The following is a 255,455-nucleotide window of genomic DNA, read 5'->3' as shown; positions in this document are numbered from 1 at the left end:
TAAAGGTAGGGACACTACCATGGGCCATAAGACTCTTGTCCCCTCTTCATACCTATTCAAACAAAACTAGCATTGAACAAAAATCAAATTTGTAAGGAAACATATCAAATTTAAATTCAAATACCTCATTTCAGGTGATAATGCACCCTGAGCCCATGACAGCTGGTCATGGATGACCTGAAACATACCTTCAAAGACTAGGAGAGTGGGGCTGAAGTGCAGTCTAAAAGTGAGTAATAGCTCCTTTAAAAAAGCTAAAAAGAATCTGCAATATTCATGGGCTCCCAGGCTGCAAAGAAATTGCAGGCAACCTGAAGGACTGTAAATCTATTTAATCTATGATTATGTGGGACTGCTGCACATAACACCCTCCACCTGTGGAGAGGGAAAGGACATTCACCCTGAAAACCCAGCACTCAGGGTCTCCTGCACCACTGGATGGTTAAGATGGAATGCCAAGGAATTTCAGGATGGCAGAAGAAGATTAGGAAGTGAGGAAGTTAATCCTTTTTTCAATATCTGCTATTCTATCTCAATTGGTTTGTTCTGCAGAATGTTTCACAGTGAAGTTCAGAGACTCCTGCATCGATACAATGGTTTTTACATTTACGTAGATGTAATCCTTTTCCTCAAACATTTGCCAATCAAATGGCTCCATGAATTTCTTTTATCAGGAATGGTATTTCCTTTCTGCTGTGCTTCGCCCTTCAAATATATGCTAATCCTTGTCAATCAAGACATTAATATAATTCATGATGTCTTCAAAGAGCAAAGCTAGATTCAGGAAATCTTCCACCAATAAATCATCAACAGCTGTAACATTTTCATTCTCTTGCACTCTTTCCTGAAAAAAACAAATTAAGGTCAAGAATGTCATATTTCATCTGGTTACTCCAGTGCATCTCTCTTCCTGCTACATCTAGCCTCTTCTCAAAGAGAAATGTCAGATTTATGTATACTCCTATGGTCCAATTGGTGAAGTTTCTTTAATGAAGGCCGATCAAAGTATAATAAATTTACTTCAATTTTTTCTGCAACTTAACAGTAAAGTAGCTTTAAAGCTACATAACTGTCTGTATTTAAATACTGATAAAGAAAATCATAGATGGCTTGATCTCCATCTCATTAAAATGAAGTGTCACTTTTGTGTGTCCTTGCATTCTATTTGAATACCTCCTGCACCCTCAAATGAATGACAGATAGTCAGAGAAACTTAGGTTTTGGCGCTGGTGATACGTCTTAAAGAAGAGAAACACTAGCCCAGTGTCCAACTTCAAAAGAGTTTTCTTGCCATTAACCAGGATACCTGCACACCAGAAATTGTTTTGTGATTCTGTTTCTTCTCCCAAGAAGAATAAATCTTGCTTTTCAGTACCCACTTGTTGGACAATTGCAAACCGGTGTGGTCCATCTTTAACCTGTTGCCCCACTGATGGAAGTGTCCTGCTATCATTGCTGTAAAATGTTATGTGTGACATTCAGCATGACTGGGGGAGGTAATGGAGAAATGGTAATGTTGCTAGCAACCCAGAATTCCAGTCCAAAAGGCTGGGGACATGGATTTGAATCCCATGGCAGGTCATGAAACCTACATTCAATAAAATCTGGAATTAAAAGCTCATTGCCAATTGTTGTAAAAATCTAACTAGTTCACAAATATTCTTTCGGGAAGGAAGTCGGACCTGCAGCAATATGGTTGATTCTTAACTTCTTTAGGGCAATTTAGGGATGGACAATAAAAGGGACACCCAAATCCTGTGACCAAATAAAAAAAGTTTCACACTGATGCCTTCTTTCCTGCCATGACTGAACATACAGCAAGAAGCCTTTCTCTTTCTGACCTGTTTTCTAATAGGTATTCGAGAAGCCCCATGCCCTGCTATCCCCGTATTGGATACTTCACAGGTGGCATTGCCAAACTTACCTGTGTTGTACCAGCTTCATGTTGTAAATTAAAGTCAGAGTCAAATGCCTAAATGACTTCTGCATTGTTTGTAGTTTATTGTTCAACCCCCTGGTATGATAAAATATCATCAGCTCCGCTACTAACTGTGGCTACAAACAGTGTGACATGCATTGTCTTATTTCTGGTTAGTCTGGAGCAGTTTGGTGTTGTTGATGCCAGTCTATCCAGCTTGAGGCTTGTTCAAGACCTGTCATGAAGTCGAGTGTGTTGGAAGTAGATAATGCTTTCTCTACCCTTGTGTATCTGTTCTTGGTAGCGTGACACTCATTGAGTGGCTTATTGCTACCAGTACATCCTAAGATTTTTTTTGAGTTCTTGCCATCTGTTTCTTTTGTTAACTTTCTTTCCCAGCATTCAGTGAAAGATTTTCAAAGTGGTTTGCTGCCACTATCCCTTCACCACCGATGCTTAGAGTACACTAACTGCAAGATGCACTGGAGAAAATCACCAAAGATCGTTAGATAGCACCTTCCAAACTCACACTTACATCTGGAAAGATAATAGCAGCAAATACATGAGAACACCACCACCTGCAAGTTCTCCTCCAACCCACGCACCATCTTTACTTGAAAATATATTACCATTCCTTCACTGTCGCTGGATCAAAATCCTGGTATTCCCACCCTAACAGCATTGTGGGTCAATGTACAGCATGTGGACTGCAGTGGTTCAAGAAGGTAGCTCACCACCACCTGCTCAAGGGCAACTAGAGATTGTTAATAAATACTGGCCAGACAGCAACAACGATGTCCCATGAGTAAATAAAAAAACAGTTGGAACATTAGAATTGTTGCTTGAAGGTTATTTTGTGAGAGTCTGCACTGATGTTAGTGCAGACCAGTGAAGACCGGCACCTTTATTCATACATACATTGTATACAATTAAGACTTAAGCAGGACCTTTCCACACTCAGATTCCAGTTCCATGTAATTTGACATCATCCATACCTCTGATGATTCAGTCTAGTGATTAGCACATAGCTATTAATCCCATAAACTCAGCAACAAATGAGCCAAGACCAACTCACCAGTAGAAATAAATGAGCTGACAGAATGATAGATTGTATTTAAATGTGAGCACAATTGAAAATAAAAGTAAAGGCTTGGAAAAGCAAGAATGTTAAGGATCAAAGAAAACATCCTGCATTTAAAGTGTTATCCAAAGAACAACCAGATGACACTATTCAGTTAACGACTCACAGTAGTTCCAGAATAAATGTCAGTTATTATCGAAGAACTGCCCAATCTGATAAAGGGGGTAAAAAAGATGAAGAAATAAATGTAGTAGATCAAATTGGTATTATGTCTAAAGGAGATAGTGAAGACCTGAGACAATTGTGAAATTGGTGCTGCAATACTTAAAAATGGAGAAAATGCCTTTTTATTTCCTTTAAAATCAGAGTAAAGTACTGCAAATGCTGGAGATCTGGAACAAAAGCTAAATGTATTGGAGAAACTCAGCAGCTATGGTGGCAACTGAGGAGAGAGAAACAGACTTAATGTTTCAAGTCCAGCATGACTCTTCATTGAACTCCAAAAGGGTCTTACTGGACTCAGAACAATGACTCTGTTTCTCTCTCCACAGATGCTGCCAGGCCTGCTGAGTTTTTCCATCACTTTATGCTTTTATTCCTATTTATTTCTTACGATTTCTTCCATCTCTTTTGAAGACATTTTAAGATTTTGCAAGGTCAGGACAGGGTGAATCTATATCTGAAAATGTGTTGCTGGTTAAAGCACAGCAGGTCAGGCAGCATCCAAGGAATAGAAAATTTCCTATTCCTTGGATGCTGCCTGACCTGCTGTGCTTTAACCAGCAACACATTTTCAACTGTGATCTCCAGCACATGCAGACCTCATTTTTTTACCCGTGAATCTATATGTCTTGCAGTTCAGGAGACTGAGAGGTTAATTTATTGAAATATTCAACTCCAGGATACTGCTCTGGGGATATGGGTTTAAATCCCATAATAGCAGAAGGTGAAATTAGAATTCCATGGGCAGGTTTAAACCCAGTTTGGATGTCTGAATTAACAGTCCAGTGATTTTATCACAATGCCACAATGCCCTGTGAATGACACTTAGCAGTGTAGTTCTCCTTTCCAAATCAAAGGAGCAACATGTCAATGGCAATGCTGCTCATTGTTGCAGTTTAATTTAAGTCAACACAGACTGGGGTCTAAATCTGAAAGCTTCCTTAAGTGTATGGCACAGGAGCACTCCAACTGGGTAAAGTGCTAACGGTGAAACTGAGTGAAAGAACTGCATCATACCTTCAAAATACCATGGGGGACAGATAACCTTACACCTATTAAATTCAGTTTCCCTAAACACAAAGGGAAAAAAGACTTGTTGTAGGAGTAAGATAGTATGTGAAGGAATCTATTTACTGAAATAATACTCTTGGTAAAAGTGTGTTACCGCCTGGCAGATGACCAAAGATGACTTTTGGGCGCAAGGTATCGCCAATTCCAGTAGCTGCAAAATTCAAATATCAACCAAATGTAACCAAACAATATTTATCTCTGAATCCAGAGGTTGCCATTAGGTAACTTGAAACTAAGTTATGGCTGTACTCAGAATATAAATCAACAAATTTAGTATAAAGTATTAGTTCTGTCAACAAAAAAGTGGGAAGTCTGAAAGTACATTCAGCCACAAAACAACAATTTCTGAGGTTCCCTACTTTTAACATGGGTTAATGTGTGATATTACACTTTACACCAACCTGCGTACTTCTACAGACTATCTCAGTGTAAAAGTGCAATTGCTGACCTCAAATGAACATCAAGGGAATATAAAAGCAAGGCATATGCTAAAATTGAAAATATGGGAATGAAATAAAAGAGTTTTGAAGCAAATTGAGTGGGCCAATGAGTATCTGCTGCACAGTCTAACTCTATACAGTCTCCAAGGTCAATGAATTCTTGGACAAACTGATTTTCCATTATAACGTCTATCTGTATCTAATTGAGCCCAACGAAAATAAGTAAACACAATGCCGGAGGATACAATTGAAAAAATATATGAGAAAGAAAACCATAAACTGCATTTGCAAAGGTAAGGTATTGATTTTTGATATGCAAACTAAAACCGTTATCTGCAAATTATTTTACAGTAATAATATCATTTAATTTGACAGATAATGCATGAACCAGTAATGTAAATAGAACAAATAGGTAGGCTTGAGTAGCAAAAACATTAAGAAGTGATAGTACAGAACAGTACATTTCAGTGACCAAGGACTGGCTTATTAGTTTAAAGCAGTAATGTGTGAATTAGATAAAAGAAACCAAAGAACTGCCGATGCTGAAAATCAAAAACAAAACAGAAATTTTTTGTTTTGTCTGAATTAACTTCATTTTGTATGTATGTCTAGATATCATACAAATCTGTTAAATCCAAGCCCATAATTTCTCCTCAAATTTAATTCACGTGGTTACTGTTACTCATTCTTCATGAGTAACCTTCAATAGCAAACCTTGAGGAAGGTCTGATATGCGAAGGCTATGATAGATAACCGATCCCATTACCAGCTAATATCCAAACATGGATATCACAAGTCAACAATCATGAGTGTGGTTCTTGAAGATTTCCCTTGTCTTAAAGAGCAAGTCACCACAGCTTTCTTGCTGAGGATACTTAGAGGAAACCATAGCTTTCTAATGATCAACAGTACTAAATCATTTGCCTTCATTGACACAGAACAAATGGGAAAAAGTTCATATGCATCTATACAACCCTTTCTGGAATTCAAATAGATTTAAAACTATTATTATTGAAATAACTCCATTTCCAACTTTTCATTGTTGAATTCTGGAGGACAGTCCATTAAACTGTCTTGTAAGATGTTCCTTCAACCTTACCTCTAATATTTTGTTATGTGACTTGGTGTCAAATTTTGCTTGACAACACTGTCAAAGGGCTTTGGCATATTTAATCAAATTGCAATGTAAATTCAATTTGGCAAAACTAATGGAGTATATTAACAGCAATAGCAAACCCCATTGCAATATTTAAAATTTTGTTTTGAAAGTGGCAAAGCTGACAACACCATTTTTATTACCTCACCCTGTGGTGCAGTGGTAAGTGTCCCTACCCTTGGATTGGGAGGATCAGATACCATGTCCCACCAGCTCCAATGATGTATAATAACATCCCTGAACAGGTCAATTAGAAAAAAAAAGGTTGATATGAGCTAGTAATACCTCAAATAATTTCTTGTCCTCGTGTTGTGTCTCTTTGATCAATATTTGTAGTTGTTGCTTGGATCAAGTTTTTGTGAGGCACGTTGGAACATGTATTAATGCTAAAGATGATACTTTAAAAGCAGAGACTTCTTCTATTTTTATTCATTCTTAAGATGTGGACTTTGCTGGCTTAATCAATACTTATTTCTCATCCAGAGTTGCACTTGAGAAAGTGGTGGTGAGCTGCCTTTTTGAAATGCTGCAGTCCATTTGATTTAGGGAGAGATGCACAATATGATTGGGGTTGCAGGATTTTGAACCAACATCACTGAAGGAACGACAATATATTTCCGAGTCAGAATGGTGAGTAGTTTGGAGAAGAATTTGCAGGTGGTGGGAGTTCTCCTGTAACTAGGACACAATAATCTTCCTTTGTGCAAGCAATGACTCCAAACAGCAGAGTTTTTCCCAATTCCCACTGAGTTGAGTTTTGTTAGGCTTCCTGGTGCCAAATTCTGCCAAATATGGCCTTGAATTCAAGGGCTGCAACTGTCACCTCACTTATGGAATTTGGGTATTTTGTCTATGTTGGAGTTAAGGCTGTAATGAGGTCAGGAACTGAGGGGTCCTGGCAGAAACCAAATTGAGCATCAGTGAGCAAGTTATTGCTAAGCAAATGCTCCTTGATGACACTTTCCAGTGGTGAAGCCAAGCCACCAGTGGGCATCGAAGTCTCTCACCAAGTGAACATTCTGCATCAGTGCTACCCTTGGATGATTCCTCGAAGTGATGCTCAACATGGATGAATACTTGTTCATCAACTGGGGAGGTGAGGGTTGAATCTGTAGTTAATGTTGAGGACTCCCAGAAAGAAACCTCTTTCTAATTGCATCCCACTGTGCCACAATTTCACCTTGGTCTGTCTTGCCATTGGTAGAGGGCATATTCAGAGAAAGTGATGGTGTTGTCTGAGACATTGCGTGTAAGGTATGATTTTGTATGACTATGTATGGCTTTTACTTGATTAATCTGTGAGATAGCTCTCCCAATTTTGACTCTAGCTCCCAGATATTAGTAAAAAGGACTTTGCAGGTTGAACAGGACTGTGTTTACTTGTACTTCCCTCAATCTAGTCGATTGAATTCACTGTTCACAATATAGTCTCCTCTATATCGGGAAGATAAAACACAGCTGGGTGACTGCTTTGTTGAACACTATGCTCTGCCTGCAAAATGACAACAAGCTACCAGTTGCCTGATACTTCAACATACCGTGTTCCTTGGCCAAACACTTCTGTTGCATTGTCTGCTGCAGTATTCCAGTGAGCCTCAGCGCAAACTTGAAGAATAATATCTCAATTTTCTGCCTGGGGACCCTGCAGCCTCAAGGACTCAAGTTCAATAATTTTGGAGTCACTATCCATCCTTTCATGTATCTTATCCACCCCACACCCAGTCCTGTTATGACATAGGTTGCTTTTAGCAGTCACCTAATCCCATGTAGTCCTAGGATCATTACCACATTATATCATAGAATCATAGCGCACAGAAACAGACCCTTTGGTCCAACCAGTCCATGCCGAACACAATCTCAAACTAAATTAGTACCAACTGCCTGCTCCTCGCCCATATCCTTCCAAATCCTTCCTATCTATGTATCTATTCAAATGTCTTTCAAATGTTGTAATTGTACCCACATCACTACTTCCTTCAGAAGTTCATTCCACACACGAACCACCTTCTGTGTAAAAGATTTGCTTCCATGTCTTTTTTAAAATCTCTCTCCAATCACCTTAAAAATGTACCCCCTCGTCTTGAAATCCCTCATCGTAGGGAAAAGACAACTTCCAATAACTCTATTTGGACCTTTCATTACTTTATAAAATTCTATCAGGTGGTCTTTCAACCTCCTACCCTCCAGATTAGAGTCAAGATTAGAGTGGTGCTGGAAAAGCACAGCAGGTCAGGCAGCATCTGAGGAGCAGGAAAATTGATGTTTTGGGCAAAAGCCCTAGGCTATTCAGCCTTTCTTTATAACTCAAACCTTCCATACCCAGCAACATCCTGGTAAATCTCTTCTGAGCCCTCTCCAACTTTATGATATCCTTCCTATAAGTGGGTGATCAGAACGGACACAGTATTCCAGAAGAGGCCTCACCAATGCGATTGTTGACTTGTTCGCTGAGCTGGTAAGTTTGTTTGCAGACATTCTTCACCATACTAGGTAACATAGTCAGTGTTTGGTATATGGGGTCTAAACCGCTAAGAAACAAAACCAGAAATTAGACCACCCACCTCAGCAAATCGGGATACATAAACAGCAAGTGGGACAGAACACCGATCCTTCACCAGAGATGCAGTGATCATGTTACCTAGTATGGCAACAAAACTTCTACAAATAAACTTACCAGCTCAGCAAGCAAATCAATAACCGCATCCACAACCTGAGCTACAAATCTTCTCAAGAACTTCGAAGGCCTCTCCAATGTCCTGTACAATCTTAATATAAATTCCCAACTCCTATACTCAAAGGAGTGAGCAATGAAGTCAAGTGTGCCAAATGCCTTTTTAACCACTGTCTCTACGTGATGGAAACTTCAAAGAATTATGTACCTCACCCCTAAGTCCCTTTATTCTACTGCACTATCCAAGGGTCTACCTTTAATTGTATAAGCCCAATCATTTTTTGTACCAAAGTGCAATATCTCTTTTGGGGATACATTCAGTACAGTTAAGGGCAGCACGGTGGCTCAGTGGTTAGCACTACTGCCTCACAGCAGCAGGGTCCTGGGTTCAATTCCCACCTCAGGTGACTGTCTGTGTGGAGTTTGCACATGCTCCCCGTGTCTGCGTGGATTTTCTCTGGGTGCTCCGGTTTCCTCCCACAGTCCAAAGATGTGCAGGTTAGGTGAATTAGTCATGTTAAATTGCCCATAGTGTTAGGTGCATTAGTCAGAGGGAATCGGAGGGTCGGTGTGGACTTGTTGGACTGAAGAGCCTGTTTCCACACTGTAGGGAATCTAATCTAATTAACCTGTATATTATTAACCTGGTCATGGAAATTCCAGCCAGCTGGGGTCTCTCCACCATTTCAAGAAATGACATTGGAGAGACTCTTATTCAAAAATGGGAAGGAGTAGATTAGTGTGTTTCCATCAGGCCCTGTCAAATGTAAATTGTTAACATTATTTTTCTTCTTTCCTCAGTCATGGCCAGCAAGATTGAAAGCACCACTTACTGTTGGACAGAAAGGGTTGCACCACCAGGCAGCAGCTGGGGAACATAACTCACAGACTCATCGGTTCAGGGAGATGTTCAGAAGTTGAAGGGATTTTTAACAATTCAAACTCCCATGCGATCCAAACCCAGGGAAATGTTAAAATTTTCTCAGTATCTGATGGATTCATATCCTATTTAACTAAAAAAGCGGAAAAACATTTGTGGTGAAATTAGTATTTTTATTACAACAGTACCTCTTTAAATACACGATTTCTAGTTATTGTTTCAGCAATGGTTGACAAAAGCAAAAATTCTCATCCTGATGAAAAGTAACTGAAAGCAATCCAAATGTAAAAACAGATCCATGTATGTAAGTATAAATATTGTGTAGAATCTGGCCTTGTGACTTCATTACGTTATAGAATATCGATGTCTTAACTGGCAACTGTTTTCCCAATTTGAAAAGACAGATTCTCATCTGATGGATTCAATGCCTTTTTTGAGGAATAAACACTTCTTTGAAAGCTGTCCACTATAACTTCCAAATGTAGTGTTGAAGAAAATGTCTACTACACAAAATCTTTGCTTAGGAATTAAGTCTCATAATAACATTATAACTATTCCTTTTCTTGAGTTTGACCTTGTATTGCTGGCATTTCTACTGGAGCTAGACTGTGTAAAAAGTTGGGAGGGTATTAACAATGACCACCTTCTTTGTCAGTGAATTCAATGTCCCATAACCTTCCTACCCAGGCATCACCACCAATTATTGTGGATTTTTGTTCTCCTTGTGCCCCATACTCCTCCACATGCAGGATGCACTGCTCATCAAGTCTATCCACAAAATACAAACACTCCTTAAATCGATGAATCAAGATAGCTCAGAAAAAAGGATGTGTGTTTACTCATTGATGAAATGAGCAGCCAGTTAAAGTAAGACTACATCATTTACCAGTAGTTCAATTCTGTTATGTTTTACTCCATTTATCCAAACCCTGCTGCTACACAACTGCCTGACTAGTATCAACACCTGAAGAAAGCTACATTCTTACTACTGGAATAATGCAAAACCACAGCCATATTTTATGATTCCTAATGGTTCAAATGTGTCACTGGCCTCAAGCTGTCAGTATAGACTTATTCCTGCATTCTGTTAGCATGACCACTTTCTTCCATCGTCACAGTTGTTTTCGCTAATGCTCCAAAATGTTCTTAACATTTCAGTTTTGACTTCTCTCGTACAGTTGCAAACAGTGCACCACGATAACTCTAAATTACAACTCAACCATAGAATTTATCATAGAATAACTACAGTGTGAAATCAGCCCATTTGGCCCAACAAGTCCACACCAACCCTCTGAAGAGTATCCCATCCAGACCCACCCCCCCTACCTTATCACCCTGTATTTCCCAAGGATAATGCATTTAATCTACACATCCCTTCACACTATGGACAATTTAGAATGGCCAATCCACCTAACTTGCACATCTTTGGATGATGGGAGGATACCAAAGCACCTGGAGGAAACCCACAGGGAGAATGTGCAAACTCCACACAGTATAAAAATAGAGAAGTGTTGCTGCAGCTGCACAAGGTATTATTGAGACCTCATTGTACTGTGTACAATTTTGATTCCATTACTTGAGGAGGAATGTAGTTGAATTGGAAGCAGTCAGATCAAATAGTCACTAGATTGATTCCAGAGATGAGGGTTTGTCTTATGAAGAAAGATTGAACAGTTTAGGCCCAAACTCTGGAGTTTAGAAATTATGTATAATATATTAGATACAGAGAGGATATATAACTGAGATATTTAAGATGCTAAAGGGGATTTACGCAGTAGACATAAAAAAATTGTCACCCCATGTGGAGCAATCTAGAACGAGAGGTCATGGATTTGGAATAAGGGGAGGCAGGGAATAAGAGTTGAGAAGGAATTACTTCTCTCAGAGGGTTGTGAACCTGTGGTATTCATGACCTGAGGGTGCAGTAGTTGCTGGGCCACGGAATATAGTTATAGAGAAGATAGAAATAATTTTAATTAGTGAAGGGTTGAAGGGTTATGGAGAGCAGGCAGGAAAGTGAAGTTGAGATTGAGATGAGATCAGCCATGATCATATTCAATGGCAGATCAGGCTCGAGGCCTGAGTTGACTACTACTCCTGGTTCTTATAAGACCAGAAGAAATAGGAACAGAAGTAGACCATTTGGCACCATGAACCTACTCCACCATTCAAGAGGATTATGTCTGATCTAAAGTGCTGCCCCTTCTCCAGAACCCTCAATTTCCCTACTGATCAAGAATCTATTTTGTTACGAAGAGTTGGTGTACTATACCTTTAAGGGTTAAAAGCTAGCAGAACTACCTGACAGCACCAAGTGATGTAAATAAGATACAATGTAACATGCGGTCAGATAACTAGGGTAGCTGGTTGCCTGGAGACAAAAACACATTTGAAATAGGCCAGTCAGTTTAATACCAAACTCCAATCAAGTTTGAATTTAGCATATTGACAATATTAAAACTGAAAATGTGTTGCTGGAAAAGCGCAGCAGGTCAGGCAGCATCCAAGGAGCAGGAGAATCGACGTTTCGGGCATGAACCCTTCTTCAGGAATGAGGAAAGTGTGTCCAGCAGGCTAAGATAAAAGGTAGGGAGGAGGGACTTGGGGAAGGGGCGTTGGAAATGCGATAGGTGGAAGGCGGTCAAAGTGAGGATGATAGGCCGGGGTGGGGGCGGAGAGGTAAGGAAGAAGATTGCAGGTTAGGAAGGCGGTGCTGAGTTCGAGGGATTTGACTGAGACAAGGTGGGGGGAGGGGAAATGAGGAAACTGGAGAAATCTGAGTTCATCTCTTGTAGTTGGAGGGTTCCTAGGCGGAAGATGAGGCGTTCTTCCTCCAGGCGTCGTGTTGCTATGGTCTCGCGCTGGAGGAGTCCAAGGACCTGCATGTCCTTGGTGGAGTGGGAGGGGGGAGTTGAAGTGTTGAGCCATGGGGTGGTTAGGTTGGTTGGTCCGGGTGTCCCAGAGGTGTTCTCTGAAACGTTCCGCAAGTAGGCGGCCTGTCTCCCCAATATAGAGGAGGCCACATCGGGTGCAGCGGATGCAGTAAATGATGTGTGTGGAGGTGCAGGTGAATTTGTGGCAGATATGGAAGGATCCCTTGGGGCCTTGGAGGGAAGTAAGGGGGGAGGTGTGGGCGCAAGTTTTGCATTTCTTGCGGTTGCAGAGGAAGGTGCCAGGAATGGAAGTTGGGTCGGTGGGGGGTGTGGACCTGACGAGGGAGGTGTGGACCTGACCACACTCAGTTGCCAGACTTGTTAGGTTTGTTCCAACAGTTTCTGTTTTTGTCTCTGATTTCCAGCATCGTAAGTTCTTCAGTTTCTTTCGGAGGATCACTGGATCTGAAATGTTACCTGTACTTTCTCCACACAGATGCTGCCAGATCTACTGAACTTTTCCAGCAATTTCTGTTTCATCTTCAGTTTCTCTGGTTCTGGTGAAAAGGGACAGGTGATAGATATTGGGGCAAAGGTTGCGAGTCCTCCCTATCCCAATGACGCCACTATTGCACTGATAATCCCTTCCTAAGCAGCCTGGGGGAGGGTGGGTGGGGAGAACACAACCACTGCACGCGCACTTACAACAAATCAAATCAATAACACACTGATTTAAGTACCCTGCTTATTAAAACCTTCGAATAAAATCCAGCATCTTGACACCTTTCCCCTTCAGAATGTTGAAATTTGTTTTTCTTAAACTGTCGAGATGGACCAAACACCGACAGATGAGAGTCCATGTGGTGCTAGGAAAAAACGTTTGTTCAGTGTATGAATTCTTCTGAGGATGAAGAACAGCAAAGGTCCTTTGCAGGTCTGGGAGAGTGTTGTCCTGAGCTGGGGCAGGGCTGACCGCAGGGAGTGTAGGTAGCGGCGCATGTCTGCGAGCGTGAGTCCTGAAGAAGGGTTTATGCCCGAAACATTGATTCTCCTGCTCCTCGGAGGCTGCCTGGCCTGCTGTGTTTTTCCTGCATCACATTTTTCAACACCGACAGATGAGAAAAGATTCTTCCAAGTGTTGGTTGTTGGAAATGTGCATGTGTAGTACAGGCACGGGCCCAGTCCACTGGAGGGCGGGTAGAGAATGACATAAATGTCCGAAACTGACTTTGCGCTGCTCAAACATCTGGACAAAGTTAAAAATCACACAACATCAGGTTATAGTGCAACAGGTTCATTTGGAAACACTAGCTTTCGGAGTGCTGCTCCTTCATCAGGTGGCTGTGGGACAGGATCATAAGACACAGAATTTATAGCAAAAGATCAGTGTCATGCGACTGAAATGATACATTGAACAAACCTGGATTTAATGCATTGTCTGAGTTGAGATGTCACCTTTTTTTAAATAAGACCTTAAGTTATCTCGAGAATGTGACTGAAAAGAAATTCTTGCATTTACATATTAATGAACTGAATTATCAATGATGTAAGACTAAACAGCAAATCAGGTTTGTTCAATACAGTAGGCCCTCGGTACCCGCCAGCTATACCTACTGGGAATGCCCAAAACTGCAGGCTGGAGTGAACCCATTCATTTCAGTGGGAAATTTACCTGCCCTGTAGACCTCTGGTCCCGGTTCTGGAACATTCCATGCACCAAGTTCTGGCCATGGTCAACTGCGGGTAACTGAAACTGTGGGAAACGATTCCGTGGGTACGGCGGTCGCCCTGTGTATCATTTCAGTCGCATGACACTGTGAGCTTTTGCTACAAATTCTGTGTCTTACGATGCTGTGCCACAGCCGCCTGGTGAAGGAGCAGCGCTCCGAAAGCTAGTGCTGGACCATAACCCGGAGCTGCGCGCATTTTAACCTCGTCCACCCCGGGCTCCTCCACGACAATCTCTTGGTGGGGTGTGTTGGTGTGGGGGGGGGGGGGCGGGTGCGCGAGGTGCAGTGACGTCACAGAGTAGGCGTGGTCTCCCGAGAGGAAGTGGACGCGGGCGCGTGTGGGAAGGAGGGCTGTTCTGAGCCGTTGGGAACGATGACAGCTTCCGGCGTGCGCTGTCGGTTTCAGTTACAGGCGGCAGCTGGTGCATCAGGTAAAGGAGCCGGGCTGGGCCGTGAGGGAGAAGGAGACGAGAGAGAGTAATGAGGAGAGGGGAAAGGGGGACTGAAGAGAAGAGCAGGAGACCCTCTCGCCACTGCCTCCCCCCCCCCCCCCCCCCATTAATAAATTCGTTTCTCAGTCTTTTACAACATGTTTGGATGCGAGGCTCTTATTCGCCGAAGCTGATGTTTCAGAGAAACTCCCTTCTCTCTCAAATACAATCAGCGTTTGCGTCCTGCTGAGTCATAAAGGAAGAGTGCAAGAGCCCTGGCTGACAATTCACTCCACTGGCCAGGCCTCGGAATCACGGTATTTCTCACTCAGATACACGGAAGGCGGTTCTTCTTTCTGCTTAGTTGCAAATCTTTGTAGTAGTCCTTTTTTTTTCCTCGACAGCGTCGTATCTTTCGCCCTTGTACACCACTTCATTCCCCGCCCCTTTTCTATAAGCCCTACGAATTTGGTTACTGTTATAACAAACTCCCAAGCAGAGATGTGACTTAACCATACTAGATGCGATTCGTTCAGATTTAGGAGATTTCAAGAGTATTAGCAATTCAGCTTATAATGTGGAATAGCTTATGTATGCTGTATTAGAGACAAAAAATATCTGCAGATGCTGGAATCCAAAGTATCCTGTACGTCCTATATAGTGTGTGTATTTATGTAGAATTCACATGATTAATGTTGAAATTGCTTTGAGTTAAAGTGAAGTTTGCATACCTAGAAAAGAGAATTAAGTGTGCTGTTGTAATTTCATGTCATTCAGTGCTTTAGCCTATGTTTAATTAAAATATCTTGTAAATTTTCACTGCCATACTAAACAAGTGATAATTTTCTTTTCTGGGTGAGGTCATCCTTATCCTGTTACCATTAGGTTCTTATTGCTGAATAGTCAAGATGTTAAGCTTTGTAAAAACTGTTTGAGATGTGAATAGTTGCTTAAATGGAAATACAATTTCACATATAGGAGCTGTACCTCTACTAGATGGAATAACATACAGACATGTTCAGCTTTGAAGGGGATTTCAAAACGCGGCCCAAGGTATCTCTTGGTGGAGCAAGCAGGAAGGTGAGTAATCACTTGCTGTTAGAATCAAGTTTTAATGTGTACAATGAGCATTTTTAAATTTAATAACGTGTTGAATCTGAACTTTAAAAAATGGTTTGTGGCAATTATGTAATCAAAGCTAAGGAATATAAAGTATTGTTTCTAAGTCCATTAAAGACTTTCTGGAAATGTCACTGCTGTAATGTAGGAAACATGGCAGCCAATTTCCACACAGCAAGCTATCCTATTTGAAAATGATCAGATAATATACTAATGTTGATTTGAGGGATAAATGTTGATTAGGACAGGATATTGATGTCATAGTCATACAGCATAGAAACATATCCTTTAAGTGTCGCTGAACAAAGTGACTTTGGAGTGCAGGTTCATTGTTCCTTGACAATGGAGTTGCAGGTGAACAGGGGAGTGAATAAAGTATGCTTGTCTTTATTGGTCAGTGCTTTGAGTATAGAAGTTGGGATATTACGATGTAGTTGTGCAGGACATTGGTTAGGCCACTTTTGGAATACTGTGTTCAATTTTGATCTTCCTTCTATAGGAAGAATGTTGTGAAACTTGAAAAGATTCAGAAAAGATTTATAAGGATGGTTGCCAGGGTTAGAGGGTTTGAGCTATAGGGAGAAGTTGAATAGGCTGGGGCTGTTTTTCCAGCAGGTGGTGGGTTTGGAATGAACTACCAGAGGAAGTGGTGGAGGCTGGTGCAATTACAGAATTTAAAAGGCATCTGTATGGGTATATGAATAGAAAGGGTGTAGATGAATAGGGTCAAATGCTGGTATGTGGGATAGATTAATTTAGGATATCTGGTTGGCATGGGTGAGTTGGAATAGAGTCTGTTTCTGTGTTTTGTATCTCAATGACTTTATGATCAAGTTTCCTAAATTGAACTAGTCTCGTTTGCCAGCATTTGTGCCTATATCCCACCTTCACCCTTCCTACCCATGCAGCTATCCAGATATCTTTTTAAATATAGTAATCGTGCCCGCCTCTACCACTTACTTTGGCAGCTCATTTCATATATACACCAACCTCTGTGTGAAAACATTACCCCTCTTGTGTGTCTCAATTTTCCTCCCTCTCACCTTAAAGCTATACTCTGGATTTCTGGAATCCCAACCCTGGGAAAAAGACCTTGGCTATTCATCTATCCATGCCCCTCAGATTTAGTAAACTTGTATAAAGTCACACTTCAGCCTGCTTCAGTCCAGAGAAATAAGTCCTAGTCTAACCAACCTCTCCTTAGAACTCAAACCCTCCAGTAACATCTTTGTAAGTCTGTTTTCCACCACTTCCAGTGTAATAACTTCCTTCTTATACCAGGCTGACCAGAATTGTATGCAGTATGCTAAATGTGGCCTTAGCACTGTCTTGTATAGTTGTAACATGACATCCCAACTCCTGGACTCAATGCTCTGACTGACGAAGACAAGTGATCCAAGTGGTCTTTGCGATCCTGTTCTACCTCTGATGCGACTTTCAAGGAATTATGTACCTGCACCCCTGGATGTGTCTATTCAGCAGCACTCTCTTGGGCCCTACCATTCACTGTATAAATCCTGCTCTGGTTTCTTACCAAAGTTTCTTACGTTGTATTTATCTGCCGTAAATTCCATCTGATGTTCCTCAACCACTGGCTCTGTTGATCAAAATCTTGTTGTACTCTTAAATCATCTTTACTGGGGAAAAAGCGAGGACTGCAGATGCTGGGGATCAGAGTCAAAAAGTGTGCTGTGGAAAAGCACAGTAGGTCAGGCGGCATCCGAGGGGCAGGAGAATTGATGTTTTGAGCATAAGCTCTTCATCTAATTCTTCTACTATCGAGCCGATTTTGTATCCAATTGGCTAGCTGTCCCTGGATCCATTATAGTCTAATCTGACTAACCAGTCTACTATGTGGAACCTTTGTCAAAGGCCTTGCTAAAGTCCATGTAGACAACGTCTGTTGTTCTACCTTCATTTTCATCAGGAAGAGCTTTTGCTCCAAATGTCGACTCTCTTGCTCCTTGATTGCTGCCTGTCGGGCTGTGCTTTTCCAGCACCACACTTTTTGACTCTAATCTTCTTTACTGTCCACTATACTATCAACTTCGGTGTCATCTGCAAACTTAATAACCGTGCCTCTCATCTTGTCATCCAAATCATTTTATATAAATGATGAACAAAATTGGACCCAGCACCAATCCTTGTAACACACTGCTGGTCTCATGCCTCCAGTGTGAACAACAACCTGCTACTACCATCTTCTGTCTTCTACTGTCAAGCCAATTTTGCATCCAATTGGCTAGCTCTCCTTGGATCCATTATAGTCTAACGTTACTAACCAGTCTACCATGTGAAATCTTGTCAAAGGTCTTGCTAAAGTCCATACAAACAGCGTCTGTTGTTCTACCTTCATTGATCTTCTTAATCACATCTTTAAAAAATACAACCAAATTTGTGAGATGTAATTTTCCTTGCACAAAGCCATGCAGACTATCCCTCAGTCCTTGCTTTTCCACACACACACACACCCCTACCTTCTATTATGTACAATATTGTACAAACCTGGCGATGTACAATATTATTAAAGATACATGAATATGATGGAGGCTTAACTTCGTATTTTACAGCTGTCTGCTGCCTTCTGTATATTAAGCTTTTTTCAATTTTTGTTACTGTTTTGAAGAATGCCCAGTGAAAACTGTACTGTTCTCTCCCTGATTATCCTAAACATTTGTATTGTTTTTCCTTACTTGTTAATGATTCAATACCTCTGACTATACTAGTTCACCGTACCAAATTTACTCATTTATCCACTGTCACATTGTCGGATGGTAAAACTGTATTTAAATAATTTGAATGCAAATGGCTAGCTTTTGATATTTTATTCCTTTGCCAAATGAGAGTAATGGACTGTTGTGTTCCTGTTCTGAAAAAGGGTCACTGGACTTGAAAAGTTGACCCTGCTTTCTCTGCACAGATGCTGCCAAACCTGTTGAGTTTCTCCAACAAGTCTGTTTTTGTCACAAGGGATTCTTTTTACTTGGAGAATGTTATAGTTGGTATTAGGCTTCAATGCATACAGCCATAAAAAATAACAGGAGTAAGCTATTCCAGCATTCAATATGACCATGCCTGACCATCCAATTCAGTACCCTGTTCCTGCTTTTTGCCCATATCCTTTAATGCCTTTGTTCCTAAGAACTATATTTACATCCTTCTTGGTCTCCAATGGTTTGGCCGTGGTAGTTTTCTGTGCTGAACAATTCCACAGGCTTGCCACTTTCTGAAGAAATTCTTCCTTTTCTGTCCTAAAAAGTCTATCCATTCCCCTTAAACTGTCTCCTTATTCTGGACTTCCTGATTATTGTGAGTATCCTTCCTGCATTCACCTTGTCTAATCTTTTTAGGAATATAGCTGAGACTAGATCAGTCTCACCTGTATGTCAGTTCTGCCATCCCAGGAATCAGACTGGTAGAACCTCCTTCGAACCCCCTCGATAGCTAAAACATCCTTCCTCAGAGAGGGAGACCCAATTGCACACAATACCATAGTTGTGGTCTTACCAAGACCTTGTACACTTCACTATGAAGGCCAAGATGCAGTTTGATTTTTTTAACTATCTGCTGTAGCCACATGCTTATCTTCAGCAAATGGTGTATGAGGACACCCAAGTATCATTTTTTAAATGGGGAAAGGCTTTGGAATCTGGAGCACAAAGTGAACCTGAGTTTAGGATTCTTGTAAGGTTTACATGCAATTTCATTTAGCAGTTAGGAAGGCAGATGCAATGTTAACATTCATTTTGAGAGCGCTAGCGTACAAGAGCAGTGATCTGCTGTCAAGGCTAGATAAGGCTCCAGTCAGACCACTTTTGGAATATTGAGTGCAACTTTAGGCCCTGTATCTAAGGAAGAATGTGCTGGTGTTTGAGGGGACCCAGAGGAGGTTTACAGTAATGATCCTGGGAATGAAGGATTTGTCTTATGAAGAGAGGCTGAGGATTCTGGCTCTGCACTTGGAGTTTCGAGGGGAGATCTAATCAAAACTTAAAGCACCCTGGAAGCCTGGGTAGAATGATGTGAAGAACATGTTTCTACTAGATGTAGAGACTACGACCTGAGGGCACAACCTCACGGTAAAGGGATGACCCTTGAGAACTAAGATGGGGAGGAATTCCTTCAGTCAATAAGATGGTGAATCTGTGGAACCCTTTGCCACAGAAGATTGTGTAGGTCAGGTCACTGAGTGTATTTAAGACTGCAGTAGATAGATAGGTTCTTGATTGGTAAGGGAATCAATTGCCCGTAGTGTTAGGTAAGGGGTAAATGTAGGGGTAAGGGTGGGTTGCGCTTCGGTGGGTCGGTGTGGACTTGTTGGGCCGAAGGGCCTGTTTCCACACTGTAAGTCTAATCTAATCTAATCTACTCGGTGATGACAGGAGTTGTAATTAAGAAACACATCAGCCATGACCAAATGGTGGAGCAACTTGATAGCTCAATGGCCTAATTCTGTTCCTATACCTTCCAGTCTTATGATCTCCACCTTTCCCAATCTGTTGTCATTCGGGTGATCATCTGCCTTCCTGTTTTTGCTGTTCAAGTTGATAGCCTAACATTTCTGCATCGTTACACTGCATCGGCATTGTGCTTGCCCATTTACTTGTCCGAGTTGCACTGAAGGTTCTCTGCATCCATCTCACAGCATTATCTTCCACCCAGCTTTGTCGTTCAGAGTTGGAGCTATGACAAGAGTTTCCTCATGTGGTGCTGAAAAAGCACAGCAAGTCAAGCAGCACCTGAGGAGCACGGACATCGATATTTCGGGCGAAAAACCCTTCATTGGGAAGGACTCTTGCCTGAAATGTTGATTTTCCTGCTTCTCAGATGCTGCTTGATCTGTGCTTTTTCCAGCACCACACTCTCCACTCAAATTTCCAGCATCTGCTTGCTTTTTGTCTGGTATTATGGAGCAACCCCAACCCCCTCAAAATATATCAAGGAGCTTAGATTGAACATTTGATTTTATTAAGAGATAAGTGTAAGGCGCTATGTTCCAGGTGTGATTTAATTATTCCACCACTAGTCTTTAAGCAAAATACACTTTATTCTTAAGCACAAATAAAGTGCAAGGACAAAAGGAATTAGCATGACATTATTGAAGTACTTAATATATTTAATTACTGTTGCATCAGTCATTCTATTCTAGCAGCATCTTGTAAATGCACCCTTGGTAAAGGCAAATTCAGCAGAAATCTTCCTCACGTGCTATTTCTCTGATCTAGCTGATTTGACAAGCATGACTTCCCCTTTATAAATCCATGCTGACTCTGTCTGATCTTGTCACTGTTTCCAAGCACTTTGCTTTTACAACTTTATAATAGATTCTTAACACGTTTCCCACTACCAAGTCAACCAATTTATAATTCACTGTTTTCCTCTGCTTCCCTACTTAAGTAGTGAAGCTTCATTAGCAAGACTCCATACCAAAGAAACTGTTGTAGAGTCTATAGAATATTTGAAGATGTCTGCTAATATGGCCGATAGATCTTGGTCCCCTGTTTAAGGCTTTACAAGAGGTTTGAGTTTTAATCCTGTCAAATTGTGTTGTGGTTTTTATGAAGTCATATTTTATTTGATTTGTGGTATAAAAGCAGCGCGCTAAAATCGAGAAATCTGAAATAACGACAAAAAGTGCTGGAAGTACTCAAGGTTGTGCAGTGGGGGAGGTGATAACCTCTTGTTATTGTTGCACTGTTAATCCAGAGACCCAGGTAATGTCTACGGACCTGGGTTTGAATCCCTCTAAAGTAGATGGTGGAATTTGAATTCAATATAACTATGAAATTAACAGTCTAATGATGACCTTGAATCCTTTATCAATTGTCAGGAAGAAAACCCATCTAGTTCACTCATGCCCTTTAGGGACAGAAACTGCAATCCTTACCTGGTCTGACTCCAGACCCACAGCCATGTGGTTGACTCTTAACTGCCCTCTGGGCAATTAGGGATGGGCAATAAATGCCAGCCTAGCCTTCATCCCCTCAATTTTAATAGAAAGCATCTCTGGAAATTGAGTTAAAGAATTAATGACCCTTCATTGTAACAGAAAAAAGTTTGAATACCGTAGGTTTTCAGCAAGTGTGAGAGGCAGGTAAGAGAATGAGAGGGCACAGAGTTGTTGTAATTGGGAAGAGAAGTAGTAGTGATTGGAGAAACTTTCATGTTGTGTTAAGGTCTGGAATGCATTGACTGAGTTTTGATTTGGAGATGCCGGTGTTGGACTGGGGTGTACAAAGTTAAAAATCTCACAACACCAGGTTATAGTCCAACAGGTTTAATTGGAAGCACACTAGCTTTCGGAGCATTGCTCCGAAAGCTAGTGTGCTTCCAATTAAACCTCGAGTAAAAAATGAGGTTTGCAGATGCTGGAGATCACAGCTGCAAATGTGTTGCTGGTCAAAGCACAGCAGGCCAGGCAGCATCTCAGGAATAGAGAATTCGACGTTTCGAGCATAAGCCCTTCATCAGGAATAAGCTTATTCCTGATGAAGGGCTTATGCTCGAAACGTCGAATTCTCTATTCCTGAGATGCTGCCTGGCCTGCTGTGCTTTGACCAGCAACACATTTGCAGCTCCAATTAAACCTGTTGGACTATAACCTGGTGTTGTGTGATTTTTAACTTTGACTGAGTTTGGTGGAGACAGGTTCAATTGACACAAGTAGAAGATAATTTGGTGGTTCTCTGAAAAGGAAGACTGTGTAATTTGTGGGGAGAAGGCATGGCAATTGCACATGAATTAAATGCTAACTTGGTGAACTAGTGCAGACGCAATGGGCTGAGTTGCCTCTTTATACACTGGAATAACGATGTGAACAAAGAGCTAGCTTGTGGTGGTGTTGAGAATAAGAGTTTAAATCAATGTGGTAGTGAGTCAAGTGAGGAAACCATGTATTAAAAGAATGTGTGAATAACAATAGCTATTTTTCCAAATTCATGACAAAGGAAAAAAGATAAATCAAAGGAAAAACAGTTGAACTAGTGAACAACCACAAAATGATGGGTTGGGTTATGGTCTAAAATTGTTGAATATAGCATTGAGTCTGAAGTGTCTGGAGTACTGTTGAAATTTGGTGGAAAGTGTGTTTGGATCTTTGATAACTTGAGGCGAAGAGGGAGATGACAGATATAACTTCCGTTTTCCCTGCTTTTGGATTGCAAGGTGCCAGAGAAAAGGGAGAGGATGTGGGTTGTTGAATAGACCAGGTTATTGCAGAGAGAGTGATCCTTCAGAATATTGAGGAGTGGGAGGGAGCTAAGGGTTCTCCCCTGCCATACCATGGTCACTTGACCTTGTCCATTAAGTTTCACATGAAATGCTCTGACCTTCCTCCTCCCTTCCAGACCAATGATGGAGTTTGCATTGTCCTCATTATCTGCTCTAGTAGCCTCCATTTTCAAGTGATCATCATCCACCATCCACTTCTAGTGTCATGCCATCATCAAACAAATACTGTCCAAGCTTCTGTGTAAGGTTAATGTAATTTCTCCACTTGTGATTTCTGTACCTCCTATTAATGAGCTCTAATGCTTTATTTACACTTGCATATGACAATCAGTGCTACCAGTTGATAAATATGTGTGCCTCCAGAAATCCTCATGTGATTTTTAGACTCATGCTTTCCAAAGAAGAGATTTCTTTTTGTTTTGGTAGGATGAATAACACCTTTATTGTCTATCGCCCAATCCATGTGTGGTGTCATTCAATGTTTAACTCTATGTACAATCAAACCTGGGACCTTGGATAAATTAGTGGTTGCACCATGCAATGCTTTTAACCTTGATGGGTACAGGTGCCAAGGATGGTGTTACGTCATCTTCATATAAGAAGTCTCGATAGATCATTTGTTTAAGGATATTATAAAATATGTCTAATGCTCATACATTCTAAATACATACACTTAGCCGAGAGGTGTCTCTGATGAAGGGCTTAAGCCTGAAATGTCAATTCTCCTGCTCCTTGGATGCTGCCTGGCCTGCTGTGCTTTTCTAACACCCCACTCTCGACTCTGATTTCCAGCATCTGCAGTCCTCATTTTCTCCTACATAATGCACTTACACTGGGAACACCGTCACCAAGCCACTCACCATACTGATTTGGAAATCTGTTGCCATTGCTTCAGTGTCGCTGGGTCAAAATACTGCTGTTCCCTCCCTAACAGCACTGTGGGTTTACGTACAGAACTTGGACTGCAGTGGTTCAAGAAGGCAACTCATCAAATTCTCAAGGGCAGCAAGGAAAGCCAATTATGCTGGTCAATCAGGCATTGACTATGTCCCCTGAGTGAATTAAAAGTAACTAAATAAATATTTAGTAATGACCAGCTAGGAGAAGTAGCTGAATTTTATAATTGGCCTTTTGACTGTTGTAAAACTTTGCATCCCTGGAGTTAATTCTTTGGAGAAAGTTGATCAATATCTCAGGTCACTTTGAATGAAACCAAGGTTCATTTTGATTTGAGAACTATCCAACCAGAAAAATCTGACTGTTTAAGCTAAAATGGGCCAAATCCGCTACCCATGATTTTGTTTGTGTATTGGCAATGTTTCTAACATTGACTCAATTATAAGACCTGTATTACATTGTTTACTTTTCAACTGATGGTCTGAGCATGCTCTTGGAAGATTGCCTGAACCACCCTAAATTATTAATAGTTGTAAGATCTGTTTTTCAACTGGGCTCAGTAGTTAGCACTGCTGCCTCTCAGCACCAGGGTCCCAGGTTCGATTCCAGCCTTGGGCAACTGTCTGTGTGGAGTTTGCACATTCTCCCCGTGTCTGTGTGGTTTTCCTCCGGGTGCTCTGGTTTCTTCCCACTGTCCAAAGATGTGTAGGTCAGGTGAATTAGCCATGCTAAATTGCACATAGCGTCAGGTGCATTGCTCAGAGGGGAGTGGGTCTGGGTGGATTGCTGTTCGGAGGGTTGCTGTGGACTGGTTGGGCTGAAAGGCCTGTTTCCAACATTGTAGGGAATCTAATCTAATCTAAACTGAGTCACCGATTCAAGACCAGTGAGGATATGTATCTCGATTCGTTATGAAGTCCTATTTGAAAGTGATTCTCTTGTGACTTGTTTTTCTATCTTTGCACATATGCATAGTGCTTATTGGTGCTTATGTAATTAGTGCAAAATGTATGGAGTTTTTAATCCTTTGCCTATTGTGCCTTTTTAACAAAATGTCACATTTAATTTGCCTGTTTATGGACATTTATCCCCGTATCTGTTAAACTATCTTGGTTATTTGGTCTCACTTACTACACTAGCGTGCTTTCTTAATTGTCACCATCTTGAATTATGAATGCCTTAATGCTTCACTTGCTGTTGTATTTGTGTGTTTTCTTGAATTGTACTTCTATTTCACAGAAATGAGGAGTTCGAGTATGTGACCACATGGAGCTAATAGTTTTGTGTGGAATTTGTTTTCTCTCCCTTTATATAAAAAAAATGTGGTTTTGCTTTATTTTGTGAATTTTAGAAACAGAAAATGCTGGAAAGACTTAGCTATGTCAACCTGATCTCCTGCAAGGATTTGTCCAAATTGTGTTGAATTGTCTTCCAGTTTTAGGCTGGTGTAATTAGAAAATACTGAATTTTCTTGTTTACTGGTCAAAAGATCATAACCAACATAAGTATTGGAGAATGAGAACAATGTTTCAAACAAGCTAATGTTGTATAAATCTTTTTGAAGGAAGAAAAAGCTTCACTGCTACATCGAACCCAGGAAGAAAGACGAAAGCGAGAGGTAAACTGGAGATTTCATTCTCATTAATTTAAAACATCGTGGGCACTTTATCGTACTCTCATGGACTTTTACTGAAGACCCTATTCTGTTATAATAATATGCCCTCACAATAATGGAAATTGGAATGTTTCCTGAGTCCAATATGATTGCAGATTGGGTAAATGATACTTTAATGTTTACAGCAGAGGGCAAAAACTTGCTGCTTAATGAATATTTGACTTGGTTTAGTACAGAAATAAATAGCATAATGCCAACAACTTGAAAACTGAGAATAGTTACTTTTAAGATTCCTCCACTGAATAAACAAAAGCTGTAACTTACTCTTTATCAATATAAAACCAACTCACTGCTAGGCAACCACGCATTCCTTTCTACACTTAATAAACCATGGTATTACTCAGAGTTCCCAGATCAGCTAGAGACATTAGAATAGCTCAATACTCAATAAAGCACCTGGATTCAGTTCTAGTAAAGTCTAAACTCAAGATGCAACCAGAAAACCAATGTCTTCTGTTTGCACCAGCACATTCCATAAGAAGACCATAAGAAATAGGAGTGGAAGTAAGGCCATTTGGCCCATCGAGTCCACTCCGCCATCAATCATGGCTGATGGGCATTTCAACATCAATTACCTGCACTCTCCCCGTAGCCCTTAATTGCGAGATTAAGAATTTATCAATCTCTGCCTTGAAGACATTTAATGTTCTGGCCTCCACTGCGTTCTGTGGCAGTGAATTCCACAGGCCCACCACTCTCTGCTGAAGAAATGTCTCCCCATTTCCGTTCTAAATTGACCCCTCTAATTTTAAGGCTGTGCCCACAAATCCTAGTATCCCCGCCTGACTGAAACAATTTCCCAGCGTCCAATTTCTAAGCCATGCATTATCTTGAAAGTTTCTATTAGACCTCCCCTCAACCTTCTGAAATCTAACGAATACAATCCCAGGATCATCAGCTGTTGATCATATATTAGGCCTACCATTCCAGGGATCATACGTGTGAATCTCTGCTGGACACGCTCTAGTGCCAGTATGTCCTTCCTGAGGTGTGGGGCCCAAAACTGCAGACAGTATTCTAAATGGATTCCAACCAGAGCTTTATAAAGCCTCAGCAGTACATTGCTGCTTTTAGATTCCAACCCTCTTGAGATAAATGACAACATGACATTGACTTTCTTAACCAAAGACTCAACCTACAAGTCAACCTTTAGAGAATCCTGAACTAGCACTCCAGATCTATTTGTACTTTGGCTTTGTGAATTTTCTCACCGTTTATAACATAGTCCATGCCTGTACTCTTTTTGTTTTCCCAATGCAAGACCTTGCATTTGCTCACATTGAATTTCGTCAGCCATTTCTTGGACCATTCTTCTAAACTGTCTAAATCTTTCTGTAGCCAGCCCACCACCTCAGAACTATCTGCCTGTCCACCTAATTTCGAACTTCGCCAGAATGCTCCCAGTCTCTTCGTCCAGGTTGTTTATATAAAAAGTGAACAGCTGTGGCCCCAAAACTGAACCCTGTTGGATACCACTTGTCACCTGCTGCCATTTCCAAAAAAGAACCTTTTATCCTGACTCTCTGCTTTCTGTCAGGCAGCCAATCCTCAATCTATGCCAGTAGCTCACCTTGAATACAGCGGGCTCTCGCCTTATTCAGCAGCCTCCCGTGAGGCACCTTATCAAAGGCCTTTTGTAAGTCTAGGTAGGTAATATCCACAGGGTTTCCCTGGTCTAACTTGCTTTTTTCCTCTTCAAAGAATTGTCGCAGATTTGTCAGGCTCGTTTCATTCTTTTGCATTTGCTGTGGGCTCCCATCTTCTCAGAACTTGAACTAACACTGTCTTCAACCGTCCATCTCATTTCTCAAGTATGTCATCCAGATCTCATGACAAAAGTTAGTTTAATGTTTTTCTCTCCCGGCTTTCACCTTTGAGAGTGATGGCAATGACTGTCCACTGCCTTTCATGAGAAATTTTTCTTTGAACCTAAACTTGGAAAGTAACTATCAATGATTAGCAGTGACATTAGACTTCTATTTAATCACTGATATATTTTCTTCTGCTCTAGCTCTCTCTCACGAGCACACACACATACATTTTCGGTTTTGTGTATGTGCCTATTGTTTTTGTCTTGCATTCCATTCAAATGTTGTGATAGATTTAAAAACCCAGACACACTAGCTTCCAATAAATGAATAGGTTAATGACTATAGCCTTGAGTATCATAAAATGCCTTTTTATGGCACTATTAAAGTGTTTGTCCTTGGTTTACTGAAGTGACCTGTGGCTTTAACAAAGCAATAAACAGTTGCAATTTTCTGTAGCTGTTTTGATATTGTAGAATGCTGTCCGGCTGAATAGATTAACTGTTTTTTTACAGTATGTATAAACTAAACTTCCTGGAGCTGAACATGTAGGTTCTATTGAGATCCGTACTTGTTTCTGTAAAGCTAACTAGTACTGACCAAGAGGAAGTTTGTAATGGTGATCATAGAAATATACAGCATTTTGCATCATCTTTTGTAAGCCAGTTTCAACCTGTATGCCCTTAATCTGGGTGTTTTATATGTGCTTTAATGTTACTGAATGGAGAGAGAGGTACACAATAGGAAGGCACTTTTTGGTGAGTTTAAAAACTGGTTTTGAAGCAATTCATAGACTTTGTAATTACATTGTTTTATAGAGCAGAAATGGAACTTAGTCATTGTAGCATGCAATGAAAAGCATCTGTGCTCTGCAATAGCTCCTGGAAATGGAAGCTATGTGTAGGCATGCGTGATACTTCCCACTGGCTGTGTGGCTATGTGGCTTGGAAAATACATTGTTTGGGGCTCTTTGTGAATTGGGAACTTAATCCGCAGGAGGAATAAAAATGTTACATTAGCCTTAACCGCCAGAATTTCCGACTGAACAAGAAGAGGAATTTTGTTGCAACTTGCTTGTTTGAGGCTATATCTGGAGTACTATATAAGTACTATACTACATAAGGCAAGGACATACTGTATGTCTTAAAGGCGGTATAGTGAAAGCTCAGTAGATTGATTCCTAGAGTTAAAGGGCTTTTCTGTTATGAGAGATGAAATAGAATAGCGTTCTATTGGAGAATTTGAAGAATCAAAATGTCATCACCTTGAAATATATATTTTGAAATGACTGACCAGGTAGATGCTGAGAAGCTGTTTCTCCCTGGTTGGAGAGTCTAGAACTAGGAATCACATTCTGAGTGAAGTGCCAGCTATTTAGGACTAAGATGAGAAATTCCTTCATTCAGAAGATGATAAATATTTGGAATTCCAGCAATGCATCCACCTCTGAGCATTCACAATCCTTGGCTTATTGAGTGTATTCAAGACTGAGTGATAGATACATTCTTTAGTTGTTAAAGGAATAAAAAGATAGCTGGAATAAGTGTACTTTTTACTACTCATCTGATTTTCTTAGCTTCTGAAGCTAAAGGATAACACTTCCCTCCATATTAAGGTCACAAATAGGGATGCTCTCTGGTAATTGTGCAATGCTCAGCGCCATTCACTACTCCTCTAAGATACTGAGGCATTGAATGTCCAAATGCAGTAATAAATTGCCAGTGTTCAGGTTTGGGCTAACATGTGGCAGTTAACATTTGTGCTATACAAGTCCAGGCCATGACCATCTCTAACAAGACAAGATCTAACCACCATCCCTAGACATTCAATGGCATTACTGTCACTGAATCAATAAAGAGTGCAGGAAGGCATGCCAGGATCAGATGTATCTAAAACTGGACTGTCAATCTGGTGAAGCTACAAAACAGCATTAGCAACAATTGTTGGAGCTAAGCAATTTCACAACCCATAGGTGAAATCTAAGCTCTGCAGTCTTGCCACATCCAGTAGTAAATGGTGGTGGATAATTAAACAACTCGCTGGAGGAGGTGATTCTGTAAGTATCTCCATCATCAGTGATGGGGGAAGACCAGCATATCAGTGCAAAAGGTAACACTGAAACATTTGCAGCAATCTTCAGCTAGAAGTTGAGTGTATGATCCATCTTGGCCTCCTCCAAAGGATCCCAACATCATAGAAAACAGACTTCAATCAGTTTGATTCACTCACTCCTCATATCCAGAAACAACTGGAGGCATTAGTAAAGGCTATGGGCCCTGACAACATTCTGGCAATAGTGCTGAAGACTTTTGATGCAGAACTGGCTGCTCCCCTAGCCAAGTTCTTTCAGTACAGTTACAGTACAGGCATCTAACTGACAATGTGGAAGATTGCCCTGGTGTATCCTCTATGCAAAAAGCAGCACAAATCCAACTAGCCAATTACTGCCACAGTCTACTCGTGATCATCTGAAGGTGTCATCAGTTGTGCTATGAAGCAGCATCTGCTCAGCAATAACCTGCTCATGACTGATGCCCAGGTGGGCTTCCACTAGAACCACTTGGCTTCTGACTTTGTTGTAGCCTTGGTTCAAACATGGACAAAGAGCTGAACTCCAGTGGTGAAGTGAGAGTGACTGCCCTTGATGTCAAGGCCACATTTGACAGTGTGGCATCAAGGAGTCGTAAATCTGGAATCATTGGGAATACTCTCTGCTGGTTGGAGTCATACCTGGTTCACACCTGATGCATAAGAAAATAGTTATAATTGGAGGTCACTTACTTAGCTCAGTTCCAGGGCATCATTGTAGGAGTTCCTCAGGATAGTGTCCGAGACCCAACCATCTTCAGCTGCTCCAGCAATGATTTTCCCTCCATCAGGTCATATGTGGGGATAATTCTGGATGTAGGTTTGCTCGCTGAGGTGGAAGGTTCATTTTCAGAGTTTTATGACCATACTAGGTAACATCTTCAGTGTGGCTCCAGACGAAGCATTGTTGATGCTTCATCCAGAGGCTCACTGAAGATGTTACCTCGTATGGTCGTGAAACATCTGAAAATGTCCAGTTCAGCGAGCAAACCTACATCAAGAACCTCAACCTGAGTTACAAATCTTAAAACTAGTGGGGATAACTGCTGATTGCACATATTCAGCACCATTTGTGACTCCTGGTACTGAAGCAGTCCATATCTAAATGCTGCAAGACATGAAGAATATCCAAGCTATGGCTGACAGATGGCAGGTAACACATGCTTATGCCATAAACATCTAAAATGGGAATTAAAGTATCATCCCATGATATTCAATGGTGTTATGATCACTGAATCTCACACTATTGCAATCAGTTGCTGCTTATGCTGTTTAGATGCATGTAATCCCTTTGGTGCCTTCACCATGTTGAAACCTTATTTCTTAGGTACTGTTAGCGCAGTGCCCTCCTGCATAGTCCATTGAACCAGGTTAATCCCCTGACTTGATATTGGTTGAGAGGGGGATATCCAGGGCCATGTGGTTGTGGATTGTGATGAGTACAGTTCAGCTGCTGTTGATGTCCCATGGCACCTAACACTTGCATCGTCTTGGCTTGCTATGTCTGTTTGAAGTCTATTCCATTTAGCACGGTGACAGTGCTATGCAACATGGAGTGTATTCTTGTGAAGAAGGGACTCTGTCTCCACAAGGACGATGCAGCGGTCACTCTTACTCATACTGTCATGAACAAATGCATTTGTAGCAAGCAGATTGGTGAGCATGAGGTCAAATATGTTTTTCTCTGTTGGTTCCCTTACCACCTGTTGCAAAGCTAGTCGAGGAGCAATGTCCTCGAGTATTCAATCAGCTCAGCCAGTAGTACTTCAACGGAGCCAGTCTTGGTAATCATTGAAATTCCCTCACCCAGAGTACATTTTGCATCCATGCCACCCTCTGTTTCAAGTGTTGCTCAACACTGGTTAAGTACTGATTCATAGTTGAGGGAGCAGGGGTATGTTGCATTTAGGAGTTTTCCATGCCAATGTTTAACTTGATGCCATGAAGTCTCATGGAGTCTGGTGTCAGTGTTGAGGGCAACTCACTCTCAACTGTACACCACTGAGCTGCCACCTCTGCTGTGTCTATCCTGCCCGTGGTGCAGGATGTATCTGGGGATGGTGATGCTGGTGTCTGGGACATCTCATGCTCACAGAATAATACTGTACAGACAGTGTCAGGTTGCTGCTTGACTAGTCTGTAGTCAGCTCTCCCAATTTTGGCACTAGCCCCCAGACGTTAGTGAGAAGGACTTTGCAAGGTCACCAGGCCTGTTTTTGACATTGCTTCTGGTGTCATGGTTCGTGGCAGTTCTGTCCATTTTCATTTCTTTGAGACCTTGTAGCAGTTGATACAACTGAGTGATTTGCTAAGCTATTTCAGACAGCAGTTGAGTCATCCACGTTGACTTTGGTACTGGAGTCACATGTAGGCCAGATCAGGTAAGGATGGCAGTTTTCTTCGCTGAAGGACAATAGTGAATCAGTTGGGTTTTACCAGCAATTAGCAATGGTTTCATGGTCATCAGTAAATTCATATTTCCAGATATTGGGCACTACCTTCCAAACTAATAATCATGAACATCTCCGAGGGCTTGGGTAACAGTTAAATGGGGATGACTGTCTGTAACTTCATCATCTAGCCACTCTCCACCCCGACTCATATATTCTGCCATTCCTTCGGTGTTGCCAAAGCAAAATCCTAGAATTTCCTCCCTAATGACATTGTGGGCAGCACAGTGGTTAGCACTGCTGCTTCACAGCGCCAGAGACACTGGTTCAATTCCCGCCTCAGGTGACTGTCTGTCTGTGTGGAGTTTGCACATTCTCCCCATGTCTGCGTGGGTTTCCTCTGGGTCCTCCGGTTTCCTCCCACAGTCCAAAAATGTGCAGGTCAGGTGAATTGGCCATGCTAAATTGCTCGTAGTGTTAGGTGAAGAGGTAAATATAGGGGAATGCATCTGGGTGGGTTGTGCTTCGGCGAGTCAGTGTGGACTTGTTGGGTCGAAGGGCCTGCTTCCACACTGTGTAAGTAATCTAAGACATTATTGAGGACCGCAGATGCTAGAGAGTCAGTTGAAAATTGTGGCGCTGGAAAAGCACACAGTGTCCAAGGAGCAGGAAATTCGATGGTTTGGGCATAAGCCCTTCTTCAGGAAGTGTGGAGGGGAAGGAGGCAGAGAGAGAAAGAGGGGTGGGGCTGGCAGAAAATAGGTGGGAAAGCGATAGGTGGATGTAGATGGAGAGTAATTGTGATAGGTCAATTGGTGAGGGTGGAGTGGATAGGTAGGCAGGAAGATGGGCAGGTCAAGAAGATGGTGCTGAGTTGGAGAGTTGGATCAGGGATAAGATGGGAGGAGGGGAGATTTGGAAACTAGTCAACTCTATGTTGATGCCGTGGTGGAAGGGTCCTGAGGAGGAAGATGAGACATTCTTTCTTCCACCGACCAGATGTTCTAAATTGATCTAGTCTTGTTTGCCAGCATTTGGCCTGTATTCCTCAATCCTTCCTATTCATGTACTCATCCAGATGCCTTTTAAATGTTGTAATTGTACCAGCCACTGGCAGCTCATTCCAAACGCGGACTGTGCTCTGCGTGATAATGTTGCCTCTTAGGTCCCTTTTAAATCTTTCCCATCTCACCTTAAACCCATCTGAGGGTCAGAACTGTTTTTGAGAGACAAGTCGTGCTTGACAAACATGCTGGAGTTCTTTGAGGATGTAACCAGCAAGCTGGATAATGGGGTTCCAGTAGATGTCGTAAACAGTAGCCCCCCACCCCATACCCATGGGGAATACGTTCCAAGACCTACTGCAGAAGCCCAAAACCAAGGATAGTCACAAACCCATTCATTTAAATGGGAAATTTACCTTCCCAGCAGCCTCCTGGTTCCTGGTCCTGAAAAGCTCCCAAGAATATGTTTGGGCTGCGGAAAATGGTTTCACGGATACGAGGGTCACCCTGTATATAGACTTCCAGAAAGTGTTTGACAAGGTGCTGCATAAAACATTTTGGATTTTTGGGATTCACCTGCCAGTATACTAGATTTGTCTGTACCTCTGGGTTCTGCAGTCTCTCTCCGTTTAAGTGGTATGCTTCTTTACTACTTCTGCCATAGTGGATAAGTTCACAAGTTTTTACTTCAGTCTCCAAAGATAATGTAAGATGCATCTCTGTCCATCCCACTCACCCACCCAGGTTTCCTAGTGTGTTTCTTGGAGATGAGCATTACTGTGCATTCCAAGTGACGTTCGAGTGCATGTGCTGCAGCGTCAGTGAGTGCTAATGGAAGGTACAGGTTTTGTTTTAGCCAAGCAGGAGCTAGAAAGAGCAAATGAGCTAAAACTGAGAGTTTCTGAAGGATACAAAGCTCAAAGTGCACTCATGCCCACACCCAACAGCTGAAAGGAGAATGGATATGTGTGTTTTCCAGTTTTAACCGACACGTAAATGTACATATGTGTGCTGATGTTTCATTCATTCATTCATTCTAAAAGATTTGCTGGCTATTGAGACGGGACAACAATGCTTCAATGTCATCTTGTGGTCCTGCTTACAACAATGAAGCTAAATCTGTTGAAGAACTGAATATTGAGGAAATGTAAAGTAACAAAACTTGTCAGACACGCTTGTGAAACTTTTTATTTTTTCACTTCAGGAAGAAAGACGACGGCAAAAGAACACAGTTATTATTCAGTCCTTCCTAAGGGGATATAGGGACAGGAAACAACAAGTAAGTTGCAGAAATTCAATAAAATAAGAGTATTTGAGTAAGCTTGAAATTAATGAAGGGCTGGTTTGAGTGTTTGATGCTCTTAAGAGGTACTTTAAATTTGTGTGTGTGACAGGCAAGAAAAAGTACTTAATTCAGTTACAATATTTCAGTTGAAGCATTACTGTAACATTATGCTCTTAAAGCTAGTGTTTAACTTGCGTATGGATGGCAGAGTAACAAAACTCTGTGGATGCTGGATATCTGAAATAAAAAAGTAAAAATGCTGGAAATATTCAGAAATATTCGTACAAAGAGAAAATGGTTCAGGCTTTAACTAATTGGCCATTTACCAGAATTCAAGGTCACTGAGTTCTGTTTTAAAAAATAAATGTGTGCCCAGTCGCTCTGCCACTGTGTGCCCCCCTCCATCTTGACGTGTGCCCAATCGCACCCCCCCCCCCCCTTCTAGCAGTGTGCCCAATCGCGCCCCCTGCTCTGCTGTCGGGATTGCCCCCCCCCCCCTTCACCCAGTCTCTCTGTCTGCCTGCCAGTCTCTGTGCCTCTCCCTTTTCCACGCACTCTCTATAGTATTAAAGTGTTAAATTATTTTCATTGGGTTTTATACATGTGGAAGCCCATTTTAAGGAAGGATTGTAACTGTTAGGGTATGAAATGTGGTTGTTGGAAATAAGGAAATATTTTGAATAATGATTTGATGCACAAACAATACCAAGTAACTAATAATCTCAACTGTTCTAGAAAGTTCAATTTTGATTTGTTTGATTTTCTTTGCAGCATATGATTCAGCGAAGTGAATTTGATGATTATGTCTCCTTCGCCCAAGCAGGAGGAAATTTTTCTATCAGTGATGGGCATAATTTGACTGTTTTAATAAGAAAACTCCTATTTTTTTACAAACAAAATGAAGATTTGGATAGATTGGTAAGAGAAGAACTTTACCATTGCAAACAAAATGTTCACAGCAGGCCTTGATTCCCAGTCAAAATGCGAGTGCTACATCAGTTGTTTTACCTGTCAGTATGTGGCTATCGCATCCTGCTTTCTGACTGTCCCAGTGAAACTTCAAGGAGCAACAATATAACTGTTGTAGTGGAATTACTACATCGAATAATCGGCGTTTGCTTTTGATCGACAGTTTAAACACAATAAAACTATTCTAAACCAGAAGGAATGCAGCACTTTTGGGTCACTAAGTGTGGGAACCTTGTTGTAAATTGATATTCTCTTAATTTATTGAAGAATCTTTTTCAAGAATGCATGTTTCTCCTTTGATAACTGTTAGTCAGTGGAAACTGTGCTGGCAATGGGAAGAACATGAATTGATTTATGACATGATTTATCTCCTTTCTTGTTCAGTAGCCTTATTGGTTTCCCTGTCTGTAGATCTGATGAACTTGCAAACACCTTTTGTGTTTGCTGAATTGAATGAACCTGAGACTGACATTGTAATGGAAATTGAGTGTTAAATATCACAATAAGACTGATCTTTTTCTCTCGATTCTTTGCAAGATCTAAATTAACTTGAGTTTCCCTTTTGTGTTTCAGACATGGATGTGTCAAAATTTGGTGAAGCATAGTGCTCAATATGTGCAGCAGTTAGCTGATTGTAACAAAGACACATGTTTGTATCAAATAAAATGTTTATTGGGTTTGTGTTGCAGGTAAGCTTTTTTTATGGCATACTCAGTCTGATGTGTGATATGAATGGCATTGGAATTAAGAACTTGAAGGAACTAGAGTTGTTTATAAAAATGGGATACTTCTATGGAAACCAGTCTAAGTTAATTTTTTTCTGCCATTTGCAACTTTAACTAGAAAAGTTACAGTTTAAAATGGCAGACTAAGGGATTTTATATCAATGTGTTATGAAGTTTTATATCCACATTACAGTAATTTCATAGTTCTGCTGTACTGGCAAGTTTGCACTTGTCATTGTTGCACTCCGTGATTAGCACCCTTTGGCAGGGGAATCAATGAAATACTAATCCTGTGAGGACAGGAACTTCACGATACAACTCTGCTTGCTGGAGTTGCTTCCCCTTCAGTGTTTGTCAGCTATTTCTAGAACCAGTATAAGTTGCTGCATTGCCTTAGACTTTGAAATTTGAAAAAAAAAATCCACCTTTTAAATTTGAAGTACCTCCCTATACCAGGTGTTTTGTTGCAATGCAAAAAATAAAGGAATATAATATGGGAAAATTGACGTTGTATCATTTGGCAGAAAGAATAGATAAGAACCGAATACTAATTAAATGGAGAATCACAATAAGCTAGCCATACAGGTTCAGCAGGCAACAGAAGGCAAATGCAATGTTCCTCTTCCATTCAAAGGGAATGGAGTATAAAAATAGGGTGGTTTTGTTAAAAATATAAAAAGTACTAAAATACTATGAACAGTTTTAGTCATCTTTTATCTCAGAATAGATCTACTGGCATTAGAGCAGTCTAGAGAAGCTTCACAGGATTGAACCTCGGTAAGTAGGCACTCTGTTATGTGAAGAAGTTGCGTAGGTTGGCGTTTAGAAGAATGAGGGGAGATCTTATTGAAATGTGCAGGATTTTTAGGTGCTTGACAGGGTAAATGCTAAGAGGTTGTTTCTCCTCATGGAGGCATTGCAGACCAGAGAGCATAACCTTGAGAGTAAGAGGTTGCGAAATTAGGACAGTGATGAGACATTTTCTCCTTTTGAGGGTTAAAAAGCTGGAACTTGTTGCTACAGAGGGCATTCGAGACTGAGTCATTAAGTATTTTCAAGGCTGAGGTGGACGGACTTATAATCTGTAAGGGAATCATGGGTTATGGGAATAAGTTAGGAAAATGTAGGTAGGAATCATAATATCAGCCATAATCTCATTTGCAACAGCCGACCTGGTGGGCCAAATCCCTTATTCTTTATTTTATAGTAATGACTCGTTGTCAAGTTTTTATTGATCCCACTGAGTAATGTTGTTAGGGATAGGGCATCGTAGTCTATGTTTTGGGAATGTCTTTCCTCGTGTTTTTAGGCTTTCCTCATCTTTGTTTCTGTGGTCAAAACTTAGTGTCATCAGACTACTAATATTATAGGGTACTATCAGTAATTTGATTTTGCATTATTAGAGCAGCACCATGTTCACCTACATTATGGGGATTTCAGTAGTACAAGCCAAACCTGTGATCTCTACTGCCTTGAAGGTTATCTCCTTCCTTTTCCTTCAGCTGTATCTCCTAATGAAGACTGGGCTCAACTGATCGTGGTAATGTCATTTTGGAGTCTTGAAAGCTCATGAAATAAGAATGCAGTGCTTTGTTCCAGCAGGTTAGTCTTGGAGATTATGGGCTAGTTTAGTTTAAGTCAGCATAGACAAGTGGACAAATGAGTCTGTTTCTGTATTGTATGACTGTAATATCTGTCAGTGTTCCAAGTTGCAAAGTATAGGTTTATTTTTCTTTGGCTGCAATGGTGGTGATCACCTTTTTGGACCATCTTGTTGTCTCTGGTTCCCCAGCTAGGAGAAGGAAAGACATCCTAATTTTCAAGCACTTCTTAGGTCCATCCCCATTTGAGGTGAGCAGAGGGCATTTTTGAAAAGTACTGCTTCGTCCAATATGCTGCTGTCCAAAGACGCAAGTGTCCTATGACCTTAATGCATCTGTTGCTTGGATGAGGCTTTTGATGAGGCGTGCCACGGCCCATGGTTCAGCGCCAATTGCCTATTACCCGACGGTGTATCTACAAGTCTTGACTAATGGACCCAGTAGAAGATTGAGCCCAATGCAGTTTCATATTTGGGAGCCCAGGTGTCCTCATTGACTGCACAATTTTGACAAGTTGATGGTCTGATTTCAATAATGTGTTGAACTGCAATGACTGAAACCACCTTTGTTTTTAAACTTACGCATGCACTGTGGGTGTCACTGGCTAGCGTTGATTGATTGCCTCGGTGATGGTGAGCTGCCTTCTTGAACTGCTATAGTCCATGTCCTGTTGGTTGGCCCACAATGCCCTTGGGAAAGGAGTTCCAAGACTTTGAGCCAGCAGCAGTGAAGATGATACATTTCCAAGTAAGGGTCGTGAGTGGGTTGCAACTGGTGGCATTCTCATGAATCTACTGCCCTTGTCCTACAAGATGGAAGTGGTCATGGGTTTGGAAGGTGGTGTCTGAGGATCTTTGAATTCTGCAGTGCATCTTGTAGATAGTACATACTGTTGCTATTGAGTGTCAGTGGTGGAGGGAGTGGATGCTGTGGATTTGATGTCAATTAAGCAAGCTCTTTTGTCTTGGATGGTGTCTAGCTTCTTATTATTGGAGCTGCACCATCCATCATGATTGAAGAGTGAAGCAGACCAGTTGGGCTGAATAACCAAATTCTGTTCCTGCATTTTATGCTGTTATGAAACCAATTTATGCCTCTGCTGTATTGCTCGGTCAACATCCTGGATCTCCCCCCTTGACAGCTGTTAGTATCACATTGTATCAATGATAGTGACCCAAGGAGGTGGTTCTCCATGATCTTTAACAATGTGCTGCCCTTGCTCATGATGGAGACGTGTTAAGAATTGAGTATTGAAAAAAATACATGATATACTGCTCATTTAGCCTTATTATCTATAAAGGATTTGCTAACTTCTGATGTTGTTTTGTGCAGTTTTTTTTTGTTTTACCTTCTCTGCCTCTCATCTGTGTTTTAAAAATGGGGATGTGAACTGTTCATAGTATTTGACCAGCAAAATGCTGGAAGCCAATGCCATATTTTCACTTAACTTCAGATTGGTTTCTGCATGAACTACTCAGCTCTTGACCTTACTACAGCCAGATCCAAATGTGGACAAAAGAGCAGCACTCCAGAGATGATGAAAATACTAACCTTGACACCAAGGCAACATTTGACCGAAAGCAGTATCAAGGAGCCTGTGCAAATCCAAAATGAGTTGGAATCTGCTGAATGTTGTCTGGTGGTTGTGCCATACCTAACACGATCTTTGGTAGTCCACCATTTCAGCTGAAGGGCATCACCACAGGTGCAATTTCCTCAGCATCCATCTTCAGCTGCTTCATTAATGACTTTCCCTCTATTGTAAAGTGAGAAGTTAGGATGTTTACTGTTTACACAAATGATGTTCAGCAACATTTACAGCTTCTCTGATACTTAATCTGTCCTTGTGCAGCCAGACCTCGACAGCTGTCCAGCTTAGGCTGAATAATGGCAAAGAACATGCCTGGCACTTCGGTGGCATGAATTGGTCATCTCCAACAAGAGAGAATCTAATCAAAGCTCTTGGATATTGAACGGCATTAGCATCACTGAATCTCCCATGATCAACTTCGCGGGATGGAATTAACCAGAAACTGAACTGGACCAGCCATATGTGGTGATGAGAGCAGATCAGAAGCTGAGCATTCCATGAGGAATAATTCCATTCCTCATCTCTACAGCCTGTCCACCATTTACAAGGTGCAAGGAAGGAATGTGATGGAGTACTCTACACTTGCCTGGATGAGTGCACCTCTTAAAACACTGAAAAAGATTGACACCATCAAGGATAGAGCAGCCCACTTGGTTGCCACCCTGTCCAAAACCTTCAACATAGAATACACTATTTCTACTGTATATCCATCTACAAGATGCACAGAAGCAACTTACCAAGACTCCTTTGACAGCACCTTCCAAACTATTGATGCCTACTACCTAGAAGGACAAGGGCTGTACTGCACGTGAAGATCGGTTCCTGTGCATTCTCTTCCACACCAAGCATTGTCCTGCCATATATTGCTACTGCTTCATTGTCTCTGTTTGCAAATCCTGGAGCTGCCTTAACCGCACAGAATGTACCTTTATTCCATGACTGCAGTGGTTCAGGAAACAGCCTCACCACCAAAGGCAGTTCAGCAAGGTCAATAAATACTGGCCCAGCCAGTGACACTTGCATTCTGGGGCTGAATAAAAACTTAATGTGAAAATGAAAGGACTGCTTCTCTAGTTTCCTCATACCTTCTACAATATGAATGCAAGGTGATAAGATAAAAATATCCATAGTTTGAGCAGCCCATTTAAACATTGTTGTCCAGTTTCACCTTTGAAAATTAGACCTTGAATTGATGGGTTGTTGATGTCTTGAACTTTTTTCAAAGCTGCAAATCAGTCCCCTTTGGAAAAAAACATTACTTTCGTCAAATTAACTGCTCATTACTCATTTCTTAGCTGCTATAAATCTTTTGACAAAGTTTTAGAAAGTTGAGAATAAGTGACCATTATTGGCGATTATTATTGTTAATGTCATTTAATAAGAAGGTAAAAATAATATTACTGAGGACGGACGCATCTTCTGGGCCAGATAGCTTTTGTTCCAGTCTCTTAATGGAAGTAGATGAGAACTTGCCAATTGCTGTAGTTATCTTCAGAGTTATTTTGAATGGGGTCTGTTCTTTTTGAGTCAGAAAGTTATCCCCGCTATTGAAAAAGGTGATGGAGAAAAACTCTGAAATTGAAGGTGATTAAGCCTATTTTTTTTTGAGGGTAGGTATATTTCAAGAATCTGTAATTGAAGATTGGATGATTGAGAATGTTGAAATATTTAGCTGATCAGAGAGGAAGCAAGCATGTTTAAAAAAAAAGTCATGCTTGACAGACGTGTTGTGAACTTTGTGCCATTCTGTACTACAGGGCTGTGTGTAAGCTCAGTCCTTCAGCATGTTTAAGATGGAGATTGATAGTTTGATTAGCAGTGGCTATGGTTATGGGCTGGTATCAAAGGTATCGAAGATTATGATCAGTCTTGAACATATTGAAAGCAAGGCAATCTTAGTGATCTGAATGTCATATTGCTTTTCATATTTTCTCCTCAGCCTCCCGTGCTTTTAGAATGGTTGTCACTTTAACAGGTGACTGACACCCTGTAAGTAGTGCCCTCATAGCAACATTCCTTCATGTCCTATCATAAAAATTAATGGGTTTCTATTCAGGTAATGTGTGCCTATAATATGCATTACCTCTTGAAGCATTTTCTTGGTGATAAGAGATTGAAGATATATATGCTGTTGGATATCATTTGTTATTTTGAGACTTGCCACCCTCTGTTAGCTGTGAAGGTATTAAAATCCCATATTCGATAGAATTCTTAGTAAAATGCATATTATTCTAGTTGAAAGACCTAATCACTAGTTTGAAGGGACTTGCTGATGCTTGGTCATGGAATCATACAGCATGGAAACAGACCCTTTGGCCCAATTTGTCCATGCTGACTGGGTTTCCTAAACTGACCTGCATTTGGCCCATATCTCTCTCCACCTTTTCTATCCCTGACCACTTGCTCTGGGATTTCATTTCACAAAATTGGAGTGAGTTAAGTAAAAATGAACAAACAGTACAGTGCCTCTTCATTCAGCCTTAAGTACAGAAATTACAAAACTCTTTGTACAGAAAGATCCATGAAACCGGTATATAAATGCAACTATTGTGCAGAGATAGTGAAGTACTTTTACAAAATACAGGGGGATGTACTCTATATGCTCAGAGGTAACGAGCAGAACAAATTACCGTACTCCAAAATTACAGAACTTGATTCACAAGGTTTTAGAGCTCAAGGGAATTGTTGGACTTGTATGTAATTTAACTTTGATAAAAAGTGGCTCCTTTTTAAAAGATTATTCATTTAATAACTTAATAACATGAAAAGAACTAAGTTGGTTCACAGCAGCAAGCTGGAAGCTCTCAATTTTTTGACAAAGAGGCACGGTTGACTTTTGTCTTAAGTGCTGTGTATTAGTACAGCTGATAAATTTTAACTGCTCAACAGTTTACATTCAGACACTCTTCTAGCCACCAGACTATTCAATCATGGCCATTTTCAGAGCAATAACTCTATAATTGAAACGCAGGCCCTTAGTTTTGCGTGTAGGTCAAGACCATATGGCATGTTGCACCAGTCTGATTAAAATACAGCTACATTATTACAGACAATAATGGGAATGAAATGGAATTCAATATTGGGGAGCAATTCCTGCAAATTCTTACGAAGCCCTAGTTAGATCATCTGCACTTTATGATCAGTTCTAGGAAATACACCTAAGTGATATATCAGCCTTGAGCAAATGCAGGGTAAAGCTCAGTTGGTCGGATGGCTAGTTTGCATTTGCAGAGTAACGTGAACAGAGTGGGTTCAATTCCACATTTGGCTGAAATCACCATGAAGGTCCTGCCTTGTTGACCTTGCCTGAGGCATAATGACCCACTGCTTAAACCACCGTCAGTTGTCTTTCTAACTTAGAGCAGTGCTTTGGTTTGGTAGGTAACTTCAGGGTAAATTTAGACCAAGAATTATTTGAGCCACACGAAAAGGTTACACAAATTAGTGTTGTATTCCCTAGAATTGAGAATTGTGAGGATCTGATCCTGGCTTTTTGGGGTATTGAGGGAAATTAATAAGGTACAGTAGGATGACTTGAGCTGTTTCAAAACCTAGGATGCGAAGGCATTGTCTATAAGTTAAAGCTTTCAGGAAATACTTTGAAATGCAGATGGTAGTTTAGAGGTTCAGACCTCTGATAAATTGAAGTTGATGCTGTATTTGCAACTTGAGAATGTGTGGTAATTTTCTGTCAACCAAAGATAGTTATGGACATAGAATGAAGGTGAGTATGTGGAGTTAGGATGCAAATCAGTTGTGACTGCAATGAATGGCAAAATGGGTCAAGTGGCCTACTCTTGTTTCTGGTGGATCAAATCACATACTTTCAAAAATAATATTTGATTATTTTAAATTCTTCAAGGATCAGACTTATTTTTGTTTCATAGGTTACTGAAGAACTGTGACAATGAAAGTTTGAACGTTACTGTGCCTTTGAGGATGATTGAGACCTTTTCCTCAGAAAAAACATATATGCCCATTGTACAGGATGCCAATATTGTAGCATCATTGATTGAACAAATATTGCACTACATGATTCAGAAAGGTTAGTGACTTCTAATAAAATGATAGAAGCATTTTCAGAATATGTTTTAAAAGTGCCTAAAACTGCTCGTATCCTCTTACTAGGTTTCAATGATGTAAATAATATTTGTAACTTAGTCTTGCTTTCTGATTTTGGTTTTCAACATTTATCCATAGAATACAGACTTAGCTACCTAATGGCAGCAAAACATGCCAGTGTTATCATTTAAATTTAATCTGTGATGAGATCAATTCTGTCTATCATTTGTCTTGTTGGTCTGACCTGCTTGTTTGTACATTATAAATGTCATTTTTGTTTTTTAAAAAAAAATGCAGTTGTGCCAGATTTGTTTAATAAGTGTGCTCTCCTAAACAAGCTTTCAGTTGCCTAAACTAGGCAACATTTATTCTTGAAGTTTAGAACCCCAATGTTTAAAATGGCAAATATTTTGTAGTCAGCTTCCCATACATTTTGAGCAAAAAAACCCAAAGTTATATTTCAAATATGCATGTTTTCTAAATGATCATGTTTTTGGAAAGGTTATTTTCGACGCAGTAATAGAATCTCCTATCGGGTATATTGATGTAAAACACTTAAACCGCTGATTGTTTTCCACTGTGTGCTTTCCAAATGATGTACAAATTCCTAATGTGTAGATATTTGAAATTGTTAGGGACTGCCTATCAGCACATATTGTATATTGTGAGGATATTTGGTATATGGTTGAACATTCATTTTTGAATAGGAACCAAATAAATTTAATAAATTTTAAATCCGGTCGATTTGCCAACCTTTTTGTGTTCAAATTCCCATTGTTTCTTGATGAGCACATTTCTAACAATTGGAACATAACTCCATAAAATTTACTTTTTAGGTGTTTATTTTTGCTGATTTGTTCTTTCTCAACCCAGTCTACCAAAACCTTGACGTAATCTGTGAATCTGTTTTCTTGATTAATTGTCAATCCATATTAAGAAATAATAGCAACCAAAATTGGCAAGTACCAACAAGAAGATTTATTATGATTCTCTTGAAACATTTTGGGCTTCCAGGAGCAAGATACATTTTTGAACTAATTAAGATTGAAGTTGAACATGGGTACGTAAAGGGGCTAAATTTAACATTGGTCAGGTATGATGGTTTATATTTTCCAAGTGTTTGTCTTGATCTTAAACAATTGACTTACCATATGTAATGTTGTTCCATTTTTGTGAATTGCATTTATTGTACTGAGTCCTAAGTTAGGTTTTGTTCCAGCCAGAAATAAGTTTGAATTTGGGAAAAATGGAGCTTTAAGTATCCCGATTATTGACTGTTTGTTTGGAGAAAGTTAGGGCTGAATTGCACTTCATCTTGATTGGCAATATATTAACAAATGCCCATTTAATTTCTTGTAAGTGTGCTGAGTATGCCAGAAGGATTAGGACTTGGGTAAGAATTTAATGGCTAGTGGCACAGAACCTGAGGTCAACTTAATACATGTATTGTTGATTTATTGTTGACAGGAACAGATTTTGTGGGGAATAAAGTATTTCGTTCCTATTAACAAATTAAAGGGAATTATACAAGTCTTTTATTTTGGCTAGACTTGTTAACACATCTTTTATTTTATTGCAGGTTACTACAAATCACTTTACATGTTAATTAATCATAGGCTTCCATCAAGTTTAGAATATTCTGATGTTTCACGAATTTCACATGTACCGCTTGCAGTTACACTCTTGGAGAATTTCCTGAAGCCATTGCACTTTCAATATGCCTCCTGCCCAGAAGGTTCAAGGTAAGAACAAGTTCAAGTATGAAAATTTCAAATAAAGAATCAACTTGATGCTCACTTGAGAAGTTTGAATCATGAATGCTGAAGCTCTGTTGCCAGAGGATAGCACATTGGTGCTGCAGTGTAATGTTCTATGGTGCACAGTTGTCTGTTGGTGCTCTTATTTCACATTAAGCTGTGCATTTAATTTTGCAACTATGCAAATCATTGGAATGCTGAAGTCAACCTGCTTGCTTTTCCACTGAGGTAATTATTAATAATAATTTGTTTTCATCTATTTTACCTGTAAGATCAAGCAATGCAGGAACTTCATTAGCATAAATTTATTCTGTAAGGCAGTGAATTATTAAAAATTCATTCATTGGACATGGGCATCATTGGCAAGGCCAGCACATTTTTTTTAAATCCACCCTTAATTAACCTTGTGAAGGTGATGAGCTAGCTGCCTTCATGAACCACTGCAGTACATAAGTTGTGGATGCATGCACAATGTTGTTAAAATGGATGGTTCAGGACTTTGTCCCAGTCGCGGAATGGTGATGTAGTTCCAAGGCAGGGTGATGTGTGACGCAGAAAATTGCACCTGGTGGTATTCTCATGTATCTGTTGCCCTTGTCCTTCTAGCTGGTAGAAATCATGTAGTTGGTGCACACTGCTGCCTCTTGGCTTGCATTAGTGAGTCCATTTGTGTTGGATGGGATGCAAGCTAAGCATTCTTTTTAACCCTAAATAGTGTTGAGCTTTGAGTGTTGTTGGAGTAGCACCAATCCAAGGAAGTAGAGAATGTGCAGGAGCGTATGAAAAAGAAGCAGGAGAAGGCACTGGACCGCTTGATTGAATCTGCTCCAGTAGACAAAAATATCATGATTGATGTGACTACTCCATAATCCCACCTACTCTCAGTAACCTTTCACCCTTTCACTTAATGCAAACCTGTTGACCTTAACAAAGAAGATTGATGAGGGCAGAGCAGTAGATGTGATCTATATGGACTTCAGTAAGGTGTTCGACAAGATTCCCCGTGGGGGACTGATTAGCAAAGTTAGATCTCACGGAATACAGGGAGAGCTAGCCATTTGGATACAGAACTGGCTCAAAGGTAGAAGACAAAGGGTGGTGGTGGAGGTTTGTTTTTCAGACTGGAGGCCTGTGACCAGTGGAGTGCCACAAGGATCGGTGCTGGGTCCTCTACTTTTTGTCATTTACATAAATGATTTGGATGTGAGCATAAGAGGTACAGTTCGTAAGTTTGCAGATGACACCAAAATTGAAGGTGTAGTGGACAGTGAAAAGGGTTACCTCAGATTGCAACATGATCTTGACCTGATGGGCCAATAGGCTGAGAAGTGGCAGATGGAGTTTAATGAACCTTCCAGCCTAGCAAGCAAACCTACATCCATAGGTAGCATTGTGTTCAGTGGGAAATTGGGAAGGCAAATGGACTGTATTTCAACTCGATTGAAATATCAACACAGGGATGTCTTTGTAAGACTGTACAATGCACAAATCAGACCTCAGCTGAAAAAGCCTGTGGGTCTCGTATCAAAGAAAAGATAGACTGGCATTGGAGGGGGTCCAAAGAGGGTATACTGGGCTGATAGCAGGTTTGGAGGAGGCCTTATGTTGAGGTGTTGAAAACTTTGAGCCTGTGCACATTTTGTGTTTTGATGAATAAGAGACTACTTTATCGAAACGCAAGATTCTTGAGAGACTTCTCACTTTTTCATATATACATGATATGGATGGAATGACTAAAGATATGATTGCTAAATTTAAGACCTTGCATTGATTACTGATGCAACACCATTGTTGCATCTTGCCAACTAGAAAAAGATGCATTTATTCCTACTGTTTTACTGCCAGCTAGCTGATAACATAGCACTTGACTTCAATGCCTGCTGCACTGCATGCTTACTTTTAAGCTACTAGTGTACAAGGGCAGACAGATCTGGTTGCACCTCCCTTTTCCAAATTTGTCACCTTTCCTGTTATGGCTGCGCCCATTTATCTAGGTACGGCACCTATTATGCGTTTGCCCACTCGGTAAACTTGTCCAAATCTTTCAAATATGTGTATCCTTCTCAAAGTTCATCCTACCCTGGATTGTATTGAATGCAAACTTGGAGATATTACATTTCATTCCCTCATCTAAACCGTTAACAGGGAATCACAGTAGCTCAGTGGTTAGCATTACTGTCTCTCAGCACCAGCAATGTGGGTTCAATTCCAGCCTTGGGCAACTTGCAGAGTTTGCATGTTCTCCCTGTGTCAGTGTGGGTTTACTCTGGATGCTCCGGTTTCCTCCCACTGTCTGAAGATGTGCAGGTCTGAAGATGGCCATGGTAGATACAGAATTATGGAGATGGAGTGGCAGGGATAGATCTATGTGGGATGCTTTTTGGAGGGTTGGTGCAGACTCAATGGGCAGAATAGCCTCTTTACCCACTAGGGATTCTAATCTATCATGATTAGCTTGGGTCCAAGCGCTGATGCCTGTGATACCCTACTGGTCACTGCTGCCACTCCTGCACTTCCTTCCTGAATGTTTTACTTCGTGTGATGGTCAGCCATCCCCTTTCTGTCTGTATAATCCTTAACTGTAGTGTGACCACCTTGCTAAACATGTTATCCACAACATTCTCGCATCATGGATGCTCCACAGTGAGTCGACCCATAGCTCCAGCTCTGAAAAGCGGTAGACCAGTAGCTGCACATGTAGTCATTGACGACTAGAAGTGTCCCTTATTTCCCATATTGCACAAGAGGAGTACACCAATAGTGTCAGCATAACGTCTATCTAGATTAAGCAGAAATTTCCCCAGTTTATTAATTGGATGGATGAAGGTCTGTTATCTCAATATGGGCCAGCAGCCTCTGTAGATTAGTTCATTTTTAGGTACAAATTGTGTTTCTTCACTGAACTATGTCAGGAGGATAAAAATCTAAGAGTTGCATCATTACAGTTTTTAAAAGGGAGGATCTTGTAGAATTCGTCATTTTTGTTTGCCATCAGGTAGTGTTTCTATTACCAGCTGAACTTAATTTTGCTGTAGTTTCTGAAATTTGAATGCATTTATTTGTGCAGGCATCAGGTTTTTGCTGCGTTGGCAAAAGAGTTTTTCACTGCACCCTTCACAGACCAGATCTACAACTTCCTTGTTCCAGCACTGTCTGCAAGAGCTTCCTTTCCGTATGTGTCTTTTTTGAGTGCACTGTTAATACCAAACATGACCTCGTCAATAGGACTCACTTTTACCAGGGATATGGCACCTTGGCTTCTGTACTTTGTTCTTGCTGTTGGAGAATCGCAAATAGGTATGATATTTTTCCTTCAGCTTGTATAATGTATTGAAGAAGCATGTTGCAATCATTTTATGCTGTGCTTGCCTTGAGTGACCTAGTGATGTTTTTTTTAATGTTTCACTTGCGATATATCCCATTGACTGGCTTTGAGATCTATGTCCCTTGGATTGCAATACTTTAAACAAGTTTTTAAAACTTTAATTTTGTTCTTTACATACTTGGAAGCATTGAATTGGGACCAGTCCATTATCCATGTGACATTCATGCTGCTTCCTTTTATGTTTGTGTACTTTCACATGGCTGAAAACTTGTGTTTGATGACTAAAGCATGTTATGATCGATTTTCAGTAACTGGTTGGGTCGAATAGCCAAGTTGCTCTTGAGCATAAGACATTTTTTGCATGAACTGTTTAAGTATAAGTTTGTCACCTTGCCATCTTCCTCCTCACTTTTATGGAGCACCGCTTAGTGGGCGGCACGGTGGCGCAGTGGTTAGCACTGCTGCCTCACAGTGCCAGAGACCCTGGTTCAATTCCCGCCTCAGGCGACTGACTGTGTGGAGTTTGCACGTTCTCCCCGTGTCTGTGTGGGTTTCCTCCGGGTGCTCTGGTTTCCTCCCACAGTCCAAAGATGTGCGGATTAGGTGAATTGGCCATGCTAAATTGCCCATAGTGTTAGGCAAGGGGTAAATGTAGGGGTATGGGTGGGTTGCTCTTTGCTGGGTTGGTGTGGACTTGTTGGGCCCAAGGGCCTGTTTCCACACTGTAAGTAATCTAATTTCTTTATTCTTTGTGTGAATAAGTGGCAGTAACCTTTGTTGTATCTTTTCATCTTAAAATTAGGGATTCTGTCTGAGGATGGAATGCTTGTGTACTTAAGGATGGTGCAGATTCTTTTACCACAGTTACCTGTTTCATTGACTGGTTCAAATAGCAGAGAAATTGGCAGTGACTCTGAAAATGAAGAGGAGGAGGAGCGTAAAATGATAACCAATAACGTAAGACAAATCTAGAATTGTTGCGATACATATGTATTGTGGTGCTAATCAATTGAAGAAGTAACAAAGAAGATTGATGAGGGCAGAGCAGTAGATATGATCTATATGGACTTCAGTAAGGTGTTTGACAAGTTTCCCCATGGGGGACTGATTAGCAAGGTTAGATCTCACAGAATACAGGGAGAACTGGCCATTTGAATACAGAACTGGCTCAAAGGTAGAAGACAAAGGGTGGTAGTGGAGGGTTGTTTTTCAGACTGGAGGCCTGTGACCAGTGGAGTGCCACAGGGATCGGTGCTGGGCCCTCTACGTTTTGTTATTTCCACAAATGATTTGGATGCGAGCATAAGAGGTACAGTTAGTAAGTTTGCAGATGACACCGAAATTGGAGGTGTAGTGGACAGCGAAGAGGGTTACCTCAGATTACAACATGATCTTGACCAGATGGTCCAATGAGCTGAGAAGTGGCAGATGGAGTTTAATTCAGATAAATGCAAGGTGCTGCATTTTGGGAAAGCAAATCTTAGCAGGACTTATACAAGGACTTTAATGGTAAGGTTCTAGGGAGTGTTGCTGAACAGAGACCTTGGAGTGCAGGTTCATAGCCCCATGAAAGTGAAGTCACAGGTAGGTAGGATAGTGAAGAAGGCGTTGGTATGCTTTCCTTTATTGGTCAGAGTGTTGAGTACAGGAGTTGGGTGGTCATGTTGCGACTGTACAGGACATTGGTTAGGCCACTGTTGGAATATTGCGTGCAATTCTGGTCTCTTTCCTATTGGAAAGATGTTGTGAAACTTGAAAGGGTTCAGAAAAGATTGACAAGGATATTGTCAGGGTTGGAGGATCTGAGCTACAGGGAGAGGCTGAATAGACTGGGGTTGTTTTCCCTAGAGCGTCGGAGGCTGAGGGGTGACGTTGTCAAAGTTTACAAAATTGAGGGGCATGGATAGGATAAATAGACAAAGTCTTTTCCCTGGAGTGGGGGAGTCCAGAACGAGAGGGCATAGGTTTAGGGTGAGAGGGGAAAGATATAAAAGAGACCTATGGGGCAGCCTTTTCACGCAGGGGGTGGTACGCGAATGGAGTGAGCTGCCAGAGGAAGTGGTGGAGGCTGGTACAATTGCAATATTTAAGAGGCATTTGGATTGGTATATGAATAGGAAGGGTTTGGAGGGATATGGGCCAGGTGCTGGCAGGTGGGACTAGATTGGGTTGGGATATCTGGTCAGCATGGGCGGGTTGGACCGAAGGGTCTGTATCCATGCTATACATCTCTATGACTCTAATTACTATATTAGTTGTAGCTGAGCCTGATCCAATGCTTGCCTAATATCTACATGGCCTTACTTTACAGTAAAGATTGTTGCATAATAATCGGGCATTATACCTACTAAACCAGTTGTGGCCAAGTCTTCTGCAACATTTGAACCGCATTTGAAGTCTACTAATTGAGCAGACACAAAGGATTGCATCGGGTCCTTGCTACTGTTTATTTACTCTCTGTAGGTGCATAGGAGAGCTATTTGTAAAATGGAATTAAGCTGTTTAAGTATGTGGTATAATGAGGTTTGAAATAGTAAATTATTTTTAAGAAGCTTGTTTCTTCAAAAACATTCACACTGAGGGCTACTGGGAGAAAATGGCAGTGTATGATAAAACCAAATGGTTCATCTGGAGGAGATCCACTGGTATCGACATAAAGGGCAAAAAGACCTATTATATCCTACAACACTCTGGCTCAGTAAATTCATCTGTATTGGATTCAATTCTGTGATTCACTGTCATCAAACTTGAAGCACAATTTGTGCTTTTTAATCGAAAACGTCATAACAAAGTCATTTGACATTGATTTTACTACTTATCTCATGAGAAGAATTCTCTAGTTGTCAATTCTGAGAACTTTTTCCTGTTTAGTTTGCGGTTTTTTAAAAAAAGTCGTGTATGGTTGATTTTCTGCTTATTACCCTTAAATTCTGTTCCCCCCCATTGTTCGACATTTTACTAACCATGACTGAAATGTGAAACACTGGCACATTGAAAATAAATGCAATTAATTATGAGTTTTCTTCAAATTTAGCGATTTGTTTTTAAACAAAATTTGGAATGTTTTTATTTTCACATGTTTTAACGTGGAAATAAAATAATTTGTTCCTTTTTATAAAATATGTGCTGATATTTCTTGTTTGGTTCTGTTTCAAGGACGATGGTAGAATTTCAATAAGTTTAATTACTGCAGAGTGTCTCAAGAAGTTGGACACTAAACAGCAGACTAATGCCCTGCTCAATCTGGTATGGAAGGAATCTGTGAGTGAAGATGTTTTCACAATGATGGCGTCTATTTGTCATACCCTGATGGTACAGCACAGAATGATGGTTCCAAAAATCAGGTAAAGCAGGTCATCTTGGAAGGTTAGGTTTATTTGTGAGTTATACCAAAGTTAACTCTGGGGTCAAACCGTAATGCACATTAATCTCTCAATAGGATTCCATAATCCCTGATTTTAAAAATGGTCCTTTATCCAATTCAGTTCACAATCAAAATGTAGAAAATTTTCTTCACATCTGTAGCAGGTAGAATTGTCTAAATAGATTAGACCTAGCCCATCTCATATTCCTAGTGTGTCAGAGTTAGTCTGTCAGGGCATTGCAAGATAAGCAGACAAATTAAGGTTTTTCATAAAACAAGCAAACTAATCACACTGACTTTCAAACATGACTTGGAGATTGAAAATGCACAATGTTTCAACAATTTCCAATTTAATCTGAAGACAAACAAAGTGCTTGCATCTGTTCTACATAGCTTGCTTTTCTCTGGAAGAGATTGCTAACTGGAAGCTGGATGAATGCCATTCTGCATCAAGCATGGCTGACCAGAAAGGATCTACTCATTGACTAGTTGTCCACAAGGCTGCCATGTGAGCACTGCTTCCATTGCTATAACCATGTTTATAGAGGGTGGTTTCTGCTACATGGCCAGAAGGTTTTCTGTGCTTACAAGATGCATGGTAGAGATAGGGAAGCTCTAACATCCTCCTCCATTGGCTATGAGTATTTGGATAACAAGTCAGTTTAACCTAAGTGGTGTTGACTTGAATAGAGTATCACTCTGCCAAATGTGAAAAATATCTTCAGTTTATGTATAATATTGGATTGCAATTGTTGACTTTGAGCATTGTTTCCAAAAACTGATGTGTTATACTACTTAAAACTGGAAAAACTTGTGGGTTGTAATGTTTATCTTACTATTGTTACAATCTCAGTTAATGATAGTACTGGGCAAATCAAATGCCAGAGTGAAACCTGGCCTAAGAGACATATTTTTGCTATTTGGTTACCATGGTGGAGGTAGTCAATAACTGAATTATTCACAAAGGGCTGCCAGTGTACTGTTATGAAAGAATAACAAACTTTATCACCTACAGAAAAGACTAATTTTCACTACTCAATGACTAGTTGAAATTATTATTACAAGTATTAGAAATGGAACCAACCTTTTTACCCTCAACAGCAGCCTTACATGTGTTGAAATTTCCAATTCCCTGTCTTATCCCCGTAACTCTATTACCTTATTAATTAAAAATCCATCTATCTCAGCCTTGAATATACTAATATCCTTAGCAGGTCTTCATCTTAAAGAATTGTACAGATTTGATGACCTGATGTTCATGAGAATCCCCTGTCTCAGCATGGTTCAGGTGTGAATTGCACCACTGGTACATATCCCGTATTTCCTAGTCCTGGTGCCATGCCCTCTTTGCATCAAATTCCTATTTTGAATCAAATGCCCAGATAAAGTCACTTGGTTATTGTCTCACTGAAAGTCTGTCTCTCTCACTGTTCTCCTTATTGATCTGATCTGATCAAATCAAATCAAACATGAAGCCATACTTCGCTCTGTCCACTTTGGAATGCGTATTTCCAAATTGTTTATCCAGTTATATCTCACTGGGCTGAAAATGTGTTGCTGGAAAAGCGCAGCAGGTCAGGTAGCATCCAAGGAGCAGGAGAATTGACGTTTCGGGCATGAGTTCTTCTTCAGGAAGAAGGGCTCATGCCCGAAACGTCGATTCTCCTGCTCCTTGGATGCTGCCTGACCTGCGCTTTTCCATCAACATATTTTCAGCTCTGATCTCCAGCATCTGCAGTCCTCACTTTCTCCCAGAAGATTTTATATCTCACTGGGGTAGAGCACCGGAAATCTAGCCCTCACTATTCTTGGAGTCCTGACAAAAGTTAAAGATTTTAAAAAGCATTTTTATCTAAGTCAGGATCACTTAAATTATTATCTCAAACTTTCCTCTGATTTCATAATGTTAATTCCCTTCGCTATCTCTGCACTACATTGGACAAAGTGGCAGAAAAGTAACCACCAGGATACATGAACATCAACTAGCCACAAGATGACCTGACCCTCTCTCTCTAGTAATCTTATCTACAGATAAGGAAGGACACCACTTCGACTGGGACAACATATCCATCCTAAGATGAGCCAAACACAGACACGCACGAGAATTGCTGGAAGCATGACATTCCAACCAGAACTCAATCAACAAACATATGTACTTGGACCCCATTTACTACCCCTGAGAAAAAGAATGGGAAATGACATCACCATAGGAAATGAAGTCACCACAGGAAATGGCGTCACCTACCCAAGGAAACCCAAACATATAAATAGAAAGCAGGAGGCTCATTGCAGGTGTTACCTAGTATGGTGACAAAACGTCTGAAAACAAACCTTCCAGATCAGTGAGCAAACTTACATCCATAAGAATGTAGTTGATGCAAGGATCTTGATAGGCTGAGGAAATTTTCATTCCACAGATCGTTTGGCCCTGAATAATTGATACATTAACCATATATATGGTCGAGTCAGATAGTCGCACAGCAAGGAAACAGACCCTTTGGTTCCAGCGGTCCATGCCGACCACGTCCCCAACCTAAACTAGGTCCACCTGCCTATTCCTGGCCCATATTTCTCCAAACCTTTCTAATCCATGTTTTAAACACTGTAATTGTAGCCACATTCACCACTTTCTCAGGAAGTTCATTTCACATGTGAGCCACCCTCTACGTAAAAAAACAATTGTCCCTCCTGTCTTTATTTTTAAATCGCTCTCTTCGAACCTTACAAATATCCCCCCAGTCTTGAAATCCCCCATGTTGGGGGAAAAGATAACTACCATTAACTATATCTACATCTCTCATTTTATAAACTTCTATTAGGTCGCCTTTCAACCTCTATTTCCAGTGGAAAACAAATCCAGCCTTTCTTTAGAACCTGAACCTTCCATACCTGCCAACATCCTGGTAAATCTCTTTTGAACTCTCTCCAGCTTAATAATATCCTTCCTACACATGGGTTACCAGAACTGGACACAGTATTCCAGAAGAGGCCTCTCCAATGTTCTGTACAACCTTAACAGGATGTCCCAACTCTTGCCTTCATTATTCAATTCTTCAAGTACAAGTGTGCCAAGCACCTTGTCAAACCACTCTGCCACCTTGTCTATATGTAATGCAGCCTTCAAAGAATTATTTACCTGCACCCTTTTGTCCTTCTGTTCTACAGTACGACCCAAGACCTTCTTTTTGCTTGTTGCACCAAAATCCATTACCTCATTTTCAGAGTTGGAAGTGAACATCTTGCATAATTTGAGTAAGCATCACTATATTGAATATCACTAATTAGCAACTGAATCTATTTTGCTATTGCAGAGTAAACACTCTTAAAATCAACTACTCTTAATTTCCTATGAATTGTAGGATTCATGCAACAAAGTGTCATTCAATGTTGAGTGTTCAAGATGTCAAATGGGTTAGTTTTAAAAAATGCATTGGCAGATTCTTGCCCATACTTGGGAGAAATAGTTTTTAAAAAAAAATTTGGTTGCTGCTGAGGGACTTCCAGAATTCCTACAAGTGACACACTGGTATTTTTCATAGCTATGTACTGTGCAGTTTTGGTTATGTAAGATTTCTAACATGACTACAATGCAGCGTGTGTGTGTGTGTGTGTGTGTGTGTGTGTGTGTGTGTGTGTGTGTGTGTGTGTGTGTGTGTGTGATTAATTTTTAGTTTGACAAACTATCTCTGTAAGATTGCCTTAACTCAATTGGTAGCATTCATGTCCAAATCAGATTGTTATGGGCTCAAGCTTCATTCTGGGATTTGAGAATATAATTTGATTTCAAGTACTATAGTGAAAAGAAGCACTCCATTATCTGATATGCTGCCTGTCAAATGATAAAGTCGAGGGCATGTCTGTTCTTCAAGTGACTGTAAAATATTTTATTTTTGAATTCAAAGAAAAGCAGAATTTAGTATTCATGTCAAATTTTTTCTCTCTTCCTTGCCCTCACCCCCACCCTCCATTTTCCCTCTGTAGCTCTTTCTGCCAAACTCTCTAGTTTGAGCTCTCGCTCCCTCCCCCTGCCTTCCTCTGTGGATCGTACTGTAATTGTGTGCAGACTGAAAATTTTAGATGCAAGTTCAGAGGATTGCTTTGACCTGGATGGTATTAAGCTTCATGAGTGTTGTTACAACTGTTTGAAACCAGGCAATGGAAAGCATTTCACCTCACAGCTGACTTGTGCCTTGTTGCTTGGGTGTTGTGAGTTAATTACTTAAGAATTTCCAGTCCCTTCATCTGCTTTTGTTGCCCCTTTGTTTATACAGAACATAGAACATTACAGCGCAGTACAGGCCCTTCAGTCCTTGATGTTGCACTAACTTCTGAAACCAATCTGAAGCCTACCTATCCTACAAGATTCCATTTTCATCCAGATTAGGTTAGATTAGATTACTCAGTGTGGAAACAGGCCCTTTGGCCTAACAGGTCCACACCGACCCTCCGAAGAGCGACCCATCCAGCCCCATTCCACTACACTTATCCCTTCACCTAACACTACAGGCAGTTTAGCATGGCCAATTCACCTAACCTGCACATTTTTGACTGTGGGAGGAAACCGGAGCACCCGGAGGAAACCCACGCAGACTCTGGGAGAATGTGCAAACTCCACACAGACAGTTGCCTGAAGCAGAAATTTAACCTGGGTCTCTGGCACTGAGAGGCAGCAGTGCTAACCACTGTGCCACCGTACCGCCCATATGTTTATCCAATGACCATTTAAATGCCCTTAAAGTTGGTGAGTCTATGACTGTTGCAGGCAGTGCATTCCATGCCCCTACTACTGAGTAAACAAACTACCTCTGACATCTGTCCTATATCTATCACTCCTCAATTTAAAGCTATGTACCCTCTTGTAACCATCACCATCTGAGGAAAAAGGCTCTCACTGTCCACCCTATCTAATCCTCTGATTATTTTATATGTCTCAAGTCACCTCTCAACCTTCTTGAACATAAACAGCCTCAAGTCCCTCAGCCTTTCCTTATAAGACCTTCACTCCTTATCAGGCAACCTCCAAGTAAATCTCCTCTACACGCTTTCCAAAGTTTCCACATCCTTCCTCTAATGCAGTGACCAGACTGTACACAATACTCAACCCATATGTCCAGTGGAAAAAGAAATCCCAGTCTGTCTTTAGAACCTGAACCTTCCATACCTGCCAACATCCTGGTAAATCTCTTCTGAACTCTCTCCAGCTTAATAATATCCTTCCCATAAATGGGTGACCAGAACTGGATGCAGTATTCCAGAAGAGGCATCAGAGTTTTGTACAGCTGCAGTATGATCTCATGGCTCCGAAACTCAATTCCTCAACCCAATAAAAGTTTGCACACTGTATGCTTTCTTAACAACCCTATCAACCTGGGTGGCAACTTTTAGGGATCTATGTACATTAAAACTAAGATCTCTGCTCATCTTCACTACCAAGAATCTTACCAGTAGCCTAGTACTCCTTTTATTCCTGTCAGAGTGAATCACCTCTCACTTTTACCGCATTAAACTCAGTTTGTGACCTTTTAGCCCAGCTCTGTAGCCCATGTATGTCCCTCTGTAACCTGCTCCTTCTACACCCTCATCCAAGTCATTTACTGGCTCCTAAACCGATCCTTGCGCTACACCACTTGTAATTGAACTCCAGGGTGAACGTTTCCCATCTTTCAGCTTCTTTCTTCTTTCAGCAAGCCAATTTCTGATCCAAGCCACTAAATCACCCTTAATCCCATGCCTCCGTATTTTGTGTAATAGCCTACTGAAGGGAACCTTATCAAATGCCTTACTGCGATCCATATGCACCACATCAGCTGCTTTACCCTCATCAACCTGTTTGGTTGCTTTCTCGAAGAACTCAATGAAGTTTGTGAGGCATGACTTACCCTTCACAAAACCATGTTGACTTTCCCTAATCAACTGAATCCTCTAGATGATTATAAATCCTATCCCTTATAACTTTTTCCAACACTTTACTCACAACCGAAGTAAGGTTCACAGGTCTATAATTAGCAGGGTTGTTTCTACTCCCTCTCTTGAGCAAGGGAACTACATTTGCTATCCTACAGTCTTCTGGCACTATTCCTGTGGACAATGATGACATTAAGATCAAAGTCAAAGCCTTGGCAATCTTCTCCCTGGCTTCCCAGAGAATCCTAGAATAAATTCCATCTGGCCCAGGAGCCTTAACTATTTTCACACTTCCCACAATTGCTAACACTTCCTCTTTGTGAACCTCAATCCTGCCTCTTTTAGTAGCCTGTATCTCAGTATTTCCTAGACAAGATTGTCTTTTTCTCATATGAATAGTGACGAAAAATATTAATCTAGCACATCCCCTATCTCCTCTGACTCCAAGCAAAACCTCCGACTACTGTCCTTGATTGGACCTAATTTTTCTCTAGTCATTCTTTTATTCCTGATAAACCCATAGAATGCTTTAGGGTTTTCCTTGATCCTCCCTGCCAACGACTTCTCATGCTCCCTCCTTTGGCTCCTCTTAACTCTCTCTTTAGGTCTTTCCTGGCTAACTCGTAACTTGCAAGTGCCCCAACTGATCCTACACGTTTCATCCTAACATAAGTTTCCTTCATGACAAGAGATTCAACTTCCTTCGTAAACATGGCTCCCCTCGCTCGATCACTTCCTCCCTGCCTAATATGCAGTAGCTGTTCCTTGATTAAGTTCCACGCCTCAATTGTGTCCATGCTTTGCAATTTCCTTCCACGTCGTATGCATCCTAAATCTTGCATCATCACATCATAATTGCCTTTCCCCCCAGCAATAACCCCTTGCCCTACAGTACGTACCAGTCTCTTTCCGTCGCTAAAGTAAACATAACTGAATTGTGGTCCCTGGGTCTCACTTACCCCCAAATCCAACACTTGGCCAGGTTTATTACCCAATACCAGATCCAATGTGGCCTTGCCCTTGTTGGCTTGATTAACTGGCTGGGTTAATTCAGTTTCTGGTCAATGGCAATCCTCTGGATTCAGCAATGCTAATACCATTCGGTTTTGAATTCTTGGTTAGATCCATTTGCTGGGCATAGCTATTATCAGGCAGAGGTGGAACTTTTTATTTCAGTTTCTGCTTGATTCCTGTTCAGGTCTTGCTGTAAATGGGTGTGGACTGCTCTAGAACATAGAACATCGAAAAATACAGCGCAGTACAGGCCCTTTGGCCCTCCGATGTTGCGCCGATCCAAGCCCACCTAACCTACACTAGCCCACTATCCTCCATATGTCTATCCAATGCCCGTTTAAATGCCCATAAAGAGGGAGAGTCCACCACTGCTACTGGCAGGGCATTCCATGAACTCACGACTCGCTAAGTAAAGAATCTACCCCTAACATCTGTCCTATACCTGCCACCCCTTAATTTAAAGCTATGCCTCCTCGTAATAGCTGACTCCATACGTGGAAAAATGTTCTCATGGTCAACCCTATCTAAACCCCTAATCATCTTGTACACCTCTATCAAGTCACCCCTAAATTAGATTAGATTAGATTACTTAGATTAGATTACTTAGTGTGGAAACAGGCCCTTCGGCCCAACAAGTCCACACCGACCCGCCGAAGCGCAACCCACCCATACCCCTACATTTACCCCTTACCTAACACTACGGGCAATTTAGCATAGCCAATTCACCTGACCCGCACATCTTTGGATTGTGGGAGGAAACCGGAGCACCCAGAGGAAACCCACGCGCACACGGGGAGAACGTGCAAACTCCACACAGTCAGTCGCCTGTGTCGGGAATTGAACCCGGGTCTCAAGCGCTGTGAGGCAGCAGTGCTAACCACTGTGCCACCGTGCCGCCCACAAATCTTTTTTTCTCCAATGAAAACAGCCCCAAGTGCCTCAGCCTTTCCTCATACGATCTTCCTACCATATCAGGCAACATCCTGGTAAACCTCCTCTGCACCCGTTCCAGTGCCTCCACATCCAGTGGGCAGCACGGTGGCACAGTGGTTAGCACTGCTGCCTCACAGCGCCTGAGACCTGGGTTCAATTCCCGACTCAGGCGACTGACTGACTGACTGTGTAGAGTTTGTACGTTCTCCCCATGTGGCATCACAGGGTGCTCTGGTTTCCTCCCACAGTCCAAAGATATGTGGGTCAGGTGAATTGGCCATGCTAAATTGCCCGTAGTGTTAGGTAAGGGGTAAATGTAAGGGTATGGGTGGGTTGCGCTTCGGCGGGTCGGTGTGGACTTGTTGGGCCGAAGGGCCTGTTTCCACACTGTAAGTCTAATCTAATCTAATCCTTCCTCACTGTCAACAACTCTGACTTTCGTATCATCCGCAAGCTTGCTCACCCAACCTTCTAGCCTCGCCTCCAGGTCATTTATAAAAATGACAAACAGCAGTGGTCCCAAAACAGATCCTGCAGAACACTGCTAGTAACTGCACTCCAAGATGAACCTTTACCATCAACTACTACCCTCTGTCTTCTTCCAGCCAGCCAATTCCTAATCCAAACTCCAACTCACCCTCAATGCCATACCTCCGTATTTTTTGCAGTAGCCTACCATGGGGAACCTTATCAAACACCTTACTAAAGTCCATATACACCACATCTACTGCTTTACCCTCGTCCACCTCCTTAGTGACCTTCTCAAAGAATTCAATAAGGTTTGTGAGGCACGACCTGCCCTTCACAAAACCATGCTGACTATCCTTGATCACATTATTCCTATCCAGATGTTCATAAATCCTATCCCATACAATTCTCTCTAAGACTTTGCCCACAACAGAAGTGAGACTCACCGGCCTATAGTTACTAGGGTTATCCCTACTCCCCTTCTTGAACAAGGGAACCATATTTGCTATCCTCCAGTCTTCTGGCACTATTCCTGTAGACAACGAGGACATAAAAATCAAGGCCAATGGCTCTGCAATCTCCTCCCTTGCTTCCCAGAGAATCCTAGGATAAATGCCATCAGGCCCAGGGGACTTATCTATATTCACCCTTTCCAGAATTTCCAACACCTCTTCCCTACATACCTCAAAGCCATCCATTCTAATTAATTGTGACTCAATATTCACATCGGCAACAATGTCCTGTTCCTGAGTGTATACTGACGAAAAGTATTCATTCAGTGTCTCCCCAATCTCTTCAGCCTCCACATGCAACTTCCCACTACTATCCTTGACTGGACCTATTCCTACCCTAGTCATTCTTTTATTCCTGACATACCTATAGAAAGCCTGTGGGTTTTCCCTAATCCTACCAACTAATGACTTTTCATGTCCCCTCCTTGCTGTTCTTAGCTCTCTCTTTAGATCCTTCCTGGCTACCTTAACTCTCAATCACCCCAATTGAACCTTCACGCCTCATTTTTACATAGGCCGCCCTCTTCCCTTTAACAAGGGATTCCAATTCCTTATTAAACCACGGCTCCCTCACACGACCCTTTCCTCCCTGCCTGACAGGCACATACTTATCAAGGCCACTCAATAGTTGCTCCTTGAAAAAGCTCCACATATCGATTGTACCCTTCCCTTGAAGGCGACTTTTCCAAGCCACGCATCCTTAGTCATGCCTCACCGCATCATAATTTCCCTGCCCCCAGCTATAACTCTTGCCCTGCAGTGCACACTTATCCCTCTCCATCACTAGAGTAAAAGTCAGCGAATTGTGGTCACTGTCCCCAAAGTGCTCACCTACCTCCAATTCTAACACCTGGCCTGGTTCGTTACCCAGAACCAAATCCAGTATGGCCTCACCTTTTTTGGCCTGTCTACACATTGTATCAGGAAACCCTCCTGCACGCATTGGACAAACACCGACCCATCTAACGTACTCGAGCTATAGCTTTCTCAGTCAATATCTGGAAAGTTAAAGTCCCCCATAACAACCACCCTATTACTTTCACTCTTCTCCTGAATCATCCTCGCAATCCTTTCTTCTACGTCTCTAGGACTATTAGGAGGCCTGTAGAAAACTCCTAACAGGGTGACCTCACCTTTCCTATTTCTAAGCTCAGCCCAAACTACCTCAGGTGGCGAGTCTTCATCCATCGTCCTTTCCACTGCTGTAATACTATCTTTGACAAGCAATGCCACACCTCCCCCTCTTTTACCCCCAGCTCTGACCCTACTAAAGCATTTAAACCCTGGAACCTGCAACAGCCAATCCTGTCCCTGTTCTATCCATGTCTCTGTAATAGCCACAACATCGAAGTCCCAGGTACCAACCCATGCTGCAAGTTCACCTACCTTATTTCGTATACTTCTCGCATTGAAGTATACACACTTCAAGCCACCTTCCTGTTTACAGGCACCCTCCTTCGAGATTGATGCCATGTTCCTAACCTCCCTACACTCCAGGTCCTGCACCCTAACGCTACAGTCTAGGTTCCCATACCCCTGCAGAGTTAGTTTAAACACCCCCCAAAGAGCACTAGCAAACCTCCCCCCAAGGATACTGGTGCCCCTCTGGTTCAGGTGTAGACCATCCTGTTTATAGAGGTCCCACCTTCCCCAGAAAGAACCCCAGTTATCCAGATACCAGAATCCCTCCCTCCTGCACCATCCCTGTAGCCATGCATTTAACTGCTCTCTCTCCCTATTCCTCGACTCTCTATCATGTGGCATGGGTAACAAACCAGAGACAACAACTGTTTGTTCTAACTCTGAGCTTCCAACCTATCTACCTGAAAGCCTGCCTAACCACCTCATCCCTCTTCCTACCCATGTCGTTGATGCCAATGTGCACCACGACTTCGGGCTGCTCCCCGTCCCCCTTAAGAACCCGGAAAACACGATCAGAGACGTCACGTACCCTTGCACCTGGAAGGCAACATACCAAACATGAGTGTCTCGCCCCCACAAAACCGCCTATCTGTGCCCCGAACTATCGAGTCCCCAATAACTATTGCTCTGCTCTTCTCCACCCTTCCCTTCTGAGCAACGGGGACGGCTCCATGCCAGAGGCCTGAACCCCATTGCTTACCCCTGGTAAGTCATGGTAAGGAGTGTGGGTTTTGGGTCTTTTGAATGTGGGTTTGGAGATGTCATGCAAGAGAAGGGAATCTGAGAGGCCAGTGACATAACAGCTGAAACAGCCTTTACTGCTGGTGGAGGAGAAATAACAAGAATTTAGATGTATGGAAATTCTCGTGGGGGATGTGGATCTGGCAGAGTTAGGATGCAGATAAGGCGTTAAAAGAAATTTAAAATGCTGATCCTGAAAAAATTGGTAGCGCCAGAACATTGCTAAATTAATAATTTTCATGAATCCAAAAAAAATTCAGTATTGCAATTGTAATTGTTTCAGTTTAGGTGGTGCAGGCTCGAAGGGCAGAATGGCTTACTCCTGTACCTGTTGTCTATTGTTTATTACCCTTTCATGAAGTAATTTTGTATTAAAACATGAAGCATTTTCAGTCCATCCTGAAGCCGAGAGAGACATGCAGCAATATTTCATGAGTTAATCAAATACAGATTTCTTTTTTGGAATCCTACAACGTTAGAAACAAGCCCACCAAATCCACACCGACCATCTGAAGAGTAACTCACTCAGACCTATTACACTACATTTACCCTGACTAATGCACCTAACCTACACATCCCTGAGCACTGTCGGCAATTTAGCACAACCAACTCACCTAACCTGCACATCTTTGGACTGTGGGAGGGAACCGGAGCTGCCGGAGGAAATCCACACAGACATGGGGAGTGGACAGTTACCGGGGGGGTGGAATTGAACTGCGTCCCTGGCGCTGTGAGGCGGTGGTGCTAACCACTGAGCCACTATGCCGCCCCTTTTTGCAGTGAGAAACTTGGGAATATAGTTATACAGCAGAGAAACAGACCCTCGAGTCCAAATCATCCATGCCGATCAAGTTTCCCAAACTAAACTAGTTCCACTTGATTGCGTTTGGCCCATGTTTCTTTAAACCTTTCCTCTTCATGTAACTGTCCAAATGTCTCTTAAATGTTGCAACTGTACCTGCGTCTACCATCTCCTCTGATAGTTCGTTCCATACGTGAACCACCCTCTGTGAAGAAAACGTTGTCCCTCGGGGGTCTCTCAAATCTTGCTGCCCTCACCTTAATAGGCTGCCTAGTTTTGAACTCCCCTCAATTTAGGGGTAAAAAAATTCCAAAGAGCAAATGTTGGCAATAAAAAAGATAAATACTGCCGATCCAGTGTTGTGCTAAATGGTGTTCATTGCAAAACAGCAATGTAAATAATGCACTGAAAGCTTATTAGCTGCTGTCTTAGTTTAGGAGTGTTTATAGCTGCCAGAGGAAGTAAGATGTCAGTGAACTGTCAATGCTCGATTAAGATAATTAGCTTTTTGTGGACTAATTACATCAGGACAGGATGTGAGGTTTCAAGAACATAGCTGCTGCTGAATTGGAATGTATGCATTTATTGCTGCAAATAACCTGCCTCTCTGGGTAATAACTACTGATTTTAAATGCATCATCACACTGGTTGTGTTTACTAGTGAACTGTTTGTAAAGATGTTTATTGAAGTGAAGAAAGCAAGACCATGGCTATAATTGTATGAGCACAGCTGCCATTTCCTGTGGATTGCCTAGCTCTAAATCAGCAATTTTACAAAGAATCAGCACAGTAGAATGGTCCACAATCATTCGTTACAAGTTTATTTATAGTCTTCAAATAATTGGCTGTGAGTCACTAAATTTTTCAGGTATATAGACGTTTGTCTTTTTTTCATGTATCAAAATGTTATTTTACGTAAGAATGTTTAGGTCTGTCAGCTTTTTAGTGTTGATTTTGGTCATGTAAGAATATAAGTATTTGTATCAAAACAATTTGATTTTCTACTCCTATCACCTCATGTGATTTGGTGTCTTGCTTTGAGAAGTATTTTAAATAAAGCACTTGATGTTTAATTATATTGTCAGCCCGATAAATAAATTTGTGCATTTCAAGAGACCCTCTGGTTAAATTAGCAATTTCTTTGATTAGCATCCAACACCTGTATCGTTTAGCTTTCTTTGTTCTTTAAGGCACATGTCCTCCCTCTTGGCAATCGTGAGGAACTCAATATGAAGTGAGTCAATAGGCAGGCGTTGATTTCCAGAGTGTAGTCCAAAGCCCCTCTGAAATAAAAATAGCAAGTATTGGAAATAAACAGTCTGTGAGTTACTCAACAGAGAAGAATTGAGTTAATATGTTAAGTTCAATACTTCAGAGCTTGAAGCTAAGTGAAAATGTCAATTAAAAACAAACGAAGGGGAGGTTTTTGAGAGAACACAGGTAAACTCAGGAATGCTGATTCTTGTTAAATTGAAACAATGATACTTGTGCATAATGGAAGAGAAGGAAGCCATAATGATCCAACAACAGAGTCAAATCATGGTGGAAAAAATTGAATTGTTTAAAAAGCTGTAAACCATTATGTTCTAACTTCTGGTCTGATGAAAAATAAAACATGTGACTCTGTTTTGCCCTTGGTAGGACATGCCTGATGTTGAATATTTCCATCACTTTTTGTCTTTAACTTTTAAAAGATGGCATGTTATGCTGCTGAGAGTTCCAAGTAGTTCAAATAATTGCTTTCTCTCTGTAGTATTAGCAACATAATAGAGTATGGATGGAATTTAACCTACATCTTATTGTTTTGCTTTGTAGTGCTCGATTTTTGGTGTTTGGGTGTGTTGCGTATTTTTAATTTGGTTTTTAATTTGTGTAAGTTTTGGTGGGGGGGGTGGTCAGAAATTTGGTCATTTGCTGAACTTAGAAAAAACTGTGAAATGGGGAGATTACTTATACTTAGAAGTTTGGACTTGTGCATAAGGATTGTAAACTAATCCTGAATACTTTACGTTGTTGACTTGTCCTTTTGTGCAGCAATAATTGAGTACGGAGTGGTGTTGGTAGCAGGTCTGTAATCAGTGAGAAAACATGAAGATGTTGTCTCTTCACAAGAGCTGCATGCTAGCCACATCATAACTAGCTGTGCAAATAGTATTTTAAACTTTCGTGATCATTGTTTTTAATATGTTACTTGGTAGTATTAGAACTATAGTTTTCCATTGCCTCTGTGCTTAAGTTGTACTAAGTACAAAATTATATTTATTGTGCATTCAGTGCCAAGGGGGCATGTGGAATTCAGATCCATTGCTAAAAATTATTTAAATATGGCTTTCATGGTAAAATTTCCTGATCAACAGATGACAAATTTTATTTGTGGTTAAGAAAAATGCATCAGTATAAGTGACAATAAACTGAGTGGGACAGGAAGAGACAAAGTTGATCACTAATAGTGCATCAGAAAGTAAGGTCTCATTGAGAATAACAGTGGAAAAATAATTCAAGTCACTTTATTTGAATGTGTGGAGCACCTACAATATGTTAGATGAACTAGTGACATAAATAGATACAAATGTTTAGATATAATCACCATGAAATACCTTTTTTTCGCTCATGGACTATGCATGTTGAAGGCTAGGCCAGAATTTTTGCCCATCACTAATTGTCCTGGAACTGTGTCGTGTTAGTCTATTTCAGCAGGCCGTTAAGTATCAGCGGAGTTGCATGTAAACCAAATCAGGAAAGCCCAGCAAATATTGTTCCCTAAAGGATGTTACTGAACCAGGTGGGTTTTTAATGACAATCAGCAGTGGTTACATCATAACCATTTTGCTAGTTTTTAATTCCAGGCCTCTGCTGAATTCAAATTTTGCCATCTGCTGTGATGGGATTCAAACATAAATCCCCAGAGCATGACAACATGGAGTTTTGACTTACAAGTCCAGTGAGACTACCGCTGTACTACTGCCTCCCCTTAAAATGTTACAAGTTACCTAGTTCAGAAGTAAATATTCTGAGTGTACAACATTTTGAAAAGACAGCAACAATGGAAAATGAGGGACAGTTGATAAGCAATGATACATAAAGACATTAGTGAAAAGGAATCTTGGCCCTAAAAATCAGGAGGTAGAACCAGTATGGGTAGAGATGAGGAATGGCAAGGGACAGAAAAGGTTGGTGGGAGTTGTTCATAGGACAACTTTAGTGGTTATTTTGTCATTCGGTGCAGTAGCAAGAAACTATTGGAGCTACTAACTGGGACATTATACATTGTGGAGAAATTTTAAACCTCATACAGACTGGGGAAAATGAAATTCGCAAATGCAACCTGAGAACTAAGTTGTGGAATGCTTTTGTGACAGTTGCCTAAAACAGTATGTTGTGGAACCAACTAGAAATGAAGCTCTTTTAGATTTAGTATTGTGCAATGACACAAGGTTAGTAAATTATTTTATTGGAAAATAATCTCTAGGAAATAGTGATCATAAGTTATATTTTGGGTCACTATTATGATCCAGACTAAACTAACTCAAAATATATGAAGATAATAGTCTGGACCACAGCATTTGCTTACTTTTAAAGGCGAGTATAAGGCCTTGTGTTCCAGATGCAATTCGGTTTATCAAACTACCAGGATTGAAGCAAATTCCTACACTACAGTTAAACTACAAACAAAAGAAAGAAGAATTGGAATAACGTTAGTGGGCGGCACGGTGGCACAGTGGTTAGCCTGAGACCCGGGTTCAATTCCTGACTCGGGCGAATGACTGTGTGGAGTTTGCACGTTCTCCCCGTGTCTGCGTGGGTTTCCTCCGGGTGCTCCGGTTTTCTCCCACAGTCCAAAGATGTGCGGGTCAGATGAATTGGCCATGCTAAATTGCCCGTAGTGTTAGGTAAGGGGTAAATGTAGGGGTATGGGTGGGTTGCGCTTCAGCGGGTCGGTGTGGACTTGTTGGGCCGTAGGGCCTGTTTCCACACTGTAAGTAATCTAACCTAATCTAAGTAAAACTTAACAGAATAATTGGCAAAAGCAAATTCTGTAAAATACGTTCTTGCATGCAATTCTCCAGTCCAAACTGTGTGAGAGAATGTACCTCTTAAAACCATAGTGTTGTCAGTCTTGTCAAAACGACATGCTTGAATCCCAAACAGATCTTAAAATCAATTGCAGAGGTATGTGTTAGGCTCAGTTGGTGTGAATAAATCGACTAAAAGGTATGAAGTTATGTAAACAGTGGGAAACTTTTAAAGAATCTAAATGGTTCAACCAAATGCATTTCATTGAAAAACAAAAATGTAGTGAGAAATAGCCATCTTTGTCTAGCAAAGGAGACTAAAGACCTCTTTAGTTTCAAAGAAGAGGCTTGTAATGTTGCGAAGATTAATAAGAAAACTGGGCATTTGCAGTGTTTTAGAAGATATCAGAGGTTCACCAATAAGTTGTTCAGAGGGAAAATAATAGCACGTGTTAACCGACCAGGAATTTAAAAACCATTTTTCGGTGTATATGAAGGAAGGTGGTTGTAAAACAGACATTTGCCCCTTAAAAGCAATGACAACTGAATTGTCATGGTGAGTTGGCAGATGTTGAAAAAATATTTTCTGTTGGGACAGTAGAAATCATATGTTAGCTACTAGAGATAGAGATGAAAATGGGCAAATTTAGGTAATTAAAAAGTGCAGAGAAAAATATTGGGCAAGCGTGAGGAACTGAAGTTCCAATATACCGGCCGCTGCAGCGGACAGCAACTGACAACCGGAAGGGGCAGAGACACGCTACTATAAATGTCAAAGGAAAAGTGACAAAAGCGCTTCACAGGAGGCTCCCAAGCACTGAGGATGTCACCTAGAAAGGGGATGAAACGTTTGCAACAAAAACTCCCAGTTCGGCAAACAGAACAACAACGACAAACACCCGAGCTACAAATCTTCTCCCAAACTAGGAACTGAAGTTTTTTTACAAATCAACAGTGCTTACAACTTGAAATTCACATTATGTGGAGATGCTGGTGTTGGACTAGGGTGGACACAGTTTAAAAATCTCAACACCAGGTTATAGTCCAATAATGAAAGTACAATATTTTGGAGTGTTGCTCTTTCGTTAGGTAGCTAGTGGGGCAGGATCATAGGATACAGAATTGATAGTAAAAGATCAAAGTGTCATATAATTGATGCGATGTATTGAACAAACCTAGATTGCTGTTAAGCCTTTAATCAGTTAGAGTGGAAATGCAGTTTCGATTGATTAACATGTGAATCCCAGCATTTCTTTTCAAGTCACAGCAGATAACTTAAGATTTTATCAGTACAAAAAAAATTGGCATCTCAGCTCAGAAATGAATTAAAAGAGAGAGGTTGGAATCTGCCTGTATCCCAACCTTGAGTCAGACGGGTTCTATTTCCAAAGTGTGCATTTATAAAATATCGCATTGACTGACAATACCTACAGATTTTGTGTGTGTGTGTGTGTGTGTGTGTGTGTGTGTGTGTGTGTGTGTCATGAGTATGACTGAATATTTGGCTGAGTGGGTGTGCGTGTGAGAGTGTAAAGTGTAATGGAGTCATTTACAGTGTAGCATGTACCCAAGATCCCAATTGAGGCTGCTTCATGAATACCGCACTTGGTTGTCAACCACTGCTCGGTGACTCTGCGTTGCTGCATGTCCCGAAATCCATCTTGGAGGATGGTCACCTGAAGATCTGAGGCTGAATGTCCCTGACTGCTGAAGTGTTTCCCAACTGGGAGGGAACACCCCTGTCAGGTGATTGTTGCGAGGTGTCCATTCATCTGTTGTTGTAGTGTCAGCTTAGTTTCACCAATATATCATGCCTGGGGGCATCCTTGCCTGCAGTGTATGAGATAGACGATGTTGGCTGAGTCACATAAGTATCTGCCATGCACATAGTGTGGGGTGTCCTCCCATGTAATGGTAGTATCCATGTTGACACTCTGGCACATCTTGCAATGGTTGCCATGACAGGGTTGTGTGGTATTGTGGTTGATGTCCTGAAGGCTGGGTAGTTTGCTGCAAACAATGATCTGGTACCCTTTGTTGTCTCATAGAGTCATAGACATGTACAGTATGGACAGTCCCACCTGCCAGCACCCGGTCCATATCCCTTCAAACCCTTCCTATTCATATACCTGTCCAGATGCCTTTCAAATGTTGCAATTGTGCTAACCTCCACCACTTCCTCTGGCAGCTCATTCCATACATGTACTGCCTTCTGCGTGAGAAAGTTGCCTCTTTGGTCCCTTTTATATCTTTCCCCTCTCATTCTAAACCTATGCCCTCAGGTTCTGGACTCCCTGACCTCAGGGAAAAGACTTTGTCTATTTATCATATCCATACCCCTCTTGATTTTATAAACCTCGATAAGGTCACCCTTCAGCCTCCAATGCTTGAGGGAAAACAGTCCTAGCCTATTCAACCTCTCCCCATAGCTCTCATCCTCCAACCCTGGCAACATCCTTGTAAATCTTTTCTGAACCCTTTCAAGTTTCACAACACCTTTCCGATAGGGAGGAGACCAGAATTGCATGTATTATTCCAACAGTGGCCTAACCAATGTCCTGTACAGTAGCAATATGACCTCCCAACCTCTGTTCTCAATGCTCTGACCAAAAAAGGAAAGCGTACCATATGTCGCCTTCATTACCCTATCTCGTATTTTCCAGGAGTGGAGAAGCTATGCCATGCTCTTCGCAGCCTGTAACACATTATCGATAAGAATGATCACCTCGCCAAAATGTTCCCTGAACCTCCAATTCTCACCTTTAAACAACTGCTAAACCTTAACATTATTTGCAGCAAACTGCCCAGCCTTCAGGACAACATCGGCCACAACACCATACAATCCTGTCATGGCAACCACTGCAAGATGTGTTAGAGTGTTGACATGGATACTACCATTCCTCTGTCTTCGGGGCATGCAACAATGCAGAGTTGCTGAGCAGAGGTTGATAGCCAGGTTTGGTACCCATGAGGATAGCCTCAACTGGGATCTTGGGTTCATGTCACACTACAAGTGACTCCACTACATTATACACTCACTCAGTCACACAAACACAAATACACACATTCTCACATTCATACAGACCTTCTTTGATACACATGTGCTCTCTCTCTGTCATATACATGCACGCACATTCTCAAGCATAACCTGTCACAGACATATACTTCGTCACACTTGCGCACACACTATCAAGCATGACATACTGTTAGATGTACTCTCCCACACTCTCTCCTTCTCTTGCGCACACACTTGGACTCTCTGACTCACTTTCTGTTTCTTGCTTTGCGTGCACGCACACTCACGCGTGTCTATGGGGTGAATTTGTATTTGCAAGTACATTCTATTTTGTTCAAAAGATACAATCTTAGGCAGTCAGCCCATGTAACATTTGATAAATTTCTACTTTGGATTTAGAACTGGTCTGACTCAAAATTGGGATACAGACAGACTCCAACCTCACACCTTTAATGGACTATCTGAGCTGAGATGTCACTTTTTTTTTTAATACTGACAAAACCTTGTTGTCTCAGGGCTGTGACTTGAAAGAAGTTCTGGAATTTATGCATTAATTGAAATCTGCATCTTTTTAAGTGATTAAAGACTTAACAGCAATTTAGGTTTGTTCAAAACATCGCATCAGTGTATGACACTTTGATCTTTTACTATAAATTGTGTCCTATGATACTGTCCCACTAGTTACCTGACGAAAGACCTGTGGTCTGCAAGCTTGTACTTTCAAATAAACCTGTTGGACCATATCCAGGCGTTATGATTTTTAAACTTGAGCTTCATAAGAGAACTGCAGTGGTGTAAACTTTGGCTCTGATTTAAAAGTTAATTCTGTAATTGGAAGTTCGCAAAAGTAACGTAGTGTTTGAGCCGTAGAAGCTGATTGGCACAGATGAGTTTCTGGGAAAAATGGTGTTTTGGCTTGCACTCATCACAATAATTCACAATACCAATCTAAATGAAAAGCAGCGTTTATACTTATACAGAACAGCCTTGATTCTCAGAACGAGACGAGTGGGGAGTATTTTGTTCGGATAACTGAGTTCAGATAACAGATTGTTCGGATAATGGGTAGTGTTTTTATTGGACCTTCAGATCTTATTCAGATAATCCGAAATTTGAATAATGTTCAGATTATCGAGGTTGTCCTGTAAAAGGAAAGTGCTAATTGATTGGACTGATGTGGTGGTGTTGCCATGTGCTAGGTTGATTGATCAGTCAAGGCATTGTCTTGAGCATTGATTCAGGGATAGGGTGTCACCTATTTTATTGGGTTGAAACAGGTGCAATGTATACATGGTCATTTTGTTAATGAAGAGCAGAGCTCTATAAGTGAATATATTTCACTTCTTCCAGAAAGTGCAGGTGTGTCTTGCTGAGAGCCTAAATCAATCCTAAATTGCCTTTTATGAGCAAGATTGCAATGTAATACTGCTTTTTTTAAGCAAAAAAATCAACTACAGGCCATTTTACCTAATATTTTCCTCAGGAAAGTGTACCAATCTGTTGTTAGCTCATTCTTAACCATCCCTTTTACAAAAAGCATAGAGAAGTCAATATAGAAGGAAAGGAAATTCTGTTTGGTGTGCATGTTATGTTTTAAGGATGTAACTGGTAGGATTTTTAATGAAAATTGCAATAAATACCATTTCGTTCCATTGAACATGTTGCATTCTTGGATGCCTCAGTCTAATTGCAATGCATGTGACATATACCAGGTAAGTTTAATAATAAGCATATGGCCTGAAATGTTCCAGAAATTTCCAGCCTCTCAGTAAATAGTGGTTGAAAGGTTTTAGACAGTAGCATTCCCCACTGCATTTTTCCAGTTGTAATACATCCCTGAGCATAACCGAATCAATGCTGTCCTTTTCCCACAAAACTAAGAGGGCATTAGGTATTGATCTCAAGTTGTTTTCACAATGCAGACCTTTGCATGTAGGTCAGATAATACATCAAGACCTAACTGTTTGTAGTGTCCTGTGGCAATGTGCCAAGGTCCATCCTTAGAAGTACTAGGGGCAGGTGGAACCTCAGCACAAGCTTAAGAGGAGTGACTATCCCAAATAGTGAATGCCTACAGCTCAAAGCCTTTTTGTGCATATACCTTGTTGTCGTTTTCTGCTCTGATTGCTGTTGGCTCACAGACTCATGAGCATCTGCAACTTGTTCAAATTGGTCTGGACAACCAAGGAAAATAGAGGCAAGAACAAAATTGTGTTCTGCAGGAATGGGGCCAACTAATCCTTGTCCCCTTCACTGTCTGAATAGATTACCTGAAAGTGCTGGGAATATGGGTTGGAGCTTGTGCCCCATTTAAGTACACGTAAATAAATTTCCAGACAGCCCATTGCCAATCACCAAACTATAATCTAAAATGAAACTAAAACTCTTCTTCCCTTCCTAACTCTCAATATAGAAACAAATTAAACAAAACTATACATAGTTCTGTCCTCTTTAGAACCTGAGTTTCCAAATAATAAAGTATCACGAACCTTCATCATGTGTTTCTATCGAAGTAATTGAAACCTTGATCTTTTCTTTCCCTTTGCCCAATGAATTATTTCAAATGCTACAAAGTCATTTATGTTTCTTTGCACTTTGACAGGGGAAGGAAGATTTGAAAAATGTAACTGTTAAAACCAAATACAACTGTTGAATTTTCCAAGACCTTGAACAGGAAAATGTTTTGTCATTTACTGATCAAAACAGGGAGATTGAGGAAATGCTAAAAGTTGAAACAAAAATGGTTATAATTGGAGCAAGTCAGCAGGGCTGGCAGCACCTATGGAGAGCAAGCAGAGTTTGTCCAGTGACCTTTGTTCAGGACTGACCTTGAAATGTTAACTCTGCTTTCTCTCTACAGATGCTGACACTCCTGAGTTTCGCCAGCAATTTGTTTTTGTTTCAAATTCCAGCACATGCAGTTCTTTGGGTTCTTTTTGTTAAATGCTAAAATTTATTTTTGAAATGCATGATTTGGTTCAAAGTTGGTAACAAAGTGCAAATGGTGCATTTGGAAAATTAAATCTTTGAAGAATTTTATTTTGCTAGTCAAGGAAGTAGAGGGTTTTAAAAATGCCATTAGTGTCCTCAAACATCCGAAAGAGCTTTATGGATGTTGAATTATTAAAACTTGTGCTTTTCATACCCCTTATGTTCCAAAATTTAGATTTGTTTGAAACAAGTACTTGTCATCTTTTTACTTGGCCCTTTCCATTTGATATTTTGCAAGTTACGCTTTTGAATATTGTATTTCTTTTCTTTTGTTGAGAAAACAATGATTTGCTGCTGTAAGCTGTCAAGTGTAGTGTAGACGTTTGCTTGTGCACTGGACAAATGTTTTTAACTTGTGGAATTTAGGAATGACATTGTTTTAATCTGTGCTTGTTTCTTAAATTTTTTTATGGTTGCTTCCAGACTTCTGTATAGTTTGGCTTTCAATGCAAGATTCATGCGACATCTTTGGAATTTGATCACCTCTGTAACAACAAAAATGATCACAGGGTAAGAATATATATCGCATTTCCAGCAATCTGCATCGTTGAGCATCTTTAAACAGAGCATTGTTTACTGTTACCACCCATGCTGGCGAGCAGTTATGGCACATGAGTGGTTATTTCTTAAGATTAGATGGGTTATAAGACTGGATGTCCAGTAGTAAATAGGTAGTTTGAAATATTTTAAATTTTCAACAAGAAACAGAACTCAAGATACCGTAGCATGGTTTACTTGGGAAGTTAGAGTGAAGAGGCTTTTAAGGTAAAAATTATGAACCAGCAGGAAGAACTCCAAGTAATGACAAAGTAATATTAAATTCTGATTTTAATTCTGAGTGACTCTTTAGCAAAATGGAGACTTAAAAAAAACTATGCAATTCTCAATCCATCCACTAATGGGAGCCATTTCTCCACATCTGCTTTGTCTAGAACACTCGTGAATTTGAATAGTTCTGAACTTTCTCTTCTAAATGGAAACTGTCCCAGTTTCTCCAATGTATCCATTTAACTAAAGTTCCTCAACCATTGGTCCAATCATTTGCAATTTTTCTGTACTCCCTCTTTGTTGCCTTCACAACCTTGGTAAAGTGCGGTGCGTTGGACTGGACAGAATTTTCCAGCTGCAACTGAAGCATAACTTGCTTTTGTACTCTCCTCCTATTTGAAGTCAAAGATTCCATGTTCCTGATGAGCTCTCCCAATTTGTGCCAGTATCAATCATTTATGTTGATGCGCACAATCTGCTCTTGTAACCCTTTTAGGATTGTATCCTTTATTATAATACTGTATCTTTGTGTTTTTCCAACCAAGATAAATTGCTCCACGTTTGTCTGCATCAATTTTGATTTGCTATTCCAACTTGTTCCCCCTTTGAAGTACTGCACTTTTTTTCACAATCATTCCAAGTTTTGTATGGTCTAGAAATGTTGATATTGTGCCTGGTGTGCCAAGGTCTAAGCTTTCCACATATAATCAGAAACTTCATAATAAACCTTTGCTTAGTGTGGAAAAGCCACAATTTAACAGCACTGTTCCCTGTCATTCAACCAATTTGATATCCATGTGGAAACATAGAATATAGAGCAGAAGTAGGCCAGCTGGCCATTTGAGCATGTTCTACCACTCATGATGATCATGCTGAACATCCAACTCAATAGCCTGTTCCTGCTTTTTCCCCATATCCAAAGTGCTGTATTTAACTTCTCCTTGAAATCATACAATGTTTTGGTCTCGACTGCTTTCCATGGTAGTCAGTTCTACAAGCTCTCGACTCTGGATGAAGAAATTTTTACTAATCCTAGAATCCTGACAGGCAGCAGGTGATTCAGCCCATCAAATCCACAGTGACCCTCCAAATAGCATCATACCCAGATCCATATCCCTGCACTTCCCATGGCCAATCCATCTAACCTGCACATCTTTGGACTGTGGGAGGAAACATGGGGAGAATGTGCAAACTCCATAGAGACAGTGTCTCAGAGGTGGAACTGAACCCAGGTCCATGACGTTGTGAGGCAGCAATGCTAATCATTGTTGTGTTTCCACTTTGAACAGAATTTCCATTCAAGGGGCTGGAACTGCACTGCCATTGTTAGTAAGACCTGCTACTTAAAAATTAAGACTCTGAGCCATTCACTACTTACATGCTGACATCACACACTTAAAGGGAGGTTAACTGAAAAGTTTTACTTAACATTTAAAACTGGGAAATATTTGGATAAAAAGTATATTGGAATTTAGTAGATGTAACCATGTGATCTAAGTAAAGGTAGCAAGCAAGCTGTGAATGTCATACCTTCAGGTAACGACTAGTATCCATTTTTAAGGATGTGGAAGAATGCACTTAAAGAAAAACAATCAGCCAAAATGCTTTCACATATTTGTGTTGATCAATTTTAATCTTTTTGAGAGTTTAACCAGTATGGTATATAAAGGGACGCCAGCGAATGTTATATCCTTGAATTTCCAAAAAACATTTGAGAAGGATCGCATACTGATAAATATGTAAGATGATGGTTCATGGAATTTGGAATAATAGCTTGGGGAGATGAGCATTTTCAAATTGGGCCATTTTCAAGCTGGCTTGCTGTGATTAGTGGAATGTAACTGTTTGGAATCTGTTTCTGATTTGGATGAAGGCATGTGGCGTGATGTGTTAACTTTGCTGCAGATTCCAGTCGAATGAGAAAGACACAAACTGGGCTGTAATGAGATTTGGATAGGGTAGCTGAGTGGGTAACAAGCTGGCAGATTGGATTCCATGTGTAGAAGTGAGAGGTCATTAATTTTGGCAGTCGAGAGTAGAAAAACAGAATATCCTTTTAAAATGTGTGAAATTTGTAACTGTTGGTCTTCAGAGTTCCTTGTATGTATTTGTTTGTGCAATGAACACAAAGTTAGTACACAGGCCCAGCCAGCAACTAGGAAGGCAAATGTTGTGTTGGTGTTAACATCAAAAAGGATTGGAGTACAAACATAAGGTCCTACTACTGTGAAATCTGGCTTTACTGAGACCATATCTGGAAAATTGTGTAATGTTTTGGTTTCCATGGTTGACATAAGTTATACATACTTTGGAGGATGTACAGAGGTGGTTTATTTGATTGAATTCTGGAAGCAGAAGTTTGAACTGTGATGAAAGGCTGCATAATTTGGTTCTGTAAAATCCGGAATTCGGGGAGAAAAAAGAATAATCTTTTCGAAACTTGCAAGATTTTGAAGATGCTTGTAAGGTTCAACATAAAGAAATTATGCTCCCTGGCTGAAGAAGCTAGAAAATAAGGGATACAAATTCAAGGTGAGGACTTGATTGTTTGGGAATAAGAGGAGAAATTTCTTCATTCCGCATTGTGTACATCACCACATCCAATCTGAGATAGATTTTTGATGTCATGGGGAAATCAAAGAAAATGTGTAGTGAGCAGAAATGTAAATTTGAGCCAGGAAGTCTGCTGTAGTCATGTTGAGTGACAGATCTGAGTCAAGAGGTTGTATGGTTTGTACTGGTTTTTATTTCCTCTTTCTTGCACTTAAAATTTGTAAAGCTTCCAGGGACATTGGTAAGTGCAAATTTGACATGAGCATCAGGGAACTATTAGGACAAGTGCACAAGGATCTTCTCGAAGGAGAAGGAACAAGTAGATAGGCAGAAAGGTTTAAAACATGCCTTAGACAGCTGAAAGAACACTGGTGGGGCAGTAGCAGTTGGTGAATTGCAAGAGACCCAGTTTGCGAAGATGTGAAGACCAGTTGCATGAAAAATAATTAATTGGAGGTTACACATCTGTGGGGAGGTAGGCGATGGAGGGAACTAGACATGATTAGAGTTGACCCGTCCCCTTGTCTTGTATTTTGCAATCGAAATGTCAGATTGGTCTCTATTTGTTCTGTGCACTGCGTAATTACAACCCCCTCCAGCTTGCATGAATTCACTGCAATGAATATGCAATTATTGCTTGCCAGTGAGTTAGTCAGTGGATGTATTTGATATGTAAGTGGAAACTTTATTTGCATCACAAATCTAATTTTGAGCGAGCACTAATTATTGACATTGAGCCAGTGATGATGATGAACAATCATACCCATTGGTCATTGTTGTATGTTTGCACACTGAATGGCAGTGGTCACCTGGTTTACACAACGCAATTTCGAGCATTGTGACCATTTGTCATTTCCCTTGTGAAAGGCCAGACTCTCTGATCTTTGCATTAAGGAACTCTGTGTCGCTCCAAACTTGAATTCCAGTTCAATAAAATTTATGACATTACTGTTCTTGTGAAGCACAAAAGTTCCAAAAACCAGAATGGTATGCACAATACACTAAGGTTTTTGGTTTGTCTTTTAACCTATCTTGAATTGATTGGACAAAATCTTTGAATTTAATATGTTCTCGCTGCTCAGACTTGGGGGTGGGGGAGAAAAATGATTCTCTGAAATGCTAAATCATTACTAGCCATTTAAGAGAATCTCATTAAATCATCCACTCATTGCCTTGGCATGCTCCCAGATTACCACATCCATTCTTAATGGGAGCTCTGCCCTATTAATTACCATGTAATTTTATTCATTAAAAAATTCTCTGTCAAATGTTCTGAATCATATGACACTGGATAAATTTAATTTGAACCATTCTTTTTGATTGTTATACATACTACAAAAAGAGGTGTCATTAACCAGCTCGATGCTTAATTTTTGTCAAGTTTACTTAAGAGTGAGACAAAAAGTGGAAGAGTGTTTTCAAAGTATACTTTAAGGTGTTTGACATAACTATTGCTTTCTACATCAGAGGAAAAGTGGTCTTTAATTTAAGATAATTCCACACCCCTTAATAGGATTTTTATACTGGGAGCGTTTGCTCAAAGGACAGACAGTCTGAAAAATAATTCATTGCCCATTCTGTGGTGATTCTGCAGTAGAACAACTTGAGATAGGTTGCTTGGGAAAACAAATTGAAGCTGCATAAGCAAATTTGAGTTCAGGAGCTGAAAAGGTCATATTGCACACCTTTGTAACAAACCATCCCAAACAAGGTTGTGCAAGTATTGCTTTTTCCTCCCATTTGTGTTATCTTCCATGCAAATGGGGAAGATGTTCATACACTATTTTTCAACATATATTATGGAAAAGATATTTTCTTAGTCTAAAAATATTTTTTATGCCTCACTCTGACCTATTTGTTAAATGAAGGAAGATTGATTTCTGAAGTTTCCTCTGTCGTTAACTTAAATCAGGTTTGCTTTGTATGCATGCATGTAATTTTTGAAAATCTGCTTGATTATTTTCTGAAGTTACGTTAGTAATGCTATTTTTTTTGCATCTCAGGTCGATGGTATCATTACTTCAACTGATCTCTCGAGGATCTCCAATGTCACTTGAGGACTCACATCGGATTATACCTCTCTTTTACCTCTTCAGTTCCCTCTTCAGCCATTCCCTTATTTCGGTACATGACAACGAATTCTTTGGAGAGCAGACTCAAGGAGGTAACATTACTAAGTCGAACCTTGTTGCTCAAAGTAGATTTAGTTTTTAGATTACTTACAGTGTGGAAACAGGCCCTTCGGCCCGACAAGTCCACACCGACCCGCCGAAGCGCAATCCACCCATACCCCTACATTTACCCCTTACCTAATACTATGGGCAATTTAGCATGGCCAATACACCTGACCCGCACATCTTTGGACTGTGGGAGGAAACCGGAGCACCCGGAGGAAACCCACGCAGACACGGGGAGAACGTGCAAACTCCGCACAGTCAGTCGCCTGAGTCGGGAATTGAACCCAGGTCCCTGGCGCTGTGAGGCAGCAGTGCTAACCACTGTGCCACCGTGCCACCATTTGTTATGTTGGGTTTCCACTGCTTGTGCAAAATATTCTAAAATGTTTATGCATATCCATTGCTGTGAACAATTATTTTAATACCATTATTGCAATATTTGGTACTATCATGTCCCTGGTGAGAAATGTAAACTGGGAATTGAACCTGGCAATCTTGCTGACAGAAGTCGCACTTGAGATGGTCTTGTGCAAGATGCTTTGGTGAGTTGCTGCAGTGCTTTCGAGCCAAAGCATTTACATGACAGGTCAATGAAATTTGGTTGATTTTGACTCCTGGAATGGTAGTTCATAGTGATGAAGGTGAATGTCAAGGAGAGATTGTTAGTTACTTTTTATTGGAGGTGGTCATTATATGGCACATAATACAAATATTACTTGTCACATACCTGCTAAAGTCTGAATGTTGTCCAGGTCTTGCTGCATGTCAGGTACAGACTGCTCTTATGTTATCTGGGGAGTTGTAAACCAGTTCTTCTCTCTTCCCCACCCTGTCCCTCTGAAAAGGAGACTCAAACTGCATGCACTATTCTAAGTATGGCCTCACAACACATCATAGCCCCTGTACTGAAAACCTCTTGCAATGAAGGTCAACATTTGCCGCCTTTACTGCCTGCTGCACCTGTATACCTACCTTCGAGCTACTGGTGCACAAGGACACGTAGGTCCTGCTGCACATACCCCTCTCCCAATTTATAATGTTTAGGTACAAATCTGCCACCTTGTTTTTGCTTCAAAGTGAATAACCCTGTAGCCAAATTATATTGCATCTGCCATTGATTTGCCCACTCACCCAACCTGTCCAGATCATGCTAAAGGAGTTCTGCATCCTCGTCACAGTTCACCTTCCCATCCAACTTAGTATCATCTACAAACTTTGAGATATTACATTTTGTCCCCTCATCCAAATCATGAATATATATTGTGAATAGCTGGAGTCTGAGCACTGATCCCTGTGGTGTTCCACTAGTTACTGCCTGTCAATTTGAAAAGGATCCTTTAATTCCTATACTTTGTTTCTTTTTTGCCAACCAGTTTTCTATTCATTTCATTACACTTCCCTCATGCGCTCGAATCTTGCACAATATTCTCTTATGCAGGAATTGATCAAATGCTTTCTGAAGGTCCAAATATACCGCATCGACTGGCTCCCCCTTGTTGACTCTACTAGTTATATCTTCATAGAATCCCAATAGGTTTGAAAAGCATGATTTTCCTTTCATAAATCTATGCTGACTCTGTCTGAGTCTGCTGCTGTTATCTAACTGCTCTGCTATAAAGTCCTTGATAATGGATTTGAGAATTTTCCCCACTACCGATGTTAGGCATACTGGTCTACAATTCCCTGGTTTCTCTCTACCTCCCTTTTTGAATTGTGGAGTAACATTAGCTACCCTCCAAACTGCAAAGACTCATCTAGAGTCAGTAGAATCCTGGAAGATGACCACCATAGCATTCACTATTTCTAGAGCCACTTGCTTGGGTGCTCTAGAATATAAGTTATTCACCTGGGGATTTATCCGCCTTCAATCCCCTCAATTTTTCCAAGACCGTTTCTCTTCTAATATTGATCTCCCTCAGCTCTTTCCTCATGCTAACTCATGCATTCCCTCGTGCGTTCCTTGAATGTTTGCCATTGCCTGTCATTTCCTGAAGTAATTCTCCCCAATCTATCACCGCTAGCTCATATCTTCATGGTTTCCTTTCTTAAGACTCAGCACCCTTGTCTCTGAATCAACTATCTCACTCTCCATCTTGATAGAATTCTTAATCATGTTATGGTTGCTTATTTACAAGGGGTCTCGCACAGCTAGATTGGCAATGATTCCCTTCTCATTATACAGTACCTAGTCTAAGATGGCCTGCTCTCTAGTTGATTCCTCCACATGTTGGTCAAGAAGGCCATCCCAAATTTCTCAAATTCCTCCTCTATGGCATTGTGGCTAATTTGATTTGTCCAATCTATGCGCAGATTAAAATCACCCATGATCACCGATTATTCTCTTAGCATATACATCTCTAATCTCCTGTTCAATGCCATTCTTAACATCGCCACTATAGTTTGGGGGTCTGTTTTTTGCCCCTCGGTATTTCTCAACTCATACTGACTCCATATTGTCAGGGCTAATATCCTTTGTCAGTGTTATGTTAATTTCCTCTCTAACCAGTAATGTCACTCCACCACCTTTTTTCCTTTTTGCCTGTCCTTCCTAAATACCGAATACCTTGGGGCATTCAGTTCCTGTCCTTGCCACCCTGCAGTCATGTCTCCATAATCTCAATTCTATCGTGCCTTTACATCTATCTGCGCAATTAGTTCATCCATTTTATTTCAAATGGGTTGTGCATTTAAATTTGTTCCGCTGGTAAGTTTCCCTAATTTGTCCAAGAATCCTTGTGCATAAATATATTCACCTGTTCTGTCCCTCATCTTTATTGTTTGGGAACCATCTGCCACATCGCTAACTTGCACTTTTATCTTCTCCTTTAATTTAAGTTTTCTAATTTCCCCATTAACTCATTAACCTCCCCCCCCCCCCCCCCCCCCCCCCCCCCCATAATTCAAGTAAAAGTCCTGTCTACAGCCCTAGTTCTGCGATTTGCCAGGACTCTGGTCCCAGCAAGGTTTGGATAAAAATCATCCCATCAGAACAGGTCCTTTCTTCCCTCATACTGATGCCAATGTGCCATGAATTCAAACCCATTTTTCCCACACATTTACCTCCTTAATCTTATTGACCCCTTTGACAATTAACTCATGGCTCAGATAGCACTTGAGATTATTACCTTTTTTTCGGTTCTGCTTTTTTTTTAAAACGTTTGGCTCCTGGCTGCTTATACTCCCCCAGCAGAACTTCTGCCTTAGCTTTGTCTGTCATTGATATCTACATGGACCACAATCACTGGATCTTTACCCACCCACTCCAAGCTCACCTATAGCCCAGATGAGGTATCCTGAACCTGAGCATCAGGTTGGCAACACCACCTTCGGGACACTCAATCCTGGTCCCAGAGAATAGCATCTATGCCCCGAACTATACTGTCCCCAAATACAATGATATTTCTCTTCTCTATCTCCGCTTCAATGGTTCCTCATACCATGATAGTGCGGTCAGTTGGCTCATCCTCCCTGCAGTCCCCATTTCGTCCACACAGGGAGCAACACTCTTGAACCTATTGCACAAGGATAGGGGCTGAGGCTCCTGCAAATTTACCTCCTGGATCCTTCTACCTGCCTCACTCACAGCCACACCTTCCTGTCTCTGACGACTGGCCAAATTTGAGTTAGTCAGTGTGTGAATGTGGAGTGTGAATGTCTCATTGAACAGAGCGTCCAGATAACTCCCTCTCCCTGATGTGTCGCAATGTTTGAAGCTCGGACTCTAGCTCATCAGCTCTGTTCTAGAGTTCCTTGAGCAAGCAACATTTGCTGCAGACATGGTCACTGGCAACCACAATGGGGTCCACCAACTTCCACATGTTGCAGAAACAACATGTCACCTGATCCTCCATTCTTATTGGATTTAATTAGTTTTGAATTTGTTTTTATATTAAAAAAAATACTTTTTGTGTCTCTGCTTATTATCTCAATCTGAACACAAGTCGTAACCAATAATTTAACAAGATTCAATTTCAAGTTTGGGAGAAGATTTGTAGCTCGGGTGCTCGTTGTTGTGGTTCTGTTGGCTGAGCTGGGAATTTGTGTTGCAAACGTTTCGTCCCCTGTCTAGGTGACATCCTCAGTGCTTGGGAGCCTCCTGTGAAGCGCTTCTGTGATTTCCTCCGGCATTTGTAGTGGTTTGAATCTGCCGCTTCCGGTTGTCGGTTCCAGCTGTCCGTTGCAGTGGTCGGTATATTGGGATCGATGTGCTTAATTTTCCTTAATTTACCTTACAAAAGTCTTCATGGTTTTAAGCACTTCCGCCACTTCTGTTTAAGGTTTTCTCTACTCCAATCTGAGGAACATTGCAGGAAAATCATTATACAATTGCTAAGTTGAACAATTCTGTAAAGAATATAAAGGAAAAATGTCCACATGCAAATGTGAAAAAGTCGCAAGTTTAAAGACTATGTAGGATTTTTTTGCTGAAAGTAAAACATGGGGTCTACATCACTGTAATGTTGTAATTCTGCTTTCTTAGGTGTGGGTCAGCAGCCACCAACAATGATGCCATTCACTTTAAAAGAGTTAGTGACATTATCCCATTGCCTTCGGGATGCTTGCCTTGGAATAATTCACCTGGCATATCCAGAAACCAAACCAGAGGTTCGGGAGGAGTACATGGTGGCATTTAAGAGCATTGGTGTGCGGACCAATACTGAAATGCAACAACGAATTGAAGCGGAGCGAAAAAGATGGATTCAGCTTTTTAAGGTATGTTGGAGAGTAGTAAGTTATAAAGAATACTTCCTTGCATGTTTGTCACAATTTCTAATTTATTCTCAGTTAAATATTAAACCCAGCAAATAATTTGAAAATAATGTTGAAACGTTTCAGTTGTTTTTTTTAACGGATTCATTAACCATTTGATAAGTTCCTCATGGTAGGCTCGTTAGTAAGGTTAGATCACATGGAATACAGGGAGAATTGGCCATTTGGATACAGAACTGGCTCGAAGGTTGAAGACAAGGTGGTAGTGGAGGATTGCTTTTCAGATTGGAGGCCTGTGACCAATGGTGGGTTTACTGCTTTTCCTCATTGATATCAATGGTTTGAGTGTGAACATAGGAGATGTGGTTAATATGTTTGTAGATGACACCAAAATTGGAGGTGTAGTGGACAATGAAGAAGGTTTTTTCTGAGTACGATGGGATCTTGATTTAGGTAGGCCAAGGAGTGGCTGATGGAGTTTAATATACATGTGAGGTGCTGTATTTTGGAAAGGCAAGTCGGGCAGGACTTACACACTTAATGGTAAAGTCCTGGGGTGTGTTGCTGAACAGAGACATCTTGGAATGCAGGTGGACAGGATTGTGAAGAAGGCTTTTCGTACACTTGCCTGTATAGGTCAATGCCTTGAGTAGAGGAGTTGGGATGTTATGTTGTGGCTGTCTAGGATTTTGGTGAGGACACTTTTGGAATGCTGCTTCAATTCTGGTCACCGTGCTTTGGGAAGGATGCTATAGAACTTGAAAGGGTTCAGAAAAGATTTACAAAGATATTGCCAGAGCTGGAGGGTTTGAGCTGGAGGGTTTGAGCTGGAGGGTTTGAGCTGGAGGGTTTGAGCTGGAGGGTTTGAGCTGGAGGGTTTGAGCTGGAGGGTTTGAGCTGGAGGGTTTGAGCTGGAGGGTTTGAGCTGGAGGGTTTGAGCTGGAGGGTTTGAGCTGGAGGGTTTGAGCTGGAGGGTTTGAGCTGGAGGGTTTGAGCTGGAGGGTTTGAGCTGGAGGGTTTGAGCTGGAGGGTTTGAGCTAGAGGGTGAGGCTGAATAGGTTGGGGCTATTTTCCCATGAGGTTTGGAGGCTGAGGGGTGACCTTAGAGTAGTTCATAAAATCATGAGGGGCATGGATAAGGTGAATAGATAAGGTATTTTCCCTGGGCTGGGGGAGTCCAGAACTAGAGGACATAGGTTTAGTGTGAGAGGGGAAAGATATAAAAGGAACCTATGGGGGAAACCTTCCACACAGAAGGTGGTTTGTGTATGGAATGAGCTGCCAGTGGAAATGTTGGGGCTAGTACAATTGCAACATTTAAAAGGCTTTTGGATGGGTATATGAATAGGAAGGGTTAAAAGGGATATGTGCCAAATGCTGGCAAGTGGGACTAGATTAAGTTAGGGTGTCTGGTTGGTATGGGTGAGTTGGACTGAATGGTCAGTTTCTGTGCTGTACATCTTTCTGACTATCTGACTCTCTTATACATTTATATATTGATGCTCAGTTGTTTTATCCCTGTTTACTCTTAGTCGTAGAGTTGTACGGCATGGAAACAGACCCTTCAGTCTAACCCATCCATGCAGACCAGGGCGGCACGGTGGCACAGTGGTTAGCACTGCTGCCTCACAGCACCAGAGACCCGGGTTCAATTCCCGACTCAGGCGACTGACTGTGTGGAGTTTGCACGTTCTCCCCGTGTCTGCGTGGGTTTCCTCCGGGTGCTCCGGTTTCCTCCCACAGTCCAAAGATGTGCGGGTCAGGTGAATTGGCCATGCTAAATTGCCCGTAGTGTTAGGTAAGGGGTAAATGTAGGGGTATGGGTGGGTTTCGCTTCGGCGGGTCGGTGTGGACTTGTTGGGCCGAAGGGCCTGTTTCCACACTGTAAGTAATCTAATCTAATATCGCAACCCAATCTAGTCCCACCTGCCAGCACCTGGCAGGACTAGATTGGATTGCAATATCTGGTCAGCATAGACAGGTTGGACCGAAGGGTCTGTTTCCTTTTAGATGAAGTGTTTGTCTCACAAGCTCTGTCTGCTTTTATACCTTCCTCTAAATAGTCTTAGCTAACCAAAAATATGCTAGATATTTTGAAGGCCTGGTGTTTCTCACTTCAGAAAACACTACCTAAGGGAGTATGTAAGATGTTTAGGTTTATTACAATTGTTACAGAAAAACTTAAATGTTTTTTTCATTTTACCATTTTATGAACATGAAATACACTTTGTGAATGAGTGTGGTTGTGCTAAAGACTATCAAAAGTATAACACCTAATAGGTCATGTATTACTATTCACACATCTATGAGCATCAATGAATATTCAATAAAATGTCTAACAATATCTAAGAATATCTGTCAACATCTAAAGTAATTTTTTTGACTGATAGAAATTCTCAAAAGGTATTTTCTCCTAAATGAGGGTCCCTAATAATGCTGACATTTCAATGAAAGGCTTTTCTTCTCGTTTGGACTGCTCTGTTTTGCATATGTGGGTGGTGGTCCTCTGTGTAGGTTTGTCCCACTTTCATGTGATGTTGAACCATTTAAGATTATTCCTTAATTATTCAGTGAAGATTCCTTTGTGAAATTGAACTCTTATCTTGTCAATTTTGTTTGTATCTAGATATTCCTTCAATCTCTCCTTTATTTTTTCAAAAGATTGTTTTGATAAAGATGTTTCATTTTCTTAGGAATATTCCTTTCATTTCTCCCATATTCTTTCAATCTGAAAATAATGGTTTGTTAAATGATGTTTAATTTTTTTGCCTTCTCTTGGGTTCAGATGCTTTTCATGTGATAATGATCATTGCCAGTTTTATTAGTTGGATGGTTCCTGCTGTTAATAAATATTTTGTTTTCATTCCCACGTGTGATATCACTGTCTTTCCAGGCTTTCTTTGTGATGATTGAACTATCGTTTATATGTTTTTTGTCTGTGGTGTGTATTAATATTAGCAGTAATGTAATTTTGTCCTATATAATTACTTATTTCTGAATCAGGCCTGTATTCCTAACCAGATATTGTTACAAGATGGCTAATGATGCAACAAAAGTGCCAAAATGCTGAATGACAAAATGCTTGATTCCTTACCGTTAGTCATCTGATGGTGGTATGCACAACCGCAAGGTGTTTTCACACCAAATTAACTATTTCTAGATCGCCTGAAGTTGGGAAGTCCCTAATTCAGAACTGAAATACATTCATGTGAAAAGTGCAAAATTCAATTTTCGGTGATTGTTCACCAATTCTGCTGTTTTGAATAGAACGTAACTCCATTTACTCACTTTGTAATCAAATTTAAATGTTCTTTAAAACATTTATCAATAGCAATGCAATTGATATTCAAGTGATAGCATCAGCAATCAACATGCAAATATTAAATTGCTCAACTTATTCTCTCAGAATGTCACCCCTCAATATATTTGTGCATGAACTTGTGTTCTAAAAGATAAATTTTTGATCCTTTTATCCTCCTGGAAAGATAGGATTATCATTCAAGCAATTCATTTTTTTTGCTAAGGCATGATGGATACTGTCTGATTCTTGTCTGAACTATGACCTGTGTAAAATTCAATGAATACTAATCTGCACACATCCTATATATGATCATGTTGCTGATGAGCGTTTACAATTTGCATTGTGATGTAATTTTTATACAGCATTATGATGCTCTAAAATGTTTGTTAAAAAATGAAATTAATTTGCTTCATCTTTGCAGTTCTATTTCTCTAGTCAATTATTAACAAGTTATGAATTTTTTTTTCCCCAATGGGTAACCTGGAATTTTCCTGATTTCCATTTTGTTCAATTTCTTTGACAAAATGTCACAGCACTTCTTCTCAACCACTTAATCTGAAGGGTATATTTTTGTCAAATTTTACTGCTGCAAACTAAAATCCTTGTAGATTTATGTTTCAACCTTTTAAATCAGAACATGATGGAATATTTAAGTATTCATTATGGTTAAATTGTTTTTTCACTGAATTGGTGAATTCATCATCTTAAGTCATATTTTTAAATCAATTTGTTCAGATTTTTTTATGACCTGTTCGGAACAGGTGGGACTTGAATCCAGTTCTTCTGGTCTAGAGACAAGGACAGTGCCAATGCATCACATGAGACCAAGTTATGAAGTTGTACACTGAATAAACTCTGAACAAAACTTCTATGATTCTTTATCAACAACCATTAAATCCTACTTTTCTTGGAGATGCTAAGATATATTCAATAACTCCAAATTCTATTTGACAACAATAGCTCTTCACTTGTGCGATTAAACTTTGTTGAATTGCTCGATCTTCTCTCTCATTACTTTAATCTTTTGTACGATGGAATAAATCTTCATGATGCATAAAAGTTGGTAACTGCAAGTTTACATAGAAACTAACTAAAGCATTTTAAAATTGAAGCATCTCCCTGAAAATTAAACAAAAATCTTGATTTTCAAATTTATTTTTCCAAGCATTGGCACCTATTTGTATAGCTAGCAACATTCAATATCATTGAAGTGATAATTATAGAAGTTGTTTGTGAGCAGTCTGCCCGCACAGTAATGAATGCTTAAATGATTTTTTTTTGTCATGGTCTTTGAGGTCGGAGAATTTCTAAAAATGTCGGAGAATCTCCAGAACTCTTTTGTTTCATATTTTCCATGATATTTGTTAATGATAAAGTGCACTCAAGCGAGATACAGTTTAACCAAAAGCTTGTGAATTTAGAATTGCAATTAGATAAGTGGTATCTGTGCAGGAAGACGACTTGAGAAGGTTACAATTTATCAAATTCAGTTGCGTTAGGTTTGTTAATGCATAGCATCAGTTACTGTATCAGTGTTATCTGGAAAAATGCCCTAAGTGTAGCCACCTGAATACAGCAGTTTGCTGTGGATATTGTGATGGTGGCCCAGCCTGTTTTGCCTGGAAACTGGTTCATATTTCATCTAAACGAAGTGTTAGTCCTAGTTAGCATACTGCAACCTTCAAATATGCACTTTACTATTTTTTTTCCTCGTAAAACACAAGTATTGAAGTCTAAAGTAATACTCCCACAGTTGCTCAGGTTGCCATCAGCCCGTTTCACATAGACTGAGGGACACCGTGGGCGGCACAGTGGTTGGCACAGTGGTTGGCACAGTGGTTAGCACTGCTGCCTCACAGCGTCAGAGACCTGGGTTCAATTCCCGACTCAGGCGACTGACTGTGTGGAGTTTGCACGTTCTCCCCGTGTCTGCGTGGATTTCCTCCGGGTGCTCCGGTTTCCTCCCACAATCACAAAGATGTGCAGGTCAGGTGAATTGGTGAAATGTAGGGGTATGGGTGGGTTGCGCTTCGGCGGGTTGGTGTGGACTTGTTGGGCCGAAGGGCCTGTTTCTACACTGTAAGTAATCTAATACTATTCCTTGTGCGGCTTCAACAACTCTAACTTGTTTACCCAGATGTTGAGTATATTATTGGACCTGTTGCAATTTGTGCAACCCCATCTTAATGAATAATCATCTGTGTGAGGGCAAAACTACTTTGCTATCAGAAATTACTATTTGGCGCACCATCTTTCAGGACCCAGGTCTATCTGCAAAACAGAATATGTGCTTAATCTGAGTCCACCCTACAGCATGCTGCTGCTGGGAACCTGAAAACAACACCAAGAATGCTGGGCAGATCGTAGCATATATGGAGAGCGAAAAAGAATGAACATTTCTGAAGAGGAGTCGTGCAGGCTTGAAATGTCAAGTGTTTCTCTCTCCACAGATGCTGCCAGACATGCTCAGGTTCTCTAGCATTGTTTGTTCCATAGCATGCTTCAGTTGGAGTGGAGGTTGGAGGATAATCAGCAATTTAGGTCAAAAGAGTATGAGGTTGTAGTGAAATGAAATTGAGTTAGTTTGTAATTGGGCCACCTTGTTGTTGGATTCTCTCGTGCTAAGTCAATGTTAGAAATGTGACTTTTCATTGGAAAGTATGTTGTCTGTAATATCGAGCAGTCGTAAGGAATGAGCTTAGTATTGTATTTCAAATCCTGCTTTCTGCAAGACAACAGTCACCTGAAGCTGCTCCCTTAAAGTAAGCATAAAGGAAACACATTTCCCAAATTGGATATTAGATTTATGGTTTTATTTCTCAATGACCCATAACACACTAATGTTCAGTGCAAGTCATCAACTATCTCTGTTATTCCTTTATCACCTCCTTTTCTCTGATCAGAACAAAGCTATCTATTTAATTGAAAGAAGTTAATTGAATGAAAATGATCAACTAAGCTTATATTAATATTGCTAATGGAAGATTCTGCTTGGCCGTGTTTGGAAAGAGATGTCATGCTTGAGTTTTGCAGGCACCCATTAATGCCTGCACTTAACCTGATGGGCTAATTAAGGAATGCTTATTCATTCTACAAGTCAGGGATAGCTGCTATTCAAACCAATCAGCTTTTTCTTTATAATGTATTGCACTTAAAGCAAGCTGTTAGTGCTGGCAGGGATAGTAACTGATGATGTTTTGATTGAGATGAATACAGTGTTAATATATTAGTAAATTTAAAGTTATAATTGGGGAGCCTGTTGAATCATTGGCAAAATAACTTCTTGTTTTTGCCTAATTTTCGTCAATTTATTTCAAGTAATTAAGTCTGAGTTCAATTTGATTTACAGCTAGTTCCCAACTTAATACTGCTTACTGCTTGGGAACAGACTGTTCTTTTGAATTTTATAGTTAGCATTTAAATCAGCTTGGAAATCACTTGGACATAATCCTGGTACTTGCTGTAAATGTGGACTGTGCATGTGCAGAGATGCAAGTTCCTTGCTAATTGACATTGTCAGGCATTGAGCGACAATATGGTAATTTTGCCATTTAACTGGCAAGGTAATATCAAAATCGGAATCAAGTGGAATATTAGTTTTATTACTTCTTTCTTCAAGATAAAGCACTTACGTTTCAAATAATAGTCTGACCATAAGTCTTTCCTAATATGTATGCTGCTTGAGTTGCCTTTAAAGTGTTTGATAAGGTTCCATATGGAAGGTTATTGCACAAAATAAGGAGTTTCAGGATTGGAGGTGATTTAGCGGCTTGGATCAGAAATTGGCTAGTTGAAAGACAAAGGGGGATGGATGATGGGAAATGTTCATCCTGGAGCTCAGTTACCAGTGTGCCACAAAGATCTGCTTCAGAGGTCATGCTTCAGCTGTGCAAGACACTGGTAAGGCCGCACCTGGAGTATTGTGTGCAGTTCTGGTCACCGCATTATAGGAAGGATGTGGAAGCTTTGGAAAGGGTTCAGAGGAGATTTACGAGGATGTTACCTGGTATGGAAGGAAGACCTTATTAGGACAGGCTGAGGGAACTGAGGCTGTTTTTGTTAGAAGAAGGTTGAGAGGGGACTTAATCAATACATAAGATAATCTGACGGTTAGATAGGGTGGACAGTGAGAGCCTTTTTCCTTGAATGGTGAAGGCTACCATGAGGGGACATATCTCTAAATTGAGGGGTGATAGATTTAGGACAGATATCAGAGGTAGTTTCTTCACTGAGTGATAGGGACGTGGAATGGCCTGCCTGCTACCGTAATAGATTTGCCGACGTTAAGGGCATTTAAATGGGCACTGGACATACATATGGATAATAATCGAATGGTGTAGTTAGATGAGCATCAGATTAATTTCACAGGTTGGTGCAACATCGAGGGCTGAAGGGCCTGTACTGCGCTGTAATGTTCCATGTTCTAAGATCTAGATTAATCCATTGATTTGCTCTTTAAAAAAAGTTCTCAAATTTGAATCCTATTCATCTCTAGTTTCCAAACTAGTTGCGAGTTGCCTTTTTTGTTGTTGGTTATAGGGTTTAAACAAACATGATCTCAAACCATTTTTGTAGTTGGAAACAGCTTTATTTTAGCAATTATATTCTGTTTGGTTTTGCATTTTAGAAGTTCACTTTAGATTGATTAAATGTAATTCTTTAGTTTTTAATAGTTATTTCTTGCTGTATGGGAGTTAATCTTATGAGGCAATCATAAGGAATGAGGTTGGTACTGAATTTCAAATCCTGCTTTATACAAGCAGACTGACCTTTGAGAAAGAAGGCGAGCATTGAAATGTATTTTTAGTTGATTATGTAGGCAATTGACGCATACTTTGGCTGACGAATGCCATCTGAATTACTGCAGCTCATTCGGCACAATGAGCCAATTGCTCTTCATCAAGCTGTGCACTTGTTTCACCAGAAAATTGTAGCCTATTACTTGATACATAATGTTTTATGAATATCAGTGCTATGAAGAAGTCCAGTTTGAAAAAGTGAATGTACTGCGAAATGTAATATTATATAGCCATTCAGTTGAGAAACAGGGTTGAATTACGTTTTTGTAAATAGCACATTTCTGCTAATTGTGCATAGGCAAGCAATGTGGTACAAAAATTTTCCATGAATTAGGCTGAAGCTTTATGTGAAACAAAAAGACACTGTGAAATAAATCAAAACAGCGTTTTAGATCTCCAGCATCTAATGAGATTTTTGGAGAAGGTCTGTGGGTCTAGCAGCATCTGTGGGAAGAAAGCAGAGTTTCTGCAGCAATTTCTGTTTTTTACTCTCACTCTGACTTCCTCTTTCACTCTGATATCCCTCTCTCTCTCTCTCTCTCTCTCTCTCTCCCTCTCTCTCTCTCTCTCTCTCTCTCTCTCTCTCTCTCTCTCTCTCCCCCCCACCCCGGTCTGTCTCTCTCAGTCGCTCCCCGCCCATCCCTCACTTTGCTCTGCCCTGTGCGCACCCTCCCTGTCTCTCCTACCCCCTTTCTGTGTGCCTCTCCTGTATGTGTGCACCTCCCCCTTGCTTTGTATGTAAGGAAATGGTCAATCTCATAAAGGCCTTGAAGATCAAGTACAATTTGTTGCTATTCCATATTTTTCTAGTTTAGTTTAGACCATATAATAGAGGAGCAGTATTAGGCCATTTGTCCCATCAAGTCTGCTCTACACATTCAATCATAATTGATATGTTTCTCAATCCCTTTTTTCCTGTCTTTTCCCATAACCTTGGTCTCCTTTTTGATCCAGAACCTACCTATCTCTTAAAGACACTTGGTGATTTGTTCTTCTCAGCGTTCTGCGGCAATGCATTCCACAGATTAACTACCCTCTGGCTGAAGAAATTGCTCCTCATCTCTGTTCTGAAGGCTCATGCCTTCACTGTGACTATGTTCACTCTCGTTCTAGTCTCTCCAGCTAGTGGAAGCAACTTCTCTATGTCCACACTATCCAGGTTTCTCTGTATTCTGTAAGTTTCAATGAGATCAACTCTCCTTCATTGCTGGAGTAATTCTTGTAAACCTTCTCTGGCTGCCCCAACACCAGCACGTACCTCATTTGATATGGGGCCTAAAACTGCTCACAATGTTCCGTAAATGGTCTGACTAGAGCATTATGCAGCCCCAGCAGTACACCTGTTCTTGCATTCTAATTACCTTGAAATGAATGCTAATATTGCATTGAATGAAATCATGTTTTTGTATCCATTTGTGCCCTGGAATAAGTTCTTTGTTCCTGAGATGTTATCAACAGTAATAGTGGCCATCCAAAGAATTATTCATTTGCATTTTCTATAACAAGTGATTGTTAGCGATTTCTCTTGTTTATGGAATTTCGTGTTAAATTACGCATTGAGAATAAAATTCTGGTTAATGGACCTCTACTTTTCATTTGCAACATGGTGGAACAGTTTATATTCTATAAATGTGATGTGACTGCAAATATTTAATATGGTGCGGAGTTTATATTTGATGTGGGATAGACACTTGCGTGCAGGTATTTTTAAAAAAAATATCACTTTTTGGTTTGATACTAGACAGTGCACCCATTTGAACGTGCTAGGTTTTGATTTCTAGTTTGTACAAAATTAGCATACTTAAGCCACAGGGTGTGCTGCAGTTGTCTGCAATATTACTTGAGATGTGCAAATCAGGTTTGAGCTGCTGGAAAGGATCATTTTGAACATTTAGAGATTGGGATTGGCTTTGGTTATGATCTTTTTTTAAGGGCTGGTTGCAACTGCTCATCTTAGATATTTTCTAATTAACTTGTTCAGACCTGTTATTACACACCTCTGGAGCAGGTGAGACTCTAGACCAGGCCTCTGGCTGAGAAGTTGCTGCAAGTATTTGGTAATATTGAGAGAAAAGCACATTTGTTCTGAAACAATAGCATGACGTGACTTTGTATACAATGGAGTAAGTAGCATTCCTAAACTGCTGTTGTCATGCTCTCTTATCTCAATTGTGATCAGATTTGAGTCCTTCATAATGGAAAAATTCTATGTACCTTGAATAATGCTAAGTAGATAAGTGAAGTAACTTTATACAAGACAGTATATAACAGTGGTATCATATAAGTTGCTTGTTTATGTTCTTTACACATAGGTGATCTCTAATTTAGTGAAAATGCTAAAGTCAAGGGACACAAGAAGGCAATTCTGTCCTCCTGATCACTGGCTTTCTGATCAAGTTAATATCCGAGCAGATAAGGTATGTATTTAACATGCTGATGTGCAGGAGATGAAGTGACTTTCTGGAATGCAATCTCAGGGATCTATTGTTAGTCATCTCTGCCTTGTACTTAAAAGTTTTAAAAAGGATCATGGCAAAGTTAGTATGAGGTGATAAGCCTGATGCTTGAACTTGTAAGAGAAGTAAAACATCAAAAGCTCCACAATGATGCCCGACCTGCTGAGTTTCTGCAGCTCTTTTTGCTTTTGCTGCAGAATGCTTTTGTTGTTTGCTCAGTGTACTTCACTATTTCTGTTCCTGAGAGCTTCATTCTTCCCACTCTACTCCAGACAACCTTGCAAATCAATGCTTTAGCGGGTTGAGTGGTCTTAATTGCACATTCGGGTGGAGTTTGTGGAAGAGAGTTTCAAACTTCTGTCGCCAGTCTTAATTTCACTTGTTCGAAGTTCGGTTCTAATTTTTACTGCCCTGGGGTCTTCATTTCTGCAACCAGCAGATATAATTTTCTCTATACACCTCGCCTATTCTTAATATCTTGTAAACCTCTATCAGTCATCCCCTAACTTTCTAAATTCCTCTAATACGCAAACCTGTGGAGGAAAAGATCAATCAACTGTGCTTAACAAAATAAGTTAGATATTGCATTAAATGGAAAAAAATTTCCAGCAGGCCCTTCAGCCCATCATGTCTGTGCCTACCAGGATGTTCTTCTAAACTAATCCCATCTGCTTGCTCATGGTCCATATCCCCCTCTTCCCTACCTGTTCATGTGTCTGTCTAAATGCTGCTTAGACGTGGCTATCACTTTTGCTTCTACCACCTGCTTTGCAGCAAGGTCCAGGACTCTACCATCCTCCGTAAAGAAGAAGAAAACTTGCCTTGCAGCTCTCCTTTAAACTGCCCCTCTCAACTTTAACTTAGGCCCCTTAGTTTTTGACATTCCCACCTTGGGGGGAAAAAGACTCTGACTGTCCACTCCATACATGCCTGTCATAATTTTATATATTTCTATCAGGTTACCCTTCAGCCTGCAACACATTAATGAAAAGAATTCAAGTTTCCTTATGACTAAAACAATCCAATCCAGGCAGCATCATCGTAAATCTCTTTTGCGTCCTCTCAAGCCTCCACATCCTTCGTAATGTGTGCAGTTTTGGTCACATCCCTTTACTTACATTCTCTGTCACCACGTTCTTCCTCCACTTCTCCCCAGCCCAGTGGGACTGTCTGTTCTTTCAAGTCTGGCAGTTAGACACACCGGTGTTCTGCCAATTTCTCATTCTGATCACTTAATTTGAACTATCAACATCTTTTTTGTCCCAGCACTCTACATTCCCCTCCCCAACCTATAGCATAAATGCTGCCCCTTTCACACTTCATTTCAGCTGTAATGAAGAGTCATCTGGACTTGAAACATTAGCTTCCTCTCTGACCTTCTGTGATCTCCAGCATTTGTTGTTTTTACTATATCCCAAGTGTGGCCTAACTCAAGTTTAGTACATCTACAATGTGACTCGCCATCTGTGGTTAAAGAGGATGCAAAGGTCTCCAAGGCCCCAGCTGTCGTCTCCTCTGCCTACTTCAGTATTCTAAGATAAATCCCCAGGGCCTTATGGGATCTGCCTGTCTTCATGTTTTTTTAAGGACCAAATACCACCACCACCTCAATATCAAGAATATCAACATCCCTGAGAATATCATTATACCCTCTCCTAATTCTAGAATCATCCATGACCACCTCCTTGGGGATACTGATGCATAGTATTCAGCCACTTCCTCTGGTTCCATGCATAAATTCCCTCCTTTGTCCTTAAATGGGCATACCCTTTCTCTAGTTATCCTTTTGTTCCTAATCTCCATACAAAAAGGGTTGGGAGTCTCATTATTCCTACTTGCCAAAGATGTTTCATGGCCCCTTTTAACCCTCCAAATTCCTTGTTTAAATTTTTTCCTGCTTCCTTTTATATTCCTCAAGGACCTTGTTTAGTTTCAAGTTCCTAAACCTTAGTTATGCTTCCTTTTTATTTTTGACTAAAATGGTTTATGAAGATGCCAGAAAAAGTGGTATGTATGATCATTGGGACCAAGTTAGAACCCTGCGAAGAAGGAACAAGAAATGGATTCAGAAAGGAAAAGCAAGTATGTATACAAAGTACTGAGGAATATAAAAGTGGATGTTAAAAGCTTCCTTAGATTAGTGAAAAGGAAAAGATAAGCTAGGTCAATTGTGAACCCATTATAGATGGGCAAAGGAGAATTTATAGTGGAGAACACTAACTTGTCTACATGGAAGATGATGCAGAAAATGTCCTAGAAATACCAGATAGAGAAGGGACTTATGAAACTGAGGAATTGGGGGGGATAAAAAAACTAACCAAAAGGTCATAATTAAAAAACTAACTTAATCCCCAGGAACAATTGAACATCATTCCAGATCTTTGAAGGGTATAGCTCGATAGTGGATGCATGAGAGGTTACCTTTCAAAATTCTATGGGTATTCACAGTATGGGAGAAGATTTGTAGCTCGAGTGCTCGTTGTTGTGGTTCTGTTGGCCAAGCTGGGAATTTGTGTTGCAGACGTTTTGTCCCCTGTCTAGATGATATCCTCAGTACTTGGGAGCCTCCTGTGAAGCGCTTCTGTGATCTTTCCTCCGGCATTTGACAACTGAACGAGGACATGCCGCAACCCAAAGGACTAGCCACATTACCATACATCAGGAGCATTTCCAAACTGACAGCCAGACTACTGCGACCACTAGGACTCCTAACAGCACACAAAACAACAGCCACTCTCAGACAACAACTCACCAAAGCGAAGGACCCAATACTCAGTATGAGCAAAACCAATGTAGTGTACAAAATCCCATGCAAGGACTGCACAAAATACTACATAGGACAAACAGGAAGACAGCTAACAATCCGCATCCATGAACACCAACTAGCCACGAAACGACACGACCAGCTATCCTTAGCCACACACGCAGTTGACAAGCAACATGAATTTGACTGGGACAACGCTACTATTATAGGACAAGCCAAACAGAGAACAGCCAGGGAATTCCTAGAGGCATGGCACTCATCCACAGATTCAATCAATAAGCACATCAACCTGGACCCAATATACTGACCACTGCAGCGGACAGCTGGAACTGGCAACCGGAAGCGGCAGATTCAAACCACTACAAATGCCGGAGGAAAGAACACAGAAGCGCTTTACAGGAGGCTCCCAAGCACTGAGGATGTCACCTAGACAGGGGACGAAACGTCTGCAACACAAATTCCCAGCTTGGCCAACAGAACCACAATAAATTCTATGGGCTTTGAACTATTTCCTAAGGGCTGGTAAACAGTCAATGTCATTCAACCATTTAAGGGTGGAAGAGGGAGAAGTATCAGATTGTATGGGGAGCCTGTTGTTTCCTGTTACTGTCTCTGTGTCAACACCTCAGAATTGATTTGCCAATCCACTGGCATCCTTTTTTGTAATATTAATTGTGATCATTTGAAATTTGGCATTTTTGTTTTTTTCCCTAATTAATGCAAGCTGGAACTAAACGAACTGGACTGTAATTGCCGTAATTAGTTCTTGTCTTGCTTTTTAGAATGAGTACCAAAGTTTAATCCACTTTGTTATTCTTCTGCACGTCCACATATTCTTACCTAAAATACAGTTTCATGAGCCTTGACCATTTTCTCAGGATCAGGATTCATCCTGTTAGGCCCTGCTGCGTTGTTTCCATACTTGTTAGATGTTCAGCTGACCAAAAAGAATGATACTTTGTGAGATTGTGCTGTCTAATATAGGTGGAAGTTAAGCAACCTGGGAAAATCTTAAAATGCACTCAAATTAAGCACTACTTATCTTAATTGCTTTCATTTTGCAGTCACTTCAGTTGTCAATACTGAATTGATTATTTGAAGTGCCGTTTTGTTCTTTATAGACCACCTCGTTTCTTGTGATTCTAGAAGACATTAAAATATGAAGTTATTGTTTCAAAATCTACTGAAGTTGGAAGACTAATGGTTACTTATTGTCAGCATCTCTTATTACCAGGTCACACAGCTCTATGTGCCCTCAGCTAGGCATGTCTGGAGGATGCGCCGAATGGGAAGGATAGGGCCGTTGCAATCTACATTAGATGGTAATTGCCTTCCTTTTACTTACGATAATTTATATTGTCAGTATCTCTTTAAACGAAGTTTATTGCAAAATTCACTGTTTAGTCAATGTTAGTCTACAGCAAATGCTGTCATTGTTTTTTCACAAGGAAATGGTAGAGTGAATACAGTATTAAAAAAACATTTAAACATTGTAGAAACCACACTATATTTTCTGTACAATATCTTTGATATTACTTGATCCTCAAAATCACTGAAATAACTGGGGGAAGACTAAAAATCTAGGCTTTCAGGCAGATTGCTTACATGATATTGGAACATCAGTGAAAACAAAAATCTGTTGGGAAATAAGCCAAGGCAAGTGACCAAGGTGTCAAAAGGGGAGCACTCTGATATCTGGTCAGCATGGACAAGTTGGACCGGAGGGTCTGTTTCCATGCTGTACACCTCTATGACTCGAAGTGATCATAATTCCATTAGTTTTAAAATGGCTGTGGGAAAGGATGGTACTGATCAGAAAGTTAAAGTTCTAAATTGGAGTGAGGTCAATTATGATGGTATTAGACTGGAACTTTCAAAAGTTGATTGGGGAGGCCATTTGCAGGTGGAGATGTTTGAAAAGTGAGAGGCTTTTAAGAATGAGGTAGCAACACTGCAGAGACCCTATGTTTCTGTTAGTGTGAAGGACAAGGCTGGTAGATGTCAGGAATGCTGGATGACTAGAGAAATTGAGGCTCTGGTAGAGAGAAAGGAGGCATCTATCAGGTGCGGACGGCTGGGATTGAGTGAATCCTCAGAAGTAGAAGGGCAAGAGTACACGTGAAAATCAGGAGGGCAAAAAAGGGGCATAGCTTTAGCAAATAGAGTTGAGTAGAATCCAAAGTGAATTTGTAAATACATGGAGTAAAAGAGTAACTAGGGAGAGAATTGGCCACCTTAAAGATCAATGTAGCCGTGTGTGGAAGCACAGGAGATTGGACCGAAACTGAACAAATATTTTGCATCAGTATTTACTATAGAGAAGGACTTGGAAGCCAGGGAACTTGGTAAAATAAATATTGATGTCATGAAAAGAGTTCATATTACAGAAGAAGTGGTGTGGCGGTCTTAAAATGCATGAAGGTGGTCAACTCCCCAGAACCTGATCAGAAGTTTCCCATAACTTTGTGGGAACAGATTGCTGGGCCCCTTGCTTTATCACAGATGAGGTGCCAGATGACAGGAGGTTGGCTAATGTGGTGCCATGATGTAAAGATTGTAAGGAAAAGCCAAGGAACTATAGACCAGTGAACCTTCTGTCAGTAGTGGATGAGTTGTTGGAAGAGATTTTGAGGGACAGGACTTTAGAAGCGTTTGGAAAGACGAGGACTGATGAGGGACAGTCAGCATGGCGTTGTGTGGGGGAAATCATGTCGCAAACTTGGTTGAATTTTATGAGGAAGTAACCAAAAAATTGATGAGGGCAGAGTGGTAAATGTCAATGTGAGCTTCAGCAAAGTGTTTGACAAGTTGTAGACTGGTTAGTAAGGTTAGATCTCAAAGGATCCAGGGGGAGCTAGCCAACTGGATACAAAATTAGCTTGTACCCAGAAGACAGAGGGTAATGGTGGAAGGTTGCTTTTCAGACTGGAGGCCTGTGACCAGTCGTGTGCCACAAGGGTCAATGCTGGATCCACTGCTTTTTGTCATTCATATAAATGATTTGGATGTGAATATAGGGGGGTTCGGTGAATAAGTTTGCAGATGACGCTAAAATAGGTGGTGTAGTGGAGAAAAGAAGTGTAGCAAAGAAGATTATCTCAGATATGCAATTGGGCCTTGATCAAATGGACTAATGGACCAAAGAATGGCAGATGAGAGTTTAATTTAGATAAATGTGAAATATTGCATTTTAGTAAGACAAACCAGGGTAAGAAGATTCATGATTAATGCAGGTAATGGCTGTACAGGACATTAGTGAGACCACTTGAATACTGCCTTCAGTTCTGGTCTCCTTTCTATAGGAAAGATGTAGTTATACATGAGAGGGTGCAAATACAATTTACAAGGATGTTGCCAGGGCTGGATGGTTTGAGCTACAGGTAGAGGCATAGTAGGCCGGGGCATTTTTTCCTTGAGCGTCGGAGACTGAAGGGTGACCTTGAAGGAGGTTTATGGAAAAAAAAATCATGAGGTGCATGGATCTGATAAATAGTCAAGGTCTTTTTCCCAGTGTAGGAGTGTCCAAAACTAGTAGGTTTAAGGTGAGAAGGAAAAGATTTAAGAGACCTTAGGGACAACTTGTTCACGCGGAGGGTGTGAGCTTGTATAGAATGAACTGCCAGAGGAAGTGGAGGAAGTAGTACAATTACAATAATCAGAAGGCACTTGGATGGATATCTGAATAGCAAGGATTGAGAGGGATGTGACCCAAATGCTGGCAAATGGGACTAGGTCAGATTGGGATGTCAATCTAAAATGGTAGGTAGGAGAAAATCGTGGTTGTCAGAGCTGCTCCTTTTTTAGTTTTTTTTTCTAATGCTGGAGCTGATTTCCTTTATGTCTAGAACAATAATTACTGTTTTATAAGTTTTGCTTTGTTTGAAACTTTGAAAGAAAGATCAAAACAACAATACATGGAAATGGGAGAAAGAGAGCAGTAGGCCCTGTGGAAGATTGTTTCAAGAACCGCTCCAGAGTTTTAAAAAAAGCAGTGAATCTTCACAGCTGACTGGCTGTGAAGTTACAAGCATCTCTGGAAATCAGATTTTAATCCAAGAAAAATAAACCAACAGTGACCTTCCAGTAAGTCTGAAGGGTTTTGAGGGATATGAGTCAAATGCTGGCAGATGGGACTAGAGATATTTAGGATATCTAGTTGGCATGGACAGTTTGGACTGAAGGGTCTGTTTCTATACTATATGACTCTTTCTTGATTATTCATCCAAAATAGAGGTATATGGAACCAACAGTAAGAGTCATAGAGATGTATAGCACAGAAGCAGACCCTTCAGTCAAACTTGTCCATACCGACCACATACCCAACCCAATCTTGTTCCACCTGCCAGCACCTGGCCCATATCCCTCCTTGCCCTTCCTATTTGTAGACCCATCCAGATGCCTTTTAAACAAGGCAATTGTACTAGCCTCCACGACTTCCTCTGGCAGCCCACTCCAATCATGCACCACCCTCTCTGTGGAAATGTTTGTCCCTTAGGTCTCTTTTAACTTTGTCCTTGCCCCTTAACAGTTTCTTCCAGATACAGTTATTGCTGCTGCTTTCAATCTATGAAGTGTTAAAGTTGTGCAGTTTAATCTCCCACAGAATCTTGTCTGGACTGCCTCCACTGCCTGTATGTCTTCTCTAAGTGCCCCAAAACTGCTCAGAGTTCCAGGTGCGACCTAACTAATGCCATGTATCGTTTTAACAAAATATCCCTATTTTTATATCTCATTCCCTTTGAAATAAAGGAGAAAGTGAGGTCTTCAGATGCTGGAGATCAGAGCTGAAAATGTGTTGCTAGAAAAGCGCAGCAGGTCAGGCAGCATCCAAGGAACAGGAGATTCAACGTTTCGGGCATAAGCCCTTCAGGAATGAGGGACAGCCCATTCCTGAAGAAGGGCTTATGCCCTCTGGCAGCCCATTCCTGAAGAAGGGCCTATGCCCATAACGTTGAATCTCCTGTTCCTTGGATGCTGTCTGACCTGCTGCGCTTTTCCAGCAGCACATTTTCACCTTTGAAATAAAGGTCAATATTCCACTTGCTTTCCCGATTACATGCTGAACTTAGTTGTTAGCTTTTTGTGATTTATGCAAAAGAAGTTCCAATCTCTCTGCTGCAGCTTTCTGCAGTCTTTATCCAATTAAAATCCAGCCAACTTTTTATTAACCTGCCCCTATGAGACCATGAATGTGCAACTTGGTCAAATATTCCAGTTCATCAAGAGGTCCACATAATTGTGTAAAAACACACAATAAATAATAAAAACATAATGCAGGGGGTAAACACATCACTGTTCTCCTTTATTTCCAGCATAAATCATTTAAATAATAATGCAGCTTTGCTAAAATAAACTAGCCAGCAGAAAGCCTTCTCGCTTGCACCCTCAACTGACTTCTTAACATCATGGTAGATCGTGATAATACAGTAAACTTCCAGTGTTTGAGATACGTATGTTTTGCCGGTTTATTGAGAGTGCCGGTTCTAAAGATGCCAGTTAAAACAAACTTTGTCGTACAGTAGTCTCCCCCCGCCTCCGTACCCACAGGGGGATCTACTGAGGAAGCCCGAAAAGCGGATAAGAGCGAACCCATTCATTTAAATAGGAAACATACCGTTCTGGCAAGTCCCTGGTTCCTGAATGTTCCTGAGAATATGTTCGGGCCACAGTAAACCGTGGGTAACTGAAACCGTGGAAACTGGACCCCCGGATATGGGGGTCGCCCTGTGTATTTCACGCTCCTATCATTCTTGCCAAAGTGTATAACTTCACATTTTTCCATATTATAAATTCCATTTGCCAGGTCTTTGGCCACTTGTTTGAACTCTAGAATTTGTGTTTAACCTGTGTACTACTTTGATCAGATTATGATGTATTCAGTTCTGACTGCTGTGATTGACACAGGCAATGTAGAGAAAAGCCATGGGGTTGATTCCTATCCATCAGAATGAATTAAGGTTTGCAAAATTGTGTATTTCAGACTGTTAAGTAGGGAAAGGAATGGGTTTCTGAGACAGGCCCCAGAGTTTTCCAGATTGGCTAACAGAAAGATACTTCCACATGTTGAAGGTAGCCAAAGACAAATTAAGAAATCTAGTGCTGAGCCTATCACTGTCTTTATAGATCTATGCTGCTTCAAATTCAGTTTATAAACTATTCTTAAAATCACCTTGTCCACTTTTGGCTGATGTGAAGCGTTTTGGAACTAACCTCGCCATTTTAAAAACTGTATAAGTATGAGCTGTTCTTTACATAGCAAGTGATTAGCAAATGTAATAAGGCCATAAGACATAGGAGTGGAAGTAAGGCCATTTGGCCCATCAAGTCCACTCCGCCATTCAATCATGGCTGATGGGCATTTCAACCCCACTTACCTGCATTCTCCCTGTAGCCCTCAATTCCTTGTGACATCAAGAGTTTATCAATATCTGCCTTGAAGACATTTAGCATTCCGGCCTCCACTGCACTCTGCGGCAATGAATTCCACAGACCCACCACTCTCTGGCTGAAGAAATGTCTCTGCATTTCTGTTCTGAATTGACCCCCTCTAATTCTAAGGCTGTGTCCATGGGTCCTAGTCTCCTCACCTAATGGAAACAATTTCCTAGCGTCCACCCTTTCCAAGCCATGTATTATCTTGTAAGTTTCTATTAAATCTCCCCTTAATCTTCTAAACTCCAATGAATACAATCCCAGGATCCTCAGCCGTTCCTCGTATGTTAGACTAACCATTCCAGGGATCATCTGTGTGAATCTCCGCTGGACACGCTCCAGGGCCAGTATGTCCTTCCTGAGGTGTGGGGACCAAAACTGGACACAGTATTCCAAATGGGGCCTAACCAGAGCTTTATAAAATCTCAGTAGCACAACGGTGCTATTATATTCCAACCCTCTTGAGATAAATGACAACATTGCATTCGCTTTCTTAATCACTGACTCAACCTGCATGTTTACCTTTAGAGAATCTTCGACTAGCACTCCCAGATCCCTTTGTACTTTGGCTTTACGAATTTTCTCACCGTTTAGAAAATAGTCTATGCTTTTATTCTTTTTTCCCCCAAAGTGCAAGACCTCGCATTTGCTCACGTTGAATTCCATCAGCCATTTCCTGGACCACTCTCCCAAACTTTCTAGATCCTTCTCAGCCTCCCCTCTTCCTCCGTACTACCTGCCTGTCCACCTAACTTCGTATCATCGGCAAACTTCGCTAGTAATGATCCAGTATGTGGAAGTAAAATAGTTAGAATTGCTTGATAATTAATTTGAAATAGTGGAGCTTTGGAATGTTTGCTGAGTGAATGGATTATAATAGCTAATGGGGTTTCCTGTCCTAAATCAGTCTTTGAACTTGTGAAGAAAAAATGTCCAGTTTTAATGGCACTATATTATTATAAACTCCTTTTGACAAGTCTAATTTGGAAGATTTTTCTGTTTTGATTTAAAGAAACTATTATTGAAATGTTATGAATTAGTCTATTCAATTGAATTGTTTTACAGTGGGCATACAAATGCAGTATGTACATGTTTATTAATAATGCAGCAGGTATCTAATATGATCAGTCAGAAAGAGCAACAGCTTCTTCAACAATATGTCAAAACTTTCAGCACTAGTTATAAACTATCACTATTTTCAATCAATTTTAGTTTTATTTTATCAGTCTCGGTAAATTTGAGTGTCTTCAGAGTTCTGGAACTAGGCCCTAAATATTAAATGTCTTGAATTTTGAATTTAATTCAACTAGCAGTACCGTGTGAAGCAAGCAGATAACAATGTGTGTATGATTTGTTTAATGCCACTTGACTCCAAATGGAATAAACCCAATTAGTGTGAAAGTACAGTTGAGGCACATATGGCTATGTTTGTTTGGCCTTTCTCATTTTCTTAAATGGCAGTAACTAGAATGATAAATAGACTACATTGACCAGTAGAGAACATATTTCTTGTAAAAGATAGAAACTTGATGGAGAAATGCAGATAAAATTGACTAATTGACCAGAATAATTGAGGTCTAGTGGTACGATAGTGGTTTAGCTTTGCTGTACAGGCAATTTTTGTTTAAATGCCTTTAACCCTTTGTGAAGGAAATAACTAAAATTGATTTAAGGAAAAAAATCTAGCTGGTAAATATTTTCTGCAAAATATTATAGTCAATGTTGATATCCCGATTGTCTTTATTCTTTGTCTGTACCTAAGATTCACTGAAAGTTTTAATTTTCAACATTTTAAAATAACACAAAGAGGAACTTGGGTCAGAAACAACTAGGCTAAGCTTAAATTAGGGTAATTACCTTTGACAGGGTGGATTGTTTCCCTTGGAGTATATAGGACCAGTGGACATAATTTCATTGTAAGCTGTTGCACGTTGAAGACAGCTCTTGGCCCTTAGCTCTAAAAGCTAAGCCAACAGAAGCGCAGATATAACTACTGCTTAAATGTTATGAGAGTATCTGGCACAATCACTCTTTCAGGCAGCATGTTTGAGATTCCCACCACACCTTGGATGAAAAAATTTCTCCCCCACTCTACTCTTAGCCTTCTATCTATTACCTTAAATTTATGCCATTTGGTCACTGACCTCTCTTCTAATGGAAAAAGTGCCTTCCTATCTATTCTACTTATGACCCTCAATTTTATACACTTTCTATCAGGTCCCCTCTCAACTTTATCCCTCTTAGGAAAACAGCCCTAGCCCATCTAATATTTCTACATAGCTCAGGCCCACAGATCAACTAGCGTCCTGCTAATTCTCCTCTGTACCCTCTCTTGTGCAGTCATATCCTTGCTCTAATGTGGCGACCATATCTATACAGTACTCCAGTTGTGGCCCAAAAAGTGATTGATGCAGTTCAGCTTGCATCAGATAATAAAGACAAGTATTCCACAGGTTGTCATAACCGTCTTACTTAACTGCCCTACTACCTTCAGGGACCAGTGGATATGCACACCAATGTCCCTCTGATGTCTTATTCATAGTGTACTCCCTTGCTTTGTTAACTCTTTCACAGGACTTAACCTGCAGGGGGCTAAGTATATGGCTATCCTTCTCACCATTTAATAGACTACCCATTTCTTATCATCCACAAACCTCTTTATCATACCCCCAATGTTTAAGTCCAAATCCATGCCGACTACTAATTAACCCACGTCTAAGTGCAGAGGTATTCTGTCCTTCAGACTTCTTTCGAATGACATGTCTACCACTGAGGTTAGACTGGTCAGCCCCTGCATTTTTTAAAACTGGGGCAATGTTTTCCAATCCTCTCGCACCTCACCGGTGTTCAGACAGGATTTGAAAATTACTCCCCCACCTCAGCTCCATCAACTACCTAGGGTGCATCCCATCAGAGCTGAAAAATGTGGTGCTGAAAAAGTGCAGCAGGCCAGGCAGCATCCGAGGAGCAGGAGAATCGCTGTTTTGGGCATAAGCCCTTCAGGAATGAGGCTGGTGTGCCAAGCGGGCTGAGATAAAAGATGGAGGGGGTGGGGGGGGGGAAGAATTTGGGGGAAGGGGCGCTGGGAATACGTTAGGTGGAAGGGGGTGAGGGAGATAGGTCGGGAAGATGATTGCAGGTCAAAAGGGCGGGGTTGGGACTGATGTGGGGGTGGGGGACAGGGGTGGAATGAGGAAGCTGGAGAAATCTACATTCATCCCATGTGGTTGGAGGGTTCCTAGGCGGAAGATGAGGCGCTCTTTCACGAGACGTCTGGCGATGGAGGAGGTCAAGGACCTGCATGTCATTAGCGGAGTGGGAGGAGGAGTTGAAGTGTTGAGCCATGGGGTGGTTGGGTTGATTGGTGTGGGTGTCCCAGAGGTGTTCCCTGAAACGTTCCGCAAGTAGGCGGCCTATCTCCCCAATGTAGAGGAGACCACATTGGGTGCAGCGGATACAGTAAATGATGTGTCGGGAGGTGCAGGTGAATTTGCGACGGATATGGAAGGATCGATTGGGGCCTTGGAGGGAGGTGAGGGGGGAGGTGTGGGCGCAAGTTTTGCACTTCTTGTGTTTGCAGGGGAAGGCGCCGAGAGTGGAGGTTGGGTTGGTGGGGAGTGTGGACCTGACGAGGGAGTGGTCTCTCTGGAATGCTGATGGGGAGGGGAGAGAAATCTAGTCCTGTTGGTGAGATCTGTTTGGAGGTGGCAGAAATGACAGAGGATGATACGATGTATCCGGAGGTTGGTGGGGTGGAAGGTAAGGACCAGTGGGGTTCTGTCCTGGTGGTGATTGGAGGGACAGGGTTCAAGGGCGGAGGTGCGGGAAGTGGAGGAGATGCGGTGGAGAGCATTGTCGACCACGTCAGAGGGGAAATTGCGGACTTTGAAGAAGGAGGCCATTTGGGCTGTTCAGTAGTGGTCCTCCTGGGAGCAGATGAGACGGAGACAAAGGAATTGGGAATATGGGATGGTGTTTTTACAGGGGGCAGGGTGGGAGGAGCTACATTGGCACCAACCCCCACCTTTTTTTCTCCACTACATCGATGATTGTATTGGCGCTACCTCGTGCTCCCACGAGGAGGTTGAGCAGTTTATCTACACACACACACACACACACACACACACACACACACACACACACACACACACACACACACACACTCACCACCACCCCCCCAACACACTTCACCTCCCACCCCCGCACTCCACAAATACACCCCCGCACTCCACCACACACTCCACACTACCCCAACCCCCCACCTCCGCACACCCCCACCCCACACACACTCCACCTCCCACCCTCCACACACAGACTCCACCCCCACCACCACACGCACCACACGCACCACCCCCCACCACCACACGCACCACCCCCACCCCACAGACGCATCACCCTCCATTCCCAACCCCACAACACTCCACCCTCCAGCCCCCACCCCACACACCCTCCAGCCCCCCCACCCCACACCCACTCCACCCCCCCACCCCACACCCACTCCACCCCTCCACCCCCCCACCCCACACCCACTCCACCCCCCCCACCACCACACACACCACCCCCCACCACCACACCCTCAAATTTTTGTGACCATATGCATGTCCAGGAGTCTCTTAAATGTCCCCAATGACCCTGCCTCCACAACTGCTGCTGGCAATGCATGCCATGCTCTCACAACTCTGTGTAAAGAACCCGCATCTGACATCCCCTCTATACTTTCCTCCAACCAGATTAAAACTATGACCCCTCGTGTTAGTCATTTCTGCCCTGGGAAATAGTCTCTGGCTATCGACTCTCATTATCTTGAATGCCTCAATTAGGTCCCCTCTTCTCCTCCTCTTCTCCAATGAAAAAAGTCCGAGCTCAGTCAACCTCTCTTCGTAAGATAAGCCCTCCAGTCCAGGCAGCATCCTGGTAACCCTCCTCTGAACCCTCTCCAAAGCATACACATCTTATAATAAGGCGACCAGAACTGGACGCAGTATTCCAAATGCGGCTAACCAAAGTTTTATAGAGCTGCAACAAGATCTCATGACTCTTAAACTCAATCCCCCGTTAATGAAAGCCAAAACACCATATGCTTTCTTAACAACCCTGTCCACTTGAGTGGCTATTTTAAGGGATCTATGTACCTGCACCCCAAGATCCCTCTGTTCCACCACACTGCCAAGAATCCTATCCTTAATCCTGAACTCAGCTTTCAAATTCGACCTTCCAAAATGCATCACCTCGCATTTATCCAGGTTGAACTCCATCTGCCACCCCTCAGCCCATCTCTGCATCCTGTTAATGTCCCGCTGCAGCCTACAAAAGCCCTCTATACTGTCAACGACACCTCCAACCTCTGTGTCGTCCGCAAACTTGTGGACCCATCCTTCAATCCCCTCGTCCGAGTCCTTAATAAAAATTACAAACAATAGAGGCCCAAGGATAGAGCTCTGTGGAACACCACTCACCACAGACTTCCAGGCAGAATATCTTCCTTCTACTACCACTCACTGTCTTCTGTTGGCCAGCCAATTCTGTATCCAGACATAGAACATAGAACATAGAACATAGAAGGATACAGCGCAGTACAGGCCCTTCGGCCCTCGATGTTGCGCCGACCGAATCCTACCTAACCTATACTAGCCCAATAACTTCCAAATGCCTATCCAATGCCCGCTTAAATGACCATAAAGAAGGAGAGTTCACCACTGATACGGGCAGGGCATTCCATGAACTCACAACCCGCTGTGTGAAGAATCTACCCCTAACATCTGTCCTATACCTACCACCCCTTAATTTAAAGCTATGTCCCCTAGTAACACCTGACTCCATTAGCGGTAAAAGGTTCTTAGTATCTACCCTATCTAAACCCCTAATCATCTTATACACTTCTATCAGATCTCCCCTAAACCTTCTCTTCTCCAATGAGAACAGCCCCAAGTGCCTCAGCCTTTCCTCATAAGATTTTCCTACCATTCCAGGCAACATCCTGGTAAACCTCCTCTGCACTCGTTCTAAAGCTTCCACATCCTTCCTATAGTATGGCGACCAAAACTGCACACAATACTCCAGATGAGGCCGCACCAGAGTCTTATACAACTGCAACATGACCTCAGGACTCCGGAACTCAATTCCTCTGCCAATAAAGCCCAGTACACCATATGCCTTCCTCACAGCACTATTTACCTGGGTGGCAACTTTCAGAGATCTGTGTACATGGACACCAAGATCCCTCTGCTCATCCACACTACCAAGTAGCCTACCATTAGCCCAGACAGCTATGTTCCCCTGAATCCCATTCCTTCTGACCTTCTGAATGAGCCTACCATGGAGAACCTTATCAAGTGCCTTATACACCACATATACACCACATCCACAGCTCGACCCTCATCAACTTTTCTAGTCACATCCTCAAAGAATTCGATAAGGTTTGTGAGGCATGATCTACCCCTCACAAAGCCGTGTTGACTGCATTTAATCAAGCCATGCTCTTCCAGATGGTCATAAATCCTATCCCTCAGAATCCCTTCTGACACCTTGCAGATGAGAGACGTGAGACTTACTGGTCTGTAATTGCCAGGGATTTCCCTATTTCCTTTCTTAAACAGAGGAATTACATTTGCGCCTCTCCAGTCCTCAGGTATGACTCCAGTGGAGAGCGAGGATGAAAAGATCTTCGCAAGTGGCAAAACAATTACATTTCTCGTCTCCCAAAGCAGCCGAGGACAAATCTGGTCCGGGCCTGGCGACTTGTCAATCTTGATGTTTGACAAAATTTTCAGCACATCGGCTTCCTCTATCTCTATCCATTTCAACATGCACTCCTGCTCTTCAAAGGCTTCATTCACTACAAAGTTCATTTCTTTCGTAAAGACAGAAGCAAAAAACTCATTTAGGGCTTCCCCTACCTCCTCACACTCCACACAGAAGTTCCCTATGCTATCCCTGATCGGCCCTACTCCTTTCTTTGACCATTCTCTTATTCCTCACATAAGTGTAAAATGCCTTTGTGTTCTCCCTAATCCGTTCTGCCAAGCGTTTCTTGTGCCCCCTCCTGGCTCTCCTCAGACCATTTTTAAGCTCCTTCCTCACCTACCTGTAATCTTGGAGAGCTGAGCTTGACCTTAGCTTCCTCCACCTTTATGTAAACTACCTTTTTCCTTTTGACGAGAAGCTCCACCGCTCTCGTCATCCAAGGTTCCTTTATCTTACCACTTCTTGCCTGTCTCAGAAGGACATATTTATTCATCATTTGCAACAACTGTTCCTTAAACAGTCTCCACATGTCTGTAGTGCTTTTACCATGGAACAATTGCTCCCAGTCCATGCTTCCTAACTCATGTCTAATCGCATCATAATTTCCTCTTCCCCAATTAAATATCCTCCCATTTTGCCTAATCCTTTCCTCCCCCATCTCCAGTAGTTTCTCCTCATCTCAGAACTTACCCTCTATCACTCTTTATGTATGATCTGTTGTTCGAGACTGTCCCACAATGGGGAATTTGTGTTCAGTGTCCACCTTATCAATCCCCTTTAGAAATGTACGTGCCTCAATTTGATCCCCTCACTAATTTTTTTTTGAACTCCAGTGAGTACAAGCCCAAACCATTCAACTGCTCATATGACAGCCCTTTCATCCCTGGAGTCAACCTGATGAACTTTCTCAGAATGCCTCCAGTGCCACCATGTCCTCCTTCGAGTAAGGAAACCAAAACTGGACACACCACTCCAGGTGTGGTCTCAGCAATGCCTTTTATAGTTATAACAACACTTGTATTTTTACTTTCATAAGCCAGTCCTTTTGCAATAAAGAACCAAGAACAAGGAACCTTACAGCATAGGAGCAGGCCCTTTGGCCCTCCAAGCCTGTGCTGATCCGGATTCACTATTTAAACCCGTCGCGTATTTTCTAAGGAATAATGCCCCACCCTGATTAGATACATCGTAAATTAGCTATCATGCCTGTCTCTACCACCACCTCTATCAATGCGTTCCAGGCACCCACCACCCTCTGCGTGAAGAACTTTCCACGCATATCTCCCTTAAACGTTTCCCCCTCAGCTTGAACTCATGACCCCTGGTTATTGAATCCCCCACTCTTAGGGTGGATAGCAAGCTTTTTCCTGTCTATACCTTTCATGATTTTGTCGACCTCAATCAGGTTCCCCCCCCCCCCCCCCCCCCCACCTTCATCTTTCTAGTGAAAATAATCCTAATCTACTCAAGCTCCCTTCATAGCTAGTGCTCTCCATACTAGACAACATACTGGTGAACCTCCTCTGCACCCTGTCCGAAGCATCCACCTCCTTTTGGTAATGTGGCAACCAGGACTGTTCGCGGTATTCCAAAAGTGGTTGAACCAAAGTCCTATACAACTGTTGAAAAATGTGGTGCTGGAAAAACACAGCAAGCCAGGCAGCATCTAAGGAGCAGGAGAATCGACATTTTGGGCATAAGCCCTTCTTCAAGAATCCCTTCTTTGGGCTTATGCCCGAAATGTCGATTCTCCTGCTCCTCGGATGCTGCCTGGCCTGCTGTGTTTTTCCAGCACTACATTTTTCACCTCTGGTCTCCAGCATCTGCAGTCCTCACTTTCTCCTATACAAATGTAACATGATCTGCCAACTCTTGTACTCAATGCCTCATCCAATAAAGAAAAGCATGCTGTATGCCTCCTTGATCACTCTATCGACCGGCGTTGCCACCTTCAGAGTACAATGGACCTGAACACTCAGATCTCTTTGTACATCAATTTTCCCCAAGCTTTTCCATTTACCGTATAGTTTGCTCTTGATTTGGATCTTCCAAAATGCATCACCTCGCATTTGTCTGGATTGAACTCCATCTGCCAACTCTCCAATCCAGCTATATTCTGTCGCATTCTCTCTGGCAGTCCCCTTTATTATCTACTCCTCCAGCAATCTTAGTGTCATTGGCAAATTCCAGGATTCCATTTGCCTTTAATTATAGGCAGCACCTGCATACATACTTTGTGATTCTTGCTCAGAACCCTCTGCATAGTATCATCTGTGAAGTTTGCTAGGTTACATTCTGTCCCAGCTTGCACGTCATTTCTGTTTATTGTAAGTAGTTGAGGTCAGAGAACTGAACCTTGTGGCATCCACGAGTAGTGGTTTGCCATCCAGAGAAGGACCCATTTGTCCTGGCCCTCTACTTTCTGTCAGTCACCTAATCCTCTATCCAAGCTAATACTCTACCCTTAATCCCCTGTGATCTAACCTTGTGGATCAGTCTTTTATGTGGCCCCTCGTTAAATGATTTCTGGAAGTCTATATATGCTGCATCCACTGGATCCACATTATTCACCTTCTTGGTTACATCCTCAAAGTTTGTCAAGCATGACTTGCCCCTAATAAACTGTGTAGACCCTGGCATAGGTTTAAGGTGAGAGGGGAAAGATTTAAATGGGATTTGAGGAGCAACTTTTTCACTGAGGGTGGTGCATGTATGGAATGAACTGCCAGAGGAAGTGGTGGAGGCTGGTACAATTGCAACATTTAAGAGGCATTTGGATGGATATATGTATAGAGCTGAAAATGCGTTGCTGGAAAAGCGCAGCAGGTCAGGCAGCATCAAAGGAGCAGGAGAATCGATGTTTTGGGCATGAACCCTTCTTCAGGAATGTGCCCTTCCTCATTCCTGAAGAAGGGCTCATGCCAGAAACGTCGATCCTCCTGCTCCTTGGATGCTGCCAGACCTGCTGCGCTTTCCCAGCAACATATTTTCAGCTCTGATCTCCAGCATCTGCAGTTCTCACTTTATCCTGGATATATGTATAGGCAGGGTTTACAGGGATATGAGCTAAATGCTGGCAACTGGGACTACATTAATTTATGATATCTGGATGGCATGAGTGAGTTGGACCGAAGAGTCTGTTTCTGACTCCAAGGTGAATTGAGCTTGGGTTTTCTAACTGTTCAGTTATCTCCTCCTCTATGATTAACTCAGCAAATTCCTTACTACAGAGTTCAAAATATGTGGTGTGTTGTTTCCTATATACTGATTATCATGCTTTATAAATGAATATGTCACATTAGCATGTTTCCAATCCACTGGTACCATTCCAGAATCCAGATAAATTTGGAATATCATAAACTAATGCATCCACTATCTCTGCTGTCACTTCGTTTCATACCTAGGGTGTAGACCATCAGGCCCTGGGGACGCCTCAGTCTTTATTCCTGTCAGTTTGCCTAATACCTTTCCCCAGTTATAGTAATTTCAGAGTTCCTCTGTAGTGCCTGCAGTTTTTGGGAAGAAATTTATCTTCCCCCACTGTGAAAACAGCAACAAAATATTGGTTTAGTGCATCTGCTCTTTGAGTTTCCCATTATTACTTTGCCATTTTTGTGTTTTAAAAGAACAATTACTTCAGTTACTTGCACTGTTCTCTTGTGTGGAAAAGCCATGCTACGTTGCCTGCATTACTACAGTGACATTTCAAAATGTGCTCCATTGGTTACAAAGTGCTTTTACCACCTGTGATTTTTCTCTTTCTTTCTTATTTGGTCTTAGTCTTGTTTCTCTCCTCTTTAGTCTTTGTTTCGAGCCTTTGCCAACTTGATTTCTTTTCTATTTTTCTTATTAACTTCAGATTGGGTTAATACTAGATTTAATTGGAATTGTCCAAATCCAGCCATGGATGGGAAAGATGCAGCAGTACTGTGCACCTCGCTTAGTTTCCTATTGAGTGCAACAACATGGTCTGATGAAAGCCATAGACTTCAAGTATAAACTCTCCTTTTATGCACATAGATGTTGCTTGATCTGCTGAATATTTCCCCTTATTTTTATTTCAGATTTCCAGTATTGGCAGTATTTTGCTTTTAGAGTTGCTTGGAGGTTTGTGTATGTAGTGTTCTTTGAAAATTATTAGTTGACTCAAAAGAAAAAAATGTATAAAGGAAAATGACAGGATATGAAATAAGATATGCATCCATGTAGTGCTCTGTATGATGTCAGGGTATCCAAATGTTTGTACAATCAATGAAATACTTTTGAAATCATTGTTATAATAATTGAAACACAAAACAGCGAGGATAAGCATCTGTATGTGGGTAACTAAGTTTGATGCACCAGGTGAATGTTTCTGCCTGTCGAGCAGTCTGTTTTGTGACAAAAATAAACTGCAGATCCAGGATAGTCAGGCAGGAGGCTGGAAGAACACGGTAAGCCAGGCAGCATCAGGAGGTGGAGAAGTCTACGTTTTGGGTGTTCAGGACAGAGGATGGGTGAAAGGGGTGCTGCAGATGGGGTGGGGAGTTGGGGGATGGTGGGGAGTGGCAGTGGGTGGTGAGATGGCGACAGGTGGAGACAGGTAGAAGGTCGTGTTCTCTCCCTGTGTCTTCACATATGCCCACCTCACCACCCTGCCCCCACTCCCTTCATCTGCAGCTCCCTTTACACGCATCCCAAGTCCTGAAGAGGGGTTACACTTGAAATGTTGGTTTCTCTAGCACCTGATGCTGTCTGGCTTGTTGCATTCTCCCAGCATCCTCCTTGTCGATCCTGCAGTCTGTGTCAGGTTTTTGTGTTGGATGTTTTTGAGTTTATTAATGAAATTTTGGCTATTGCTTTTTTTTCTGTTATATTTTCTCAGTTGGGCAGGAGCCAGCTCAATTATCAGTATCTGAAGAACGTCATCTTGCCATTTTAACAGAACTACCTTTTGTTGTTCCGTTTGAAGAACGAGTTAAGGTAAATACTATTATCCCAATAAACTCTATCCCGAAAATGCCTGTTAGCAGTATTATTGCCTTACGTATTCACAATATTTGACAATGTTCAAGATGTTCATGTTAGACTGATGTGGACAAAGTCAAAACTCACATGACACAGGGTTGTAGTGCAACAGGAAAAACAACTGTTTCTGAAGGTTTCGGATTTGTTATCCGGAAAGATGTTTTAAGTTTGTTTGTGTCTCAACCTGGAACCAGACTGATTCAATTTCCAAAGTAGGAATTTATAAAATGCCACATTGACTGTCTGCAGATCATGTGCTTTTTGAGCAAAATAGAATTTATCTGCAAATGCACATTCACCCCTTAGATTTGTGAGTGCACGCATGAGGGTGTGTGTGTGTGTGTGTGTGTGTGTGTGTGTGTGTGTGTGTGTGCGCGTGTGCGCGTGCTTGAGAGGGTGTGATTGTGAGGGAGTAGAAGTATGAGAGAGCGTGTGTGAGGGAGTTTATGCCTGTAAGTGTGTGTGTGTGTATATGAAAGAGGGTCTGTGTGAGGGTGTCAGTGTGTGTCTATCATGTGGGGTCACCTGTAGTGTGACATGAACTCAAAATACCGGTTGATGTTGTGCTTATGGTACAAACATGGCTATCAGCCTACGTTTGGCAATTCTGTGTTGTGTGGCTGGAAGTCAACCATAGAGGATGTTTACTTGAAGGTCTGAGGCTGAATGCCTTTTACTGACTGCTGAAGTGCTCCTCCACTGGGAAGGAGCATCCCTGTGTAGCGATTGTTTGTGTCCATTCGTCCATTGTCATAGCGTTTGCTTGATTTCGGCAAAACACTGTGCCTTGGGACATCCTTGCCAGCAGTGTGAGAGGGAGACAACGTTGGCCAAGTCACATGAGTACCTGATGTACATGTGATGAGTGGTATCTCCACATCTATTGGTGGTAACCATGCCTATGCTTTGACATGTCTTGCCGTAGTTGCCGTGACAGGGTTGCATGGTGTTGTAGTTGATGTCCTGCAGGCCGGATAATTTGCTGCGGACAATGGTCTGTTTAAGGTTTAGCAATTGTTTGAAGGTGGGAATTGGAGATGTCGGAAGGTTTTGATAAGTTGTTCATCATCATAATTTACAGCCTACTGTTTACAGTTGCACAAGATGTTTATCTGGCATTGAAAATAATTTGACTTTAGTTTTTTTTAAAACTGAATAAAAAGAACTTAAAATTTCTGCTAATATAAAACGATTAAAACAAGACTTAGCAATTTAAATGAAATGCTTCGCAAGTGTGAACTTTTGTCACGTTAGGGAGAGTGCAATTCTAAGTGTGTTGCAATGTACGTCATTGTGTAAGGAACTTAGATGACCAATTAAATACATTTAGTTATAATTTGCATGTAAATTGTACTAATATAATTAATTCAAATATGAAAATGCCAAAATTGATGTCTATTTTGCAGACTTTTTGGTCAATCTGCCTTCATTTTACTAATGGTTCATTTTACTATTTTTAAGATCTTTCAAAGATTGATCTTTGCCGACAAACAAGATGTGCAAGGAGAGGGGCCGTTTTTAGATGGAATTAATGTGACAATTCGACGCAATTATATCTATGAAGACGCATATGACAAGCTGTCACCAGAAAATGGTAGGTGAGATGGAGAACAGCATTTTTTCCACTTCCATTTCTCCAAAATATGTTGAACAAGTGTGTATTTAAATTGACTTTATTGACCGAGTTGAACACATGGTGCTGAAATAAACCACCAAATTAAATACAAACGTAGTGAGAATAATCAGCTGATCAAGGTTAAAAACAGATTTAACATTTAGTGTAGGTTCAACAATGGTGTTGATGCACATTTGGTTCAGGATAGACTGTCACCTGAAGAGTACAACTGGATGCAGCCAGTAACATCTGAACCTTGACATTAAAATGTCTAAAACTGCTAAAATGAAGCTTTCTTTGTTGAACTTGCTCTTATAGAAAACTTTTGAATGAAGGGCTGACTAAGTTGTGTCTATACTGATTAGAGTTGAGTGATACTAGAATTGAAATATATATCAAAAACAGAAATTACAGGAGAATTTCAGCAGGTCTGGCAGCATTTGTGGAGAGAAAGCAGAGTTAATGTTTCAGGTCCAGTGATCTGTTCTGAAGCAATTGTTTTTCCAGCAATTGATGTTTGTTTTTGATTTCCAGCATCTGCAGTTCTCTGATCTGTTTGTATATACTTCAATAAAACAGCCAATCTTGAGAGGACATGACAGAGTAGATACTAGGAAAGTATTTCTTTCTGTAAGTAGACTAAAATTTGTGAATACTGTTCAAAAATATCAGTGTTAAATAAAGATGAGTGTCTCCCCACCCCAGATTGTCATTACTTTGTATGCCATTTTTAGAAGTTGCTCCTAAACTCCACCGCATCTCCTCCATTTCCCGCTCCCCCGCCCCTCCAATTGCCACCTGGACAGAACCACTACCACCCCACCAACCTCCTTATACATCTTTTCATCAGTCACCTCCAAACGGACCACAACATTGAGGGCTGAAGGGCCTATGCTGTTCTGTCCTGTACTGTTCTGTTCTGTTCTGTGGACTTGTTTAGTGTGATGGCTTATTTCTTCCAATAGAAATGCCTTGTTGATCACAGCAGTAAAGTTTAGAACTCTTGTAGCCGTAATGTAGCCTCATTCATACAAATAATAACATTAGCAGATGAATAAATATGAAAGAAAGTATGAATTGTTATGGAACGGCATCGTTCAAGGGTTTTAGTTGTACAATCACAACAGGGTTACTTGAAGTTTAAATAAATTAATTTTTCATGTGTCACATCTCGCTGAGAGAGTATGCTGGAAATCAAATCCCACTATTCCTGGAGTTGTCAAAAAAAGTAGAAGGTTTTGACAGGTCCTTATTTGCCTGTGCTTTAGATGCAGGCTGACCGATTTCTATACTTAATGACCATTTATTGTTAAGTATTGAAGTAGAGTCCAACTACAGGTAAACAATTAAGGGTTATTGACAGAAAACTCTTACTAGTTGAAACTTTAATCGTCTTCGAAATCTCTCATCTGTGTGCATCTAATACAAACTGACAGGGAAAATAAATTAAAGGTGTGCTTTGTGGAAGGAAAGATTGGGAAGGTATTTCAATGGTCCCTTACGATGTGGATGCCAGAGACCTGAAAGAAAATCCAAAATTACTAGAGAAACTCAGTAGGTCTGGCAGCATCTGTGGGGGGAAGTGTTAATGTCGAAACATTAACGGTGCTTTCCCCTCACAGGTTCTGCCAGACCTGCTGAGTTTCTTCAACAATTTTCGTTTTCACTCTGTCGTCTGGGTTTGCTGAAATGATTCTAGTGCTGATCAGAATAATGCTTTTCAATCTTCCTTCTCCAGATACTTGTTTGCAGGAGGCACAGGGTGACTTATAAAAGTGACTTAGCAATTAAAAATCAGTTTATAGCAACCAGGAAAAAGTAGTAAACCGGCTACCTCAGGCTTGAGATGCTTTTACTGCGATGCAAGAACAGCTTCTTATAGTTCCAGAGGTCTGATTTTGTTTTCAGCCATTCAAACTACCAAGCAGTTTAGTTATTTGGAAATTAGTTGTTGGCAATCAGAGGGGTTTTGTCATAAATAACAGTCTACATCAGTAGACTGACCAATAGACCAATCGTGTCAGCTGCTTGTTGCCAGTTAAAGCTTTATTTGTATAAAAACTGAAAGAACTTCAGCTACTGTAAATGAGAAACAAAAACAGAAATTGCTAGAAACGCCCATCAGGTCGAGCAGCATCCCTGAAGAGAAATCTAAGTTAACATTTCGGGTCCAGTTCTGGAGAAATATGAACTCTTTGTTCTCTTAAGAGAGAACTCTCTCCAGCAATTTCTGTTTACATATAATCCTGTGAATTGTTTAAGGTTTGAATTTCAAAATTAAGAGAACTGTGGTTGCTTGAGAAACTCAGCAGATCTGGCAGCATGTGGAGAGGGAAAAAACAATATTAACAGTGAGTCTAATGACCCTTCATCAGAACTGAAGGCAAACGTGGAGTTGTTTTGTCTTGCATGGAGTTCAAAGTTAGGGATGACAAGTATAACACGCTCATCAGTGAATCCAACAAATAATTCAGAAAGAACTTGTCATACGAACAGTGAGAACGTGATGCTAACTACCACATTGGTTGAGGCCGTTAACAGATGCACTCAAGGCAGGCATAGTAAGGGATACGTGAATAGAAAGAAGTACATCTTAATTGGGTGTGATGAAGTATGATGGCAGGAGGCTTGTGTGGAGCATTGACATATAATAACATTTACAACTTTATTAATTCTCAGATTTGGCAACTTCTCTGGGAGAAAACAGTTAATGTTTCAAGCTCATGTTGCATCAGATCCAGGGAAACATTAGAGAATTAATAGGTATTGAGTATTAAGTGTGGGGGAGGGTGTGTGTGGATAACAGGAAAAAAGGGAGGTCAGTGATGGGATGGAAAATGATAAATAAGCAGTTACTTGATGATGGAAGGCGATGGGCATAAGAGAAGAAAATAACAAAAGCTCCATTGATATTATAAAGCGGAAGTTGACTTCTCTCAGAGAACTAAAACCAAAACAGCCAAAGAGGAGTGTCTTGCCCTACAATCTTTTTTTTAAATGTGTAAAACATGGTATAACCTGCAGCTCAGCTACTTCCGGTGGTTAAATAAAATAAACCCCTGATTCTCTCTCTCAAATAAACAATTCATGATTTATTTATCTAACTGTGAACAAATTAACTAAACTATTAACAAACTGAATAAATCCCTTCTAACTAATGCTTTGTGAATAAAACAAGATTCTAAAGGTACATTATTCTAATAAATACAAGTCCCCCACACACAACAAAAATAGAATTTAATCTCTCGAAATTACAGCCTTGTTACATATCTTCCGGAATATTCTGAGCCTTCTCTGTTGTTTCTCCTGTCAGGAATGTCTTCTCCACTGTTGGTATCGTTATTATTTAGATGGTGCTTTCCCTAATATATAGATGACTGTCTAGAGCTGAGGGCTGTTAGCGCTGGCAGATGGCAGTTTGCTCTGGGGTCTTTGTTCAACTGCTCCCTTCTTGTATGCCTTGATGACTTATCAACGTTTTCAACAATAGGATTATTGGATGTAGGTTTGCTCGCTCAGCTGCAAGGTTTGTTTTCAGACGTTTCATCATCATCTTCAGTAACATCTTCAGTGTGCATCCGAATGAAGCGCTGGTGGTGTAGCCCCCTTCTATTTATAAGTTTGAGTTTCCTAGGGTTGTTGATGTCATTTCCTGATCTTTTTTCTTAGGGGTTGATAAATGGGATCCAAGTCAATTTGTTTGTTGATAGAGTTCTGGTTAGAATGCCATGCTTCTAGGAATCCTCATGCGTGTCTCTGTTTGGCTTGTCCTCGGATGGAAGTGATGTTCTTCCTCATCCATATGTAAGGATACAAGTGAGAGTGAGTCATGTAGTTTTGTAGCTAGTTGATGTTCATGTATCCTGGTGGCTAGTTTTCTGCCAGTTTGTCCAATGTTGTGTTTGTTACAGTTCTTGCAAGGTATTTTGTAAATGACACTAGTTTTGCTTGTTGTCTGTATAGGGTCTTTCAAGTTCATTAGCTGCTGTTTTAGTGTATTGGTGGGTTTGTGGGCTCCATGATGCCAATGAGTCAGTTATTTGAGATGTCTTTGATGTAGGGGCCATATTCTCCTTTCAAATTTAGGCAGTGCTCGGATATTTTTAAACAGATCCCCAACACGCGTTTGGATATGATAGGTTTGCTCATCATAACTACCTTCTTACCTTCATCTCCATCCTTTTGAGCCAACCTTCTCCTGTCTAATTGCCAACTTCTGAAGTTCAAACTCTCTCTCTCTTCTGCTAGGGCCATCCTCTCCTTTTTTTGTTTTCCTCTGCTTTTAACGGCAATTCAAATTGTTTCAGTTCCTTTTCTTCTTGATTCCAGTCTTTTAAGTTCACTTTCTAACTCCAATTGTCTCATTTGCAATTTAATTTTATCTAACCCCCTCCTGCACTTAATTGTTTCTGTGACATACCTAAATGCTTGGCAAACTCGAGCTTTCATATTGTCCCTAGTTAAACCCAATTTTAGCTTGTTTGGTAATTCTGAAAGTGTCACCTTTTTCTGTCTTTCTAAACTTACTTCGCAAATTTGGGAAGCATCTTTTACCAGTAAACCTCTTTAGCAATGTTAAGAGCCATTTCTCCACATTTGATTTAACCAACAAGCAACCAAAATTAAACAGGTTTTCCGCTTAGTTGAGTTTTATTTAAAGATCTAGGACACTAGTGCCCAAGTCTGTTTAAATGTTCTGTGACCTTTTGTACTCTAAAACTGTTCAAATCCTGGATTCGAACCCCCAATCTTTTTATAAAGTGGTTGTTGACCCCTTCTGAGAACTAAAACTGAACTACCCAAAGGCGAGCATGTCTCCCTATAATCTGTAAATAAAAAAAGTGTTAATAGTGGCATTACCTGCTTCTCAGCTACTTGTAGTGGTTAAATAAAATAAATCCCTGATACTTACTTTAAAATCAGCAAGGAGCAAGTTATATATCTGACTCTAACAGTGAACAAATTAACTAAACTATTAGAAAACCGAATAAATCCCTTCTAATTGCTAACTATTCCTGAATAAAACAAGATTCTACTGGTACACTATTCCTATAAATACAAGTCCCACTCATAGAACAAAAATAGAGTTCTGTCTCTTGAAATTACAGACAGCTTATGTGTCTTCCGGAATGCTCTGTGCCTTCTGCCCTCGTTTCATTTGTCAAGAGCATACTTTCCACTGTTTGTTATTATTTAGATGGTGCTTTCCTTAACATGTAGATGACTGAGAAGCAGTGACTCTCTCTTGAGAGTTGAGAGCTGTTAGCTCTGGTGAATGACTGTTAGTTCTCTTGGTCTTTTTCCAACTGCTCCCTTTTATACTCTTGATGACGTATCTATATTTCTTGCAATAGGATTAGTCCTATGTTGTCAAAACCATCAGATTTAAATTTAATAGGCCTTTGGTATCAAAGGGCTTGGTTCAAATTGGCTAAATTCAAAAGACTATTGTCTTAGTAAACAGAAATTGCTACTTGTCCTGCCAACTGTATGGCCTTTCAATACAAATGTTTCGGTTTGGGCTCTGTGTGTACTGGCAAACTCCAGCACAGAAAAAACAACATCTTTTACAGGGGTCACACAATGCTTTACCCATTTTACCTATTTACAAACACCAAATTCTAACTAACTTCCTCCCAATCTACAATTACTCTACCCAACTTTGCAACAATGTTCTGATTGCTAATGCATCACCGTTCCTTCATAATCACTGGGTTAAAATCCTGTAACTTTCTAATAGCGTTGTGGGTGTCCCTGCAGTCCAAGTACTGAGTTCAAGAAGGCTGTTCCACACCATTTTCATCAAGGCAGTTAAGGATTGACACAACATGGTGACCTTGCTGGTGATGCCCAGAATCCCTGAAAGAATGAAAAAAAAATTTACTGGCAGAATGTTCAAAAGGCAGAAGTAAGAATAGGAGGGAAAAACCAAGGTCAACAAAGGAAAATGAAGGCAAGTGTTGAGCTCAGATGAGTCCTGGAAGAGGTGAAGGTTCAATTGAAAGTAAGGTGTGGAGAATTTAAATTAAAAGGTAACAGTAGTTCAGGATCACACTTTCTGTTTCTCTGTCACCAGATGCTATCACATCTGCTCTTTTTCTCAATTTGTTTTTATTTCAGATTTTTAGCATCTGCAATATTTTGCGTTTTGTATATGAACCTGTTGTGGCCGCACGGTCACTCTGTGTTGTATTTTCAGTGCAGATCACTGATTCAAGACTTCTCCAGAAGGTTGCATTCAGTAGGAAAACATTAAATCATTAGATTAGACTTACAGTGTGGAAACAGGCCCTTCGGCCCAACAAGTCCACACCGACCCGCCGAAGCGAAACCCACCCATACCCCTACATTTACCCCTTACCTAACACTACAGGCAATTTAGCATGACCAATTCACCTGACCTGCACATCTTTGGACTGTGGGAGGAAACCGGAGCACCCGGAGGAAACCCACGCAGACACGGGGAGAACGTGCAAACTCCACACAGTCAGTCACCTGAGTCGGGAATTGAACCCGGGTCTCAGGTGCTGTGAGGCAGCAGTGCTAACCACTGTGCCACCGTGCCGCCCACGGTGCTGTGGTTCTCGCCTTATGTTTGTGTTTAGGGCAGTTGCATTCTACTGTGACAACAATAGTTTAAATTGCATTGTTAAGAGGGAGCTTAGAATTAGTCCATTTTGAAACTCCCCATTGCAGTTTATTGCACTGAATGGTAGTGATATTCTGGGAAAATATAATTCTGCAATGTCTAGATTTCAACCCAAGGTCTAATTATACTCCTTCTTAGATGGCTACTAATAATGGTCATCTTTCAGAAGGCAGATGATTTGTGGAAAGTAATTTTTATTGCCGAGATTCATTCAGAAAGTAATGTTTTTGCACCCTTGGGACCTTTTATGCAAAACTCTCCTCTGGCAGCAAATCAAACTGTCTGCGCTAAGTAGAAATTCATATGGTTTGTAGAGGAAAGAGTTCTGCAAGAAAAAAAATCATTTGTCGTAATTGTAAATGAAACCTAGGATAGTGTAATTTGAATGCAATCTGCTTCACAAAGCAAATGTAAAAAGTGAAAACCAGGCAATTATCCATTAGCCCATCTCTATGGCTTTTTCCACAGCCAGCATATAATTATTTCATTGATTCCTGCATCATGTACCTTTTTTAATCCTTTCTTTAGAAACAATAATTGTGATTAGCGATGGCAGAAGAGGAAACAAATTTTTAAAATATGAAACCTCACTCTCTTTGGAATAAATCTGCCTGGCGCTCTCAGCAAATGATGAAGGGCTTATGCCCAAAACGTCGAATCTCCTGTTCCTTGGATGCTGCCTGACCTGCTGCACTTTTCCAGCAACACATTTTCAGCTCTGATCTCCAGCATCTGCAGACCTCACTTTCTCCGCTCTCAGCAAAGGCCAGATTGTGCCATTCTTAATGTTTAATGCTGAACTTGACTCAAGACCATTTTGATATGAGCAGTGTGGCAGAGGGTTGTATGTTAATTCAACGTCTTACAGCCAGTTAAATTTAAAATTTTGCATGGCCCTTTCATCAATGTCTTTCTTGGACAGTGAAGCAACTGAGCTCTGAAGGTCTGAGATGTATTAAATATGTATTCATAACTACATAACCTGGATTTTTGTTTCCTTGGTCAGCAGTAATAATACAGAAAGCTCCCCTGAAAATGTCATGTGCAATGTGGTAAAGATTTTCCTCATGATATGGGGTTTGTCCTTCGATATTGGTCGGGTGCAGGAACAGTGGAAATCCTCAAACAGGCTGGACAGGAAATTGATTTGAAGACAGCGAGACAGTAAACTAAAAACACTATGCTTATTATCAGTTGCTTTTTGACTATTTTGTGTACCATTTAATTTTTGCTGCTTGCGAACAGAATTAAAGTAGATGCTGAAATATTTCAGAAAAAAAATTTAGAAATGCATGGATTTGTATGGTTGAATGAAGGATTGATGGTCCAGACCTCTAAAATAAGTTTTTCAAGGCAAGAGCTTGATTAACATAATTATCATCCGTATATTTTTACAACTCAGTTTCACCTCATTTCAACAGAAGATAGCTTTTTCAGTTTACTTTTACAGTGAGAGCAGCACAAAAGAGTTGAAGCTTAGATCAAATCACTGTCAGTGTCTGTGAAGACTGCACCCTGTGGAGGGGCAAGGTATTGCTGACAGCAGCTTCCAGTGTGTATTTAACTGCAAATGCGGGCAAGAGGTTTCTGTCAATCTTACAGTGATTGCTGAAACTACTGCTGTCTTTCTGGCAGTAACTTCCTAATCTATACGGTGATTTGTGAAAGTACCAATTTAGTGCACTATTTGTTGAGGAGCAACATTTTTTTTTCTCCTTCCCCCATTGTTTTTCAGAATCTGACCTGAGGAAACGAATACGTGTTCACCTATTAAACGCACATGGTTTAGATGAAGCTGGGATTGATGGTGGAGGAATATTCAGAGAATTTCTGAATGAACTACTCAAGACAGGGTTTAACCCAAACCAGGGGTTTTTTAAAACAACAAACGAAGGGCTTCTGTATCCAAATCCTGCAGCAAAAATGTTGGTTGGCGACCTTTTCACCAGGCATTACTACTTTCTAGGAAGAATGTTGGGAAAGGTAAGAAATCAATTCTTTTAATATCAAACGTTGCGCCAAAATGAGTGTTATATTGTGCAATAACTGAAAAATGGCATTAAAACTATTCAGTTGTCAAGCTAACTTGAAGAAATTATCTCACCACAAATTCAGTCTATAAATCCATGCACCTTGCAGGTTTATATTAAGAAAGCACAGATGTGAGAAAACTGCAGTTAAACTCAATTTCAGCTAATTTTCTGCTTTTGCGAAACTGAAGCAAAAAATACCATTGCAGAATAAGGAATAGGAACTGGAGTAGAACACTTGGCCCCTTAAGCCTGCTCTGCCATTCAGCAGGATCATGGCTCATCCGACTGTCATTCCTCCTGTCCACTTTCCTGCTTTTTCCCTGGAGCCCTTGTTTCTCCTATTGATCAAGAATCTATCTATCTATCAATCTTGGCCTTAAATATACAGAAGGACTATGCACCCTCCTCCCCACAGAAAAAAACCTACGGCACCACAGCTCTCTGTGGCAAGCAGTTCCAAAATAAAATCAACCCTCTGAGTGAAGAAATACCACCTTAGCTCACTCTAAATTGGCACCACTTTATTCTTAGAATATGTCCTGGACACTCACATGAGGGGGAGCATTCTCTCAGCATTTACACTGTCAAGTCCCTCCAGAATCCTTTGTTTCATTCTTCTAAATTCCAATGTGTAGAGTCCCAACCAATTTAACCTTTGCACGTAAGGTAATCTCTCCACGCTGGGAATCAACCTAGTGAACCTTCTCTGAACTGCCTCCAGGAAAATAATATATTTTCTTACAAATAAGAGGATCAAAACTGCTCACAGTAAACCAGGAGTGGTCTCACCAGCACCTTGTACCGTTGCAGTAAGATTTCCTAACTCTTGTACTCCAACCCCCTTGAACTAAAGGCCAACATTTCATTAATCTTCCTGATTACCAGCTACAGTTATGTTCTAACTTTCTGTTTTTTGTGTCCAATTACCCCAACTGTGTTGCCGTTTTCTCCATTTAAATAATATTCTGTTCCTTAGTTCTCCCTTTCTTTCCCGCATTATATTTCATTTTCCAACTTTTTGCCCACTTGCTTGACTTGTCAGTGTTGTAGAGTCATACAGCATGGAATAGACCCTTTGGTCTAACTTGTCCAGGCTTGTCAAGTTTCCCAAACTAAACTAGTCCCACTTGCCTGTGTTTGGTTCCTATCGCACTAAATCTTTCCTATTTGTATACCTATCCAAATTTCTCTTGAATGTTGAAAGTGTACCTAAATCTACCACTTCTGGCAATTCATTCTCATGTGAAACACCCTCTGTGTAAAAAAAAAGGTTGCCTCTCAAGTCTATTTTTAAATCATTTTCCTCTCACCTTGAGATTGTGCCTCCTAGTTTTGAATTCTCCTACCCTTCCTAATATCTTTCCTGTAGCAAGACAAACAGAACTGTACATAGTACTCCAAACATGGCCTCACCAATGTCCTGTACAATCTCAACGTGACGTCCCAACTCTTCTACTGACAGGCAGTATCCCAGTAAACTATTTCTGTCCCTCCCACAACCTGTCTTCCCACCTATTTTTGTGTCGCCTGCAAATGTGGCTACAAGACGTTTTCTTCCTTCCTCCAAGTCATTAACATATATTGTAAACAATTGTGATCCCAGCACTGATCCCGATGGATTATGGGTTTCCAGCCTGAAAAAGAATCTCTTTTCTCAACTTTGTTTCCTGCCCAAAGCCAATTCTCTATCCATGCCCACTAAACTACTTCCAAAACCATGGCTTCTACCTTTATGACTTAACCTATTGTGAGGTACCTTGACTTTAAAGAATGTCAAATCTCTTTAAATAGCAGTTTTTTTAATTCACTTTTTCATTTATGCCATTTAAACTAGCAATTTTATTTCAAACACAACAACGTCAATTTGAACATAAGTTGTTGACTTTGGCAAATTTATAGCTGTACCTTACAGATGAGGAAATTCCCAGGATCGATGTTCACTGTTTACTTAACTCGTCTATAGCACCAAAGTTAGCACCACATTTAATTTTAGAATCTCTAAGTTATTGTACAGTGATTTTTGCTGCAAGTGTCATGGACATTGGGCGAAGATAGAATTTGATTGTTTGTGATGTGCCCGATGCTATATAACCAGCTGACTGTTTTCCTTTTTAGTAGTGGTCACTCGAAGAGGTAGATGGAGTGCCAAGTGTTTTTAGATTTGCATTCCAAAGTTACTGGAAGATAGGGTGGAAGATTGATTGGAGAAGGGAAATGGCACCCTTGTGTAAAATTTCACTTTAATCCTCTAACGATTTCCCTTTTGTTTTTCATCCCTAGGTTTTTCTATAAGCTGGTCTAAGAAACGTTCGGTTTGACTGTGCTGAGGTGCCAGTGGGCATTAAGCTCTTAGTCTGTTCTCAGTGGGATATATTTAGCTGCCTTATTGTATTAAATTTTTCACATTCATCAATTAAATTTGATTTCAGCCCTGGACAATATCCAGGTTTAAGTTGACAAATAGCAAGCAACATTCGTGCCAGTCAGTGACCATTTGCAAGGAAGAATCTAACCATTGACCCTTGCCATTCAATGGCATTATGAGTGCTGAATATTCCACTATCAGCATTTTAGAGGTCACTGTTGACCATACCTGTGTGAATACTGTGGCTATACAAGACAGTCAGAGTTAGGAATCCTACGGTGAGTAACTTGCTTCCTGAATCCCTAAAGCCTGTCAATTATCTACAAGATGCACTGTGGTTCCAAACTCATGAACATTACGGCGTAGAACGACAAGGGTAGCAGATAGATGGGGACACCACCATCTGCAAGTTTCCCTCCAAACCACTCCTCATTCTGACTTTGAAAAATATCACCGTTCTCTGACTGTCATTGTGTCCAAATTCTGGAATCCCCTTTTGTTGGCATTGTTGGTCTACTCACCACCACCTCAAAAGCAACTTGCAATGGGGAGTGGCCAGCAAAGCCCACATCTCATGTCCTTTTTAAAGAAAACTCTGTTCCTTCTGATAAGTGTTTCTAGTGTTAAAAATGCACCAAGCACTTCTCAGTAGCATCACAAGACAAAAAATGATACTGAACTATACAAAAATGATAGTTTTAAGGAGTGTTTTTCAGGTGGAAGGGAAGCTGAGAGGTGGACAAATTTAAGGAGAGCATTCCAGAGTTGGATTCTAGGCAACGGGAGCATGTGGTAGTCAATGGTGGGGCAGTTTAAGTTGGGGATGCATTCGTCAGAATTAGAGGAGCACAGATGCCTCTGAACGCTGTAAAGTAAATGAGGTTTCAGAGATGTCGAGGAGTATGAAAGGGTTTAAAAATTGTCATGAGAATTTTAAAATCAAGACATTCTCATGATTTGCACAATATTGTGGGGCAGGATACAGTCAATAGGGTGAACTTTGACTTGATTCTGCTTGTAAAAAGAAGAGGATGTAAATTTGAAGTGATCTTCGAAAGAGGCAAGGGTCAAGTAAAGAAAAGCTTGGTCACCCAGTGAGTGTAAAGATTTGGATACAGGACCTGGACATGTGATGGCTGTAATAGGATGAATTTAACCCTTTATTTCCCCTTAGACAAGTTGAGACTGCTTCCGTGGTTTAAATATACCATCATGCATGCACGGGAGCTGTACACATCAAGATGATTGCATAAAGCTAAATCTTTATGATGAGCAAAGGTTTTATACCAATTTATAGCCAACAAGCTGCTAATGAAGAGATTACATATTTCCTCACCCTGATCTCTACTCAACTATGTTTGCATAGTTCACATTCCAAGTTAGTACACATTATCCAATCACGTTTGCACTAATAAGTGACTATATTATCAAATAACATCTTCTGTTCACATCTCTAGTTATCAGTATGTACCTGAGGTAATAGAAAATCTATAGTGCTATTTGACATTCTGCCCAACCCCGAAAAAAAACAAATTAGAAGGTTCAGTTGAGGCATTCAAGAGGGCATCGGATGATTGTTTGGGTGAAACTAACATGCAAAGACTTGAGGTAGAAGCTGGAGATTGGCACGAGGTAATGATCATTTTATGAGCTGCTGCAAGCACAATGGGCTGGATGGCAACCTCCTGTGGTACCATAATTCTAGAAATCAAATGTAGGTCAGTGAACATGGGTGGAAGGTGAACAGGCCAAGTTAGTACATTGGCAAGAGAATTTGGGATGATCTCAAGTTATCGGGAGTAGACTGTGGAAGACCATCCTAGAATGCATTGGAGTCATGAAGTCCAGAGGTAAAGGAGACACAAACAAAGATTTCACATGAATTCATTTGGGAAAAGTTGGGTAATATTATGGAGGTGAAAATAGGCACCCTTGGTGATGAGGTTAGGGTGGTGCTGGAAAAGCACAGCAGGTCAGGCAGCATCCGAGGAGAAGGAAAATTGATGTTTCGGGCAAAAGCCCTTCATTCCTGATGAAGGGCTTTTGCCCGAAACATCTATTTTCCTGCTCCTCGGATGCTGCCTGACCTGCGATGCTTTTCCAGCACCACTCTAATCTAGACTGTGGTTTCCAGCATCAGCAGTCCTTGTTTTTACCTTTGGTGATGAGCCAGGTTTGTGGTGAGAAGCTCATCCTGGGCTTTAAAAGTTGTGAGTAAATTGGTTTAGTCTCAAACTGTTGCCAGGAATTCAGTGGCTAGGGAATATGGTTCAGAGCAAGGACTGAAAACTTTGGTTTCAGTCTCAACAATATTTAATCTGAGGCAATGTTGCTCACCCACTTTATGCGTGATAAGTAGTCTGATTACGAAAATGTACAAGAAATCTGCATGTGTCTTAGTCAAGCTTAAAGTTTAGAATGTGTGACACCCTTGATGTTTCAAGCTCTGTTTTTTGCAAAATTCTATTTACTTGTCAGCAAAATTTGGGGTTTTTTCTTTCCAGGGACAGAGACAGAAACAGCGACGGTGAGAGTGGAGAGTGACACAAAGAATTGATCAGACATGGCCTTAGGTTGGTGATAAGATGAGAGTTGGCAAAGCCAAGAGGGTAACTGTGAATACAGGTTAGGCAGTTTTGTGTTCTTCAAATAGATTACTCGTTTTGGGAGAGTAATTTTAGACGTGGATCCAGGATTTCAACCAACCGGGTGGCACGGTGGCTCAGTGGTTAGCACTGCTGCCTCACAGCACCAGGGTCCCAAGTTCGATTCCAACCTCGGACGACTGTCTGAGTGGAGTTTGCGCATTCTCCCCGTGTTTGCATGTGTTTCAGTTTCCTCCCAATATTCAAAGGTGTGCAGGTTAGATGAATTGGCCATGCTAAATTGCCCATAGTGTAGAGTGCATTGGGGAAAGGGAATGGGGAAAGGGGTTTGGGTGGGTTACTCTTCGGAGGGTCGGTGTGGACTTGTTGGGCCGAAGGGCCTGTCCCCACATTGTAGGGAATCAAATCAAATCCGATCTAATCATACGGTCACTGTTAGAGTATTTATTGCAGCTCGAGTGCAAGCAATAAAGCAGGGGCTCAGTTTAGCCATCCTTCTGGTGAAATCCATCTTAATAAAATATTTTTGTGGGTGTCCAGTGACCTGGATTTTAATAAAGTTTCTGCCATGCCCATGTTTTTAATTTTCTTTCCTTGTTGAAAATAACCAAAGTATTGGGCCAAATGTAAAAACAATAGTAAATAGAATGGAATGATCATTGAAAAAAAACTTTTTAAAAGGACAATGCAGTTGTAAGTTAGGTTATTTTTAAGTTTTCTTCAGTTTTACACCAAGAAAATGCATTTTGGAATTTTTAGGGAATGGATAGCTCACTAGAGCCGAAACTTGGGTTTGAAGCTAACAATGTGTTTTGAGTATTAGATGTAGCTGTTTTAATTCCCATGACACATGCAGCTGTGCTCCATCACTGAATTCTTCTGTCATCTAACAAAAGATTAGAGTCTCTTGTTAATGGAAACAAGCTGATTTTTGGTGTACGAAGGGGAAGGACTTTTATCTGTAAAGTTCAACAAGGCTACTGAGAAGTGCCCCCTGTTCCGTTCTGAGTGCAGCAATGTGAGGTCAAAGTGCAACAATGGACTTGAACAGCCATTTTAAAGAATTTATTTTCCGTCTAGAAATGTAATCAACATCATGCATTTAATTCCAGGGCATTGGCTGTCTTGTACACTCTCCCCTTTTTACTCTTTTCAAATGCAGTTTGTAAAAATATGGTTTTGAAAGCTTGGAGCAGTGAAAATTGCATTAAGTGCTCTGTAGTCTCAACAGACCTGATATGCACCACTACTTGCCTTTAGATAACGAAAAGCACTAGGTTTACTGTTGCAGCTGAACATGTTCCTTCTCATCAAACCTCAATTTCTAATATGAGGGCACTTGTGGTGCAGTGGGTGTGTCACTACCTCTGAGCTAGGAGGCCTGGGTTCACGTCCCACTTCTTCCACGATTGCATAATAAGATCTCTGAACAAGTTATTTAGAAAAAATATGTAATGTTGCTTGGGAAAATAAAACAGCAGCACTGTAGAGTAGTTCCCATCTGTGGTAAATCTTCTGTTGAAAAGGCTGAGAAGCATGCTCATAAGAACGAGGAGCAGGAGAAGGCTATCTGGCCTTTCAAGCCGCCTCTGAATTCAGTATGATCATGGCTGACCTTTTTGTGGCCTGCCTCTCACCATTACCGTTAATTCCTTTACTGTTCAAAAAAAGTATCTATCTTAGCTTTAAAAACATTCAATGACAAAACTTCAACTGCTTCACAGGGCAGGGAATTCCGCAGATTCACAGCCGTCTGGGTGAAGAAGTTCCTTCTCAATTCCAAATCTGCTGTCCCCTAATTTTGAGGCTACGCTCTCTTGGCCTAGTTTCACCTGCCAATGGAAACATCCTCTCCACTTCCATCTGATCTATTCCCTTCATAATTTTGTCTTTCTGTAAGATCCCCCCATATTCTTCTAAATTCCAATGAATGTAATCCCAGTCTACTCAGTTTCTCCTCGAAAACGAACCCTCTTAACTCTGGAATCAACCAATTGAACCTCCTCAGCACCCCCAGTGCCAGTTCATTTTAAGTAAGGAGACCAAAACCACACGCAATACTCCAGGTATATTCTATGAATGCTCCTAGACCTATTTGCAAGCATCTGAGGAAACTAGGCTTGTGTACTTAAGGACGCAACTTTTTGTAAATGTTTTAGTGAATTGCCATGTTTCAAGGTAACCAATGCAGTCTTCAAATGATTTGTGCAAAAAAATGGTTTCTCAGATGAAAAAGAAATGTGACGCAGACACAACTCAATCAGTAAAGAATGACTTACTTGTATTTACTCAACCAGTTAATTTAAATCTGTGACAGACAGCAAGTTGCAAAGTCATCTATCAAAGAACTAATTATATTTTGATTACAATTGTAAATAGGATGTGGCTAGTAAATACTGTATTGTACTTTCAGACCTATCAACAAAATGTCTTTTAGGGAATCTTGATTGGTATATATACTTATTGGGGCATAATGAATTCAAATTTTCTTTAATGCCTGTGTAGGGATTGTTTGGTGTGATTCAGTGCACTAAGGTCTTTATAGCCAACTTAACACAAGGGATTACCTCATGTTGCTGGTCACTTTTCAATTAAACTTTCCATTAGGAGATGATTCTTGATTCTGTTTGTGTAGTGATTGCATTTTGTTGGCTTTAAATCAAGCAGAGAGACAGAGCATAAATAAGTAGTCAAAATATGTGGTAATGGCATTTTGATCTGTTTCACAGTTAGAAAGACCTTAAGGTTATCTCGGTTGATTTATCTTGTAATATTTATTAAGGTAAACTCCACTTTGCATGCAGTTCGCCTTTGTAATGCCTAGTCAGCTGGTTTCAGTGCAATTTTGCAGTCTCTTTCTACTGAGCATGCATCTATATTCATTGACCTTTATTGGAGTAAGCAGCATCAAATTAAATGACTTGCATTTATCTAGTGCCTCTGGCCATTATCCACAGTGGTTTGCAACCAATGAATTACTTTGAAAGCATATTCATTTTTGTAATTTAACGTCACTAAGAGAACTGCATGGTGTTCTAACGTGTAAGGAAATAACAGTTGCTTGGTTTCTGGAAACTGCAAAATTGAGAGGGGGACAAAAAAGCTTTGCACTTTGCTTTTTAAAACAGGCATTGGAATGGATGAATCTTTAGTCCAACATTTTTAAAACAAACTGGGATCCACAAATTACTTGCTAAAAGCTGTGATCCTTTTTTTTGAGATTTTAGTCATCTGCGTTACCACATCACCTGGTGTCATCTCTGCTGCTCCAGTCTCTTGTAATTCTGAGATTGTCATCAGTCTGACCAGTGTCCATTCTCCAACTTCTCTTGCTGCACTGAACACTGTTAATGTTTTGGCATGACTTCCCACAACTGGCCTGGTAAGAGATCACTACAAGAAAAATATGGTTATCAAAGTTTGTTGGACCAAAGGAAAAAGCAATCCAGAACTAGAGGGCATAGGTTCAAGATGAGAGAGGAAAGATTTTAAACGGGGCAACTTTTTCACGCTGACGGTGGTGGTGTGTATAGAAAGAGCTGCCAGAGGAAGTGGTGGAGGCTGGTACGAGATTCAAAAGGCATCTGGATGGGTATATGAATAGGAAAGGTTCAGAGGGATGTGGCAAATGGGACTAGACTAATTTAGGATATCTGGTTGGTATGGATGAGTTGGACCAAACAGTCTGCTTCTGTGCTGTACATCTCTGTGACAATGGAACAGCAAGAGAATGGCAAAAAAAAGTAGAGACAGTAGTTGAGTTGTTGACTGAAGAAAAGTAGCTGAAACACTGGGACAAGATAACAGAAAACCAAAGGGCCGCAGTCATGATGATAAAATAGCAGGGCAACAAGGAATGAACCCATATTCTGAATGTCTCCTCACGGGAAAGAATACAGCAAGACAGTTACTGATCCAGAGAAACACAATAAGAACAACAAATACGGAGTGTGATGTGGTCGGTGAGGGTGAATGATTTAGAGATTTTCTGTTTAGGCTCAACACACAAACCTTTTGATGTGACAGTGAATACTATTCAACATACACATCAGTAATAGATGTGACAAAGATGCTACACCCCTGAAGGCATTGTAGTCTAGAGTGCTTAAGTGCTCCATCATATTATCACCATAACTTGAAATCATTCAAACTCCATTCAATTTTGCAAGTCTAGTGTTTGCTCCCAAAATCTCCCGACTGCTCTTTTCAAATCTGAGTTCTTTTGTAGTAAAAACCTGAAAGGCTATTGATAGTTTTGGGGCAAATACTTTGCATAGTCCTGTTGAAGCCTGAGATCTAAATTCCCCAGTCAAAATGTTCTTCATTGTGTAGTGTGGTGCAGCTGTATTCTGGCACAAGACAGATAGCAGTCAAATTTGACAGGCTAAACGTGGACATTTCTGAAGCACAGTTTGTCATGAGCAGTACAGTGTATTCTTGTGACTGATGCTTTGTTTGCTGCTTCACCAACAGTCCAGATCAGTGGACAGTATGATGGCTTTATGCCCAAAATGTCGACTCTCCTCCTAAGATGCTGCCTGAACTGCTGTGCTTTTCTTATGCCACACTTTTCAACTCTGACTGTCCAGAATCTGCAGTCCTCGCTTGCTCTGAGGATGTGGCAAGCGTAATTTAGAAAGAAGTCCCAACTTTGAGGCTGCTATGGGCCTACCAGTCAGCTAAGCATCAAAAGCACAAGCTTTAAACATGATAACAAGTCGCACCGAGCTGTATAGTTCTACTTTACTCAAATTTTAAGTACTTTGTTTTTTTGTTCTTCTGACATTTTCATAACTGAGGAATTCCACACCATCAAGAAAACTTTAATGGTTTATGCATTTATAGGAAACGCATGGCCAATAGGTCATGACATTTTTCACCTGTATTACTATTTTGTCTTTGAGCTCTCTCCATTTTTATCAATATAATATAATCTTTACCATACTAATTGTCTAAGAACAGGATTATCAAATTAGTATCACATACTTAAGAAAAATCTGTTTAGGATTCATTCTTGGTTCACCTGGACTATGACAATTGTAATGCATCCAATTCTACAGATTATTTTGAACTTTGAAGCCCAACCTAAGAATGAAGGATGCCAAGTGATGAACTGATGACAAAACAGGTGGGATGATTGGGCATGAGAAGGTCTGAACTTCTAAATAGATAATCAGGAATAGTCTGTCAACGTTGCAGCTACACGAGGCAGAATTCTGTCTAAAACTTATTATTTGCCTGAACTTCATTTCTTGTCCAAAAGATGGCATGTCTTACTGCACTCTATCAATACTGCACTGAACTGCTAGACTATGCTTAAATCCACAATCTAATTCAAAGGCATGTGCTTAGATTGAACTAAGCTGACACAATACAAATGATGAATTGAATAATAAATCCTCCAGTGTGACTTTGCTAAATACTGTTTAACTGATTCAATCATTGAGCTTCCCATAGGTATAATTTTGAAAATTTTCAACCATAACTAGCTGCAGTGAATCTATAGATATTTTGAAATAACTGGTATATGTATTGTTGTATGATGTAACGGGTTTCAAAATGGATTGGCAGTAAATTACAATTTGTAATTTGCACTATTGATTTGTTTCTTAAAAATTAAAATTTCCAGCCATCAAGGTTAAAAGCATTTACATGTATTGATGTAAAAACTCATAATGGAAATCAAATGTCCAAACTATGAAAGGTTGAAAATGGTAATCAGTGATGAAGTAATATATCTAAGGCTTTTTATTGCAGACACTTGGTTTATAAATATCTCTCAAATTCAGACTCCATATACTGTATACCAGAATTACTTCCAGTGATGAGTATTGATATCGAGCATTTATTATTGTATGTTTAATTCTCCTCTCTAATGTTTTTCTTTGAACACTATATTTCTGGTTGAGGAATATAGTATGTTTTGTTTATGCAGATAGGTATTTCTGATTCCATGTTTGACTCTAGTGAACTGTCGATCAGTGGGAATCTGGGCCCTTCTATAGGAAGTACCAACAAAGAAAAAAAACTGTTTGCCTCAATGTCTAAAAGCAACTCGTACAATGAATTACTTGTTAGAAAACACTGCTACACAGGCTAGTAACTCAGTAATGAGATGTGGTTGTGGGATTGAACTAGTAACCCAGAGGTTATAATTTTTAACTCCATTACGTTGTATCTGATCTAGCATTGCACTTTGCTTCATGGAAGGATTCCCACAACCTCCACTTGATTTGATCTGCATTGTAGTTGATATCAAATCCCTTCTAAAGTGATCTGGATAATTAGTAAAAGGGAATAGGATGGCTATGAGAACTCAGGAAAGCTTTTCCAAGCGTTAGCAGGCAGTGAGATGCTGGGATTCAGGAGTTGCAGTGGGGACTGGGAGCTTTCTTCTTTGAGAGGGAGTTTCAAGATCAGAGAGGCAAAAGTAAAGGATTCTGATTCTTTGTGAAATTTAATAAGATTTGATTGACCCCTGTGATGTAAATGCCTGAGATGTTGCTGAGAGATCTCCCCTGATTGCGTTTGCTATTTTATTTGTGCAGTGAGATGTTCAATCACAGTCTCTTTTCAAATGGACCACATGGTAATTCTGGGTGCTTAAGTATAAATTGCGCCTGTAGTGTAGATTGTATTATTGTTTTAATGTTGCATATTTAAGTTTGTTGTTCAACGCTATAGAATTTTGTGCTTTATTCACTCAGTAAGTCTCCTGGATATCTTTGTCTACTTAAAAACAGAATGTGACCGGCCCCTTGCTAGATCGTAACATAAAGTTGGTGGTTTGGTCCAGGTCATGTCATATGTATTACATATCTGGTCATTAGACTGATCATGCGTTTGATCGTAATGATCATTTCTACATTCAACTCCAGGGATGTGTGTGTATAGCAGCAGGTAATTTTCGTTGTGTCGGAATTGAAGCTTCTCATCAATGAAAAATGTGAACTTGTTGCACTCATAGTTTCAGAAATTTCAGGATCAAAGATGCACTTGTCAGGATTTTGTTAACGGGTCACCAATTGTGGAGAAACTTGGCTGATGTACTTGTAATTAATCACTGGACTTTTTTGTGGTAACAGTAATTCCATATCCATTCAGTACTTTCATGACAAAGTTTCTGCATATATTAGAACAATTTCACATTAAGGATCCCAATTTTTGTATTGCACACAAGTCTTTGAGTTTTTTGTTTTATACAAGCACAGTATTGCATCATGTCGGTGTTATGATTTTTTTTAAAGTACCTTTTTTTTATGCATATATTTTTTCCAAGGTTATGTCAGTTTTTCCTTGTACTTTTGAAGCCTGTATTTGACTTTGAAAACAATTTATATTGTCCTGCACAAATAGGTTACCCAATAACTCCAGTTTAAGTAAAGGTATTCAGTTGGCAGCGTTATTATATTTTATGGCATCTGTTTATTGTGAAGGTGAATGTTTATGTACAGTATAGTTCCGATTGATGACCAAAGAAAAGTAGGCATTTTGTTTCTTTATTGATTCTTCATGCCATAAGTTACTAAATCTATTTGGCAGCTTTTGATATTGTTCACATTTATTTTCCAGGTTGCGCCACCATTTGCATTAATTGCACAGCACTTACTTGTATTAAAAAGGTTTCCTGCATAATTAATCAATTTTAGCTCAATCATTGTGGCAGAATTTTGGGCTGTAAATATAACCATAAAAACATAGATCCTTGAATTATATCTTGTAGCTTTTCTTGATCTTATCGAAGCTTCATAACTGGAGTATTAATAGGACTTGATCAAAGAACTTGCATTTTCAAAACGTCAGTTTGTATGTTACAAAGTAGATCAGTTCACATTATCTTTGTTTCTGCTGACCTTGAGATATGAAGTTGTATGGTTAATCTGAAGTGCATTTTAATTTGCATTTAAATACATGCTCAAATCTGGATGCTGCACTTAATTATTTGTAATCTAACCAAAGGCAAAGACAATGCTGCAACAATGAAGATCCCAAAATGAAAAGTGACGTGGTTTTAAAAATATTTCTGAATCACTTCAGCCATCAGCTTGTTTTTGTCTTAATTTATATTATCTTTGTGTTACACTAACTTGGTAATGGTTATTTCAGTCAGCGCAATTCTTAAGTGGGGATTACTGGAAGCATAACATTCTAAAGTTATAGGAAAACTTGATGTTAATGTCTTGATCCACTGATTCATGTGAAATTTCTACTGCCAAAGTGAAGGTCTGGATTTTTCTTGATCATGAAGTAACTTTGTCAGATAAAGCTTTAGCTTTAATTTTGGTCCAAGATTTTGGTCCATGTAGGACAACATGCCCGCCGTCGGTTATGAGACTAGTGTCTGGGTATTTTACTCAGGCTGCACCTGAAAGTAGAAACAATTGATAATTTGTTGCCTAATTCTCTCACTCTGGTTATTGCAGGCCCTCTATGAAAACATGTTGGTTGAACTTCCTTTCGCCAGTTTCTTTCTGTCCAAGCTGTTGGGCACGAGTGCAGATGTTGACATTCATCACCTTGCATCATTGGATCCTGAAATGTACAAAAACCTGCTCTTCTTGAAGAGCTACGAAGGGGATGTGGAGGAACTTGGACTCAATTTTACAGTGGTGAACAATGAGCTTGGAGAGGCACAGGTTGGTGGTTCTTGAATTGTAGTTAATAATTTATCTGATTGGAAGAGAGATTAAAGAGATACAGCACACTTGCGGCAGTAATCTCAGTTCAACTCTTTGTCAGAGATGCAGTTTTATTGATCATTTCAGTTGTGAGGTGTGAATGAAAGGGTTGTATGTCTGACCTGGTGTAACTGTGTACAAAACATGGCAATTAGGTTTTTCTGACTTTTCTAAATTTTATTAGTGGCCTTTTCCACTGCCATAAAACTGGTAATTTCAATCTCAAGCTTATTATTTAAATTAGGGTTTTGTTTCCTTCGAATGGTTGTAATCTGTTTATTACCACACCTGTTTGCTTAGCTTTAACTGTGTTATTAACATCTCCTTACAGATGTTTTTGAAGTAATTTTACCACTTTTAAAAAGTTGATTACATAATAATAGTTATGTACATTAGTTTTAGGATATTACAGGTTAGGATATACCAAATTTAAGTAACTTAGGTATTTCTTAATACAAAATTTTAAAAGATGATCTGTATTTTTGACTCTTACTTTCCTTAGCTTTAAAATAAAATCATTGTTTCCTTAGTTCAAAACTAATTGTAGCAAAGATGCCAAACTTTCAACTAGTTTCCATAAGCAGTATTTTACACAACAATGTAAGGTTCTATTGTTTGAATAGATCTGTAATTACTATGGCACTGACCTTTTGACATTTGCAATTTGTGATTCACAATGCATGACTGAAATGTGTTGAGCCAAGGATATTGTTGTTGTCGGAGATTTTCTACAAGATTACTATATAAACACGCCTGCTGAATTTAATTGGGAGAAAAAACTGAAATTCCTGAAACAAACTTTGTTAATGTAGTTTTTAAGATGAAACTAAGTGAGCAGTTTTAGGAATTTTTAAAATTGGCATATGTGGTATGGTTGTTGTAATGTATAATAGGGCATTTTAAGCTTTTACTTCAATGTATGAAACCTCTCCTCCCTTGTGAAATTTTTTCTGCCAATGCTGACATCTACAAAGACAAGTAAACATTTTCACAAAAACATACATTTCCTAAATTGCAAGTTATATAGTAGTAAATCAATTAAAAATGTGAGATAGGTTATATGTTTTAGGCCAGAAAAAACACTTCTGAGCCATCAGAATATATGCGTACGCTGCATTGATATCATAAATTTAGTACATTTATATGTGTCTTCCAAAGAAGACATGCACAACTTGCATGTTGTGTCACAGTGCAACTGAAAAAAGCCATCTTTGATCATGTGGTGCTGCACTGGTAACTCTTATACTTTAGTTAGCTTAAGTATGATTCACAGGATGTAAACACCAATTTCCTCTGACTTTACCACAACTTTCTGTGAGCACATGTGGCTGAATTACTGCTTGTACTAATTACAATTTAGTCTGAGCTTTATCTAAAGAGAAGAAATTGGCAGGGCGAGAAAGAAAAGACACTGGCATGGGACTAAGTAGCTTTTATGGTTTTGGAGGGATTTTGTTCTGTGGAAAGATTGAGTAGATTGGGTTTTTTGAATCATGCAAGATTCTTCGGGACTTGACAGGAGAGGTGACACAAGGTGGTTTCCTTGACTGGGAGAGTCTAGGACCAGGGGGAATCATCTCAGAAGAATTAGTTGCCCATTTAAGACAGATGAAGAATTGTTTCTTTGAGGGTTGTGACTCTGGAATTCTTCACCGCAGATAAATGATAGGTAAGTGATGAAAAGCAGTGGACCAGCATTTATCCTTATGGCACACCGCTGGTCATAGGCCTCCAGTCCTAAAGGCAACCCTCTACCACCTTCTTTGCTTACTACCTTCAAGCCAATTTTGTATCCAATTGGCTCCCCATGGATCCTATGTGATCTTCTGTAAGTTCCTGTCTAATTCCATCAAAATTGACCTTAAACCAGTTTACAACTTGAACTTATTGATCAGTTCATAACTATTTTAAAACTAATAGAATTATGATCACTCGCCCCAAAGTGCTTCCTTACTGACACCAGTCACTTGCCCTGCCTTATTTCCCAATAAAAGGTCAAATGTTCCTTCTCCAATCGGCATGGAGTCATACAGCATGGAATCAGACCCTTCAATCCAACTCATCCGTGTTGGCCAAGTTTCCCAAACTAAACTACCTCCATTTTTCTGTGTTTGGCCCATATCCTTCAAAACCTTTTTCATTCACGTACCTGTCCAAATGTCTTTTAAATGTTCCATCTACCATATATGTACATCTACCACTTCCTTTGGCAGTTCATTCCTTCATCTTCCCTTTTTTATTTCTTAGTTTCACCCATATGGATTCTATATCTTTCAATCCAAGATAATAATTTGCTATTGTACTTGTTCCATTCTGTACCAGTAGTGCTACACCAATGTCCTTTCCTTCCTGAAAAGTTACATACCCATGAATACTTAGTTCCCAGCTTTAATCTGTTTACAACCATGTCTTTATAAGGGCGATAAGACATTAACCTGGATTTATGCAGTTTGTCCCAAATTGCATGTTAATTCGAGTGAAGAGCTTTTGTTTTGCCTTATTACCATTTTTCTCCCCATTGACTTCTATTTTTCTTCAATTTTTCTGTTTGTATACACCATCCCATCCTTTCCAACTCGAGGTATTATTATTCAAATTGCTGCCGTACGGTCTTGCTTTGTAATCCTATATTTCCACGCTCCCAGGCCACCTCTCCCTAATTAGTTTGAAGACCTCCACAGCCCAAGTTACTTCATTTGCCAAGGCACCTTTGCCACAGTTGTTAACTGAAGCCCATTCTATGAAAAAGCTTCCTTCTATTGCTATACTGGTGCTAGTGACCCACAAGCTGAAACCTATTTCACCAACAACAACCTGAGAGTCACTAATTTAATTCCTTTACTTTTAATGTTCTCTGTCAGTTAGCCAATGGCTAAGGTAGTAGTCCAGCGAATGTTACTTTGGAGATTCTGGTTTTATATTTAGCACCTGATGTTCATGATCTTTCAGGAGAAATTCCTTTCTCGTCCTACCAATGTTATTGGTAGAACATTGATTCTTTTCTTTCTCCTCCAAGAGCCTCTCCAACCTTGATGTCCTTAGCCCTGGCACTGGACAGGCATCTAAGCAATCTGAAGCCTGTGCATGCTTCTGCTTTTACTATTCCAATGTCTTATTGTCGCTTGCAGAGAGCTGATGCATATGCAATAGGCTGCATGGCTGTCTGTTTTGTAAGGCTTGCATTATTCTGTTGTTTTAATTAACTCCATATAATAGTGTATTGCAACTGTTTGTCAGTGTGCCCATTTATTATTATTTTTACCTCCTTATCTGTGATTTATTTTACAAACTGCAAAATGTTTTGTATAGCTTTATCTGCCTACACGCTCACTTCATGGGCACTAGAGTTTTAATCTTAACCTCACATACTTGTCATTGAATGTGATGTCTGACTTTTTTAAAAATGTTAATTGTTAGCAGAGCTTGGATTTCTGATTTCATCATATGTATTCTCATTCTCTTGTAAAATGCAGTGTCTTAACTTGGCATTAATTTGAATTAATCTATTCAACTGGTAATATTATTCTCACAGTATTTTACAATTGTACTCGCTGCTTCCTGCACTTCTGTTTCTTTAGTCAGTTTTAAATATTGTGCTACTTTTAATACTCTGAACATTGCTTTCCGTTTCCCTCCCTAGAAGATGTCCCCTTTAGCATGATGACTATTATCACAGTGTTAAGAGATTAGCAACAGATGGAGTTCAACCTCGATGAATGCGAGGTGATGCATTTTGGAAGGTCGAACTCAAATGCTGAATATAGGATTAAAGACATGATTCTCGGCAGTGTGGAGGAACAGAGGGATCTGGGTGTGCAAGTACAAAGATCTCTCAAAGTTACCACCCAAGTGGATAGGGTGGTTAAGAAAGCATATGGTATTTTGGCTTTCATTCACAGGGGAATCAAGTTTTAAGAGCCGTGAGGTTTTGCTGCAGCTCTACAAGTTCCTGGTGAGAACGCAGTTGGAATATTGTGTTCAGTTCTGGTTGTCCTACTCTAGGAAAGATACAGAGGCTTTGGAGAGGGTGCAAAGGATGCTGCCTGGACTGGAGGGCTTGCCTTATGAAGAAAGATTGAGTAAGCTTGGACTTTTCTTTCAAGAGAGAAGGAGGAAGAGAGTGACCTGATTGAAGTATACAAGATAATGAGTAGAATAGATAGAGTTAATAGCCAGAGACTTTTCCCCAGGGCAGGATTGACTGGTATGAGGGGTCATAGTTTGAAGATATTAGGAGAAAGGTATAAAGGAGACGTCAGAGGAAGGTTCTTTATGCAGAGAGTTGTGAATGCATGGAATGCGTTGCCAGCTGTGGTGGTGGAAGCAGAGTCATTAGGGACATTTAAGCGACTGCTGGACATGCACATGGATAACAGTGAGTTGAGGGGTGCGTAGATTAAGTTATTATATTTTACATTAGGATTAACCCTCAGCACAACATGGGCCAAAGGGCCTGTTCTGTGCTGTACTTTTCTATGTTCTAACAGGCCTGGATATTATTTGCTTTGAGCAAAACTACTAAAAGTTACCAGTTTAAAACCGAAGATCCACATTTGATCACTTGTTCAACTTCAAATATGAAATTATCAAGTGAATAGGACAAATTAATACAAAAAATAATTCTACACCAATATCATCTTCAATAGGCCTACCTTTAACAAGTTTGAAAGTTATGAGTTTAAAGGGCAACAGAGAGAGATCCATTCTCTAGCCTATCTGAGTAGCTCTTTAAGAAGCTGGTACAGACATGAGTTAAGTGGCCCCTTTCGGTACTGTGAAATTCTATGATCCTAAGTTATTTAATTATTCTGTCCTGAAAGAGATTTTATCTCTAGAACATGGAATAAATATTGGATCTGTAAAATGACTTGCATTCTTCATTTTGCAATGACAGACCATAGAAATCAATTTGAATCCTGGTGTGTGCCTTTCATCCAGTTATTGTTGAATGCTCTTGGAACAGCGCTGATCTATCACTTCATCATAAAAGAAGCCAAGTACCACCTCAAATGGATTTAACATCTGTATAGAATTTTTAATTTTACTCATCTTCTGGCCTGCAGGTTAACTTCGCACCAAAGCTTGGATAAAGGGGGAATCATTGGTCATGGTAGCTGGCAGAAAATTGTTACTGCTTAATGATATTTGTGTTTCAGATATGCAAGCTATATCTGGATTATTTGTACACAGACCATTCCTTTAATCAGAGAGAAAGGGGGCAATCATGATACCATGTGGAATGATTTAACTACTTTCTTCTGAGATTGGCTTTGTATAGCTGGGAAGGTTAAATCACAGGATTGAGAAGTTGGCAGGTTTGAGAGAGTTGGGCGATTATTAAAGCAGATGTTGAAATTAGCAGAGATTTTGGGTGATGGCACAGAGCACTGAAGCTATCCATGTCTGTCACAAATAAAACTTATCATTTGTGCCACCCGAGTGCCAGGCCATGATCATCTCTGGTGAGAGAATCTAATCATTGCTACTTGATGTTCAAATGTATTGCTGTTGCTGCACCATCGATAATCAATATTCTGATATCACATTGACTGGAACCCCCAACTGGACCAGCCACACAGATGAAAAGAGAAAATGCTGGAGAAATTCAGGAGGTTTGCAAGCATCTACAGAGAGGCGAACCATGTTAAAACTTTGAGTCTGGTATTAATTTTCAGAATAGTAGAACAGTAATACTGGACTCAGTATGAACTCTGTTTCCCTCTCCATAGACATTTACAGACCTGAATTTCTCAAGCATTTTCTCTTCATAAATCAGAGATTTCATGCATCCACTGTATTTTGCTTTTATTATGGCCATGTAAATTTTCTGGTTACAAGAGCAGGTCAGAGGTTAGCAATCCTGCAGCGAGTAGCTCACCACCTGTGTTCCTAGAGTCTGTCCATTGTCTACAAGTCAGAAGTGTGATGGAATATTCCTCAATTGTTTGGATGAATGCAGCTCCAATAACACTCGAGGAGCATGACACTGTCCAGGAGAAAGCAGCCGACTTGTTTGGCACTGAATCCACGAACATTCATTCCCTCCTCCACTGACGCTCATTAGCAATCGCGTTTACCATCTGCGAGATGCATTTCACGCATTCACTAAGGCTGCTTTGACGGTACCTTCCAAACCCACGATTGTTACCATCTGGAAGTACATGGAAAGCACATTCGTGGAACACCACTCGCTACAAATTCTCTTTCAACCCACTCATCATCCTGACTAGGAAATACGTTACCACTCCATCACTGTTGCTAACATTGTAGGTATACTTAGATCAAACAGCCTGCAGCACTTCAAGAACACAGTTCCTCACCACTTTCTGCAGGACAGTTAGGAATGAGCATTTAAGGCAGGCCTAGCCAGTGAAGCCCACGTTCTCCTCATGAATGAGTGAAATTGAGGGAGAATTGGTAGCAAGTGTTAGATCATTGGGGGAAGCATCAGAATTAATGGGAGTGGCAGCAGAGAAAAAAGCCACTACAATTGATTTTCGAACCTTTACTGGCTAGACAAGCATATAAATAGAAATAGAATAAATAGAAGAATCCAGTCAGAACTAGCTGAACAACAGTAATGGCTGCTGAGGTCAGGCTGAAGGCTGCATATGGGTTGAGAAGGGCTGAATGGGAAAGTTTACTGTTTAGGTGCATCTAAGATGTCATTTGTGACTTTAAGAGCAGTCTTAGTTTTGTAGCAGAGTGGAAATCTGACTGGAGCAATTTGCTCATGGAAGCAGAAAAGATTAAGGGAAAGTGTTTAATTTAAAATGCAATCTAACTTTTTGTTCCTTTCATGTTTATGGAATCAATTAATGCACAATTCTGATGAAAAACCTTTTATCTGTTAGGTGGTTGAACTGAAGCTGGGTGGAAAGGATATTCCTGTAACTAGTGCCAACAGAATAGCTTACATCCATCTTGTTGCGGACTACAGGCTCAACAAACAGATCCGACCACACTGTCTTGCGTTCCGACAGGGGGTTGCTAATGTTGTGAACCTAGAATGGCTGAGGATGTTTGACCAGCAAGAGCTTCAGGTAAACCATTTGAGCTTTTCGTAACTATGTAACTTTGTCTTTTTTACCCAGATTATCAGAAACACATTTTTACCATGGCATGATGGAACTAATATTTTAGTAAATCTCATTTTTTTTTAAGGAAAACACAGGTCAGCAAACATTAACAGTTTAGCCTGATAACTGTTATTTGATCCAATTTCCTAAATTTCCCAATGTCACCTGTGGCTCAAATGACAGTCATTGTAGCCACTCCAGCACTAAGCACTAAAAATGAGGCCAACTTTCAGTGGAAAGGTTAAGTTGTTGTCTGGCCTACCCTGTGGAGTATGTACAAAAATCCTCTTGAAAAACAATCAGGGCAGTTATCCTTGGTATCCTGATGCCTGTTCATCCTGCAACAACATTACAAATGCAGATTATTTGGTTATTAATCACTTTGCTCTTTATTGTAGCTTGATTTGTGTAAATTGATTGTTGCATTGCATAACTTCAGAAACAGTTAATTGGCTGTAAAGTGCTTTGAAACATTTGGTCATGGATATTGCTATCTCGATGCATCTTCGACTAAAGTCCACCAGTACGTAGATGGAAAACTGTCATTTGTGGAAATAATTTAATGGTGACATTACTTTGTTACACTTGGATAACGTCTGAAATACTAAAACTTAGAATTGTATTCAGCAACTTTTCACAGATTTAGCCTATAAAGCAGGGATTTTTTTTTCCCTGTTCTCCTCTTTCCTGTTCTCTTCTAGTCAATATTTTTTCAACATTAGTTGGGTATTTCATAAAATAGCTCTAATAATTCCAGACAAGAATATCTAACATTGAATAACATTGCTTTAACTTGACTAATTTAGTTATTAGAGTCAAGAGTGTAGTGCTCAAAAAGCACAGCAGGTCAGGCAGCACCCAAGGAACAGGAGAATCGACGTTTCAGGCAAATGCCCTTCAGGAAGGTGAAGGGCTTTTGCTTGAAACGTGATTCCCCTACTCCCTAGATACTGCCTTAGCTGCTGTGCTTTTCCAGCGCCAGACGGTCTACGCTGATCTCCAGCATCTGCAGTCCTCACTTTCTCCTGATTTAGTTATCAGCTAATTTTTGAAAATGCTTCATCAAGCATAGAGCATGCAAGCATCTTTAATAGAGGTGTTTGCAAACATGAGTGGTTTTTAATACAGTAATACAGCAAAACACTATTCAGTATTAGAGTCAGTTACGTAGGGCCAAGATTGGAAAGATGGCACTTTTTATTTTAACACATTGGACTGTTGTGATCTGGGAAGCATTTTCTAGAAAGGATGGTGGAACTGGATTCACTAGTAAGATTCAAAGGAAATTGGGTCCTAATGAGAGAACATTTTCGAGGTTAGTGGGATGGAGTGGTTGAACTGAGGGAGGAAGTAAAATTGCGGGGATTAATCAACAGCTCAACTAAAAACCTGCCGCTCGAATTATAAACTAAATTGTTTCCTGTGCAGTTTCTTTCTATGATGCTTGTCAACATACAAGTTGGTACAGCATCAGATTTATGATCTGAGGGTCAAGAGTTCATGACCCTGTCTGGATGGTGTATTCCTGGAAAATGGGTTTAAAATATTTAGGTGATTGTTTTTGACTGGCACAGATGTGATGGGCTGAAGGGCCTTTTTTGTGCTGTAGATCTCTATGATGCTAATATTTTGGAATAACACTGCATTTTCTTTTCCAATATTTTAATACACTAGTTGTGATACTTGTACTTTGAAACAGGATTGTTTCTTTTGAGTTTTTAAATTTTCTTAGTTCAGTGACTAATAGTTACATATTGAGTATCATTGAGTGTACAGATAAAAGTTCCATGTTCAATTGCTATCTCCATAAAGTGACTCAGCCCAGAATAAGGTCCTTCAGACCCTCGATGCTTGTACTGGCTCTTTGAAAGAGCTATCAAATAATCCAATTTTCCTGCCCTTCTGCTGTAGCCCTGTAAAGTTTTCCTTTGTTTATTCAATTGCCTGTTAAAGTGACTATTTAATCTGCTCCCACAATCCTTGCAGATAGTACACTCCAGTTTTAAAATTGGTGTGTTACAGGATTGTTCTGGTTCTCTGGGATAAATGAATTATGTGAACTGATCTAGCATTTGTAGGAGAAAAGAAGTTCAAACTTACTTTTTAAGATGCATATTCATTTGCATCTTATTGGAATTACGCTTATTGACAGAGCCACATTAAAAACTGCAGGTGACCTTTTTAAATGTTTTTTTAAAAGTTTAAGCAATTCATAGAAATCCAGAGGCTAACCTATTGCAAGAGTGTAAACTTCTTAATTCTCTGGAATGCACCCAGTCTTATAATGTTAAATAAAGTAATACCTGCATGTTTTTCCTGGTTGTTCTTGGCTATTGTTGCAAGATTTATTCAAGATTAAGGATTTTTTAAAAATATAGAATAAATTCACGTGCCTTATCGCCATTGCAATTTTTAATGATATTCCTCAACACTAATTTGCTCTTGTATAGTTTTCTTATCATTAAAAATAGGTACCATAAAAATGGTGATTAATAAGATGCAGAGTATTTAATTGGTGAATTAAATTTAGAAGGAGGGGTGCAAGGCAGTGAGAAGCCATGGAGTGCTGAGTTTCGGGAAGTGAAAACTGATCAGTGGCATCACAAGAAAGTCATGTGATAAGTAACTACTCTTGTAGACTGGTTGTAAATGCGTAAGCTAATGCACTGCTCTGGGGGAGGGGGAAGGTTCTTTAAATGGTGGAAAGTCAGAAAAATGCTTTTTAAAAGAAAAACTTGAGTTGCTACATAATAAGTTAGAAAGTGGCAGACAGAAAGCGATGACTATGACCAAAAGTTGGTAAGGAGAAAGTAAGGAGTGCAGGTGCTGGAGTATCGCAGTCGACAGTATGGTGCTGGAAAAACACAGCAGGTCAGGCACCTTCCAAGGAGGAAGAGAATTGACATTACGGGCATACGTTGTTCATTGGGAAGTGAAGGGTTTATGCCCGAAATGTTGATTTTCCTGCTCCTTGGATGCTGCCTGACCTGCTGTGCTTTTCCAGCACTACTCTAATCTAGAATATATGCAAGTTATTAAAAATAGATTTCTAGTTATTAAAAATATCAAGCAGTATAGGAATAGTGCATTAGAAAATGACATTGAGATAGAAAATTAGCCATTTTGTTGTTGAATGGTGCAGGGGTCTTGAGAGACTAACTGGCTAACTTCAGCTGTTTTCTGTGTTGGTAGAATGTTGCTACCATATACGATGATATTTGTGTAGTTCTGGAATCCACGTTATAGGATGTGATTGCATTGGAGAGGGTGCAGAGGAGATTTGCTAGAGTTTCAGTTATGAACAGAGATTGAATAGACTGAGGTTTTTCTTGGAGCTGATGGGAGCATTATTGTGATGTTTAAAATTGAGGGACATCGGGCAATGACCAGGGGGCATAGATTTCGGCAAAGGGGCACAGTTTTAGAACATAGAACATTCCAGCACAGTGCAGGCCCTTCAGCCCTTGATGTTGCACCGACTGGTGAAATCAGTTTTAAGCCCATCTGACCTACACTCTTCCATTCTTGGCCATGTGCCTATCCAATTATCATTTACAACTGTTGCAGGCAGTGCATTCCATGTCCCTATTACTCTGAGTAAAGAAACTGTCTTATATCTATCAGCCCTCAATTTGAAGCTATGCCTCCTTGTGCTAGCCATCACCATCCTAGGAAAAAGTCTTTCACTATCCAACCTATCTAACGCTCTGATAGTCTTATATGTCTCAATTAAGTGCCTCTCAACCACTGCCTCTAACGAAAACGGCCTCCGATCCCTCAGCCTTTCCTTCTCTGCATACTAGACAACATCCTATAAATCTCTTCTGAACCCTTTTCAAAGCCTCCAGATCCTTCCTATAATGCAGTGACCAAAACTGCACACAGTACTCAAGTGCGGCTACACCAGAGTTTTGTACAGCTGCAGCATGACCTCGTGGTTCTGAAACTCGGTCTCTCTACTAATAAAGGCTTACACACCATAAGCTGCCTTAACAACCCTTCATTCCTAAAGAAGGGCTTATGCCCGAAACGTTGAATCTCCTGTTCCTTGGATGCTGCCTGACCTGCTGCACTTTTCCAGCAACACATTTTCAGCTCTGATCTCCAGCATCTGCAGACCTCACTTTCTCCTTAACAACCCTATCAACCTGGGTGGCAACTTTGAGGGATCTTTGAGAGATCTCTTTGCTCATCTACACTACCAAGAATCTTACCATTCGCCCAGTACTCTGCATTCGTGTTACTCCTTCCAAAGTGAATCGCCTCACTTTTCTGCATTAAATTCCATTTGCCACCTCTCACCCCAGCTCTGCAGTTTATCTATGCCCCCCTGTAACCTACAACCTCCTTTGGCACTATCCACAGCTATACCAATCTTAGTGTCGTCTGCAAATTTATTAACCAACCCTTCTATGCCCTCATCCAGATCATTTATAAAAATGACAAACAGCAGTGGAGCCAAACCAGATCCTTGCAATCCATCACTAGTAGAGTGGTAGAGTCATAGAGATATATAGCACAGAAACAGACCCTTCTGTCCAACTTGTCCATGCTGACCAGCTATCCCAATCCAATCTAATCCCACCTGCCAGCAACTTATCACTCCATCCCTTCCTATTCATATACTCATCCAGATGCCTTTTAAATGTTGCAATTGTATGAGCATCCACCGCATCCACCACATCCTCTGGCAGCTCCATACACATACCACCCTCTGCATGAAAACATTGCCCCTTAGGTCTCTTTTAATATCTTTCCCCTCTCACCGTAAACCTCTGCCCTCTAGTTCTGGACTCGTACATCCCAGGGAAAAGACTTCATCTATTTATCCTCTCCATGCCCCTCATAATTTTATAAACCTCAATAAGGTCACCCCTCAGCCTCTGACACTCCAGGGAAAACTGCCCCAGCCTGTTCAACCTCTCTGTATATCTCATCCTCCCACCCTGGCAACATCCTTGTAAATCTTTTCTGAACCCTTTCAAGTTTCATAACATCTTTCTGATAGGAGGGAGACCTAAATTGCATGCAATATTCCAACAGTGGCCTAATCAATGTTCTGTACAGCCGCAACATGACCTCCAACTCCTGTACTCCATACTCTGACCAATAAAGGAAAGCATGCCAAATGCCGTCTTCAACTATCCTATCTACCTGCGACTCCACTTTCAAGGAGCTATGAACCTGCACTCCAAGATCTCTTTGTTCAGCAACACTCCCTAGGACCTTACCATGAAGTGTATAAGTCCTGCTAAGATTTGCTTTGCCAAAATGCAGCACCTCGCGTTTATCTGAATTGAACTCCATCTGCCACTATTCAGCCCATTGGCCCATCTGATCAAGTTCTATTGTAACCACCTTTGCCGTCCACTACACCTCCAATTTTAGTGTCATTTGCAAAATTTACCTCTTGCACTCGCAACCAAATCCATTATATAAATGATGAAAAGTAGTGGACCCAGCACCGATCCTTGTGGCACTCCACTGGTCATAGGCCTCCAGTCAGAAAAGCAAGCCTCCACCACCACCCTCTGTCTTCTACCTTTGAGCCAGTTCTGTATCCAATTGGCGAGTTCTCCCTGTATTCCATGAGATCTAACCTTGCTAGCCAGTCTCCTGGGAACCTTGGTGAACACCTTACTGAAGTTCATGTAGATCACATGTACTGCTTTGTCCTCATCAATCCTCTGTTATTTCTTCAAAAATCTCAAGCAAGTTTCTGAGACCTGATTTCCCACTCTCAAAGCCATGTTGACCATCCCTAAATCAGTCCTTGCCTTTCCAAACACATGTACATCCTGTCCCTCAGGATTCCCTCTAGCAACTTGCCCACGTCAGGCTCACTGGTCTATAGTTTCCTGGCTTGTCCTTAGCACCTTTCTTAAACAGTGGCACCATGTTAACCAACCTCTAGTCTTCCAGCACCTCACCTGTGACTATCGATGATGAAAATATCTCACGAAGAGGCCCAGCAATCACTTCCCTAGCTTCCCACCGAGTTCTAGGGTGCACCTTATCAGGTCCTGGGGATTTATCCACTTTTATGCGTTTCAAGATATCCAGCACTTCCTCCGATGTAATATGAACATTTTCAAGATGTCACCATCTATTTCCCTGGATGCTATATCTTCCACATCCTTTTCCACAGTCCATACTGATGCAAAATACTGTGCTGATGCAAAAGCTGCCTTGCTGATCTTTGAGGGGCCCTGTTCTCTCCCTAATTACCCTTTTGTCCCTAATGTATTTGTAAAAACCCTTAGATTCTCCTTAGCTCTATTTTCCAAAGCTAACTCGTGTCCCCTTTTTGCCCTCCTGTTTTCTCTCTCAAGTATACTCATACTGCCTTATACTTTTCTAAGGATTCACTCGATCTATCCTGTCTACACTTGACATATGCTTCTTTCTTTTTCTTTATCAAACCCTCCATTTCTTTATTCATCCAGCATTCCTTAAACCTACCAACCTTTCCTTTCACACTAACAGGAATATACTTTCTCTGGATTCTTGTTATCTCATTTCTGAAGGCTTCCCATTTTCCAGCCGTCCTTTTACCTGTGAACATCGGCCCCCAATCAACTTTTGTAAGTTCTTGCCTAACACTGTCAAAATTGGCCTTTCTCCAATTTAAAACCTCTCCAGGATGAACATTTCCCATCAGTCACCACTCTTTTCTCAGCTAGCCAATTTTTGATCCAAACTGCTAAATCGCCCTCAATTCCACGCCTCCATATTTTGTGCAGTAATCAACCATGGGGAACCTTATGAAACGCCTTACTGAAATCTATATACACCACATTAAAGAATTTACCCTCATTCACCTGTTTGGTCACTTTCTCAAAGAACTAAATAAAGTTTGTGTTCCCTTCACAAAACCATGTTGACTATCCCTGATCAACTAGAGTAAGATTAGGGCCAATCAAGGGCAGTAGTGGGAAGTTGTGCATGGAGATAGAGGATATGCTAAATGAATATTTTTCGTCTTATGTCCTATCAAGATGATTATAAATCCTATCTCTTATAACCTTTTCCAACACTTTACCAACAACTGAAGTAAGGCTCACTGGCCTATAATTATGCAGGGTTGTCTCTACCCGGCTTCTTGAACAAAGAGACAACATCTGCTCTACTCCGGTTTTCTGGCACTATTCCTGTCGACAATGATGACATAAAGATTAAAGCCAAAGGCTCCGTATTCTCTTCCCTGGCTTCCCATAGAATCAGAGGAAAAATCCATCTGGCCCGGGGCTCATCTATTTTCACACTTCGCAGCATTTCTAATGCCACCTCCTTGTGAACCTCAGTCCCTTCTAGTCTAGTAGCTTGTTTCTCAGTATTCTCCTCAACAACATTGTGTTTTTTCCAGTGTGAATACTCACAAAAAATATCAATTTAGCGCTTCTCCATCTCCTGTGACTCCATGCACAATTTCCCACTACTGTCCTTGATTGGCCTTAATCTTACTCTGGTCATTTTTTTAATCCCTTATATACCTATAGAAATCTTTAGGGTTTTCCCTTATTCTATCCGCCAACAACTCCTCATGCCCCCTCCTCACTCATCCTAGCTCTATTTTTAGGTCTTTCCTGGCTACCTTGTAACTCTCAATTGCCCTAACTGAGCCTTCACATCTCATCTTGACATAAGCTGCCGCCTTCCTCTTGACAAGAGATTCAACTTCCTTAGTAAACCATAAATCCTGCACTCGACAGCTTCCTCCCTGTCTGATAGGTACGTACTTATTAAGGAAACACAGTAGCTGTTCCTTGAATAAGCTCCACATATCTTTTGTGCCCATCCTCAGTAGTTTCATTCCCCATCCTATGCATCCTAAATTTGTCTAATCTCATCGTAATTGCCTTTCCCCCAGCTGTAGCTCTTGCCCTCTGGTGTATACCTATACCCAAACATAACCGAATTGTGGTCACTATCACCAAAGTGCTGGCCTACCTCAATCCTAACACCTGGCTGGGTTCATTACCTGATATCAAATCTAATGTGGCCTCACCCCTTGTTGGCCTGTCTACATACTGTCAGACTTCCAGACCCCCCCCCACACAATGGACAAAAACTGATCCGTTTGGGTGGCACAGTGGTTAGCACTGCTGCCTCACAGAGCCAGGACCTGGGTTTGATTCCACCTCAGGTGGCTGTGTGGAGTTTGCGCATTGTCCCTGTGTCTGTCGGTTTCCTCCGGGTGCTCTGGTTTGCTCCCACAATCCAAAAATGTGCAGGTCAGGTGAACTGGCCATGCTCAATTGCTCATACTATTAGGTGCATTAGTCAGGGCTAAATATCAGGTCGGTGTGGACTTGTTGGGCCAAAGGGCCTGTTTCCATACTGAAGGGAATCTAATCTAAAGTACTCGAACTCTCGTATTTCCAATCAATATTTGGTGAGTTCAAGTCCCCCATAACAAGTACCCTGTCACTCTCACTCCTATCGAAAATCCTATTTGCTATCCTTTCCTCTACATCTCTGGAACTATTCGGAGATCTACTGAAAACTCCCAAAAGGGTGACCTCTCCTTTCCTGTTTCTAATCTCATCCCATATTATGACGAGTCCCCGATTGTCATTGCTGCAGCCATAATACTGTCCTTGACTAACAATGCCACACCTCCCCCTCTTTTATTATCTTCTCTGTTCTTAGTGAAACATCTAAATCCCGGAACCTGCCACAACCATTCCTTTCCCTACTCTCCCCATGTCTCTGAAATGGCTTCAACATCAAAATCCCATTTTAAGGGTATGGGAGGAAAAGATTTTTTCACCCAGAGGGCAAAGTATTCAGACATCTAGTTGGATACAAAGGCAGGCAAGGCTGTGGACCAAGTGCTGGAAAGGGGGATTAGAATAGTTAGGTAGTTTTTCACCAGACCAGACTTGATCAGCTTATGGACCTTTTTTCTTTCCTATATGACTCTCTTTCTGAAGATACACTGTCCAGAAACGTATCATTTGGCCACTGCGTCACTGCTGGTTAAAAACGAGCTCCCCATATCCAATCCAACCTACAGATCATAGTTTGTGCTCTGTAGGTTATGGCATTTCATATACCTATTGAAGTGTTTTTAAGCTATGATGAGCTAAAAAAAATTTCTTCTGGAGAAACATGGCAAGAAAATGAAGTTTATTGTCAATTCCAAAGCTGTTTAAGTTTTCAAATATTTGTGTTTTCTTAATCTCCACTTTTTTTTCCCTGTTGTCAGGTTTTAATATCTGGAGCACAAATACCAATAGATCTGGAGGATCTGAAAAACTTCACAAATTATTCAGGTATAAATATTTTAATCTGGAGCATGGGTTTTTTCATATTTAAATGTCATCAATCCTATTGAATTAGTAAAGCGCAAAAGTTATATATTAGCTTTCTGAAGTGTTTTGCCCAGAGGTGATGTATTTGTTAATTTCTTCTCTTATGGGATGTCAGCCTCTTTGCTATGCCATTTATTGCCTAAATCCAAGTACACTTGAGCTGCCTTCCATCAACCTGATAGGCACACCCAGAGTGCTGTATGGGAGGGTGTTCCAGGATCTAGATCCAGCAACAATGAAGGAACAGAGATATAGACTGGCGGAAACAGCCCTATTGACTCTGCTAATACCTCTCTGCTAACCTCTGGGCACTAGCGTCCAAATTGGGATACCTGTCTTACAGACGGTTCAAACCACAGCCTGACTGTTGTACTTACTGAATGATATCTGACAGACAATGTCCAGATACTACCATCACCATCCTTGGATATATGGATCAGTGGTGCTGGAAGAGCACAGCAGTTCAGGCAGCATCCAAAGTGCAGCGAAATTGACGTTTCGGGCAAAAGCCCTTCATCAGGAATAAAGGCAGTGAGCCTGAAGCGTGGAGAGATACGCTAGAGGACAGTGGAGGTGGGGAGAAAGTAGCATAGAGTGCAATGGGTGAGTGGAGGAGGGAATGAACGTGATAGGTCAGGGAGGAGAGGGTGGAGTGGATAGGTGGAAAAGGAGCTAGGCAGGTTGGACAAGTCATGGGGACAGTGCTGAGCTGGAAGTTTGGAACTAGGGTGAGGTGGGGGAAGGGGAAATGAGGAAACTGTTGAAGTCCACATTGATGCCCTGGGGTTGAAGTGTTCCGAGGCGGAAGATGAAGCATTCTTCCTCCAGGTGTCTGGTGGTGATGGAGCGGCGGTGAAGGAGGCCCAGGAACTCCATGTCCTCGGCAGAGTGAGAGGGGGAGTTGAAATGTTGGGCCACAGGGCGGCATGGTTGATTGGTGCGGGTGTCCCAGAGATGTTCCCTAAAGCGCTCTGCTAGGAGGTGTCCAGTCTCCCCAATGTAGAGGAGACCGCATCGGGAGCAACGGATACAATAAATGATATTAGTGGATGTGCAGGCAAAACTTTGGATGTGGAAGGCTCCTTTTAGGGCTTTGGATAGAGGTGAGGGAGGAGGTGTGGCGCAGGTTTTACAGTTCCTGCAGTGGCAGGGGAAAGTGCCAGGATGGGAGGATGGGTTGTAGGGGGGCGTGGACCTGACAAGGTAGTCACGGAAGGAATGGTCTTTGCGGAAGGCAGAAAGAGGTGGGGAGGAAAATATATCCCTGGTGGTGGTGTCCGTTTGGAGGTGGCGGAAATGCCGGTGGATGGTTTGGTTTATGCGAAGGTTTGTAGGGTGGAAGGTGAGCACCAGGAGTGTTCTGTCCTTGTTACGGTTGGACGGGTGGGGTCTGAGGGCGGAGGTGCGCGATGTGGACGAGATGCGTTGGAGGGCATCTTTAACCACAGGGAAAAGGAAATTGCGGTCTCTAAAGAAGGAGGCTATCTGGTGTGTTCGATGGTGGAACTGATCCTCCTGGGAGCAGATAAGGCGGAGGCGGAGGAATTGGGAATACGGGATGGCATTTTTGCAAGAAGTAGGGTGGGAAGAGGTGTAATCCAGGTAGCTATGGGAATTGGTGGGTTTGTAAAAAATGTCAGTGTCAAGTCGGTCGTTATTAATGGAGATGGAGGGGTCCAGGAAGGGGAAGGAGGTGTCAGAGATGGTCCAGGTAAATTTAAGGTCAGGGTGGAATGTGTTGAAGTTGATGAATTGCTCAACCTCGTGGGAGCACGAGGTGGCGCCAATGCAGTCATCAATGCAGTGGAGGAAGAGGTGGGGAGTGGTGCCGGTGTAATTACGGAAGATCAACTGTTCTACATAGCCAACAAAGAGACGGGCATAGCTGGGGCCCATACATGTGCCCATTGCTACTCCTTTGGTCTGGAGGAAGTGGGAGGATTCAAAGGAGAAATTGTTAAGGGGGTGAGGACTAGTTCGGCCAAACGAATGAGTGTGTCGGTGGAAGGGTACTGTTGGGGACGTCTGGAGAGGAAAAAACGGAGGGCTCGGAGGCCCTGGTCATGGCGGATGGCGGTGTAGATGGATTGGATATCTGTGGTGAAGATGAGGCGTTCTGGTCCGGGAAAACGGAAGTCTTGGAGGAGGTGGAGGGCATGGGTGGTGTCTCGAACGTATGTGGGGAGTTCCTGGAGTACGGGGGATAGGACAGTGTTGAGGTAGGTAGAGATGAGTTCAGTGGGGCAGGAGCATGCTGAGACAATGGGTCGGCCAGGGTGGTCAGGCTTGTGGATCTTGGGAAGGAGGTAGAACTGGGCAGTGCAGGGTTCCTGGACTATCCTTGGATATATCCTGTCCCACCCCTGGGAGTGCACACCATTGACTTCAGACTGCATGAACTCTCATGACTTCAGGTTAAATGTGGGCAAGGAAACCTTCTGATTACCACCTACTATCCTCGTTCAGCTGAGGAATCCGTACTCCATGTTGAACAACAGTTGGAGGAAGCACTGAGAGTGGCAATGGTGCAAAACGTACACAGGATGGTGGGTATTTAATATCCACCTTTTTCGTGGCTTGGCATCCCGACTCATTCAGCTGATCAGGTCCGAAAGGATGTAGCTTCTGGACTGGATGTGTGGCAGGTGATGAGGGACCCAAAACAAGGGAAAAACATACTTGACCTCAAGCATACCAATCTGCTGGCTGCAGATGCATCTGAACATGACATTATCGGAAAGAGTGAGCAGTGCATAGCATTTGTGGAAATGACATCCTGCCTTCACATTTGGAATACCCTGCATCGTGTTGTGTGGCACTACCACCATGCTAAATGGGTTAGTCTTCAAACAGATCTAGCAATTTGATTTTGGTAAGCATCCTCCACTGCAGCCTTTGAGATACGTGTCAAAAACAGAATTGCCAAGCAGAAACTGATAGCAAGTTCTGTACCCTGAGGATGGTCTTAACTGATCTTTTGCTTCATGTCACACCACATGTAAATCTACCATATTGTTCGTAAAATCTTCCTTGCTGTTCTGTTTTGACACTGTTACCTTGATCATTTATTATTATCACTTTATCTTAATTAGTTTGTACAGTTTGGGTTATTTGTTAGTTTGGTTAAACCCTTGTCATGTGACTCTTATACCCATTGTGTTGTTCCAGCATGAGGAAGGGTCACTAGACCTGAATTATTAACTCTTCACAGATGGTGCCAGAGCTGCTGATCCTTTTCATTAACGTCTGTTTTAGTTTCTGATTTACAGCATCCGCAGTTCTTTCAACTTGTTTTATTCCAGCCATTTGGTTTGTCTCTAGTGCCATCTTATTTTTGACTTTTTGTAGTTATCTCTCAGCCTTAATCTGTTGGATCATAGGTCATACTTTCCTGCTATTGAGATTTTACTCATACTGATACTTTTGACCACCTGTGACGACTTGTTGTTCAGCTTTTCTCTCACTCTTTGTACTTATCTTTTGACAGTCTTAATTATCTGGAATTATCTTGTCATTACCTCTCTGCCTATAAATTCTGGGCCTGTGCACTTCCCTCCACTTCACCTGATGAAGGAGCAATGCTCCAAAACCTTGTGATTTCAAACAAATCTGTTGGATTATAACCTGATGTCGTGTGACTTCTGACTCAAGACTGGGTATTCATGACACGCTGTGGGCCATCAACAGCAGTAGAATTCTACTCCATCACAGCCTGCAACCTTATTGTCTGGCAACTTCCCCACTCAACCATTACTGCTAAGCCAGGGGATCAACCTTGGTTCAATGGAGAGTGCAGGAAGAGCATGCTAGAAGCTGCACCAGGCACACCTAAAAATGAGGTGTCCAACTGGTGAAGCTCCCAACCAGGGTTCCTTATGTAACAATAAGCATAAGCAGCAAGTGATCTATAGAACTAAGTGATCCCACAATTAATGGGTCAGATCAGCAGTCTGGAGTCCTGCCATAACAAGTCATGAATGGTGGTGGACAAATAAACAGCTCACTGGAGGAGAAGATTCCATAAATATCTCCATCCTCAATGATGGAAGAGTCCAACACCTAAGTGCAAAAGATAAGGCTGAAGCATTTGCAACAATCTCCAGCCAGAAGTGCGAAGTGGATGATCCATCCCGTCTTCTTCCAGTAGTTCCTGGAATTACACATACCAATCTTCAGCTAATTTGATTCACTCCACATGATATCAAGAAACAGTTGGAGGCACTAGATGCAGCAAAGGCTTTGAGACTTGAGAACATTTCAGGAACAGTACTGAAGACTTGTGCTCCCCTAGCCAAACTGTTCCAGTAACAGTTACAGCATTGGCATCTACCCAATGTGGAAATTTGCCTTGGCATGTTCTGCGGACAAAAAGCAGGACAAATTCAGCCCCAATTACTGCCCCATCTCTCTATTCTCTGTCATCAGTAAAAGGTGGAAGGTGTCATCAACAGCGCTATCAAGCAGCACCCGCTCAGCAATAATCTGTTCACTGATGCCTAGTTTGGGTTCTGCCAGGCCACTCAGCTCTTGACTTCAATACGGCCTTGGTTAAAACATGGACAAAAAGCTGAATTCCAAAGGTGAGGTGAGAGTGACAGCCCTTGACATCAAGGCCGCGTTCCACAGTGCGTGGCATCAAGGACCCCTCGCAGAACTGGAATCAGTGGGTATTGGGGCAAAGTCTCCACTGGTTGGAGTCATACCTGACACATAGGAATATAGTTATGGTTGTAGGGGGTCAGTCATCTCCGCTCCAGGACGTCTCTGCCAGGAATTCTTCAGAATCATGTCCTCGGTCCAACCATCTTCAGCTGCTTCATCAATGACCTTCCCTACATTATAAGGCCAGAAGTTTGCCAATGATTGCACAATATTTAGCACCATTTGCAGCACTGCAAATACTGTAGCAGTCCATGTTCAAATGTAACAAGATCTGGGCAATATCCAGGCTTGGGCTGACAAATGGTAGGTCACATTTGTACCATGCAGATGCCAGGCAATGACGATCTCCAATAAGAGAGCATTAAATCACTCCCTTGACATTCAATGGTGTTGCCAGCACTGAATAGCCCACTATCAACACTCTTGGAAATACCATTGCTCAGAAACTCAACTGAACTAGCCACGTAAGCATAGCGGCAACAAAAGCCGGTTAAAGGATAGGAATATTGTGGTGAATAACTCTCACCTGGCTCCCCAAAGCCTGTCCACCAACTACGTGGCACAAGTCAGGAATGTGATGGAATACTCCCCACTTGCCTGGATGAGAACAGTGCCAACAACACTTGAGCTTGACATCATCCAGGACAAAGCTGTCCACTTGATTGGTACCACATCCACAAGCATCCACTTTCTGCTGTCTGCAAGATGAACTTGAGAAATTTACTAAAGATCCTGGATTCCCTCCCTATGTGCATTGTTAGTCAATTTATAGCAGGTGGACTGCAGCAGTTTAAGACAGCAGCACACCACTACCTTCTCAAGGGGAGCTCGAGAAGGGCAGTAAATGCTGATCAGCCAGTGGTGTTTATGTCCTACAAGTTAAATTAAAGAAAAGGCTTGAAGCGTTCAATGGCCTCCTGCTATCTTCATTATTTCTATGTGAAGGCAATGTAAGGGATGCAGAACAAGTGAGCTGCTTTATCTTGATTGATATAAAGTTTTTTTTTGAAGCCACATTCATTCAGGCAAAGCGAAAATGTACCATCACATCCCTGATTTGTGCCTTGTCATTGGCGATTACCTTTGAGGAAACTGTGAAGTTCCCATTGTAACATTCTTAGCCCCTCATCTGGTTTTGTAGCCACACAATTTATGTGGCTAGTCCAATTCTAATTTTTCCCCCGTGTTATTAATGCTAATGTACTAATGGGTGTAGCATGTAGTTATTTATACATTAAGCATTTAAATCTGTGGTGATGTGTTCCATGTCATGGCTGGAAAAAAAACCAGCACAGGGCGAAAGCAAACCAATTGTTTGTATTCCCCCACTCAAAACCTTTTATGAAGATTGTGGCTCACAAAGTGTGCATCCAATGGTCTCCTACAATCCTGCAATATTTCAAATGATTGACTGTGATTTCCAAGCTTTTCGTTACCCTGCCTAATATCTGCTTCTTTGGTTCAACGTCCACTTTGCCTCAGTTTATAATTTTGTGATCACCTATGTGTTTTGTTCTACATCAAAGATGCCATATAAATACAAATCATTAGAATCTTGAAGTGATATTTTTCAATCCTTGTGTTTCAATCTCTCCCTGGTATTTACTCATAATGGTTTTAGTCTTTTTTTTAATAATTAATCTGGGAAGTTTGCCAATTATTGATTATTTAATGTTGAAAAGAGACAGTTGGAGGGGAAAATCAAAAATTAGGAGGTCAAGCTAGATGTTAGGAAACTTTCCCCATGTCTACACATGAAGTTTCCATGGGGAAATAGATGATAAATATAAGGAGTACATAGGATAGATCTTTGGGAGCTTGGGGAGAAACGGTTTTTCGAAAGATTCTGTGGGTAGCAACAGTAATAACATGAGTTTCAATATTAAAATGTATCATATCTCTGACACTTCAGAAATGTAACCAGTGGAAATTTTTCACTGAGCTCATGAAGGAGAGATTGGTAGAGTTGTGTTCAGGTGTCCAGTGTCTATGGTATATTGTTAGCAGGCACAGAGGTAATGGATGAGTGATTGGAAGATTAGCTAATTGTCAATCCGCTACATACCTTTGGACGTTACCACTGATTTATGGCAGAGAGAGGCAGTTTCTCCAGAGATAATGGTCTATGGGACAGTTTGTCTTCAGTAAGAGTTGAACAGGGACACTGAAGATGATGATTTGGAAAAGAATCATGACCATCTCAAAGGGTGCAGAGGGTTGAGAAGAACCCATGCCTCTCAAAAGAATATAATTTTTGACTTTGATTAGGGACTTTTCAATGATGTATCTGGTTCGAAAACATTGACTGGGTAAATTCAGACAAAAACTTGGGAGAATATCGGGGTTGAATTTGGGAGGTGACAGTACATTTAAAGGCTTTGGAGAAGTAGATAGTCCAGTAGTTTGTAAGGGTAGTTGCTATGCTTTGAAAGCTTGGAGAGGGAAATTATGATGTTGGGGTAGGCAGGAGAATACTTGATAAGAAGGATCTATTTACATTGTCCCTGAGCATGGATGACAGGAAGGAAAGATGGATTTAGCTATTTAGGAGAATTAGTACCAGAGCATAGAAGATGTCTTATGCCCTGCTTGGAGTGTTACCAAGGAGCAATATGTCGATAAGAAAGTAGAATGGACCAAGTATTGTTTTATTACTTTGAGCGTTTAGGTGATTCATGTGAAAGGGACCTCGTGCCGTCATTGATACGGGAGGCATGGCCAATATAAATGCTTCTGCCTAAATGTTTTGTTCTGTACATCCTTGCTTACTATGATCTGTACTGTATAAACAAAGCTCTTCACTACACTTTGGTACAAATGACAATAAATCAATCAGTATGTATGGTCTTACCAGCATCATCGGTACCTCAAGATAAAAAACAGATTGCAATAAATCCTTCTGAAGTATGCAAGATGTTGAGCATAGCTTCAGAATTATGGTCACTCTACGGTATACTGAAGTACTGGTATTGACAAAAATGCCAATCAGGATCCTTGGTGAATTTCTACAGTGCTTTTTGTGGATAGTATATACTGCTGCTACTGAGCGTTCATGATGGAAGGAGTGGATGCTCGTGGGTGTGGTGCCAGTCAAGTGGACTGCTTTCCTCCTGGATGGTGTCAAGCTGCTTGAGTATTGTTGGAGTTGCACCCATCCAAGCAAATGGGGATTTCCATCATATTACTAATGTGCACCTTGTAGGTGATGGACCAGGCTATAGAGAGGTCAGGAAATGGGTTATTCACCGCAGTATTTTTAGCCTCTGATCTCCCATTGCAGTCACTATTTACATGGCGAGTCTGATTGCATTTCTGGTCATTGGTATTTCCCAGAATGTTGAGAGGGGAGGAGAAATAGGATTAAGAGGAGAAATGCTTTACAAACTAAAAGCTTAATTTTATCTTATTTCAGAAACCTCATTTAAAGATATTTGTCAACAGATTAAATGCCTCTGGTGTGACTGATTAGTTTGTGGCCCAATATTATTTGGGAGATAGCTGAACCTTCTTGACACATGAGCTTTGCCAATAGATTTCTGTGGCCTAACCGCCAACACTGCTGTTTTAATCATAACAAAGCCTTTGTGCTTAAATTTGGTAGAATAATGAATGACTAGGTCCTACTATTTAATTTGTAGTTTAAAACACAGTTTTAGATCAGTTGTCAGTTAATTATCATAATGTGTGATGAGCTTTTTATAATGTCCTGCTGAGGTCTAATTTGATTGTAGATTGTTTTTTAAAATTAGTTTTACTATTGCCTCCATGTTTGTTCAAGTCATCGTTGAAGAATAAGAAACCTTCAAGTGATTTATATCCATGGATTAAGTGTCAGGGTTAAAATAACCGTGCCAACCATTTTGAAATCCTTTTTTATGGCAAGTCTGAGACTGAGGTCTGGTTAGCTGAAGATTGAAACTGTCTTGTTTACAGAAGTGCTTTCTTATCATTAATCTGCAAAGCACTGCTACCCTTGTGTTTCGTAATGATACATTTTTAAAAAAAAGCAATGTGTGGGGACGCCAAAGAAAGTTGTTCCTTTGTTCTGGCAAGCAAAATTTAAGCTTGTGTCATGTGTCTCTTTTTTTAAAAAAAAATGAATACAAATGTTTTCCAGAAGTAGCATTTCATTTTAAAGTTCAATGGCATGTTGTTGTGAAATTGGACTATCTAACTGCACTTTCTTTTTGTTTGCCTGAATAGAGATGTAACGTTTCCTGGTGATAAATATTATAATTATCTTGTGTTTAAAATTTCAATCCCAAGTGATGATAAAATTATAATTAATATTAAAACCTGTTAACCGTCTGCATAAATCAAACAATAAAACGTGCTTCAGATCGCCACAAATTCACATGACCTTTAGTTAGCAATTGTTCATAACACCTATCCACCTCCTAATTTGCAAAACTTCAGAAGTTAAGTTTGGAATGTTACATGCTAAATAAAAATTAAATAAAGTTTTCATGTTGCACAGCAGTATTCAGTATTTGCAATTTGCATTCAACAAAATGCAATCATATTGCATGTAATGCTGTTGTTTCCAGCTGTTTCCACCATTTGCAACATGATCATTGTAAACATATGCACCTACCTTTTTATTAAAGTAAGTTCGCTGTTATTATAGCATCAAAGAATACCTATAGTGCAGAAGCAGGTCATTCGGCCCATTGAGTCCATCCATACCCTCCGAAGAGCATTCCATCCAGACTCCTCTTCAATCCCCCCCCCCCCACCACCCTATCCCTGTAACCCTGCATTCCCCATCTCCCATAGTACCAACCAACAAGTGCTAATTGGTTTGATACAATAACCTGCAATATGAATTCCTGAATGAAAACTAATGTTTAGTTAATATATTTGAAGAACACAACATATTAAAATTTGCTCCACTTGTAACATTTCTGTAAAGCATGCAAAGCTGTATTTTTACATTAAAAGTATTATTGTTTCCACCCACAGGACAAAATACTTCCATTTCTCCCCAAGCACCATTACTTTTCAGTATCCCAAAGATCTGTCCTATGTGCTCTTTATATTCAGCATTTATTTCCCCGACAACTTTCTGTGAAGACATGGGTGAAGTTTCCATGATACTTCAACTTTTAATAGTTTATCAAACAATTGAATTCATTTTTTTTTTAGCTCTCCTGGTTTGTGGCCTGTGCAGCCTTCAGGTGTTGGTTAGGTTTTTGGGTGGAGGTGGTTTACAAAAATATTGAAATTATTGCAATGTAGCCCAATTTTATTTGCTTCAGAATGCAGCTGATTTCTCAAGCAATTTATTTGCATTTTTGATTTCATTTGAATTTCTTGATAGGGTTATTTGAACTCTCTGCCAAATATTCAGCTTTTTACATGATATAGTTATACCAGATTTAATCATCATCAACCACAGGCTAAACATTACTTCCAATTTTATTATTATAAGCGTTCATACCTTTGGGAGCACTTCTCCACACTAAATGCATACTGACCTGAAAACTGCCCAAGTATGTCCTGTGCATAAATAGAAGAATGAATACAACCCAACCCATTTTCTGTCTCCAGTCTACTCTTTCATTAGCTTTTGCTCAGCAAAAACTGCTTGCTGATGCTGAGTTTGAGTTCTGCCCAGATCTCTTCACTCCTGATCCCATTATAGCCTTGGTCCGAACGTGAAACCAGAGCTGAATTCCACAAGTGAGATGAGTGGCTGTCCTTGAATCAAGGCAATGTTTGAGAGAATATGGCATCAAGGAGCTGTAGCTGGCAAAGCTGGTGTCAATGGGGATGAGGAAGATAACTCTGCAGAATGGAGCATTACCTAGCACAAAGGAAGATGCTTGTGCTTGAAGGTCAGTTGAACCAGACCAGCATATCACTGCAAGAGATTGTGTTGTGTCCTCGGCCAAGCAACGTTCAACTGCTTCATAAATTACCTTCGCTCTATCAGAAGTTTAGAAGTGAGCATATTGATTTCAATTTTAGGCCCCATTCACGACTCAGATTTTGACACAGTCGGTGATTATGTGTAGCAACACCTGATCAACTTCCAGGCTTAGGATGATGTGGTTAGCGCAAGTGCTACATGCCACTTCAATGGCAAACAATAGTGTATGACTTCATGAGGGAATCTCGTCAATGGCAGCTCAGTGGTTAGCACTGATGACTCTCAATGCCAAGGATTCTGGTTTGATTCCACCCTTTTGGTGGTTATTCCCTCTGTCTGCGTGTGTTTCCTCGCACTGTCCAAAGATGCACTCATTAGGTGAATGCCATGGGCATTGCAAGGTTACAGGGATAGTCTAAGGAGTGTGTCTGGGTGGGATTTTCTTCAGAGAATTGGTGTGGACTTGACTGGCTGAATATCTTGCTTTTCCACACTGTAGGGATTCTACAAATATTACAATTACATTCAATGGGTTTTCCATCACTGAATTCTCCACTTCCACCATTCTGGAGGAGGGGGTGGCCACGAACCAGAAACTGAACTGAACTAGCCATATAAAATGCTACAAGATTTTATGGTATCTTGTACTATTATAGTAACTTTCCTCTGCACACCATCCAGAAAAAAGGCACCCTGCTTGACTGGCACCCCTTCCGCCACTTTCAATTGCCAATTCAATCACTTCAATACCAATGCACAAGGAATAATGGGTACTGTCTACAAGATCCACTGCAATACTTCAAGGCACCTTTGACAAGCACCCTAACATGACCTTTACCATTCAGAAGGACCAGAGCAGCAGATGCATTGAACACTGCACCTGCAGGTTCCCTAACAAATCTCTTATTATCTTGACTTGGAAATATTTTACTGTTCCTTCTGTGGTTCTGGATCAAAATCTTGGAGCAATATATGCTGGTCAAGCCAGTGATTTCCAAATCTGTGAACAATTTTTTTTCTTAAACTCAGCATCAATTAATTTGACCATTATTATGTATAGTAAGCATAACTATTTAGAAATCTGTATTAGTCATAAGGTTTGTCTGGTTTTATGTAAGGTTATGTATCTGTTGAAAGAAACTGGAGACTTAAGATATCACAGGATAAATAAAAATGCCAAAAATTGCAATTAAAAGTCACTTTTTGCACTTGCAATGTTGAGATCTCCCAAACTTGTATAATTGGCACATACTCAGATTTGAGTGCTGGGGGGTCACAGAGAATTTTGTAGTTGGCTGTTGTTTGATGGACAAACATAAAAGGTGAGGAGACGTCGGACTATTGTAATAACTTGAATCTGTTACACCACAAATGGTTTGAGTTGAGATTACAGTTGTATCTATGCATAAATTCAGAAGAAACTAGACATCATAATGTTTTGCATTGTATAATGCATTATAACCAGCAGATGCTGTTAACCTGACCCAAGTGCCATCAGGGTGATTTTTGACTTTCCAGAAAATGATCTTTGAACTGTCATTGTATGCTTTGGTATTTTCATAAATCATATTCAAATGCCTGCTAATTTCATAGAGTCCTCTACTTCATGGCTAATCCACCCAACCTGCATATCCCTGCACACTGGACAATTTAGCACGGCCAGTCGACCTAACCTGCACATCGTTGGACTGTGGGAGGAAGTGAGAGTGCCTGAAGGAAACCCACACAGAAACAGGGAGAATATGCAAACTCCACACAAGACAGTCACCCAAGGTGGAATTGAACCTGGGTCTCTGGCACTGTGAGCAGCAGTGCTGCCACTGAGCCACCATGCCGTCCCTTCTGAATTATTTTGTGATAAATCATACTTTGAGAGCTATCTCTGAAGATTGTCTGTGCTTTTCCTTTCTTTTTAGGTGGTTATTCAGCAGACCATGCAGTCATTAAAATATTCTGGATTGTGGTGGAGAGTTTCACGAATGATGAAAAGCGCAAGTTGCTGAAGTTTGTCACCAGTTGCTCTCGACCCCCTCTGCTGGGATTTAAGGTACAGAATTCAGAAATATTTTGTATGTTTTGTTTTCTGAATATTTAGATGGGATTCAAATTCTATGTTTTTAAATGTTTACAGTAGCAATACAAAAACATGTCTTTCTCCGCACGAGTCATGAATAACTTCTGAATTAATGTGCAACGTTGAGAAGGATTTGATTTCCTGTTCTCAGCAGCAAAATATAAATGGTATAACAGTGTGCCTATTAATGCATATGAGAGTAGAAAAACACTAATTCAATTATATAATCTATAGCATGACAATATAATCTCAATGTTCCTCAACTTCTATTGCCTTTTAGCAGTGGTGGTCTTTGAGACTGGGTGCATCTTTTCTTTATTCTTTTGAGAATCGTGTGAGAGACTGGTAAGGTACTGCCGCAATTTGTTGCCTATCCCTAATTAACCTTGAACTGATTTGCTTTTTAGGCCATTTCATATCCCCAGATTATTAGCCTGGGTTTCTGGATTGCATATCTAGTGATATTACCTTCATAGGGGCCTCAGAATACCAAGGGGCAATAACAAACTAAACTTGAGACCTAGACCAACCACACAGATACCCGTCATTTGTGTCAAGGCTTACACGACATAGCAGGCTATAAAGCAAAGTCAAACAGAATCGTGGACAACTGTGTATCCCTTCTCAATGAGCTCAATGCATCCTATACTCGCTTTGAACAGGAGGCACTTGTACCAACAGTCACCACCACAGACGTTAAATTGATTGTCTTGCAACCCATGGAAAGCGACCAGTCCAGATGTCTTCTCCGGCAATGCACTCCGATCTTGTGCATACCATTTGGCAGGACTATTCACAGACATCTGATGATTGGAAATCCCCATCTGCTTTAAGAAGACCACCATTATCCCAGTGCCAAAAGAAAATCATGCAACATGCCTCAATGACTGCCACCTGATGGGTTTGACCTCCAGAATTAAGTGCTTTGAGAGGTTAGTCATGGCTCACATTGACTCGAGCCTCCCAAATTGCCTTGATCTTTTGCAGTATGCCTACCTGCACAACAGGTCCGCAGCAGATGCCATCTTCCTGGCCCTACACTCATTCCAGCAACATCTGGATAGCAAGGATACCTCCATCAGGTTCCTACTTTAGTTCTGTCGTCAACACCATAATTCCAAACAAACTCCTCTCTAACTCTGAGACCTAGGTCTCAGTTCCCCCCCTCTCTAATTGGATCCTCAACTTTCTGACCCATAGACCACAATTAGTAAGAACTGGTGACAACACCACCTCCGTAATAATCCTCAAAGCCAGTGCCCCACAGGGCTGCATACTCAGCCCCCTACTATACTCCTATTGCAACCACGACTCAGTGGCCAAATTCAGCCCCAACACACTTTCCAAGTTTTGACGCCACTACCACGGTAGGGAAAATCTCAAACAACAAGACAGCATACAGGAAAGAGAGTGAGTACTTAGCGGCATGGTGTAAAGCTGACAATGTCTCCATAAATATCAGCAAAATGAAGGAACTGGTCATTGACTTCAGGAAGTGGAGTGCCCTGTTTGCATCAACGGTGCTGAGGTGGAGATGTTCAAGTTCTGGGAGTGATGATCACCAACAACCTGTCCTGGTCTACCCATTTCAACGCAATGGTCAAGAAAGCACAAGAATGTCTACACTTGCTCAGGAGGCTTAGGAAATTCAGCATGTCCACAAGGTTTCTTACCAATTTTTCTCGATGTACCATAGTAAGCATTCTATCTGGGTGCATTACAGAGTAGGTTTGGCAACTGTTCTGCCCAAGAGCATAAGAAACTAGAGAGTTGTGAACACAGCCCAGTCCATCAAGTAAACCAGCCTTCCATTCAATGATTCAGTCTATACTTCCCGCTGCCTCAGGGAAAACAACTAACATTAATCGAAGACCCCTCCCAACCTTGTCATACACTCTTCCACCCTTTTCCGTCAGGCAGAAGGTAAACAGTTTGTAAACACATACAAATAGACCCAGGTTCAATTCCTGTCTCAGGCAACTGTCTGTGTGGAGTTTGTACGTTCTCCCCGTTTTTGCGTGGGTTTCCTCTGGGTGCTCTCGCAGTCCAAAAATGTGCAGGTTAGGTGAATTGGCCATGCTAAATTGCCCGTACTGTTTGGTGAAGGGGTAAATGTAGGGCAATAGGTCTGGGGCGGGGCGGGGGTGCGGTTGCTATTCGGAGGGTTGGTGTGGACTTGTTGGGCTGAAGGGCCTGTTTCCGCACTGTGTAAGTAATCTAATCAACTGGAAATAGATTTAAGAACAGCCTCTTCCCCGCTGCTAGCAAGACATCTAAATGGAATTCTCAAATTTTAAATTTAATGTCGACCTCGGTCTCTGTGTACCTTCTCTATAGCCATAACATTGTAGTCCTTGCTCTGTTCTATAACCCTAATTCACCATGTATGGTATGATCTGCATGCAAAAGGTACCTTTTCACCGTACCTAGGCGCATGTAACAGTAATAAATCCGATTACCACTCCACCTCTGTCCTGCCTACTTCAAGGGCAATTAGGGATGGGCAAGAATGGCATTGCCAGCGATGTCACATTTCATGCAAATTTCTTTTTGAAGAATTGAATGGTTTGCTCGGCCATTTCAGAGCACAATTAAGAGTCACCTACATTGCTGTGCACCTTTATCAGACCTCCGCTAAGGACAGCAATGCCACCTGCCTCAATGTATCTATTTAACTATTCAACCTTCAAATGTTTCTCGTGAAACTTTCCTGCCCTTTCTCTAAAGTCATCATGTCTTTGGACAAAATATCTCGGTTGGTGCCAAAATGGTGTTTTACAAAGGTTCACTAGAATTTTGTCATGAGAACCGCAGTTAATGTTTCGAGTGCAGTAATCCTGACGAAGGGTCACTGGGCTCAAGGTTAATGCTGCTTAACAGGTACTGCCAGACCTTCTGAGTTTCTCCAGCACTGTTTCAAATTTCTAGCATGTTTAAAATTCATCATAATTTCTTGCTTTTCTACTCTTGGCCATTATTTATGGAGGAGAAACTGAGATCTGCAGATGCTGGAGATCAGAGCTGAAAATGTGTTGCTGGAAAAGCGCAGCAGGTCAGGCAGCATCCAAGGTGCAGGAGATTTGACGTTTCGGCATAAGCTCTTCCCATTCCTGAAGAAGGGCTTATGCCCGAAACGTCGAATCTCCTGCTCCTTGGATGCTGCCTGACCTGCTGCGCTTTTCCATTATTTATAGAGCCCAGAATCCATAATGCCTTTTCAACACTTATTTTTCCACCTACCTTGAAATGTTTAAGTTATGCAGATATATCCACCATCAGATCTCTGTTACAGAAACTCCCAGTATTGTTGTCTGAAGAATTACACTCTTTTTAGTTGATGTTGTCTCTTTGTTCTTCCTCTGTGTACTGGGCCCTACTTGGTGTTATCAGCTATCTGTCTGCTTATTCGACTAATGTGCCTTTATCCTCTTGAAGTCTTTCACTATCCTATTAGCAATTCACTGTACTTTTGTTTTGTGCCAACCCAAATCTTAAGTTTTAAACCTACAGTATAAATATATGTACAAACAAACATGGAGCCAGAGTAGGCCATTTGGCCCCTTGGGCTTGCTCTGCTGTTGAATTGAATTGAACTTATTGTCATGTGTACTGAGGCACAATGAAAAGCTTTGTCTTGCGAACAATACAGGTAGATCACATTGTTAAATAGCATAGGTAAGTAAATAATAGGTAAACAGCGGCAAAAACAAAAACACAAGTACAGGCGAATATTAAGAGTTTGAGTCCATTCAGTATTCTAACAACAGTAGGGTAGAAACTGTTTCGAGACCGGCTGGTGTGTGTTCAGGTTTCCGTACCTTCTCCCCGATGGTAGAGGTTTTAGAAAAACATTGCCAGGATGAGATGGATCTTTGAGAATGCTGGTGGCCTTTCCTTGACAGCGGGCCTGGGAGATGGATTCTATAGATGGAGGTTGACGTTTGTGATTGTCCGGGCTGAGTTCACCACTCTCTGTGACTATCTCCGATCTTGAATGGTACAGTTGCCATACCAGGTAGTGATACATCCAGGAGAAATTGAGGACTGGAGATCAGAGCTGAAAAATGTGTTGCTGGAAAAGCCCAGTAGGTCAGGCAGCATCCAAGGAGCAGGAGAATCGACGTTTTGGGCATAAGCCCTTAATCAGGAATGGAGATGGAGCCTGCAGGGTGGAGAAATAACTGGGCAGGTGGTAGCAAAGAATACAATAGGTGAATGGGGATGGAGGTGATAGGTCAGAGGGGAGAATGGAGCAGATAGTTGGGAAGGGAGATTGGCAGGTAGGACAGGTCACGAGGACAGCGCTGAGCTGGAAGGTTGGAACTGGGTAAGGTGGGGGGAGGGGAAATGAGGAAACTGATGAAGTCTACATTGATGCCCTAGGTTGAAGTGTTCCGAGGTGGAAGGCCCCTGGTTCTGGACTCCCCAGTCACCTGGAAATCCTTCCGATGTTAACCCTGTCCAGTCCTATTTGAATTTTAATGTTTCTATGAGATTTTCCCTTATTTTTCTAAATTTCAGTGAATATTGTCCTACTGATTCAGTTTCTCTTCATGTGTTAGTCCTGCCATCCCAGGAATCAGTCTGATACACCTTTGTTCCATTCTTTCCAAAGCTTGAGCTTGAGCCACCAACTTAGATAAAGAATGAGGAACCTCAGTTATGTAGATAGATTGGAGAAATTGGGACTGTTTTCTTGCAAGAAAAGTGGATTCAAGATGAAATTTGATCAAGATTTTCAAAATCATTTGGTTTAAACTGAGAGGGTATGGTTAAGATTTTCCCTTTGGTTGGAACTAGAAGATGCAGACTTAGTCATTAGCAAAAGGTGCATAGCAACATAAGAAAATCTTTTTCATGCAGCAAGTGGCTAAGAATAGAAACATAGAATATAGGAGTAGGCCTATTGGTTCTTCAAGCAGTTGCTTTCCCAGTCATCACATTCATGGGTGACCATTCAACTTGATAGCCTGTTCTGCTTTTCCGCCATATCATTCGATCCCTTTAGCCCCAAATTCTATAGCCATCTCCTTCTCAAATTGTGCAATGTTTTGGTCTCAACCACTTTCTGTGGTGTCTCTCGATTTATTTGGGTGAAGAAATTTCTCCTCCTCTCAGTCCTAAATAGTTGCCTTGCATCCTTATGCTGTGGTGGAGGGAACCACTTTAGTCTTTAAAATGAAAATCTTTCATTATCTGACAACCAACAGTTTGCATGGCAATGGAAAAAGACAAAGGAGCGGCACTAGATGAATTGTTTCTGTGGAAAGACAACACAGAAATAGATCTTCTCGACTCTGTTCAGTGATTTTGTGTTTAAATTAACAAAGATTCTATGCCTTGTCAACGGGTTTATTAACGTGTTCTGCCACCTTTAAAGATTTTGTGCAAACATCCATGCTGTTTTTGTCATACCCGAGTCCATCTCTTGAAATTTACTGTTGTGTAATATCAGAATTTGTATCTTCTATCACAATTTTGAAGTTGTGGCCTATGTTTGGTTAGGAATATATTCATGTACATTAAATATAGCCTTGTATTTGTGCCAGTTTGTGTGATGTAGTATTTGTGGTAGAATTAACTGATTGTTCCATTGATGAGCGTTAACTTGAGTTTGGCAAAATATGTAAGGGCAAATTTGAAACTCATCTTTACAATGCAGTTTTGAGTATTATTTTTCCATTTGTCCGAAACATGACAACATAAGAATCGAGCTGTAAAAGTGTTCCTCACAGTGATGCTGATGTTGTAGGCTTCTAATTAATATCACTGATCAATAAAACAGGACAAATTTACCAGGTAATAATCACTTAATGCAAGAAGAATAAATAGCTGTCTTTGAGAAGTATCTGGCTAATCACACTTAGACAACTGCCAGATAAAAGTACCCAAGCTGTCCTTCTCTAACACGTGCATTCTGCTGACTGATTTGATCCTTGTTAGCTTTACAATTCTTGACCCTTTACAATATTTCAATCAAGCATGTTATATTTTCCAGCAGTTTGACTGGTTGAATACTTGAGAAAACCAGAAACAGAAATAACTTTTCAAATTATAATGCATATTTGCAGTCCATGTGCATTTTCTAAATTAAAAGCTGAGTTTGAATTCAGCTGTTGCAATTGGTAAACTTTACAATCTGTTCCCTGGTAATATGAAGATATTTTGTTGCAGTTAGCTTAATTTATTTTATTGATGACACATATATATAAGTTTTGAAAGTTGGTTGAAATTCAATGTAAACCTGCTGAGATGAGAAATTTCTTCACCTGAGCTCCTGTCACAGCACGAGGCCAAAATATTGAATGTTTTCAAGAAGGCATTAGAGCTGAAGGGATCATAGGATATAGCAAGAAAGTAGGATGATCATCCTACCATATTGAATGGCAGAGCAAATTCAAAGAGCTGAATGGCTCAATTCTACTCTTATTTGCTATGTTTCTACCTGGAAGTGAGAGCGGGGGCGTTGTTTCAATATTAAGTTATTCATCTAATGGAAATCATCTAATGGAAATCTCCTGTAATCCAGAGCTTTTTTCCTTGTATTATCATCTCCTGCTGTGATTAGTAAATTAAATAAGCTGCAACTTCCTAGATTATAGTTCACTTAGTTTCAATTTTGATGCTTTGTAGTTGAGATCATGTGAATAAAAGTATAAATAAAATCAGTACCCTTATATCATTATGAGCACTAATCACGTATTGTCTGAATATGCGGAGTGTTAAATGTAAAAGTGTCTTGCCCAAAACCTGTTGAGGCATCAGTGGAGCTTATTTCTGCTTTTCTTTTGTCGTCATAACTCCCCACAATTTCAAATCTGAAGTGAGTTAACAGAAACATTTTCAGGATGAGTCAACAGGATATGCAGACCATACAGCCCTCTAATATAGAGAGAGCCCAGAGAGATGGACATGTGTAATATAAGTAGACAGATTTATATATCCACTGAGGAGAGTGAAGTGCCCAGAGTAATGTAATGTGAATCAGAACACAATCTGCCAAGCGTATAAAGCTTCTAAGCCATCCATTTTCAGCTGTTACTACTTTGCATTTATTTTCACCAGCAGTTTCATTGCTTGATAAGCATTCTGCTCAGAGGCTGCACTTTGACTTTGCCCTGTACTAATGCTGCCTTATCTTTAATTAAGTGCAATAAATGTCCAAAAATTCATTAGAAAAGAAATAGCACTGTCAACGCTAATCCATTTTAGAAGATGATTGAAATCTTTTTCAGAAAATCTTCTGTTCCAGAATAACACATCCTGCAGGCAATGATGGTTTAATAAGTTAATAGGCAGAAAAATGGATTGTTGTTGGGGCGGGTTCAGGGGGGCATTTTGCCACAACCTTCAATTGCTAAATTTCTGTTGTCAATATATTCAGCGATTTTAATATACAACACCCCTGCCAACTGCAATTTTTTTGCAAAGTATCATTTAATTTTACATAACGGTTTAATGATCCTTTTTACAAGAATTATTAAGCAGAAGTCATGACTGTTTTAAAGGCTTAAGGAGCTGAGGGACATAATGGGAAATCCAGATTCTAATTATATAGTTTGCATAAACTGTACTTATAGATATTCCTTTTCAATTTTAACTTGGCTAATTCTATTGTATTGAAGAAATGTAGCTATATTTGCTGTAGAATTACAGTAATGCTTAACTTTAGATGTTCCCTTTTTACAGTTAATATTCAAAATAGTTTTCCTAAGTTTGTTCAATTAATACCCATTCAGGAGATTGGACTTTTGCGGCCATTGAGATGAGGTGACATTTCTTCACCCAGAAAGTGCTGAGCCGATGGAATTCTCTGCCACCGAAAGGGTTGAGGCCCAAATGATGAATGTTTTCAACGAGTTAGATATAGTAGAGCTGAAGGAATCAAAGGGTATGGGGAGAAAGTGGGAATGCAGTTGGATGATCAGCCATGATCATATTGAATAGTGGCACAGGCTCAAGGGGCCACGTGGATTACTCTTGCTGCTATTTTCTGAGATTCCGGTGAATTTGTAAAAACCTTATCTTTTTTAAAACTGGTATTTGGTGAGACATTCTTTATGTAGTTACTTAGAGAAGCCATTTGTAAAACAATGCTTAATCATTGGAACCAGTTTTGCTCATTTGTCATTTTTGTCCTCCAAATTGAGACTGAAATACTGAGATAATTGGAGCAAAGGAGGTTTAAATTTAGCTATAATAAATAAGAGAAATATTTCTCTGGAACAGAGTAATTGTAGAGTTTTGATTTTAAAATGAAGAATGTAGAGAGAAAGCGATGCAAATTTCTTTATGCAGGAAGTTATTCAAGCATGCAGTGCTTCTCTATGGGGGTTTAAATTTCACTTTTCATGAGATGTAGCTTTTCTGTCTGATCTTAATTGCTCGTGAGCTGATTGGCTTGGCTAGCCAACCACATTGCAATGGTCTGAGTCACATGTTAACCATACCTGGTAAAAATGGCACTTTTAATGACTCAGATGGGATTTTACCATAATGGCTCAATGGTTAACATTACTGAGGATTGGTTTTATATTCCAGATTCAATAATTGAATGTAATTCCACCAGTTGCCATGGTGGAATTTGAACCCATAACATTAAAGAATTAGCCAGAGCCTCTGGGTTGTTAATCCAATGCCATTCCACTACACCATCACCCTTATTGAAGCAGAAGATGTTATCTTTTTGAGGGTAAATTGATAAACATAACGCACAGACAACAACAATAGATAGTGAGAAAGTGAGAGAGGATTTATTTTTGCTTCCGCTAGGTGTTGGCACATTTGGTTTTTTCTTTGCTGTAAACTGTGTCAAATTACTAGCTGTCATTAAAACCTTCAGATGGAAGCCCTCTTTCATTGTTTTATCTCACTGATCACCAATATCAGTGTTGTTTTCATTTTGATATTTTCTTGTTTTCTACTTAAAATCTTAAGTTCATCAGGTTGTAAATCAGCCCTTTGATTATTTCATCTGGTCACCATTTTTAGTTAGTCTTTTTTCCTTTTGACACTTACAGAACAGCTATGTAATTGGTGAGGAGTTTACATTATGATGGAATTCATGGTGGGCAATTGACATATGGTGTGAAAGGAATAGATTTGATGGGAAAATGGCGTCCCATTCCATATATGTTTATGTGGTGCCTTTTTATAATTTCTATTAATTGTCCATAATTCAAGGCACAAAAATAAATATGTAATTGTGTGTGAACATACCTGCTCTTTCCATATATTCAGGCTTTAGAAACAACTCCAAAAACAATGATTTAGTTAACAACCAGCATCTGAGTTATCCTGAACTCGAACTCTGTTTCCCTCTATGCAGGTGGTGCCAGATCTGCTGAGTCTTCCAGAATTTGTTTTTATTTAAGTTATGTTTTAATATTATCCGTTCCTTGTAAGCAATGTGATATACACAAGGACAGACCTCTAGTAGGTGTGAGCAACAGTGTAGAATCCTTTACATTTTAGTTTTCCTTGATTAGTGTGAGGTGGGGAGTGGAGGCTGAGGAACTTTCAGGATAGATAGACTAGAAATGTGCCAATGCTATCAAATGTCAGGAAAGGATCAAATTGGATCTTTGTAAATAGTTGCTTCCTAACAATGGAAGCTGAAAATATATTCAATTTATTTAAACTAGTATCTCTAAGATTTTCCGTGACTATGTAACTTCTGTAAACATTTGTTCATGTTCTCTAAATATATAATGAGCTTTGAAATTTAGTTTTGAATCTTGAATTATCTCTTTACCTCAGTTTTAGGATAACCTTGACTAATTCTAATTTACAATCTCTATTCCTATTCATATTCCTTCTGGATGTGGCAAGAGTTATAATTGCTTATTTGTGAAGGTACAGCATTGTCTTTGTTTTTGTGAAGATGGTCTAATTTTGAATTTATTTTCAGGAGCTGTACCCAGCGTTTTGTATACACAATGGAGGAACTGACCTGGAGCGATTACCCACAGCCAGTACTTGCATGAACCTTCTGAAACTTCCAGAATTTTATGATGAAAATCTTATGAGGAGTAAATTACTTTATGCAATCGAATCAGCAGCAGGCTTTGAGCTAAGCTGAAGTAAAAATGGGACTGCTGACAGCTGTGAGAATGATGGATAGTACATAATATGTGTACCAACAATCAAAGTTCTCAAAATGGACTTATACTGAAATTGTGTAGAATGAAAAAGAAGCTTTAATGAAGTGCACTGCAAAGTTGAGGCCCCTTTAAATTATCATATGTTTGTAGCTCAGATGGAGAAAATGATTAATTGGGTACAAGTTGGGAGATTTTACTGCTAAAAGTGGAGACTACACATTGGACAAGAGGCCATTTGGTTGTGATGATCAATTCATCACTATACATTAACAGAAAAATAAGCCTGTGTTATCTGACATTAACCAAAGATTCAGCAAATGTAATGTGTTGGTCAAAACAGGCAATAAAGCAAGCCATAATAATGGAAGGTAGTTGCATTTGAAATAGGCTTTACTTGTCAGAAGCCTATCTTTATAAGGCAAAATGTGGCTTTTTTTAAACTTCATACTGGTTTCTTGCATTTAACATCATGGTTAGGTGGAAGCACATAGACCATGTAATACTGCTGCATTTTATGTTTCTTTTAAAAAGTTGCACATTTCTTAAATCTTTGTTTTAAATCACAATTATGTCCCAGCATGGAACTCAGTAAAACATAGTTGCAATTTAAAGCCTAGATTAAAATTGTATGGTGTGACATTATGTGCTAATGATTATATGGCCCTTCTGCATAACTGTGGTGTGAAATCTGAATAAGAAGCATTGAGTGAATGAGATATTATGTGGACAAGAGATTACTTTTCTTGATCACGATAGGTTTCAGCTTGCTCATAAAAATTGCTCCATTAGGCCATAGTAAGCATTTTTGAGACCAGGATTTAGTCAGCAGTTTCTGTAAACAGATGTTAATACGTATATGTTTTCTCTGCATTGTGAATACTATGTTTTTGTTCTGTATCTGTACAGTTTTTCCTTGTGCATTAATCTTCTGTGGTGTCAGAATGGTCCTTACCTGTTAAATGAGTTAAGTTTAACAGCTATTAAACAAAACTTGAATAATGTAACTGGTGTGTATTAAATATTTGCATAATTTATATTCAGCCTTAAAAGAATTGCAGATTGCATAATTTTTAAAAAAGCATTTAAAGAAAACAACAATGCCCCTCTTGGATATTGGTTTTCTTTTGTGAAGAAACTTATTTAATGGTAAGTGTTTTAACATTGATTATGGTTAATTACCAAATTCCTTTACATTTGAGTTTCCTTTATTCAATAAAAGGATTTTATGGGATAAAAATTATGAAACTATATAGGGTATAGTCTTTATTTTGAATAGTTCAGGGATCTGAGGAATGCACTCAGATTACATGCGCCAATCCTCATGAGAATTTGTCTAAGCTGGAAATGATTTTTTTCCATTTTTGGCTGGTTCTTTCATGACTGAAACATCCACTGAGGATGAACCATGGATGTCTATTGGACTGGCAGTTCATGTCATTGGAACTTGAGGGAACTTCACAGCAGTGCCATCAAATGCTGTCGATGATCTTTAACATGACAAGCATGTGATTGGGCAGCCCCAACAAGGTTTTCTTAAAGAAAATTTATATTTGATTAGAGTTATTTGGCAAGATAACATTTTTTGTGGATAAAAGAAACTGGTTGATGTGCCCTTGGAATTACCAAAGGATGTATGTCAAAGTGTCACATTCAAGGTTGCTGCGCAAGTTAAGTGCATGGTGTAAGGCATAACATAGCACGGATAAAGGACTGGTTAGCTAACAGAAAGCAGAGTGTGGGGATAAGTGGGCCTTTTCAGGTTGATGAGCTCTAACCTGTGAAGTGCCATGGGATCAGGTTATGGACTTGACAATTTACAATCTAAATCAATGACTTGATAAGGGAACCACATATATGGTAGCTATATTGCTAATGACACCAAGCTAGGTAGAAACCTTAATTGAGAAGTAGAGAGTTTGCAAAAGGTTGTTAACAGATGGAGGATGGGCAAAAGTTTGGCAGATAGAGTATAATATGGATAAATGTGAATTTTTCCATTTTGGCAGAAAGTATAGAAAAGCATAAAACATAGAAAAGTACAGCACAGAACAGGCCCTTCAGCCCATGATGCTGTGCCAAGGATTAATCGAAATGTAAAATGAAATAACAACCTACACATCCCTCAATTCACTGCTGTCCATGTGCATGTCCAGCAGTCGCTTAAATGTCCCTAATGACTCTACTTCCACCAGCACAGCTGGCAATGCATTCCATGCATTCACAACTCTCTGCGTAAAGAACCTCTGACGTCTCCTCCATACCTTTTTCCTAATATCTTAAATCTATGACCTCTTGTGCCAGTCAATCCTGCCCTTGGGAAAATTCTCTGATTGACTCTAACCATGCCCCTCATTACCAATACCAAAAGCGGCATACCATTTAAATGGAGAGAGATTGTTAGAATCTGGTATCATCTGTGAAGGTCCTGGTGCTAGAGTCGCAAGATTAGCATTCAGATCAGCAAGTGATTAGGAAGACAAATAGAATCTTTTTGCTTATTGTAAGGATGATGGAATGTAAAAGTCATGTGTTCAGGTTTGGTCTCCTTATTTAGGAAATACAAATTTGCTTTATTTGTTCTGGGATGTAGGGTTTAGTTTATGAAAAAAGGTTGAATATGTTAGGCTAATATGTTAGTGCTGAGGTAACTTCATTGAAACACACAAAATCCTGAGGGGTTTGAGGGGGATGTCTGGAGGAAATTTTGTTTGAGGGAGACAATAACTGGGAGGCATAGTTTTAAAGAAGGGGTGTCCTTTTTAAGACAGATGAGGAATGTTTTCTTTGACAGTTGATACAGCACAGAAGGAGGCTATTGGCCCACCATGTCTGTTCATGTTCTGTTACCTAGTGCTGATGTCTTGCCTTTTTCCCCAGACACACACACACACAAAATTTCTATGCAAATAATAATCCAATGTCCTCTTGAATGCTTCAATTAAAACTGCCTCCACTACATTTCCAAGCAGTGCATTCAATTCTCTGTGTGCAAAAGATGTTTTTTTCTCTCACTACCTTTGTCTCATCTGCACATTACTTTAAATCTAGTTTCTTTTATGAGCAGGACTGGCTTCTCTCTAACTACACTGTTCAGTTCACTAATGATTTTGAAAAACACTGTCAAATCTCTTCTGAACTTCCTTCTCTCCAAGAGAACAGTCCCAACTCGGATTCATACAGCGCATAAAGGCCTTTCAGCCCATCAAGTCTGCACCAACGTAACTACCACTGAAGGTGTGCAAATGTCAACTTCCTGCACTTGTCACATTTCCCTTAATATTATGATATCTAAAGTGCTCATCCAAATTTTTCTTAAAGATTGTAAGGTTTCTGGCTTCCACTATAAGATAATAGTGACCGTATAACTATTGTTTGTTGTCATAAAAACCCAACCATTCAACAATATTCTTTCATGAAAGAAATCTTCTTACCTAATCTTGCTACATGTGACTCCAGACATGTGGCAATCTGGTTTGCCTCTTAAGTGCCCTTTGGGCAATTAGGTATGGGCAAGAGATGGCAGTATAATCAGTGATGCCCACATCAATGAATTTTGTTTCAAAACAATTTCTTTATCGTTAAGAATGCTATCTGTGTAGCTGCAATATTCCCTCTATTTTGGACTCCATTCCACTTATTTAATTGAAATGAATATTCAAAACCAGTATGCCTCATCTCCAAGAGTAAAGCAGAAAAAAACAGACATTTGTCATCCACACTTCTGTCTCCACTGGTATCTACCTAGTCCCACAATCTCCAAAGCTTTATTGCATCTTGTAGATGGTATGCATAAGCTTAATTGCTGGAGGAAATAACTGTTGAAGATGATGATGGGATGCCGATCAAGTTGACTGTTTTGCCTTGGATGGTTTAGAGATTTTTAGGAAACTGGAAACAGGCATAGGCCACTCATTATGATCATGGTTGATTTAAATACTTCAATGCCTTTTACTCACCATATCTCCATAACCTAAAACCACGTGATAATCAGAAATCTATTTAATCTCTACCTTAAACATACTCAAATACAGCCCCTTTGTGGTAGAGAATTCCAAAGATTCACAATCCTTTGAGTAAAATCATTTCTCCTTTCTAGCTTAAATGACATTCCTCTTTTTTTTCACTTGACTGTTGTTGGAGCTGCACTCATCCCTTTGGCAAAGGTGTGCATTCCATGATAATCCTGACTTTTCCTTGTAGATTGTGGAGAGGTTTTGGGGAGTCATAATGTGAGTTACTAACTGCAGTACTCCTAGCCTCTGATCTACTCCTGTAGATATTGTACTTATCCACCTGATCAAGTTCAATGACTGCCAATGAAGGTGGGCAATTTTTTGTTGTTGGTCTCAGGCCTTCTCAAATAAATATCATAATTTAAAACAATTAAAGTCTGAATGTGTATTGGAAATATTCTGTTTTGCAACTTCTGGAATTGATGGACAACCAGAAAAACTGTGAAGCATGCTCAACATTCACCTGATAAGAGATTATATTTACATTGACATGGTGATCTGAGCTGTACTAATCGAATGAGTTCATATGTGTGAAAACATGACCAGTGCAGGGGAAAGTGAGTCCTCTTGCACAAACTAGGCTTGGAGCATCTGCAGGCTGATGGCTTAAGAAAGGACTGTAATATTTGATTTTTTAAAAAACTTTATTTTTCGACTTTTATACTAGGAAGACTGTAGTACTAAACTTTTTAACTTTATTTTTTGGCTTCTGTAACTAAGATGGTACCATGTGTGGCAACATTGTATGCTTTTCACTGAACTCTTGTACCCTGTACTTGAGTGAACGTGACAACAGAACCTAAATCTAAATCTACACCTAAGGCACTATATTCTGCCAATTACTGGGTTAGGTTTCATTTACTGTGCTCAATAACAGAAAATATTCCTTTTTTTTGCAGGAAATCTTCCAAAAGAAAGTGGTTGCATGGAATTCCATGCCAACAATGGCACTAGAGTCAGATACATTAGGGACATTTAAGCAATTCTTGGATAGGGACATGGGTGATAGTAAAATGTAGGGAATATAAGTTCGTTTGATCTTAGTAGGATAAGATCATAGAATCCCTACAGTGTGGAAACAGGCCCTTCAGCCCAACAAGTCCACACCGACCCTCCGAACAATAATCCGACCAGACCAATTTCCCCTATTCTATATTTACCCCTGACTAATGCACCTAATCTACACATCCCTGAACACTATGAGCATTTAGTACAGCCAATTCACCTAACAATCTTTTTGGATTGTGGGAGGTAACCCACGCAGACATTGGGAGAATGTACAAACTCTACACAGACAGTCGCCTGAGGCTGGAATCAAACAGAGGTCCCTGGCTCTGTGAGGCAGATACCGAAACATCGATTCTCCTGCTCCTCGGATGCTGCCTGACCTGCTATGCTTTTCCAGCACCCCTCTCTTGACTCTAATCTCCAGCAGAGTTTAGATCAGAGTGGTGCTGGAAAAGCACAGCAGGTCAGGCAGCATCTGAGGAGCAGGGAAATCAATGTTTTGGGCAAAAGCCCTTCATAAGGAATAAGGCAGGGAGCCTCTAGGGTGGAGAAATAAATGGAGGGGGTGGGGGAGGTGAACTGGGGAGAAGGTAGCAAAGAGTGCAATAGGTGAATGGGGATGGGGGCGGAGGTGATAGGTCAGAGAAGAGGGTGGGGTAAGGTAGCCAAGTGTACAATAGGTGGATTGAGGGGATGAAAGTGATAAGTTGGAGAGGAGGGTGGAGCGGATAGGTGGGAAGAAAGATAGGCAGGTAGGACAGGTCATGAGAACGGTGCTGAGCTGGAAGGTTGGAACTGGGGTAAGGTACTGGGGAGGGGAAATGAGGAAACTGGTGAAGTCCACATTGATGCCCTGGAGTTGAAGTGTTCTGAGGCAGAAGATGAGGCATTCTTCCTCCAGGTGTCTGGTGATGAGGGAAGGGTGGTGGAGGAGGCCCAGGACCTGCATGTCCTCAGCAGAGTGGGAGGGGGAGTTTAAACGTTGGGCCAGGGGGCGATGGAATTGATTGGTGCGGGTGTCCTGGAGATGTTCCCTGAAGCGTTCTGCGAGGAGGCATCCAGTCTCCCCAATGTAAAGGAGGCCGCATTGGGAGCACCGGATACAATAAATGACATTGGTGAATGTGCAAGTGAAAGGCTCCTTTGGGCCCTTGGATGGTGGTAAGGGAGGAGATGTAGGTGCAGGTTTTGCAATTCCTGTGGTTGCAGAGGAAGGTACCAGGAGGGGAGGGTGGAGGGTGGGGCATGGACCTGACCAGGTAGTCATGGAGGGAACGGTGTTTGCGGAAAGCGGAAAGGACTGGGGAGGGAAATATATCCCTGGTGGTGGTGTCCGTTTGAAATGGTTGAAATGTCGGTAGATGATGCAGTTTATGGCAGGGTGGAAGGTGAGGACCATGGGTGTTCTGTCCTTGTTATGGTTGGAGGGATGGGGATGTGATGCGTTGGAGGGCATCATCAACCACATGGGAAGGAAAATTACGTTCTCTAAAGCAGGAGGCCATCTGGTGTTCTGTGGTGGAACTGGTCCTCCTGGGAGCAGATACGGCAGAGGCGGAGGAATTGAGAAGATGGGATGGCATTTTTGCAGGAGGTAGGGAGGAAAGAGGTGTAATCCAGGTAGCTGTGGGAATCGGTGGGTTTGCAAAAAATGACAGTGTTAAGTCAGTCATCATAGATGGAGATGGAGATGGAGAGGTCCGTACTTCTTATCATATTAGGAAGTCAGTTTTAATCCATCTTGCCAAGTTTCCCTCCATCTATGTGCTTTAACCTTATTGATCAGTTTCCCATGTGGACCTTGTCAAAAGCTTTTGTTAAATTCCAAAGAACTGCATCAACTGAACTTTCCCCATCCATGCATTTGGTCACGTTTTCAAAAAAAAATTCTGACAAATTTGTTAAGCATAACCTCCCTCTGACAAAGCCATACTGATACTTCCTAATTAACCCATGCCTTTTCAAGTGGGCATTAATTTGCTCCTTTAGAATTTTCTTCAATAGGTTCCCTACCATTAATGTGAGGCTCACTGATCTGTAGGTTCCTGATTCATCTTTACCACCCTTCTTAGAACATAAAGCATATAAAAGTACAGCACAGAGCAGGCCCGTCGGCCCATAATGTGCCCAGGATTATTCCTAATCTAAAATAAAATAATCTAACCTTTGCACCCCTCAATTCACTGCTATCCATGTGCATGTCCAGCAGTTGCTTAAACGCCCCTAATGACTCTGCTTCCACCACCACCGCGTTCCATGCATTCACAACTCTCTGTGAAGAACCTACCTCTGACGTTTCCCCTATACCTTCCTCCTAATATCTTAAAACTATGACCCCTCGTGCCAGTCTATCCTGCCCTGGGGAAACATCTCTGGCTATTGACTCTATCCATGCCCCTCATTACTTTGTATATCTTGATTAGGTCACTCTTCCTCCTTCACTCCAGAGAGAAAAGTCCAACCCTCGTCAACCTCTCTTCGTAAGTCAAGCCCTCCAGTCCAGGCAGCATCCTGGTAACCTTCTTTGCACCCTCTCCAAAGCCTCTGTATCTATCTTATAATAGGGTGACCAGAACTGGACACAATATTCCAAGTGTGGTCTCACCAGGGACTTGTAGAACTGCAGCAAAACCTTGCAGCTCTTAAACCCGATCCCCGTGTTAATGAAAGCCAAAACAACGTATGCTTTCTTAACAACCCAATCCACTTGGGTGGCAACTTTGAGGGATCTATGTACTTGCACACCCAGATCTCTCTGTTCTTCCACACTGCCAAGAATCCTGTCTTTAATCCTATATTTAGCATTCAAGTTCGACCTTCTAAAATGCATCACTTTGCATTTATCCAGGTTGAACTCCATCGGCCATTTCTCAGCCCAGCTCTGCATATTGTCTGTGTCGCGCTGCAGTCTGCAACAGCCCTCGATACTATTGACGGCACCTCCAACCTTTGTGTCATCGGCAAATTTACTAACCCACCCCTCAACTTCCTCATCCAAGTCATTTATAAAAACTACAAAGAGCAGAGGCCCAAGAACAGAGTCCTGCAGGATCCACTCGCCACTGACCTCCAGGCAGAATACTTCCCATCTACAACTACTCTCAACCTTCTGTCAGCCAATCAATTCTGAATCCAGACAGCCAAATCTCCCTGTATCCCTTACCTACAGACTTTATGAATGAGCCCACCATGGGGAACCTTATCAAATGTCTTGCTGAAATCTATATACACCACATCCACTGCTCGACCTTCGTCGATCTGTCTCGTCACCTCCTCAAAGAACTCAATAAGATTTGTGAGGCATGACCTGCCCCTCACAAAGCCACGCTGACTGCCTTTAATCACACTACGCTTTTCCAAATAGTCATGAATCCTATTCCTCAGAATTCTTTCCAAACCTTGCTGACCACAGACATAGGACTAGCTGGTCTGTAATTGCCAGGGATTTCCCTATTACCCTTCCTGAAAAGAGGAATAACATTTGCCTCCTTCCAATCTCCGGTAGGACTCCTGTGGACAGTGAGGAGGCAAATATCATTTCTCGCTTCCCGGAGCAACTTGGGATAAATCTGATCTGGCCCAGGGGACTTATCAATCTTAATGTTTGCCAAAATTTCCAGCACATCAACTTCATCAATCTTGATCTGGTCAAGCCTGTATCCTGACTCCTCAAAGTTCTCCTTCACAACAAGGTCCCTTTCCTCAGTGAAAACCAAAGCAAAAAACTCATTTAGGGCTTCCCCTATCTGCTCAGACTCCACACACAAGTTCCTTACACTGTCCCTGACCGGCCCTACCTTCTCCCTGATCATTCTCTTATTCCTCACGTATAAAGTAAAATGCCTTTGGATTCTCCCTATCCTTCCTGCCAAGCCTTTTTCGTGCCCCCTCCTGGCTCTCCTCAATCCATTTCTGGGCTCCTTTCTAGTAAGTCTGTAATCCTCTAAAGCTGTGCTAGATCCTTGCTTCCTCCACCTTATGTAAGCTGCCTTCTTCCTTTTGATTGAAAAGCTTCTCTGTTCTTGTCATCCAAGGCTCCTTAATCTTACCCCTTTTTGCCTGTCTCAGAGAAAGCATTTTGTGCATCACTCTAAACAACTGCTCCTTAACAGTCTCCACGTCTGTTGTGTCCTTTCTGTGGAACAATTACTCTCAATCTGTACTTCCCAACTCTTGTCTTAAAGTGTCATAATTTCCTTTTCCCCAATTAAATACCTTCCCTTGGTAACTGCTCCTTTCCCTCTCCAAGCCTATGGTAAATGTGAGGCAGTTGTGGTCAATGTCACCAAAGTGTTCTCCCACTGCGAGACCTGACACTGTCCTGGCTCATTGCTGAGCACCAAATCCAAAATGGCCTCTCCCCTCGTTGGCCTGTCCACATACTGAGTAAGGAAACCCTCGTGAATACACTTGACAAAAACGCCTCCGTCCAAACCATCTGCACTTAGGAGGTTCCAGTTAATATTGGGAAAGTTGAAATCACCCATAACAAGAACACTGTTACATCTGCATTTTTCCAAAATCTGCCGGCCTATGAGTTAATCAATCTCCCTACGTGGTTTGTAGAAACCCCCCAATGAGGTGGCTGCTCCCTTGCTGTTCCTAACTTCCACCTATACTGACTCAGTAGACAAACCTTCAACAGCCTTCGTTTCTGTAGCTGTGATCCCCTCTCTGATTAGCAATGTTACACCCCTCCTCTTTTTCCACCCTCCCTGTTCTTTTTAAACGTTCTAAACCCTGGAACATTTAGCAATCATTCCTGCCCTTGTGAAACCCACGACTCTGTTATGGTCACAACAACATAGTCTGAGGTACTGATCCATGCTCTAAGTTCATTACTCTTATTTCAGACACTCCTTGCATTAAAGCAGACACACTTTAACCGATCCCTTTGTTTCATCACATGAAAAACCTTCCCGATATATTCACTACATGTTGTCACTGCCCCATCTACAACTACCCCCTTTCAGATATGTAGCTCTGATTCCCACCCCCTTGCTAAACTAGTTTAAACCCTTCTGAACCACATGAACCTCCCACCCTGCAGTTCAGGTGCAACCCGTCCTTCATGTACAGGGTCCCACCTTACCAGAAGGTATCCCAATGGTCTAGGCATCTGAAGCCCTCCCTCCTGCACCAGCCACGCAGCCACATGTTAAGCTGTATTCACTGACTGTTCCTCACCTCACTATCTCCTGGCATTGGTATCAAACCTGAGATCATTACTCTACCCGTCCTGCTCTTCAGCTTCCAACCTCGCTCACTGTAATCACTTTTCAGATCCTCAGTCCCTTTTCTGGCTATATCATTGGTGCCAATATGTACCTGGATTTCTGGCTAGTCACCCTCCCCCTTCAGAATCCTGTAAACCCGATCGGCAGCATCCCGGATCCTGGCACTGGGGAGGCAACATACCTTCCAGGAGTCCCGTTCCTGACTACAAAATCTCCTGGCAATCCATCTAACTATTGAGTTCCCTATCACTAGCGCTTTTCTATTTCCCCCACCCCACCTTCCCTTCTGAGCCACAGTGCCAGGCTCAGGATGAGAAGGAACCAATGAGAAGGAACAATGTTGGTATAAAAAAGTGGGTGTTTTGAAAATTGGGCACAGCAGCCGTTTTAAACTGGAGAGCTAACTGCCCATCTAAAAATCTTGCTCTCAAAGAAATTAGAAGACACTCCATAAAAAGCTACCTTTTCCTGTAAAACATATTTGCAGTAAAAAGGAAGAAGGTGACTCAGTGTGATCAGCAGAGAAGACAGATTTAGTAACTAAATTCTCCAAACTGCCTCAGTTGATTTGAAACTGTATCTCTGGAGCGTTAGTCTGAGCTTTTGGATTGTACAAAGAACAAAGACAATTTACAGCCCAGGAACAGGCCCTTCAGCCCTCCAAGCCTGAGCCAATCCAAATCCATTGTCTAAACCTGTCGCCCAATTCCTAAGTATCTGTATCCCTCTGCTCCCCACCTACTCATGCATCTGTCCAGACGCATCTCAAGTTAATCTACCGTGCTTGCCTCTACTACATCTGCTGGCAACGCATTCCCGGCACCTACCACCTTCTGTGTAAAGTACTTGCCACGTGTATCTCCCTTAAACTTTTCACCCCTCACCTTGAAAGCATAACCTCTCGTTATTGAATCCTTTACTCTGGATAAAAGCATATCTCTATCTACCTGTCTATACCATTTATGATTTTGTAGACCTCAATCAGGTCCCCCCTCGATCTCTAATGAAAACAATCCTAACCTACTCAACCTCTCTTCATAGCTAGCACCTTCCATAACAGGCAATATCCTCGTAAATCTTCTCTGCACCCCTTCTAAAGCATCCTTTTGGTAATGTGACAAGCAGAACTGTACACAGTATTCTAAATGTGGCCGAACCAATGTCTTGTACAGTTTTAATATGATCTGCCAGCTCTTATACTCAATATCCTGTCAGATGGAGGCAAGCATACCATATGCCTTCTTGACCATTCTATCAACCTGTGCAGCAACCTTCAGGGTACAATGGACCTGAACTCCCAGATCTCTCTGCTCATCAACTTTTCCCAAGGCTCTTCTGTTTACTGTATAATTCACTCTAAAATTAGACTTCCCAAAATGCATTATCTCACATTTGTCTGGATTGAACTCCATCTGCCACTTCTCCACCCAACTCTGCAGTTTATCTATATTCTCCTGTATTCTTTAACAGTCGCCTATGCTTTCTGCTCCTCCACCAATCCTTGTGTCATCTGCAAACTTGCTGAAGATACCAACAGTAACATTAATACAGTCTGCTCCTTGAAAACCTAAGTTTTGATGTAAGGTTATTTGTTATTTCTCTCCCCACAGATACTGACAGACCTAAACATTCCCTGAATTTTCAGGTTTTATTTCATTTCCAGCATCCACAGCATTGTGCTTGTGTACTTTGAGACGTTTATTTGACATGAAAATGATACTGTTTATTCGGCAAGATGCAGGAGGATGAAAGCAATGCCATCTTCTGCCCTAATTGATTTTCTGATCTTCTGCATGGACATTTCCAGGGATGCATCAGATGTTCAAGGAGAAGATAGCACAGTCCTAAGAGGAAGAGGTGTTCTGAGGAAACAATGTGACACAACCCATGTATACCTTCCAGTGATGTAAATCTGCTCAAGTTAGTGGGTACGTGCAGCTAGAACAGATGGTTCAAGGTGATTCAGATAATGTTTATTACCATGAAGACATTTCTTGTCACCACCATATGAGTCTCATGCTTTTTACCAGTAAGCTTCGCACAATCAGGAAGAAGAAAGACACAGCCTGAGTGAGGGCCAGACGATACATCATATCTGCATGACATGAGAGCTGGTGAACCCCATACCACAACTGTAGCAAGTGTTGGTTGCTTGAGGGACTCTGGCTCACAGTTGATGAGCTGGAGTCTGAGCTTCAAATGCTGCAACACATCTGGGAGCAGAACAGTTACCTGGAAACTGATTCAGAAGGCAGTCACACCTCTTACATTAAGGACCTCGAATTGGGTCAGTGGTAAGGCATAGGAGGGTGTAACTGTGAAGGAGGCAGGTCGAGGGATCAAGGAGGTAGTGGTGAAGGAGCCTCAGTCTTGAGCTTGAGATTCTTGCTTGCTGTGTGACAAGAGTGGGGACTGTAGGGAGGATTATAAAACTGACTAGCACCATGGTATAGTGAGCCACCCAAGAGAGGGGAGGAAAGAGAAATATAGTTGTTTTGGGGATAGTATAGTCAGGTGAATAAACACTGTTCTCTGTGACCAGGATTGAAAGTGTCAAAGATTGTGTTGCCTGTCTGGTGCTGGTTCAGAATATTTCATCAGGGCTGCAGAAGAACTTGGAGTGGGAGGGGAAAGATCCGGTTTCCTGTCTTCCATTTAGACACCAATGTTTTAATTTAGATTTACCTCTGGTGCAAACTGAGGTAAATAAAGTCACAAGAACTTCAAACGAGTTAAGCAAGGGGGCTTAGGAGAGATTATTGAAGTTTTCAGAACAGTTAATATGGAAAGGGTCAGAAACCTAACTTCTGGCACAGCTGACAAGGATACAACTAGGAGAAGGGGGCAGTCAGTGCACAGATATGAAACAAGATAAATGAGCTGATAGCGCAGATTGAAACTGTTGGGTACAATGTTGTGGGCATCACAGAGCCATGGCTGTAAGGGGATCAGAACAGGGAACTAAATATCCAAGGGTATGCATTCTATGGAAAGGACAGGCAGAATGGCAGGGGGAAAGATTACCTTGTTAGTAAGAAATAAAATTAAATGGATAGCAAGCGGTATATGGTTGGAAAGCATAGAATCTGTGTGGATAGAGTTGAGGAACTGCAAAAAAAAAGACCCTGCTGGGAGTTATGTACAGATCTCCTAACAGCAGTTAAAATGAGGTGGACAGCGGGCAGCGTGAACATAGGAGATAGAAAAGGCATGTAAGAAAGGTACTGTTACAATGATCATGGGGCCTTCAATATGCAGACGCACTGGAAAAGTTGGGGGAGAAGATGAAATATAAGGACATAATACAAAACACTATTGCAAAAGCCTTTTAGATTATATAAAAGGTAACAAGTGTGGACATTGGACCGCTGGAAAATTAGGTTGGGAAAGTAGTCTTACAGAACAAAGAAATGGCGAAGGAACTGAATAGGAACTTTGTTTCAGTCTTCACTGTAGAAGATACCTGTAGCATACCAGAACTTCAAGAGAGTCAGGGGGTAGAGGTGAGTAGAAGTGACCATCGCTAAAAAGAAGGCACTGGGGAAACTGAAGTGCTTGAAGATCGATAAATCACCCAGGCGGATGGACTACACCTGGGGTGCAGGGGGCGGGGCAGCTAGGTTGGACTGAGGGCAGGGTGGGGGCAGATGGGGGCAGTGTTGGATGGGGTTGGTGGTTGGGCGAGGAGTGGGAGTGGACGGGGATAGGTGGGGCAGATGGGGGGGGCGGTGTTGGACGGGATTGGGGATTGAACGGGCAGTGAGGTGAACAGGGGAGCAGGGTTGGTTGAGGGTGGAGCGGATGGGAAGTTGATGTTGGAAGGGGTTGGGGCGGGCAAAGGGTGGGAATGGATGGGGTTAGGGTTTGACGGGGTTGGGGTGGGGCAGATGGGGTGGTGGTGATTGACATTGTTGGAGGGCGGGTGGAAGGCAGGGGTGGACAGGGGCGGTGTTGGACAGGGTTGGGGTGCGGGGTGGGGGCAGTTTGGACGGGGTTGGGGAGTGAGCAGAGGCGGAGGGAGGGGGTGGGTGGCTCGCACATGGTGTGCTGCTGCCTCATCTCCTGAACGGGGACCGGACTTAACAGAAAACTCCAAGCCCCAGAGGAAAGGCATTGAATCGATTAATCAGTTATCTGAATGAAATAGTGCCCACCCATCTCATTTGGATAATCATGATTCCTCTGTATTTGAATTTTCAAAAGGTCTTTGACAAGATGGTGCAAAGGAAGCTGCAAAATAAGATAACAGCTCATGGTGCTGGGGCAAGGTGCTGGCATGGATAGAGAATTGGCTGACTGACAAAATGCAGAGGGGGGGGAGAGAGAGAGAGAGAGAGAGAGAGAGAGAGAGAGAGAGAGAGAGAGAGAGAGAGAGAGAGAGAGAGAATAAAGGAGTCTTTTTTAGAATGGCACAGATGACTAGTGGAGTTCCACAGGGGTCAATGTTGGAACCACAACTATTCAAGTTATACATTAACGATCTGGATGAAGGAACTGAGAGCACTGTCGCCAGGTTTGCAAATGACACAGATAGTTGACAGGTGGTGTTGAGGCTGCAGAAATACTTGGACAGGCTAGGAGTGAGCAATATGGTGGCAGACAGAAGACAATGTGATGACATGTGAGGTATGCATTTTGGTCAGAAGAATAGAGATGTAGACTATTTTTTAAATTGGGAAAGGCGTCAGAAATCTGAAGCACAAAGGGACTTCACAGTCTTATGTCAAGATTCCCTAAAGGTTGATGTGCAGGTTGTTGGCAGTTAGGAAGGCAAATGCAATGATTGCATTCATTTTGAGAGGACTAGAATAAAAGAGCAGAGACATACTGCTGAGGCTCTATGAGGCTTTGGTCAAGCCGCATTTGGAATATTTTGAGCAGTTTTGGGTTCTGTATTGAAGGAAGGATGTACTGCCATTGGGGGTGGGGGTTCGAGAGGAGATTTACAAGATTGAAGTTGGTGATGAACAGGTTGTCATATAAGGTACGGCTGAGTACTCTGCGTCTGTACTCAGTGGTGTTTAGAAGGATGAGCAGGATCTCAATGAAATTTACACAATACTGAGAGGCCTGGATAGATTGAAGAAGATGTTTCCACTTACAGTAGAGACTAGGACACAAGGGCATAGCATCAAAGTGAAGGGATGACCCATTAGAACTGAGATGAGGAGGAATTTCTTCAGCCAGAAGGTGGCGAATCTGTGGAACTCATGGCCTCGCACCCTTCGGTTGCAAAGTTATCGCGTGTTTTTATGACAGAGATGGATAGTTTCTTGATTTGTAAGGGAATGAAAGGTTATAGGGAGAAGGCAGGAGAATGGGATTGAGAAAGATATCAGCCATGATCAGATAACAGAGCAGCCGAATATCTTGTGGCAGTTATGATCTGTGTTTCAGTGTTAAACTAACATTAATATCAGGGCTCTCAATGTAAGTTTGAGAAGTGTATGGTTGTGCTTCTATTTGAAATGAGTAGAAGTGGTTGGTAGGGGAAATGGATGCACATTGGCCAAAAATGTAATGCGGCATGCACTGCTTTCAGGCGAAGCAAATCTGTCACGCGTCTACAGGATTAGATCATAGTATTGTGCAGGTCTTCACACAGAAAAAGGCTATTCAGCCCTTTGTGTCCCTGCCAGTCAAAAACAACCACCAAAATATTCTAACCCCATTTTCTCACACTTGGTCCACAGCCTTTTATGCATTGTTATCACAAGTGCACATCTTGATACTTCTTCAATGTTATGAGGGTTTCTGCCTCCACCATCCTTACAGGCAGTGAGTTCCAGATTCCTGCCACCCTCTGAGTGAAAAAAACCCTCACATTCACTCAAAAACTCCTTCCCCTTACTTTAAATCTATGTCTCTTGGTCATTGATGCCTCCGCCAAGAAGAAAAGTTCCTTTCTGACTACCCTGTCTGTGCCCTCATAATTTTATGCATCTCAGTCATGTCCTCACTTAGTCTCCTCTGCTCCAAGGAAAACAACCACAGTCAATCCAATCTCTTTTCATAACTAAAACTCTCAGGTTTTAGCCTAGGCAACATCCTGGTAAATCTCATCTGCGCCTTCTCCAGTGCCAGTACATTACCTATACTGTAAATTTCAGTAATACACACAATACTCTCGCTATGGTGTGACCAATTTTTTTATAAGCTCCTTGATATTAAACTCTATACCTCTTCTAATAAAGATATCACATATGCTTTTTGAACCACTTTATCTATCTGTCCAGTTATCATAAGGAACTAACAAACATATAAACCCAGGTCCCTCTGATCCTTTGTGCTTCCAGGATCCTACCGTTCATCATCTGTTTCCTTGCCTTGTTTTATGTGACCATGTGCGTCACATCACACTTATAGGAACAGAATTTCATTTGCCTCTGACTGGTCCATCTGACCAGCCCATCTATACCCTTGTGTAATCTAAGGCAATTCTGATCAATAGTTACCACCCTAAGTTTTGTGTTGTCTGTGAACTTACTGATCAACCCCCCGCTACAAGTCCATATTGTTTACATGTACTACAAACAGCAAAGGCCTCACTGAATCCGCCCGTGTGGAACTCCATTGGACACACACTCCCGGTTACAAAAACACCTCTCAACCCTCTGCTCCTGCCACTCATCCAGTTATAGATCCAACTTCCTTGCATCCCAAAACCTCTTACATTTGCTATCAGTATCCATGTAGGACCTTATCAAAAACACTGCTGAAGTCCAAGTAACTATGTCAAATGCATTATCCTTATCAACACACCTGGTCACTTCTTTGAAGAATTTAATCATTTGTCGGTCATGATCTCCCCTCAACAAAACTATGCTGACTGTTCTTGATCAATCAATGCCTCTGCAAATGTAGATTAATTCTGTCCATCAGAATTGCTTTCAATAGTTTCCCCAATACTGAGGCTGGCTCACCAGCCTGTAAATTTCCTGGTTTATCCCTTGCTCCCTTCTTGAATAACAATTCTACATTGATTGCCCTCCAATCCTCTGCCACCTCTCCTGTGGCTGGAGATGAATAAAAAATTATTGCCAGCTCCCATGTTTCCTCCTTGCCTCACTCAACATCCTAGAATATATTTTATCTGGCCCTCAATTTCATCTACTTGTAAACCTGTTGGCCACTCAATCTCCTGTCTATGCTAATTTAAATATGTCACAGTCCTTTACTGATATCTGTACCCTCTCACTAGTGAACACCTACACAAAGTAATCATTTAGAATGCCACCTACATCTTGCAACTCTACGCACAAAATACCACTGAGGTCCTTAATGGGTTCTACTATTTCCCTAGCTATTGTTTTATCCTTAACATACTTGTAAAATAACTAAGAATTTTAATTTATGCCATTATTTTTTCATGCCCCCCTTTTGCTCTCTTAGTTTCCTTATTATGTTTCCCCCTGCACAACTTGTATTTCTCTAGGGCTTCTGGGGTTTTCAGCCCTCAGTATCTGCATGAACATCCCTTTTTCTCTTTGTCCTATCATGCATATCCTTTGATATCCAGGGTTTGCTGGATTTGTTTATCTTTACTGGAACATATTGGCCCTGTATTCTGTTTTCTTCTTGAATGCATCCCACTGCTCTGATTCAGATTTACCTTGAGGTTTCAGCTCTCAGTCCACTCGAGCCAAATTATATCTGAACCTATTAAAATTGGCCTTCCCTGAATTTAGAACTCTGATTTCAAACCCATCCTTGTTTTTAGATTAGATTGCTTACAGTGTGGAAACAGGCCCTTCGGCCCAACAAGTCCACACTGACCTGCTGAAGCACAACCCACCCAGACCCATTCCCCTACATTTATCGCTTCACCTAACACTAGGGGCAATTTAGCATGGCCAATTCACCTAACCTGCACATTTTTGGACTGTGGGAGGAAACTGGAGCACCCAGAAGAAACCCATGCAGACATAGGGAGAATGTGCAAACTCCACACAGTCAGTCGCCTGAGACGGGAATTGACCCCGGGTCTCTGGCACTGTGAGGCAGCAGTGCTAACCACTGTGCCACCATACTGCCCACAATAATGCACAACTTTAGGGGTATGCTTCTGGATGTCTAGATTAACCAATGATTTACAGCACTTATCTCTGGAATATAAAGATCTGTAGGCGAGGTAACCAACAGCAGCTACTCCAATTGTCAGCAAAATTGCTGCAACCCATTCTTTCACATTCGAGTAGCACCCCCCATCACTCCAGCTGGTCACGCTTCTCTCCCGGCATCAGGGACAATGGAACCAGTGTCGCCCTCCTGCAGTCACACCATCGAGGATGTCCCTTTGGACAAAGCAAGACCTGAGTTACGATCACTATTACCAAAACGTTTTCCCACTGATACTTCAATCAATTGCCCGGCTTCATTACTTTAAATTAAGTCCAACCCCAACCCTCTTTTGTAAGACCTTCTATGTACTTGCTTCAAAAGCTCTCCTCAATGCATTTTAAGAATTTCATTCCCTTTAAACCTTTCACACTATGACTACCTCAGTTAATGCTGGGGAAGTTGAAATCCCCTACTATCACAACTCTATTACTCTTGCATTTTTTCTGAAATTTGCCCACATCTGCTTGTCTATTTATCTCAGGCTATTAACGAGTCTTTCAGTACACTCCAAGCAATGTGATTGCCCCCCCTTTGGTTTTTAAGTTCTATCCATATTGTTTCATTTGAGGACCCTTACAACATTTCATCCCTGTTAATAATTGATTCCTTGATCATAATTGTGACATCACTCCTGAGCTGCCAATCCTGCCCCTCTGTTAAACATGTCTCAATTAAATCTTACTCCCATGCATTAATTTGTGCTCTCAAATCACCTGCCTTGTTCGTTAAACTTCTCACATTAAAATAAATACCATTTAACTTGCCAAATTCCCATATGTCTTAATGGGCCTATAGTTTCTAAGCCTTCTTGACTCCTTTGCTGTGCCTTCTAATTTTGGCTGTTCATCTCTCCCTGCTGAACCTGCTCTCTGGAATCCACTTCCTGCCTCCCTCCTCTCCTCACCCAAAACCATCACCGCCTGCCCCACCCACCCCTCAACAGCACTTCATTCTCCCTGCATGGAGGCTGATCCCGGTCCGATTCAGCTGCAACCCATCCACCTCACGTAGGTCCCACCGCGCCCAAAAATAGAAATCTAAACCCCTCTCACCTGTACTATCTCTCTAGCCACGCATTCATCTGGACTAACTTCCTATTTCTCTACTCATTCGTACCAAAGTAATCCAGTTACCATATTTTGGGTCCTGTTCTTTAAGTCTACTTCCTAGCTCCTTATATTCTGTTTGCAGGACTTCATCATTCCATTTTGTACCTCTGTCATTGGTATCAATAGGTGCAACAATCTATATCTGTTTGCCCTCTCCCTTCAGAATACTCTGCTGCCATTCATTGATATCCCTGACCCTGGTGTCAGGGAGGCAACATACCATCCTGGAGTCTCTTTTGCAGAAACGTCTGTATGTTCCCCTTACAATTGTATCCCCTACCATGAGAGAGTTGGCTCCCTTCTTCTTCCTCCCCTCCTGTGCCACAGAGCCACCCATGGTGCCATGAATTTTGTTTCTCTTGCACAGTCAGGTCCCCCAACAGTATCCAAAATAGTATATCTCTGAGAAAGGGGAGTGGCCAAGGAGATTCCTGCATTATCTTCCTTTCTCCATTCTGCATGATCACCCATTCCCTTTCAGTGCATTTGGTCTTCATCTGTGATGTGATCTCAATGAACGTGCTAACCATGACTTGCTCAGCATCATGGATGCTCCACAATGACTTCACCCACAGGTGCAGCTCCAAAGTATGATATCACTGTAACCTCTGCACTAGCATGTTCCTCTTCATGCTTATCATATTCTTTCTCTGAGGACAATGCATGCTTACCATCATCAACTCTACTCTACCCTGAAACTGTAAAATTGTGTAGGGATCAGTACCCTACCTTGATGTAAGAGGCTCTTGATAATCCAAATTGGAGGATGTCCCCAATGATTCAAGTCACTGGAATTCTGTTGTGGGAGAGCCAATGGCTTATATTGGTCTGCTGGTCATCAGGTAACAAAAATTGTATTACTTGTCAGCATCGGCATTGGGATTCCAAACTATTTTAACTGGATACCCCTCATCACCCAATCGCTGCTGGTTACCAGGTGTGCAGAAGACTTGAGGCATCTGATACTGTCTCAGTATTAAAAACATGGTAGCCACTTAGGAACATGGTACACACTTACACAAACCTTGTTCATTACATTTTAGTCTATCATGCCCTGCGCTCGAGGGAATCTTGCTAAGGAGGTGAATCTGATGGCCCTCTGTCCTTGATTGGCTCATCCATCTCGAATCTATGCTGGCTGATGCTTTTGCATGCAAGGCACCTGTCTGATGAAGTTATGAGCTGCTCATTGTGAAATCCTATGCAAGCAATTCTGTGGAATAGTCTGGAGCAAAACAATTAAATGTCATACTCGCTTTGACTGCCATTGGCAAGGCATGGTTGCCTGTTCCGACTAGCCTCACATCCCATCACGGCTTTCTAACCAAGCAGTTCCAAAGACTCTCAATCCTCTGAGAGGAAGATTTCCTCCTCAGCTCAGTCTTAAGTTAGCGTCCCTTAATTTTGAGACTATGTCCTCTGATCCTAGACTCTCCCATGAAGGGAAACATCCTCTCAGCATTTACTATAAGAACCACCCTCTTTTGCAGGTAGATAGGATAGTGAAAAGGGCGTTTGGTATGCTTTCCTTCATTAGGCAGAGCACTGAGTATGGGAGTTGAGAGGTCATGTTGCAGCTGTACAGGACATTGGTTTGGCCACTTTTGGAATATTGTGTGCAATACTGGTCTGCTTCCTATTGGAAGGATGTTTAGAAACTTGAAAGGGTTCAGAAAGTAAGATCACCTCTCATTTAAAATCCAATGAATACAGTTCCAACATATTTAATCCTTGCTCATTCACCCTTTCCAATCTGATTAACCCAATCAACATGAAGAGTAAAGTCACCCATAATTATCGCTCTATTCTTTTTACATGCTCCTATTACTTATTGAGTTATATAGCCTTTCCTACATTGTGGCCACTGTTTGAGGGTCTGTACATTATGTCATTTGCTGTTTTTTTACCTCCACCCATATGGACACTCCATCCAAACCTAAACTGTCTTTCATAACTGTCCTCATTTAATTTCTTATTAATAATGCTACCCCATCATATTTTCCTTCCCTCCTGTATTTTCAAAAGTCAAATATCCCTGAATGTTAAGTTTCCAGTTTTGATCTCCTTGTAACCATGCTCCATTCATTTAGTTCAATTTGTGTTATCAGTTCAGCTACCTTATTGTGAATACCCAATGCATTAAGATACAGAACCATTTGGGCGGCACGGTGGCAAGCACTGTTGCCTCACAGCGCCTGAGACCCAGGTTCAATTCCCGACTCAGGCGACTGACTGTGTGGAGTTTGCACGTTCTCCCCGTGTCCGCGTGGGTTTCCTCCGGGTGCTCCGGTTTCCTCCCACAGTCCAAAGATGTGCGGGTCAGGTGAATTGGCCATGCTAAATTGCCCATAGTGTTAGGTAAGGGGTAAATGTAGGGGTATGGGTCGGTTGCGCTTCGGCGGGTCGGTGTGGACTTGTTGGGCCGAAGGGCCTGTTTCCACACTGTAGGTAATCTAATCTAATCTAATTATGTTTGGTCTATTATCAAACTTCGCCACATGGTGCAATATAAAGGTCACACATTCTGCCCTTTCCTTTTATATTCTATAAGACCATAAGACATAGGAGTGGAAGTAAGGCCATTCGGCCCATTGAGTTCACTCCGCCATTCAATCATGGCTGATGGGTATTTCAACTCCACTTACCCGCATTCTCCCTGTAGCCCTTAATTCCTTGTGACATCAAGAATTTATCAATCTCTGCCTTGAAGACATTTAGCGTCCCGGCTTCCACTGCACTCCGTGGCAATGAATTCCACAGACCCACCACTCTCTGGATGAAGAAATGTCTCCACATTTCTGTTCTGAATTTACCCCCTCTAATTCTAAGGCTGTGTCCATGGGTCCTAGTCTCCTCGCCTAATGGAAACAATTTCCTAGCGTCCACCCTTTCCAAGCCATGTATTATCTTGTAAGTTTCTATTAGATCTTCCCTTAATCTTCTAAACTCCAATGAATACAATCCCAGGATTCTCAGCCATTCCTCGTATGTTAGACCTACCATTCCAGGGATCATCCGTGTGAATCTCCGCTGGACACACTCCAGTGCCAGTATGTCCTTCCTGAGGTGTGGGGGCCAAAACTGGACACAGTACTCCAAATGGGGCCTAACCAGAGCTTTATAAAGTCTCAGTAGCACAATGGTGCTTTTATATTCCAACCCTCTTGAGATAAATGACAACATTGCATTTGCTTTCTTAATCACCGACTCAACCTGCATGTTTACCTTTAGAGAATCTTTGACTAGCACTCCCAGATCCCTTTGTACTTTGGCTTTACGAATTTTCTCACCGTTTAGAAAGTAGTCCATGCTTTTATTCTTTTTTCCAAAGTGCAAGACCTCGCATTTGCTCACAGTGAATTCCATCAGCCATTTCCTGGACCACTCTCCCAAACTGTCTAGATCCTTCTGCAGCCTCCCCACTTCCTCAGTACTACCTGCCTGTCCACCTAACTTCGTATCATCGGCAAACTTCACCAGAATGCTCCCAGTTCCTTCATCCTGATCATTAATATATAACGTGAACAGCTGCGGCCCCAACACTGAACCCTGTAGGACACCACTTGTCACTGGCTGCCATTCCGAAAAAGAACCTTTTATCCCAACTCTCTGCCTTCTGTCAGACAGCCAATCCTCAATCCATACCAGTAATTCACCTCGAACACCATGGGCCCTCACCTTACTCAGCAGCCTCCCGTGTGCACCTTATCAAAGGCCTTTTGGAAGTCTAGATAGACCACATCCACTGGGTTTCCCTGGTCTAACAATATTGTGGTGACAGATATTGTGGTAACAATATTGTACTTATTCTGGTGACAATAAGCTCATTACTAATCTGCAACCTTACCTTCTCTTTTCCCTTCAACTTCATAATCTTCCATACAACTGAACACCCCCACCACTAATTAGGTTAAAGCATTATGTACAGCCCAAGTCAAGTAATTCAACAGGATCTGATCCCAGCTTGATTCAGATGGAGCCTGTCCTAATGGAACTGCTCCCTCTTTCCCTAGTACTGGTGCCAATGTCCCATGACTGGCACTACATCCACAAACATCCACTTCCTCCACCACTGAGCCTTAGCCGCAGCAATGTGTACCATCTACAAAGATGCCCCGCAGAAATCCAGTGAGGTTTTTCAAGCACCTTTCCAGCTGACAACCATCTAGAAGGACAAGGTTCACAGTCACTTGGGAACATGCAAGATTTCTTCTAAGGCACTCCCACTCCTGACTCGGATTTTAGGTGCACCTACACCAAATGGACTCCAGTGGTTAAAGAAGGCAGCACACCCCCAACTTTCTTTTCATAAATTCATACGATGTGGGTGTTACTGTCTTGACAAGCAGTTGTTGCCCATCCCTAATTGCCCACAGGGCAAATACAAGTCAACAACTTTGGGGAGGCAAAGGAGTAGTGGTATTATCACTGGACTATTCATTTAGAGATCCAGGTAATGTTCTGGAGACCTGAGTTCGAATCCAGTCATGGCAGAGGGTAGAATTCGAATTCAATAAAAATCTGGAATTAAGAATGACCATTAATCTACCTTGGTTCCTTGAAAATAGAGTCGCAGCTAGATAGGATAGTAAAGAAGGCTTTCCTTTATTGGTCAGAGCATTGAGTACAGGAGTTGAGAGATCATGTTGCGACTGTACAGGACATTGGTTAGGCCACTGTTGGAAAATTGCATGCAATTCTGGTCTCCTTCCAATTGGAAGATGTTGTGAAACTTGAAAGGGTTCAGAAAAGATTAATAAGGATGTTGCCAGGGTTGAAGGATTTGAGCTACAAGGTGAGGCTGAGTAGGCTGGGGCTGTTTTTCCTGAAGCATTGGAAGCTGAGGAGTGACCTTACAGAGGTTTATAAAATCATGAGGGGCATGGACTAGATATATAGACAAAGTCTTTTCCCTGGGGTGGGGGAGGGAGTCCAGAACTGGAGGGCATAGGTTTAGGGTGAGAGGGGCAACACATAAAAGGGCTTTAAGGGGCAACATTTTCACACAGAGGGTGGTGTGTGTATGGAATGAGCTGCCAGAGGTAGAAGCTGGTACAATTACAGCATTTTCAAGACATCTGGAGAGGTGTATGAATAGGAAGGGTTTAGAGGGATATGGGCCAAGTGCTGGCAAATGGGACTAGATTAGGTTAGGATATCTGGTCAGCATGGACGAGTTGGACCGAAGGGTCTGTTTCCATGCGTATATCTCTATGACTCTATGACTAAGTGGGGATGAGTGCTATAACTGATTCAGTACTGGCAGTGAGAGAGAAAGGACAGTGTGTAAGTCCTAAGCATCTACCTAAAGCTGTGACTCAATGCAGTTGACTCTTAACTGCCCTGTGGGCAACTAGGGATGGCCTAACCAACGTCATCCCATGAATGAATTAAAAAAATACTATGGGTCAGTAATCTTGTATAGGTCGAACGAGGTAAGGATGGAAGATTTCCTTTCCTCTTTGGTGAATTGGAAGGATTTTTACAATTGACAGTGGTTATGTGTTTGCCATTAGACTTTTTTTTTAAATTTGAGTTTCTTAAATTGAATTCACATGTTAAAATCAGCAATGTAGGGATTTGAACCCATGTCTCTGATGGTCTGGATTAATAGTTCACTGATATTACCACTATACCACTACCATCAACAGATGGGCAAGAAATGCCTGCCAAGCCAGCAAAGCCCACATCCCGTGATTTTTAAAAGAAAAATGTAGTCCTTTGTTAGTTAGGAATGAGGAATTGGATCGATATCTGTGACCCTCTGTTTTTCCTCCTCCTTTGTTTTTAAAACCTAAATTTGGCATTACTCAATTATTATTTCCTCACTAACTTATTTTTTAACCTTTGGTGATAATTTTGTACTGCAGGTTTTCAATCTCACAATAAAACAGAAAACCTGTAAGAGCAATTTGGGATTATTTTAAAAATCCAGCTGGTACTTCGAAATATATTACACCCTGCTCTTTAAATCAATGCTATTGAATCTTTTCAGTTGTTAGTAAACCATAGAAAAGTTTTCTATTGTACCATCGCAGCTTGGTAGGTAGATGTTTAGCACTTACGCAATCAGTAACATGCTCCTTTGTCTCTCTTTCTGCTCATACTGAATCAGTTATAACACTCACCCCAGTTCATTTTATTGAAGCTGGTGGCAAGATTAACAATAGAGTCATAGTCATAGAGATGTACAGTACAGAAACAGACCCTTCGGTCCAATCTGTCCATGCTGACCAGATATCCCAACTCAATCTAGTCCCACCTGCCAGCACCTGGCCAATATCCCTCCAAACCCTTCCTATAAATATACCCATCCAAATGCCTCTGAAATGTTGCAATTGTACCAACCTCCACCACTTCCTCTGGCAGCTCATTCCATACCTCTGTATGAAAACGTTGCCCCTTAGGTCTCTATTAAATCTTTCCCCTCTCACCCTAAACCTATGCCCTCTACTTTTGGGCTCTCCAACCCCAGGGAAAAGACTTTGTCTATTTATCCTATCCATGCCCCTCATCATTTTGTAAACCTCTATAATGTCACCTCTCAACCTCCGATGCTCCAGGGAAAAGAGCCCCAGCCTGTTCAGCCTTTTCCCTATAGCTCAAATCCTCCAACCCTGCCAACATCCTTGTAAATCTTTACTGAACATTTCAAGTTTCACAACATCTTTGCAATAGGAAGGAGACCACAATTGCACAAAACATTCCAACAGTGGCCTAACCAATATCCTGTACAGCCGCAACATGACCTCCCAACTCCTGTAACTCAGTACTCTGATCAATAAAAGAAAACATACCAAACGCCTTCTTCACTATCCTATCTATGTGCGACTCCACTTTCAAGAAGCTATGAACCTGCACTCCAAGGTCTCTTTGTTCAGCAACACTCCCTCGGACTTTACCATTAAGTGTATATGTCCTGCTAAGATTTGCTTTCCCAAAATGCAGCACCTCGCACTTATCTGAATTAAACTCCATCTGCCACTTCTGAGCCCATTGGCCCATCTGGTCAACATCCTGTTGTAATCTGAGGTAACCTTCTTCGCTGTCCACTACATCTCCAATTTTGGTGTCATCTGCAATATTACTAAGTGTACCTCTTATGCTCACATCCAAACAATTTATGTAATTGACAAAAAGCAGTGGACCCAGCACCGATCTTTGTGGCACTCCACTGGTCACAGGCTTCCAGTCTGAAAAACAACCCTCCACCACCGCCCTCTGTCTTCTACTTTTGAGCCAGTTCTGTATCCAAATGGCTAGTTCTCCCTGTATTCTGTGAAATCTAACCTTGCTAATCAGTCTCCTACGGGGAACCTGTCGAACGCCTTACTGAAGTCCATATAGATCACATCTACCGCTCCGCCCTCATCAATCCTCTTTGTTACTACCATCATGCAAATGGTGTTAACTCCACTGTTTGATATACAACGCAAAATGAAAGAAATAACTGCTTTAACCAATGATCTCTACTGCAATCTGTAGTTTATAACCTTTACTACTGAAACTTTCCATATAATTATCATTTGGTGGTGCTGGTTGGACTGGGGTGAATGAAGTTAAAAATCGCACAGCACCAGGTTATAGTACAGCAGGTTTATTTGGAATCACTAGCTTTCAAAGCTGCTTCCTGATTAGGTGGTTGTGGAACAGAATCATAAGAACAGACTTTATAGCAACAGGATTGCAGTGTCATGGAATGTAATATTAAACAAATTTAGCTTAAGTCATTCATCTTTTAGAATGACCATGTTAGTTACTGTTCCTTCATATGTAAATCCCAGAACTTTTTAAAAGTTACATTCTCAAGATAGCTTTTAACAATAGGTGTCATCTCACCTCCGATAATGCACTGAAGGTGTGAAATTATAGAGTCTGTCTGTGTTCCAATGTTAGGTCAGAGTGATTCTATTTCTATAGTGGTAGTTACAGAATCTTGCATAAATCCATGCAAGATTCTGTAACTCCCACTTTAGAAATAGAGTTAAAAATCACACAACATTAGGTTTTGGTTCAACAGGTTTATTTGGAAGCACTAGCTTTCATAGCACTGCTCCTTCATCTGGTGGTTGTTGAGTATAAGATCGTAAGATACAAAATTTACAGCAAAAGTTTACAGTGTGATGCAACTGAAATTATATATTGAAAAAGACCTGGAGTGTTTGTTATATCCCTCATCTTTTAGAATGACCATGTTGGTTTCAGTTCTTTCATATGTAAGCCTCAGAACGTTTTTAAACAATTTACGTTCTCAAGTGAACTTTAACAATAGGTGCCATGTCGGCTCAGATAATGGATTGAAGGTGTGAGGTGCCCTGTGTGAGGCTGTCTGTGCCCCAATGTTCAGGCTGATTCTAATCTAAATAAGGGATTTACAAAATCTTACATGGAATGTAATTCTGCAAGCACGAATTCATCCCACAAACATACATATGTGTGTGTGCATGTGGGTGGATGGGTATGAGTCTCTGTGAGAGAAGGTGTGTATGTATGTCAGTGTGAGTGTAAAGGGGTATAAGTCTGTGAGAGGGTGCATGTGTGGATGTGTGTGAGCTTATGGGAGAGAGCTTGTGTATGAGAGACGGTCTGTGTGAGTGCATGTTTGTAGGAGTGTGTGTGTGTGAGAGAGAAAGTATGAGTTTAGTGCAGTGGGGTCACCTGTAGTGTGACATGAACCCAAGTTCCTGGTTGAGACCATTCCCAAGGCTACCAAACTTGGCTATCAGCCTCTGCTTGGCCACTTTGCATTGTTGCCTGTCCTGAAGTCTGCCTTAGAGGAAGGTCCGAGGTCGAATGTCCTGGACTGCTTAAGTATTCTCTGACTGGAAGAGAACACTCCAGTCTGTTGATTGTTGTGCAGTGTCCATTCATCTGTTGCAGTAGCCTCTGCTCGGTCTCCTCATCGTACCATGCCTCAGGGCATCCTTTCTGAGATGACACCTATTGTTAAAAATTATCTTGAAAATGTAACTAAAATGTTCTGGAATTTACATATGAAGGAACTGTAACTAACACTGTCATTCTAAAAGATTACACAATACCAGGTTATAGTCCAACAGGTTTAATTGGAAGCACACTAGCTTTCGGGGCGTCGCTCCTTCATCAGGTGGTAGTGGAGGACTTAATCCTAATTGAGCCCTCCACTATCACCTGATGGAGAAGCGATGCTCCGAAAACTAGTGTGCTTCCAATTAAACCTGTTGGACTATAACCTGGTGTTGTGTGATTTTTAACTTTGTACACCCTAGTCCAACACCGGCATCCAAATCATTCTAAAAGATGAAAGACTTAAGCTAAACTTGTTTATTATAACGTTCCATGACACTGCAATCCTGTTGCTATAAAGTCTGAGTCTTATGATTCTGCTCCACAATCACCTGAGGAAGGAGTAGCGCTTCAAAATAAACCTAGTGTCGTGTGAATTGTAACTTTGTATAATTATCGGAAACTTTGCCCGATGTTATTTAAGTAAACTGTTACTGCCCTCTAGTGGACCCATGCGTATTCCATAAGGTAGAAAGTGATGATGAAAAGGGAAAAGATGGAAGGAAAATCAAGTCCCTATTTTGTCTGTTTGACAGCTGTTTGGCATTTGCAGGTTATACTTTAGCATCTGTAGCTTAAATAAACAATAAAAATGCTGCATCACTGCAAGTTCTAGTATCAGCACCAGGTTCTCAAAAATGCTTTACAACAACAAAGTATGTTTTGAACTGCAGTCAATGTTGCTACACAGGTTGCCATGACAGCATATTTGTGTATAGCAAATCTCAACAATCTCAAATGAAGTAGAGGTTTTCTACACTGCTGTTCTGGTTGTGGAAAAAATGTTGAGCAGGACACTGCTCAAACATTATGTTTTCCCAAACTTTCAAATTGGGTAGCAACCGGGATTGTAATGAATGGCAGAGCAGTCTTGAAGGATTGGGCTAATTTTACTCCTACTTCCTGTGTTCTTAATATGCTATATATTAAATTCACTCCAGCAGTTGAGACCAACATCTCATTTGAAAGTCAGCACCTTTGATAATGAAGCAGTAACTCGCTGCTGGATTCAATTGTCAGTCCAGATGATCTGAAGGATAGAATGGCATCATACACCAGAGGAGGAGGCCATTTGCCCCATTGTTACTGTGATGATTGTATCAAAGAGATGCACAATTCATCTCATTCCTTGATTCTTGCCCCCTTGTCATGCAAATTTACTCTTCATAGTGAAAGAAATATTTGGAAGTTGTGGGAAGTGTTGGCAAGGCTTGAGCCTTGAATACATTGCAAAGTGCTATACATTAATTGAGCTGGACTGAATACATAAAACCAGGTTTTTAAACAATAGGTGTGAAGTCTGTCTGTGTCCCATTGCTATGCCAGACTCACCAACCCTCTGTACAGTTTTAAAGAGTTTTACATGGATGCTTGCAGTTTTTGAGCAAAATAAAGTGTAATTCTGCAAAAACAAATTCACCCCATAAGCTTATATGAGTGTGCATGTAGGAATGACAGTTTGAATGTGCATGTGAGTGTGTGTTTGGATGTGTGTGAACGCAGAGTGGCTGAGCAGAAGCTGATAGCAAAGTTCGATATTCATGGGAATGGCCTCAAACAGGACCTTGGGTTCATGCCACACTACAGGTGACCCCACTACACAATACACACACACACTCCTATATACTCACACACACAAACCTATATGCTCACACATCCATGCAGACCGTCCCTCATGCACAAGGTCTCTCTCATATGCACACACATATAATCCCCCCGCACTCACACCAACATACGCACCCTCTCACACTTGCCCCATTACACTCACACACACTTAACCAAGTTTACACACACATATATACACACACTCTATCATGTGCACACACATTCACACCCACACACTCACATGAACACTCTATCTGTCACTTCTACATGCGCACAAATATAAGCTTAAGGGATGAATTTGTTTTGCAGAATTACATTTTATTTTGCGCAAAAACTGCATCAATCCATGTAAAACTCTGTGAAACTATACAGAGGGGTTGTGAATCTGGCATAGCATAGGGTTACAGACAGGCTTCACACCTATGTTTAAAAATCTGAGCTATCCTGAGAATGCAATTTAAAAGAAGCGCTGGGATTTACATTCAAAGAACAGTTGGAGCATGCTGGTTTGCAGAGGGACCTGGGTGTCCTCGTGCATGAATCGCAGAAGTTTGGTCTGCAGGTAGAACAAGTGATTAGGAAGGCAAATGGAATTTTGTACTTCATTGAAAAGGAGTTGCATTTAAAAGCAGAGAGGTAATGTTACAACTGTACAAGGTGCTGGTGAGGCCACACCTGGAGTACTGCGTGCAGATTTGGTCTCCTTACTTAACAAAGCATGTACTGGCACTGGAGGGGTGCAAAGGAGGTTCATTAGGTTGATTCCAGAGTTGAAAGAGTTGGCTTATGAGGAAAGGCTGAGTAGAATGGGATTATATTCATTGGAATTCAGAAGAATGAGGGGGATCTTATAGAAACATATAAAATTATGAAGGGAATCAATAAAATAGAAATAGATAGGATGTCTCCACTGTTAGGTGAAACTAGGACAAGAGGGCATAGCCTCTAGATTAGAGGAAGCAGGTTTAGAACTGAACTGAAAAGGAACTTCTTCACCCAGAGAGTTGTTAATCTGTGGAATTCCTTGCCCAAGGAAGTAGTTCACGCTACTTCAGTAATCGCTTTTAAAGCTAAGGTAGATACTTTTTTGAAAATAAAGGAATTAAAGGATATAGTGAAGATGCGGGTAAGTGGAGCTGAGTCCACGAAAAGATTGGCCATGATAATATTGAGTGGCGGAGCAGGCTCAATGGGCTGGACGGCCTACTCCTGCTCCTAGCTGTTATGTTCTTATGTTGTTCTTATGAAATAAGCATATCCCAGTATAAAAGATTGTTTACTGTATCACATCTCCATGACACTGGACTCCTTTGGCTATAAATTCTGTGAGTATCAACTTAACCTCCACAACCACCTGATGAAAGAGTGGCATTACAAAAGCCAGGGTTCCAAATAAATCTGTGGGACTATAACGTGTTGTGTGATTTTCGACTTTGTCCACCCCAGTCCAACAACAGCACCTCCAAGTCATAACTTCTGGACATCTAATTTTTTTGACCAAGAAATATTATAGGCAAGGATTATACTACTTCTACGATCTTTAGCCATCTTTTTTAGGGTGACTTAAAGATGCAAAAGACTCGTTAAAGGATAGCCATTACTCCTGGAATGCACCCATGAAGTTTTAGTGGTGACATGAAGAGCTGAACTTCATCTGGTTCTTTCAACTGCAGAAAGTTAAAAGTATCATGGCGCTAGCTAGGAGAGTATGTACACATGACATAAAATTCCAGTTGAATTCATATCCTTCCTGAATATTGGTAGAATTGAGCACCTTGCTGTTGATTAATCTCACTCCTTGGATGCTTAAGGTCACATGGGTACAACCTATGAATCCCACAAGATATGTTTGTAAGCATTGCCAAGTTCTCACAAATGGGACATTAAAAACCAGCATTGGTATTTTGCTGCTTGCAAGACACTACCAAGGGCCAACTGATCTTTGGAACAAGTCTGAGGTCAAAGTGTCTGAGATCAAAGTCAATACTGTGCAAGGCACAGCTAGCAGGAATGCGAGGGCTGAATAGTTCAAGGATAGGAATTTCACTTAGCATTTATCCCGATAGTTGTACTCTTCTACGTATTGATATTTTTAACTTTTGCACGTAACATTTTCTCAGCAGACCATTCAATGCCAAGGACATGGCATTTTTGTTGCGGCTGTCCCTCATTCCTCTTCTCTGTCTCCCTCATATCCGCGTCCCCGTATTCAGTCCTCAGCATGTAGATTCTCATTGCTACTGATTCCTATTTCCATGTGCCTTAACCCTTGATCAAGCTTATGCCTTGCTTTCAGTTAAGTGCATTCATAATGCTTACAGTACTTCGGATGCTGCCTGAACTATGCTTTTCCAGCACCATTCTAATCTAGACTCTGGTTTCCAGCATCTGCAGTCATTGTTTTTACCTTACAGTAATTCCCTTCCCACTTTCCATCCTACCCGATCCAAGCATTCCTAAAGGTCAAGACTCCCTCAAATGACCGTGCACATTCATCATGAGCACTGCTGACTGCGTACTTGCCAAATGCATGTCAATGACTGAAAAACCATCCCAGTTGTGCAGCCTTTTTTAAGTGCTCCTAATTGGATGGCACAATCAAGACTGGTTCTCACTGCATTACTTCTTCTTTCTACTTCAGATCCATCATGTAACCTTTGTCTCATAAAAACTGCAAATTCATCCTTGATGACCAGACAAACTCATAAACAAGATGAAACCACCCCTGTCCAGACTTGGGCAAGTTGCTGTGGACTATTTTACCCCTCCTGAGCAAAACTGACAGAATTATGATACTAAATCACCATGATGGTCTACAGTGAAAGGTGCACATACCCTCACCCCCATTTCTATTCACATGTCAGGGCAAAAATTCTACCCTTGCATGCTGACAACAAGCAGTTATAAGTTTAAGGGAATCAAAATAACTGTTTTGCCTTTGCATGTAGTTTTGTTTTAATTTCTATGTTGGACACGCTTTTTTAAAAAATCATTTTAATACTTCATTAAACTGGTTACATAAACATCTCTGGCTGTCACTGCACAAAGTGACACCACCATGAAAGGTGCATCATTTCATAATATCCTGCCTCAGTAAATTAAGAAATCTGTCATTTCTCAGTTTGTAAAAATAAATAGTCTTCTGGGTGTGCAACATTTTGTTGTAAATCCTTAATATGTTGTGCAGCATTTTTAAGAGTAATCAATCAGCAGTCTGGCTGAGTCAAAAATAGAAACAAGACACAAAGCAATGAAGAATCCATATGGGGGGGAGTAAGAAATAACAAAGGGAAAGAGGACATTAGAATAGCAAGTAGATCAGAACACAATGAGGGCATGCAAAAGAGGCTGGTTATTAACCATGGGTGTCTTTAATCTTTATGTAAATTGGGAAAATCAAATTGGCAGAAATAATAGTGAGGAAAAATTTATAGAATGTACTCAATATACTTTCATAAAACAATATATTGTGGATTCAACTAGGTATCAGGCTATTTGGCTCTGGTAATGTGTAATGAGGCAGCTTAAATGAATGACCTGAGTAAAAGATCCCCTTGGGAACTATGGCCATTATATGGGAGAATTTAGCATTCCGATTGAGAGTGAGAAACTTAGGGTGGAAATTACAGTTCTAAATTTAAATAAGGTTGATTACAATGGGGTGAGATCACAGTTGCCTGGAGTGAACAGGTAAAAGAATTCAGCTCAGTGGTTAGCACAGCTCCAGAAACCTGGATTCAAGTCCCGCCTCGGGCAACTGTCTGTGTCGAGTTTGCACATTCTCCCTGTGCCTGTGTGGGTTTCCTCTGATGCTCTGGTTTCCTCCCACAATCCAAAATATGTGGTCAGGCGAATTGGCCATGCTAAATTGCTCATAGTGTCAGGTACATTAGTTAGGGGTAAATAGAGGGTGAGGACATGCGCCTGGGTGGGTTACTCTTTGGAGGGTTGGTGTGGACTTGTTTCCATACTGTAGGGAATCTAATCTAAGGACCAATGGCAGATGTTTAAGAAAATTGTTCATGACTCACAGCAAAGATGTATGCCGGTGTGGAAAAAGGATTCTAAGCAGGGGATAAACCAACTATGGCTAACCAGAGAAGTTAAGGAATGGATCAAATTGAAAGAAAACAAAAACATGCAATGTAGCAGAGATTATTGGTAACTTAATGGACTGAGAAAGATTTAGAAGCAAACAAAATATGACCAAACAAGAAAAAATAAACTATATGGGCAAACTAGAAAGCAATATAAAGAAAGTCAGTAAGAGCTTCAGAACAGTTGTGAACATAGGCCTCTTGGAGAACAAGATGTTAGTCTTCATTGTGAAGGACACTAATAATATTCCAAAAACTACCAAGTAATTTATTTGCTAAAGGAAGGAGAAGAAATAAACACAATAACTACCTTCAGAGAAAAAGTACTAGGGAACCCATTGGGGCTAAATGCCGATTCAACCTCTGGGCCTGATGGGTTGCATCTGAGGATGTTAAAGAAAGTATTCTTTGGCAAATAGAATTAAGAAGAATCCAAAGGGTTTGTACAAATATATTAAGGACAAAAGGGTAACTAGGGAGAGAATAGGGCCCTTCAAAGATCAGCAAGGCAGCCTTTGTGTGAAGCCACAGAAAATGGGGGAGATACTAAATGAATATTTTGCATCAATATTTACTGTGGAAAAGGATATTGAAGATATAGACTGTAGGGAAATAGATGGTGACATCTTGCAAAATGTCCAGATTACAGTGGAGGAAGTGCTGGATGTCTTGAAACGGTTAAAGGTGGATAAATCCCCAGGACCTGATCAGGTGTACCCGAAAACTCTGTAGGAAGCTACAGGAGTGATTGCTGGGCCTCTTGCTGAGATATTTGTATCATCGATAGTCACAGGTGAGGTGCCGGAAGACTGGAGGTTAGCAAACGTGGTGCCACTCTTTAAGAAAGGCGGTAAAGACAAGCCAGGGAACTATAGACCGGTGAGCCTGACCTCAGTTGTGGGCAAGTTGTTGGAGGGAATCCTGAGGGACAGAATGTACATGTATTTGGAAAGGAAAGGACTGATTAGGGATAGTCAACATGGCTTTGTGCGTGGGAAATCATGTCTCACAAACTTGATTGAGTTTTTTGAAGAAGTAACAAAGAAGATTGATGAGGACAGAGCAGTAGATGTGATCTATATGGACTTCAGTAAGGCGTTTGACAAGGTTCCCCATGGGAGACTGATTAGCAAGGTTAGATCTCATGGAATACAGGGAGAACTAGCCATTTGGATACAGAACTGGCTCAAAGGTAGGAGACAGAAGGTAGTGGAGGAGGATTATTTCAGACTGGAGGCCTGTGACCAGTGGAGTGCCACAAGGATTGGTGCTGGGTCCTTTACTTTTTGTCATTTACATAAATGATTTGGATCCAAGCATTAGAGGTACAGTTAGTTGCAGATGACACCAAAATTGGAGGTGTAGTAGACAGTGAAGAGGGTTACCTCAGATTACAAGAGGATCTGGACCAGAAGTGGCAGATGGAGCTTAATTCAGATAAATGTGAGGTGCTGCATTTTGGGAGAGTAAATTTTAGCAGGACTTATACCCTTAATGGTAAGTTCCGAGGAAGTGTGACTGAACAAAGAGACCTTGGAGTGCAGGTTTATAGCTCCATGAAAGTGGAGTCACAGGTAGATAGGATAGTGAAGAAGGCATTTGATACGCTTTCCTTTAATTGTTCAGAGTATTGAGTACAGGAATTGGGAGGTCATGTTGCGGCTGTACAGGACATTGGTTAGGCCAGTATTGGAATATTGCGTACAATTCTAGTCTCCTCCCTATCGGAAAGACGTTGTGAAACTTGAAAGGGTTCAGAAAAGGTTTACAAGGATGTTGCCAGGGTTGGAGGATTTGAACTATAGGGACAGGCTGAACAGGCTGGGGCTGTTTTCCCTGGAGCGTCGGAGGCTGAGGGGTGACCTTATAGAGGTTTACAAAATTATGAGGGGCATGGATAGGATAAATAGACAAAGTCTTTTCCCTGGGTCGGTGAGTCCAGAAATAGAGGGCATAGATTTTCGGTGAGAGGGGAAAGATATAAAAGAGACCTAAGGGGCAACTTTCTCACGCAGAGGGTGGTACGTGTGTGGAGTGAGCTGCCAAAGGATGTGGTGGAGGCTGGTACAATTGCAACATTTAAGAGGCATTTGGATGGATATATGAATAGGAAGGGTTTGGAGGGATATGGGCCGGGTGGGACTAGATTGGGTTGGCATATCTGGTCGGCATGGACAGATTGGACTGAAGAGTCTGTTTCCATGCAGTACATCTCTATGACTCTTTGACTCTAGTTGCATAGATAGTGAATGCACTGACATAATCTTCCAAGAATTCTTAGATTCTGGAAAAATCCCAGAGGATTGGAAAACTGCCCATGTATCACCCTTATTCAACAAGAGAAGAATACAAAAAAAGGTAACTTCAGGCCAGTTAGCTTAACATATGTCATAGAGTCATAGGGTCAGCCAGTGTGCAAAGAGACCCTTTGGTCCAATATACCCATACCAACAAAGTTTCCCAAACTAAACTAGTCTTACGTGGCTGCATATGGGTCATATCCCTCTAAACCTTTCCTATTTATGTACCTGTTCAAATGTCTTTTAAATGGTTTGGAAGTGCCGGTGTTGGTCTAGGGTGTATAAAGTTAAAAATCACACAACACCAGGTCAGAGTCCCACAGGTTTATTTGGAAGCAGGAGCTTTTGCAGCGATGCTCTTTTATCAGGTTGCTCCAAAAGCTAGTGCTTCCAAATAAACTTGTTGGATTGTGACATGGTGTTGTGTGATTTTTAACTTTTAAATGTTGTAACTGTACTTCCCCTGGCAGTTAATTCCACATAAGAACCACCCACTGTGTGAAGACATTGCCCCTCAGGTCCCTTTGTAAATTGTTCTACTCTCAACTTAAAAATATGCCCTCTTGTTTTTAACTCCTCTTCCTTAGTGAAAAGATCTTTGCTATTCACCTTACCTATGCCTCTCATGATTTTATAAACCTCTATAAGGGCCAACTCCTCAAACTCCTAAACTTCAATGAAAAAGTCCCAGCTTGTCTAGCCTCTTCTTATAACTCAAACCCTCCTGTCCCGACATCTTATAAATCTTTTCTGAACCCTCTCCAATTTAATAATATCTTTCCTATAACTATCTCTCTCAGACAACTGGTGGAAGTCTAATATGAAGGTTACTACACCTCAGGCAAGAGGAGAGGTTGAAAAGGAGTATCTCCCAATGGCAACTTCAGCCAACATGGAAACTGAACCCATGCTGTTGGTGTCACTGTGCATCGCCAACTGCAGGACTAACTAAGCTAAATAAAAGGGTCAGAAGCTATTGAATAACAGATTTAGTATAGCCCCCAAAGACATCTGCACTGAATTTTGAGCTCATTTGGCAATTAATTCAAGCAATGATGTAAATATCACGGAACTGACATTTGATCATAAGTCATCCAAGGCAGGTAACTCTCTTTTACACATTGGGAAAATGTTAGAGTCTATTATAATGGATTTAATAGCAGACTATTTAGAAACACAATATAATTAAGCAGATTCAACATGGCTTCATGAAGGGAAAATGCCAGATTTATTACAGATCTTTGAAGAGATAAAAAGCAGGATAAGTAAAAGGGAACCAGTAAGTGTAATATATTTAGATTCCCAAAAGACATTGATAAGATACAACATACAAATAATCAAATATGAATGCATTTTGGGGTTACCATTAGCATGAACAGAGGATTTGCAAATGACAGAAGACAAGAGTTGTGTTAAAGAGGCATTTTTTTGTATGGCAACCCTGTAACTAGTGGAGAGCTCCAGGGATCAGCCCACAATTATTTACAATATATATTCATGATTTGTATGATGGAAGTAAATGCATTATTGCTGAGTTCATGGATGTCACAAAAATAGGTGGAAAAGCAAGTCATGAGGATGACATAAGGTGTCTAACAGAAGGATATACAAGATGTTCTGCTATGACACACGTTTCATTTGTGTGAATTGGCTATAACTCGAATGATGAATTGTGGACGTTGTTTGGATAATGCAAACTTTCTATTGAATGGGTACAGCGATTTCCTGTTTGTGATCTTCTACAGCATAATTTTCTATGGCAGTTTTCCATAGCACGACTTTCTATAATGTGAGGTTGCAGAGGAACACAGTTGTCATGCTATAGCAGAACGACCTGTAGACAGGTTAAGTGAGTGGATAATAAACATGGCAGATGGTATACATTGTGAAAATGTAAAGTCATGCACTTTAGCAGGAAAAATAGAACAGCTGAATATTATTTAAATGAGGAAAGTTTGCAGAAAACTGCAAAACATAGGGATTTGAGGGTCCTAGTGCATGAATCACAAAACGTTAGCTTAAAAGTTCAGCAGGTTATGGGGAAGGCAAATGGAATGCTAGCTGTTATTTCAAAAGGACTGGAATATAAAAAAAGAATGTCTTGCTAAAACTACACAAAGCACTAGTCAGATCAGAATAGGAATACTGTAAACAGTTTTGATCCTCTTATCTAAGGAACGATATACTTACATTGGAGGGAGTCCAGAAATATTTCAGGTTAATTCCAGGTATGGAGGGAACATCTTTTGAGAGGAGGTTGAGTAGGATGGGTCTGGACTCATTCAGAGCTTAGAAGAAGGAGAGGCAATCTTATTGAAACATGCAAGATTCTTAGCCTGTTGCTTAGACCGCACAAACAGACCTGATAGAATAGATCCAGAAAGGTTGCTTTCTCTTCTCGGAAAGTCCAGGACTAGAAGGCATAACTTCAGAGCAATGGGATGCTCATGTATGACAGAGATGAGTAGGATTTTTTTTCTCTCAGACGGATTGAATCTGTGGATTCTGTACTGCAGAGAGCCATCATGGCTGCATTATTAAAGATATTCAAGGCTGAGATAGACAGATTTCTAATTAGTAAGGAAATCAATGGTTATGGGAATAAGGCAGGAAAGTGGAATTTAAGATTATGCCCAACTTCTAATCCTACATTTTATGGTCTTAAAACTGGAGGTGAAATAATTCAAAATGCTGTGTGATTGGGATCTGTACTGTTTCAATTGAGTTCTTCAAAACAGTTAGCTACATCTCAAAATATTAAATGTATGCACACTAATAAACCATTACTTCCTTCAATTAATCACACCATAATTTTGGTTATCGTATACAACTATCAATAGAGATAAAAGCAGAACATATTTTTCTTTACATTAATCGATTAGCCTTAATGAAAGTATTGACACACTACCACAGCTGAGCCTGATCTTACCTCCCTAATACCCGAACACACATTTCCAATGGAGTGAACTACTAAATTATATAATGCTGCAATTTATTTTTTCCCCTTTATTGCTCACTTGGGTTAAATCAAATATAGAAGAAATGCATTAGCTGACACTAAATAGATCACCATAAACTAGAGTTCAAATTGCGAACTTGACTCAGTAAGCCATTATTGTTTCTTGAAAAGATTAAAAATAAATTGAATCATAAATTGAATCACATTGTCTCATTCAGATGGCATCTACCCAAAGGCAATTACATAATGAATGTTGTAATAGTGGATATTTTAGTAAAGGAGTTATATTTTACAATATTCTTGCTAAAATTATAAACTTCCTAATCAATGTTCTCAAGTTACAAAAAAACCTCTACAAGTGGTTCTGTTCATATTTATACAATCATAATTGAAGGACTTGATTCATTTAACAACTAGGCTGATGAAACAAAAAGAAATTGGCACAGTTATGCACACCTTACTGTGAAATGTAATCAGAAAAAGCTCCTTTCAGATAAAAGGGGATACCAACCAGCTATCCAAACCAAATACATCTGTCATGACAATTTAAAGATCAACTGACAATTTTCCCTCTTAGATGGTAGAAGTGTTTCCCGCATGTACATCTGATCTACAAACACTGTAAAATGTAACAAAAAGCTACAAAACTCATGGATTCTTTCAACTCTACCATAGCTTGATTTCAATCAAGAAACCCTGATGGGGGTGTTTTTGGTTTGGGGCATGTAAAGTTACCTTTCTGCATCCTCACGCCAACTGTTACTCATAATACAGAGGGAAAGGTGCATGCTTGCCTGCATATCCTTCAAATGACTGAGGCCCTTAAGCCAATTAACAGCCACCTAAAGACTTCAATCTACCTCTACTGCCATAATACAGTTTTGCTGAAAACTGCATAGCGTTCATTTCCATTTGAACATCTTCTCATACCTCAATGCAGCAAGACCTGAACAACATTCAGCCTTGTGTTGATAAATAGTAATTACATTTAAACCACATACATGTCAGATAAGGACCATCACCAACAGCATCTAAATACCTCCATGACTTCAGTAAGATCAACATCACTGAGACCAACATGAAAAATATCCCAGAAGTCATTACCGACCAGAAAACTAACTTTGGCTATAAGTGCAAATCAGAAATTGAGAATTCTATAGCAAGTAACCCATTGTCTTGTGTGCTCATCACCTTTAAGGTGCAAGTCAGTGGCGTGTTGAAATTCTCTCCACTTGCCTGGATGAGTGTAACCTTTAAAACAGTTGACAAAGGAGAAAGTGAGGACTGCAGATGCTGGAGATCAGAGCTGAAAATGTGTTGCTGGAAAAGCTCAGCGGGTCAGGCAGCATCCAAGGAGCAGGAGAGTCGGCGTTTCGGGCATGAGCCCTTCTTCAGGAGCAACACATTTTCAGCAAACATTTGACAAACTCAACATCATCCAGGATAAAGCATCCTGCTTGTTTAGAACCCCATTCACATTTACTCCGTTCACCATTGGTGCACAATGGAAACAGTAAGTACAAGATGCAGAGGCTTTTTCAACAGCATTTTACAAACCCACAAGCTTTATAATCTAGAACAAGGGTAACAAATGCATGGAAATACCTGCATCATGCTGCATACCAAATTCAAAATATATTGCTACTCCTTTATCGCATGTCGACATTCTTGAACTCCTCAATAACACTTGGATGTATTTCATCTACTGACTGCGGGGGACAAAGAAGGGGACTAGGATCTGGCAACACCTAGGAGATTTTTGATTTATTAGTTGGGCTACCAAACAACCTTCTGTCATTTTCCAAAGGAAGACGATTGCTTCCTGTTCCTTGCAACAGCAAATGATTAAACTATTGATGCTGATTTCTGTGTGCTGTTGTGATTGATATCTGCGTAACTGAGTGAAAAGTAAACATTGTATAGTTGTATCATGCACAATTTTCTGCATTAGCTCTGTAGATGATTATTTACAGGTCAATAGACAATAGGTGCAGGAGTAAGTCATTCTGCCCTTCGAGTCTGCACCACCATTCATTATGATCATGGCTGATCATCCTCAATCAGTATCCTGTTCATGCCTTATCTCCATAACCCTTGATTCCACTATCCTTGAGAGCTCTATCCAACTCTTTCTTCAACGAATTCTGGGGCAGAGCATTTCACACACCCACCACTCTCTGGGTGAAGAAGTTTCTCCTTATCTCTGTCCTAAATGGCCTACCCCTTATTTTTAAGCTGTGTCCTTTGGTTCGAGACTCGCCCATCAGCGAAAACATGTTTCCTGCCTCCAGAGTGTCCAATCCTTTAATAATTTTATATGTCTCAATCACTCAAGGGTATAAAAGCCCAGTCACTCCAGTCTTTCAGTGTAAGGGAATCCTGCCATTCCAGGAATTGACCTCATGAACCTACGCTGCACTCCCTCAAGTTTGGAGGAGGAGTGCAAGGTGGAGGAGTGCAAGGCAGAGGATGGTGAGTGCCTGAGGCATGCTGCAGGAGGGGGTAGTGGAGGCAGACACAATGGCAGCATTTGACAAGCACCTGGACAATAACATGAATAGCAATGGAATAGAACATAGAACAATACAGCGTAGAACAGGCCCGTCAGCCCTCGATGTTGCACCAACCTGTGAACTATTCTCAGCTCATCCCCCTACACTATCCAAAATCATCCATGTGCTTATCTAAGGATTGTTTAAATCTCCCTAATGTGGCTGAGTTGACTACATTAGCACGTAGGGCATTCTATGCCTTTACCACTCTCTGCGGAAAGAAATAGAAGGATACAGATCCTGTGAGTGAAGACAGTTTTAGTATGAAAGGGCAAAAGGTGTCAGTGCAGGATTGGAGGGCCGAAGGGGTTGTTCCTGTGCTGCATCGTTCTTTAAAAAGTGCAAACTTGGACATGTATGTGGACATAAGATATTGGTGGGATTGGAAAATTTTCTGTAGGTAAAACTTAAAAGAATCCAAGACACACTAAGGAAATAAATATTCTTGCAGACTTTGTAAAGAAAGAGACGCATTTTGATTTGCATTGTTTACATCTTTGGCCATGCTTCTGAGTGCGATACGTGAAAAAGTTATTTTTATTAAATGGATTGGTTGACCAATTATTCTGCAATCAAGCCAGATTAAAACATTCTGTGGGAATGGAATTTAGTTTTCTATTCCAAGGGCATCAACCTGTCTCAGGAAACTAAGTCTGTGTTCCGGGCATATGTCACTTCTGATTATAACCACTGAGACAGTGTATAAAGGCTGAGTTAGCAGTTGCCATTGATGAATAGCAGTAGACTGAGACTGATTGATCCTTTTTGTTTCTGGAACATTCTCTGTTCTGCTCATTGGTCATTTCTTTGTTCATCTGCTTTTACCATGACCTTCCTGACTATTCTCCAAGGACCATGAATTAACTTCAATCCCAGTCAACTTTAGGCCTTAACTTGGTTCAAATAATTCACCTTCTAACACAGAGTCATACAGTTATACAGCACAGAAACAGACCCACAGAAACAAACTCATCTGCACCGATCAGACAATGAAATCTAACCTAGTCCCATTTGCCAACATTTGGTCGATATCCCTCTAAATCCTTTCTATTCATATACAAATCTAGATGCCTTTTAAACGTTGTAATTGTACCAGCCTCCACAACTGCCTTTGGTATCTCATTCCATACAGACACCACTCTCTGTGTGAAAAAGTTACCCCTCAGCTCCCTTTTAAATCTTTCCCCTCTAGTTTTCACACCAGGCACCCTCACCATCTGTTCCCCTCACTCTCATTTCCCCTCTGTCTACAACATAAAAATCAGCATTTTCCAGCCCTTTCAATTCTGAACAAGTAGCTCAGATTCCAGACATTAACTGTTTCTATCTCCACACAACTTTCCTGATCTTCTGACTTCCTCTAGCATACACTGGATGGACTACATTACCCACCCTACCTTTTGAGTCCTGCACTTGTACAGTGAGGGCTAGCAGCTTTGAGTCAAACAGGTTTGGTCTGCATGGACCTCATGGGAGTTGTAGTTCTGACAAGTGCGCACTCGCTCTGCGGTGGGTGGTGGTGAACGGTCAAGAGTTTGAATGTGAGTGCAGGAGCCACTTAACAGTGGTCATGAGGTGCAGCTGAAATTGGGGGCATGCACCTGTAAATACCAAGCTCGGGAGGAGGGGGTTGGGTTTATAGACCAATAGACCCATCAATTGAGTAGTTTAGATGACATATACTACTGCTAATGTGCTTCAGTGATAGAAAACCTGAATAATGTTTATGTACATGATGCCAATCAAGCAGTATGCCTTGTCCAGGATAGTGTCATGTTTCTTGAGTATTTTTGGAGCTGCAGTCATCCAGGCAAATAAAGAGTCAAGAGAGTTACTTGTTGCAAAATTCCTAGCCTCTGACCTGCTCTTGTAGCCACAGTATTTATATGCCTAGTCTTAGCGAGTTTTGAGAAGATTTGTAGCTCAGGTTGAGGATTTGGATGTAGATTTGTTCACTGAGCTGGAAGGTTCATTTCCAGACGTTTCATTACCCTACTAGGTAACATCTTCAGTGGGCTTCAGGCGAAGCAATGCTGAAAATTCCTGCTTTCTATTTATATGTTTGGGTTTCTTGGGGTTGGCGATGTCATTTCCTGTGGTGAAATCACTTCCTGTTCCTTTTCTCAGGGGGTAGTAGATGGGGTCTAACTCAATGTGCTTGTTGATCGAATTCCGGTTAGAATGCCGTGCTTCTCGGAATTCTCATGCGTGCCTTTGTTTGTCTTGTCTGAGGATGGATGTGTTGTCCCAGTTGAAGTGGTGTCCTTCCTCATTTGTACGTGAGGATACTAGTAAGAGTGGGTCATGTCTTTTTGTGGCTAGTTGGTATTCATGTATCCTGATGGCTAGTTTTCTGAACAAGCCTCATTCCTGATGAAGGGCTTTTGCCCGAAATGTCAATTGTCCAGCTCCTCAAAAGCTGCCTGATCTGCTGTGCTTTTCCAGCACCACACTCTTGACTCTGATCTCCAGCATCGCAGTCCTCACTTTCGCCTAGTTCAGTGTTTGGTCAGTGCTAGCCTCTAGGATATATGTAGAGGGAGATTTCAGTGATGGCAGTGCTATTGAATACCAAGGGTTGGTTAGATTTTCTCTTGTTGGGATGGTCATTACCTGCCACTTGTGTAGCACAAACGTTACTTGCCACTTGACGGCCAAGCCTAGACATTGTTAAGATCATGTCGCTTTTGGGCATGGACTGCTTCAGTTTTTGATGAGCCACAAATAGTGATAAACATTGTGCAACCATCAGCACACATCCTCACCTCTGACCTTCTGGTGGAGGGAAGTTCATTAATGAAGCTACTGAAGATGTTGGATCTAGGACATTCCATGAGAAACTACTGCAGCGATGTCCTAGAGATGAAATGACTAACCACCACCGACCACAGGTATAACTGCAACCAGTGAGGAGATTTTCCTAATCCCATTAACTGTAGTTTTGCCACACTCAGTCAAATGTCACTTTGGTGTCAACGGATTTTGAAATGCAGTTTGAGAAGATATCACACATTAGGCTACTTAATAAGAGCCACTGATGTTGGAAGTAGTATATTAGCATGACTAGAGCATTGACTAATGAAAAGAAGACAGGTAAGTGGGTGAGGTGAGCATTTTCATGATGGCCAACTGTAACTAGTGGTGTGCCATAGGGATCAGTGCAATTATTTACTGCATGACTTGGATAAGAAAAGTGAATGTACTGTAGAAATGTTGACAAAACAATAGGTGGGAAGGCAAGTGGTGAAGAGTCTGCCAAGGGATATATAAGGGAATGGAGTATAAAAGTAGGGTGATCACTAGTCAGACCAAAGCTAGAATATTGTGAACAGTTTATGCCCATAGCTAAAGAAAATATATTGGCATGAGGGAGTCTAGAGAGGTTCACTAGGCTGGCATCGGGAATGGAGGGACTATCTTATGTAGAGAGGTTGAGGTGATTATTTGTTTGAATTTTAAAAAATGAGAAGCGACCTCATAGAAATAAAGATGATTTTGAAGACTTCACAGGATAGATGCGGAAAGGTTGTTTCTTCTTGTGGAAGAGTTTTGAACCAGAGATCATAATCTCAGAATAAGGGGTCACAAGTTTAAGACACAGATGAGGAGGACTTTCTTCTCTCAACAGATTGTGAATCTGTGGAATTCTTCATTATGGAGGGTGTTGAAGCTGAGTCATTAAGCATATTCAACGCAGATTCTTAAATCAGTGAGGGAATCCAGGGTCATGGGAAAAAGCAGGAAAGTGGAGTTGAGGTTTATAAGATCAGCCGTGATTTCATTGAATGACGGATCAGACTTGATGAATTGAAAGGTCTACTCTGGTCCTTTGTCTGGTCTGTTAATGGCCTCAAGAGTGAGATTGTTAATGTTGATGGACTTTAAAATGCACAGGGAGCATGTACGTAAAACTAAATTTGAAAACTTCTGATGGAAGAATCCACCAGAGGGCACCAAATGTAATATAATCTTATCTCATAAAAAATTAAATAGAAAACTTTAACTTTTTATATGTCAGAATTTTCTTTTTAACATCCAGCTACCAATCCCTGTTTTATTTAGGATCAACCCATCTGTATAATTGCAATATTCTGATCTTAATATAACACCTCAAGAGAATCAGCAGCATGTTGACGATGCCAAACAAGTAACATTGGATGAGATTTTCCTTTTGTTGAAAGGTTCCTGTCCTCAGCAAGGACATGAAATGCATCCTTTCATACAACTTTGAAACTTTTTTGACAGTATTATGTAAATGTAATTTAATGTAAAGTCACCACAGACCCAGGGCTGTTCTCTCATTAGAGCTATGACTGGTGGTGGCTTAACCTGAGGGTCTTTGTGCCTCAGGAGAGAGGTAAGATTGAGAAGGTAGAATCTTTATGATGATCTTAGTCAATGTGAGAAATGAAGCCATGCTGTTGGTGTCATTCTGCATCACAAACTAGTTGTCCAAGCAACTGAGCTAACCGATGGCCAAAGGTAAAGTTGCCATAGTTGCAGAGGACCAGAGAACTGCTCTCTCATTAGTGAGAGAGGACTGGGGGATCCAAGATGGCGGCGATCTGAGAGGGTCACATTGCAGAGCTCTGCACCGCAGCACAAGTGGGACAAACTCTTAAGCCACCCGTCCCGGACCATCACGATATCCTGGGACTCTAGAAAGATTGTGGAATCCCAGGAAACTGTGAAAAATTAACTTACCTGTGTTTCTTGCTGTCCAGAGGTGCCAAAGAAGAGAGGAGGAGCGTCCGAGGTCGGGCCCACGGCCCAGCCTGCAGAATCCTTGGACACAGTTACTTCTCAGTTCCTGGTGAATGAACTCGCGAAATCTCACGAGATGCGGGTAAACAGATAGGGGAGAAGCTGGCCCAAATTTCTATCATGCTGCAGAAGCCTGGAAAAGAGAACCGATGAGGTTGAGCACAGAGTTACAGTGGTGGGAGCTAATGCCAGCTCCTCTGAGGATAGGATCCAAGCCCTGGAGACGGAGGTCCATACTCTGCGTGATCAAGTGGATGATCTTGAGAACAGGGACAGAAGAAAAAATATTCAGATCATTGGTCTGCCTAAAGGTAAGGAAGGTGAGTGGCCTGCATAACTTATTGAGGACTGGCTGCCAAAATTCCTCAGCTTGGAGGCTGGCATGAGAGGCTTGAAGATCGAGAGGGCACACAGAGTCACGGTCCGGAGATCAGGTTTGGGTCAATGTCCTTGTCCTCTCCTGGTGCGGTTTCATCACTATAGAGATAAGGAGAGAATTGTGGAAGCTTCCAGAATCCAAGGGAAGGATCCGAAGGCCCTAATTTACGAGAGCTCTAAGATCATGTTTTTCCAGGACTTCTCAGCAGCGGTGATCCAGAAAAGAAAATCTTATGACGGTGTCAAGAGAAAACTGAGAGAGCTTGGGATCCAGTACTCTCTGAGGTATCCGGCAGTGCTTTAGATCACCTTAGATGGATCCGTATATCTCTTTGACACATTGGAGAAGGTCAGAGACTTTGTGGACAAATTAACCGAATCTGAACAATAGTATGTACAAATAGTAGTATTGTTTCGATATGTCTTTGTTGCTTTTAAAAAAGAGAAAGTCCAGTTGGAGCTTTCTTTTACTTTTTTTTGTATTGGTAATAATTTGGTTTAAACTATGTTCGGTGGCAGGTGAGATGTGTACTTTCAATTTCTAAATTAGGTTAAACCAAAGGATGGGTGGGGTATTTATCCCTTTTATTTCTTTTCGTTTCTGTATTCATATTGCCATTTTATGGTGCAGTTACATTCTTTTCTGCTTGTGTTTGAGGTGCGGCTCTAGCTAGGAAGAGGTTAAATGGTTGGGATGGCTAGATGCCTACTTATAGGCAGTTTGGGATGGGTAGTTGCCCTCTTTGGGCAGGGGGTGAGTTCCCCTATTCAGCACCATTGGCACTTTATATGTTGGTTTGTTTTTTGGTTTTTGTTGTTTTTAATCTTTGATAGTTTTATAGGTTTGTTAAATGTAGTGGGTTTAGTTTATGTAGTCTTTATGTTTGATGGAGTAATGCTGGAAAAGCACAGCAGGTCAGGCAGCATCCAAGGAGCAGGAAAATCGACGTTGTGGGCAAAAGCCTTTCATCAGAATTTCTGATGAAGGACTTTTGCCCGAAACGTCGATTTTCCTGCTCCTTGGATGCTGCCTGATCTCTGTGCTTTTCCAGTACTATTCTAATCTTGACTCTAATCTCCAGCATCTGCAGTACCACTTTTGCCTTTATATTTGATGGATCATGTGACATTAAGGCTCAGTGATTTGTGGTTCAAGTTCCTCCTCTCTGGAATTTGAATGGCAATGCAGAAGGTTATGGTGAATGATTTGATTAAATGGCGTACCTGGAATATCAAAGGAAGTCACTCACCAATTAAGAGGAAGAAGCTACTTTTGAGTCTTAGAAAGGAGGTGGATATTGCTTTGTTACAGGAGACACACTTGGATGATATGGAGCATTTGAAACTACAGCAGAATGGTTTTGATTGGGTTTACTTTTCCTCAATCAATACCAGAAGTAAGGGAATGGCTATATTGGTGAGGAGGAATCTCCCATTTAAGTTACTAGAGTGTGTTAAAGACACACACGAGAGGTTTGCAATTCTTAAAGCCTTGATAAATGGGGAAGAGTATGGTGTTTTAAATGTTTATTGCTCTACAGCTCATCCCCTCAAATATTTGGTAGATGCGTTTTCTAAACTGATCAGTCTCGAGTCACAGCATATCATTATAAGGGGACATTTCAACTGTCTCATGGATCCCACAGTAGACAGGTTGCCCAAAGGCCCCTCAACACACTTTACACAAACTAAGGAACTAGTGGATCTATGTGGAGTTAGGGTTGGTGGATGTCTGGAGGCATCTCCATCCTACAGGTAAGGATTTTACATTTTTTTCCAATCCACAAATATATCACACTAGGATTGATTTCTTTCTGACCCCTGTGACAACCCTGGACTTGGTGGCATTTTGTGCGATTGGTAATATTACCATCTCTGATCACACTCCAGTGTATCTGTTGGTTAAGTTTAAGGAAGTTACAGGGGTTCAAGGCACTGGCGAATGGGCCCCTTTATCCTCAAGGATAACAAGTTTGTGGAATAATTTTTCAGAGAATTTCAGGCATTCCTAGATATTAACTCAGGCTTGGTTAGTAGTCCAACGGTGGCACAGTGGTTAGCACTGCTGCCTCACAGCGCCTGAAGACCCGGGTTCAATTCCCGACTCAGGCGACTGACTGTGTGGAGTTTGCACGTTCTCCCCGTGTCTGCGTGGGTTTCCTCCGGGTGCTCCGGTTTCCTCCCACAGTCCAAAGATGTGCGGGTCAGGTGAATTGGCCATGCTAAATTGCCCGTAGTGTTAGGTAAGGGGTAATGTAGGGGTATGGGTGGGTTTCGCTTCGGCGGGTCGGTGTGGACTTGTTGGGCCGAAGGGCCTGTTTCCACACTGTAAGTCTAATCTAATCTGTCCTTTGGGAAACTGTTAAAGCCTATGCTGGGGTTAATTATTTCTTACTCTGCCAGGAGTAAGCAGCAGAAGGGTGAGCAACAATGTCTCTTCAAGGCACAGTGGAAGGCTTACTTTGACAGGCTCTCGTTGGTCAAACAACAGAGGATCACAGCGTTGTGATCTGCACTGAATTCCGTGCTCACACAGATGGCAAAGAAGGAGCTTATCTTTACAAAGCAAAAATTATATGGTTAAAAATCACATAACACCAGGTTATAACCTGGTGTTGTGTGATTTTTAACTTTGTATACCCCAGTCCAACACCGGCATCTCCAAATCATAAAGATTTTATGAGCATGGTGACAGGCCAGACAAATAGTTAGCATATCTCACCAGGAAAAGGAGCTCCCCACAAGCCATCACGGCGATTAGGGAAGATTCTGAGGAGTTAACGCGTGACTCCAAAAAGATTAATGTGACATTCCAGATATTTTACTCTAAGTTATACCAATCTGAAGGTTGTGACGAGGGATGGGCCAAAATGGAATCTTTTTTGAAAGATATGGAGCTCCCGGACATGACCCCCAAACAAGAGTCCTTTGTCAATGCCCCCTTATTACAGCAAGAGGTGCAGAAGCTGTGTGCAGCTTCAGAGTGGAAAGATGCTCAGTCCTGATGGACTTCCCAGTGAATTCTATAAGGAATTTAGAAGCATACCGTCAGGCCCGAAATTCAATATATTTACTGACTCATACAGCCATGATTGTCTCTGAGAGTAGCTAATATTTCACTTATTGTTAAAAAAGGGAAGGTCCTGGAGGACTGTGCTTTGTACAGGCCCATTTCACTTCTAAATGAGGACTTTAAAATCCTCTCTAAGACTCTTGCATTAAGGCTAGAGACTATGTTACCCACTATTGTTAAAGAGGTTCAGATAGGCTTCATAAAGGACTGCAGATCCTCCAATAATGTTAAGAGACTGCTCAATTTAATTCAAGCATGTCAACAACAGTCGATATAGGGATTGGTGATTTCTCTCGATGCAGAGAAGGCATTTGACTGAGTTGAGTGGCTGTACCTTTACTATACTCTGGTGCAGTTTGGTTTGCGTGAAATCTTTATAAGATAGGTAAAGGTGATCTACAGTGGCCCTCTCACTGCGGCCATCACCAATGGGGTACAATCAAGTAATTTTAACAGTTTTAGGGGTAGCCGGCAGGGCAGTCCCCTTTCGCCATTGCTTTTTACATTGGTGATTGAACATTGGTGGAGGCCATTCGTAGAGATCCTAATATATCAGCTCCAGAAGTGGCGTCAAAATTACATAAGGTTTCATTGTATGCGGACGATGTCCTAATTTTTTAAATCAAATCCAGCTGTTTCATTGCCTCATCTGATACAATGCATCTGCACATTTGGCACCTTTTCGGGGTATAAGAGTAATTTTACTTAATGTAAAAAATGAGGTCTGCAGATGCTGGAGATCACAGCTGCAAATGTGTTGCTGGTCAAAGCACAGCAGGCCAGGCAGCATCTCAGGAATAGAGAATTCGACGTTTCGAGCATAAGCCCTTCATCAGGAATTGATGAAGGGCTTATGCTCGAAACGTCGAATTCTCTATTCCTGAGATGCTGCCTGGCCTGCTGTGCTTTGACCAGCAACACATTTGCAGCTAATTTTACTTAATCAAAGGCTATATCTATGGGTGGTCTTACGAAAAGTCTTGAGGGCGAATATCGATTCCCATTTAAGTGGTCACAGGCGGGGTTTGTGTATTTGGGCATATTCATTACTCCAGTTTTGGATTGGCTGTTCAAAGCTAACTTTCTTCAATTATTTGACAAAATCAAACAAGGCCTTCAAAGATGGGAGGCGCTTCCGGTCCAGTGGTTGGATAGGATAGCGCTTACTAAGTTGAATATTCTCCCCTGGTTGCTATACCCTATTCGGATGTTCCCCCTGATTTTTAATAAGCAAATATTCAGGAGACAGAGTGGCTAGTTCAGCTCCTTTATTTGGCATCATAAGCAGCCCCTCACTAAATTAGCTAAACTGCACAGATTGGGGGAATGAACCTCCAGACATTAAAAGCTACCAACTAAGCTTGCTTTTATCCTACGTGAGTGATTGGCTTTGTGGGGACTCTCTCTCAATATGGTTAGATATTTAAGCCTCCCAGGCAGGGTGTCCCCATATTTAGCTTGCTGTTTTTCGACAAAACGAGGACAGTTAGGGAACATTGCCATAACCCAATCGTTATCAATACTGTTAAAGCATGGAGGGCAATTCAGCAGAGGGAAGGCAATATTGGCAAAACATCCTCTTTTACACCTTTAGTGGGTATGCTGGGTTTTCAACCAGGGATGACAGATTCAGGATTCAAACATTGGGCAGCTAGGGGTGTGTCTTGCATGGGTGATCTATTTGAGGGGAGCCACAATGATGTCCTTCAAGCAGTTAGCACAGAAATATGAGTTATCTAACAGGGACTTATTTCGTTATTTTCAAGTTAGGGATTTTATTCAAATAAAGACTACACTTTTGACTGATCCCTACAAATCCGACATAGAAAGGAGGGTGCTCAGTGATAAGAGTACAGTTTCTGTCAGCACTTCATATCATCAACCAGGGGGTGCCTGCTCAGAAGAGTTCGATTGACTCTGAAGGGTGTGGGAGAGAGAGCTAGGTGTTGAAGTCTCCTCAGAGACATGGGAAGATATTTGGGAACACGCAAGAAAGCAGCCATCTTGTGTGTCTGTGTGCCTAGTGTCACCCTGCCCCGTGCCATCTCCCACTTCAACTGTTTATCTCCAGTTGTCCAGAGAGCAGTTAAGAGTCAACGATATTACGTGGGTCTGCATTCACAGAGTAGGAGTAAGGATGGCAGATTTCATTCCCTGAAGGGCATTAGTGAACTAGATGGATATTTTCAACAACTGACAATGGTTTCATTGTCATCATTAGACCCTTAATTCCAGATTCTTCACTGAATTCTCTGAGTAAAGAAACTACCGCTGACATCTGTCCTATATCTATCACTCCTCAATTTAAAGCTATGTCCCCTTGTGCTAGCCATCGCCATCCGAGGAAAAAGGATCTCACTGTCCAACCTATCTAACCTTCTGATTACATTATATGTCTCAATTAAGTCACCTCCCACCTTCTTCTGACAAAAACAGCCTCAAGTCCCTCAGCCTTTCCTCATAAAACCTTCCCTGTATATCAGGCAACATCCTAGTAAATCTCCTCTGACCTCTTTCCAAAGCTTTCACATCCTTCCTATAATGCAGTGACCAGAACTGTAGTCAATATTCCAAATGTGGCTGCATCAGAGTTTTGATGACCTCATGATTCCGAAACTCAATCACTCTACCAATAAAAGCTAACACACTGTATGCCTTCTTAATAACCTTATCAACCTGGGTGGCAACTTCCAAGGATCTATATATCTAGACACCAAGATCTCCCTGCTCAACTACACTACAAAGAATTTTACCATTAGTCCAGTGATCTGCATTTCTCCTTCCAAAGTGAATCACCTCACACTTTTCCACATTAAACTTCATTTGCCACTTCTCAGCCCAGCTCTGCAGCTTATTTATATCTCTCTTTAACCTACATCCTTCAATCCACAACCCTACCAACCTCAGTGTCATCCACAAATTTATTAACCCATCCTTCGACGCCCTCATCTAGGTCATTCATAGAAATGATAAACAACAGTGGACCCAAAACAGATCCTTGTGGTACACCTCTAGTAAGTGAACTCCAGAGTGAACATTTCCCATCAACCACCACCCTCTGTCTTCTTTCAGCTAGTCAATTTCTGATCCAAGCCACTAAATCGCCCTCAATCCCATGCCTCTGTATTTTGTGCAATAGCCTACCGTAGGAAAACTTATTAAATGCTTTACTGAAATCCATATACACCACATCAACCGCTTTATCCTTATCATCTGTTTGGTCACCTTGTCAAAGAACTCAGTAAGGTTTGTGAAGCATGACCTACTGTCCACAAAACCATGTTGACTATCTCTAATCAACTTAATCCCTAACCCTATCTCTTATAAGCCTTTCCAACACGTCCCACAACTGAAGTAAGGTTCACAGATCTACAATTTCCAGGGTTGTCTCTACCCCCCCCACCCCGAACAAGGGAACAACATTTGCTATCCTCCCGTCTTCTGGCACTATTCCTGTCTTTGACATTAATGGTCCATGACAATATCACTAGGCCATCAGATCCCATTGTCTCCCCCTTTAACCATTTTTTTAGTTATCCCCTTCCTAGAATCCTTCTTCCTCACTGGGATACGTCTTTGCTGTGATCCATAAACTATTTTTACTAAGTGTATGCCATTATTCCTCAACTGCCAACTCTGCCTCTGAAACAGGCTGTGTGTAATGCACAGTAGGTTCCCTCTTGCGCCTGGAGCATCTCAGAAGAAATTCATTCTCTTTAGGCTGCAAAGGCATCAAGGTGGAGATATCTGCCATATCCATGTCAGATTCTGAGGTATCTTCAAAGCTTGATTGACAAGGAGAACCCAGGGGTTCCAGACAGTTGGAACGTAATTGAGAAGCCAGCCATGTTTTGCTCTCGCACTATTTGCAGCTTTCATACAATCCATATGCTTATTCAGGACAATCACATCTACTTGATTTTCATCATTACTAAACCTAATCATATCTCTTACCCATGCAGGGCCATTCCCATGGTTCCTACACCAAGCCTTGTTCCCAGAAGTAAACAGTCTCTCTTGCTTAATGGAGCCTTGTGTCTGGCACTCGTATACCTGACGCCAATTCACCCTCCTCCCCAGGTCCGGGAGATCAGATTTAACCTGGTGCTGAGTCTTCTCCCCATTAGCAACACTGCTGGAGCTATCCCTGTAGTTGCATGAGTGGTGGACCTATCATCAAATAGGAACTGGAACAGTTTGGTATCTAGTGAAGCTTTAGGCTGTTTCTTTTAACTAAAACAGAAACATTCTGATGAAGAGTCACTGGTCCCAAAACTTTATCTCTGATTTAAGTCCACAGATGCTGCTAAACATGCTGAGCTTTTGCAGCAATTTCTGTTTTTGTTTCTGATTTCTAGCATCTGCAAATTTTATCTGTTTCTTTAAGCCTGCCTTCAAAGTTTGTATTGCTCTTTCTGCTAGACCATTGGATGATGCATGGTGTGGAACTGTCTTTAAATGATAAATACCATTTGACTTTGCAAAATACTCAGATTCCTTTCTGGTAAATGACGGCCCATTATCTGTGACCAACATTCCCCGAGTCTGTGTATTGCAAAAGATGCATGCATTTTCTGTCATTGTCCCCATGTTTGATGAATGAACTCTATACATGTCTGTCACTTTGAGTGGGCATCTGCACTGAATAAGAACATTTGAGCACACGAAAGGACCTGCAGAGTTGACGTGTACCCTGAGTCCAGGGTTTACTTGGCCATTGCCACAAATGTGGGGGAGCTGCTGGTGGTAATTTTTGTCTTTGGTGGCACTCTGGGCACTGCCCTACCAATGCAGCTATGTCTGCATTCAATCCTGGCCACCAAACATAACTTCTCACCAACTTCTTCATTTGGAAACCCCTGGATGACTCATTGGAGTTCAGCCAGTATCTAGCAACGACCTTTGCTTGGAACAATCACATTTGCTAACCATTACTACCAGTTATTTTAGTTTTGACAGGACCAGATCTTTCTGTATCCAAAGTCTGATAATGTCAATTGTGACTAGAAGCATGTGCTGAAAATTTAAAACCATTATGGGCTCTTCCAATGGTGGTACCACCGGCGGTGTAACTGTCAGTGTGAGGCGGCTCAATGTATCTGCATTTGCAACTTGACCTCCCGGATGGTGTTCCAACTTGTAATTATCGCAATTACTTGTAATTATTATTAGAGCCCACAGCTGAATTTGGCCTGAAGCTGTGGGTGGCACTGCCTTGTCCTTTTTAAGTAAACCTAGCAAGAGTTTGTGATCCTTTATTATCACAAATTTATGTCCCTAAAGATAATGGTGGAACGTCCTGACTCCAGATATGAGCGGCAAACCTTCCCTCTCTCTCCCAGGGCATATTTATGCTCTGCATTAGCCAAAGGATGCATATACTATTGGGCATTCCTCTCCATTGGGCTACCTATGAGATAATATTATCCCGATGCTGTATAGGGAGGCATCGCATGTCAATTCCTGATCTCACTTGGGATCATCGTGTGTTAGCACCTTAAAGGATGATAGCTGTTTCTTCACCTCCCTGAAAGCTATTGGCTTGGCTAGACAACTATTTCCAATGCTGACCCTTTTTTAAGAGTTGATACAAAGATGCCAGGATGAAGGCCAGGTTATGTATGAATTTTCTTTAATAATCCACCAGCTCAAGGAAAGACCTAAGCTCTGGTACTGACAGAGAGCTGGGGCAACTTTGATCGCCCTCACTTTATCTTCCAATGGCTGTAACCCAGTTTTGTCGACTCTGTAACCCAAGCAAGTCACATGGAGTGCCTGAAACACACATTTTTCCCTTCTAAGGTGTACACCTGCCTGGGAGAAACATGGACTACATCCAAGTTCTCTCAGCATTTCTTATTGGTCTTCCCTGTGATTAACATGTCATCTAGTTAAAGGGTGACCTGGGGCCGTACTTGTAAAATGTTCTCCATTGTCCGCTGAAAAAGTGCACAGGCTGATGACATTCCAAATGAACACAGAACACTACAGCGCAGTACAGGCCCTTGGCCCTCGAAGTTGTGCCAACTTGCGAAATTAATCTGATGCCCATCTAACCTATACCGTTCCATTATTATCAATATGTATGTCCAAAGCCTATTTAAGTGCCCTTAATGTTGGCGGGTCTACTACTGTTGCAGGCAGGGTGTTCCATGCCCGTACTACTGTGAGTAAAGTAAATACCCCTGATATCTGTCCTAAATCTATCACCCCTCAATTTAAAGTTATGGCCCCTCGTGTTACCTTCACCATCCAAGGAAAAAGGCTCTCACAGTCCACCCTATCTAACCCTCTGATTATCTTACACGTCTTGATTAAGTCACCTCCCAACCTTCTTTTCTCCAACAAAAACAACCTCAATTCCCTCAGCCTTTCCTTGTAAGACCTTCCTTCCATACCAGGCAACATCCCAGTAAATCTCCTCTGAACCCTTTCCAAAGCTTCCACATCCTTCCTATAATGCGGTGACTAGAACTGCATGCTATACTCCAGGTGAGGCCTTACCAGTGTCTTGTATGATCTCATGGCTCTGAAATGCAATTCCCCTATCAATAAGCACCAACACACCATATGTCTTCTTGATAACCCTATCAATCTGGGTGGCAACTTTCAGGGATTTATGCACTTGGACACAGAGATCTCTCTGCTAATCTACACTGCCAAGAATTTTACCATTAGCCCAGTACTCTGCATTCCTCTTACTTCTTCCAAAGTGAACTCTTTCACACTTTTCTGCATTAAGCCCTATTTGCCACTTCTCAGCCCAGCTCTGCATTTCATCCATATCCCTCTGTAACCCACAACATCCTTCGGCACTATCCACAACTCTGCCTACCTCAGTGTCATCAGCAAATTTACTAAACCATCCTTCTACACCCACCTCCAGACCATTTATAAAAATGACAAACAGCAATGGCTCCAAAACAGATCCTTGCGGCACACCATTGGTAACTGAGCTCCAAGATGAACATTTGCCATCAACCACCACCCTCTGTCTTCTTTCAGCTAGTCAATTTCTGATCCAAACTGCTAAATCACCTTCAATCCCAAAACTCCTTATTTGTTGCAAGAGCCTATCGTGTGGAACCTTATCAAACACCTTACTGAAGTCCATATACACACATCAACCGCCTTACCTTCATCCACCTGTTTTGTTACCTTCTCGAAGAACTCAATAAGGTTAGTGTTGACTATCTCTAATAAATTATTCCTTTCCAGATGATTATAATTCCTATCTCTTCTAACCTTTTCCAACATCCTACCCACAGCTGAAGTAAGGCTCACTGGCGTCTAATTACTAAGGTAATCCCGACTCCCCTTCTTAAACAAGGGAACAACATTTGCTATCCTTCAGTCTTCTGGCACTAATCCTGTCGACAATGCTGGCATAAAGATTGAAGCCAAAGGAATCTGGAGTCTGGAATCTCCTCCCTGGCTTCCCAGAGAATCTGAGGATAAATCCCATTCGGCCCAGGGATCTTATCTATTTTCTTTGCCAACCTCAATCCCATCTAATCTTGCAGCATATATCTCTGTGTTCTCACTCACATTGCCTTTTCCAATATGAATACTGAAGCAAAGTATTCATTAAACGCTTCCCCATGCCCTCAGATTCCACACACAACTTTCCACTACTATCTTTGATTGCTTTTAACCTTACATTCGTCATCCTTTAATTCTTGATATACCTATAGATGGCCTTAGGGTTTCCCTTGATCCTATCTGCCAACAGCTTCTCATGTCCCCTTTTGGCTTTTCTTACCCCTCTCTTTAGATTTTTTTAGCTAACTTATAACTCTCAAGCCCCCTAACTGAGCCGTCATGCCTCATCCTCACATAAGCCTTCCTCTTCCTCTTGATAAGAACTTCTTTAGTAATCCATGCATTCCTCTCTTGATAACTACCTCCCTGCCTGATAGGTATATACTTATCAAGGACCCACTGTAGCTGTTCCTTGAATAAGCTTCACATTTCAAGAATGCCCATCCCTTGCAGTTTCCTTCCCCATCCTCTGCATCCTAAATCTGGCCCAATCGCATCATAATTGCATTTCTCCCAGTTATACCTCTTTCCCTGCGATATATACCTATCCCTGTCTATTGCTATTGTAAACATAACCAAATTATGCTCACTATCGCTAAAGTGCTCACCTACCCCCAAATCTAACACCTGGCCAGGTTCATTCCCAAGCACCAAATCCAATATGACATTGCCTCTTGTTGACCTGTCTACATACTGTGTCAGAAAACCCTCCTGCACACGTTGAACAAAACCTGACCCATCTAAACTACTTTAACTTCCCCAATACTGACAGGGAATACAATAGTTACAGTCTCCCATAACAACTACTCTGTTACTCTCGCTCCTTTTGAGAATCATCTTCACTATCCTTTCATCTACATCTCTGGACCAATTTGGAGGCCTATAGAAAACTCCCAGCAGGCTGACCTCTCCTTTCCTGTTTCTAACCTCAGCCCAAACTATCTCAGTGGATTAGTCCTCACATGTTATCTTAGCTGTTTTAATACTACCCTTGATTAACAATGCCACACCCCCACCGCTTTTACCATCTTCTCTGTTCTTGCTGAAACAACCAGAAACTGCAACAACCATTCCTGTCCCTCCTCTAGCCACGTCTCTGAAATGGCCACAACATCAAAATCCCAGTTACCAAACCCATGCTGCAAGTTCACCCACCTTATTCCAGATGCTCCTGGCATTGAAGTACACACATTTCAAACCAACATCCTGGTTGCCAGTCCCCTCCAGTAAACCTATCCCTGACCTCACTACCCTCAACTTCCTGTACACTGGAACTACAATTCAGGTTCCCATCCTCCAGCTGCATAAATTTAAACTCCACCTGAAGATTATTAGCAAACATTCCCCCCCAGGATATTGGTACCCCTTTGGTTCAGGTGAAGACCATCCTGTTTGTAGAGGTCCCACCTTCCCCAGAAAGAGTTCTAATTATCCAAGAATCCAAAACCCTCCCTCCTGCACCATCCCTACAGCCACATGTTCAGCTTCGCTTTCTCCCTGTTCCTCACCACTAGCATGTGGCTCGGGCAACAAACCAGAGCTAACAACTCTGTTTGTTCTAGCTCTAAGCTTCTAACCTACCTCCCTAAATTTCTGCCTTAGATCCCACCTTTCTCCCTACCTATGTCGTTGCTGCTATGTGGACCACGACTTGGGGATGTTCCCCCTCTCCCCTCAAGGATCACGAAAACACGATCAGAGACATCATGAACCCTGGCATCTGGGAGCAACACACAATCGTGATTCTCTCTCGTTCCCACAAAACTTCCTATCTGTCCCCCTAACTATGCAGTCTCCAATGACTAAGCTCTGCTCCTCTTCCCCTTCACCTCTGAGCAACAGGGACAAACTCTTTGCCAGAGATCTATGCCCCATTGCTTACCCCTGTTTCCCCAGCCCCCCCCCCCCCCCCCCAACAAAATCCAAAATGGTATACTTGTTGTTAAGGGGAACCACCACAGGAGATCCCTGCCCTGCCTGACAGTAAACCATCTAGCTTCTTCACGTGGTAACTACCTCCCTGAAGCCCCTCTCAATAACCCCATCCACCTCCTGAATGATCTGAAGTTCATCCAGCTCCAGTTCCCTAACATAGTTCTAGAGGAGCTGAAGTTCCCACAAATGAAGTCAGCAGTGACACTAGAGGTGACCCTTATCTCCCATATATTGCAGGAGGAACATTCAACTGCCATAACCTCCATTCCAGCTATTCTAAATTCCCAAATAGACTGCCGGAAAAAAAAAGAAACACAAAGAAAACACATGTCACCTTACCAACCAACGCACAGAACTTTGTTTTTTGGTTAGAGGAGGAGGATGGGTGGGAGACACTACCCGAGTAGTGTTTCAGGTAAAGCAACTGCCCAAACATGTGACCTTGAGACCTCTCTGACTGCATCCAGGACCTAAGAAAAACCGGAACTAAAAGAAATTTAAACCGTATACTCACATATCCCGACAGGCTCTGCTGTTCCCTGGAGACCTTGTGACCTCTCCAACTGCATCCAGAAACTGAAGAAAAACCAGACTAAAAGAAGTTCAAACCGTATACTCACGTATCCTAATAGGCTCCGCTGCTCCCTGGAGACCTCATGACCTCTCCGACTGCATACAGGAACTGAAGAAATGCCAGAACCAAAAGAAATTGAAACCATATACTAACGTATCCTGACAGGCTCCGCTGCTACCTGGAGACCTCGTGACCTCTCCGACTGCATCTAGAAACTGAAGAAAAACCGAAATTAAAAGAATTTAAACCGTATACTCACGTATCCCAATAGGCTCTGCTGCTCCCTGGAGATCTCATGACCTGACTGCATCCAGGAAATGGCAGTCTTGCATATTGGTACAAACTGTTGTGGGCATTAATTGTGGCATACTTCTGGAAATCCTCATCTAACTGCAATTACAAGTAGTCATGGCTCATGTTCAACCGTGTAAAGCTTTGCATATACATCCTTTATGCGAGGGACTGGGTACTTATCCGGAACTGAAGTTGTACCTTTTATCTGTAAAGGTTCCCTGCTATAGGTTCTCAATCTAGCAAAGATCTTGCCCAAACTTAAGAGTGAGAGATCAGAATGTATGTTAAAGATTAATTCTGAGATCACTGAAATGGTCACACTAGTATCGACCTCCATTAGAACTGGATGACCATTTCGCCAGATGTTCATTTTGATTTGTTCCGATTTGATGCTACTAAACGATTTAACTGTTTCAAACCACATATAGGTGGATTCTCCAGGATGTACACTGTCTTGGATACTGGGCTATGAGTTCTCTTATTCTATTATGGTCTAGTGAGACTCTTTCGCTGTTTTGAGTCTGCATACTGGCAGCACCTACAGCAGCTTATAGGTCCAGATCCTGTAGAAAATTTTAATCATTTGGTCAAAGCTTGGCTTTGTTTTGCAGTTTTGTTGTGGGCTGACCTAGAGTCCCTCCATTCGGGATATGTCCTGACTGAGGCTATGCAATTGCCTTCACTCAAGTGGTGATCCCCAAGCTCAGTTGGACTGGCAAGGGTGTCTACTTCCATTGGAATATACTGCAACTTATATGGTCCACTTGCCACATTTTCCAATGGTAAAGCCAGTTGTAGTGCCTGTTTGAAGTCCAGTTGGACTACAGCTAGGAAGGACTTTTGCCCTATCATATCATTAATCCGGCATATCAAATGGTCTCTCTGCATTTCATTAAATGTTAAACCAAAGTCACATGCCTCTGGCAGTCATCTTAACCTAGTCAAAACTCCTGATACAGATTCCCCTGGTTCTCAAATTGCCGAGTAAAACTGATAGCATCTCAGAATTAGAGAAGGCTTGGGGTTATAGCATTCCTTAACTAAATGTGTCAACTCTTAAAAGGTTGCTACCTTAGGGAAAGTTCGGCTCCTATTAACTGAAAAAGCTGCAGGTCCACAAGCTGTCAGAACTGCTCGTTGCTTTTCATCTACCGTAATATCATTTGCCAGGAAAAAATAATCCTTTTTTTTCCCACAAACTGGGCCCAGTCTTCGACAGCAAGGTCGAACGTGTCAAACTTTCCAAATAACAGCATAATGCCAGAATTGCTTATAATCAAAGACGACTATTGTAACTGAATTTCTTCATGTGCTTTTCTCTCATTGCCACTGAAATAACTCCACAGAAGCCAGCATCCCCTCACCAAGTCTCCCTTTATTTACACATGGAAACAGTTGTTATGGGTATGTTCGCTGAGCTGGGAATTTGGTTCGCAGCTGTTTTGACCCCTTTCTAGGTGACATCCTCAGTGCTGTGAGGCCTTCTGTGAAGAGCTGCTAGACTATGTCAGTTGGAATTTATTTGGTTTTGCTCCCGCTGCTTCCAGTTGTTCATTACATGCCAAGACCCAGCACACTAGCCACTCTACTTTATATAAAAGACGTCTCTGAACTGACAGCCAGACTCCTCCAATCACTTGGATTTATGGCAGCACATAAACTGACAGCCATGCTCAGACAACAACTCACCAGAACAAAACACCCAATACCCATCATGTGCAGGTCAAACGTGGTGTACAAGATTCCATGCAGAGATTGAATGAAATGTTATAAACAGGCAGACAATTAGTGATCCGCATCCATGAACGTCAATTAACCATTAAATACCACGTCCAGTTTTCCTTCGTATCTATATACACAGAGGACAAGAACCACAAATTTGACTGGGGCAACACAACAATAACAGGACAAGCCAAACAGAGGACAGCCAGAGAATTCCTAGAAGCTTGGCACTCATTCACGGACTCCATCAATAAACACATTAAGTTAGACCCAATACACCGACCACTGCAACGCACAACTGGAATCGCAACCGGAAACAGCAGGAATGAAACCAAATAAATTCCAACCGGCACAGTACACAGCTCTTCACAGCAGACTCCATAACACTGAGGATGTCACCTAGAAATGGATAAAATGTCTGCAAACCAAATTTCCAGCTCGGCAAACACCCACAACAACTGCAACTGGCACCCGAGTCACAAATCTTCAGACAAACCTTACACACGGAAAGTCCTTGACAGTGATCCACCTCCCTCAGAGCCAGCTCTCAGAGTGAATCGAACCTCCGACATTCTTGATTATATCTGTCAGTCAGGGGTCCCTGATTAACAACCCCAATCAGGGAAATCATATTCTTCATCTGACGAAGGAGCAGCACTCCAAAAGCTTGCGATTTCAAATAATCCTATTGGACTATAACCTAGTTCCTAAGACGTCTAACTTTGTCCATCCCAGTCCAACACTAGCACCTCCACATCATGCCAAACAGTGGAAGCAGCATATAAAAGATTTAACTAAGTGATCCCGTAACTAACAAATGAAATCTAAGTTTTGCAGTAATCCCATGTCATGTCATTGACCAATCAGTTAAGAAGAGGCAGTTCCACAAGTAGACCCATTCATGGAGAAGCCCGGTGCATTTGGACAAGAGACAAGACAGAGGCATTTGCACCCACCTTTCATCAGAAACACCAAGTGAATTATACACGTTAGTCTTCTCCTGGGACACCCAACAATACATTCAGTCTTCAGACGGTTTGGTTCACTTAACATGTTAACAAAAAACATGTGAAGGCACTGGATACTCCAAATGTAATAAGCCTTGATACTGGCCTCTTGTGGTGTAGTGGTAGTGTTCCTACCCCTGAACTGAGAGGCCTGAATTCAAGTTCCACCTGCTCCAGGGATGCGTAATAACATTTCTGAACAGTTTGATTAGAAAACAGGTTAAAATCAATGAGTCCTGACAACATTCCACTAATAGTAATAAAGATTTGGATCCAGAATTAACTATACTCCTAACCAAGCTTGTACAGCTACAAAACTGAGATCTACCCAGCAGGATAGCTGTGGTTCTTGGAAGTCAGTTATGTCATTCTCAGGACATTACTACAGGAGTTCCTCAGGGTAGAATCCAATTGTCAGTTGCTTTATCAATGACTTTCCCTCCTGCATAAAGTCTGAAGTGGAGTTGCTTGCTGATGATTGCGCAATATTCAGTATTATTTGCAACTCCTTAGATATATCTTCGAGTAAAAAATGAGGTCTGCAGATGCTGGAGATCACAGCTGCAAATGTGTTGCTGGTCAAAGCACAGCAGGTTAGGCAGCATCTCAGGAATAGAGAATTCGACGTTTCGAGCATAAGCCCTTCATCAGGAATAAGAGAGAGAGAGCCAAGCCGGCTGAGATAAAAGGTAGGGAGGAGGGACTAGGGGGAGGGGCGATGGAGGTGGGATAGGTGGAAGGAGGTCAAGGTGAGGGTGATAGGCCGGAGTGGGGTGGGGGCGGAGAGGTCAGGAAGAGGATTGCAGGTTAGGAGGGCGGTGCTGAGTTGAGGGAACCGACTGAGACAAGGTGGGGGGAGGGGAAATGAGGAAGCTGGAGAAATCTGAATTCATACCTTGTGGTTGGAGGGTTCCCAGGCGGAAGATGAGGCGCTCCTCCTCCAGCCGTCGTGTAGTTGTGTTCTGCCGGTGGAGGAGTCCAAGGACCTGCATGTCCTCGGTGGAGTGGGAGGGGGAGTTAAAGTGTTGAGCCACGGGGTGATTGGGTTGGTTGGTTCGGGCGGCCCAGAGGTGTTCTCTGAAGCGTTCCGCAAGTAAGCGGCCTGTCTCACCAATATAGAGGAGGCCACATCGGGTGCAGCGGATGCAATAGATGATGTGTGTGGAGGTACAGGTGAACTTGTGGCGGATATGGAAGGATCCCTTGGGGCCTTGGAGGGAAGTGAGTGTGGAGGTGTGGGCGCAAGTTTTACATTTCCTGCGGTTGCAGGGGAAGGTGCCGGGGGTGGAGGTTGGGTTGGTGGGGGGTGTGGATCTGACAAGGGAGTCACGAAGGGAGTGGTCCTTGCGGAACGCTGATAGGGGAGGGGAGGGAAATATATCCTTGGTGGTGGGGTCCGTTTGGAGGTGGCGGAAATGGCGGCGGATAATACGTTGTATGCGCAGGTTGGTGGGGTGGTAGGTGAGAACCAGTGGGGTTCTGTCTTGGTGGCGGTTGGAGGAGCGGGGCTCAAGGGCGGAGGAGCGGGAAGTGGAGGAGATGCGGTGGAGGGCATCGTCGATCACGTGATCGACGATGCCCTCCACCGCATCTCCTCCACTTCCCGCTCCTCCGCCCTTGAGCCCCGCTCCTCCAACCGCCACCAAGACAGAACCCCACTGGTTCTCACCTACCACCCCACCAACCTGCGCATACAACGTATTATCCGCCGCCATTTCCGCCACCTCCAAACGGACCCCACCACCAAGGATATATTTCCCTCCCCTCCCCTATCAGCGTTCCGCAAGGACCACTCCCTTCGTGACTCCCTTGTCAGATCCACACCCCCCACCAACCCAACCTCCACCCCCGGCACCTTCCCCTGCAACCGCAGGAAATGTAAAACTTGCGCCCACACCTCCACACTCACTTCCCTCCAAGGCCCCAAGGGATCCTTCCATATCCGCCACAAGTTCACCTGTACCTCCACACACATCATCTATTGCATCCGCTGCACCCGATGTGGCCTCCTCTATATTGGTGAGACAGGCCGCTTACTTGCGGAACGCTTCAGAGAACACCTCTGGGCCGCCCGAACCAACCAACCCAATCACCCCGTGGCTCAACACTTTAACTCCCCCTCCCACTCCACCGAGGACATGCAGGTCCTTGGACTCCTCCACCGGCAGAACACAACTACACGACGGCTGGAGGAGGAGCGCCTCATCTTCCGCCTGGGAACCCTCCAACCACAAGGTATGAATTCAGATTTCTCCAGCTTCCTCATTTCCCCTCCCCCCACCTTGTCTCAGTCGGTTCCCTCAACTCAGCACCGCCCTCCTAACCTGCAATCCTCTTCCTGACCTCTCCGCCCCCACCCCACTCCGGCCTATCACCCTCACCTTGACCTCCTTCCACCTATCCCACCTCCATCGCCCCTCCCCCTAGTCCCTCCTCCCTACCTTTTATCTCAGCCGGCTTGGCTCTCTCTCTCTTATTCCTGATGAAGGGCTTATGCTCGAAACGTCGAATTCTCTATTCCTGAGATGCTGCCTAACCTGCTGTGCTTTGACCAGCAACACATTTGCAACTCCTTAGATATGACAGGAGTCAGTGTTCATATGCACATAGACCTGGGTATTATCCAGATTTTGGGTGATAACTGAAAAGTAATATGCACAGGCAATGGCCATCTCCAACAAGAAAGAATCTTATCAGTGCTTCTTGACATTCAGTGGGATTACTATCACTGAATTCTCCAATATCAACATCTTGAGAGTTATGACTGACCAGAAACCAATCTGAATCAGTTACATTAATATTCTGGCTACAAAAACAGGACAGAGTCTTAGAATTCTGCGGCAAGTGATTCACCTCCTAACTTTCCAAATCCAATCTATCACCTACAAGGTATAAGTCAGGAGTGTGGTGAAATGCTTTCCACTTGCCTGGATGAGTACAGCTCCACAACACTCAAGAAGCTTAACACCACCCAGGACAAAGTAATCTGTTGGTATGATACCAATCCACCACCTTCGCAAATTGGCAGCAACATGTGCCATTTGTAAGACGTGCAGCAGTAACTTACAAGACTCCCTCAACAGCATCTTCTAAACTCCAATATCTAGAAGGACAAGTCAACAGATATACAAAAGTGTCATTACCCAAATGTTTCGTTCAAAGCTACACACCATCATAACTTGGAACTATAATTGCTGGTCCTTTACTGCCAATAGATCAAAATCTAAGAAATGGCATTCTGCTGGTACCTTAAGGTCAACATCAGTTCAAGGAAGGGGCTCACCACCATCTTCTCAAGTGTAACTAGGAATGAACAATAAAATGCTGGTCAAGTAAACAAGACCTACATCCCAGACTAAATATAAAAAATTTGACAAAAAGTTGGGAATTTCAACTCAGAGGAGATTTACCAGTTGCCTGTACTGCTGGGCATGTCTTACGAAGAAAGGTTGAGGGAGCAAGGTCTTTTCTCATTGGAGCGAAGAAGGATGAGAGGTGATTTGATAGATGTGTACAAGGTGTTTAGAGGAGTAGATAGCCAGAGACTCTTTCCCGTGGCGGAAATGTTTATCAGAAGGGGGCATAATTTTAAGGTAATTGGAGGAATGTTTAGAGGAAATGAGGCAGGTTCTTTACACAGAGAGTGGTGGGTGTGCGGAATGCTCTGCTGGCAGTGGTACCAGAGTCAGATACATTAGGAACATTTAAGCGACTCTTGCATAGGCACATGGAAGATAGTACAATGAAGGGTATGTAGGTTTCATCTGCAACCCTTTCATCTACAAATTACTGACCCAGATCTACAGTGAATACAGCATACTTCAAGAGGAATATACTTCCCTCTTTGAAGGAATAAAATGGATTAAAAATCAATGCAGTCATTCGCAGAGCAAGGATGAAACATAATATAGATAAGTGAAATCTACAGTGCAGTTGGAGAATGGTTACAGCACAGAAGTAACTTATTTAGATTAGATTAGATTACTTACAGTGTGGAAACAGGCCCTTCAGCCCAACAAGTCCACACCGACCCGCCGAAGCGCAACCCACCCATACCCCTAAATTTAACCCTTACCTAACGCTATGGGCAATTTAGCATGGCCAATTCACCTGACCCGCACATCTTTGGACTGTGGGAGGAAACCGGAGCACCCGGAGGAAACCCACGCAGACACGGGGAGAACGTGCAAACTCCACACAGTCAGTCGCCTGAGTCGGGAGTTGAACCCGGGTCTCAGGCGCTGTGAGACAGCAGTGCTAACCACTGTTATTTAGCTTGTCATGTTTGCACCACCTCTTGGAGAAAGTGAGGACTGCAGATGCTGGAGATCAGAGTCGAGAGTGTGATGCTGGAAAAGCACAGCAGATGAGGTAGCATTCGAGGAGCAGGAGAATTGACGTTTCGGGCATAAGCCCTTCATCAGAAAATGCATCACCTCTTTTCAGGAGCAATTCATGGAGTGCCACTCCTCAGCCTTCAAGATGTGGCCCTGCACAACTTTCTTTTTCAATAATAACCCAACTGATGTTTGAATGCCATTAGCAAACTCTCGGAGTGCATTTAAATTCTAACTTTTTGTTGTGTGCACATTTCCCACCTCCATCACTTTTTCTGCTTTTCTCAAATACCTTTAAAAGGTCCGCCTTCATAAGCTTAGAACATAGAACACAGAGCAATACAGCACAGTGCAGGCCTTTCGACCCTCGATGTTGTGCCGGCCTTTTATCCTACTCTAAGATTGAACTAACCTACATACCCTTCATTGTACTATCTTCCATGTGCCTATGCAAGAGTCGCTTAAATGTCCCCAATGTATCTGACTCTACTACCACTCTCTGTGTAAAGAACCTGCCTCATTTTCTCCAAACCTTCCTCCAATTACCTTAAAATTATGCCCCCTTCTGATAAACATTTCCGCCACGGGAAAGAGTCTCTGGCTATCCACTCTATCTACTCCTCTAAACATCTTGTACACATCTATCAAATCACCTCTTATCCTTCTTCGCTCCAATGAGAAAAGGCCTCCCTCCCTCAACCTTTCTTCATAAGACAAGCCCACCAGTCCAGGTAACAACCTGGTAAATCTCCTCTGCAACCTCTCTGAAGGTTCCATGTCTTTCCTATAATGGGGTGACCAGAAGTGAACACAATATTCCAAGTGTGGTCTAAACAGGGCTTTATATAACTGAAGCATAACCTCGCGGCTCTTAAACTTAATCCCTCTGCTAATGAAAGCCAACACACCACATGCCTTCTTAATAACCCTATCAACTTGGGTGGCAACTTTGAAGGGATCTATGGACATGGACCCCCAACATCCCTCTGTTCCTCCACACTGGCAAGAATCCTGCTGTTAACTCTGTATTCTACATTCAAACTCAACCTTGCAATGTGAATGACTTCACACTTTTTCAGGTTGAACTCCATCTGCCACTTATTGGCCAGGTTTTGCATCCTGTGAATGTCCCAATGCAACCTACAACAGCTCCCCACATGACCCACAACTCTACCAACCTTCGTGCCATTGGCAAACGTATTAACCTACCCTCCCACTTTCTCATCTAAATCATTTATAAAAATCACAAATAGCAGAGATCCCAAAACCAATCCCTGTTGAACACACTGGTCACCGAACTCCAGGCTGAATACTTTCTGCCTACAACCACCTATGGGCTAGAAAATTTCATATCCAGACAGCCAGATTTCCCTGTATCCTATGCTTCCTCACTTTCTGAATGAGCCTACCATGGAGAACATTATCAAATGCCTTGCTAAAATCCACATACAGTACATTTATTACTCTTCCTTCATCAACATATTTTGTCACATCCTCCAAGAATTCAATAAGTTTGGTGAGGCATGACCTGCCCCTCACAAAGCTTTGCTGACTATCTCTAATCAAACTATAGTTTTCCAAGTAATCATAAATCTGGTCTCCCAGAATCCTCTCCAATAGGGTCATGCCTCACTAACCTTATTGAGTTCTTTGAGAAGGTGACAAAATAGATGGATGAAGGTAAAGCAGTTGATGTGGTGTATATGGATTTCAGCAAGGCGTTTGATAAGGTTCCACATGGTAGGCTATTGCACAAAATCCAATTTTGGGATTGAAGGTGATTTTGCGGTTTGGATTAGAAGTTGGCTAACTGAAAGACAGAAGATGGTGATTGATGGGAAATGTTCATCCTGGAGCTCAGTTACCAGCGGTGTGCCATGAGGATCTGTTTTGGAACCACTGCTGTTGTCATTTGTATAAATAATCTGGATGTGGATGTAGAAGGATGGGTTAGTAAATTGCGGATAACACTAAAGTAAGCAGAGTTATGGACTGTGCTGAAGGATGTTGTCGGTTACAGGGGGACATAGATAAGATGCAGAGCTAGACTGAGAAGTGGCAAATGGAATTTAATGCAGAAAAGCGTGAGGTAATTCACTTCGGAAGAAACAAAGTACTGGGCTAATGATAAACTTCTTGGCAGTGTAGTTAAACAGAGAGATCTCGGTGTCCAGGTGCATAAATCCCTGAAAGTTGCCATCCAGGTTGATAGGGTTGGCAAGAAGGCATATGGTGTGTTGGCGTTTATTGGTAGGTGGATTGAGTTTCAGAGCCACAAGGTCATGCTTGAGCTGGACAAGACATTAGTACGTCCTCCTTCCTAACATCAACCTGTTCCAGCATATCAGTCTGTTCCATGCTGTCATTAGAAACGTCAAGGTCCCTCTCAGTAATGAATGCTGAAGCAAAGTCTTCCTCCGACCTTAGGCGCAAGTTCCCTCCACTATCCCTGATCGGCTTTAACCTCACTCTGGCCAACCTCTTGTTCATCACATAAGATTAGATTAGATTCCCTACAGCATGGAAACAGGCCATTTGGCCCAACAAGTCCACACCAACTCTCTGAAGAGTAACCCACTGAGTCCCATTTCCCTCCGACTAATGCACCTAATACTACGGGTAATTTAGCATGGCCAATTCACCTGACTGGCACATCTTTGGACTGTGGGAGGAGCACCCGAAGGAAACCCACGCAGACACAGGGAGAATGTGCAAACTCCACACAGTCACCCAAGGCTGAAATTGAATCTGAGACCGTGGTGCTGTGAGGCAGCAGGGCTAACCACTGAGCCATTGTGCCGCTCATTAAGTTTAGAACGCCAGAGGGTTTTCCTTAATCCTATATGCAAAAACTTTTTCATGGCCCCTTCTAGCTCTTCTAAGTCCAATCTTCAGTTCCTCCCCGGCTACCTTGTAACCCTCTAAAGCCCTGTCTGATCCTTGCCTCCTCAACCTTAAGTAAGCTTCCTTCTTCCTCTTGACTAGATGTTCCACAAGACTTGTCACCCAAAGTTCTTTCAACCTACCATCCCTTCCTTGCCTCAGTGGGACAAACCTGTCCAGCACTATCAGAAAGTGCTTCCTCAACAATTTTCGCATATCTGACATGCTTTTCCCTGAGAACATCTGTTCCCAATTTAGATGTCCCAGTTCCTGCTTAATAGCATTGTAATTCCCCCTCTCCAATTAAATACTTTCCCATACCATTTGCTCCTATCCCTCTCCACAAGTATAGTAAAGGTCAGAGAGTTATGATCACTATTACCAAAATGCTCTAACAACGAGAAATCTGACAGCCAGAATGGCTTGTTGCCAAGCACCAAATCCAATATGGCCTTCCTTCCAGTCGGCTTGTCTACATATTGCATTAGGAACCCTTCCTGGAATACACTTGTCAAAAAGTGCTCCGTCCAAACTATTTGAACTAAGTAGGTTCCAATCAATATTAAGGAAGTTAAAGTCACCCATGACAAACCTATTACCTCAGCACCTTTCTAAAATCTGACTCCCAATCTCTCTTTTTTGCCTCTCTAGCTGTTAGGGGGCCTGTAGAAAACTATTAATAAAGTGATTCCTTATTTCTTGTTTCTGACTTCCACTCATACTGACTCTGTAGGCAAACTCTCCTCAATGACACCCCTTTCTGCAGTTATTACACTGTTAGTAATGCCACTGCCCACCTCTTTTATTTACGCGCTCCCCCCTGCCCAATTCCTTTTGAGACATCTAAATTCTAGAATATCCAACAACCATTCCTACCCCTTTGATATCCAAGTCTCTGTAATGGCCACAACATCAAACTTCCAAGTACTCATGCATGGCCTGATTTTGTCACCCTCATTCTTGATACTTCTTACTCCACAACCACCTGATGGAGCAGCGCTCCGAAAGCTAGTGATTCCAATTAAACCTATTGGACTATAACCTGGTGTTGTGTGATTTTTAACTTTGCATTAAAATAGGTACACTTCAAGCCATCAAACTGGCTGAACATTTGCCCTACGAAGGACCTTCTCACCTCACAGACTCTCTGCACACTTTATCTAGCTTTTCACTATCTATTCCATCATCTGATCTGTAGTTCAGGTTTCAAACACCCATCAATCTAGTTTAAACCCTCCCAAAGAATTCTAGCAAACCTCCGGCCCAGAATATTGGTACCCCCCCTCCAGTTCAGGTGCAACCCATTCTTCTTGTACAGGTCCCACCTTTCCCAAAAGGTATCCCACTGATCCATGTAACTGAAACCCTCCCTTCTACACCAGCCCAGCAGTCACGTGTTCATCTGCACTCTCTCTCTATCCCTAGCCTCACTAGCACGTGGCAACTGTAGCAATCCTGAGACTATTACTCTGCTTGTCCTGCCTTCTAGCTTTCAACCTAACTCCCTATATTGTCTTTTCGGGTCCTCCTCCCTGTCCATAACTATGTCATTGGTACTGAAGTGTACCATGACTTCTGGCTGCTCTCCTTCCCCCTTAAGAATCCTGTCTTCTTCCTAAATAATGTGTAAGGTTGCTCCTTTTGACAAAGTTACTTGTTTTGCCCTAATGAAGGAGAGGCACTCTGAAAGCTAGTGCTCCAAATAAACCTGTTGGACAATAACCTGGTGTTGTGTGACTTTTTTTATAGGTGTATATTTATTGAAAAAAGAAAATTTTAAAACTTTTTCACAAAATTACACAAGTAAAACAAACAAGTATAAACACCAATATAATATGAAATAAATAAGAAAAGAAATAAATAATAACCGAAACAAAAATGAAAGAAAAAACCCAACTAACTACTGATCTATCCTACAAACAACCAAACATAAAATAGGATATCATACATTACTAGCCATAATCAACAGAATAATTAAATAACTAAGTATATTCTCAAAATATATTTACATCAAGTCATAGATGTTTCATCCCTTGTCTAGGTGACATCCTCAGTGCTTGGGAGCCTCCTGTGAAGCGCTTCTGTGATGTTTCCTCCGGCACTTGTAGTGGTTTGAATCTGCCGCTTCCAGTTGTCAGTTTCAGCTGTCCGCTGCAGTGGTCGGTATATTGGGTCCAGGTCGATGTGCTTATTGATTGAATCTGTGGATGAGTGCCATGCCTCTAGGAATTCCCTGGCTGTTCTCTGTTTGGCTTGTCCTATAATAGTTGTGTTGTCCCAGTCGAATTCATGTTGCTTGTCATCTGCGTGTGTGGTTACCAAGGATAGCTGGTCATGTCGTTTCGTGGCTAGTTGGTGTTCATGGATGCGGATCGTTAGCTGTCTTCCTGTTTGTCATATGTAGTGTTTTGTGCAGTCCTTGCATGGGATTTTGTACACTACATTGGTTTTGCTCATGCTTGGTATCGGGTCCTTAGTTCTGGTGAGTTGTTGTTTGAGAGGGGCTGTTGGTTTGTGTGCTGTTATGAGTCCTAGTGATCGCAGTAGTCTGGCTGTCAGTTTGGAAATGTTCCTGATGTATGGTAGTATGGCTAGTCCTTTGGGTTGCAGCATGTCCTCGTTCTGTTGTCTTTCCCTTAGGCATCTGTTGATGAAATTGAGTGGGTATCCGTTTTTGGCGAATACATTGTATAGGTGTTCTTCTTCCTCTTTTTGCAGTTCTGGTGTGCTGCAGTGTGTTGTGGCCCTTTTGAATAGTGTCTTGATGCAGCTTCTTTTGTGTGTGTTGGGGTGTGCAGGCACTTGAGGATGTCACCTACACAGGGGACGAAACGTCTGCAACACAAATTCCCAGGTCGGCAAACAGAACCACAACAACGAGCACCCGAGCTACAAATCTTCTCCCAAACTTTGATCAAGTCATAATAAAACCCGAATATATACGGGATTCCTCCTCCCAGCGGTCTCCGGACCTAACAGAACCATTAATACAGCTAGACAAAAGCCCTGGACAATATGTCCAAAATATCTGTGTTGATATAGTTCAAAAAGGGCTGTCATATTTTATAGAATAATTCAGTTTTTTGGTGCACCATATTTGTGAGGAAGTCAAGGGGAATATATTCCATGATTAACCTGTGCCAATTCGAAAGTCCTGAAGGGCCTTCAGCTGCCCAATTCACTAAAATATTTTTCCTTGCACAAAAGGAGAGAACGGAAAATAGTTTCCTCCTGTGCATGTCCAGGGAGGGAAAATCTGAAAAGCCCAAGATAGAGACACAGGATCCAATCTAATCTCCATACCAAAGATCTCTGTCAAGGCATTCGCTATTCTGTTCCAATACCTGTAGATCTTATAGCATATCCATAGACAATGTGTGAGAGTGCTAACTTCTATTTTGCATTTAGGACACACTGGGGATGCGCCTACCTTAAATTGTGTGAGTCGTTCAGGTGCTATATGAGCCATGTGGAGTGTCTTTAATTGAATAGCTTGAGTTCTATTACAAATAGAAATCTTTCTGGCATTTTCCCAGATGTTCTCCCACATTTCTGAAGAGATTTCTAACTCCAATTCTTGGTTCCATGTTTTAAATAATCGTTCCACGTCTTTCGATACCTCATTATATAATGGGTGATAAAGGGTACTGACCGAGGGCTGCCCCATCGGCCATAATACTCTTCTCTCCATATCCAACTTGAAGGGATTGCCTATCAGTGTGGTCTTCTTCTGTATATAATCTAGTATTTGGAAATACTGAAAAAGGTCCCTGTTAGGCAGTCCAAACTTCTGGAACAACTGCTCAAAAAACATCATAACCTCCCCATTGGACAGGTCCCCCAAGCAAGAGATACCTCTGGACTTCCAACTTTTAAATGTAGCATCCGTCAGCCCTGGCTGAAATCCCGATGCTCCCACTATAGGAGTATAAGGGGAGGTTTTTGGCAGGTTACCCTCATCTTGTCGCATTATCCTCCAGGCTTTAAGTGTATTTAATACAATAGGGTTTTTGCAAAGTCCACAATAGTTTTCATCTTATCCATAAATAAAAGATTGATGAGGGGACACTTTGCTTGGGGGGGAACGTCTCAATATCTAACCAAATTGATTGTGGGTCACAAGAGATCCAATCAGCTATATAAGAAAATAAAGAGCTCAACTGATACCTCCTAAAGTCTGGAAAGTCCAGTCCTCCCCTTGCCTGTGGAAGCTGCAGCTTTTCTAATTTGATGAGGGGCCGTCTATGATTCCAGATAAAGGAACCAAGCCAGCCGTGGAGCTTACGCAACGCCAGTCTCGGCAACATCAGAGGGAGCGTTCTCATAGGATATAGAAGATGAGGTAAAATATTCATTTTAACTAGGGCTCCTCTGCCTAACCAGGATATTGGGAGATCTCCCCAGCGTTGAAGGTCCTGCCTTATTTTCTCTAATAGGGGCACAAAATTGGCTTTATACAGCTGATCAAATATTGGGGTGATAAAAATACCTAAGTATAGAAAACCTTCCAGCGACCACCGAAAGGGAAAGCAAAATCCGTCCGCTAAGTTGGATATACCACCCAATGGCATGGCCTCCAATTTCATAAAATTGATTTTATAGCCTGAGAACGTACTAAATAGATTGACCACTTGAATTAGGCGGGGCACGGATATTGAATGATCACTTAAGAAATGGAGGACATCATCTGCATAGAGAGTAATTTTATGTTTACCCGAACCAACCCTTGGAGCCGCTATGTTAGGGTCAGTTCGTATAGCTTCCGCTAGTGGGTCGATTACTAGCGCGAATAATAATGGTGAGAGAGGACATCCCTGACCACAGCCCCTACCCACACTGAAGCTATCCGAACCTAATCCATTGGTGATCACAGCTGCTTTGGGGTATTGTATAATACTGAGACCCATTTAGAAAATATCTATCCGACCCCGAACCTTTCCAGAGTATAAAAAAGATATGGCCGTTCTACCCGATCAAATGTCTTCATTGCGTCCAAGGAGACAACTACCCCCGGTATTCTTCTCTGTTGACAGGCTTGTTTCATGTTTAAGACCCTTCTAATGTTATGAGTTGATCTGCATCCCTTAATAAACCCCGTCTGGTCCTCTTTTATGATGTATGGTAAGACCCTCGTTAATCTTAATGCTAACATTTAGAAAGAATTTTAAAATCCACATTTAGCAAGGATATCGGTCTATATGGTGAACAATCTTCTGGGGCCTTTCCTTTTTTAAGGATGAGAGATATTTGCTTCTCTCAACGAAGGCGGGAGGCAGCCCTGATTATGTGAGTAATTATACATATTTATGAGTGGCCCAGCCAGTTCCCCTATAAATTCTTTATAAAACTCAACATGGAATCCATCTGGTCCAGATGCTTTGCCACTCTGAAGCTGTCTAATTGCGTTGAGTACTTTCTGGGTTGTCAGGGGGACATTCAAGATCGACACCTGCTCCAAGGTTAAGCCTGGAAAGGCCAAGATTTTAAAGAAGTACTCCATCTTCTCAGTTCTATCCTCACAGTCCTGCGATTTATACAGTTCAAAACAGAACTTTCTAAAGCTGTATTGATCTTTTTACGATCACAAGTTAAAGTACCAGCACTTCCTCTAATGGACGTAATAGCTTGAGGAACCTTTTTTTTCCGAGCAAGGTATGCTAGGTATCTGCCAGGCTTGTTGCCATATTCATATAATTTCTGCTTTGCGAAAAATATTTCCCCCTTTGCTGTTTGGGTAAGTGCAGTATTCAAGGCTGTCCTAAGGGCTGTGATCCTTCATTGCTTAGTAATAGAGGGCCTAGCAACAGACACTGTCTGGGCTGTCTTCAAGCGAGCCTCGAGCAGGTGCTGTTGTTCTCCCTTTTGTCTTTTCTGGGTCATAGAATATCAGCTACTAAACCTCGTGCATAAGCCTTAATGTTCTTCCACATCGTTGATGGGTTACTGGCCGTACCTGAATTAATTTCCAAAAAGGTTTTGAACTCCTGAGAAAAATATTTTATAAATTTGCTATCCTTCAATAAGAAAGAATCAATACATCAATGTCAGGGGGCCTATCCCATCATCCCTAGTCTTGACTTCCATATATTTTGCGGTATCATCAGAAATGGCTATATTACCTATTTTACAAGACAATATGGAATTCAAAAGGGTTGAGGGAGTAAAGAACATATCAACTCTGGTATGGCAGTTGTGTGGGTTCGAGTAGAAAGTAAAGTCTCTACCCTGTGGGTGAAGGCACGTCCACACATCGACTAGCCCTAGCTCCTTATTCAGATCCGCCAGTTGTCTAGATCTAAGAGATATATCCATAGTCCTCTTAGGTATCCTATCTGTCTCTGGATCCATAATACAGTTAAAATCTCCTCCTATCATTTTATGGCAGACCCCAAAAGCCATCAACTAGAGGACGCTTCCGTTACAAATTTAAAGGGGTGGGCCGGAGGGCAATAAAGATTCAAAATTCCATCTTCCTCTCCATATAATAGGGCTTTGATCAGTATAAACTATCCAGACTCATCTTTTATCTGGCTTAACATTTGGAAAGAAAGATTCTCCCAAATGCGAATGACTACTCTCCAACTTTTTGAAGACGAGAAAAAAGCCTGATCAAACCCACCCTGTTGTAGCTTTAAGAGCTCTTTGTCAAGTAGATGTGTCTCCTGTAAGAGAGCTATGTCAACCCTTTCTTTTTGAGACTAGATAATATCTTTTTCCTTTTGATTGGTGAATTACTCCCCTTGACATTCCAGGTGCACCACCTAAGTGAATGGCTAGCCATGATCATCCAGACAAGACCGAGATCCCCCAGGAGGAAGAACCCCACCTAAAATATGTTGAATAAAGACCATAGAACATTCACAAATGAAAAAATTATTTAAAATATTTACACCAACACAATCAAAAAGATTCCTAAGTAAAAAAAATGCAAAACATATTTGAAAGGAGACTTTCCCC

General features: G+C 41.4%; 1 protein-coding gene across 4 annotated transcripts; it reads left to right on the top strand.

The window, feature by feature from the left end:
* The first annotated feature begins 14,389 nt into the window (after positions 1-14,389).
* Positions 14,390-178,947, top strand: ube3c (ubiquitin protein ligase E3C). Of its 4 annotated transcripts, none has more exons than XM_060825127.1 (24): positions 14,390-14,473; positions 15,452-15,553; positions 25,284-25,337; positions 33,889-33,963; positions 34,741-34,887; positions 35,512-35,627; positions 42,743-42,900; positions 44,497-44,659; positions 47,742-47,971; positions 48,802-48,956; positions 51,156-51,343; positions 73,603-73,689; positions 78,504-78,664; positions 83,158-83,390; positions 93,800-93,904; positions 97,942-98,029; positions 114,748-114,845; positions 116,352-116,484; positions 124,890-125,137; positions 138,582-138,794; positions 145,691-145,879; positions 155,127-155,193; positions 167,683-167,813; positions 177,751-178,947. In XM_060825127.1, the coding sequence occupies exons 2-24, from the start codon at positions 15,488-15,490 to the stop codon at positions 177,919-177,921; spliced, it is 3,276 nt and encodes a 1,091-aa protein (XP_060681110.1). In that variant the 5' UTR covers positions 14,390-14,473; positions 15,452-15,487; the 3' UTR covers positions 177,922-178,947. The 4 variants fall into 4 exon arrangements, with proteins under 4 accessions (XP_060681110.1, XP_060681109.1, XP_060681111.1 ...); XM_060825126.1 differs by lacking the exon at positions 14,390-14,473 and adding an exon at positions 14,621-14,790; XM_060825128.1 differs by lacking the exon at positions 14,390-14,473 and adding an exon at positions 15,102-15,119.
* The last annotated feature ends 76,508 nt before the right edge of the window (positions 178,948-255,455 follow it).

The sequence above is a fragment of the Hemiscyllium ocellatum genome, chromosome 5, assembly GCF_020745735.1.
Source record: "Hemiscyllium ocellatum isolate sHemOce1 chromosome 5, sHemOce1.pat.X.cur, whole genome shotgun sequence".
NCBI classification, from domain to species: Eukaryota; Metazoa; Chordata; class Chondrichthyes; order Orectolobiformes; family Hemiscylliidae; genus Hemiscyllium; species Hemiscyllium ocellatum.
The sequence above is the reverse complement of the archived record's forward strand: the minus strand, read 5'-3'. Positions and strand labels throughout refer to the sequence as shown.

Coding starts and splice junctions, on each gene's coding strand:
- ube3c (XM_060825127.1), top strand. CDS start 15,488: ATGTTCAGCTTTGAAGGGGATTTCAAAACGCGGCCCAAGGTATCTCTT. Junction 15,554..25,283: donor TTGGTGGAGCAAGCAGGAAG/GTGAGTAATCAC, acceptor ATCTTTTTGAAG/GAAGAAAAAGCTTCACTGCT. Junction 167,814..177,750: donor CCCCTCTGCTGGGATTTAAG/GTACAGAATTCA, acceptor ATTTATTTTCAG/GAGCTGTACCCAGCGTTTTG.